This window comes from Bos mutus, chromosome 6, assembly GCF_027580195.1.
Source record: "Bos mutus isolate GX-2022 chromosome 6, NWIPB_WYAK_1.1, whole genome shotgun sequence".
In the NCBI taxonomy this organism is placed as follows: domain Eukaryota; kingdom Metazoa; phylum Chordata; class Mammalia; order Artiodactyla; family Bovidae; genus Bos; species Bos mutus.
In genome coordinates, this window is record NC_091622.1 from 79,753,298 (window position 1) to 80,041,655 (window position 288,358).

Sequence of the window (288,358 nt, forward strand, 5' to 3'; positions counted from 1 at the left end):
CTAATAACATAGATCATAGATATGTAACATAACTTTTTGCTCATGAAGTGAGAAGCCAAAGTGAAACTGCACAGTTGATATCAATGTAGAAAGTCATCAAATGCACTGTTGTGCCTATTGCTGATGCTTATGAATTACATAGTTTGGGGGATTTTCCAAATGAAAATTTTGTGGGTATTGATAGCTTTCACCTCTTGAATCCTAAATACAATTACATGTTTTTGTTTTTTCATGATCATTAAGTAGTGATATAAGATTGTTTTAAAGTCTACAATGATTATGTTTTATTTTCTTTTACTCATATACCCTATAATTAATTTCAGGACAATTTGGACCAGTTTACTAGTTTATAACTTCCAAATTATTATCCATATTTCTTTAATCTCATTGTCTGCTGATGAATGGGGCTCTGCTCCCTCCCTGTTAGTTGTTTGTCCTGAGACAGCCCAGTTCTGGGGTCTACAGGCTCTATGGTAGGGCTTCTGCAGATCTCCAAGAAGAGGACTTATGCCAACACGTGCCTCCCAGGACTACTACTGCCAGTGCCCCTGTCCCCATGTCAGGCCACTGATGACCCATGTCTCCACAGGAGACCCTCAAACACTCACAGGCAGGTTTGGCTCAGTCTATCACAAGAATAGATTTGAAAGTTTTTCTTCTTTCTCCATGCTCTTCTTGTGGTCCTACTGCTTGATGCTGTGCTTCTCTCTGGGGAGAGGTTTTGGGCTGGCTGATTCACTCTTTTAAACATTCTGTGGTCAGAATCATGGTTCTTTCCTGGGGCTCCTGCCTGTCCTGGCACCAGCCAAAGGACAGGGAAGCCTGACATGCTACAGTTCATGGCATCGCAAAGAGTCAGACACGATTTAGTGACTTAACAACAACAATCTTTATTTCGGCTCTACTAATAACTGACAGTGTAATTGTGGACGGGTTATCTATCCTATATAGCTGAGATTCTCAATGACAGTACTATTGCCATTTTCAACCAAGCAATACTTTATTGTTCATATTGAGGGCTGTTGGAGGAGATGTATTGTGTGTATTGAAGGATGCTTAGCAGCACTTCACGCTTCTATTCTTTTGTTTCCAGTAGTAACCTCCCAGTCATAACAATCAAAAATACCTAAATATCATAAAATATTTTCTGGGGGACAAAAGCACCACGTTCATAAGCCACTGATATAGACCCTCTTAAAATCCAGTGTCTTCAGCAACACTATGAATATTTGAAGCTTTTTAAATGAAAATATGTAGTTCCTGATTGTCAGTAAATGTTAGCTATTCTCATTGTTTTGATTTTGTTACATGTTAAAACATAGACGTGTTTTTCTTTTTGAAATATGTGTCTATAAATTATAGAGATATGTTTCACAAAGGAATATTTTATTATCTATAAATTATACTTATATGTTTCCTGTGCCTGCTAGAAAAATAAGTTATGAATAAAGTTGTGACTATATTACATTTTTATGGGAAATGAAAGAATAAGAAGACATGTCTTACTCAAGTGGGTAGGTACAACTCTGTGCTTTTGAGAAGACAGAGATGGCAAAGCCCCAAGAGGAAGCAATAATTATTCTTATGAAATCTGAAAACCCTGAATATTACTATTAAACAAGGAGATGCTAATTGGGTGAATGGAAATAAGTAGTAAATGTAGATGTGCACTGAATAGATAATTTCGGAAGTAAGAATATAGATGTTGGAGCTGGAAAAGTTTTGCCAAGTAGAGAGAGGTTGCTATATTTCTTTTTAATATAAGCAGTATTGCACATCATTTTTGTTTTTGTATCCTAGCTAGACTGCATGTCAGTACGACCTACCATCAAAAAATTGGAACCTCAAACTGAGATAAAAGAAACCAGGTTTTAATCTATTCTCATTTATTACTGAAAGGGATAACTATATGTAATATGGCTGGGAAATGAGCCCAGCGTCTTCATTATTTTGGGCTACTATAACAGCATACCATAGACTGAGTGCCTTAGGGGGAGAAATATTTCTCATAGTTCTAAAGACTGGGATCAGGGCACCACTGTGATTGAATTCTGATGCAAATATTGAAAGGGATCAGGATGTCAAATAAACAACTAGAAAAATGTCTGCAAAGCTACATATGATAGTGTTTATTAATCTTGCATATTTTGAATTAAAAAAAAAAACAAGAATAAATCACAGCAATTGTACACTTAGTCTACATTATTAGAAGTCACGCTTACTTTACTTTTTGGGAGGTTAGTGGTAACTATGATAGCAGAATGGGTTGCAGGGAGGGGGGCCTCAGGGATGCTGGAACATTCTGTTTCTGGAATAATCTGAAAACAGATTAAATAGTACTAGATTCTTCTAAATGTACTCCTATATCATCTCTTTTACCCATAACAATTTTCTAGATAAGATATAGAATATCATATTTCTAAAAGTATATCTAAAAGCATATTTCTAAAAGATTGCATTGTAATGCTTGTTACCCTGCATGTATATATTTTTCCTTAGTTAGAATTAAAATATGTATTCTATACTGTCCTCTTTAAAATTATCTTGATGCAATTTCAAATGTGCCAACTCATTTTCTTATATTCTCTGACAGAATTGAATATTCTAAAATAATACATCAAAGTAACATTAGATCCAGACTGGCCTAAGAGTCATGCATGTCCTCTCAATATCTCTCCAAACCCAGAACAGTTTATTTACTCAGTATGTTCTAACTATAGTGGGTGATTTGTTGATCCTCAAACACATCAAGGTTTTCCTGTATCAGTGCCTTATATAAATCAGTTTTATTCACCTAAGACATTCTTCCAGCAATACTTCACCTGGTTAAAATACTCTATAAGTGACAGCTGAAAGGTCACCCAATTAGAGAGGAAATTCACGGTCTCACCATATGTCTCATCCTGCCCTCATATTAGTCTTCACTCTATCATAGCATATAATTCGGAGAAGGCAATGGCACCCCACTCCAGTACTCTTGCCTGGAAAATCCCATGGACAGAGGAGCCTGGTGGGCTGCAGTCCATGGGGTGGCTAAGAGTCGGACACGACTGAGCGACTTCACTTTCACTTTTCATTTTCATGCATTGGAGAAGGAAATGGCAACCCACTCCAGTGTTCTTGCCTGGAGAATCCCAGGGACGGGGGCGCCTGGTGGGCTGCCGTCTATGGGGTCGCACAGAGTCGGACACGACTGAAGCAACTTAGCAGCAGCAGCAGCAGCATATAATTCATTTCTTTATAACATGATCACAGTCTAAATTTACTTTGCTACTGATTTGATTATTATGTTCTCATTTTCTCTCTTAAATGAAGTTCCAAGAAAGCAGAAACCCTGTTTATTTTATTCAGGAGGGCTCAGAACTATTTTCTCAAAAACCAAATACCAATAATTATTTTAACAAATTACTTGAAATTATGTTGTACAAAAACTAAAAACCAGTAATATAAATCAAAGATGTTATATAATTTTAGAAGCAATAATAATTGAAAATTACTTGAGTCTGACCATTCTTTATAAGGGAAAGGATATTATAGGTTGCTTACTTCAAACATCTCATTCTATAAAAAGAAACCACCTATCTAAACAGGTTAAAAAACTTAGCCAATGTCTAGTAGTTTGCAATAATAATTCATAAGTTACTTACTCTTTTTCTATAAATTTATTTTTAATGTAACAGTACTTGGATTAAAAAATACTTATCAGTATTATATATCCTATTGCATTTTTTTATTGAATTAACCAAGAGATGATTAGGTAAAATATAACAATTCCATCTACTTAGAAATCCTGCCAGGGAGTATGAGAGAGCTTTTGGAAAATAAATCATTTGGTGAATGTATAGCAAGTAGAAAAATGAATTGTAAGTAAGAATTCATTATAGAAATAACATTGATTTCCAGGTTAGTAGAATGACAGGATATACAGAAAATTATGCTTTGTGATTGTTGTGAACATATCTTATATTCAATGTAAAAAGTAAAATTTTTAGGTAACAGTCAGTTCTCAGTCAAATAATATGAAAACATTACTTCTATATTGTCAAGAAAACTTTTTATGCTTATACATCCATTTTTAAAAATATGTCTGAGTATATTTTTCTTACATATTTTTAACACTTTTATCAAGCTACAGTTAAAAACCAAAATCCCATTTTAGCAAGGAACTTCTGCCTCCAAAAATGATTTTGTACATTTCCATGATCAAACCTGAAGGAAAGTTAATTATAGGTTTCAGTATGCACCTGGGTGAATATTAACTTTTAAACAGCCTTTAAATAAATGGTTTTTAATTATCATCATTATGCAAAAGCTGAATAAATGCCTTTAATTGTACTTATAAAGTAACATTTGCTATAATCACCTCTAATATCCAGGAGCAACTACAATGTTTTTTTTTATTTTTTTTATTAAAATAAAAATAGAAGTAATCCTCATTATTGACTTTCAGGTGATTTTATTTTATGAGCACAAATATTATAATTAAAATACATCAACTGCTAAAATTTAACATGTATTGATAGTTACTCAAAATTGAACTTAAAGTTTCCAGAAAATAAGTTTAATTACTGGAAAATTAAAAGTCAGTATGCATAATATTCAACTATAATGTTGAATTTTGTGATTTGATTACCCTTCAATATTAAGCATGATATTTTTTTGAAAAGTAGAATTGAGAATGCACATTTGAAAAGTAAGACTATATTTCATCTATTTAAAAATATTTTATGCTACCATTTTGTATTATATCTTTTAAGAAATGATATTGCTAAAAATTACTGTCTCTGTGTATGAGTTAGAGAATAATGTTTCCACAATATTTTGCTAAAAGACAAAATGTGCTAAGGGTCTATTTTTATTTAAACTTAGAAATTCTAAAAATATGCAAACAAATTAAAAATACCTTTAAAGTAGCAACTTGAGGTAGAAATGATGAAAGGGTGGTCAAAAGAGGCCAAATGTCATGATAATATGAGGTGGTGTAGCAGCTGATTCAACTTTAGTTCTTTGCATTTCTTTTGATTTCTCTCCCTCTTCAGCTACTTTTTATAAGAAATGTGTAAAAGATGAAGATGTGGTATTTTAAAACAACTTTCAATTTTTTACTTTTGTGTTGAAAAAGTATTATTCCAGACAATTATTTAAAAATTAGCTATCAATGACTAAATTTAACTGTGATGCTTCTTTTTAATATTGTTTGTAATTACAAATCTAGTATCTGTCAGAAAATTCTAACTTTAATTAATTAAATATTGAATACCTATATCATAAAACTTCAGTGAAAGATTATTAGCTAGCATTCTAATACTTCAAATAAAAGACAGAAACTATAGCTTGCAGGCATTCTAATTGTTACATAAAATGATTTGGAGATAGAGGCTAATATTTGTGAATTGTGATTCTGCTTACTGCTGTTTAAAATTATTTCCAGCATTTGCTTGGAATGGGGCCTTAATTAGTAAAGACATAGTAATTACTACTTTGACTTTTTTCGCATTCCTTTTTTTTTTTTTTAATTTTTTTACATTTAAGCCATGATACGTGGCATGCGGTATCTTGATTTCCTGACCAGGAATCAAATCCATACACCCTGAGGTGGAATTGTGGATTCTTAGCTTACTGGACTGCCAGAGAAATCTCTAGTAAATTCTACTTTAAGAGAGGCAGGTTTATTTGAAAAACTCACTCCCCCGTGGGTCCAGTCTACTTTGGGTTGTTTTATCCTCCTGAAAACCCTTAAATTGATTCACATAGATTTGTGTTAATAGAAGAGAGTTACTAAACACCAAGTAAATTAGTGGATAACTCCAATCTATGAAAATATTATTGGACATTAATCATTAGTTCATAGATCCATCTCAGAAGACAGACTCATGGTATATTTGTATACATCAAACAGTAATGGTATATTTTTAGTTTTTAAACTTTTTTATTTTATTATTAATGGCATGTTCCACAAAAATGATAGAAATGGAGAGCAAATGCATTCTAATGTAAAATAATGGAGAAATGGCCTGAGAGAAAACTGCTCATGTGAACCAGGACATTTAATACAACCACAGTAGATAATTTTTAACAGGAATATACAGTGGCCATTCCTATGTATCCATTTAGATCAAGAAATAAAAGAACCAAAATTGTCTTCACCAGTCCAGTTCAGTTGGTCAGTCATGTCTGAGTATTTGCAACTCCATGGACTTCTGCACACCAGGCTTCCCTGTCCATCACCAACTCCTGGAGCTTACTCAAACTCATGTCCATTGAGTTGGTAATGCCATCCAACCATCTCATCCTCTGTTGTCCCTTTTTCCTCCTGCCTTCAATCTTTCCCAGCATCAAGGTCTTTTCAAATGAGTCAGTTCTTCCTATCAGGTGGCCCAAGTATTGGAGTTGTCTTCATATATGTTTTCAATTAAATTATTTCTACTAACAACATACTTTATCCTCATGAGTTATAGCGGGGCTTCCCTGGTGGCTCAGATGGTAAAGAATCTGCCTGCAATGCAGGATACATGAGTTAGATACCAGGGTCTTGAAGATCACTTGGAGAAGGGAATAGCTACCTGCTCCAGCATACTTGCCAGAGACATCCCATTGACAGAGGAGCCTGGCGAGTTACAGTCTGTGGATCACAGAGTCAAGAAGATTTAGTGATTAGCAATTACAGCAACAGCAAACATAGTCCAATACTTCATAGGGCTCATTTCCCCAAGCACTGAATGAATAAGGGAATATACATACTTTGTAGTTTGCATAACCTCATTGTGAATTGATTTCTTGGGCAATAGGACAAGAAATATTGCCATGGGGAAATCCAAGTGGAAACCTCTGAAACAGCACTCATTCTTTTGTAAATATAAACAAGCTGCATCCCAGTGAATGACTCAGTTCAGTTCAGTCACTGGGTTTCCTCCAACTCTGTGACCCATGGACTGCAGCACACCAGGCTTCCCTGTCCTTCACTATCTCTCAGAATTTTCTCAAACTCATGTTCACCGAGTCAATGATGCCATCGAACCAGCTCATCCTCTGTCCTCCCCTTTTCCTCCTGCCTTCCATCTTTCCCAGCATCATGGTCATTTCCAATGCATCAGCTCCTCACATCAGGTGGCCAAAGTATTAGAGCTTCAGCTTCAGCCTCAGTCCATCCAATGAATATTCAGAACTGATTTCTTTAGGATGGACTGGTTGGATCTCCTTGCAATCCAAGGGACTCTCAAGAGTCTTCTCCAACACTACACTTCAAAAGCACTGATTCTTTGGTGCTCAACCTTCTTTTTGGTCCAACTTTCATAACCATACATGACTACTGGAAAAACCATAACTCTAACTAGATGGACCTTTGTTGGCAAAGTAATGTCTCTGCTTTTTAATATGCTATTTAGGTCACTCATAGCGTTTCTTCCCAGGAGCAAACATTTTTTTAATTTCATGGCTGCAGTCACCATCTTCAGTGATTTTGGAGCCCCCCAAAATAAAGTCTGTCACTGTTTCCATTGTTTCCCCATCTATCTGCCGTGAAATCATGGGACCCAATGCCATGACCTTCGTTTTGTGAATGTTTTGTTTTATGCCAGCTTTTTCACTATGCTCTTTCACGCTCATCAAGAGGCTCTTTAGTTTCTCTTCACTTTCTGCCATAACTATGGTATTATCTGCATATCTGAGGTTATTTATATTTCTTCCAGCAATCTTGATTCCAGCTTGTCCTTCATCCTGCCTAGCATTTCCCATGCTGTACTCAGCCTATAAGTTAAATAAGGTGACAATATACAGCCTTAATGTACTCGTACTTCTTTCCCAATTTGAAACCATTTCATTGTTGCAAGTCTGGTTCTAATAGTTGCTACTTGACCTGCATGCAGGTTTCTCAGGTGGTCTAGTATTCCTATTTCTTTAAGACTTTTCCACAGTGTTGTGATCCACACAGTCAAAGGCTTTAGTGTAGTAAATGAAGCAGAAGTAGAAATTTTTCTTTCTGGAATTCTCTTGCTTTTTCTATGATCCAATGGATATTGGCAATTTGATGTCTGGTTCCTCTGCCTTTTCTAAATGAGTGATTAGTGCTACACCTAAAGAGTCAGACTGGACTAAGTGACTAACACTGTCCTGTTAAGTGGCCATATTGGAACTCTGTTTCCTAGGTGATATGGCTGATGATAGCATCTAAATTGTTCCTTTCTCAAACCACACAACTTATTTTTGACTAATCCCATATTCTTTGATGCTGACATTATGTGTTCAGTTCAGTTCAATCACTCAGTTGTGTCTGACTTTTTGCGACCCCATGAACCACAGCACACCAGGCCCCCATGTCCATCATCAACTCCCGGAGTTTACCCAAACTCATGTCCATTGAGTCGGTGATGCCATCCAACCATCTCATCCTCTGTCATCCCCTTCTCCTCCTGCCCTCAATCTTTCCCAGCATTAGCGTCTTTTCAAATGAGTCAACTCTTCACATCAAGTGGCCAAAGTATTGGAGTTTCAGTTTCAACATCAGTCCTTCCAATGAACACCCAGGACTCATCTCCTTTAGGATGGACTGGTATGACTTCCTTGCAGTGCAAGGGACTCTCAAGAGTCTTCTCCAACATACATACATACTTTATTTAAAGTAGAGATGAGGCCTATTTGTCTTTCTCTGTTTAAAGCATAGAATTTTTCACTTGCTAATATCTTCATAATCTTTACATTGACATAAAAATCACAATTATTGAAAATATACACACAAGAATTTTAGAATTTGAGAATGTAGTTGCATTTATAAGATTAAAGTAGTCACACATTTGGAAATACAGCAGCATATCTGAAGTAGAATATTACTGCAAATAATTGTGATTTCATGCTGTTTTGCTGAATGAATATTAGTGAATTAAAGTATGCTGTTATATTCTTTTGTGATATTTTAATAAGGTGCACTTGGGAGTGGTAAAGCTTTTGAATAGAGCATTTTGTTATGTCTTGAATAGTTGGTCACATATCTTAATAAGAAACACCTACAAAATGCATTTAGACCTACCTTTACCAAGGATATTTTGTCAAATATCTAAATATCTAAGAGGTTTAATAATAATATTTTGATATATGTATGTCTACCAATCCATCTATTTAGATACATTTATATCCAATAACTGGTAAGACTCTAGAAAAGACCCAATTTAAATATGAATAAAAATTTCCTTTAAACTTTTAACTAATATATATTTAATTTTATAACATAATTCATCTCTTTGTCAAAGTATATTTGCATGTTTACATGCACAATCTTAATACACTGGATTTGAGAAGACATAGAAATTTTAAAATGTGGAAATAAAGGAAAATATATTTCCACTCTTAATCTCAACATTCTAATGCACAATTTCCTCATCATCACATATTGTCCATTTGAAATATATCTATTTCTATATTCACATATAAATATGATATATATGTAAATATAAACATAAATATATTTCAGTATAGTATATTCAAATGTTTAATGAGTAATGTCTAGAAAATATTTTGAATGTTGTATTTCCAAAATGATATACAATGTATATTATGAATAACCAAGATGCATGGCAAATTATAAATATTTAACTTTTAATATAGGTAAAATTGAACTACTGACATAATAGTTTCAAGACATCTGAAATTTCTCAATGACATATTGAACAAAAAGAAAAAAACACTCTCAAAATAATATGTAAAATTCAAGTGTTTGAAATATTGCAATATTCACTTTATAGAATTCAAATATTTTAAATTGTCTTAAGCCAATAGTATTATAAAAGATTTAATGAAGTAAGAACATCTCATTCAAGTATCAGTCCCTTGCAAACGTACTGGATGCTATTTTCAATTAGCGATATCTATAATTTCAATTTTTCATTTGCTTCAAGTTTATTTCTCTAAATTCAGCTAAATTTTGCTCTTATATATTTTTACTCAAGCCAAAATACTATTGTTTGTGAATTTATGGAACAGAATAGACAATTATCCTTGGTCAAATTTCATTTATTGAGTTATTATACTGCTTTTCTGTAAATGAGATAAGATCACTTATTTTTCTTACAGTATGAATGGAATCATTGCTGATTTCCTATGCATATAAGAATTGAATTTCTTCAGATAAATCTTATGTTTCTTTTTTGCCCACAGAGACATCTGGATACTCATCAGAAGTGTAAAAATCCCAACTAGAAGAAAAAAATAAATAATTATTGTTTCTTTTTAATTTTTATTATGGACATAACAAGTTATGTTTGAAAAAATAGCTCTTAAAATATTTCCCAAGTGTCATATAGTTCTCTATCAATTTTCCTTATTTATATTGCCTAGCATCATATACATCCTATCAATATTGACTGGTTGAATAAACATAAAAATATAGAAATTGAAATAATTCTACATTTTTTACACCCCACTGCCACATAATACTTACAAAGAAGAAATTCTTAAAATCCCTCTGAATTTTTCAATAATAGTTTTTCATATGTATATACATGGCAAAACTAATACAATATTGTAAAGTTAAATTAAATAAAATTTTAAAAAAAGAAAAAAAATAAAACACTTCTTCTACACACATATATACATATAAGACAAATCACATAAATTCTAATCTACATTTTTGTACAGTGGAACAAGAATGAATGAAATGGAAATAATATATATCCCTTCTAATAAAATGAGTTTATTACAATTTAACTTCTTTGTGTGTTACAATGACCAGCATTCAAGATGACACATTCATGCCCCTAGCCTTCCCTTCTCAGATGGATGTGAACACTTGAAGACACAGTATGTACAAGTCTGTGTGCATACATGAGAGAGTTTAAAGTGAAGTGTGTTATTACCACTTCTTTTTAACAAAAACTTGTTGCTTAATAAAAATATTTGGACTACATTTTCTAGTTTGGATTAACCACATTTTGGCCTCCCTGGTGGCTCAGTCAGTAAAGAATCTGCCTACAATGTGGGAGACCTGGGTTTGATCCCTGGGTTAAGATGATCCCTTGGAGGAGGAAATGACAACCCACTCCAGTATTCTTGCCTTGAGAATCCCATAGACGGAGGAGCCTGGCGGGCTACAGTCCATAGGGTTGCAAAAGAGTCACACACACTGAGCGACTAAGCACAAGCACGCAACCACAATTATACAGATATGCATAGTAAACAATGTTTCAATATAATTTTATACTGATAAAAAATCCAAAATAAAAATAAAGGCAAAAAAATCCCATTGCAAACATGCCTAATTTCAGTACTATAGCAATTTGTTCTCAAAAACCACTTCTCCTAAAGGTGTATCTACTTCAATCATTAGTAAACCTAGGTCTTACCTGGCAATGTTTGAGTCATGATTGTGAAACTAATCCATGATCCAATCTGTTAGATTAAAACATAAATTGACAAATATTGATAGTCAATCTAGAAATTTGTTCACTTGTGAACAATTAAATAGGCATTGATTAGGTATTTTAAAAGCTTAAAACAGCGGAAAATTTTAAGTAGAAATATATTTTCCAAAGTTATAATTTCATTGTTAAATATGATAGTGATTAAAAAACTCATAAAACAGTATCATTTTCCTAGTAAAATGAAAGACATTATTCCAATTTTTTTTATACAATCCAGAGGCTTCTCAAGACATTTAACATGCTGTTTATAAAATTTTCTTTAAATATAGATAGATATATGCACAAATACTATTTATTCTGCAGGAAAAATTGTGAGTGAAATATTCTAATTTCCTATGCCTGTAACTTCAATTGAAATCTGTATTATAATCTATATTTCTGTCTATGTCTGTATTTACATACTAAACATACGTACATATCATGCATAATCTATAATACATGTAAGTACATAAACATATGTATTTAGTATATTATCAAATAAAGTTCAGTTATACACATGCATATATAACATACCTCATAGGTGTAGTTAGGACATGAAACCAGGAAAAACATCCATGTAAAGGGGTTATAATTTGGACTTGGAAAACAGGCATTATTTCCTTTTAAAAAGTAGAGTACAATATCAATGATGTTTCATATTTCAAATACAATCGCTTATTTATTATACAGTTCTAAATTCCCTACAACAACTATATATCATATGAAATCTCATCATATATTTGTAGAAACCTGTTTTACAAATTATTCAAAGGAGACCCAGTTTCAAATGTCATAAAATTTTGACTCAAAAAAATCCTTATAATTTTCTGACCATGTCTACAGCTATGTTGCAGTAAAATTACAGGATGCACCACAATAATCAATTCCTTAAATTTAAAAATTAAACAATATAAAAACATTATTTTTCTTTATCATAATAGTTCAGCAGTATTGCCTACTGAGATTTACATTATATTTTAATACCGCTAATGTGTTTTAACAATTGCTTGCCTCTTCTTATTTTCCTTCAGTGTCAAAGAATATATTTTTGGTTGAGATTATTAAATACCTCAAAACTCTCTTTCTGTTAAATTAGTAATGATCCAGAGGGAATTTCATAAGTATGTCATTTATATCAGAGAAATATGAAAATCTCTCATAAGAGGATTACAGTGTATATCAGAAGAGTTAATATTCAGAAAGTGAAAGTGAAGTCGCTCAGTCGTGTCTGACTCTTTGCGACCCCATGGACAGTAGCCTGCAACAGGCTCCTCCGTCCATGGGATTTTCTAGGCAAGAGTACTGGAGTGGGTTGCCATTTCCTTCTCCAGGGAATCTTCCTGACCCAGGGATCAAACCCAGGACTCTTGCATTGTAGACAGACACTCTGAGCCACCAAGGAAGTCTCATATTCAGAAGTACCACACAAATTATTTCTGCTCAGTAATCAGGATTGTTATTTACAACTCTCATTATACTTAGCATATTGTCCTTTATTTCAGTTACTTTTTGCCTTTCAAATTTTTCAAGAAATATTTTGTATAATAAATTCATAGTAATATCGAGTTGAACTTTGAGCTGTGACATTTGTAAAAGTAAATGTGAATTATAAAATTACTGTGTATTCATAGCAAGACTTAATTAGATAACAGATCAACTAATCTCTTTTATTTAAATGCTAAAGTCTTAATAAAATGATAATATGCTGCTTTCAAAACTGTAAGGATTGTTGAACTATCAAAGTGAAAATTAGGCAATGTGCAAATTTCATGCACTGCTTATTTCAAGATAAGGATAAATATATATGCCATTTAGTAGAACAGATTCTCTTGGTAACATTTATGTAAACACCTTTGTGTAACATTCATATATTTATCAAAAGAAAGATGATTGAGGAACCTATCCATGTTAACTGACTTTCAGAGGCAGAATGTGAACACAAGGTAATTTGGGTTAAAGCCAGTCTATGTCTGTTCAATTCCTGGAGGTAGTGGAATGATCAGGGTCCACAAATACACATTTCTTCCAGATATGGTTTGTAGATTAGATAACCAATGTGTCTTATGACACAGAAAAATATATGTATATAGATATTTTGTTCAGTGTGTTGTTTGCTATTAATTGTAATAATATGTAAGTTTAGATATTAGTACCATCCTAAAGATCAGTCCCAGGTGTTCATTGGAGGGCCTGATGTTGAAGCTGAAACTCCAATATTTTGGTCACCTGATGTGAAGAACTGACTCATTTGAAAAGACCCTGATTCTGGGAAAGATTGAGGGCAGGAGGAGAAGGGGACAACAGAGGATGAGATGGTTGGATGGCATCACCGACACAATGGACATGGGTTTGGGTGGACTCCAGGAGTTGGCGATGGACAGGGAGGCCTGGCGTGCTGTAGGTTCATGGGGTTGCAAAGAGTCAGACACAACTGAGCGACTGAACTGAACTGAACTGAATCTAATACTTACATTCCTATGAAATGTATCTCAGTGTATAGTTTCTATTTATAACTAATCTTTTATTATATTAAAAGTCTGAAGATTGTGTTACATTACAATGGTGCAGCTACCCAGATTCTTCCCCACGTATAAAGGGTTTATTCCACAGCTTCTGGATTTACTGTTGGCCGAAAGCCCTTAACTTTCAGCATCCTCTGTGAAGATAACCTGGATGAAGGGAGCAAACTCATGCAAGGTCACACTCACTTTTTGGTTTACCCTTATCCATTATTGGATCAATGTGGCAAATTGATTATTTAATTCAGAACAACACTGATTGTTCAGCCCAGCTTTAGAAGGCCCCTAGGTTCATCTGATACTCTCAATGAAACTGTCTTACTCTCAATTTCATACCCAGACATGATTTCTTTCTTTTCATCTATCAAATCACCCTAACACAACTCCTGAATGCAAATCTCTGTTTCAGTGTCTGTATCACAGAAAACTGAACCTACAGTATTTGCCACAAGGAATGGCACCCAAAGCAGATACTGGAATGGCATTTAAGAGTTGAATGACCTCCTGACCAGCCTGTGCTGTGTGCCCCATTGTTGATGGCAGGGGCCAAACAAAGAACTGCTGTTACAAGGTAGCCTTGCAAACATAAAACCTTTTATCCTGGTCTACTGGTATTTTATGCTGTTGAAAAGGATTGCTTTATTTGGTCCAATAGAATTTACTGGTGATGCTATCAATGTTCTTGGTAAAGATAGCTAAAACTGAAATGGTTAATTAGCACTTAAAAGCCAACTGTGAAAACTGGCAGGCCCCCTTGGTAGTAAATTGGATTGGCCAAAAAGTTCATTTAGATTTTCTATAAGATGTTATGGAAAACCAAAATTAACTTTTTGGCCAACCCAATATGAAGCAGCTCTAATCTGCAATGAGAGAAAAGAAGAGTAAGCGAAGACCAGCCCTGGGACTTACTTGCAAGAGTAATCAAGCACCAAAGAACACACAACTCTAATCCAAACCAGGTCTGTTAAGCTAAGTCATCATTCATAGAATACTAGGCAGTACGGATTTTTATGAACTGCTTGAGCTTGTAGAAGTAGGCTGCTCTTCCCTGTTCAAAATTAGCGCACTCCCTTAGGGGAGCTAGTGATGCAATCTATAATGCATCTGACTACAAATCAGAAAAATTAACACAGTTCCTTCCTTAAAATTAATACAGAGGCTACTAAATTGCAATAAAATCCCTATCTTCCTCAACCCTCTCTTAACCTGTATGCTATAGTGTGACAGTACTAAATAACGTACCAGAGGTTATTGTGACCAAATAAGAGGAAGAAAAAGGTTATTCCCCAAGAGTGCTACAGAACCCAGCCAGTGTGAACTAGCACATTATAGGAGAATTTAGCTGTAATTGGATTCTGTTGATGCTGGATAACAGAGAAAGTGAAGTCGCTCAGTCTTGTCCAACTCTTTGAGACCCCATGGACTGTAGCCTGCCAGACTCCTCTGTCCATGGGGTTTTCCAAGCAGGAATACTGGAGTGGATTGCCATTTCCTTCTCCAGGAGATCTTCCTGACCTAAGATGGAACCTTGGTCTCCCGCATTGTAGGAGGCAAGATATAAAAGTGGATAAGGGGTTTCTGTTATTGGAACACTCTTATGGGATACAGGCATTCAGTTCAGTCGCTCAGTTATGTCTGACTCTTTGCGACCCCATGGACTGCAGCACGCTTGACTTCCCTGTCCATCACCAACTCCTGGAGCCTACTCAAACTCATGTCCATTGAGTTGGTGATGCCATGCAACCATCTCATCCTCTGTTGTCCCCTTCTCCTCCCACAATCAATCTTTCCCAACATCAGGGTCTTTTCAAATGAGTCAGTTATTCACATCCGGTGGCCAAAGCATTGGAGTTTCAGCTTCCATGTCAGTCCTTCCAATGAATATTCAGGATTGATTTCTTTTAGGATGGACTGGTTGGATCTCCTTCGTGTCCAAGGCACTCTCAAGAGTCTTCTCCAACACCACAGTTAAAAAGCATCTATTCTTCAGTGCTCATTTTTCTTTATAGTCCAACTCTCACATCCATACATGACTACTGGAAAAAACATAGCTTTGACTAGACAAACCTTTGTTGGCAAAGTAATGTCTCTGCTTTTTAATATGCTATCTAATTGGTCATAGCTTTTCTTCCAAGGATCTAATGTTCTGCTAAGCTAGTACAAACACATTAACATACACCTGAAGCATGAACAAAGCAACAGTCCTCAGTAAATGAGGGGAAAAAAGTGTTGTGATTTCACTGGCAAACAGAAAAAACGTGTTGCATTGCTTAGAAAAGTGAAAGTCCTTGGGTGGATAGTCTAAATAAGGCCAAAAGGGAAGTTCCATTTCCATGGGAGGGAAAAAAATGTTCCCCATTTTTCGTATTCCCATAGTATTCCCCATGTTTCATTGGAAAACCTAGAGGACACACCATTTTCCAAAGCTATAAGAAAGGTGTTAGTGCAAGGGCATCACCATTACTAAGATCAAGGTTGGCTTTCTGACATCCCAGACTGAATTTAAGTGATGTCATCTTAGAATGGGATGACTTGTAGTAATTGGGATTAAAAGATTCTTCCCCATCTCCCAAATCGAATCCATTTCTATTTGTGGCACTTCTTATAAGCCAAAATGAATGGGAAGTTCAGAAGTTACTTGATCCACAGAAAGCAAGGCTGGTTATAAGAACACAGTGTTCTGAAAGGTTAGAATTGATGGATACCACAAAATGAATGTCTTAATTTAGACAAAATAAATTGAGGTGAATAATCCAGAGACATGAGGAAGTTAGTTCAATACAAAGTTCCCTATTTCTTTCCCAGGTTTTAGACTGAAAGGAGTTGCAAGACACTAAACTCATTGATGAAATAACAGTCTGGGACCTCAAGGAGAAAGACTGCAACATGGAAACAACTGTAGATATATAAGCATTCTCATAATCATTCATTAAAATAACTTCACTAAATGATATACTGGCATCTGTTCATGGAACTGTGTACTAGTGAGAATAGACTATCCTACATTTTAAAGACTGCTACAAGCTCAACATTCAGAAAACTAAGATCATGGCATTCAGTCCTGTCACTTCATGGCAAATAGATGGGAAAACAGTGGAATCAGTGGCTGACTTTATTTTTCTGGGCTCCAAAATCATTGCAGATGGTGATTGTAGCCATGAAATTAAAAGACACTTACTCCTTGGAAGGAAAGTTATGACCAACCTAGATAGCATATTAAAAAGCAGAGACATTACTTTATAAACAAAGGTCTGTCTAGTCAAGGCTGTGCTTTTTCCAGTGGTCATGTATGGATGTGAGAGTTGGACTGTGAAGAAAGCTGAGTGCCAAAGAATTGATGCTTTTGAACTGTGGTGTTGGAGAAGACTCTTGAGAATCCCTTGGACTGAAAGAAGACCCAACTAGTCCATACTAAAGGAGATGAGCCCTGGGTGTTATTGGAAGGACTGATGTTGAAGCTGAAACTCCAGTACTTTGCCCACCAGATGCGAAGAGCTGACTCATTTGGAAAGACCCTGATATTGGGTAAGATTGAGGGCAGGAGGAGAAGGGGATGAGAGGATGAGATGGTTGGATGGCATCATCGACTCAAGGGACATGAGTTTGGGTAAACTCCAGGAGTTGGTGATAGACAGGGAGGCCTGAAGTGCTGTGGTTCACAAGGTTGCAAAGAATCGAACATGACTGAGTGGCTGAACTGACAACCTGATGGCTCAATGGTTATATAATCTTCCTGCCATTGTAGGGGATATGGGTTTCATCTCTGGGTTGGAAAGATCCTCTAGAGAAGGAAATGGTAACCACTCCAGTATTTTTCCCTGGGGAATCCCATAGTCAGAGGGGTCTGGTGGGCTACAGTACATAGATTGCAAAGAATCAGACATGACTTAGTGACTAAACAGCAACAATAATCATAGTCTACTTCATAGGGCTCATTTCTCAGGCAGTGAATGAATAATTGGAATATATATAGTTTGTAGTTTGTATATCCACATTGTGCATTGATTTCTTGAGCTTTAGGGCAAGAGCTATGTCCATGGGGAAAACCAAGTGGACGTGTCTGCAATTGTACTCATTCTTTGGTAAATATAAACAATCTGCTTCCCAATGGGTGATTAGTGCTACACTGAAGATCCAAAGTCTGCTTGGATTGTATTATTCATTATATCATCATTTAAGTCACTTTGCAAGCTCTGCAGAAGCCAGATATATTTTGGAGGGTGACAGTGGAGTCCTGCAGACTTATATTATCCAACATTGCAATTGATGCACGCATGTTCAGTAGCTAAGTCATATTACTGCCAGGTTTTTTCTTGTTTTTGTTTTTGTTTTTTTTTTTTCCCTTGGTTCTTGTGTCCTTGTAGCAAAGAATTAGACTGACAGACTAGTTACAACTCAAGCAGGCAGGATTTATTAAGCAGGCAGTATTCACTGGAGGTTCTTGCCTCATCATAGCAAAGAATTGTAAGGCACACTAGTTAGAGCTCAAACAGGCAATATTTGTTAAGAAGGAGGCATGCTGTACAATCTCAAGACAGGAGAGTGGACCAACTCCTGGAGGAGTGTTCTCGACTCCTTTTGGCTTCCCTTTTTATACTTTTTGTCTCTTCCACTTGGTGGTTCCTAGGGCTTGACTGGCTATTCCCCAAGCAAATTAGGGCTTTTACTGGTAACCAGTCAGGGAAGGGAAGGTAAATAGAGTGTTCAAGGCCAACCCGGGAAAGAAGCCTGTTTGGGTGTGTTTTCAGGCCTGAGGTTCTCACTGTGGCTGTGGTTTTTCTTGGGCTTTTTCTCTTTCTTTCTTTGTCCATTTCATTTTTTTTTTTAATTTCTTTGTTACCTTCAAGGGCTTTTTAAACTGCTGCTTATTCTGAGTGCCATTTTGAACTCTTTTTTTCTACTCTAACTACCTAATACTACTAAGGTAGATTATTAACCCAGCCTTGGGTCTATGGATATAGACTGAATTTTTAAAAAATGTGTTTTTCCATCTCTATAACAAAGGGAGGTCAGAATAGTTTACTTTCCTTTAAAATGAGCAATAGCACAGAATTTCAGTTTTTGTTGTTGTTTTTTCTAGAATTATTACTCCCACCCTTTACCATAAAACAGTCCAAGAAGGCTCAGGCTGGGCATCTCATTGAAAATCACTGTATCAATAACATTATGCTATTCATACTGAATGAGTAAGTGGCTAGTATGTTGATGGCCTTTTTAAGACATTTGTGGTCCACAGAAAACATGGGGGTTGCTAATAAACACTACAAAGATTTAGGGACCAAATGATTGTGGGGCATCCTCTCCAAAACAGAGAAAATATAGTGCAGCGTGTACCTCCTATCATTAAGAAGGAAGCAAATTGTCTTACAGGGCTTTTCCAGTTTGGCAGGTAGCATGCATATTACACACCAAGGAAATCTTTGAACTGTATACCATGGAGCACAAAAGCTATGAAAATTTAGTAGGGTTCAAGGTAGAAAATTGCAGCTGTTTCAAGTTTTATTGTAAGCACTCCTGCCCTTGGACTTATAATCAGATAGATTCTACATATTAAACTTATCAGTGATGGAAAAAGTTAAGGTGTGGAACTTATGTATAACCTGCTGGTATATAATGATGTAAAAAGATGATATTTTGCCTCTAGCATTTGGACATCTCATGATATTCCCTCAACCCAAGAACAAGGGCCATACCCATGTCCTGATAAGATCCCTTCAGGTGAGTGTCCACATCATGCTATATATAATCCTTGAAATGTTAATTGTGCCAGTTGATGGTGGAAGGAATCTAGAAGTCTGTGAAGAAGAAAACTGGTGCAAATCAGTTGTTAGACGAAGGCCATGTGCAGCAGTGAAGGCTGTGTAATTTCCCACTAATGTCTCTCTTTTAAATTTCTACTGGTAGCAGAAAGCTTTTGAGTAGTATACCCTCTGAAAGGATGGCCTTGACAAAAGAAAGCTGCCTTATCCAAGATAATTTCCTCATTCTCAGGGAGCCCCAAATCCAATCTAAATCTTTTCTAGTCATTCCAGCTTAGGCTAATTCAGAATGATTGCCCTAGTTTCAGATAACCCAACAAAAATGGCTGAGACCATCCTCGAGATAGCTTCAGAGCTCAGTTTCCTACTTGGCCTAAATTTGTCTCTCTCTCTCTCTCTCTTTTTTTTTTTTTTTCCAGTACTTTGTAATAAGATTTTAAAGGCTTGTTCTATATGAAATTGTTATTTCCTGGGGAACACATTTTGTAGATCTTGCTTAAACAGTCAGTAAGAGATAGTCCCCATCCATTATTCATGCCTACAGCATATCTAAGATATAGAGATATTAGTATAACTTCCAATGAATGCATAAGTAGGGTAATAAAATCTGGAAGCAACAGAGACTCAATTAGACCTGACACAGGAACTGAGAGTTGGATAAAAATTTTATGTAAGGAAAAATAATGCAGTGTGTGTGTGTGTAGATGTCTGTATTTTATGATCAGAAGAGATTTTACTCTCAGAAGAGGTCTGAGACTTGATATTATTGGAACACTAAATATAGAGAAAGGACATGCAATGACTTGAAAGTAATGAGTCCAGAGGTTCTCATCTTAGAAGACACTGCTTCCAAGAAAGGAGATAATGCTTGAAGGCTTAGAGGGGAAAGAAAGAAGGATACATTTCCAGGAATTAAGAAATTTAGAAAACAAAAGAGTATATGGAGAATCAAAAGACATAATGAAACATTTCATGTCCTCCAGAGCACACTTTATCCTTTAGAGACTTCACTTCATCACCACATCTGTGAAAACATTTGTTATTTCTGTTCAAGGACAATCCATACCCTTACAATGAACAGAATTTGATCAATATTCACATAAAGCTTTTATTTGAATAAAATGTAAAGCAAGAATTTTCCCCAAGTGATAAAATGAATCCTCTCCAAAACAAAAGAGAAAAATTTTAACATACAGAAGCATTTGCAGATAACAGAGAATGTAGCTGTGAGGAAATCCCAGAACTCAAAAAAGATATGTATATAACAGGAAGGAAAAAGAGTTGATTGTTTTCAAGAATTAAATTGTAGAAAAAGAAAAAAAAAGTAATATGAGTGGAACATATTTCAGTTTGCATAAGGGTGGAATGATCAATAGAATAGTGGATATTTAGTAGATGAACAAAAACAGTAAAAACAACAAAAAAAGAATGAACAAAAAGCTAAATATTGAAAGTGATAGAAATATAAAATAGAAGCAGATGTAACATGTTCACCCCACCATCTTCTCACCATCCACAATGTAACAAATCAAATTTAAACTATAATGCAAGAATAATAATACAAGAAAACTTTCTAGAACTTAAACAAGACATGAGTCAACCAACTAAAAGACTACATCATGTCTCTGGGAAAACTGGGCTTCCTGGTGGCTCAGATGGTGCTGAATCTGCCTGCAATATGAGAGAAACAGGTTTTATCCCTGGGATGGGAAGATTCCTTTGGAGAAAGAAATAAATGGCTACCTCCTCCACTATTCTTTCCTGGAGAATTCCATGGACAAAGGAACCTGGTGGGCTACACTCCATGGGATCATACAGAGTCAGACATGATCTGGAATTATCAGCTCTAAGATACATCCTACGAAATTCAGTACAAAATTAATATACTTTAGTAATAATGAAAAGTGTTCTGAGTCTCAAGGCAAAAGACCAAGCCAATTAACCAAGAAGAGATTGCATTGGCTTCTGACTTGGCAAGAGCAACATACAAAGCAAATTAAAGAGTGGAGTAAAGAAACACACACACAAGTCTTCCTTACATGAACTTTTTCAGAGTTTGAGAATATGATGATTTAAAATTTTCAAATAATGACAGCATATTCCAGGTGAAGAATCTTGAGCAAGTCACCTTGTTAGAGCCTCAGAGTAAAGAATAAACTTTTTGATGGTCATAGGCTTGTTAATGTTGATATTTTTTATAAAATTGCATTGTGATCTGCTTCTATGCTTAAAAAAAAAATCAGACCATCAAAAGTTTTTCATCTGGACTTCACATACGTCAAAAGAAAAACCAGTAGATCTATGTATTTGGGTCAAATGAAAATAGTATTTAACCTCTTTGTTAAATGTAGGCTTTACTTCAGTACAAATGCAGACAACAAACCATAATAGTATTTGCATTATTATGTTAAATTTTTTTCTGCAAGAGAAAGTACAGATAGTTTCAAGTCATATTCAGTTGTTTTATATATCCAAATGTATAATTTGCTGTCATAAACTCAATCAAAAAGTTAGTTATTAAAATATGTGAATATTATAATAAAACAGTTATGTTATTATATATAGCTTTTTATATGTTCATAGATAGTCTAATATAAATTTTCTTTGTAATTTTATGAATTACATGAAAAAATATTCTGGAACATATTTCATATATCTACTTCTCCAGCCTGCTAGAAACTTTCAAGAAAATGTTATGAATTTCAGGTCAATGTTAAAACAAACTTGAAGACACAAACACACTTGCAAATATAATGAAAACATGAAACCCAATTTTGTTCATCACTGCTATTTGAAATTACAATTAAATTATGTACAATGTAAAATAAGTCATTGTGCTATAATTGAGCCTGAATGAGAGTATTGATTTACCAAAAATACCTTTAAATTATATAGACACTCTGTGTGTTCAATCACTCAGTCATGTCCAACTGTTTATGACCCCCATGGACTGTAGCCCACCTGGTTTCTCTGTCCATGGAACTTTCTAGGCACTGTAAATATTTTCAAATCTTTTAGCAAAATACTAAATTCAGTGTTCTCTCAGGTATTGCTATTCGACTGCCACTAAATTTGTCAAAGAAGATTCACTTTTATTAAAAAAGCTTATGAATTTTTTTTCAATCATGTTGGATTGTAACAGTTATTGTGCAAACCAGATTAAGATTGAAAGTTAAGCTAAGAAATTTGGATAATCATCAATGGATTTCACACTTCTTTACATCTTAATCATGTTTTTTTTAAATATGCTTAAAGAAAGTATGTGTGTGTATGTGTGTGTGTGCATGTGTACACGTACACTTCATTTTAGAGAAACCATAATTAGGAACTATAATTTAGTTCAAATATTTTGAAAAATTAGACATAATAAAACAAGAATTGGGAGCACAAACCTTAAATGTTTCCAACCATTGTTTTAAAAAATAATAATTAGCATAATTCACTTTGGAGAAGATTTAAAAAGTGACTAACCTGTGTGACTGGGATGAGACAACACTACATTGATGAAATGATTTCCAGCTTCACAAATCTGCAAAACATTTCAACATTTTGGTGTCATATACTTGGGTCTCTTTTAAAAATATATTTTTAAATATTCAAATATCCATTTAATATATTCTAAAGACCCAAAAGTATACTATAAGTGTAAGAAGAAGAGATATTGTATTATAACAGTGAAAGAAGCTGTTGTAGACATATATAGAATCAAAAGAATGAGTCACATTGAGGTAGAGATTTTGAAGATATCCTCAACCCCATTAGATAGCTATGTTCAGATTGCCTTGTTAATCAGGTCCTGTTGATTATCTGTTCTTTATTTGATACAATGGGCATATTTTTACAGCACTAATAGACAGGTCTTATCACTGAAGATAGATTTGGCATAGGTTTATGTATTCCAAGTTTACTAACACAGTAGCAACCCTTCCACTTCAAGGATAGTAGTATGGTTCCCAGCTGGTCTCAGCTCAGTTTAGAAAACCTAGTATAAGCAATACTTCCCCACACAGGCACTTGTTGTCTGTCTGTCACCTGATCCTTTAGTCATGTACACTTCACTAGTTGTTCCTGTTTAGCCCGCTACAGTGGAAACAGTGACAAGAGCATGGTGATTGCAGCCATGAATTAAAAGACGTTTACTCCTTGGAAGGAAAGATATGACCAACCTAGATAGCATATTCAAAAGCAAAGATATTATTTTGCCAACAAAGGTCCGTCTAGTCAAGGCTATGGTTTTTTCAGTGGTCATGTTTGCATGTGAGAGTTGGACTGTAAAGAAAGCTGAGCGCCAAAGAATTGTTGCTTTTGAACTGTGGTGTTGAAGAAGAGTCTTGAGAGTCCCTTGGACTGCAAAGAGATCCAACCAGTCCATCCTAAAGGATATCGGTCCTGGGTATTCATTGGAAAAACTGATGCTAAAGCTGAAATTCCAGTACTTTGGCCACCTCGTGCAAAGAGTTGACTCATTGGAAAAGGCCCTGATGCTGGGAGGGATTGGGGGCAGGAGGAGAAGGGGACGGCAGAGGATGAGATGGCTGGATGGCATCACTGACTCGATGGACATGAGTTTGAGTGAACTCTGGGAGTTGGTGATGGACAGGGAGGCCTGGCATGCTGCGATTCATGGGGTCGCAAAGAGTCAGACATGACTGAGCGACTGAACTGAACTGAACTGATGACCTGCTAAGAAGTTTAACTGTTAATATCTCCTGGGTTAAAGATGTTTGAATTTGCAACATGTATCCTCTGAAGATAATCCCTTTGTCTGTCATATACATTTGACATAATTTATGCAAAGTATGTAGTCAAGATATAAGTATTATGTTATTTATAGTAGGTTATGTTATCCAAAATTTTTGTTGTTTAGAGTATCCAACTTTTCATATTACTGTACCCCATAAATTGCACACTCTTTTAACTCAGTGGCTTTAATGCTAAAATCTTTTGCAATATATCTGATATTTTTTTCTTTTCAACAATTTCTGAATGCATTTCTTCACATATACTAATAGTCATATAGATTTTATTTTCTGGGTGACTTTAACATAACTGGCATATAATTCTACTCTGTAAATTTTAGGAAAGAAATAAATTGAAAGTGAAAACAAGACTCCATTTATCGTCACCTAGAACTTTGTACAAAAAGTCATTTGGAATAATCATCTTCAATAGATTAATTCTCATAGAAGAATAATATTAGCAAATATATCAAATGTATTAAAATATTTGAAGAGTTAGAATATCATGATTGTTAGCAATCATATTTGTGCATAAAATAATTATAGAAAAGACTTCTAGTTTTTTATTTTACCACTAGAAAGACAAAGCTAAAAATTGAATTTTCAGATTATTATTTTATATTTGAAATGATTTACACATTAATGTGATTAAGCTTGTAGGCTTTATGCTAGATGGACCTGTGTTTGAAACCTGAGTCCTTTGTTTTTCATTGTTAGAGATTAAATGATTTAGATTTATTCTACATTGATTGCACTTCTCTAAGTTTCTGGGTCACATAGTTTCAGCATTACGAAACATGTAATTAACAAATTTAATGTTATATTTGTCTAAGTTTTAGGTAGACTACTACTAGAGCAGCCTTGTAGCACAAGGCCATAACTTGTATTTGTGTATCTTTAATCCACCACCACCATGATCACCCCCAAATATATAATATACTAACATAAGAAATATGAGAGAAGAGAATTTTAAAACTGGTAAATACACTGATTTTTTTATTTTGCTATCTACTAATGAAATATTTTTCTATATATATATATTGTATGGGAAAAATCAACTCTATATGCTTAAAGATGCTTACTTTACCATTAATTTAGCAACTCTATTGGAATTTAAAGAACAGTTGTAATATTCGTAGTTTTTACCTTAAACACTGGTTTTCAAAGTCTAGGCAATGAATCACTCCAATACATACAGGTATCAATGCTAATAGATTGAAATAAAAGTATTTGATTTAATTTCTTCTTGGGTCAGTGATAAGATTAGGAAATTCAGTAAGTGCTATAAAACTCAGTATATAGTTTTATCACTGATTAAAATTTCAGGGCACATTAACTTTGAAACATTGGAATATTTCTCAGCATGATTCACATATTTCTCCTGAGTTGATTCTTCCCTAAATTAAATATCTTCATTTGGCGTATTATATGTTAACACAACAATTTCATAAATATTAGAGCTTGTGGGAGTTGCTAATAGTAGATTTTATTTAACACTCCTTAAATTGCAAATTATTGTTGATAATAAAATATGTGAATACTATCTACTTTGAGCCATTTATGGTTCCTAAGTAGCACATATTATGAAGGAAGTTGTAGACAATAATAAATAGTAAGGAAAAACTGATCAAATATATTTACATAAGTTATACCCAAATATTATATACAAAAGAAGCATGATTTTCTTCACTAGAGTAATATAAAAAACAAATATGAAAATATTTGTTGGGTTGCTCATATACAAATTGATAGTTTGCAACAATTTTACTTTTTTTTCAAAAAGTTTAATATAACTAAAAATAAGTTTATATATTTTAAACAACTTACAGAAAGAGAGATAAGCAACTCACAGATATTACCAGAATTACTGTAGTTGTGAAGAGCAAGCTGGCCTAGATTTTAAAATTGTACAACAGTCTGAATATACTTAATACTACTGAATGGTACTCTAAAAATAGTTAAGATAGTAAATCTTAAGCAATTGTTTTTACCACAATTAAAAGAAGACACTAGATAGAGTGTTCTAAGTGAGAAAGAACATTAGAATGATAAATAATAAAAATTCAAAGAATTATATCTGAATGCTTATGGGTGGCTTAAATTTAAAAATATTCACGTGTGCTTTATTTTATATAAATTTATTGACTACTTGTTGCTCACACTAGCATTCATTTAAAAAATAGCATGGTGTTGAATGATTTAATAGTTCACTCTCTTCTTCAGAATTATCATTAGGTGGATAAATATTAAATATGAAATTTCAAGCTAATAGAATAGAAAAAACCTATTTTTACATAGAAAAATCATCTTTAAAAAATGTTTTCATTCAAAACATTTTTAATGGAAACATTTTTACTTTCTTCAGCACCCTTTGTACTCTCAGTTCACTGAGATTTCCATTTTATTTTTAATCAGCACAATTAAACATTTAACAATGTACAGTATGGGGAATGTTAAATTTTAATAAAACACGAAGAACCTTGGTTAATATATTAGAAGTGACATATTATGCATTATATTGTACTCCATAGAGTTTTCTGAAAATGCAGGCATGTGTGTGCATGGTTAGTCTTGACTGTACTGTAGCCCACAAGGCTCCTCTGTCCATGGTATTTTCCAGGCAAAAATACTGGAGTGGGTTGCTTTTCTCTACTCCAGGGGATATTCCTAATGACCCAGGGGTGATGGAAGTTACATCAGCTGTCTTGACAGAAGGATTGTTTACCACTGAGTCACCTGGGAAGCCCAAACAGGACTATCCAAATTAAATCCCATTGTTTCCAGGCTGAAAGATGTGATTGATTCAGAATATACAACATTTCATCCTTAAGATTCTTATTGTTTACTACTAGGTGAAGTATCCCCTTGACTTTATCTGAAGTTTCACTCTCTGTGGTTTCAGTTACCCACAGTCAACTGTGGTCCAAAAGTATTAAAAAGAAAATTCCAAAATTTAAAAATTCATAGATTTGATGTTGTCGACCATTCTGAGTAGCATGATGAAATCTCAGGTCATTCTACTCTGTTTGGACATTCTCTTAGTGTGCTTAATTTATAAATTAAATTTTGCCATAGGTATGTTGAGAAAAAATACATGGTATGTATAGGGTTCTATATCATGATATGTGATGTTCTATATCATCTATATCTCTGATATATGAGATCTTAGACATTCAACGAGGGCCTTGGAATGTGTAACCTATAGATAAGTGGAGACGACTATATTGTTCCTCAGCATGTTGACATTGTGGCAAATATGCCAGTGGTCAATGAGCAAAAGGGTCGAGGGAGATCAACGTTCTGGGATATATAGTTTATATATTATTCTCCTAACAAGCTTCATCATGTTAAGCATTCTCAGCTTTAAATAGTGAAAGTGACGTATCCACAGGAAAAAAAAAGAAAACCCCATAATACAGAATTTATTGCCATCAGCTAGTCAGGCTGTCACATTGTGAAAGTAAAATCCTTTTAGTTTCCACAGTAAAAACAAGCAGTCTTTATTTTATGACTGCATAATATTTTTATAGGATAAATATAATCTATCTTATTTCTGCATTCATGTTATCCCTACAGTTTTATATGTATTATTAATTATTGGCAACTCTAATATCTTATAACTATCAAGCAATTTGATAGTCATTTTACTAATTGATTTGAAACACAGAATTGGCTAAAATGTTTCTATCACTTATAAGCTTGAGCTTCAGATGTTTTTATTTTGTCTATTTATAATGATGATAATAAAATAATTATAATTTTGCTATGTTTATTTTTCCTTAACATATATTTCAAGAATAAAGAAAATTCAGGATAAGTAAATAATTAGAAAAAGTTTCACCTACAAAATATATCAATGCTTCTGATCTTGGGAATTTAGTTTCCTATTTTTTTTTCCTTTTTGAAGTGTTCATTTCTACTTTAAGGGATAAGACATATCACATACATTGTAAAACTGATGACAATATAAGCTAATATTATACTGTTTCAGCAATCATGAAGTCTTTTAACTTATGATAATTTATATTACTGTGATCATAAAATTATAGAACTTTATTCTAATTACTAATCTCTACTCGTTTATTATGAAACTGACTTATATATTAGTCCATTCATAAAACAGGATAATATGCATATATTTCAGAAGAAATGTATTTGATATATTAATAATTAAAATATTTATATATATATAGTTGAAAATTATGAATGCCAACCTATAATGTTTTCATTGAGTTAATTTTTTAAAGCAATGTAAAATACACAGCAAAGTTGAGGAGAAGTTACAGAGATTTCTCATACATCCCCTCCCCCTGTATATGCATAATCTCCTTCTTTAGCAACACCTCCCAGCAGAGTGGTACATATGTTGTATTTGATGAACCTGCATTGATACATCATTATTACCCAGTGTGCACAGTTTACATTACAGTTTGCTTGGTGTTGTACATTCTGTGGATTTGGACAAATGTATGACATCTATGATTCTCATAACATATAAAGTATTGTCACTTTACTCTGTACTTTATCCCTCTTGTTCATCTCTCTCTCTCCCACTCCTGGAAACCACTGACATTTTTTTTAAACTATTACTACAGTTTTGCCTATTCCAGAATGTCATAGAGTTAGAATTACATGATATATATGAGCTTTTCAGATTGGTTTAAATACACCTTTAAGATTTAAATATACCATTAAGTTTTTCATGGATTGATAGCTCATTTCCTTTTAACATTGAATGCTATTTCATTGTCTGGATGTACCACAGTTTATTTATCCATTCACCTATTGAAGGCTAACCATTACTGCTTCCAAAATTTGTGAGCTGTCAATAAATCTGCTTTAAACAGCCCAGTGCAAGGTTTGCATAGAGATATGTTTTCAACTCCTCTGGAGAATACTAAGAAGCATGATTTCTGGATCACATGGTAAAAATAAATTTAGTTTTGTAAGAAATACCAGTCATTTTTAAATGGCTTTACTGTCCTCATCAGCAGAAATGATAGTTCCTGTTGTTCCACATCCTCTCCAGCATTTGATATAATTAATGTTCTGCTGCTGCTGCTGAGTCACTTCAGTCGTGTCCGACTCTGTGCGACCCCATAGAAGGCAGCCCACTAGGCTTCCCCATCCCTGGGATTCTCTGGGCAAGAACAATGGAGTGGGTTGCCATTTCCTTCTCCAATGCATGAAAATGAAAAGTGAAAGTGAAGTCGCCCAGTCGTGTCCGACCTCAGCGACCCCATGGACTGCAGCCTTCCAGGCTCCTCTGTCCATAGGATTATCCAGGCAAGAGTACTGGAATGGGGTGCCATTGCCTTCTCCAATTAATGTTCTGGATTCAGGCTATTCTAATAGGAATATTAGGACCTCCCTGGTGACTTAGACGGTAAAGCGTCTGTCTACAATGTGGGGAACCCGGGTTGGATCCCTGGGTTGGGAAGATCCCCTGAAGAAGGAAATGGCAATCCACTCCAGTACTATTGCCTGGAAAATCCCATGGACAAAGGAGCCTGGTAGGCTACAGTCTGTGGCGTTGCAAAGAGTCAGACACAACTGAAGGACTTCACTTCATTTCAATAGGAATATTATGATATCTTATTTTTTTAATTTGCATTTCCTTGATGAAAATGATGTGGAGCATCTTTTCATATGCTTATTTGTCATTGCTATGTCTTCTTAAATGAAGTGTTGATTAAAGTCTTGGTCCATTTTTCACTCAAGTCGTTTTGTCTTTTGTTAAGTTTTAAGAGGATTTAAAAAAAAATACTTTGGATAACCACCTTTCATCAGATGTGCCTTTGCAAATCTTTTTTCTAGTCTATGCTTGCTATCTTATTCTCTTGATATTGTCTTTGCCAATCAGTTTTATATTTTAATAAATTAGTTTATCAGTTATTTTTTTCATGGACTGTGTTTTGTTTAGTGTTTCATTGTCAAGTCTGTGATCCATTTTGAGTCAATTTTGTGATAAGTGTAAGTTCCAGGTCTAGATTTTTTGTTTTTTTTTACCATGTGTATATCTAGTCATTTCAGCACCACTTATGACTATCCTGGCTCCATTGTATTGTTTTGGCTGTAACAAATATACTTTACTTCTGAAAATGAAAAACTAAAGGGTTTTAAATAAAATATAAAACATCATACTTATATTATTGTATGATAAAATGATACATTTGCTAGTTATTTTATTAATTTTTCCATGAATCTAGTATTTTATTCTATAAAAATGCCTATGACAGATGATATTTTAAGTCAGTAAATTGTAACTCAAAGTCTGATTTTGGAATTGATTTAATGTTTAAAAATAGGATATCTTTATTTCTCTGACACATCTCATTACCACAATTTTGGGGATATCTCCATTTTTTAATCCATAGAGCTTTTATGAAATACTGTATAACATAATAGTATTACATATACAATAAGAATATAGTGTAAGAATAGCACAATAAAGTAAAATTTTAAAATGAATAATAAATGCTGGAGAGGGTGTTACACTGCTGGTGGGAATGCAAACTAGTACAGCCACTATGGAGAACATAGTAAAAACTGGAAATAGAACTGCCTTATGATCCAGCAACCCCATGGGGGAAACCAGAAGGGAAAGAGACACGTGTACCCCCAATGTTTTCGCAGCACTGTTTATAATAGCCAAGACATGGAAGCAACCTAGATGTCCATCAGCAGATGAATGGATAAGAAAGCTGTGGTACATATACACAATGGAGTATTTCAGCCATTAAAAAGAATACTTTTGAATCAGTTCTAATGAGGTGGATGAAACTGGAGCCTATTATACAGATAGTAGGAAAAACATAAATACAGTATTCTAACGCATATATATGGAATTTAGAAAGATGGTAACAATAACCCGATTATGCGAGACAAAGAGACACTGATGTATAGAACAGTCTTATGGACTCTGTTGGGAAGATTTGGGAGAATGGCAATGAAACATGTAAAATATCATGTAGGAAACGAGTTGCCAGTCCAGGTTCGATGCATGATGCTGGATGCTTGGGGCTGGTGCACTGGGACGGCCCAGAGGATGGTATGGGGAGGGAGGAGGGAGGAGGGTTCGGGATGGGGAACACATGTTACCTGTGGCGGATTCATTTTGATATTTGGCAAAACTAATACAATTTGTAAAGTTTAAAAATAAAATAAAATTGGAAGATTTAAAAAAAAAAAAAAAAAAAAAAATGAATATATTTTACACATAGTAACTATAAGTTCATTATTGTCAAAAAACTAGTGATGATTATTTTGAGGACTTTTTTTACATTAGCTTTGATATTATATATTAATATATGTATATAATTTATAATTATATATTTTTATAGTTATATTTCAAATGACAATTTTATGGTTATAGTAACAGCTGATTTTAATTTAAATCATTATTTTGCTTCTGTATAAGTCAGTTTTAGGTGAAAAAATAAGGATAATTATAATAAACTATGATAAAACAGCAAAATATAATATCTGTATTAATTTATATAATCAACTTCTTAAACTAGTTTTTTTAAAGCAAGTTATTTAGGAAACAGCAAGTTCAGCCTGATTTAGGTACAAAACTTGATTCCTTTTTATGTTATTGTTTATATCAGATATATCAGGGACTTTGAGAAGAAACTAAAATGATAAGAAAACATAGTCATAGATTTTAAATCTCCAATAAAGAGTAAATGTAAATTTTTTTATTGATGTCTCCGAATAGTTGGAAAAGTATCAGAAAAAAATCATCATGTCCAAGTCTGAGCAAAGTGATGAACATATTTAAGTTCGGTACATTCTTTTTCCTCTCACATTTATCTTATCCACGAATACTAAATACAAGCACTTTCCTAGCCTTTCTGTGGTTTCCACAGCAGGGTCCTGATCTCCCCCACCTTTATTGAAACCTATCATATATCATTCCCAGAATCTTCCCCCCTAATCAGAAATTACTGTTATATACACAATGCTTTTTTTTTCAGCTTGATGTTATAAGAACAGCTATAACTTCTTGATAAGAGCCCAATTTATTGCTTTTCCAAGAGTATTTGCATTCTAATAATGAGAAAAACAAAGTTCAACCTAAATGAGTGAATAACTAATGGTGACAATGAAGACACAGAAGTAAAACCAGGGAGAAAAATTATTTCCATTACTCAAATATGAATTTTTCTCAAATTTTAGTTTTCAAATTTAAATTTTATTTATTAATTTATTTAATAATTTTATTCAAAATTATTTTTTCAAAATTTAATGTTTACTCAAAATGTAAATTTCACCACTTAAAATGTAAATAATAGGCTATATGAACTATCAAGTTCGATACTTGGGTCAGGAAGATCCTCTGGAGGAGGAGGGCATGGAACTACACTCCAGTCTTCTCGGCTGGAAAATCGCATGGACAGAGGAGCCTATTGGACAGTAGTCCATAGGATCACAAATTGTTGAACACAACTGAAGTGACTTAGCACACATGCATATGAATCATAGGCTGTTATGCTCTTAATGATATAGTGCGTGTGTCCTCAGACACTCAGTCATGTCCAACTCTGATATGGTAGGAACCTTCAGTTTTAGGTGATTATATACAAACTTAATAAACACATTAGTTGTTATATTCTGTTTTAGAATCAGTTTCCTAAAATTTATATCTTACTATCCTATTTTATTTGTAAAAGTTAAATGTATCTTACCTACATTAAGAAGTACTAGGACTAGTGAACCTTTTATTTCGTTTTTTGCTGTTGTTTTGTTTTTTGTACTTTGCCACTATAATTTATTACAAGATATTGACTATTGTATATTATAGCTTGGCTTCCCTGGTGGCTCAGATGATAAAGTGTCTACCTGCAATGTGGGAGACCCAGGTCTGATCCCTGGGTTGGGAAGATCCCCTGGAGAAGGAAATGGTAACCCACTCCAATACTCTTGTTTGGAAAATCCATGGATGGAAGAGCCTGGTAGGCTATAGTTCATGGGTCACAAAAAGTCGGACACAACTGAACAACATCACTTCACTTATTGACTATTGTCCCTGTGCTATACAGTAGGCCCATGTAGTTCATACACAATTGCTTGCATCTGCAATCCCAAACTCCTAATTTATGTCTTCCCCAACATCACTCTCCCCTTTTGTAACCATAAGTTTGTTTTCTATGCTTGTGAGTCTGTTTCTGCTTTTTATTATATTTTATATTCAACATATATGACATAATACAATATTTGTCTTTCTCTAACCTACTCCACTCAGTGTGATAATCTCTATGTCCATCCATGTTGCTGCACATGGCATTGTTTAATTCTTTCTTATGACAGAATAGTATCCCATAAATATATATTTGTATATACTATATGTTCTTTATTCATTCATCTGTCAATAGACACTTAGATTGCTTCATGTCTTAGCTATTGTAAATAGTGCTAGTATGAATATTGGGATGCACGTATCTTTTTGAATTAGAGTTTTCTCCAGATGTATCCCCAGGCATGCAATTGTTGAAACAAATGATAACTCTAGATTCAGTTCTTTAGGGAAACCTCCATACTGTTTTCCATAGTGGCTGCACCAATTTACATTCCCACTAGCAGTGTCGGATGGTTCCTTTTTCTATTGAGGAATATTTTAAACAAGTTTCATACTAGGTGCTAAAAAGACAGTGGCACAACCTGCCCCTCTCACAGCCAGCATGGTACTGTATATTCTTAACTAAATTATCAATTCTATGTATATACACATACACACATACATATATATATATGTGTGTGTGTGTGTGTGTGTGTGTGTGTATTCATAGATCAATTCAGTCACTCAGTCGTGTCTGACTCTTTTCGACCCCATGGACTGCAGCATGCTAGCTTTCTGGTCCATCACCAACTCCTGGAGCTTATTCATACTCATGTCCATCGAGTTGGTGTACACACATACAGAGGTTCATAAGAGAGCTTTTTACAAAGGTAAATGTTCAAATTGTGCCTGTATGAAATGGTGGGGTATAAGTTGTTCAGTACAAACTTCACAAAGGATCTTGTCATATATGTGAATCATGTGAGTTTATCAGTGTATTAGGGACAGGAACAGAATGAGTTAATCTATCATGGGCAAGAATGAGGGAAAACATGAATGAAGAATAAAAACATGGAATTACTATATGACATGCAGAACTAAATATGTTCCTAATACAGTAATTAATGCACTTCAGAAATTATGAAGAATCCTTTGTAATCAGATTTATGCATATCAGATTCAGGTAATGCATATGTGAAGTTAAATAGAATGATCTAAAGACCTGGACTGAGGATAATTAGTAAAAAGACCTGTTTCATTCACAAAAATAGATTTTATTTTCATTCTGAATTACTTAACAATTAAGCCAAAGTATTTTGATTGATCATCAGGTAGACCTATAAAACTTTTTGCGCTTAGCAGTTTGTAAGTTGGTAACTGTGAATACAACAGGAAGAATTACTGAGTTTAATTTTTTCCAAAATTTTATTGTATTTCAAATAATTCTAATCATCCTTTAAGATGAGTAGAACATTTGGAATAAAAGATTTAGAAACTAATGACTTGATTATGGGAAGCTATTTATTTCATTTAATACCATTATGTATATGTATAAAAATAAATCATATTTTCTATATGACAAATTCTCAAATGTGTCTATTTGAATTCATAATAATGCCATGATTAGAGCATGAATAGCAAATAATATAAATAATACATACCAAAAAATTGATAGCAGATATTGCGACTTGCCTATATCCAAATGCTAGAAAACAGAAAAAGATAAACAACATTCATTTTTTGGATTTACATACTGTAGACATAATTCAGGCAAGGTTTATTGGCTATCACTACCCTCTAAATTGAAAGCACTGTGTGATATGTAATTGAGCTTTTGGAATGATACTTTTGCAATCTGCAGAGATGGTAATATTCTTGCTTTCTACATACACTTTTCTGCTAGTGACCTAATGATATTTAGAATATAAATGTAGTCTATTCATAATTTTTATTATTAAACATTTTAAAAGCAGGTTTGATCTATCCTGTTTATCACTAATTTTTAATGAATTAATTCAGTTTTATTTTTGGCTGCATTGAGTCCTCTTTCCTGTACACAGGCTTCTCTCTAGCTGTGGTGTGGGGGCTTCTTGTGGTGGCTTCTCTTGTTGCAGAGCACAGGCTCTAGGCACAGTGGTCTCAGCAGTAGTGGCTTCAGGGCTCTAGAGCACAGGATCAGTCATTGTGATGCACAGGTTTTGTTGCTTTGCACCATGTGGGATCTTCTCAGACCAGAGATCGACCAGTGTCCCCTGCATTGCAAGATGGATTCTTAACCACTAGACCCCTTGGAAGCCACGTTTTTGTCAGTGTAAGTTTGTCAGTGTAAAAGCACATTAGTATGACCTAGTGTGTAAATGAAATCAATATCTCTTTTTAATGTTCAACAGTAAGAAAAATGCTAATAATCATAATTTTTCATGTCAATGTATGGCAAAAACCACTACAATATTATAAAGTAATTAGCCTCCAATTAAAATAAATTAAATTTAAAAAATAATACTTTTTATTTTTGCATTGATGTTTTGCAACATATAGTATTTTAAGAGTTTTGAATATTTTCAACATGAAAACAAATACATGGAGCAAGTGCTATTTTTCTCATCATTTGGTAAAATATATATACATATATATATTCTTTACATAATTTGTCAAATCTTGAAGAGTAATGGACAAAATGGAATTTGAAGCAGAGTTCTAAATTCACCTTGTTTATAGTAGAGAAGTTTGAATATAGAAAATAATGAAAATGAAGTTTTCTAATAAGCTCATTATCTATATTAATAGTTGCATTTCTTCTAGTTTTATTTATTGGGCTGGCCAAAAAAAATCCATTCATGTTTTCCTGTAACATCTTATGGAAAAATTGGAAACTACTTTTTAGGCAACCCAATAAATTGTGTTTATTTTTGTAAACACATCTACAAATTACACATTAGTGTAATTACTCATTTTGAATCCTGGATTTTTTAACATAAGAATATATTTAAAGTATTTTCGGATATTATAAACATTCATTGTCAAAGGTATGATAGAAATTGCATCATATTGTATAATATAGTTCATAAAATTTAATGTGAATATTATATATTTATTAATGTAATTATATTAAATATATTCTAAATATTACATAGGAGGATCTATGCAATATTTAATTTAAGAGCTAAAAGGAGGGATTTGTTGTAATCAGGAAGATCAGGGAGGACTTTGAATACATAACTGAACTTTTATCTAAAAAGTGAATAGATGTTAACACATGGAAGAGAGGGGTTCAGAACCATCATGCATCAAGACTGTGAAGATATGCTTTGTTTTTATTGTTTTGTTTTGTTTTCATTTTTAGTGAGAATAAATAATGACATGATAAAAAGGTATTGGACCAAAGAGTGTAATTTTAAAGTATTTTATATTTATTTCTCCAAATAAGTTGTAGATAAGATAATTTGAAACAAGCTTTCTAGAAAAAACATTAGATACCATTAAAATTGTCTATAATGTTTTTATAATTTGTATAATATTTCACATATAGATCGACAAAATGTAGGTCATTTTTTCTTTAGTGCTTTTGAGACTAAACATTTTTATATATTAAGCTTCCTGTACATATGCATTCTGGTTAGTAGTTAATAGAATGTTCTTGCCACTGGGCAGTTCAATTATGATAATATATTTTTCTTATTTATTTCAAGTATTGTTCAAGGATGTAAAATGATCTTCCTAATGGTATATGTGTTGGAAATACATACCAACAGATTGCTTTTCATTTGTTAATGTGTGTAAATGTGTAGATGCTATTTATTTTATGCAGTCAAATCTATTGATAATAAGGCTATAAAAATGTGGAACTATTTGTATAGAGAATGCAGAAAGAAGTGAAAAAAATAATTGATACAATGGACAAGGAACAATTATTTAAATTATAAAAACATAAAAATAACAGAAACTTTTAATAATCATGTATGTAGTAAATAAAAAAATATCCTGAATTAAACACTTGAGTATGTATTGAGTTGGTCAAAAAGTTCCTTCACATTTTTAAGTTAAAAATAAAAGACACGTTTTTCATTTTCACCAAGAACTTTATTGAACATTGAATTCACCATTTTGTTTCACTACCTTCTGCTATTTTTCAAGAAACTTCATAATCCCATCTTCTCAAACCTTTTTGTTTTCTTGAGCAAAGAACTATCACAGGTGCCTTTTACAGCCTTACAGGGAATAGAATTTTTTCCCTTAAGAGAATTCTGTAAAGATCAAAATAAATGGACACCCAGAGTTGCAACGTCTGGTGAATACTGCAGATGTAAAGTTTTAACAGTTTTCGCCTAGTCATCAAAGAAACACACAGTCTTATGTTATTCTGATGGAAAATTACACAGTTTCTACTGACTAATTCCAGACACTTTTCGTCAAGTGCTGCTTTCAATTGGTCTAATTGGGAGGAATACTTTTTAGAATTAATCATTTGATTTTTCAGAAGGAGTTCATAATAGAACATTTCAATCCCACCATATACACGGCATCACATCCTTTGGATGAAGACTGATCTTCGGTGTGGTTGGTGGTGGTTCCTTTCACTTGCCACATAGTCACTTCTGTACTACTTGATTGCAGAGTATCCAGATTTCATTGCTTGTCACAATTTGTTTTAAAAAATGGAATGTTTCTCTATATGTTTAAATAAAGAATCACATGTGGAAATGTAGTCAAGAGATTTTTTTCCCCTTAACTTATATAGAATACAAACACCAAAACGATTAACATTAACCAAGTTGGTGCAAATGATTTTCAGCACTTTATTTGAATAAATTGAATGTATCAGCTATCTCCCATTGATTTTTTCAGTTAGTGTCTCAATTTGATGACTACCAACTGCAACTGGTCTACCCAACCATGGTGCATCGTCCAGTAAGAAATCTTCAGTACAAAACTTTGCAAACCACCTTTGACACATTTGATCAGTCACAGTACCTTCTATATACATGGTGTAAATCAATTTTTGTGTTTCAGTTATATTTTTACCTTTCTTGAAATGATAACACAAAAGGTGCCAAAAATTTTGCATTTTATGTTCCATCTTCAATATTAAAAGGCTACATAAAAATTCACCAATTTCTATACGTAATTTTTTTAAAAAACTGCACACTGTAATGACAGCTGTCATAATAAAATCTAACAGAATTGTTTTGAATGAAGTTAAAGACAATTAAGCAGACTACAGATATCTTATGGGAAAAAATAAATGAACTTTTTGGCCAGTCTAATGTCAAAAGATGGAGAAGGCAATGGCACCCCACTCCAGTACTCTTGCCTGGAAAATCCATGGACAGAGGAGCCTGGTAGGCTGCAGTCCATGGGGTCACTAAAAGTTGGACACGACTGAATGACTTCACTTTCACTTTTCTCTTTCATGCATTGGAGAAGGAAATGGCAACCCACTCCAGTGTTCTTGCCTGGAGAATCCCAGGGACAGGGAAGCCTGGTGGGCTGCCGTCTATGGGGTCGCACAGAGTTGGACAGAGTCGGACATGATTGAAGCGACTCTTTGCGACCCCATAGATGGCAGCCCACCAGGCTCCCCCATCCCTGGGATTCTCCAGGCAAGAACACTGGAGTGGGTTGCCATTTCCTTCTCCAATAGCATAGCATAGCAATGTCAAAAGAACATATATAAAGTGAAAGCACAGAAAAATATGATGAAAAAATTAGACACACATAAAAATACAATCATTGTTTCTTTCATTTTTATAATTGTGAGGTTGAATGAAAGATTACATTATATTGTATGCATTCAGGTGTTAAAGAAAATTTACAATGGAAATAATACAAAAATTGGCTCAAATCTTCTGCAACTCTTAAGTATCTGAACTTAATAGAGCATGCAGTTTGATTACAGTTTTTTAATCTAAAATAACTTTTAACTTGTTTAATTAGTATGCTTGTTTATTTTCATTAAATATGATTATTTAATAAGATTCTAAATACTTGGCTGAAAAAGTTTTTATATGTATCTTTACTCTTTTTGTCATAGTCTTTTCTATAATGTTAGTATTTTTGCTTTTAGATTCAATGCTGATTTAGGAATGGATTTTTAAGTATCTAGTTTTAAAATTATTGTTTAAAAAGTTTTTGTGTTTGTCTATGTTTTCAGATTTAGTTCATCTCATTCAAAGATAATGTAGTTTGTACTACCTTTTTTTTGTTTTCAGATTCCACATATAAGCCCATTTACAAAGCAGATATAGAGTCACAGAGTAGTAAACATAATTATGGTTACAAAAGGGCAAAGTGGGAGACGGACAAATTGGGAAACTGATATTAATATATACACAACTCAGCTGATAAAGAATCTTCCTGCGGTACAGAGAACATCAATTTAATTCCTGGGTCAGGAAGATCCGCTGTAGAAAGGATAGGCTATCCACTCCAATATTCTTGGGCTTCCCTGGTGGTTTAGATAGTAAAGAATCCACCTTCAGTGCGGAAGACCTGGATTTGACCCATAGGTTAGGAAGATCTGGAGAAGGGAACGGCTACTCACTCCAGAACCTTGCCTGGAGAATCCCATGGAGAGGAGCCTGGCAGGCTACAGTCCATGGGGTCCCTAGGAGTGACTTTCACTTCATTTCATATATAAAATAGGGGCTTCCCTAGTGGCTCAAGAGTAAAGAATCTGCCTGCAATGAAGGAAACCCAGGTTTGATCCCTGGGTTTGGGAAGATACCCTGGAGGAGGGCATGGCAACCCTCTCTAGTATTCTTGCCTGGAGAGTTCCACGGATAGAGGATCCTGGAGCACCACAATCCATAGGGTCACACAGAGCCTAACACAACTGAAGCGACTGAGCAACAGCAGCATATATAAAAGAGATAATAAGAACCTCCTGTATAGCACAGGAAATTCTATTCAATATACTGTAATGACATTTATAAGAATAGAATCTGAAAAGGAGTGGATATATGTATAACTGATTCGATTTGCTTTGTAGCAGAAACTAACACAATGTTGCAAATCACTATACTCCAATAAATAATAAATTAAAAAAAAAAAAAAAAAGATAGTGTAGAGTAGTCCTACTTTGGAGAAACAGCATTGAATTTTCCCTGTGGCTCAGTTGGAAGAGAATCTGTCTGCAATGCAGGAGACTTGGATTAGATCCCTGGGTTGGGAAGATCCCCTGGAGAAGGAGAAGGCTAACCACTCCAATAATCTGGCCTGGAAAATTCCATTGACTGTATAGTTCATGGGATTGCAAAGAGTCAGATAGGACTGAACAACTTTTCCACTAATTTCACTGTCAATATAAAATCAAAAAGTTTAACCTTAAGTTCTAAGTAAGCATTATAAAAGGGAAATAATCCATTGTGTATATGTACCACAGCTTTCTTATCCACTCATCTGCTGATGGATTCATGTTGATGTATGGCAAAACCAATACAATATTGTAAAGTAATTAACCTCCAATTAAAATAAATTTAAAAAAAAGGGAAAGAATCACTCTTTAAAAATCATTGGCTGAGATAATGAATGCAGGGTAGATCTTTTTGTAGATTAAAGCAGAAAAGTGAAATTCTGAGGAAAAAATTAAATGTAACAAATGTCATAATCATTTGACAAAGTTAGATCTGCTGGATCCCATTATTAGGCTTCCACTCCACTAAGTCACTTCAGTCGTGTCTGACTCTGTGTGACCCCATAGACGGCAGTCCACCAGGCTTCCCTGTCCCTGGGATTCTCCAGGCAAGAACACTGGAGTGAGTTGCCATTTCCTTCTCCAATGCATCAAAGTGAAAAGTGAAAGTGAAGTCGCTCAGTCGTGTCCAACTCATAGCGACCCCATGGACCACAGCCTACCAGGCTCCTCCGTCCATGGGATTTTCCAGGCAGGAGTACTGGAGTGGGGTGCCATTTCCTTCTCCGTTTTAGGCTTCAATATGGGCTAATTATCTTAGGCCCACACCAATATTGTTACAGACTTAGTGGTGCCCCCTAATAGTTAGATGTTGAAGCCATAAATTTCAATATAATGGTATTTAGAGATTCCCTGATATTTCAGTTGGTAAAGAATCCTCCTGCAATGCAGGAGACCCCAGTTCAATTGCTGTGTGAGGAGATCTGCTGGCGAAGGGATAGGCTACCCATTCCAGTATTCTTGGGCTACCCTTGTGACTCAGCTGGTAAAGAATCCGCCTGCAATGCGGGAGACCTGAGTTTGATCCCTGATTTGGAAGATCCCCTGGAGAAGGGAAAGGCTACCCACTCCAGTATTCTGGCCTGGAGAATTCCATGGACATGAGCTAATTATTGTAGGGATCCCACTATTGCTATAGGTTTAGTGGTGTCCCCTCATAGTTAGAGGTTGAAACCATAAGTTTTAATAAAATTGTATTTAGAGATGGAACTTTGGGGAATTAAGTTTAGATGAGATCATGAGAATAGGGCCCTTGTGATGGGACTAGTATCTTTGAGAAATGCCAGAAAGCTTGCTTTTGCTCTTCACCATGTGAGCAGTCAGTGATAAGGGAGGCATCAACAAGTCAGAAAGAGAGTCCCCACTACAGAACCCCACCTGCCAACACCTTGATCTTGGACTTTCCAGGCTGAATATTTGTGAGAAATAATCCCTCTGGATTAAGCCAATCGGTGGTATTCTGTTAGAGCTATCAGTGCACACTAAGAAGTGATCAATTTAAAAAATTTAAGCTTTTTCTCAGTTCAGTTCAGACGCTCAGTCATGTCTGACACTGACTTCATGGAATGTAGCACCCCAGGCTTTCCTGTCCATCATCAACTCCCAGTGCTTGCTCAAACTCATGTCCATCTAGTCAGTGATGCCATCCTACCATCTCATCCTCTGTCATCCCCTTCTCCTTCTATCAATCTTTCCCAGCATCAGGGTCTTTTCCAATGAGTCAGCTCTTCATATCAGGTGGCCAAAGGATTGGAGTTTCAGCTTCAGCATCAGTCCTTCCAAAGAATATTCAGGACTGATTTCCTTTAAGATGGACTGGTTGGATCTCATTGCAGTCTAAGAACCTCTCAAGAGTCTTCACCAACACCAGTTCTAAAGCATCAATTCTTCAGCTTTCTTTACAGTCCAACCCTCACATCCATACATGACTACTGGAAAAAACATATCTTTGACTAGACAGATCTTGTTGGCAAAGTAATGTCTCCACTTTTTAGTATGTTGTTTAAGTTCCTCATAGCTTTTCTTCCAAGGTGCAAGCGTTCTTTAATATCATGGCTGTAACCACCATCTGCAGTGATTTTGGAACCCAAGAAAATAAAATCTGTCACTGTTTCCATTCTTTTCCCATCTGTTTGTCATGAATGATGTGACCAGATGCAATGATCTTAGTTGTTTGAATGTTGAGTTTTATACCCGCTATTTAACTTTCCTCTTTCACTTTTATAAAGAGATCTTTAGTTCTTCTTCACTCTCTTCCATAAGGTGGTGTCCTCTCCATATCTGAGGTTACTGATATTTCAAATCCTGACAATCTTGATGTGAGTTTGTTCTTCAGCCAGCCTGGCATTTCTCTTGATGTACTCTATAAGTTAAATAAGCAGGGTGACAATATACAGCTTTGACATATTCTTTTCCCAATTTGGAACCATTCCATTGTTCCATGTCCAGTTCTAACTGTTGCTTCTTGACCTGCGTACAGATTTCTCAAGAAGCAGGTCAGGTTGTCTGGTATTCCCATCTCTTTAAGAATTTTCCACAGTTCGCTGTGATCCACACAGTCAAATGCTTTAGCATAGTCAATAAAGCAGAAGTATATGTTTTTCTGGAACTCTCTTTCTTTTTCTATGATCCAATGGATGTTGACAATTTGATCTCTGGTTCCTTTGCATTTTCTAGATACAGCTTGAACATCTGGAAGTTCTCAGTTCATGTACTGTTGAAGTCTGGCTTGGAAAAAAATTAGTATTACTTTGCTAGCATGTGAATGAGTGCAATTGTAAGGTAGTTTGAACATTCTTTGACATTGCCTTTCTTTGGAATTAGAATGAAAACTGACTTTCCCAGTCCTGTGGTCATGGCTGAGTTTTCTAAATTTGCTGGCATATTAAGTGTACCACTTTCACAGCATCATCTTATAGGATTTGAAATAGTTCAGCTGGAATTGCATCACTTCCACTAGCTTTATTCGTAGTGATTTTACTAAGGCCCACTTGACTTCAGACTCCATGATGTCTGGCTCTAGGTTCATGATCATACCATCGTGGTTGTCAGGGTCATAAAGATATATTTTGTATAATTCTTCTGTGTATTCTTGCCACCTTTACTTGATATCTTCTGCTTCTCTTAGGCCCATACCATTTCTGTCCTTTACTGAGCCCATCTTTGCATGAAATGTTCCTTTGGTATCTCTAGTTTTCTTGAAGAGATCTCTAGTCTTTCCCATTCTGTTTTTTTTTTTTTTTTTTTCTCTATTTGTTTGCATTTATCACTGAGAAAGGCTTTCTTATCTCTCCTTACTATTCTTTGGAACTCTGCATTCAAATGGGTGTATCTTTCCTTTTCTCCTTTGCCTTTCACTTCTTTTCTTTTCTCAGCTATTTGTAAGGCCTCCTCAAACAACCATTTTGCATTTCTTTTTCTTGGGGATGGTCTTGATCCCTTCCTCCTATACAATGTCATGAACCTCTGTCCATAGCTCTTCAGGCACTCTGTATATCAGATCTAATCCCTTGAATCTTTTTCTCACTTCCACTGTATTATCATAAGGGATTTGATTTAGGTCATACCTGAATAGTCTAGTGGTTTTCCCACTTTCTTCAATTTAAGTCTGAATTTGGCAATAAGGATTTCATGATCTGAGCCACAGTCAGTTCCCTTGTCTTCTTTTTGCTGTCTGTATAGAGCCTCTCCATTTTTGGCTGCAAAGAATATAATGAGTCTAACTTCATTATTGACCATCTGGTGATGTCCATGTGTAGAATCATCTCTTGCTGTTGGAAAAGGGTGTTTGCTATGAACAGTACGTTCTGTTGGCAAAACTATTAGCCTTGGCCCTGCCAAACTTGCCTGTTACTTCAGGTATCTCTTGACTTCCTGCTTTTGCGTTCCAGTCCCCTGTGATGAAAGGGACATCTTTTTTTTGGTGTTCATTCTAGAAAGTCTCATTGGTCCTCATAGAACTGTTTAACTTCAGCTTTTTCAGCATTAGTGGTTGAGGTGTAGACTTGGATTACTGGGATTTTGAATGGTTTGCCTTGAAATTGAACAGAGATCATTCTGTCATTTTTTGAGATTATACCCAAGTACTGGATTTAGGACTCTTTTGTTGACTATAAGGGCTACTCCATTTCTTCTAAGGGATTCTTGCCCACAGTAGTAAATAGAATCGTCACCTGAGTTAAATTCACCCATTCTAGTCCATTTTAGTTCACTGATTCCTAAGATGTGGATGTTCACTCTTGCTATCTCCTGTTTGACCACTTCCAATTTGCCTTGATTCATGGACCTAACATTCCAGGTTCCTATGCAATATTGATCTTTACAGCATCAGACTTTACTTTCATCATCAGTCACCTCAATAACTGGGTGTTGTGTTCACTTTGGCTCTGTCTCATCAATGTTTTTTGAGTTATTTCTCCACTCTTCTCTAGTAGCATATTGGGCACCTACCAACATGGCGAGTTCATCTTTCAGTGTCATATATTTTTGCTTTAAGCTTCTCCTACTTAGATCAAAATTTAAGATCAAGTTGATGTGATTTTTTTTCCCAGAAAATGTCTATCCAGAATATATTGATTTGGCCTACTAAGGGCTGACTAGCCTTTTGCTCAGATTACTACTTTCTGTGCCAAAGTGCCGATTCTGTTCCAGTTATTTGCTGGTTGTGAGTGAACTGAATAAGGGATGTGTAGTACCAACCACTGTCAGATGTTACTGACCATGATGTGCATCTGTTAGTTATAGAGTGATATGTAGACTGAGAGCTAGCTGCAAAGGTTGTACTTTGTGTCACTGCAATTCACATGTGTGGTAACTGAAACCTGAAGTGTGGATTTAGGGGCTGGTATTATTTAACTGAACTATAAGAACTGAAATGCATGCATATCAGAGCCATGCAAAGCCTGCGGTGCCTATACATGATATTCACTCTCCACTTGGCATAGTTATTGTAATGCTCCATATATCTCCACAGAACTGGAATCCTACTTACATCATATTTATTGTAAAGTCTTAAGCATTGTAAAATTAAGCTTTTAGCATCTTAGTTTCCTAATATATAATGGGGATTATTAACAGTTACATAATGATATTTTTTCTCATTTAAATTATTTTGTACTTTTAAATTGGAGGATAGTTTACAATGTTATGTTGGTTTATGCCATACATCAATGTGAATCAGCCATAATTTTTATATATATATATATATATATATATATATATACACACACACATATATACTCCTTTTCCTCTTGATTCTACATAACCCTCAAATGTTGTTTCTAATTCCAAAACAAATACCGATTTTACAGTTCTTGCCAAATAATACATTTTCCATAAGTATTTTGCACATATTAAGCACTGCTGCTGCTGCAGCTAAGTCGCTTCAGTTGTGTCTGACTCTGTGCGACCACTGAGACAGCAGCCCACCAGGCTCCCCCGTCCCTGGGATTCTCCAGGCAAGAATACTGGAGTGGGTTGCCATTTCCTTCTTCGATGCATGAAAGTGAAAAGTGAAAGTGAAGTCGCTCAGTCGTCTCCGATTCTGAGCGACCCCATAGACCGCAGCCTAACTGCAGCCTACCAGGCTCCTCCGTCCATGGGATTTTCCAGGCAAGAATACTGGAATGGGGTGCCATTGCCTTCTCCAAATATTAAGCACAGTTAACCTCTATTATTTTGCATCATATATATGAATGCAGCAATTTTCAGAGGCTCCTTTTCTTAAATAACATGAATCAAAAATATCTTTATTTTTTTTCTGTTCATGTTCTAAAGTTGGAAAGTACATTTTCAGATAAAATATTTTAAAATATAAGAGTTTTGTGAGATCAAGATCAGGGAATTTTTTTCCTTTCATATTCATAGTTCATTGGTTAGTATTTTGTTGTTCAGTCTCTCAGTCATATCCAGTTTTTTGTGACCCCATGGGCTGCAGCCCACCAGGCCTCCCTGTCCTTCACCATCTCCTGGAGCCTGCTCAAACTCATGTCCATTCAGTCAGAGATGCCATCCAACAATCTCATCCTCTGTCATCCCCTTTCTGCCTTCAATCTTTCCCAGCATCAGGATCTTTTCTGATGAGTCAGCTCTTTGCATCAAGTGGTCAAAGTGTTGGAGCTTCAGCTTCATTATTAGTCCTTCCAATGAATATTCAGGGTTGTTTTCCTCTAGGATTGACTAGTTTGATCTCCTTGCTGTTCAAGGGACTCTCAAGAGTCTTCTTCAACACCACAGTTCAAAAGCATCAATTTTTCAGCACTCAGCCTTCTTTATGGTATGACTCTCACATCCACACATGACTACTGGGAAAACCATAGCCTTGACTAGATGGACCTTTGTTGCCAAAATAATATCTCTGCTTTTTAAATGCTCTGGGTTTCTCATAGGTTTTCTTCCAAGGAGCAAGAGTCTTTTAATTTCATGGCTGCAGTTACCAATGACAGTGATTTTGGAACCCAAGAAAATAAAGTCTGTCACTGTTTTCATTGTTTCCCCAAGTATTTGCCTTAAAGAAATGGGACCGGGTACCATGATCTTAGTTTTTTGAATGTTGAGTTTTATGCCAGCTTTTTCACTTTCCTCTTTCACTTTTATGAAGAGGCTTTTCACTTCTTTTTTGCCATGAGGATGGTGTCATCTGCATATCTGAGGTTATTGATATTTTAAATCCTGGCAATCTTGATTCCAGTTTGTGCTTCATCCAGCCTGGCATTTTGCATGATGTACACTGCATGGAAGTTAAATAAGCAGGGTGAAAATATACAGCCTTGACATACTCCTTTCTCAATTTTGAACCAGTCAAATGTTACATGTCCAGCTCTAATGGTTGCTTCTTGACCTGCGTACAGAATTCTCAGGAGGCAGATGAGTTGGTCTGGTATTCCCATCTCTTTACAGAGAGTTAAAATTCTGAACACTGAAATCATTTGCTCTGATGGCTGAAGTAGATTTGCTGAATTTTGACAAAAACTCTGAATAATGTAATTCTCTGTGTCACTACTTCAAGTAAGGATATTAATTTAACATCTTTAAGGTTATCTTGTTTTATAAAATCTAAAATAAAGCTTGAATACATAATTTTATTCATTTATTTTCAAACTTAAAAGGTAGAAATTGACCACAAAAAACTCTCAATTAAGTGTGAAACATCACATATAATACTATGTGTATTATAATACATAATATATAATACTATGTGTCTTATAATACATAATATATAATACTATGTGTCTTATAATACATAAATAATATATAATACAAAGGCTCTGCTATGAGTGCCTTTTGGACTGCAGGAAAAGATGAGGAAAGGTCCACTGAAGATTTAAAAAATGGAATTCTTTGATCAGGACATGTATGTCTTTCCCAAGAATAGGAAATAAGGATTCAGGTTTTGTTACAGTGTGCATTGCACTAAATTGATTCATCTGCATCAAGGGATAAACATTTAATAAAGTTATAGGAAGCAATATGTCACAAGGGGAAAAAAAGCCTTATTTTTCTTTTTGAATTATATTTTTTAAAAATAACAATTATTTATTTAAAAACTCCTGAGAGTTTATTGTACATAATTATGTGATTATGTGGAATTTTTTTCATCTTTACCTTTTCATTTTACTGTCATTTTTGAGATTTATAATCAAGTTATATTTTTGCTACAGTTTCTATGGATAGAAAATAAATCAAAATATGTCAGTCAAATTTGATATTCTAATCCTACGTAAAAATTTAATGGAGTATGTGTGAAAGCAATTTAAAATTGATATATTTTCATTATTTTCTTATTCCTTTATGTGTGCCATGTCATGCATCATTTCTATGTACTTTAGAACAGAGTTTTGATGTTGGCAATTTAGCATGGTGATAGTTAAGAAGAAATTCTACATACATGGTGGTGTATACCGTGGATGATTAATGTAGTAGGCAATCCAAGAAGTGAATCCCCAATAAAAGGCACAACTCTACAAATAAAACAAAATAAAAGTTAAGGAATATATATACACATAACATAATTTGAATCCACCCCAAACATTAGTATTCCACATCACAGTATTTTGGTATAAAAAGGTTATAAATTTTCTAAGCCTGATAACTGGAATGCTTCTTCATCCAGTCAGGTAGCTAACATCTTAAAAACACCTATCTGATATCACTAAGAAAATGCATTTCTTTGCTCAACCCTTGTTAATAGAAATGAGTATTTAGGATATAGAGAAATGTAAAAATGTATTTTAGGAAGATTTTTCAAGAGTAGCTTTTGTCTGTCAGAAGGGAAGTAATAAAAATAATAAATATCTATTAGATAAGATTTACCAATAGTCATATCCCCAAAGTAAATGAATAATAGCATGAGTTACCTAATGTTTCTTAATTGATTATGAAGAGAAATGGACTAGTTTGGGTTTACTAGGTTATGATGCTGATCTAATACTAATGTGATGAATGTTAATACCTTCTTTCAAAAGAGAAGCTAGTCTAAATGATTTTTTGAGGTTTCTAAGAGTTCAAGAGTTTATTGCTTCATTTTAATGACAAAAATAGAACAGCTTCCTCTCCAAAAATTTTAGAAAGTAAATATTTGCTAAAACCCAGGAAGTTCTTAAAGATATAATTCATTTTGAAACCAAATTTTAAATAGGAAAATAAAATAAATTTAAATTGGAAAATTGAGTTATACCATATTGCCTAATGTACATTTCCATCTCAATATTCCGCAATGTTTTCTGTTTTCTTGATAATCATTTGATTGTTAATAGCATTTATATTCATCATTTTGGGGGACAGCAAAGATCCTGTCATTACACTGACAACAACCACAAATAGAGGATATAGCATCATCATTTTAGTCATACAAATTTATATTTATTAGAGGGCTTATGTTTCAGATTCTTCCTCTTCAAGTGGTACTTAGTCTGAATTCAGTGCTAAGTACTTTCAAAATTAAAGGTGCCTAAAAGTACCTTGTAACATAAGGTCATGGCAAATATTTTATGTAATATTATTTGTTGGGGTCAGCTCTGATGAACCAGATCACTCACAAAATTACATTTCAGCAGTTTAAGATATCCTGATACACCTGAACAGAAAAATCTAAGCTTGAGAGAAATAAGCATGATTAAATGATGATGCAGATGATCCTATACATAAAATTTATCAAAAACAATTAAAATTATAAAACATATCAGTGCCCACCTTTAGCAAATTTTTCAAAGATGTATGTCCTGAAGAAACCTTGTGAACAAATAAGGTTTCCAAAAGGTATCGGATATAGTGTATACAATGACAGAAGCAGGCCAAGCTAGAAGGAAATAAAACACAAACCCATTAAATTCCCTTCGAAAAATTTGGATCACCTTATGGATAAGATATTTTCATTTTTTTTTAGTTTGCTATTACTTTCCTTTCTATTTTTGAAGATAAATCTTTTAAAGTTAATTTTATTATAGTTAATTTACAATGCTGTTAGTTTCTGCCTTTCAACAAAGTGAATCAGTTACACATATCCACTATTTTTAAAATTATATTCCATATAGATTATTACAGAATATTGAGTATAGAGTTCCCTGTGCTATATAGTAGGTTTTTATTCATTATCTGTGCTATATTTAGTAGTGTACATCAATCCCAGTGTCCCAGTTCATCTTTTCCCCATCTTTCCCTTTTGGTAACTATAAGCTTGTCTTCTACATCTATGAGTTTATTTTTGTTTAGTAAATAGCTTCATCTATATTTATATAGTGTAACTTTCTCTTTATCAAGAAAATACTGGTTTTAATAACTAAAACACAAATGTTAGTTTTCATATTTTTATTTTATTTATTCTAGAAAATTTTTAAATTTAATATTAAAAGTACTGTTACAACAGTTTCTTTAAATTTACTTCTGATGACGCTCAAGATATTTTATAATACCAGTCATAAACAGTATGTTCACATCTTTCTGAGGAATATATATGTATATGTATGTGTGTGTATATATATATATATAAAGTACTTATAAATGTGATCATATGAAAATGGCTTAAATTTGAAGCAGAAAATTTACAACCTACTTAGAATGCATTTGACATGTTATAATATTCAAAATAGCTTTTCATTGCCTGGTTGTCCTTTAACAATTACCACAGATTGAAAAAGTTTGAATTTCACTTCCTATGGATTCAATGCAGCTTTTTTTTTCCAGTTTGTTTTCTTGCCTAACATATTGCAATATTTTGTGTCTCTTTATGTCATTTGTTTTTGTTGCTTTTCTAACCCATCACCTCTTCTTGTCATTTGTATAATTAATATATAAAAAGTGAGTGTCAAATACAGTTTATAGATGTATATTTCCTTGTTTATACTTAAAATATATTTCCATTAAAATACACACCTATTTTATTATGAATAAACATGTAAAATTTCAACAACTATGATTGCTATTCAAGAAAATCAATATTTATCAAAGATCATATATTAAACCAATAAATGTTAAGCACAAAAATCAGCATTTCATCTACAACATGTAAAATCAAACACTGAATCTACACTGTATGTTTATAAAACCACAATGAATTGATGATTTCAGGTACTAATGAGTAACTTTGGGAAAAACAGATAAACAAAAAGCAACATACCTAAATCATTAGTTAATATATCACTGTTCATTAATTCATAAAAATAAAACTGCACCTGTTATGAGAGAGATGTTCTACATGGTGTATAGATCTATGAACAATAGGCAAATTCTGAAAGAAGTGAGAGAGTACTGTGTATGTATTTGGGGGCAAAGCTTTCTAGACAGTAACAGAAACAAAAGCAAAAGTTCTGATGTAGGAAGTTGTCTGTGGGTTCAAGGGACTGACAAAATCAGTATCTCTCATAACTAGCTGGTTCAGATGTAGAAGTATTTGCATAAACACCTGAGAAATAGAATTTTACATCTTGTAAGAAAGCAGAAAAATTGTCTTTTGCCCAACAATGAAGCAGAGCACTGAATGAGAAATTTCAGTTTAAGCTATGATTAAGTTAGTCCACTTATTTAATTTTTATTATACCATTAGGGCATAGAGATTAGCATAGCAGATAGCAATGGCTTAATAGTTGGATTTACACCACTTTGTACATTATTGATAACTCACCAAGTATGATTTCATTTCAAAATATTTAATTATGTTTGAAAAAGTGAAAGTCACTCAGCCCTGTCCAATTCATTTGAGACCCCATGGACTATACAGTCCATGGAATTCTCCAGGCCAGAATACTGGAGTGGGTAGCCATTCTCTTCTCCAGGGGATCTTCACAACCCAGGAATCGAACCCAGGACTCCTGCATTGTAGGTGGATTCTTTACCAGCTGAGCCACCAGGGAAGCCCTAATTATAGTTGACTTTAATTCAAACATAAAATCTTTCTCTTTCCAGTGCTAAACTAATAGAACATTGATAAGTAGGTTTGGATCCATTTCTTTTTTCCAGTTGTAATATTTGAAGATTTCTTATGTTTTATCAACTAAGTTTCAAGATATGAGGACTGTTAAAAAGAAACTTTATAAAGTTTTAAGGCAGTCATTGTATCAGGTTTTTTTGTCAGTGTAAGAGATTTTGCTAACAATGGATACTGAATTGCAGAAGGCACAGTGTAAGAATTCCAGGAATTGATGGAAGTTCAGTAAAAGCAACAAATAGAAGGTTTTAGAGCATATTTAAGTGGAGTATGAGATATGAGGGATGATCTGAATGTGGGGAGTTCATAAGGTCAGAGACCTAAACAAGGACAAAGTATCCAAATTTCAAAAGCTGTTTTGTTGTTTTTTGTTTGTTTGTTTTGTGTTTGTATTTAAGGCAGATATTCAAACTGTGGATACTGAGCACAGGAAAGTTTTCTCTGGCTACTTTTTCATCCCTGATGTTGCAGTTAAAGCCTTAAGGAGATGCACATACGGCAAATTTACATCTAGATCACTGGATCCCTCTGCTGGGAGGGACCATGGCAGTTTTGAGTATGTGTCTGCTCTCTAAAATACTATTGACTGAATAAAGAACATTTGCATTACATCAAGCCATGGGCCACCATTTCACTACTTGAGGAGCATAGAGATCATGCTGGAGATCTGTCCTTAGTCCTAGTATGTAGAGTTTTGTAAGAGATTCAAAGAATTTGGGGGCAGTTGAGTCACAAAAGAAGTGAAACCTAGCAGAAAAATGCTCTGGAATATGAGTCAAAGTTACTTAGAAGAAGTAACTTTGGATTATATGTCAGGTGGATATGGGGTTTGAAATTTCATCTTTTTAACTTTGAGAAATGACATAATCTGTCCTGAAACTGAATTGTCTTAGAGATCTTGGGATTATTTTATAGACCTCTACTAGACACTTAACTTTCAAAAATAGTTTGTGTGTATCTACTCTGAATGATTTCATGTAAATTTAACATATTTGTGCTTTAGAAAGAATGTGGCACCCATGCATTTATCACTGAGATGTTATAAAACATGCCATGTTTGTGTTTAAGAATAGCAACCAACTATCAGTCAATTCCTTTGACAATGTTGCTGGGTAAAAAAAGAAAAAGGTCCTCCCTCCATGCTGTGATATATATCTGGTACACATTATTATTATATGTCTAATCTGAAAAATGAGGGCAATTACATTCTCCAATAAACTCTCCACCCCAGACTCTTTCTAAATGATTTGGGAATTCTCTTCACTTAAGAAAAAGAAAGACTGACTTTCATGTTACCAAAGGACCTGAACAACTTGTCCTATACTAGCCTGACCATGATCCCTGAGATCCAACCTTCTCTTGCCTCCTGTGCACATGCTCCATACGCTTTCTCTCTGCTCCTACAAAGCATCAAACTTCTATGTACCACAGATAATTTCCATATTAATATTTCTCAGATTTACTAGTTTGGCAATCTCACATACTTTCATAAAACATAGAAAATATTTAAACATAACTTTCTTTAAAAAGCCCATCTCAGAACACACATCCAGTTCAGGTTCCTTTCTTTTCATACTCTAAAAAGCCCAATGTAAAATAAATTTGTATGTAATTGTTTCATGCCTCTATTCATTCAAAACATTACTATTGAGTGTTTTTTAAAAATCATGTAATGTATTATTAACATAAAAGATTGAACATCAAAAGACACTCATTATATAACTTAAATTCATAGAGTGAAAAACACAAATGACTATGTAAATATATAATTTTAAAGTAATAAAATGTATAAAGGGAAATATTTTAGTAGCATATTTCTCATGGAAGGAATAGAAATGCTAACACTGATAAGAAATATTGAGCTTTATGTGAAGTTTGAATAAGAGATAAGAAAGTGAAAGGCCATGAAGAAAGGTTGGAGGAAGAGGGATGGCGTGTGTAGATACCCTTGTGAGAAAGGGCATGGCAGATATCAGAACAAGAAGGGTGGGCATTGTGGCTGTAGTACAGAAGTAAGAGTGAATGAAAGATTAGTTTCATATGGGACATCCAGGAGTCATGTTATTCTCTATCATATAGCATCCCTATGATCTGAATTTTGCTTCTTAATTCACTTAGGGTTTAGGCATTTGCTCAGATTTCTTTTCCAAAAAAATAAATTGGTAACTCTACATATCAAAGTAGCATCTTGAATGATTATTCTCTTTTTTTTTAATTTGATATTTGATCTAGGGGACAGAGGTAAAGAATCCACCTGCAATGAGAGACCTGGGTTTGATCCCTGGGTTGGGAAGATCCCCTGGAGAAGGGAAAGGCTACCCACTCCACTACTCTGGAAAAGTCATAGAAAATTCCATGGACTATTAAAGAGTAGGACATGACTGAGCAACTTTCACTTTCACAGAGAAAGAGGTTATTTCCATAGTATGTAATGAATCATATATTCATATTTGATAAGTGTCCTTGGTCTTTTTTTGTGTTTTATATCAGAGTTAAATTTGATTTTGGCCTTTAATTTACTAAATGTAAATTTTAAAATCTTTTTTTTCTTCCAGTTTATTAGTTGTTATTATTGATTATCTATGAAATTTTGCCCATATTTTTAGTATTTATATTCTGAGCCCTATATATGACCTCTAAACTTTGTAATATTAAGCATTTCATTTGCTTGTTGATTGTGATCATAACTAACAGAACTTACCTCCACTCTAAGGTGGAGGTATATACTCTATTATGTACTCTTAATATACTCTATTAAGTATATTAAGATACTTAATATACTTAAAAGTATATTAAGATACTTATTAAGTATATTAAGTAATAGGTACTTGTTTATAAACTTACAAAAATGTATTTTGCTAAAAGTGAATCCATGTTCATTGAGTTTACAATATTTTTAACATAATATCTGTGTATTAGTTTGTCTACTTCTTAATCTATATGCACCATGTGTATGTATTACTTACTGTACCACTGGGTGACATAATCTTCTAGAGCTCTCTTTCATGTTATATATATACGGGATCCTCAAATAAAAGAGGAGATATATTAGCAGAGGTCCTGTGTATTCAGCCAAAAATACCTGAAAAAAGAAAGTGATTTAGTTTAAACAGTACATTTTATAGCTTCCCTGGTGGCTCAGACAGTAAAGAATCTGCCTGCAATGCAGGAGACCTGGGTTCAATCTCTGGGTCTGGATGATCCCCTGGAGAGGAGAATGGCAATCCACTCTAGTATTTTTGCCTGGAAAATCCCATGGACAGAGGAGCCTAGTGGATGACAGAATACCTGGGGTCTCAAAGCATCGGACATGACTGAGCTGAGCAACTAACACAGAACCATGATAAACATGTCCCCAGACTTACCCTGCTATACAAGCTGGTGAAATGGATAGGTGAGCATCTGTTCTCTGAAAACAACTAGACCAAGTGCTGTCACAAATAACAGGAAATCTTCCTTAGAAAAATTAGCCAAGAGTTAAGGTAAAGGACAATTATAAATAGTAAAATAAAAATATTAGACATAAATATAATGATGTCTTCATAAATAGCACACAAAGATTTTTATTTAATCATATGATTTTTATTTATCATTAAATAATTTCATTTAATCAAATACATAAGTGCATTTCTCATGTCTTTCCAGCCTCGTACTAAATGAATTTTCTATGTTAAACATCCCTGTCACTAAATGGAATGGGAAATCGCTTTTTGCTGCCATGTCATCTAGAATTCAATCAATTTGAAAGTGAAAGTGTTAGTCACTCAGTTCTGTCTGACTTTTTGAGACTCCATGGACTGTAGCCCACCAGGATCCTCTTTCCATGGAATTCTCCAGGCTAGAATACTGGAGTGGGTTGCCATTCTTTTCTCCAGGAGATCATCCTGACCCAGGGATTGAACCCAGGTCTCCCACGTAGCAGGCAGATTCTTTGCCATTTGAACCACCAAGAAAAATCAATTTGACCCTTGTTCAAACTGAAATAATATACTTCTCTCTCCTGGAAATTTCAGATTTTTACTGAGTCTGAGTGAGTAGTTTTGGAGGATTGCTTTCTGAAATCTGGAGCTTCTTTTGGAACTTGCCACAAGTATGGCAACCATGTATGTGGAGAGAGATATCCAATCTATAGAGAGACAATCATAAGATTTGGAAAGATAATTGGAAATGAGACCACATGATTTCAAAAAGATTAATTGTCTGATTTTCTGATAGCTTTCTGAAACTGGTGAGTGTCCATTATTTGATTTTGTCTTGATGCTAAAACCAGGTTAAAGTCACATTCTGAAATTTTCAGTCAGAAAAGGGAAAATAATTTCCCTACGAGTTTTCAAAGAGAAAAGCAGAGGAGAGAAAGAATACAAATATGACAATGACAAATTCAACTGCCACTTCTATTTTGCTTTGTCTTTGCCAATTTTCATCATTTCTAAGGAAGGAAACTTGAAGCTGTACATATTTTGCTCAAATATGCAAGTGCGCACATTGATTTTCAGTGGAAACAGCTTCAGACTTTATTTTTGGGCTCCAAAATCACTGCAGATGGTGACTGCAGCCATGAAATTAAAAGACGCTTACTCCTTGGAAGAAAAGTTGTGACCAACCGAGATAGCATATTGAAAAGCAGAGACATTATTTTGCCAACAAAGGTCCGTCTAGTCAAGGCTATGGTTTTTCCAGTGGTCATGTATGGATGTGAAATTTGGACTGTGAAGAAAGCTGAGCACCGAAGAATTGATGCTTTTGAACTGTGGTGTTGGAGAAGACTCTTGAGAGTCCCTTGGACTGCAAGGAGATCCAACCAGTCCATTCTTTTTTTTTTTTTTCAAAGTTTATAAGTATTTTATGTTCTGTTTTGTTTTTCATGTAGATATCTTATATTGATGAAATTATTGTAGTCTAATCTTCATTTTTCATTTTAAGTCTTATACTCATTTTTTTAACACAGAGAAATCTGCTTCTCTCTAATTATTCCTTAAAATTAAATACAGGTTACTTTGGAATTTAAGTACACAAGTACAGAGCATTCTTTACTTTTATTAATTTTCCTTTTTTTAATTTTAGAGCTGAACGACAAAGGAATGTAGCATTATATAATGCTGAAGAGCTAAGTAAAACTTTCCAACATTATAAAGAAAAAGTGGCTGAAAAACTGGAAAAGGTAAGAGGCAATTGTGCAAGTTCAGTGTTTTGTATTGTCCATATTCTGAAAATAAAGACAGACATAGAATATCTTTATAGTTAAAGCAAGGAGTAATTTTTATGATCTCACTCATAATAATTGAAATAAAGAATGTATAATGATTAGTTAATACCTGTGATGGATTCATTTTGATATTTGGCAAAACTAATACAATTATGTAAAGTTTAAAAATAAAATTAAATTAAAAAAAAGAAAGTTAATGCTCATTATAAGACTGTAAATATTATATTAACCAACCAGTCCATTCTGAAGGAGATCAGCCCTGGGATTTCTTTGGAAGGAATGATGCTAAAGCTGAAACTCCAGTACTTTGGCCACCTCATGGGAAGTTTTGACTCATTGGAAAAGACTCTGATGCTGCGAGGGATTGGGGGCAGGAGGAGAAGGGGACGGCAGAGGATGAGATGGCTGGATGGCATCACTGACTCGATGGACATGAGTCTCAGTGAACTCCGGGAGTTGGTGATAGACAGGGAGGCCTGGCGTGCTGCAATTCACGTGGTCTCAAAGAGTCGGACACAACTGAGTGACTGAACTGAACTGATGCTTTTATCTCTTTTGACAATTTTGTGGAGCTACATGATTACAATATATGGTATATAGGCACATACATATAATCACATGTATATACATAAACATGTATAAATGTCTATTTATATATGTAACTGTCTGTTTATACATTTTTAAACAATATTTATTATCTCACAAGGTAAGAAATATTTTTATATGAGGATAAGAACAATGCAATAAGTTTATAAATTTATAAATCCAAAAATTCAGTACTAAAGCAACCTTTTAATGTATTAATTTATGGCATAAAACATTCCTGATTATTCATATATAAATAAAAATATCTTCTGAATGTCTGATAATAGAATCTAGTTAATACTCTAGACTAATTAGGATAATGATTGTTTTAAAATATTTATTTCAATGTCTCTGACCTAGTCAAATCAATTTTGAGCAAATTCTATAGTAAGATGTCAGAAATGAAAAACATTGTAAACAATAGTTAACATGACCAAATATCACTATTTATTAAGTTGATAAACATATTGTCATAAATAGGAAGTTTTTTTTTGGATCAGAGGAAATTAAACTACAATCTTATCTCCATCATCTCCTAAAAACTTTGGAGATCCTGCTATCTTACAGTAATATGTTCTAGGAGACCCAATATTTTATCACAAATATTGTTCATTCTGAAACACTGGGATTAAAAGAATGCCAAAATATAAAGCATATATTCTGATTTAAAAGCCCTGGAGGGTAATAAAAAAAATAACTTTTGGACAATGAATCTTTCAAGAAAAATGTATATTTGGGTGAAAATAGAAAGGATGTTTGATTAAACTTAGAAAGTAATCAGAAAATAGATTTATAATTTAAAAAAGCAGGATATATAAATGTTAATAAAACGGATTTCTGAAACAGAAATTGCTTTTCTTCTACTAAAAAAGAATAAAAACAAAAGTAAAGATGAAATAAATATACAAAGGAAATATATACTTATAGGTATACAGCCTATGCAGATGAATTTACAATAATTAGAAACTCCACCTTAATCCAAAATTTACTGGCGATTTTATTTTCAAAATAAGCAAGTACAACTTTCTTTTTTTTTTAACTTTGAAGATACATACTACTTCTAAGTTCAATATATTTTTAATATCAAATTATTTTCATACTTCCCCTTTATAGAAAGTTCTCTGCTTTAAACTGTGTTGCTTTTAATGTAAAATTCACTATTTTTACTAGACAAGCTATGAAACTGGAATTTTTTAAAACTTCTCTAGAATATTCAACTTGTTGTATTTCTAAATTGAAAAGGAGTACAATAAACAGTTTTAGAAAATATAAATTCTATTCAACTTCAGTTGTTGTAAATTGATTAAAACCCTTGGGCTAAGATTTCATTTAATGCATTCATCCTTCCTTTAAAAAAATATTTTTTTAGTCCTATTATTATTAGGGTGGTTTTGGCTTGTTCTCTAAAATAGCAATTGACCATTAAAAGGAACATGAATTGCTTGTGTCACAGTTGTTGAAAATTGCTTAGTTGCTAGGTCACGACTCTTTTGAGACCCCATAGACTGTAACCTACCAGACTCCTCTGTCCATAGAATTTTACAGGCAGAAACACTGGAGAGCACTGCCATTTCCTACTCAAGGGGTTCTTCCCAATCAAAGGACTGAACCTATGTCTCCTTCATTGGCAGGAGGATTCTTTACCACTGAGCCACTAGAGAAGCCCTGCGGCAAAAAATAGTGTCAACAGTAATTTTCTAAAGATAAGAGAGCTACTAAAATTATGAGAAAATTTCCCAATGGTAATATTGCTTTGTACTCCATGAGTACTATTGAAGCTAATGTGATACTAGAAGGTTTATTTTTTTTCCAAGAAAAATTAACTGTTATATGAATAACATACAATGGATAATTCTATGCTCATGTTATGCAAACAAACCTTCATAATGAGATCACCAAGAAAAAATAATCAAAATATTTTTCAAGCTCCAAAGAGTTACTGAGTCTTTGAAGAATTAGAAGATCAAAATGTTATATAAGATTCTCCTGAGTAGTAATTAACCTGGGGAATGAAATTTGGTAAGTGCCTGATGTAAAGACCAATCTTTTGAGGGTGCTTAAGACTGGAAGCATCAAAATTGCTGCTTGTTGTCTTTCAAAGACTAAGGTGGCTATAAACACCCCAGAATTTGAGTTGGAAGTAGAACAGTTAAAACTTAGGAGTGAGGATGAAACAACAGATTTGTCTTCATAGGTACTTCATATGTACATATGAAACTCAGCCTGAAGTCATTTCAATCATGGATTGGAATGAGATGACCTGTACTCAATAGTGCCATTAGTCCATCTGCAGAATGATAAATTATATTTGAAAGGTAAAATGACCAAAGGCTTCTCCAAGTAATCTTTACATTTATTAATATAATTTTTCTGCAATGTCAGAAATATGCAGTTATACAAGGAGTGAAGATATCATGACCATAACCAAAAGCAGCAGCAGGCATTGAAAATGGTTGAACTAAAGGTTCACATAACAGAATTATCAAGCACATACTTTTAGAAAACAATCTTTTAATGTTCAAAGAAAAAAAAACTTGAAATTTTAGTGATATTTGAAAACTTTGGTTTTTTTTAATTTAATTTTATTTAACTTTACAATATTGTATTGGTTTTGCCATATATCAAAATGAGTCTGCCACAGGTATACATGTGTTCCCCATCCTGAACCCTCCTCCCTCCCGATACCATCCCTCTGGGTCGTCCCAGTGCACCAGCCCCAAGCATCCAGTATCATGTATCGAACCTGGACTGGTGACTAGTTTCATATATGATATACATATGAAAATTTTGGAAAGGAAAATATGAAAATGTAATATGAATCCCAAAAGGAGAATACAAAGAGAATAATGGAGAATCAAAAGATGAAGAGATTATGCAATTTTGTCAAATTAGATATAACTATCAAGCCAGGAACACAGATAACACAATAAACCCAAAGCAGGATAAATAAAACCACAATCATAACTATGTGCACCATAATCAAATAAAATAAAAATTCTGAATAAACCATGGAAAAACTTTAAGGAGTACAGTAGACTTTTCAACAGAAATAATGGGAGTCGGAAATCAAACTAATAGTGTTTTTAAATAAAGACAGAAATAGCTGCCAATGTGTATTTTTTTCTGAAAAAATATTCTCCAAGAATATAAAATAAATGAATACATTTTAAGATGAACAATAATTGGGAGAACTCATCAAAGACAGAAGGATAATACAACATGGACAGAAGAGCCTGGCGGGCTACAGTCCATAGGATTGGACACAATTGAGTGACTACGCACAGCATGTACAGAAATATTAATGAAGATAAAAATGATGAAAACGGAATGTGATCTTTAGTTAATAGGATTTGTCTGATGGGAATTATTTTATTATAATTATATTAATTTATAACATTATCCTAAGTCTTCCAATTTATCCTAAGTTCCACCAGACAAGAATTTTCTCAACATTCTGCAGCAAACTCTTGCCTCTTGAAAAATATTATTAAGTTACTAATTTTGACCTTGCTAAATTAAAGAGATTGTTTCTCACAAAAAAGAAAACATAATAATGCTTTTATTATAGGAGTGAATTTTAATATTTTATAAATGTGTAAGAATGTTAATTGTGGTAAAATATTGCTTTAATTGTGCAATTTAGTTGATATAAAGTGGGTGTGATTGCAATGTAATGTGTATATTTTTAGCATTTAATAGGACTGACTCATTTGGAGCAAAAAAGTGTGAACCATAGGGTTGATTTAAAAATATCCAGCCTATTTTCATAGTTCTCTTTGTCACCTAAATGACTTTCCTCTCAGATAAGCTATAATTTTCTAGCACAATTGTCACAGAATTCTTCCTTAGCTTTTTTTCTCAGTATTTATCGCAATGATGCAGCTGAAATTTATTATGTATCACAGTTATTGCCACTCACTCCAACACAGTTTCTGTAGATAGAATTCCTTTTTCATCATAAATGTGGACAAAGATTCTTTGAATATTTTAACCTTTAAAGATCAAAATCTGCTTGTCTAACATTTCTTCTAGCAAGGGTCTGTAGATATTACTTCTAAACTCTAAATACTTTGTTACAATATGCATGCATTAGTAGCTTTTTGGTAAACAGTATGATATACTCCACAAAGATTCAGAATACTCTAAACTTCAGTTCAGTTCAGTTCAGTTGTTCAGTCATGTGTGACTGTTTGTGACCCCATGGACTGCAGCATGCCAGGCTTCTCTGTCCATCACCAACATCAAGGTGGTGATGCCATCAACCATCTCATCCTCTGTTGTCCCCTTCTCCTCATGCCCTCAATCTTTTCCAACATCAGGGTCTTTTCCAATGAGTCATTTATTCACATCAGGTGGCCAAATAACTCTAAACTTAGTTTTATTTATTTTTTAATGCAACAAATTAACACTCAAAGGCTCAATAAATCTTGGAAACTAGAGCAACCATTTAGCCAAGCACACTAAATGTAATTATCTAAATTCAAGAAGATAATACAGGAAAAATTGGTGGAAAATTAAAGCGTGTGACATTTTGATCAATGAATGTAAACTTGAATTTCTCATTATGAGACTTAAATAACAATGTATAAATTATCCTGTGTCTTTAATAATTTTAAAAATTGATTGTTTAACTATACAGGGAAAACTCAAAACACTAAGCTGGCAAAAGAAAGCCAGTTTGAATAGAAAATATTAAAAGTAATCACATCACAAATATGAAATCGAATGTAACCAGAAAAAATATTAAACGTCTGAATAATATAAAGAAAATAGATTAAATTTAACTCAAAAATGAATGATTGCACTAATTTTTGTACATCAGTGTCAAAGTTACTCATCAGATTAACTCCTTCACTTCCTGTCACTAAATACCACATCAGTTCAGTTCAGTTCAGTCGCTCAGTCATGTCCAACTCTTTGTGACCCCATGAATCACAGCACGCCAGGCCTCCCTGTCCATCACCAACTCCTGGAGTTCACCCAGACTCATGTCCATCGAGTCAGTGATGCCATCTAGCCATCTCATCCTCTGTCGTCCCCTTCTCCTGCCCCCAATCCCTCCCAGCATCAGAGTCTTTTCCAAATACCACATAGCTTCTTGCTACTGAAGATATCCCATCTATCTATTCATTACTCATGAATCCTTCAGTACTTGTGAAGTAGTATCAAGTGTTTTCTGTTTCTTCTCCTGTTTTTTAATATGGTCTTCATTCTTCTAATGCTATTGGATTCAGTTGCCACCACTTTAAAATTACCTCCTTCAAGAAAGTTGAAAGAACACCCCAACCCCTACAACTCAAATAAGTCTTATTTCTTCACTCTCAGATTTTAAAATGTCCTCTCAACTGTCTTGGGACATTTTTTATTGAATATTCTATCTCCCTTCTTTCCAATGACAAATGTGTCTTCATCATACTGAGGCTCCTAGAAGGAAAAGATGAAGAAATACCAAGTAACTGACAAGACACAGGGAAAATAGAGATAAGGCCATCAGTCATGAGATAGATTTGAATTTACAAAGTAATTATTTCTTCTTTCAACCATTTTCCCCCCATTTCTCCAGTTCTTGAATGGAAATTTGGCCACTGATCATAGTAAGAATGGAGAATTTAAAATACTTTTAATGCAATATTTTGTTTCACTATGAATTTATTTGATAGAAGATATCCTCTCTCAACAAATCATTCACATCAAAATGTGGGACATCTATATTGCATTTCAAATTGATACTTACTGTAGTCCAACTGACTTGTTGACCTAGGTCTGTAAAATAGAGTGTGACAATAGACGAAGCTGCAACACTTTGAATGGTTAAGTTGTCCTTCAGAAAGGGCCCACCTTAAACAATAAGGAAATAATATTTTAATACAATGTTGAGGCAAACAAATGATAAAAATTTTTAATGTGAAACCAGTGAAAGCTAAGGATAAATTTCATATAGAAATTGCAATTTATAGTAAATCTTTAAAGTAAGACAACATATGAATAAACCAATTTTAGAAAATATATCTGGCAAATTTTCAAATACACAGTGGTTTTCTAATGCCATTTAAACAAACTACAGATTACCACTAGCTACTAATGTGTTCTGAGAAAAATGTAATTTTAGATAATATCATAATCAAATACGATAAAGTATATTTTGAAGTATAATTTTGTGTGTCAGTAGACATACATATAAACTGTTCTATAATTGATTTTAATGTAGATGAATTAGATGGAGTAGAATTTTATTTTTTTTACAGGTTTCTTTATTTTTTTCCTGTTTATTTATTTATTTATTTTTTAACTTTACAATATTGTATTGGTTTTGCCATATATCAAAACGAATCCACCACAGGTATACATGTGTTCCCAATCCTGAACCCTCCTTCCTCCTCCGTCCTCGTACCATCCCTCTGGGTCGTCCCAGTGCACTAGCCCCAAGCATCCAGTATCGAGCATCGAACCTGGACTGGTGACTCATTTCATATATGATATTATACATGTTTCAATGCCATTCTCCCAAATCATCCCACCCTCTCCCTCCCCCACAGAGTCCAAAAGACTGTTCTATACATCAGTGTCTCTTTTGCTGTCTCGCATACAGGGTAATTGTTACCATCTTTCTAAATTACATATATATGCGTTAGGATACTGTATTGGTGTTTTTCTTTCTGGTTAACTACACTCTGTATAATATGCTCCAGTTTCACCCACCTCATTAAAACTGATTCACATGTATTCTTTTTAATGGCTGAGTAATACTCCATTGTGTATATGTACCACTGCTTTCTTATCCATTCATCTGCTGATGGACATCTAGGTTGCTTCCATGTCCTGGCTATAATAAACAATGCTGTGATGAACATTGGGGTACACGTGTATCTTTCAATTCTGGTTTCCTCAGTGTGTATGCCCAGCAGTGGGATTTCTGGGTCATAAGGAAGTTCTATTTCCAGTTTTTTAAGGAATCTCCACACTGTTCTCCATGGTGGCTGTACTAGTTTTCATTCCCACCAACACTGTAAGAGGGTTCCCTTTTCTCCAAACCCTCTCCAGCATTTATTGCTTGTAGACTTTTCGATCACAGCCATTCTGACTGGCGTGAAATGGTACCTCATAGTGGTTTTGATTTGCATTTCTCTGATAATGAGTGATGTTGAGCATCTTTTCATGTCTTTGTTAGCCATCTGTATGTCTTCTTTGGATAATTGTCTATTTAGTTCTTTGGCCCATTTTTTGATTGGGTCATTTATTTTTCTGGAATCGAGCTATAGCAGTTGCTTGTATATTTTTGAGATTGGTTGTTTGTCTGTTGCTTCATTTGCTATTATTTTCTCCCATTCTGAAGGCTGTCTTTTCATCTTGCTTATAGTTTCCTTTGTTGTGCAAAGGAAGTGTTAAGTTTAATTAGGTCCCATTTGTTTATTTTTGCTTTTATTTCCAATATTCTGGGAGGTGGGTCATAGAGGATCCTCCTGTGATGTATGTTGGAGAGTGTTTTGCCTATGTTCTCCTCTAGGAGTTTTATAGTTTCTGGTCTTATGTTTAGATCTTTAATCCATTTTGAGTTTATTTTTGTGTATGGTGTTAGAAAGTGATCTAGTTTCATTCTTTTACAAGTGGTTGACCAGTTATCCCAGCACCACTTGTTAAAAAGATTGTCTGTAATCCATTGTATATTCTTGCCTCCTTTGTCAAAGATAAGGTGTCCATATGTGCGTGGATTTATCTCTGAGATTTCTATTTTGTTCCATTGATCTATATTTCTGTCTTTGTGCCAGTACCATACTGTCTTGATGACTGTGGCTTTGTAGTAGAGCCTGAAGTCAGGCAGGTTGATTCCTCCAGTTCCATTCTTCTTTCTCAAGATAGCTTTGCCTATTCGAGGTTTTTTGAATTTCCATACAAATTGTGAAATTATTTGTTCTAGCTCTGTGAAGAATACTGTTGGTAGCTTGATAGGGATTGCATTGAATCTATAAATTGCTTTGGGTAGTATACTCATTTTCACAATATTGATTCTTCCAATCCATGAACATGGCATATTTTTCCATCTATTAGTGTCTTCTTTGATTTCTTTCACCAGTGTTTTATAGTTTTCTATATATAGGTCTTTAGTTTCTTTAGGTAGATATGTCCCTAAGTATTTTATTATTTTCATTGCAATGGTGAATGGAGTTTTTTCCTTCATTTCTCTTTCTATTTTCTCATTATTAGTGTATAGGAATGCAAGGGATTTCTGTGTGTTGATTTTATATCCTGAAACTTTACTATATTTATTGATTAGTTCTAGTAATTTTCTGGTGGAGTCTTTAGGGTTTTCTATGTAGAGGATCATATCATCTGCAAACAGTGAGAGTTTTACTTCTTCTTTTCCAATTTGGATTCCTTTTATTTCTTTTTTCTGCTCTGATTGCTGTGGCCAAAACTTCCAAAACTATGTTGAATAGTAATGGGGAAAGTGGGCACCCTTGTCTTGTTCCTGACTTTAGAGGAAATGCTTTCAATTTTTCACCATTGAGGATAATGTTTGCTGGGGGTTTGTCATATATAGCTTTTATTATGTTGAGGTATGTTCCTTCTGTTCCTGCTTTCTGGAGAGTTTTTATCATAAATGGATGTTGAAATTTGTCAAAGGCTTTCTCTGCATCTATTGCGATAATCATATGGTTTTTATTTTTCAATTTGTTAATGTGGTGTATTACATTGATTGATTTGCGGATATTGAAGAATCCTTGCATCCCTGGGATAAAGCCCACTTGGTCATGGTGTATGATCTTTTTAATGTGTTGTTGGATTCTGATTGCTAGAATTTTGTTAAGAATTTTTGCATCTATGTTCATCAGTGATATTGGCCTGTAGTTTTCTTTTTTTGTGGCATCTTTGTCAAGTTTTGGTATTAGGGTGATTGTGGCCTCATAGAATGAGTTTGGAAGTATACCTTCGTCTGCAATTTTCTGGAAAAGTTTGAGTAGGATAGGTGTTAGCTCTTCTCTAAATTTTTGGTAGAATTCAGCTGTGAGGCCGTCTGGACCTGGGCTTTTGTTTGTTGGAAGATTTCTGATTACAGTTTCAATTTTCGTGCTTGTGATGGGTCTATTAAGATTTTCTATTTCTTCCTGGTCGAGTTTTGGAAAGTTGTACTTTTCTAAGAATTTGTCCATTTCTTCCACATTGTCCATTTTATTGGCATATAATTACTGATAGTAGTCTCTAATGGTAGAAAGTGAAGAGGAACTAAAAAGCCTCTTGATGAAAGTGAAAGTGGAGAGTGAAAAAGTTGGCTTAAAGCTCAACATTCAGAAAACGAAGATCATGGCATCCCGTCCCATCACCTCGTGGGAAATAGATGGGGAAACAGTAGAAACAGTGTCAGATTTTATTTTTCTGGGCTCCAAAATCACTACAGATGGTGACTGCAGCCATGAAATTAAAAGACGTTTACTCCTTAGAAGGAAAGTTATGACCAACCTAGATAGCATATTCAAAAGCAGAGACATTATTTTGCCAACCAAGGTTCATCTAGTCAAGGTTACGGTTTTTCCTGTGGTCATGTATGGATGTGAGAGTTGGACTGTGAAGAAGGCTGAGCGCCAAAGAATTGATGCTTTTGAACTGTGGTGTTGGAGAAGACTCTTGAGAGTCCCTTGGACTGCAAGGAGATCCAACCAGTCCATTCTGACGGAGATCAGCCCTGGGATTTCTTCGGAAGGAATGATGCTAAAGCTGAAACTCCAGTACTTTGGCCACCTCATGCGAAGAGTTGACTCATTGGAAAAGACTCTGATGCTGGGAGGGATTGGGGCAGGAGGAGAAAGGGACGACAGAGGATGAGATGGCTGGATGGCATCACTGAATCTATGGACGTGAGTCTGAGTGAACTCCGGGAGTTGGTGATGGAGAGGGAGGCCTGGCATGCTGCGATTCATGGGGTCGCAAGGAGTCGGACATGACTGAGCGACTGATCTGATCTGATCTGATGATCCTTTGTATTTCTGTGTTGTCTGTTGTGATCTCTCCATTTTCATTTCTAATTTTATTGATTTGATTTTTCTCCCTTTGTTTCTTGATGAGTCTGGATAATGGTTTGTCAATTTTATTTATCTTTTCAAAGAACCAGCTTTTGGATTTGTCGATTTTTGCCATGGTCTCTTTTGTTTCTTTTGCATTTATTTCTGCCCTAATTTTTAAGATTTCTTTCCTTCTACTAACCCTGGGGTTCTTAATTTCTTACTTTTCTAGTTGCTTTAGGTGTAGAGTTAGGTTATTTTTTTTGACTTTTTTCTTGTTTCTTGAGGTATGCCTGTATTGCTATGAATTTTCCCCTTAGGACTGCTTTTACAGTGTCCCACAGGTTTTGGATTGTTGTGTTTTCATTTTCATTCATTTCTATGCAAATTTTGATTTCTTTTTTGATTTCTTTGTGATTTGTTGGTTATTCAGCAGCATGTTGTTCAGCCTCCATATGTTGGAATTTTTAACAGTATTTCTCCTGTAATTGAGATTTAATCTTACTGCATTGTGTTCAGAAAAGATGCCTGAAATTATTTCAATTTTTTGAATTTACCAAGGCTAGACTTGTGGCCCATGATGTGATCTATCCTGGAGAAGGTGTGCACTTGACAAAAGGGTGAAATTCATTGTTTTGGGATGAAATGACCTATAGATATTAATTAGGTCTAACTGGTCTATTGTATCATTTAAAGTTTGTGTTTCCTTGTTAATTTTCTGTTTAGTTGATCTGTCCATAGATGTGAGTGGGGTATTAAAGTCTCCCACTATTATTGTGTTATTGTTAATTTCCCCTTTCATACTTGTTAGCATTTGTCTTACATATTGCAGTGCTCCTATATTGGTTGCATATATATTTATAATTGTTATATCTTCTTCTTGGATTGATCCTTTGATCATTATGTAGTGACCATCTTTGTCTCTTTTCACAGCCTTTGTTTTAAAGTCTATTTTATCTGATATGAGTATTGCTACTCCTGCTTTCTTTTGGTCTCTATTTGCATGGAAAGACTTTTTCCAGCCCTTCACTTTCAGTCTGTATGTGTCCCCTGTTTTGAGGTGGGTCTCTTATAGACAACATATGTAGGGGTCTTGTTTTTGTATCCATTCAGCCAGTCTTTGTCTTTTGGTTGGGGCATTCAACCCATTTGCGTTTAAGGTAATTATTGATAAATATGATCCCATTGCCATTTACTCTATTGTTTTGGCTTAGAATTTATACACCCTTTTTGTGTTTCCTGTCCAGAGAAGATCCTTTAGCATTTGTTGGAGAGCTGGTTTGGTGGTGCTGAATTCTCTCAGCTTTTGCTTGTCTGTAAAGCTTTCGATTTCTCCTTCGTATTTGAATGAGATCTTTGCTGGGTACAATAATCTGGGCTGTAGGTTATTTTCTTTCATCACTTTAAGTATGTCTTGCCATTCCCTCCTGGCTTGAAGAGTTTCTTTTGAAAGATCAGCTGTTATCCTTATGGGAATTCCCTTGTGTGTTATTTGTTGTTTTTCCCTTGCTGCTTTTAATATTTGTTCTTTGTGTTTGATCTTTGTGAATTTGATTAATATGTGTCTTGGGGTGTTTCGCCTTGGGTTTATCCTGTTTGGGACTCTCTGGATTTCTTCGACTTGAGTGATTATTTCCTTCCCCATTTTAAGGAAGTTTTCAACTATTATCTCCTCAAGTATTTTCTCATGGTCTGTCTTTTTGTCTTCTTCTTCTGGGACTCCTATGATTTGAATGTTTTAGCATTTAATATTGTCCTGGAGGTCTCTGAGATTGTCCTCATTTCTTTTAACTCGTTTTTCTTTTTTCCTCTCTGATTCATTTATTTCTACCATTGTCTTCTAATTCACTAATCCTATTTTCTGCCTCTGTTATTCTACTATTTGTTGCCTCCAGAGTGTTTTTGATCTCATTTATTGCATTATTCATTATATATTGACTCTTTTTAATTTCTTCTAGGTCCTTGTTAAACCTTTCTTGCAACTTCTTAATCCTTGTCTCCAGGCTATTTATCTGTGATTCCATTTTGATTTCAAGATTTTGGATCAATTTCACTATCATTATTCGGAATTCTTTATCAGGTAGATTCCCTATCTCTTCCTCTTTTTTTTGGTTTGGTGGGCATTTATCCTGTTCCTTTACTGGCTGGGTATTCCTCTGTCTCTTCATCTTGTTTAAATTGCTGAGTTTGGGGTGTCCTTTCTGTATTCTGGCAGTTTGTGGAGTTCTCTTTATTGTGGCATTTCCTCTCTGTGTGTGGGTTTGTACAGGTGGCTTGTCAAGGTTTCTTGTTTAGGGAAGCTTGTGTTCGTGTTCTGGTGGGTGGAGCTGGATTTCTTCTCTTTGGAGTGCAATGAAGTGTCCAGTGATGAGTTATAAGGTGTCTATGGTTTTGTAGTAACTTTGGGCAGCCTGTGTATTGGAGCTCAGGGCTGTGTTCCTGTGTTGCTGGAGAATTTGCTTGGTATGTCTTGCCCTGGAACTTGTTGGCCCTTGTGTGGTGCTTGGTTTCAGTGTAGGTATGGAGGCGTTTGATGAGCTCCTGTAAGTTAATGTTCCTTGGAGTCATGAGTTCCCTGGAGTCAGGGTTTGGACTTAAGCCTCCTGCTTCCAGTTATCAGTCTTATTTTTACAGTAGTCTCTAAACTTCTTCTTATATACAGCATCATCAATAAAACATCTAGGTTAAAGATGAAAAGTTTCTCCACCGTGAGGGTCACCCAGAGAGGTTCACAGTGTTACATGGAGAAAAGAAGAGGGAGGAGGGAGTTAGAGGTGACCCGAATGAGATGAGGTGGAATCAGTAGAGGAGAGAGCGGGCTAGCCAGTAATCACTTCCTTATGTGCAGTCCACAAGTGGACCGCTCAGAGATGTTCACGGAGTTATACAGAGAAGAGAAGAGGAAGGAAGGAGACAGAGGTGGCCAGGAGGATAAAAGGGGGGAATGAAAAGGAGAGAGACAGATCCAGCCAGTAATCAGTTCCCTAAGTGTTCTCCACCGTCTGGAACACACAGAAATTCACAGAGTTGGGTAGACTAGAGAGGGGTTAGGGAGGAGACACAAGCGACCTGGTGGAGAAAAAGGAGAGTCCAAAGGGGGAGAGAGCAGTCAAGCCAGTAATTTTTCTCCCTAGTGAAAAATGGGTACTGAAGATTGGGTTCTTAAAGGTACAAAATTGGTAACAAATACCTAAAAGCAAAAATTAAAAATCTAGAGTAGAATTTGGAATTTCAAAAATACAATGTTAAAGACAGGAAGAAGGAAAAGAATGAGAGAAAAAGAAAAGGAAAAAAAAAAAGTCACAAAAATTATAAAGAAAATATGGGTACAAAATTGATAACAAATACCAAAAAGCAAAAGTTAAAAATCTAGAGTAGAGTTTGGAATTTGAAAAATACAATGTTAAAGAAAAGAAGAAGAAAAAGAAAGAGAAAAAACAAACAAACAAAAACAAACAAAAATTATAAAGAAAATATAGGTACAAAATTGACAACAAATATCAAAAAGCAAAAGTTAAAAATCTAGAGTAGAGTTTGGAATTTGAAAAATACAATGTTAAAGAAAAGAAGAAGAGAAAGAAAGAAAAAAAAAAAGTCCCCAAAATTATTTTTAAAAAAATAGGTACAAAATTGATAACAAATACCAAAAAGCTATGGTAACCCACTCCAGTATTCTTGCCTGGAGAATCCCAGGGATGGGGAGCCTGGTGGGCTGCCGTCTATGGGGTTGTTCAGAGTCAGACACAACTGAAGCGACTTAGCAGCAGCAGCAACCAAAAAGCTAAAATTAAAAATCTAGAGTAGAGTTTGGAATTTCAAAAATATGATGTTAAAGAAAAGAAGAAAAAAAAAAAAAGAGAGAGAAAAAGAAAAAAAAAAACAAGGTTACAAAAATTATAAAGAATATATATATGAAGTTTGCTTTAAAAAAAATAGGGTTTTTTTTTTTTGCAAAGTAATAGTAGGTTATAAAATTCAAAATTAAAGGAGTAATAGAGGACTTAAATTTTTTTAAAAAATTAAAAAAGAAAGAAAGAAAGAAAGAATGATCATAAAAATAGTAAAAATATATCTAGGATTTTCTCTGGTGTTGTGGTATTGTGGGGCAGTTCATTTTCGGCTAGTTCCTTGATCCGGCCTATATTTCTCAAAATCTATAGGCCCCTTCCTATGTGGTTTGTACTAATGACAGGGTTTTAATCTATTGCCTGTCGCTTCCAAGGCGGTTCCATCTGTTATAGCTTCTTCTGTTTGCTGGTCTCTTCAGTGTCTGATTTCCGCCCTGATACAAAGGGGGCGGTGGTGGACACTTTTTTTTTTCTTTTAGTCTCACTTGTTCAGTCACGCTTTGGGGAGGGAGGGACGCTGCAAACAAATAACACTGGCGTGTGCTTGCAGTACCTCAGCCACACTGGGCCTAATCCCCTCTCACGGCGCAGGTAGCCTCCCTGCCCACACTGCTCAGGCTCTAGATTGCTCTGCTGGGAACCATCTGAGGCCAGCCCTGGGCTGCTTGCACCTCCCAGGTCTAAGCTGCTCAGGTTCAGGCACTCGGGTAGTCCTCAGAGGCGCAGACTTGGTTGGGCCTGCGTTTTGTGCCCTTCCCAGGTCCAAGCAGCTCAGGTGATGAGGTGTTTGGTGAGTGTGGTTGCTGCGACTTATCGCCTCCCCGTGGCTCGGTTTTCTGGGTGTACAACTGGTGCACCTTCTCAGGCGGATGTTGACCGTCCAGAACCCCAAGAAGTCTTAGTTAGCAAAGAAGCCTGCTTACGGTTTTGTAGATAATGTCTCTGGGCTGCGATTGCCCCCTTCTGGCTCTTGCTGCCTGTCACTGGAGGGGGATGGTCTGCAGCCAGCTATCTCTGTTCAGTCCTTTGTTCTGTGCACGGGCCTGGCAGTGTCTTAGGTTAGGGCTGGCTTTTCATGTGGTAGTTATCCCACAGTCTGGTTTGGTAACCCAAATTAGTTTGCTCAGGTAGCGCTCAGGGCATTCAGGCCAGATCCTCACTCTAAGCGATGCATCCCGTGCCTCCCTGCCCAGCCCCTGCTTGCTAGTGGCAGGTGCCAGTGTCTGCACTGCTTCTCTGCTGGGGGAGTTAATGTTGGGCTCATAATCTATGGGTTTTAATTGTTTATTTATTTTTCCTCCCTGTTATGTTGCCCTCTGTGCTTCCAAGGCTCGGCACAGACTCGGCTGTGAGAGTGTTTCCTGATGTTTGGAAACTTCTCTTATTTTAAGACTCCCTTCCTGGGATGGAGCTCCGTCCCTCCCTCTTTTGTCTCTTTTTTTGTCCTTTATATTTTTTCCTACCTCCTTTCGAAGACAATGGGTTGCTTTTCTGGGTGCCTGATGTCCTCTGCCGGAATTCAGAAGTTGTTTTGTGGAATTTACTTGGCGTTTAAATGTTTTTTTGATGAATTTGTGGGGGAGAAAGTGGTCTCCCCGTCCTATTCCTCTGCCATCTTAGCTCCTCCCCTCTAGAATTTTAAAAGTCATCGTAAAGCACCTGGGGATGGGCTTGATTCAGCTTTCAAAAAGATCATTGTGATTGTTGTATGGTAACTGGGAAGAAAAGGAAGCTAGATTATTTAGAAGAAAGTAAGAATTCACCAACCACGGTATGAGGTTTATTTGGACTAAGACGGCAGTGGTAGAGAGGTTAAAAATTCATCAACCCCAAAAAGTTTGATCTTAGAGCAAGTTTAACCTGTGAGATTCAGGTTGAGGTAAATTTTTGTCCTGAGCACTTAACTGCATTGTAATATCATTAACTGACAAAGAGTAGAGTGAGGAAAGACCAGATTTGCACTGGGATGACCCAGGGGGGTAGTACAGGGAGGGAGGTGGGAGGGGGGTTCAGGATGAGGAACATGTGTACACCCATGGCAGATTCATGTTGATGTATGGCAAAACCAATACAATATTATAAAGTAAATAAATATATATATACACATAAACAGCAAAGTATACAAAAAAAAAAGAAAATTTCAATTAGGGTGCATTTAATGTGAGATATCTATTAGGTCTTCAACTGGGAGCTGTCAAGTAGGCAGTTGGGTGGCTGTGTCTGAAGATATTTTCAAAGTCATTGACAGTTAAAGCCATGGGGCATGGTGAGATTATTTATGCATGCAGTTTGAAATGAAGGAATACAAACTGAGACTGAGTTTCCTAGCACTCCAGGCTTTTGAATTCAGAAGACAAACACACAGCAAAGATTATTTAAAACTTTCTCATGAAATAGGAAGAAACAGAAGTGATGATGGAAAGTTTGTGAAAGAAATGTTCTGCTCTTAAAAATGAACACTAGATAAGTTTGCCATTGTGTACTGAAAGATATGTACAAAGGTGTCTTTTTTAGTATTGTTTGTAGTAGCAAAACATAAAAATCTTAAGTATACATAAACAAGATGTGGATAAATATAATCTGTTTTATTCAAACAAAAGTATATTATACAGAAAGATAAATGAGTAGATTAGAACTGTGTATACCAGCATAGATGCATCTCACAAGTACAATACTATTAATGTTATTGTTTTTATTTGTATTATGCTGCTAAGTCGCTTCAGTCGTGTCCGACTCTGTGTGACCCCATAGATGGCAGCCCACAAGGCTCCCCCGTCCCTGGGATTCTCCAGGCAAGAACACTGGAGTGGGTTGCCATTTCCTTCTCCAATGCATGAAAGTGAAAAGTGAAAGTGAAGTCACTCAGTCACGTCCGACTCTTTGCGACCCCATGGACTGCAGCCTATCAGGCTCCTCCATCCATGGGACTTCCCAGGCAAGAGTCCTGGAGTGGGGTGCCATTGTCTTCTCCTATTTGTATTATACTTTATGCTAAACTATTTATGAATTATATTAACTCTACTTATGTACAAATTTCCTTTCATTCTTTATTATTGAAAGAAAGTAAGATATTAAATTTTGACCATATTTTGATTTTTTAAATATAATATTTAGACTTATAATTATGCTTACAGGTATTTTTTATAAGATAAAAATAGGCAATTGTTATATATTAATTTTGATAAATCCAACATGAATATAGTAAGCTATGATTTTCTTGCCTAGTTTATGATATATGGCTTCAAAAGAGGTCATCTTGGTGGGCCAGAGTTAATAACAAATCTGAATGGAGTCAGAAATAGGGATACCAAGATTTAATACACTGGGAAGAGTCACTATACTATTGTTGGTTTAAAAATGAAGAGGGCTACCTGGCAAATAATTAAAGTGACCTCTAGGAACTGATAGCCATCCAGGAAATAGGGATCTCTCTCATAAAAGCTAAAAAGTGAATTCTGCCAACAAGACTGAAGGTGGAAGTAGATTTCCTCAGAAGTCTAGATGAGAATTCAATGTAGCTGATACCTTATTCTAAACTTGGATACTCTGAGTAGAGAATCCAGCCAAATTATATCTTTGAGCTCATAAATAATTGCTGTTTTAAGCTGCTAAGTTTGTGGTAATTTGTTGCACATTGATATAACATGGTTCAAGGTTTGTTATCCAGCTGATCAGAATGTCATTGTGACAGTCACTCTAACAACAAGAAATATTGATAAGGACTGCTGAAAACTTCTTTCCAACGTGCACCTATCGACATCATAGTTTCCCACTGTTCTATCCCCTTGCTGACATCAAAGAACAGAATATTGGCATTTTGTTTTTAAAATATGGAAAATCAATATAGTATTTGGGTGAAAAAATGTGAGAGAATCCAGATATATCATTAATCATATCACTCTTAGATACAGTAATCAGGAACTCCTTTCCTTGGCATTCTATATCTATGTCCTTTTCCAATGGGAGAGGAATATGTGGGACCAAGAGGATGCACCTAATGGAGCCCATGACATTTATACCATAAGTTGGCCTCTTAAGGCCCCTACATTTTCTGCCTAAATTTGCTCAAGTTATATATCTTTTGGGGACATTTTTGCCCAAGAATGGGCCAAACACTGAGGTGCATACTTGTAACCCTAGGAGATTGTATAAAGGGTATGTGAATGGTTGGAATCGGGGATGGGAAGAGAAGGACCAATTCAATATGTACTTAAACCTTCTACTGAACAAATCTAATGTTTCTAAGAATTAGAAATTGGACCCCATACTTCCAGGACATTATAAATTATATTAATCACAGTAATGAGAGAACACATTTAGGTTACCAGTTTGTATGACAGATTTATTGCAACAATGGCTGCAATTATTCACCATTACCATGTCAGCATCACTCACAATATGACTTTTAGTCCCTTCTATTAAGAGTTGGTGTTGGTTTTCCCAACCTTGAATATAAGGTAGCCTAGTATCTTGCTCTGACAAATAGAATGTGGGACAAGGAATCATAAACCAGTTCTAAGCCTGGGCTTCATGAATTCTTGAATGCTTGTGCTCATTTATTTGCACTCCTGATTCCACCAAGGCCAGAACTTTCTGATGAAGCATGAGGCCATATAGAGCAGAGAGGAGTGGCTACAGCCCTGAACATTCTGGCCAGTCCAGCAATCCACCAGCTCACCTTAGCTGTTTGAATGAAACTAGCCAAGCAAGGCCAACCCCAGCCCAGCTAAGCAGAAATCCCAAGCCAAAAAAATGTTGGCTATATTTTCCCATAAAAATAAATTGCTTGTTCTTTTATTTGTGTTTTAGCAGTTTTTTGTGTATAGAAAATGTAAAAGACTCTAAAATAACATGATATAATTATTCATAGTGCACTAATTCTGGCAAAGATACTCTGGCAGCAAATATGTAATATTCATGCCTTGCTTTGTTTTGGTGTTGTCTTTTTCCTTAATATTAATAGTTACAACTATGTTTAATGAGGTGTTAACCATGCACAAATCATTATAGTACTTTATAAACATAATCTTACTTACACACTAGCCACCACCTACAAAAATCACACATACACACACACACAAACCATAAGTTAGATTCTTTATTAGCTCACTTTACAAAAGAAGATTCTGAATATAAGTAAGTAGAAAGATAGGTTTTAAATTGTTTTATTCCAAATAGCCTTTGTGCCATATCCTGCTTATATCACTAAATTCATAGATTCCTTTTTTCAAATAGTTCATCACATTCTTATAAAAATAAATAAATAAAGGTAGTCCTTGATGGGGCTGTTTATAAAACACTCCAAAAAAAAAAAAAAAAAAAGAACACTTGGAGGGTTATGCTTTATTCCCATCACACACTGGTACATCCAACCAGGTATATGAGTGAAGGGAAATAAAATGTCACATTCACCAGAAAGGTTGAAGTAACAGAAATTCCCCAGCCCCTTATAAAATCCCTCAAATTGAAATTACATCTGACACTGATGCTTGTATTCTCAGTTTTTTTTTTAATTCATATAATAATCAAGTTCAGAAAACAATACCATTATTTCATTTTATATTATTTCAGCAACCATGTGTTAAAAGGCCCCATAGAAGCAAAAAGAAACAAGATAATGATTCTTCTCTTGAAAACTCTAACTGGATGAGAATTTGCCTTGAACACTTGAATTTCAAAAAATGTGAAACCTCAAGAAATGGTGATTTATAAAAATATTCTGGATTCCCATGTTTTCAACATAGACATCTCAGAAAAAGGTGGAATATTTAAGATAGCAATGAAAACAACAAAACATCTTAGAGAAATCATTTGTACTTAAGTGAATATGATATCTAAGAAATGATAGCCTGAATATTAGCAAAGTACCAGAAAAATACAAGGCAGGTCAGGATTGTGTAGAAAAATTTAAAGATTGAAATTTCTTAAAAGATATCTCTGTAGATTTATTATGAACCTGAACTGAATATTCCTCAGAAATTTCCAATCTACTCAGAGCTTTAACAAGTTCAAATGTAAGGTCAAGTGATGTGATTCAATACCAATGATTCTTAGCAAGACTAACTTTTGTGTATTTTTAGAATAAAATTTTTAAATTTTATGACCAGAAAATAAGGTTTGAAATTTTGAAACACTTGAGGCTTATTAATGGAAACAATACAACTCCCTATAATTCATTAATTCTGTTTCTCCTTATCTCTCTTATTCTGCTTTTTAACAGGAATAAAGGGAAAGAGAACTGAGCCGTATCCCTGAGACTATATTAGGAGGCAGTAGACTGAGGGGATATAGCAATAAAAGCTTTTGAGACAGATGTTAGTTCAGATCCTGCCTTCAATACACAATGACAGTGAATGTATGAAATTTATTTCTGTGAGACTAAAATTCCTCTACCATAAACGTGAAACACTAGCTTTTGAGGAGGCTCAAATAAAACAATATATTTTCAGTATTTATTATAATACCTGTCATTTGGTAATCGATAAATAAATATTGCCTATTGATGACAGAAAAAGGATTCTAAATTAAATAAATAGATGAGTGAAATTATTTCTTACCACGTTCTAGCTGCAGGCCTACTCGAGAAGGATACCACTGTGGACCTATTCAATGAAAAATGACATTTAATTGTAAGCACAGGTGTAAACATATTTTAAAAGCAATATTTTCCATTAGAAGATAGATTAGATCTCAGAAGGTGATTAAAAATGATTATCCAGTATTAGAAATGGAGACAGTAGTTTTCCTTTACAGGATAAGCACTATGGATAATTCTGGAAGAAAGCATGATGGGCGGGTGCTTTAGGGATGGTGATTTTCTGCTTTTGGTCTAGGAACTTGTTACACAGATGAATTCAATTTGTGGACATGTAATAAAATAAGTGACCTATGTATAGTGGTGATTTAGTTGCTAAGTTGTGTCCAATTTTTGTGATCCCATGGACTGTAGCCTGCCAGGCTCCTCTGTCCATGGAGTTTCCCAGGCAAGCATACTGGAGTGGGTTTCCATATCCCTATCCATGGTATCTTCCTGACCCAGGAAGTGAACTCAGGTCTCCTGCATTGCAGGTAGATTCTTTACTGACTGAACTATAAGGGAAGTTGACCCATGTATAGCTTGTGCAATTTGAAAATTATTCTTAAAAAAAAAAAAAAGTCTTAGATAACTTCATTTAAAACTGGAGAACTGTGACCTCATTCAAAATTTATTTAAAATTAACATGTGGAACTGAGTTATTTTCTCTATCAGGAATAAGCCACTCTATCAGAATAGTATGTACTATTGACTTTTAGTATTATGAGCAAATTAATTATAGCAGAAATATAACTTTACTGTCTTCTACATATAATACTATTAGTAATAAGTAGAATACTAAAATTTCTGTATGATTAGAAAAATCAAAATACCTTTATTATATGCTAAAACTGAAACTTTAGAAAATGAAGATCATGGCATCCGGTCCCATCACTTCATGGGAAATAAATGGGGAAACAGTGGAAACAGTGTCAGACTTTATTTTTTGGGGCTCCAAAATCACTGCAGATGGTGACTGCAGCCATGAAATTAAAAGACGCTTACTCCTTGGAAGGAAAGTTATGACCAACCTAGATAGCATATTCAAAAGCAGAGACATTACTTTGCCAACAAAGGTCCATCTAGTCAAGGCTATGGTTTTTCCAGTGGTGATATACGGATGTGAGAGTTGGACTGTGAAGAAGGCTGAGTGCCGAAGAATTGATGCTTTTGAACTGTGGTGTTGGAGAAGACTCTTGAGAGTCCCTTGGACTGCAAGGAGATCCAACCAGGCCATTCTGAAGGAGATCAGCCCTGGGATTTCTTTGGAAGGAATGATGCTAAAGCTGAAACTCCAGTACTTTGGCCACCTCATGTGAAGAGTTGACTCATTGGAAAAGACTCTGATGCTGGGAGGGATTGGGGGCAGGAGGAGAAGGGGATGACAGAGGATGAGATGGCTGGATGGCATCACTGACTTGATGGACATGAGTCTGAGTGAACTCCGGGAGTTGGTGATGGACAGGGAGGCCTGGCGTGCTGCCATTCATGGGGTCGCAGAGTCGGACACGACTGAGAGACTGAACTGAACTAAACTGAACTGAAAGCTGAAACTCCAGTACTTTGGCCACCTCATGCAAAGAGTTGACTCATTGGAAAAGACTCTGATGCTGGGAAGGATTGGGGGCAGGAGGACAAGGGGATGACAGAGGATGAGATGGCTGGATGGCATCACTGACTTGATGGACATGAGTCTGAGTGAACTCCTGGAGTTGGTGATGGACAGGGAGGTCTGTGGCATGCTGCGATTCATGGGGTCACAAAGAGTCAGACACGACTGAGAGACTGAACTGAACTGAACACACATCCATAATAAAAAAGTTGATTCACAATTATCAGAATATTTTTATTTTCTCTTAAAATGAATTCTTTATTATTACTTTAAAGGCTGTATTGAAAATTTAAGTTTTAACTTTGAGGTACAATTTTAAGCAAATTCAATTCATATATAATAATTTAAGAGTACTGACAAAAGAATATTACACAATTGCTATTTCTTTTTCAAAACATTACTTTCTAAATTGTCAGTAAGAGTAATGATAATGTAATACAACTGAATTGCAGTCAATTCTATCTAAATTTACTGCAAAAATTCCTACAACTTACACATGCAAGTTCTCATGAATAAATAACTCATAAGTTAAAACTTATAATCAATAGTTAAACTTTATTAAGATTATGTCTAAACAAAATTTAATAATAGTGTGGCAAATGAGGAATACACAAACATTTAACTCTGACATTTGATTTTTTTAATTGTATTTACTTCTAATTGTTTTATTTATATAGCCATTTGTTGTTCTGAAATGCATGCTAAAATTGTTTGTTGAAAAGAATTTTTAAATAGCTATACTTATTAATCATACTGAAAATATGCTGCCAAAGAAGTATGATGGAAACAAATGCAAAGAGATATCTACAGTTTAAAATGAGTTTGCAATTATGGATATAGAAGAAAATATAAAACTTATGAAAATCCATTTATATTTGACAAATAATCATTGACCACCTCTGATTATACATGTTGTCAAGTTCAGTCCATTTTAGTAATATTGGTGTAAGACATTATTTTCAATAGCACTTTATGAGGTTTTTGGGCTTCTTTGGTGGCTCAAATGGTAAAGAATCTGCCTGCAATGCAGGAGACCCAGGTTTGATCCATGGGTTGGGAAGATCCCTTGGAGAAGGAAATGGCTACCCAATATAATATTCTTGCCTGGAAAATTCAAAGCATAGAGGAGCCTGGCAGGCTACAGTCCATGGGGTTGCAAAGAGTCAGACATGACTGGCTGAATTTCACTTCACTTTTTTCACATTTATAGCATCTTTTTAATAGTGGGAAATATCAGTGCAAAATTAATTCAATCATTCTAGGCAAAGAGATCTATCTGTGACCTAGATGAGTCAATTCTGGCTGTATCCACAATGATCAATCAGATAGTTTAGAAGCTGTTAATGCCTTCAAGGAAAACTACTTCCTTTCAATCCTCTCAATAAGAATAAACTATAAGTCTGAGTTCAGTTCAGTTGCTCAGTTGTGTCCGACTCTGACCCCATGAACCACAGCATGCCAGGCCTCCCTGTCCATCACCAACTCCTGGAGTCCACCCAATCCCATGTCCATCGAGTCGATGATGTCATCCAACCATCTCATCCTCTGTCACCCCCTTCTCCTCCTGCCCTCAATCTTTCCCAGCATCAGAGTCTTTTCAAATGAGTCAGCTCTTCACAGAAAAATAAAGTCAGCCATTGTTTCCACTGTTTCTCCGTCTATTTGCCTTGAAGTGATGGGACCGGATGACATAATCTTAGTTTTCTGAATGTTAAGCTTTAAGCTATAACTATAAATCTACTTATGAAATAAACATGGCATTTAAAGGTTGTAATCTTTGAACACTGTGTCCCAGAGAAAGAGAGTTACTAACTGCTATGTAAACCTTTAGATTAGTTTCAATTCTGTTTTCAAAGAGCAAAACATACATTTTCTGATATTCTCTATGCTTGTTGAGCTGAGACGGAATAGGCTGGAAAAACATCAGGAAAAATAGTTTGTAAAGGATAAGGATATACATTGCATAATGAATTTTAGCATGTGTGAATAGTCCTGAAAATTATAATACTGAGTACATTGAACTCTGACGGCTGGCTCACAGCCGAATTATGGCTATGTAGTAGCTCTAATGCATCTACTAGTATCTTAAATTATTTAAGATGTTGAACTCGACTAGTATAATACCTATTATATTCTACCATGATTTAGAGTTCTATCCTTGATGATTGGAAGACTTCATAAACTATGCAATAACATCCCAAATAAGTAGGGTCTGCATACAATTCAAATATATTTATTTTACTAAAATAGGTTTTTCTGAATTGCTGGTTGTGACCATAATATGTTTAAAGATAGAATTAGTGTTATTATCAGCACTATATAAAGGGGTAGAATAGAGTAGAATAAAGTAGAAATGGATTGTCATGGCACTGGATGCAATATATTAGGATAAATTCTAGATGGACAAGTTCAGTATTGTTTCTTCAATGTTTTGTTTCAATAGCTTAAATTGTATAGATATATTTTTGTTTTTAGCTTAAATTGTATAGATACATTTTTGTTTTTATTTGACTACTGTACATTCTTTATTATGAATCATAGTCAAAAAAGTTGGCGACTAAAATGACAACTATGTGTGTGTGTGTATATATATGTATATGTATATATATATATATATATATATATACATATATATATATACTGCATTTTATTGCAAAATAAATAATTTTTTTTCTAAAGCTCTCTATTATAGAGGTTTTGCACAAAAATTAACATTAATGGTTGAATTAAATCCTATAATATAAAACAGATTTAAAAGGTTTGAGTGTTTTTTTCCTTCAAGAAGATTTGTTCTTAAATTTTGAAAGATTAAGGAACAGGGTAATGATATAAATTATATCGGATTTCAGCCATCTAAAATATTCAACAAGTTTTACAAAGGAGATGAGAGTCTTGAAGACGAGCACAGTGGCCAGCCATTGGAAGTTGACAATGACCATTTGAGAGCAATCAACAAAGCTGATCCTTTTACAACTACATGATAAGTTGCCTAAGAGCTCAATGTCAACCACTCTACAGTCGTTCAGCATTTGAACAGGTGAAACAGCCCGATAAGTGGGTTCCTTGTGAGCTGACTGAAAATCAAAGCAATCATCATTTTGAAGTGTCATCTTCTCTTACTCTAAGCAACAACAGTGAAAAATTTCTTGATTGGTTTGTGACATGCAACAAAAAGTGGATATGACAATTGGCAATGAACAGCTCACTGGTTAGACCAGGAAGAAGCTCCAAAATACTTCCAAAGCCAAACTTGCACCCAAAAAATAAAAGATCATAATCACTCTTTGGTGGTCTGCTGCTGGTCTGATCCACTACAGCTTTCTGAATCTTGGCAAAACCATTATATCTGAGAAGTAGGCTCAGCAAATCGATGAGATGCACAGAAAACTGCAATTCATGCAGCCAGCACTGGTCAACAGAAAGACCCCAATTCTTCCCCATTACAATGCCCAACCTCAGGTCACAAAACCAATGCTTCAAAAGTTGAACAAATTGGGCTACAGAGTTTTGCCTCATCTGCCAAATTCACCTGACCTCTCACCAACCACTTCTTCAAGTATCTCGACAATTTTTTGCAGAGAAAATATTTCCGCCACCAGCAGGAGGCAGAAAATGCTTCCCAAGAGTTCACTGAACCCTAAAGCATGGATTTTTATGCTACAGGAATAAATAAACTTATTTCTGTTGGCAAAAATGTGTTGATTTTAATGGTTCCTATTAATACTTTGATTAATATAGGTGTGTTTGAGCCTAGTTATAATGATTTAAAATTCGCAGTCCAAAACCACAGTTACATTCACATCAATCTAATATGATTAGAATTCTTCTAGAATGTTTATCAGCAGTATAAATTTTAACTTAAATACTTAAATCCATGTCTCCAGATATTCAATTTTAGAAATAAAAGTCAGCAATAGAATTTTTTTTTTAAATAATGAAAGTCAGAAATCTTTATTGAGTCACTGATGGCATGTGTTCTGTATTTGTGTTTATGAGAATCAGGAAGTGTTAGGCACTCAGTCATGTCCAACTTTTTGCAATCCCAGGGACTGAAAACTTAGTGTCAGTTAGTATTAATAGTTAGATCGTACAGACTAAAGCTTACATAGGTTAAATTATTTAATACACTATAATTTATAAGGTATTAAAATTATTTTTCATCTATCTTAATTACAGATGGAATTGAATACTAACTGAAACCTATATTCATAGTAATACTGAAAGAGGAAAAATTTAGGAGAAAAAATACTGAAGGAATTTTCAAAAATAATAGTATCCTTCATGACCTAAAACATATCACGTCTCATACTTAAGACTTGGTAAACCTACCACCTAACCTCTACCCTTTTTATTTGATCACTAATCCTGCTAGGAAGAAGAGGGCTTCCCAGGTGACACTAGTGGTAAAGATTCTGCCTGCCAATGCAAGAGATGCAAGAGACATGAGTTTGATCTCTGGGTCAGGAAGATCTCCAGGAATGGGGAATGGCAACCTGCTTCAATATTCTAGCCTGGAAAATTCCATGAAAAAAGGAGCTTGGCAGGCTACTGATCATGGAACTGCAAAGAGTTAGACATAATTTAATGACTGAGCACACACATTAGGAGGCATAAATTTCGAGAACAGTTAAGGATTAATTAAAGAAACCACTTCGTTAATGTGGTGGAATATTCCTGGTGGACCATGCAGAACATTTGGGGAAAGAAAACAGTGATCAATTTTTGTTGTCTACATCTTGGGTGCTTTGTGACTGCTGTGATGAGATAGGATGAAGAGTAGAAAGAAATAGAATTCTGTTCTTAAAAGTATGCTATGCAGGGCTGGCATCAGTGACATTAATAACCTCAGATATGCATATGACACCACCCTTACGTCAGAAAGCAAAGAGGAACTAAAGAGCTTCTTGATGAAGATGAAAGAGGAGAGTGAAAAAGCTGGCTTAAAAACTCAAAATTCAAAAAACGAAGATGCCAGTCCAGGTTCAATGCACGATACTGGATGCTTGGGGCTAGTGCACTGGGACGACCCAGAGGGATGGTATGGGGAGGGAGGAGGGAGGAGGGTTCAGGATGGGGAACACATGTATACCTGTGATGGATTCATTTTGATATTTGGCAAAACTAATACAATTATGTAAAGTTTAAAAATAAAATAAAATTAAAAAAAAAAAAAACGAAGATCATGGCAAGTGGTCTCATCACTTCATGGCAAATAGATGGGAAACAATGGCAACTATGACAGACGTTATTTTCTTGGGCTCCAAAATCACTGCAGATGGTGACTGCAGCCATGAAATTAAAAGATGCTTGCTCCTTGGAAGAAAAGCTATGACCAACCTAGACAGCATACTAAAAAGCAGAAACATTACTTTGCCAACAGAGGTCCATCTAGTCAAGGCTATATAAATGTGCTGATATTATAAATGTTCATTTTTTCAAATAAAATAATTATATATATAAAACAATATAGATTCATTTTAAAGTTAAAAAAAAAAAATGGATTAAAATAGTTACATCAATGTATGAATAACATAACCTTAATACAAAAGAAACATTTATGTTTCAGAATTTTATTTGTAATGATAAAGTCTGGCAAAGTGTGAATATGTACTAAGTTATTATATTGCAAAATCTTTTAATTATATTCCTTGTGTGAAAATTAATAAAGGAAGGATATCACCAATAGTTGATTAAGATGTTTGAGATTTTGATGATAAATTGTTGAGCATAGAATACTATATTTCACATTCAATGGACTTTTTTCTTACCACAGAAAATGAAATTAGTAAAACAAATGCTGAAATAAACATAATTAGAAGGCCATTAAGATCCTATAGGAAAGAAACATTAAAAAAAATCTTTAACTCATGAAACAAACTTGATTTAATCTAAAATGACTTCCTGAAATGAACTAAAATAACTGCAATTGTAATTGAAAAACAATTGTCAATCCAATAGTTATTAGGTGCATTTCAAATGACATCCCATTTCAGGATAATCTTATAAGGCAAGCAAATAAAATGAGTGTATTGTGAAATAAATTAAAGAAACTACAAGCACAAAGTAAAATAAAGAACTTAATTTTCCAAAAAAGAGATGGTAGTAGTCTGCTATGCTTAAATTCTATGAAACCATATCTGAGCTTTGAAAATATATTTACATGCAACACTTTGATGAAAACAGGCAAGAGGCAGTTCATAGAAAACATCAAGCATGGTGACTGTTCTTGAAATGTTGTTTTTCATGTGATGATTCTGAAACATTGTATACATTTTATCTAAAGAAAAAGATTTAGAGGAAAATGAAAATAATTTTTAAATCCTGAAAAATTATTAAATAGAACACAAAGTATTAAAAACACCATTAGGGTTATTTGGAAGAAGGAATATTTGTACAAGGTCAAATTTCTTTGAAAGTAGTTTAACCACTGTTTTACTCTCATGCATGGGTGAGTGCTCAATCATGTCTGACTCTTTACAACCCCATGGACTATAGCCTGTCAGACTCCTCTATACCTGTGGCGGATTCATGTTGATGTACGGCAAAACCAATACAATATTGTAAAGTAATTAACCTCCAATTAAAATAAATTTATATTAAAAAGTAAAGAATACTAGACAAATTTCCATTTCCTTCTCCAGGGGATCTTCCCCACTCATGGATGGAACCCATGTCTCTTCATCTCCTGCATTGGTAGGCAGGTTCTTTACCACTGAACCACCCAGGATGCCCTGGTTTCCTCTCACAGGCTAAGCTAAGCTAAGCCACTTCAGTCGTGTCCGACTCTGTGCGACCCCATAGATGGCAGCCCACCAGGCTCCCCTGTCCCTGGGATTCTCCAGGCAAGAATATTGGAGTGGGTTGCCATTTCCTTCTCCAGTGCATGAAATTGAAAAGCGAAAGTGAAGTCATTCAGTCATAGACATGTGTTAATGTGAATGTTTAGAAGATAATGTAGCATAAATAGCTGTATTTTGTGAGAAGGCAGACTGAAAAACTTTTAACCAACATATCACTTCTCAAAAAAATATTAATTCAGTTCAGTTCAGTTCAGTCGCTCAGTTGTGTCCGACTTTTTGCCACCCCATGAATTATTATTAAAAAATGAATACCTGAAACTTTGCATTAGCTTTTGTCAATTATCCTAATAGTATATATTTTTAATCCTTGGTAAAGGTAAATTAAGAAAAATGATTGGGATAATAAGCATAAACTGCTACACATAGCAAGCATAATACTTATGCATAATAAACTGATAAATAATTTTTCATCATAGCAATATAATAAATAATTTTTCAATACTTTTACTTTATTCATGCTATACTGTAAATGTCTTTGAAATATATCTTCTATTAATCATATGTGTGTCCATAAAGTTCTTACAGGCTGTTGCATAACATCTTACTGGAAACTTTTTGGCCAACCCAATATATGAACAATAAAAAAAGTAAGGACAAGTATGATTAAATTATAGGTCTAAATTTAATCAATTTAGTGATTTACTTTGATTTGATGTAATGGCTAATCTTGTCTAGCACCTAAGGATCTCAATTCTCAATTTACTAACTTTCTAATGTACCTTTTTTTTTCTGAGTGTTTTCAGTCAGTAAATATCATGATAAAGAGGAGGAGTAAAATAAAAACAGTAAGTGCAGGAAAAGGAAAATGAATATATGTAGCCACTCTTATTCTTCAATTCCCTGATTGTTTTAAGTTTTACCTGGGAGTTTTATTTTATTTATTTATTATTTATTAACATATAGTTGATGAACAATATAATATATGTTAAATATATACAATATAGTTATTCACAGTTTAAGGGTTGAGCTCCATTCTTAGTTATTATAAAATATTGGCTATATTCCCTATGTTTCAGAGTATATCCTTGTAGTTTATTTTATATATAATAGTTTGTACCTCTTAATCCCCTATCTTTATGTTGCCCCTCTCCCTTTCTGTCTCCTGCTTGGTAACCACTGGTTTGTTCTCCATATTTATGAGTCTGCTTTGCTGTTGTTGTTATATTCACTAGTTTGTTATGTTTTTTTAGATCCACATATAAGTAATATCATAGAGCATTTTTCTTTCTGGCTTATTACACTTCTCGTAATAACCTCCAAGTGCATCCATGTTGCTACATGTGACAAAATTTCATTCTTTCTTATGCCTGTTTCCATTTTATATCTCTATATCACATCTTTATCCATTTATTTGTTGGTAGATATTTATGTTGCTTGCATATCTTGGCTATTGAAGTAAATGTAGCTTTGTAGAAATTATATTACTTCTATAAAAATAACAAATTAAAATAGGTAAGAAAGCTGATGAACTCTATTCATAATTAGTTTGTGACTCTTTATAGTCAATGATTGTATTTGTTTGGAAATTACATTTCCATTATCATGATTCACTGTATTAACATTGATAATAACTAAAGCCTCCAAGGTATGTTTATGATATAAATAGTCAATAATATGCTCAATCATCAGTGCTTTTTTAAAAATAAACATTGGAAATGTAGCATACAATGTAATAAATTATCAAAGCCCAAGATTAATTTTAAAGAGCATTAGATGTATAAAGTGTCTCATTAACTTTATCACCTAAATTTATTCAAAAACGAGTAAAGATGTAAAATAAAAAATCAAAAACATGAGAAAATGTTGATGGTACTATAAACATTGTTTCATTTGATAAAGTACCAAATAAAATGTATAGAAATGAAACAATTTTATGGCAATAAAAATGTAATGGAATGATGGTATAGCCAGTTAGACTAAGCAGAAGAATTTGTCAATTAGAGAATGAACCAGAATAAATTTCTCAGAAAGTAGAAAATTAAAAGGAATAAGAGAATATAAAAAGCAAATCACGTGTGCATGCTAATTCGCTTGAGTCATGTCTGACTCTTTACAACCCTATGAACTGTAGCCCATCAGTCTCCTCTGTCCATGGGATTCTCCAAGCAAGAATACTGGAGTGGGTTTCCATCCTCTCCTCCAGAGGATCTTCCCAACCCAAAGATCTCTTATGTCTTATCTCTTAGGTCTCCTGCATTGGAAGGCAGGTTCTTTACCACTAGAGCCACCTGGGAAGCCCAAAAAAAAAAAAAAAAAAAAGAAAGAATGAAAGAAAATTGAATGATATTCTATGTATTAGGTATCCTTAAGCATAAACAAAGAATTCCATCAACTGTAATGGTAAACTGCATGTTCTACCCAAAACTTCCTTCTGAGGACAACTAGGAAAATATAACAAAATATTTTATCAAAATCTCCATAGAGTTAGTAACAAAGTGTAGTATTAGAAAGCTAATATTTGGGAGGAAGGGAACCCCAGAAAGCCGAGCCCAGAAACTGAAGCCACATTCCCCTAGAGACATCTGCTTGTATTGGAAGAGACAGTTGAGCAAGACTTTCCATAGACCCACAAGCCTGAGCAAACAAAAAAAAACAGACTTTATTTCCAGTTAAGAAGGAGAATCCTTAGTAAAAGCCAAAAATTTCACTGGTATCACAAAATAAAGAAGTCAAAAAGAGACCAGTTCTCAGAAGGAATGAAGCTGAATTTTGTATCATCTTACCACTTGTTTGGATTCAAGTGATCTGTAATTTCTAAATTCCAGCCCTAAAGATTGAGGAAGCAAAATAATTCTTCTCTAGAAAGATACAACTTTATCCAGAGTCTTTAATTACCTCTACATTGTTTGATATTGTTAGATATCACCAAGGGCAATTAGACAGATAGCAGGGTTCTAAATGATGGAAATAAGAGATTTTGTCCAAATAGCTTCTGAATGAAGTGTTTTTAAAGAAAATGTAAAGCAATCACATTATTATTTAGATTGATCTTATACTCGAGATCCTTTTTTTGTCTGTTAATAGATGAACATCCAAAGGATCAACTTTGGGAAAAATAAATTGATTCCAGAATTGAAATGAGATAAGCTGAACAATACTAAATAAAAAAACTGAGACAAAGTAGGTGTCTTATAAAAAATAGCATTATATATATATAATATGAATATATAAAATAATTATAAATAATTTATATTTATATACAAAAACAAAATACTGAACAGCAAAAGTATGTCAAGTGGAAAGTATTCTTTGAATTAAAACATCCTGGATTTTGATAAAAGATTTCTTAAAATTTTAATAGTATTATTAGTAAAGTTTTATACGTCTGCAAAGCCAAACTTTTTCTTGATAGAAGCCACCTATTTTCCTTGTTCTGGCATCCAAAGATGTACACAACTTTCTGCTTTCCTGTCTTATAAAAGCCCTGTTCTAATGGGAACTTCTCGTGTTTATAAAGCAAAATTAAGGGATGGAAATATCAACCAGGCCATGGAAAGCTATATAGGAAATGTGGTTGTATCACAGAATGTCCTGTGCACATTGAATTATCACTTTAGTTACACTGTTTTAGTAGTACCATTGTGTTCTTTCCAAACAGTAGAAGACTAAAAACCTGAACAGAAGGGCATGCACATGAGTTCTGTTGCTTTTTTGATTAGAAATAAACACCAAGTATCATTAAAAAAAAAAAAAAAAACTTTCTTGATGTACTGAAATACTTTCTGGTGATTTAATATTGTAATCAGTTATTTGTGAGAAAAGATTCCTTCATTACAGTAATTCACTCAAACTAAATGAACCATTTTATTTCCTGTATACCATTTTTTTGCAGTCTTATAAATGCCACCTACATATTAAGTGATAAAGCTTAAATGAAATCAAGAAAAGCAGTAAAAATATGTGTGATAGTGTTTATGTATCTGAAAAATAAGAGAACTATTTCCTATCTCATACTCTATAACAACAACAAGAAGTTCTAACACTCAAATCAGCATCAACCAATGTGTATAATTTTGCTGACCTTGAAAAGATGAGACATCTGCTAAGGAGTTTACTATTACAGAGCTTTCAAATAAGAAAGACAAAGTGCTATAATGGAGTATAATCAGCAACCACAAAGCAAATCCTCTGTAGGAAAACAGACGTGATTCTAAAAATATTTAAAAGCTGTGTAAACAAGTATTCAGAATTAAAGAATAAAGAATATGAAAAACAAGAGGAATAAAGTAACAAGCCAATTTCACAGTAAAATATAAAACACAAGGCAAGAAAATATGGGACAGGAAGAAGCACACACAGAGAATAACTGAACTATTTATTTGTCTTCCCTTTTTTAATCTTATAACCAGCTTGTTCACCTAATCACCTACCATATTTCTAAGGAACCACTAGGGTTGGTCATTATGCCTACATTTCCATTTACCTTAGATTACTATTTAACTGTTCAGGAGTCTCAGAGCATCCATCATCACAGGAATACTTTTCTCAATTTGGCTTTGTACAACCACTACTCAGACTTTACTATCTAGCTTCTCCGTCTACTCCAGTGTACTTTAGAGCATTTATTGTTTGTCATTAGCAACAATTTTAAATCAACAACTTCATGCAAAAAACCCTTAGTATTCTTACTTTATTATAAATAAAACTTTTCTGCATATTCTTCAACTGGTGTGTGTTCTTTATGCCAAACTCACCCAATCATGAACCTAAAAGTGTATTAGGAATTATTCTTGCTGTCACACCCAAAACCTGTATTTTCCATTCTCCTCAGGTAATGCTCATCACCAGACTTTACTACATAGTATTATTTTGTTATTGTTTTTGCCATCTGTGATGGACTGGGATTTCCATCTAAGTCACTAAAGACTTAACTCAGAGTATCCTCTCCACCACTACTCATTTACCATTGTGTGTGATAGTCACTCAATCATGTCTGACTCTTTGCAACCCCATGGACTGTACTCTGCCAGACTCTTCTGTCCATGGAATTCTCCAGGCAAGAATACTGGAGTGTGTTGCCATTGGCTTCTCCAATTTACCATTATAAGTAATTTCAGTATCACTTAAATTCCTTCCTTGGTCTATTTGTCTAAACGTTCTCTGCCTACTGTCTCACTCTTATCCAGAGTCTCATGCTTACCAAAAAATATTTCACTTCCAAATATATTTCAAATATTCTACTTTCTAATCATCACAACCATTCCTTCCTATTTAATTCAGTCAGTATTTCTACTTCAGATAATTTTTGATTCTCCAAGGATTTCCCAGCAATCATCTTATTATTTTGACTCTGGTAAGTTTTTTATTTCTCCCACTATAACTGTAATCATACCTAATCAATGATCTTAACTACTTTGTCTAATTTTCTTGGTTTCACTACTTGGAAAAATGCTGAGCCTTACTATATTCAACTATTTCATACTCTGTGTCTGAATCTGAGTCTTTGAATGGTTTTCCCGTGATGCTGTCACTTCCCTGGTTTCCGTGATGCCATCAGATTTAGCAGAACCCAGTGCTACTTTCAGTTACTTTCTCTAATTACCTGTTTTTTATCTTTCTACCTGAAATTATATTATGTACATATTAAGATGCTTAGTATGCATTTCTCCTTACTGTTATGATATATTATGAGAACTAGTAGCTGTAACTACATCTATTACTACTATACTACAGTCCATGGTGGGGTTGCAAAGAGTTGAACATGGCTGAGCAACTAAGCACAGCACAACTCATTAGAAGACTGCCTGGCACAGAGGAATGTGTGATTTTATAAGATTTCAATAAACATATAGCCTCTTATTGAAAAAGAATCGGCAGAAGGTATGAAAGTGCCATTATTTTAATAAAATGCAATATTAGTTGTCCATGAACAGTATGAAAAAGCAAAATGATAGGATACTGAAGGAGAAGCTCCTCAGGTCAGTAGGTGCCCAATATGCTACTGGAGATCAGTGGAGAAATAACTCCAGAAAGAATGAAGGGATGGAGCCAAAGCAAAAACAATACCCAGCTGTGGATGTGACTGGTGATAGAAGCAAGGTTCAATGATGTAAAGAGCAATATTTCATAGGAACCTGGAATGTCAGGTCCATGAATCAAGGCAAACTGGAAGTGGTCAAACAGGAGATGGCAAGAGTGAATGTCGACATTCTAGGAATCAGCGAACTGCAATGGACTGGAATGGGTGATTTTAACTCAGATGACCATTATATCTACTACTGCGGGCAGGAATCCCTCAGAAGAAATGGAGTAGCCATCATGGTCAACAAAAGAGTCCGAAATGCAACCTTGGATGCAATCTCAAAAATGACAAAATGATCTCTGTTCGTTTCCAAGGCAAACCATTCAATATCACAATAATCCAAGTCTATGCCTCAACCAGTAATGCTGAAGAAGCTGAAGCTGAACGGTTTTATGAAGACCTACAAGACCTTTTAGAACTAACACCCAAAAAGATGTCCTTTTCATTAGAGGGGACTGGAATGCAAAAGTAGGAAGTCAAGAAACACCTGGAGTAACAGGCAAATTTGGCCGTGGAATATGGAATGAAGCAGGACAAAAACTAATAGAATTTTGCCAAGAAAATGCACTGGTCATAACAAACACCCTCTTCCAACAACACAAGAGAAGACTCTATATGTGGATATCACCAGATGGTCAACACCGAAATCAGACTGATTATATTGTTTGGAGCCAAAAATAGAGAAGCTCTATACAGTCAGCAAAAAGAAGATCAGGGGCTGACTGCGGCTCAGACCATGAACTCCTTATTGCCAAATTCAGACTTAAATTGAAGAAAGTAGGGGAAACCAATAGACCATTCAGGTATGACATAAATCAAATACCTTATGATTATACAGTGGAAGTGAAAAATAGATTTAAGGGCCTAGATCTGATAGAGTGTCTGATGAACTATGGAATGAGGTTCATGACATTGTACAGGAGACAGGGATCAAGACCATTCCCATGGAAAAGAAATGCAAAAAAGCAAAATGGCTGTCTGGGGAGGCCTTACAAATAGCTGTGAAAAGAAGAGAAGTGAAAAGCAAAGGAGAAAAGGAAAGATATAAACATCTGAATGCAGAGTTCCAAAGAATAGCAAGAAGAGATAAGAAAACCCTCTTCAGCGAACAATGCAAAGAAATAGAGGAAAACAATAGAATGGGAAAGACTAGAGATCTCTCCAAGAAAATCAGAGATACCAAAGGAACATTTCATGCAAAGATGGGCTCGATAAAGGACAGAAATGGTATGGACCTAACAGAAGCAGAAGATATTAAAAAGAGATGGCAAGAATACACAGAAGAACTGTACAAAAAGGATCTTCACAACACAGATAATCACGATGGTGTGATCACTCAACTAGAGCCAGACAGCCGGGAATGTGAAGTCAAGTGGGCCTTAGAAAGCATCACTAGGAACAAAGCTAATGCAGGTGATAAAATTCCAGTTGAGCTATTCCAAATCCTGAAAGATGATGCTCTGAAAGTGCTGCACTCAATATGCCAGCAAATTTGGAAAACTCAACAGTGGCCACAGAACTGGAAAATGTCAGTTTTCATTCTAATCCCAAAGAAAGGTAATGCCAAAGAATGCTCAAACTACCGCACAATTGCACTTATCTCACACGCTAGTAAAGTAATGCTCAAAATTCTCCAAGCCATGCTTCAGCAATATGTGAACTGTGAACTTCCAGATGTTCAAGATGGTTTTAGAAAAGGCAGAGGAACCAGAGATCAAATGGCCAACATCCACTGGATCATCAAAAAAGCAAGAGAGTTCCAGAAAAACATCTATTTCAGATTTATTGACTATGCCAAAGCCTTTGACTGTGTGGATTACAATAACCTGTGGAAAATTCTGAAGGAGATGGAAATACCAGACTACCTGACCTATCTATTGAGAAATTTGTATGCAGGTCAGGAAGCAACAGTTAGAACTGGACATGGAACAACAGACTGGTTCCAAATAGGAAAAGGAGTCCGTCAAGGCTGTATATTGTCACCCCGCTTATTTAACATATGCAGAGTACATCATGAGAAACGCTGGACTGGAAGAAACACAAGCTGGAATCAAGATTGCCGGGAGAAATATCAATAACCTCAGATATGCAGATGACACCACCCTTATGGCAGAAAGTGAAGAGGAACTCAAAAGCCTCTTGATGAAAGTGAAAGTGGAGGGTGAAAAATTTCGTTTAAAGCTCAACATTCAGAAAATGAAGATCATGGCATCTCGTCCCATCACTTCATGTGAAATAGATGGGGAACCAGTGGAAACTGTCAGACTTTATTTTTTGGGGCTCCAAAATCACTGCAAATGGTGACTGAAGCCATGAAATGGAAGATGCTTACTCCTTGGAAGGAAATTTATGACCAACCTAGATAGCATATTCAAAAGCAGAGACATTACTTTGCTAACAAAGGTTCATCTAGTCAAGGCTATGTTTTTTCAAATGGTCATGTATGGATGTGAGAGTTGGACTGTGAAGATGGCCAAGCGTCGAAGAATTGATGCTTTTGAACTGTGGTGTTGGAGAAGACTCTTGAGAGTCCATTGGACTGCAAGGAGATCCAACCAGTCCATTCTGAAGGAGATGAGCCCTGGGATTTCTTTGGAAGGAATGATGCTAAAGCTGAAACTCCAGTACTTTGGCCACCTCATGTGAAGAGTTGACTCATTGGAAAAGACTCTGATGCTGGGAGGGACTGGGGGCAAGAGGAGAAGGGAACGACAGAGGATGACATGGCTGGATGGCATCACTGACTCGATGGACATGAGTCTGAGTGAACTCCAGGAGTTGGTGATGGACATGGAGACCTGGCGTGCTGCAATTCATGAGGTCGCAAAGAGTCGGACATGACTGAGTGACTGATCTGATCTGGTCTGATCTGGTGGTAAATTATTTCCCCTACAGTGAGTCAGTGTCTTGTAACTATTTAATTTTAGAGGCTGTGAACTTTGACTAGATTTAAATCCTGAGACTATCTACTAGTTGTCTTTTTTATCTTGAGCAAGTTACCTTTCTGAATCCTATTTTTCTCTTATGTTAAGCAAAAGTTTTTTAAAAAAGAACAATTAATAAAGTTATCTCTTAGGGATATTTTTATATTTAAATGAAATAGTACATTCCAATTACCAAAAACTCTGAAGAACTAATTAAAAGATGTGATATATGTGAGAAAAATTTGTGACTGATGAAATTAACAAAGATAAGGGGGAATAGACCATAAACATTTCAAAGGCAGAGCACATGGGCAAATTGAGCCAAGTAAGTAATAAATACTATAATATAGTGTCTATTATGTGAAGAAGATCACATCTTCACATGGCCATGCCATGTACTTTGCCATCAGTTACTGTTCCTCAGTAATTCAAAGTAATAATTCTTATACAAGTGTATATGAAAAATTGTAAACTTAATATTATGCTAATATAATTCTATTTATCAATCACATATGAATGTATCAGAGTTATAGAAATAGAGTGAATAAACAGAATATGAATAATCTCATAGTCAAAAAAGCTGCTGTTCAATAGGGAAAAAAAACAAAGAAAACATTCCTCACTTAACACCTCAAATGATATTTTTATATATATATATATATATATATTTTTTTTTTTTTTTGCCACCACTGAGATAAACACACATGCACATGGAGTATGAGGACATTATGAGAAACTTCTAAACCATAAAGAGCTTGATGTTGATATTGGAGGTAGTAAGGTAGTAAGGACAATATACTAGAGTGAGTCAATATGTGAGAAAATGTATCCAACTGGAAGTTATTGCAGGTATATTTCTAGATTACGAAGACTTAAACTGTAGTGATGAAAATTAGCTATTTTCAGATTTCAAAGATATTAGTGGTAGAGAATGGGTAAATTTTTAGTAGTAGTCATTTATTAACAGGCAGAGATCCCTTTCAGTAATTTGCATTACAATCTCTGAATACAACCTAAGAATTTTAATAAATATACTTGTAACAATAATATGGCTGTATATAAATATACCCATACAACCACACTTATACACAAACACAAATAGTTACTCTTATAATTGCTAGCAGTGATTTCTAAATTGAGATATTCTTGATAAAAGAATAAAAAGGAAGCACTTGAAGATAAAGGGAAAATGAGATTAAAGGGATAAAACTTCTGAAGATATGGAGAGAGGATTACATAATGAAGCTAAAAATTCAATTTGGATCAAGTCAAAAGAAAACAGGTTAGATAAAGTATAAAACAAAATCTTAAGTTAGATGATAAATGACAAAGACAGATGGTGTTCTACAGATTATATATCTCTGTGAGTTCCAGAAACTGGGAATCCTGAGGCAAGAAAGAGAGATGTTTAGAATAGTGGATGGTCAAGAGATTGCTCAAGTCATATTGGCATAGGGAATTAAGATATTCTGTTGTTCAGAACATGTAGATATAACTAATTGTAATGTGTTAATCATAACATATTTGCATTATATATCCAGGGCATCCCAGGTGGAGCAATGGTAAGAAACCACCTGCCAATGCAGGAGACACAAGAGACAAGGGTTCTATCCCTGAGTTGGGAAGATCCCCTGGAGTAAGAAATGCCATGATCTTAATTTTCTGTATGTTGAGCTTTAAGCCAACGTTTTCACTCTCCTCTTTCACTTTTATCAAGAGGCTCTTTAGTTCTTCTTCACTTTCTGCCATAAGAGTGGTATCATCTGCATATCTGAGGTTATTGATACTAGAACTGAAGAAAAATAAATACTATGTGGCATAAAATTATAAATGATGCATTAAAGTGAAGGTGTTAGTCCTTCAGTCATGTCAGACTCTTTTTCTATCCCACAGATTATAGCCTACCAGCGTCCTCTCTCCATGGAATTCCCCAGGCAAGAATAATGAAGTGAAGCAACCGAAAAACAACTAATCTCAAAAATATACAAGCAACTCCTACAGCTCAACTCCAGAAAAATAAATGACCCAATCAAAAAATGGGCCAAAGATCTAAATAGACATTTCTCCAAAGAAGACATACAGATGGCTAACAAACACATGAAAAGATGCTCAACATCACTCATTATCAGAGAAATGCAAATCAAAACCACTATGAGGTACCATTTCACACCAGTCAGAATGGCTGCAATCCAAAAGTCTACAAATAATAAATGATGGAGAGGGTGTGGAGAAAAGGGAACCCTCTTACACTGCTGGTGGGAATGCAAACTAGTACAGCCACTATGGAGAACAGTGTGGAGATTCCTTAAAAAACTGGAAATAGAACTGCCTTATGATCCAGCAATCCCACTGCTGAGCATACACACTGAGGAAACCAGAAGGGAAAGAGACACGTGTACCCCAATGTTCATTGCAGCACTGTTTATAATAGCCAGGACATGGAAGCAACCTAGATGTCCATCAGCAGATGAATGGATAAGAAAGCTGTGGTACATATACACAATGGAGTATTACTCAGCCATTAAAAAGAATACATTTGAATCAGTTCTAATGAGGTGGATGAAACTGGATCCTATTATACAGAGTGAAGTAAGCCAGAAGGAAAAACACCAATACAGTATACTAACGCATATATATGGAATTTAGAAAGATGGTAACGATAACCCTGTATACGAGACAGCAAAAGAGACAATGACGTATAGAACAGTCTTATGGACTCTGTGGGAGAGGGAGAGGGTGGGAAGATTTGGGAGAATGGCATTGAAACATGTAAAATATCATGTATGAAACGAGATGCCAATCCAGGTTCAATGCACGATACTGGATGCTTGGGGCTGGTGCACTGGGACGACCCAGAGGGATGGTATGGGGAGGGAGGAGGGAGGAGGGTTCAGGATGGGGAACACATGTATACCTGTGGCGGATTCATTTTGATATTTGGCAAAACTAATACAATTATGTAAAGTTTAAAAATAAAATAAAATTAATTTAAAAAAAAAAAAAAAAAGAATAATGAAGTGGGTAGCCATTCCCTTCTCCAGGGAGTTTTCCTAACCCAGGGAGTGAACAGAGGCATCTCACATTGCAGGCAGATTCTTTACCATCTGACCCACTAGGCAAGTTCTTATAGCACCCTAAATGAAGAAGAGATATTTAGAAAAGTCTATTTAAATTTTAAATTAAAATTAAATAGAATTCATGAAACTTCATTCTCTTTTCCTGAAATCACTTTTTTTTCTTTTTTAAGTCATCAAGGATGCAGCTAACTGATGGGTCTCTTGTTATTTTCAGCTTAGAGGAGCATATATAATCCAGAATCTCCTTGTCCAGTGGTACACTCGTTAGAATTTCTTCAAAGACCAGAACATCAAAATTGATAAGTTTTATTAACTTATATCAATCTTTAAATCTACATGTAATAGGAAAAAATTGATGAATTTTCTGTCCATTTGTAAAAGGGCCCTATAGTACCTTCAGTTCAGTTCAGTCGCTCAGCCATGTCCGACTCTTTGCAACTCCATGAATTTCAGCACGCCAGGCCTCCCCATCCATCACCAACTCCTGGAATTCACTCAAACTAACATCTATCCAGTTGGTGATGCCATCCAGCCATCCCATCCTCTGCCGTCCCCTTCTCCTCCTGCCCCCAATCCCTCCCAGCATCAGAGTCTTTTCCAATGAGTCAACTCTTCGCATGAGGTGGCCAAAGTACCGGAGTTTCAGCTTTAGCATCATTCCTTCCAAAGAACAACCAGGACTAATTTCCTTTAGAATGGACTGGTTGGATCTCCTTGCAGTCCAAGGGACTCTCAGGAGTCTTCTCCAACACCACAGTTTAAAAGCATCAATTCTTTGGTGCTCAGCTTTCTTCACAGTCCAACTCTCACATCCATACATGACTACTGGAAAAACCATAGCCTTGACTAGACGGACCTTTGTTGACAAAGTAATGTCTCTGCTTTTTAATATACTATACAGGTTGGTCATAACTTTCCTTCCAAGGAGTAAGCATCTTTTAATTTCATGGCTGCAATCACCATCTGCAGTGATTTTGGAGCCCCTCAAAATAAAGTCTGACATTGTTTCCACTGTTTCCCCATCTATTTGCCATGAAGTTAATGGAGCAGATGCCATGATCTTAGTTTTTTGAATGTTGAGCTTTAAACCAACTTTTCCACTCTCCTCTTTCTTAGTGATTAAATTTCTAGAAGGGCATAGCCTCTTAATCCATAGCTTTCACAAAATGTAACTTTGAATGTTATCAAAGAATAAACAACTGCCAAATTACTCCACTTCTCCATCTAAGTTATTGACAAGGTTCATAATTCCTTTTGCTGGAGGAAACTATTAGAGACAGAATATTAGCTGCTTCTTGATTTAGCAGTAGATCACTTTTGTAAGAAAAGCATTCTTCCACTTCTGTCTTTCGTGGCATTTATCATTTTTCTAGCTTCTTTTTTTTTTTTTAAGAGATCAGGGAATTCTACAGCCTTGTCAGGGAGGCTCCTTTCAAATTGCCTAGAGAATACTCATTATTCTATCCTATAAATCCTTCTACTGTGTTGTCTTTATTTGAGTTCCTCTCTTTGAACCTGTCAAAGTTTTGCATTGTTTTTATCTCCCTGGCCTTATGGCAAAGATGTATATGCATTTCAAGTGTCACAATAAATTATTTATTCCTTTATGTGGCTGAAATTACAGCTGGACTGATAAATCCACTGTTCCTTCTTTTGCTTTTTTCTTAGGGCTCTGTTTGGGAGCTGCAGAGATAATGATCCAGTAGATTACAAACATCATTGAAACTTCTTATGATTTTGTCAAGTAATAGATAACATGCAAGTGAAAGTGAAGTCTCAGTCATTTCTGACTCTTTGCAACCTCATGGACTGTAGCCTACCAGACTCCTCCATCTATGGGATTTTCCAGGCAAGAGTACTGGAATGGGTTGCCATTTCCTTCTCCAGGGGATCTCCCATCCCAGGGATCGAACCTGGGTTTCCCACATTGCAGGCAGATGCTTTATCTTCTAAGCCACAAAGGAAGTCATACAAGTCATGGGCAAAAATGATTTTGCTTTTGTTTTCAGAAACTAATTCTATGACAGAGAGCCAGTGCACAAATTACACTTCAGTTATTTGTCATTCATTTTTTTTAACCTTAGTTTATATACTACTAACTCTTGTTAGTCACACAATAGAAAATGTCATTAGCAGTTTCAAGCCATATTTCATTCTTTCATTTTATTCATATGTATGATTGTTTTTAATTTAGTTATTTGTTTTATGGTGACATATGGCATTAGACAGAGATTTCAGTTATTGGAACCAATTGAGAACTAGGCTTAGAACGATATCACTATGAATTATTACATAATTTCTAAATTAACTTTCTAGTTAGCTCCCTACTTTCCAATGGGGAGTAACAATAACTTTTACCATGGAAAATAAATTGGTGTTATTTTGATTTCTACCTGAAGAAATTAAAAAAAAAATAACTCAGTAAAACAAATATAGTGGAGATTAGTGGAGTACAAGGTATAGAGTCATATTATATAGATCCCCTAAGTAAATTATGTAGTTTGAATTTCAGCTCAGCCATTTATTAGCTCTGTGACCTCGTTCAAGTTATCTAATCTTCTTTAAATGTCATTCACTGTAAAATGAAAATTTTAATACTACTAGATGACCATAGAGTTTTATTTTTTTTTAATTTGCTATATGGAAATATCTTGAGATTCATGACAAAAAGTGAGTGTTTGACAAATTCGACTATATTTGTTTTATGTTGATTTTATAAATGTTAATGCAAGTTAGCTAGAGCTTAACACAGAGATATTATAAGGCACGGTATTTCATAGTAAGTGCTCAACTTTGATGCTAGCTGTAATTTTTAAAACCACAGGAAAGTTGTCACAAGGAAAAAGCTTTCCCTTCATTTTTCTTCGTGATTTCCTCCAATTTTTTTAAACACAAATTTTTTTTAATGAATTTTGACAAATATACTGCTAGTCCATATAAACTCTATAAGGAGGAAAATTCCATAGAATTGCTATTCTAATTTCATGGTGGTATTATTTCTGATGGTTTTCTTTAATTTTTATGTATTTAAGTTCTCCACCCAGTTGCAACAGATGTGTGGTACAGTCTCCTCACCACACATACACCAACAAGCAAATCTCAGGACACTATAGTGGCATCTTACACTTTGAATCAATTCTGACACTATGTACCTGGAGAGAGCATCGGGTTTCACAGGTTAAATGTTATTGCAAACCTGCCCTTCTCCCTCACCCCCTGCCATCTTCTCTTGCCAGTTTCAGGTCTAAGTTCTCACCTGCACTTCTAACCAATTGACCTCAGAGATCCCCATGAACCCTTCCTTGGGTTCAATTAATTTGCTAGTGCAACTAACATAACTCAAAGAAACATTGTACTTAACTACATGTTTCTTTAAAGAAAAAAAAATACCTTTTATTGGAGTATATTCAATTAAAAATGTGATCGTTTCAGGTGGACTGCAAAGGAATTCAGTCATACATATGCAAGTATCCATAACAGGTTTCCTAAAAAGGAATATAACTCAGGAATAGCTAGATGGATGAGATACGAAAGACAAGGTGCAGGGAATAGTCACAGAGCTTTCAGGCCCCTCTCCAAATCTACACCAGCCTCTCTGAACCCCCTCCATTGGGATTTTTATGAAAGCTTCATTACATGGGCATGATTGAATAAATCACAGGTGATTGGAAATTGTTTCAATTTTCAGCCCCTCTGAGAGTTCCAACCCTCTAATTACAGCTTGACAATCAGCACTGATCTTTCAGCTAGGTCTAGAATTCACCGCATTAACAAGAAAAAAAAAAAAACAAACAAACAAAACCTTTATGCTGTTATCACTTTAAAAATTTCAAGGGTTTTAGAAGCTCTTTGCAAGAAAAAGTGGACAAATAAAATACATATATATTTTATTATAAATCACAGTATAGCATCATCCTAATATATTTTGAAGAATTTAAAAGGAAGCATGACCTAGAAACTAAAAAACATGTATTGCTTAAAAATGTCTAAATAAAAAAGTAATAAAATTTTTGTTTCAATAAGGATCCAGAGTATTTATGGTGAATTATCTAGAAACAATTCATCAAGTGTTTGGTATGTATGCTTACCTCAGTCAGACTCTTACATAGTTAATTTGCCAATTATGTATGTGTCAATATAGACTTCGAAAATAAGGCTTTTGATATAACTTTGAAGATACATAGTAAGTGTTATATGATCTGTTACTTAAAAAAAGATTGAATTTCATTTAATATTCTTGAAATACTCATTGGAATTTATATGCCATCCAACTTTAAAGATAGTTTTAACTATAATGATGGTAGAGTGTGGTGTATAGAGACATGAGGGTGAAAATCACTGATGTTCTCCAAGAGAGACTTCAAGATACAAGCAAAAACAATGATTACAAATGTTAATGAATAAATAGAGAATATGCAGCAAAGGGTCTTTTATCATTTTTCATACATTAAAGAAGAAGAAGTGAAATAGGCAAAAGTATATATTTGTGTGCACATGCATATATATAATTTATAGTTTTATATGTATCTTTTCTTCAGGAAAGCCATTGGTCTTTCTCCTTAGTCTTGCTGCTGCTGCTGCTAAGTCACTTCAGTCATGTCTGACCCCATAGATGGCAGCCCACCAGGCTCCCCTGTCCCTGGGATTCTCCAGGCAAGAACACTGGAGTGAGTTGCCATTGCCTTCTCCAATGCATGAAAGTGAAAAGTGAAAGTGAAGTTGCTCAATCGTGTCTGACTCAGTGACCCCATGGACTGCAGCCTACCAGGCTTCTCCACCCATGGGATTTTCCAGGCAAGAGTACTGGAGTGGGTTGCCATTGCCTTCTCCCTCCTTAGTCTTAACAGCTAATATTATAATTGTAGTTTTCTTCCCTCTCATCTTTTCATCAGTCTGATTGTTCATTACAGTGTCATCAGGGTGATCTAAAAGGTGACTTATACCAAAGTAGAATTGAAAAACATGAACCTTATAAAGGCATGATAGTCATTTTATAGAATGAGAAAAATCACAGTAAAGTAAGTTCCAAAATAGAACTAAGAAAAATATTATACTGACACAAGTCAGAGAGATAGGAGGAAGACAAAAATTCAAGATCAATTTCTAGTAGTCATGTATGGATGGGAGAGTTGTACTATATTGAAAGTTGGGTGCTGAAGAATTGAAGCTTTTGAACTGTGGTGTTGGAAAAGACTCTTGAGAGTCTCTTGAACATCAAGGAGATCCAACCAGTCCATCCTAAAGGAAATCAGTCCTGAATATTCATTGGAAGGACTGATGCTGAAGCTGAAACTCCAATACTTTGGCCACCTGTTGAGAAGAACTGACTCAATGGAAAATACCCTGATGCTGGGAAAGAATGAAGCAGGAGGAGAAGGGGACAACAGAGGATAAGATGGTAAGTAATCTCAGGGAGTTGGTGATGGACAGGGATGCCGGGAGCAAGAGTTCCGCCCATGGCAAAGGTCATGAGGAAGGAGGCTCGGCATATGCAAAGGCGGGATCGAGCTTCAGGAGTCCCCCTGGAAATTCTCAAGCATCTACCCCCAAAACCAGAGTCTGCCTACTTTCTGCTTTGTGCTCTCACCTACACCTCTGACTTTACAGGGGGCTGTACCCCACTACCTCTCTCTGAAAAAAAGAGTTAACTTACAGCTCCAGTTAATAAAGTTCCTGGGTGTGATAGTGTTTCAACCTACAAACTCCTTTGGAAGTCCTCTAGCCTGCCTGAATAGGTTTTTCCGGCCACATGTGATTGCACAGAGCCTCCCAACTGTGAGAGGCATGAGATGTTCTAAACTGTCTAAACACAGATTCCTTTGAGCAGTTAAAAGATTGATTAGAAATTGTATTGGTGAAGGGTTTTTCATTTTTGGGCCAATGTTTGCTGCTAAGTCTCCATATCCCTTACCTGCTGTGTCCCTGGCAGTGTATTGATTAATATGATTGGTGTAAGTAGTAGCTTTAATGTTTGTAACCTTGGACCCTTGAGTTAATTCTTTTTCTCGTTATAGCCCACCACACCTTTGCCCTATAGGAATGCAACTTTAATGCTTTTGGAGGGTGGCGTTTGACTAATCAACTTTGGAGAAAAATAAGTTTTCTGAACAAAGGGTCTTAAAATGTTAACAGGCCTCTGGGCCAGAAGATGATGCAAATCACCTAAACTTTTGCATATGGTAAGTTTGCAGGAAGAAAGCCTGGCTTACTGCATGACTCTACCCCTTCCCCCATTATCCTCTATGCATAACTTAAGGTATAAAAACTACTTTGGAAAATAAAGTGCGGGCCTTGTTCACCGAAACTTGGTCTCCCCATGTCGTTCTTTCTCTCACCTTCTGGCTGAATTATTCAGCCTCTTTTCTCCACTGAATTTCCTCACTGAGCTATCCTTATTTAACCATTCTTTATATCCTTAATTAATGTTTAATTAAGCAATTGTTTCCTGATTGCTGATGCCGTCTCCCCTTCAAATTCCCTGGATCCACCAGGGCTGGACCCACCAGGGCTGGACCCACCAGGGCTGGACCCCAGCACAGGGAAGCCTGGCATGCTGCACTCCATGGGGTCGCAAAGAGTCGGACAAGAATGAGCAACTGAACTGAACTGAAGAGAACAAATGATAGAGATAAAAGACATACAAGGGGAAATTTTCCTCTCAGGAAATCTAGTCTTCTGATAAGAGTTATATATAATTTTCTTTACAAAACTAACACATTCCTATTATAACTCCAAGGCCTAGAAATAAACAGCATTTGAAGTATCTTAATAAAAAATCACTTGGTGTCAAACACATAAGAAGTGACTGTAAAAAATTTATAGTTCTAACACTTTAGTTATAAAACAATTACATATATAAAATATATAACTACACATGTAATATATATTTTTATTGTTTAAATAATTTATGAATTTAAATAAATGTTGATTTAACAAATTTTAAAATATGTTAAAAGATGAAATATTAAGGTGATTAACAGATCACTCTTTTTATAATTATGTATACAGTCACTTCGTAAGTCAAGTTGGCCTTAGAAAGAATCACTACAAACAAAGCTAGTGGAGGTGATGGAATTCCAGCTGAGCTACTTCAAATCCTAAAAAATGATGCTGTGTAAGTGCTGCACTCAATATGCCAGCAGATTTGGAAAACTCAGCAGTAGCCACAGGACTGGAAAAGGTCAGTTTTCATTCCAATCCCAAAGAAAGGCAATGCCAAAGAATCTTCAAACTACTGCACAACTGCACTCATCTCACATGCTAGCAAAGTAATGCTCAAATTTCTCCAAGCGAGGTTTCAACACTGTGTGAACAAAGAAAGTCCAGATGTTCAAGCTGAATTAAGAAAATGCAGAAGAACCAGAGATCAAATTGCCAACATCTGCTGGATCATTGAAAAAGCAAGAGTGTTCCAGAAAAATATCTACTTCTGCTTCATTGACTATGCTAAAGCCGTTGACTGTGAGGATCATAACAAACTGGAAAATTCTTCAAGAGATGGGAATACCAGACCACCTTACCTTCCTCCTGAGAAACCTGTTTGCAGATGGAGAAGCAACAGTTAAAACTGGACATATAACAATGGACTGGTTCCAAATTCGGAAAAGAGCATGTCAAGGATGTATGTTTTCACCCTGCTACTTTAACTTATAAGCAGAGTACATCATGTGAAATGCCAAACTAGATGAAGCACAAGTTAAAGTCAAGATTGTGGGGAGAAATACCAATAACCTTAAATAGGCAGATAACACCATCCCTATGGCAGAAAGAAAAGAGGAATCAAAGAGCCTTTTGATGAAAGTGAAAGAGGAGAGAAAAACCTGGCTTAAAACTCAGCATTCAAACAACAAAGATCATGGCATCCAGTCCCATCACTTCACGGCAAATAGATGGGGAAATAATGGAAACCATGACAGACTGTTTTCTTGGGCTCCAAATCACTGAAGATGGTGACGTCAGCCATGAAACTAAAAGACACTTGCTCCTTGGAAGAAAAGCTATGACCAATCCAGACAGCATATTAAAAGGCAGAGATATTGCTTAGCCAACAAAGGTATGTATAGTCAAAGCTATAGTCTCTCCAGTAGTCATGTATGGATGTGAGATTTGGACCATAAAGAAAGCTGAGCTCCAAAGAATTGATGATTTTGAATTGTGGTGTTGGAGAAGACTCTTGAGAGTCCCTTGGACTGCAAGGAGATCCAACCAGTCCATCCTAAAGGAGATCAATCCTGGGTGTTCATTGGAAGAACTGATGCTAAAACTGAATCTCCAATACTTTGGCCACCTGATGAGAGGAACTGAATCATTAGGAAAGACCCTAATGCTGGGAAAGTTTGAAGGTAGGAGGAGAAAGGAATGACAGAGGATGAGATGGTTGGATGGCATCACCAACTCAATGGACATTAGTTTGTGCAAGCTGTGGGAGTTGGTGATGGACAGCAAAACATGGTGTGCTGCAGTCCATGGGGTCACAAAGAGTCAGACATGACTGAGCAACTGAACTGAACTGAATACAGTCATATATTGTTGGATTTAGCAATATTTTTTAGTGAATAAAGCATAATTTAATTGACGTCTAGATATTTCTCTGTCACGTAATATGGAAAAAATGGTTTTGTGTTTCTGTACTTTTTAAAATCTGAAGACCAATACTTTTTTGAAATATATTCTAATAAATGCAATATTTTATGGATATTCTCTTTAAGTGATGGATATACTTTTAAAGGAAAGGTAATTTTGAAAAAGTAGAAAAATTTACAATTTACTTAAAGCTGTTAAAGTTTAGAACTGTTCTTTGAAAAGTGATTAAAATAATAGTTGTCAAGAAATCCCTAAGTGTATATGTCTTACTACCTTTAATATAGGTATTAAAACTAATCATATTGCCATATTTTCAATTGTCCAGTCATAAAACTGGATATTTCTAGGAGTTTTCACAAGCTACTACACTTCACTTTCCTAATTACTAGAAAGAAGTTCTAGACAATGTAAATGTAGTGTGTGCTCAGTCGCTCAACTGTGTCCAACTCTTTGCCATCCCATGGGTTGTAGCCCTCCAGGCTCCTCTGTCCAAAGGATTATCCTGGCAAGAATAGTAAAGTAGGTTGCAATTTCCTCCTTCAGGGAATCTTTCCAAGCATAAATTAAACCTACATATCCTGAATCTCCTGCATTGGCAGGCAGCTTCTTTACCAGTGAGCCACCTGGGAAGACAACATAAATGTAGTCATGGTTTAGTCGCTAAACCATGTCAAACTTTTTGCAGCCTCATGGACTATGGCCCACTAGGTTCCTCTGCCATTGGATTTTCCAGGCAAAAGTACTGGATTGAGTTGCAATTTCCTTTTCCACAGGATCTTCCCCACCCAGGGATTGAAATAGGGTCTCCTGAATTGCATATAGAATCTTTACCAACTGAGTCATAAAAGAAGCCCATACATAAATGTAGAACTGGATCTAAAATTTTGTTGACATATAATTATGTCCATATGTAGATACAGACTAACATAAAAATAGTCACAATAACACACATCAAGGTGACTGCACATTCTTTCTAAATATACATTAGTTTATGATTAATTTCCTTGTTTTCAGACAATAATACAAATAATAAATTTATACTGTCATTATTAAATGAAATAATTTTGTCATATCTTTCTACTCGACAGTAAGAAAGCGTTTCTGAAATGTGTTCACACTTATTCAGTTCAGTTCAGTTCAGTCGCTCATCCGTGCCCGACTCTTTGCGACCCCATGAATCACAGCACACCAGGCCTCCCAGTCCATCACCAACTGCTGGAGTTCACTCAAACTCCGTCCATCGAGTCAATGATGCCATCCAGCCATCTCATCCTCTGTCATCCCCTTCTCCTCCTGCCGCCAGTCCCTCCCAGCTTCAGAGTCTTTTCCAATGAGTCAACTCTTTGCATGAGGTGGCCAAAGTACTGGAGTTTCAGCTTTAGCATCATTCCTTCCAAAGAAATCCCAGGGCTCATCTCCTTCAGAATGGACTGGTTGGATCTCCTTGCAGTCCAAGGGACTCTCAAGAGTTTTCTCCAACACCATAGTTCAAAAGCATCAATTCTTCGGCGCTCAGCCTTATTCACAGTCCAACTCTCACAGCCATACATGACCACAGGGAAAACCATAGCTTTCACTAGACGAACTTTTGTTGGCAAAGTAATGTCTCTGCTTTTGAATACGCTGTCTAGATTGGTCATAACTTTCCTTTCAAGGAGTAAGTGTCTTTTAATTTCATGGCTGCAGTCACCATCTGCAATGATTTTGGAGCCAAAAAAAATAAAGTCTGACAATGTTTCCACTGTTTCCCCATCTATTTCCCATGAAGTGATGGGACCAAATGCCATGATCTTTGTTTTCTGAATGTTGAGCTTTAAGCCAACTTTTTCACTCTCCACTTTCAATTTCATCAAGAGGCTTTTTAGTTCCTCTTCACTTTCTGCCATAAGGGTGGTGTCATCTGTATATCTGAGGTTATTGATATTTCTCCCCACAATCTTGATTCCAGCTTGTGTTTCTTCCAGTCCAGTGTTTCTCATGATGTACTCTGCATATAAGTTAAATAAGCAGGGTGACAATATACAGCCTTGATGTCCTCCTTTTCCTATTTGGAACCAGTCTGTTGTTCCATGTCCAGTTCTAACTTATTCCATGTCCAGTTCACACTTATTACTGTAATCTAAACTTTTTGAAACCACTTTACTAGATAGAATTACTAAGTCTTTCCAAGGATGGCAATTCAATTGCTAGCTTAACAAAACAACTGCATTTAGAATCTAAATAAACTGAAGATACTCATGGAAATAACCAGGGCAACATCTTTCACTTACACAATGTAGATATAAATTTGGAGTTTCAATAATTTAGAAAAATATTGGCATAAATATACAGAGAATTTTTAATTACCAACCTAAAAGATTTAATCCATTATAGATCTCTGCACTTCTCTTGCTTTATTCTTTTTCTCTCCACTATATAATTCATTTCTGTTTCATGTTAACATATCTAAATCTGACTTGTCTTCATGGTAAAATATCAGAACTCACCTTCCTCTAGAATTTTAAACTGACTAAACCTATTTTCCCCTTCATGGATCACAGCCTTGTTATGGTGAAGTGGCTTGTGTTACTCTGAAGCTATGAAACATGCAAAGTAGGGCCACCAAGATGGAGGGGTCAAAGTGGAGAGTTCTGACAAAACGTGGTTCACTGGAGGAGGGATGGCAAACCACTCCAGGATTCTTGCCATGAGAACCCCATAAAGATTAGCGGAAGGCAAAAAGATATGAAACCAGAAGATGAGTCCACCAGGTCAGAATGTTTCCAGTATGCTACTGGGGAAGAGCAGAGGGTAATTACTAATAGTTCCAGAAAGAATGAAGAGGCTAGGCCAAAGCAAAAGTGATACTCAGTTGTGGATGTGCCTGGTGGTTAAAGTAAAGTTCATGCTGTAAATAATAATATTGCATAGGAATCTAGAATGTTAGGTCCATGAAACAAGGTAAATTTGGATGTGATCAAACAGGAGATGGCAAGAGTGAACATCGGCATCTTAGAAATCAGTGAACTAAAACACTTGTCCGAACTAAAATGGACAAGAATAGGAGAATCTAATTCAGATGACCATTATATCTACTACTGTGGGCAAGAATCCCTTAGAAGAAATGGAGTAATCCTCACAGTCAATAAAAGAGTCCAGAATGCAGTAGTTGTGTACAATCTCAAAAACAAAAAAATGATCTCTATTTGTTTTTAAGACAAACTATTCAACATCACAGTAATCCAAGTCTATGCCCCAACCACTGATGCTGAAGAAGCTTAAGTTGATTAGTTCCATGAAGATCTACAAAACCTCCTAGACTAACATAAAAAAAAAAAAAAAAGTCCTTTTCATCATTAGATAGATCAGTCGCTCAGTTGTGTCCAACGCTTTGCGACCCCATGAATCGCAGCACGCCAGGCCTCCCTGTCGATCACCAACTCCCAGAGTTCACTCAGACTCACATCCATCGAGTCAGTGATGCCAACCAGCCATCTCATCCTCTGTCGTCCCCTTCTCCTCTTGCCCCCAATCCCTCCCAGCATGAGTCTTTTCCAATGAGTCAAATCTTCGCATGAGGTGGCCAAAGTACTGGAGTTTCAGCTTTAGCATAATTCCTTCCAAAGAAATCCCAGAGCTGATCTCCTTCAAAATGGACTGGTTGGATCTCCTTGCAGTCCAAGGGACTCTCAAGAGTCTTCTCCAACACCACAGTTCAAAAGCATCAATTGTTTGGTGCTCAGCCTTCTTCACAGTCCAACTCTCACATCCATACATGACCACTGGAAAAACCATAGCCTTGACTAGATGGACCTTTGTTGGAAAAGTAATGTCTCTGCTTTTGAATATGCTGTCTAGGTTGGTCATAACTTTCTTTCCAAGGAGTAAGCGTCTTTTAATTTCATGGCTGCAGTCACCATCTGTAGTGATTTTGGAGCCCAGAAAAATAAAATCTGACACTGTTTCCACTGTTTCCCCATCTATTTCCCATGAAGTGATGATTGGAATACAAATGTAGGAAGTCAAGAAATTTCTAGAGTAATGGGCAGGTTTGGCCATGGAGTACAAAAAGAAACAGGGCAAAGGCTTAAGAGTTTTATCAAGAGAACACACTGGTCATACAAAGCACCCTTTTCTAACAACAGAGTAGACATCTCTACACATGGACATTACCAGATAGTCAATACCAAAATCAGATTGTTTATATTCTTTGCAGCTGAAGATGAAGATGTTCTATACAGTGAGCAAAAACAAGACCTGGGGCTGACTGTGGCTCAGATCATGAGCTTCTTATTGCAACATTCAGTCTTAAATTGAAAAAAAGTAGGGAAAACTACTAAGCCATTCAGGTATGACTTAAATCAAGTTTCTTATTTTTATATAGTGAAGGTGACAAATAGATCCAAGAGATTATATATGATAGACAGAATGCCCGAAGAACTATGGATGGATATCCATTACACTGTACACAAGGCTGAAGCCAAAATCATCCCAAGGAAAAATAAATGCAAGAAGTCAAAGTGGTTATCTGAGGAAATTTTATAAAAAGCTAAGGAAATAAAAGCAAGGGAGAAAGTGAAATATATACACAACTGAATGCCGAGTTCCAGAGACAAGCAAGGAGAGGTAAGAAGACCTTCTTGAATGAGCAGTGCAAGGAAGTTAAGGAAAATGATAGAATGGGAAAGACTGGAGGTCTTTTAAGTAAAATTGTAGATACCCAGTGAACACTGCGTGCAGGAATGGGCATGATAAAGACAGAAACAGTAAGGAACTAGCATAAGCAAAAGAGATTAAGAAGAGATGGCAAGAATACACAGAAGTACTATACAAAAAAGCTCTTGATCTGGATAACCATGATGGTGTGGTCACCCACCTAGAGCCAGACATTCTGTAATGTGAAGAACTAAAGATTCTCTTGATGAAAATGAAAGAGGAGAGTGAAAATGTTGGCTTAAAACTCAACATTCGGAAAACTAAAATCATGGCTCTGGTCCCATCACTTCATGGCAAAAAGAAGGGGAAACAGTGGAAACAGTGACAGACTTTTTTGAGGGGCTCAAAAATCACTGCAGATGGTGACTTCAGCCATGAAATTAAAAGACACTTACTCCTTGGAAGGAAAATTATGACCAACCTAGCTATGGTAACTCACTCCAGTACTCTTGCCTGGAAAATCCCATGGGTGGAGGAGCCTGGTAGGCTGCAGTCCATGGGGTCATGAAGAGTCAGACACGACTGAGCGACTTCACTTTCACTTTTCACTTTCATGCATTGGAGAAGGAAATGGCAACCCACTCCAGTGTTCTTGCCTAGAGAATCCCAGGGATGGGGGAGCCTGGTGGGCTGCCATCTATGGGGTCGCACAGAGTCAGACACGACTGGAGCAACTTAGCAGCAGCAGCAGCAGCAGCAGACAGCATGTTAAAAAGCAGAGACATTGCTTTGCCAACAAAGGTCCATCTAGTCAAAGCTATGGTTTTTCCAGTAGTCATGTGTGCACGTGAGAGTTGGACTATAAAGAAAACTAATACAATTATGTAAAGTTTAAAAATAAAATAAAATTAAAAAAAAATAAAGAAAGCTGAGCACAGAAGAATTGATGCTTTTGAACTGTGGTGTTGGAGAAGACTCTTGAGAGACCCTTGGACTGCAAGGAGATCAAACCAGTCCATACTAAAGGAGATCAGTCCTGGATATTCGCTGGAAGGACTTATGCTGAAGCTAAAACTCTAATATTTGGCCACGTTATGAGAAGAACCAACTCATTTGAAAAGACCCTGATGCTGGGAAAGATTGAAGGAAGGAGGAGAAGGGGACAACACCGGATGAGTATGATGGCAATCACTGACTCAATGGACATGAGTTTGAGTAAACTCCGGGAGTTGTTGATGGACAGGGAGGCCTGGGGTGCTGTAATTCATGGGATTGCAAAGAGTTGGACATGACTGAGTGACCGAAATGAACTGAACTGAATTGATTACATAAAAATCCAGTTTTGGTGATGGAATTCCATCTGAGCTATTTAAAATACTAAAAGAAGTTCTTATTAAAGTGTTGAACTCAATATGTAAGCAAATTTAGAAAACTCAGCAATGGCCACGGGACTGTAAAATGTCAGTTTTCATTCCAATCCCAAAGAAGCGTAGTGTCAAAGAATGTTCAACCTACAGTACAGTTGTGTTTATTTCACATGCTACTGAGGTTATGCTCACGTGAGGTTTCAACAGTACGTGAACAGAGAGCTTCCAGATGTATAATCCAGATTTAGAAAAAACAGAGGAACCTGAGATCAAATTGCCAACATTTGTTGGATCATAGAGAAATTTTGTAATGATTCCAGTAAAATACCTACTTCTTCTTCACTGACTACACTAAAGCCTTTTACTATGTGGATAACAACAAACTGTGGAAAGTTCTTAAAGAGATGGGAATACCAGACCACTTTACTTGTTTTCTGAGAAACCTGTATGTTTGTCAAGAAACAACAGTTAAAACTGAACATGGAATAAAGGAGTTCCAAACTGGGAAAGGAGTATGTCAAGGTGACAAGTATACTGTCACCCTGTTTGTTTAACTTAAATGCAGAGTACACCATGCAAATGCCAGGGTGGATGAATCACAAGCTGGAATCAAGATTGCTAGGAGAAATATCAACAAGATATATAATATATATAGTATATATAATATATGTTATAGTATATATATTTATATAAATTAAAATATAATGTATTGTAATATAATATGATATATGGTATATTTATTTATTTATTATATATAGAATTTTTGAGGATAGTGAGAAATTTTCTGTTTTCATTTATTCATTATGCCTATCATGTCATATACACAAAAATATTCAGCAAATATTCTGCATCTTTCCTGAAAGAAAATAATGAAATAATTTTCCTAGTTTACTCAAGTATTTTTTAAAAAACTAATAAATTAAATTATGAGCTTTAAGTATTTTCTGAAAAGAAACATTGTTCAAGTAAATCTAGAAGTATTGAAAATGCTCCTTTGCAAAATCTATAGAATGTGCAACACCGAAAATGAATTCTAATGTAACTATGCACTTAGGACAATAATGATGTGTCATTGTAGGTTCTGGGAGTATAACAAATATACTCTTCTGAATATTATGGTGGAGAATGCTGCCCATGGTTTTCTGTGTTTGCCCAGCACAAATAATCCACTTGCAATGCATGAGATGAGGGTTTGATCGCTGAGTCAGGATGATCCCCTGGAGGAGGAATGGCAACCCACTCCAGTATTCTTGCCAGGGAAAATCCCATGGAGAGAGGAGCCCATGGGACCCCAAAAAGTCAGACATGAAACTGGGACTGAGCATGCATGTTGTCCATGTGTGGGGCAGGGGTATATTGGAACTCTGTGTATTTTCTGAACAATCTATCATGAATTTAAAAATGCCCTAAAAATGAAGTTTATTAAAAATTGTTAACTGGTAATTATAGGCATCATCACTATGTTAATAACTATAGGTAAACTAGTCAAAAGTTGTAAAAATAAAAATTAAACAAATTTCATATATATATATTTCCCTATAAATAATAATAGGATATCTATTAATGAGGAAAATCTAGCCATTAGTAAAATTAAATAACAATTTAAATGCAATTTTTAAGTATTCCTATGTGATAGATATTTAATCAGTATAAATACATGAAATAAAAAACATGCTCTATATTTGCTTAAATATAAGGAAATACCTTATATTTATTAATGACTTTCACATATAGGATGTTTCCTGTTAACAATAACCCGGTGTACGAGACAGCAAAAGAGACACTGATGTATACAACAGTCTTATGGACTCTGTGGGAGAGGGAGAGGGTGGGAAGATTTGGGAGAATGGCATTGAAACATGTAAAATATCATGTAAGAAACGAGTTGCCAGTCCAGGTTCGATACACGATACTGGATGCTTGGGGCTAGTGCACTGGGATGACCCAGAGGGATGGTATGGGGAGGGAGGAGGGAGGAGGGTTCAGGATGGGGAACACATGTATACCTGTGGCGGATTCATTTTGATATTTGGCAAAACTAATACAATTATGTAAAGTTTAAAAATAAAATAAAATTTAAAAAAAAGAAATAGAATGAAAAAGTTCAAATAAAACTTTGAGTTTTGAAGATTAGAGTGTGAGTTAAAGAGGTAGATATGAAAATGTTCACGATGAAGGGGCATTTATCATAGTATTATTTCTGAGTTCCATGTAAAAATATGATTTCCACATACTCTTTCCATCATAACATTGAACTTATTCTTATAGGTAAATCCGAACCAATTTGAGAAAAAGACTGTAATATAAATTCAAAATTGTATATAAACTTACATGCTTTGTGAAATTTCTGCTTAACATCATGAATGGTAGATTTTTGTGTCACCTGAAAAATGGAGAGAATGAGTAACAAAAAGTATTAATTTGTTTGCTTCATATTCATTTAATAAGAAAACATTTGTTTAATAGGTTTAAAATATAAAATAAGTACAAAATGTCTAGCTTTTTTGTTTAGCTCTCTAGTCACTACCTCTCTGATAATTTTGAAACATTGCCTCTTTAAGGCTTTTGCCAGAGTTTTGTATTTATATATAACAGCAATAATGTAATGATGAGGTCATCCAAATTCTTATTTCAAGATTTATTTTTATTGATTTTCTCTGCCTGTGATATTCAGTTTCTGATTTCCAAATTGGTGGGACTATCAATTCAAAGTATGAATGATAAAATAAATAAAAATAAATAAAATAAAAATAATAAAAATAAAAATAAATAAATAAATAAATAAAATAAAAATAAAAAAATAAATAAAGTAAAAGAGTTATCAGAAGGATCCAGGGATATAAAATTTATTTACACAAACAAAAGAGGGAAATATTTACTTCAGAATATCATGTAAAGAAACAAAATATTCTAAGTTTCATAGTTATGTTTTTAAAATCTTCACCCAAGGTGCCATAGGACCATCAAAAATCTGTTAGATATTTTTTTTTATTATTCTTTAAGTATATTATTATTATTTGGTCCTAAAAGACTCTGATGCTGGAAGGGATTCGGGACAGGAGGAGAAGGGGACCACAGAGGATGAGACGGCTGGATGGCATCACTGACTCGATGGATGTGAGTCTGAGTGAACTCCGGGTGTTGGTGATGGACAGGGTGGCCTGGTGTGCTGCGATTCATCGGGTCGCAAAGAGTCGGGCACGACTGAGCGACTGAACTGAACTGAACTGAATCTACAGAAATTAAATCTTTCCAATGTTAGAAAAGGGCTTCCAGATATCAGAGTGATAAAGAATCCACCTGCCATTGTGGGAGATGCAAGAGACACAGGCTCTATTCCTGGATCAGGAAGAACCTTTGGAGTAGAAAATGGCAACAACAACAGAAAAGGAGAAAAGTATGGCAGAGGATGAGATAATTAGTTAGCATTACCAGCTCAATGGACTAGAACTTTAGCAAACTCAGATAGTGAAGGACAGGGAAGTCTGGTGTGCTGCAGTCAGAAAGAGTTGGACATGACCTAGCAATTAAATAATAACTACAAAAATGTTAGAAAAGAGAATAAGGGAAAATGTTTCTTCATCTAAATAGGAAAATTCATTAGGATAAGAGTTTTATCAAAACACCCCAAACCATTAAAGTACTTTCTGACTTTCTGATTCAGTCCCTAGCCAGCTTACAAACTGAAATTCCCCTCTGCTTCTGATTTCTCATTGGCTTATGAAAAATCCAACAATCCTTCAAGGACTATGTCAAAGACATTTTCATATTCATGCAAGTCAAATGTATTTCCTTTCTCTAAACAAATATAGAATATTGTGTGCATGGTTTATTTTAGTTTTTGCTACATTAAAATCTTCTTATGGCTATTTTGGGAAGATAAAATGAAAAAAAAATGTGTCCAAAGGGATGGTACATAATAATATTCTAGGCAGTTTTTATTGAAATTATCATATTTAATATTGTATTATAAATCAAAAGCATACCAAAGAGTACATTTCTTTTACTATATTCCATTCCCTCCTTAACCAAGTGTGACAAACCATTCAGAATTATTTCTTATTTCTTCTATGTTTATATTTTACTAAACCAGAAAGTTTCAAGCACTGAAGAATGATATTTTTTTCCATTTGTGTTATGCTTTAAATTACAAAAGAAACCTAAATGATTCTGTTAGTGTGAATTTTAAGTTCTTCATATCATTGACTTTTCTAAAAGTTGGAAATATTTGAAAAATTTAGAGAGCATAATACATATTTTTATGCCTAAACGTATCATGTTTTAATTTTGATTATTAAACTTTGATATTTGAATTATATTTTTAAAGGTGATGGTTTGTTTTAGTAATATTCACTCCAGTAGTTCATTGTTATTTAATAACCGTAAATAACATTAAATAACAAAGCACCATTATATGTTGTGGCCTCTGACAAAGACACCTAAGATCCACGTACTATTCTCTAGAGTAAAAATATCTGTTCATCAGTCTTTTTCAAGAGCCATATATTTAAAAATATAATATAATATAGTAATAATTTTCATGATTAATTCCTCAGTTAGGGTTCACTGTCTGCTCAGCTTCCACTATTTGGGGGCACATAATCTTGACTGTGTGGATCCCAAAAAACTGTGGAAAATTCTGAAAGAGATGGGAATAACAGACCACTTGCCTCCTGAGAAATTTGTATGCAGGTCAAAAAGCAACAGTTAGAACTGGACATGGAACAACAGACTGGTTCCAAATAGGAAAAGGAGTACGTCAAGGCTGTATATTGTCACCCTTCTTATTTAACTTATATGCAGAGTGCATCATGAGAAATACTGGACTGGATGAACCACAAGCTGGAATCAAGTTTGCCAGGAGAAATATCAATAACCCCAGATTTGCAGATGACACCAAATTTATGGTAGAAAATGAAAAAACAAAAAAAAAAACACCACTAAAGAGCCTCTTGATGAAAGTGAAAGAGGAAACTGAAAAAGCTTGCTTAAAACTCAACATTCAGAATTTTAAGATCATAGCATCCAGTCCCATCACTTCATGGCAAATAGATGGGGAAACAATGGAAACAGTGACAGACTTTATTTTGGGGGGGCTCCAAAATCACTACAGATGGTGACTGCAGCTATATAATTAAAAGACGTTTACTCCTTGGAAGAAAAGTTGTGAGCAAACTAGACAGCATAGTAAAAAGCAGAGACATTACTTTGCCAACAAAGGTCTGTCTAGTCAGGGCTATGGTTTTTCCAATAGTCATTGTGTGTATGTGAGAGTTAGATTATAAAGAAAGCTGAGCACCGAAGAATTTGGTGCTTTTGAAGTGTGGTGTTGGAGAAGACTATTGAGAGTCCCTTGGACTGTAAGGAGGTCCAACCAGTTCATCCTAAAGGAAATCAGTCCTGAATATTCATTGGAATGACTAATACTGAAGCTGAAACTCCAATATTTTGGCCACCTGATGTGAAGAACTGACTCATTTGAAAAGACCCTGATTCTGGGAAAGATTGAAGACAGGACAAGAAGGGGATGAGAGAGGATGAGATCTTTGGATGGCATCACTGACTCAATGGACATGAGTTTAAATAAATTCCAAGAGTTGGTGATGAACAGAGAAGCATGGTGCATTGCAGTCCATGTTGTCGCAAAGAGTCGGATATGAGTCAACTCCTGAAATGAACTGAACTGAATCTTGTGTATACATGCCAGTGGTTCTAACAGTCTATGAAATCCTTGAAAACAATTATCTGGTGTATCGTAGTTTGTGTTTCAACGTGTAGCATACCATATAGCATATAGTACAGTGTTAGGTCACTTTTGTTGAAGTGAAAAATAAAGATATGAGCAGAAATTTGCATGAAAACAGAAGCCCCATGATTTGATATGAAAAATCTTTCACAAGATTACTATGGAAAAGCTGTATGCTTTGTTTTTCAAACCAGCATACAGTAAATAACAATCTTCTAACTTGGCATATACACATTTCCTTCCCTGAATTTATAGACTTCCAAGACTAAAATTATGTTACCCTGAAAAAAACCTACTTGTGGAAACTGGGTTATTATTACAAGCTTTTCACAAAGTTTTAAATTTAATATTTTTATTGTTACATTTAAATTTCACTTGTTAAAAAACAAAAGCTGCTGACTTTGAATAAATCTTTGAGAATTGCCCTTTTCTAGAACAATTTTAGTCAAATACAGCAGAAAAATATATGATTAACCATGAAATGATTCAGACAGTAAGTGTTGCTCAATTAGCCACAAGCTTGTGCTTGGTCAACTCTTTCAGTACTTTAGTTGTACTCAGCACAAAAAGAGGAAAATATGACCATTAATAGAGCATATAAGACTTTATGATTACTAAATAAATGTCTCTGTAGATTTATTAAGAAATTTTTTCATAATAATTTCTACTTTTAGCCAGTTTAAACAACAGGGACCAGCTAGCTATCTTTGCAATAATTCATTCGTTTTTGTAAATCACAATTAATTGTGCTGTTGGGAGAAAAAGTATTCTGTCATCTGAAATTTTAAAATTCTCTTCATTAATCTTTCTTTATAATCAGAGTGACTTAGTCTTAAAATGTTAAGTACACAAGGTAATTGATGTTAATTAGTTGAACCAAAAATTTATTCCTAAATTTCAACTAATCATAGTTGAGTTTTGCATCATCATTACTGTTTTCAACATTTAAGTTGATGGACTTAGAAAAATATTTTCATGTTAAAGTGCAATTTAGGGTTTGCTTGAATTTCCCCCTTGTGAAGATACTGCAGTATTTCACAAAATAATTTTTTTTCACTATTACTACTTTTTGAACTTCGAAAGTGGCAATTCTTTTACTGTCTGAGCCACCAGGAAAGCTCTTTATATAATATAGTGGGTTATTTTAAGAAAAGCTTTGCACTGTCAAAAAAAAAAGTATGTATACATACATGTATTTCAGATTTTATTATCATAGCAAATGGTTCTTTATATGTTACAATAACACATTTTGTCAATTATTTTTTAAAATATAAAAATAAGCATTCATACATAAATTCTTTAAAATATGCACGATGCTGGATGCTTGGGGCTGGTGCACTGGGACAACCCAGAGGGATGGTATGGGGAGGGAGGAGGGAGAAGGGTTCAGGATGGGGAACACATGTATACTAATTAAATAAAAATAAAAATAAATTAAAAAAAAAGAGAAAAAAAAAAAAAAAAAAAAATTTTCACCATGGAAATTTTCAAAAATATATCCTTCTGAATAATTTTCTTTTAAATAAATATTTAGCTCCAAATGAATTATGTGTAAATATACATTTTACCTAGAATTGTAGCCTAAATATTATTTATTTTCTCATTACATATATATGTACATATCATATAAGTATTGTAAATATAAGAGTAGAAAGAAAAGTATGGTTGAAAATATGACTCTGAGTATCTGATTTTATTCTATATAACTATTATATGATTATAACATTGCAGACATAAATACAGTGTCAATAACCACTCTAAAACTAACATTTAATTTTTGCAATCCTTCAATAAAATTAAATATCCTTTAGTGACTAGAATATTCATTTACAGTGTCTATTATCAAGCCATTTAATTTCTATTTAATGTGAAAATAATAGTCTTTATACATCACGTACTGAACAAGCGGCTATTTCTATACCTTTTCTGCCTTATAGCTTGATATTCTAACATGTTGAAAATATGAAACAAAATGTAAAATTGCAACTAGAGTTTGATGCCCAACTCAGCAGTGGCAACAGGACTGGAAAAGGTCAGTGTTCATTCCAATCCCAAAGAAAGGCAATCCCAAAAAATGCTAAAACTACCACACAATTGCACTCATCTCATACTCTGGTAAAGCAATGCTCAAAATTCTACAAGCCAGGCTTCAGCAATATGTGAAACATGAACTTCCAGATGTTCAAGCTGGTTTTAGAAAAGGCAGAGGAACCAGAGATCAAAATGCCAACATATGCTGGATCATGGAAAAAGCAAGAGAGTTTCAGAAAAAACACCAATTTCTGCTTTATTGACTATGCCAAAGCCTTTGACTGTGTGGATCACAATCAACTGTGGAATATTCTGAAAGAGATGGGAATACCAGACCACCTGACCTTCGTCTTGAGAAATTTGTATGCAGGTCAGGAAGCAACAGTTAGAACTGGACATGGAAAAACAGACTGGTTTCAAATAGGAAAAGGAGTATGACAAGGCTGTATATTGTCACTCTGCTTATTTAATGTATTGCAGAGTACATCATGAGAAATGCTGGGCTGGAAGAAACACAAGCTGGAATCAAGATTGCTGGGAGAAATATCAGTAACCTCAAATATACAGATGACACCACCCTTATGGCAGAAAGTGAAGAGGAACTAAAAAGCCTCTTGATGAAAGTGAAAGAGGAGAGTGAAAAAGTTGGCTTAAAGCTCAACATTCAGAAAACTAAGATCATGGAACCTGGTCCCATCACTTCATGGCAAATAGATGGGGAAACAGTGGAAATAGTGGCTGACTTTTTTTTTTTTTTTTCCTGTGCTCCAAAATCACTGCAGGTGCTGATTGCAGCCATGAAATTAAAAGACACTTACTTCTTGGAAGGAAAGTTATGACCAACCTAGATAGCATATTAAAAAGCAGAGTCATTATTTTGCCAACAAAGGTCCATCTAGTCAAGGCTATGGTTTTTCCAGTGGTCATGTATGGATGTGAGAGTTGGACTATAAAGGAAGCTGAGTGCAGAAGAATTGATGCTTTTGACATGTGGTGTTGGAGAAGACTCTTGAGAGTCCCTTGGACTGAAAGGAGATCCAACCAGTCCATCCTAAAGGAGATCGGTCCTGGGTGTACATTGGAAGGACTGATGTTGAAGCTGAAACTCTAATATTTTGGCCACCTGATGCGAAGACTCATTTGAAAGACCCTGATGCTGGCAAAGATTGAGTGCAGGAGAAGAAGGAGAAGACAGTGAATGAGATGGTTGGATGGCATCATTGATTCGATGGGCATGGGTTTGGGTGGACTCCAGGAGTTGGTGATGGACAGGGAGGCCTGGCATGCTGTGTTTCATTGGGTTGCAAAGAGTTGGACACAACTGAGTGACTGAACTGAACTGAACTGAAATTACAAAATAAATAAAGAAAGAAAAAGAAGTGTTTGCTTTTATTAAACTAGAAAATAATGTGTTGGATTTTAAGACTACACTGTTTTCCATGGTGAATAAACTTTCTGGAATATTTTTTAGAATATATGTTTTATTACCTAAATGAGAATATTTTAGCACTAAAGGAGACCATAAAGACCAAAGAATTATAAGTATATTTGTGAAATTAATGTTTATGATTATTTCTTTGATGATGTTGATTATGCTTTCTTACGAGTTTGTGAAGTCAAAATAATCCTTGCACTCAGGGAAGTTTGCACTTAACACTGTATTACTGAAATAAGGAAGCCCAAATTATGTTTAAATGAATTGGTTTCTCCATACATATTGGAGGACTCTTTCAAATAAAATAGTATCACCTATGAGAAAAATAAGTAATCATTTTAAAAATCTATTATAAAAGCTAGTGATCAAGTGACAATTATATTCCCTTCCAAATAATCAACACGTATCATTAATGAAAGTTAACTATATGAAGAAAACATTTAGCAAATGATTGATATTATTTACTTATTGATTACTCAGCCTCATAATTATAGGGAATAAACTATATATGTGTGTGTGTGTGTGTGCATTATCCAAATTAATTTATATTTATTTCTTTGACAAAGATGATTTTTCCATAAATAAAAAAATTATACATCAATACGCAGAAGAATTGATGCTTTTGAACTGTGGTATTGGAGAAGACTCTTGAGAGTCCCTTGGGCTACAAGGATGTCCAAACAGTCCATCCTGAGGGAGATCAGTCCTGGGTATTCATTGGAAGGACTGATGTTGATGCTGAAACTCCAGTACTTTGACCCCCTGATGCAAAAAGGTGACTCATTTGAAAACACCCTGATGCTGGGAGGGATTGGGGGCAGGAAGAGAAGGGGATGACAGAGGATGAAATGGCTGGATGGCATCACCGACTTGATGGACATGAGTTTGGGTAAACTCCGGGAGTTGATGATGGACAGGAAGGCCTGGCATGCTGTGGTTCATGGGGTCGCCAAGAGTCGGACAGAACCGAGCAACTGAAATGAACTGAACTGAACTACAGTTCATCAAAATGTAAATTCACATAAAACTAAAGGGGAAATAAAATGTCCATATGATGTATTTTAAATCTATTTTTAGTTTTCTTTATTACTATCTGAAATGTTTTATGGCCAAATTTAAGTGATATAATTGCCTAATAATTATCAGAAAAAAATTATTGGAAAAAGTAAGGATTTATGTGCTTAGTCACTCAGTCTTGTCTGACTCTTTGTGACCCCATGAACTGTAGCCTGCCCAGCTCCTCTGTCCATGAGGATTCTCCAGGGAAGAATATTGAAGTTGGTTGCCATGCCCTCTTCCATGGGATCTTCCGAACCCAGGGATCGAACCCAGGTATTCCACATTGCAGGCAGATTCTTCACCTTCTGAGCCACCAGGGAAGGACAAGGATTTATAATCTTTTGAAAAAATTTTGATTAAAATATAGTTGGTTATCAGTTGTTGATTTGCAGTAACAATGACAAAGACATTTACCAAAGTTGCTTAGCCTTTAGTTATAAAAGGAAAAGATGATGTTTATGAATACTTCAATAAGTATTGCCATGAAATGTATGTTGAATAAAGGCCTAAATATAGGGGAAATACCAATGGAAGTGATAAGTAATAATGAGTTCAGCATTAGAAGTATCCATCAATCTGCATTGTTTATATGTATCAGTTCAGTTCAGTCGCTCAGTCGTGTCAGACTCTCTGCGACCCCATGAATCTCAGCACACCAGGCCTCCCTGTCCATCACCAATACCCGGAGTTTACCCAAACTCATGTCAATCGAGTCAGTGATGCCATTCAGCCATCTCATCTGCTGTCATCCCCTTCTCTTCCTGTCCCCAATCCCTCCCAGCATCAGGGTCTTTTCCAATGAGTCAACTCTTTGCATGAGGTGGACAAACTATTGGAGTTTCAGCTTCAACATCAGTCCTTCCAATGAACACCCAGGACTGGTCTCCTTTAGGATGGACTGGTTGGATCTCCTTGTAGTCCAAGGGACTCACAAGAGTCTTCTCCAACACCACAGTTCAAAAGTATCAGTTCTTCGACACTCAGCTTTCTTCACAGTCCAACTCTCACATCCATACATGACCACTGGAGAAACCATAGCCTTAACTAGACAGGTCTTTGTTGGCAAAGTAATGTCTCTGCTTTTTACTATACTATCTAGGTTGGTCATAACTTTCCTTCCAAGGAGTAAACATCTTTTAATTTCGTGGCTGCAATCACCATCTGCAGTGATTTTCGAGCCCCAAAATACAAAGTCAGCCACTGTTTCCCCTGTTTCCCCATCTATTTCCCATGAAGTGATGGGACCAGATGCCAAGATCTTCATTTTCTGAATGTTGAGCTTTAAGCCTACTTTTTCACTCTCCTCTTTCACTTTCAACCAAAGCCTCTTTAGTTCTTCTTCACTTTCTGCCATAAGGGTGGTGTCATCTGTATATTTGAGGTTATTGATATTTCTCCTGGCAATCTTAATTCCAGCTTGTGCTTCTTCCAGGCCAGCATTTCTCATGATGTACTCTGCATATAAGTTAAATAAGCAGGGTGACAATATATGCTATTTATTGATAATAAAAGTACACATTATTCTCTACTATTGTGCTGTGATAAAAACAGTCACAATATTTTGCAAGTCCTCCCATCAAGAAGTAGAATTATTACCCTCAATGTTAAATTTAAGCTAGTCTTGCTATTTGCTTTAACCAAAAGCATTTTTTGAAAGTGAGACTGTAAGTCGTGAAGCTAAGATTCAAGAGGCCGTGTATTTTCCATTCTTTCTGTTAATACCCTGATCAGCACCTTGTAACAGGGCCTAAGTTAACTTCCCCAGTGATGACAGACACATGGCCCTGTTGCACCTTTTCCTAGAGCTCACTCTCAGATCAGTCACCGAGCTACTTGGCAGTGAGCTGCAAGTCTTTGCCAGCCCAGCAGACATCATCAGAACAGCTGAACAGCTGTATGCTAAACTCCCAAACAGAATAATAAAATAAATAAATGGCTTTTGCGTAGATAAGTTTTAGAGTATTTGCTTTCAAATGTTAAAGAGCTATTAAAAACATTAATCATGAAAGGAGGACAAGGAAAAGAAATACATAGCTCAATTATTTCATTGTATAGGTTACAGACATTCAGAAGAGTGATGTTTACTTTTTATAAGTTTATATCAGGTTTGTAAATCCACTGAGATATTAACTCTGTTGTATAGTGTTTTTTTTTTTTTTTTGCTTTTTCTCTACTGATGATGTTAGAGACATGTAGATTAATTTTTAAAAATACACTCAGCTGTCAAATTCTATATACAAAAATATAAGTAATATGGTACCACTGTGAAATATGCTATGTGTTTGTTTTTATAAAAAATCTGAAAATATTCTTGACTCACATAACTATTTGACCTCAATATTTAAGATACTTAGTATTTGCTTTTGAAAGCTGCACAAGACAATAAAACTGAATTTTGGCAAAAGCTAAAGCAACACAATACCAAAAGCAATAACAAAAACAAAACCAAAAATGTATAGTGTATAATGTCTTGAAATGTGAGATTTATTCCCTTGAGTTTCAAGGAAATCCCCATTTTAAGATTAATAGTATTTCTTGGAAAATGAATCGTTACGGGTAACCTCATTTCTGAAAACATAGGAGTTCATCTACCTCTTTAAGCGTCAAATATGTAAATCTATTCAATTTGAATACTTTTATTCCTAAAATATTTTATATTTATTGCCATTTCAAGAAAATAATAATTTAAATGATTTTGGGAACTGAAAATCTTTGGCAAATTAGTTATGTTTAGCAAATATTGTATTCTTCATTTCCACTTCTTTAGAAAATGATGTTTGTTGTGTTGGACTTGGCTCTTTGACTTGCTTTGGACAATGGACTGTGGAAGAACTGGACAGTGTCAATTTCAAACATTAGAAATCACCCCATCTATGTCACTTGTATAGCAATTAAAACTAAGACACCCCCTCTCTGTTCACTCTACTTGGAAATAATGTTAACAAGAGTTATTTCATCAACCTGGTTTTGTGGAATGGAGAGCTCAGAGCACAGTCATAGCTCATCCACATTGGCATGCCATGAGTGAGAATGAAATCTTTGTTTCTGTCCATCATTGGTTATTTGGAGTCATTGGTTAGTCTGGACTGAAAATTGCTCTATATACATTCAAAAAGTGGTGAGACTGTCTTTTAGATAACTAGATTAAACATATTGGTGTGGAAGGACTTCATGTCTTACAACCTTGATAGATAGATAGATGTTTCCAAAACATCAACGATCACTTCACATTTTGAAGTGATTCTCATAAATGTCTTAATGACTACACAAGATTTATACTACATTTTTTAAAATATAAAGAATGTGAAATGAATTTCAAGCAAAAATAATTAGGGAGGAAACTTATCTTTAGAAAGTTCATATTTGTAATTAATTGTTTGACATCAAACCACAGAGATAGGTGGTAAAATTTTTTTCTGCATCATTGGCTCACTATAAATGCTACTATAGAGTGCGGGCCACTGAAAGTAATCGCATTACTTTTCAAATTTCACTACGTGTATTGCATGTTCACAGACCAATTTATCTTCAACAATTAAACAAATTCATAGATTATTTCATCTTAGAACAATGAAGAATTTATTATTTAATGTGCCTGAAAATCTGAAAAATGTTTGATGATTAAAGAATCATGAAGCTTCAACACCTTCATTACATCACATTATATTACATCCTGAGTAAAGATAAGACATGCTTTTATCTAGAAAGCTGGTCTAATGCATTCTCATGGCTCTAGTGCCATGTAATTTCATAATCCTCAGATGTATATCTCTGGTACTATCTTGGTTCATAGCTGCAAACTTACATATACAACTGAATATTTAACACATTTACATGGATGTCTGACAGTGATCATAACTTTAAATATACAGTACTGAATGCTATGTGGATTAAGCCAAACATTATTTCTACTCTAATGACACCAATATTCAAATGGTTTTTCAAACCAAAATCTTTTTATAAACCATGACTTTTCAACTTCATTATCTGAAAAATCACAGAGTACTATTGGTCCAACTGATTCTATTGATTGTTTAGAACCATCCCCTTCTGCTATTACAGTTATTCTCATCTACTATAAATATATTAGGTACTCATTAAACATTCACTGAAGAAATTAATGTCCCATGGATAGATTGAATATCAGTCAATTTATTGAATTATATGTATAATAAAATATACTTAAATTTTTATACAGTTTTATGCATGTGTTTATTAAGATTTTATTTAAAATTTTTGGGTTTATTGACATATAATTGGCAAGTTAAATAATAAGATATTTAAAATGTATAACATGATTTGATATACATATATGTTATTAAAAGATTTCACCCATGAATTAACTAACACATCCATTATCTTATATATTTACTGTTTTGTTTTTTTTGGGTGAGAACATTTAAATTCTACTGTCAGCAAATTTCAATTATACCATACAGAAATATCAGCTATATTTGTTATGCTATACAATAGATCCTCTGGCCTTATTCCACTTATAGGTGAAAGTTCATACTCTGTTAACAATCTCTATTTCTCCCAACTCCCAACCACCAGCAATCACTTTTCTATTCTCTTTTTCTGAGTTTAAATTAAATTTATTTGTTTAACATATAAGTGATACTATGCAATATTTACCTTTCCTGTCTGACTTATCTCACTTAGCATTATGATCTTTAGTTTCACCCATGTTGTTACAAATGACACAATGTCCTTCTTTTTAAAGGCTGAGTAATATTTCATTTAATATATATGTAATGCAGATATCTTACAGGTTGTCTTATCATTTTCTGATGGTTTCCTTTACTATGCAGCAAGCTTTAGTTTAATGTAGTCCTGTCTTACTGCAGTCTTACTGTTTTAAATAGAAGAGGAAACATTACACATTTGTTGTTCAGTCACTAAGTTGTGTCACACCCTTTGCAACCCCATGAACTGCAACACACCAGGTACCCCTGTACTTCACAATCTCCTGGAGTTTTGCTAAGATTCATATCCATTAAGTTGCTGATGCTGCTGACCCCCTTCTCCTTTTGCCTTCTGTCTTTCCCAGTGTCAGAGTATTTTTCAGTGAGCCAGCTCTTTGCATCAGGTGCCCAAAGTATTGGAGTTTCATCTTCACCATCAGTCCTGCCACTGAATATTTAGGGTTGATTTTTTTTAGGATTGACCGGTTTGATCTCCTTGCGGTCCAAGGGTCTTTCAAGAATCTTCTCGAGCACCAAAATTCAAAAGCATTAATTCTTCAGCACTCAGCCTTCTTTCTAATCCAACTTTCAAATCTGTACATGACTACTAAAAATTATAGTTTTGATTATATCTTTCTTCACAGTCCAACTCTGACATCCATACATGACCACAGGAAAAACCATAGCCTTGACTAGATGGACCTTTGTTGGCAAAGTAAGGTCTCTGCTTTTCAATATGCTATCTAGGTTGGTCATAACTTTTCTTCCAAGGAGTAAGCATCTTTTAATTTCATGGCTGCAGTCACCATCTGCAGTGATTTTGGAACCCAAAAGAATAAAGTCTGTCACTGTTTCCACTGTTTTCCCATCTATTTCCCACGAAGTGATAGGACCGGATGCCATGATCTTCGTTTTCTGAATGTTGAGCTTTAAGCCAACTTTTTCACTCTCCACTTTCACTTTCATCAAGAGGCTTTTTAGTTCCTCTTCACTTTCTGCCATAAGGGTGGTGTCATCTGCATATCTGAGGTTATTGATGTTTCTCCCAGCAATCTTGATTCCAGCTTGTGCTTCTTCCAGCTCAGCATTTCTCATGATGTACTCTTCATATAAGTTAAATAAGCAGGGTGACAATATAGAGCCTTGAAGTACTCCTTTTCCTATTTGGAACCAGTCTGTTGTTCCATGTCCAGTTCTAACTGTTGCTTCCTGACCTGCATATAGGTTTACATATTAGGTTGGTGCAAAAATAATTGCAGTTTTGCATTGTTGAACTTTGCCAATTGACTTTGGAATGCATTCTTAAATAAATGTGGTTATGTTATACATAATTTTAATGTTCATTTCTAGCTTTATGTTTATTTTTGCTATTGACTTATTGCTTGCTGTTTATTTTACATTTATTTAGGCTATGGAAATACTGTTAGACAAAAAACAAATTCTAGTGATTTTTTAATTCGAGTTCAGAATTGGTCATAATGCAGCAGAGACAACTCACTATATCAACAATGCATTTGTCTCAGGAACTGCTAACAAACGTACAGTGCAGTGGTGGTTCAAGAAGTTTTGCAAAGGAGAGGAGAGCCTTGAGGAAGAGGAGTATAGTGGCAGAATACCATAAGTTGATAACAACTAATTGAAATCAATCATAGAAACTGATCCTCTTAGCAACTACACAAGAGGTTGCTGAAGAACTCAGCGTCAAATATTTGATGGTCATTCGGCATTTCAAGCAAACTGGAAAGGTGGAAAAAACTATAGGTGGGTGCCTCATGAGCTAACAGAAAAAAAAAAATCGTCATTTTGAAGATTCATCTTCTCTTATTCTATGCAACAATAATGAAACATTTCTCTACCAGATTGTGACTTTCCATGAAAAGTGGATTTTATATGACAACTAGTGAAAACTAGTTCAGTCACTGGACCAAAAAGAAGCTCCAAAGCACTTCCCAAAGCCAAACTTGCACCAAAAAATGTCATGGTCACTGGTGGTCTGCTGGTTTGATCCACTATATCTTTCTGAATCCCGGTGAAACCATTATATCTGAGAAGATACACAATAAATCATTGAGATACACCAAAAACTGCAATGCCACATCAGTCAAAAGAAAGGGCCCACTTCTTCTCCATGACAACACCCAACCACACATCACACAACCAGAGCTTCAAAAGTTGAAAAAATAAGGCTAAAAAGTTTTGTCTCATCCACCATATTCACCTGGCCCTTGCCAAACACTACCACTTCTTCAAGTATCTTGAAACTTTTTGCAGAGAAAATGCTTCCACAACCAGCAGGAGGCAGAAAATGCTTTCCAAGAGTTTGTCAAATCCTAAGGCATGGATTTTTATGCTACAGGAATAAACAAGCTTATGTCTTATTAGCAAAAATGTGTTGATTGTACTGATTCCTGTTTTGATTAATAAAGCCTGAAAAGTGTGCATGTTTTAAACTCTTAAGTAGGTAGAGAATTTATCTTTGCTTTCCTTCCTGAAAACTCCAGAGTTGTCTTTAAAACAGTGTGCCTTCAGTGAAAGCCTGAAAGGTCAATAATGTAAGGCATTTTAGAGGAGAGAATTTCTACTTTAGTAGACTGCCCTTAACTGTTACAGCTAGGCCCAGAATGATCCTTCAGTGTGCTGGAACTGTTAATAAATGGAAGAGACCTCTGAAGCTGCTTTCAATACAAGAAAAAGAAAAATCATCCTTTGAGCCCAACACCTTGTTCTTCCCTCTCCTTTTTTGTTCAGTTGTCAAGTTGTGCCCAACTCTTTGTGACCCCATGGACTGCAACATGTCAGGCTTCCCTGTTTTACACTAACTCCTGGAGTTTGCTCAAATTCATATTCATTGACTCAGTGATGATATCTAATCATCTCATTTTCTGTCATCCTCTTCTGCTTATGCCTTCAATTTTTCCCATCATCAGGGTCTTTCAGCTTACATTTTATTGTATTGGACTATTTACATGTTAATATTCATTACAATGTGGTGAACATCTGAAAAGGAGGAACCATTTTCTGTGGTTTGGTTTGGTGCTTGTTCCTGATGCCTACTACAAGGCCTATCAACAGGAAGATAGGTATTCTTCAGTATTTATGAAGAAAAACAAATAGGGAAAAAGGAAAGCAGGAGAAAAGTGGAAGGCAGGAAATGTTCTTGAATTATACCTCTGAGAGATAGTCTTGTCACTGGAGAAGGGAAAGGCAAACCACTTCTGTATTCTTGCCTTGAGAACCCCAAGAAAAGTATGAAAAGGCCAAAATATAGGACACTGAAAGGTGAATTCCACAGGTTGGTAGGTGCCCAATATGCTACCAGAGATCGGGGGGAAATAACTCCAGAAAGAATGAAGAAACAGAGCCAAAGGAAAAACAACACCCAGTTGTGGGTGTGACTGGTGATGGAAGTAAAGACCAATGCTGTGAAGAGAAATATTGCATAGGAACTTGGAAAGTTAGGTCCATAAATCAAGGCAAATTGAAAGTGGTCAAACAGGATATGGTAAGAGTGAACATCGATATTTAGGAATCAGAGAACTAAAATGGACTGGAATGGGAGAACTTAACTCAGATGACCATTATATCTACTACCATGGGGCAAGATTCCCTTTGAAGAAATGGCATGGCCATCATAGTCAACAAAAGAGTCCAAAATGCAGCACTTAGATCCAATCTCAAAAATGAAAGAATGATCTCTGTTCATTTCCAAGGCAGACCATTCAATATCAGAGTAATTCAAGTCTATGCCCCAAACAGTAATGTTAAAGAAGCGGAAATTGAATGGTTTTATGAAAACCCACAAGACCTTCTAGAACTAACACACAAAAAAGATGTCCTTTTCATTTTAGGGCACTGGAATGCAAAGGTAGGAAGTCCAGAAACACCTGGAGTAATGGACAAATATGGCCAAGCAGTATAGAATGAAGCAGGACAAAGACTAGCAGAAATTTGACATGAGAATTCACTAGTTATAGCAAATACCCTCTTACAACAAAACAAGAGAAGACTCTACCCAGAGACATCATCAGATGGTCAATACTGAAATCAGATTGATTATATTCTTTTCAGCCAAAGATGGAGAAGCTCTATACAGTCAGCAAAAACAAGACCAGAAGCTGACTGTGGCTCAGATCATGAACTCCTTATTGCCAAATTCAGGCTTAAATTGAAGAAAGTAGAAAAAACCACTAGACCATTCAGGTATGACCTAAATCAAATTCCTTATGTTTATATAGTGGAAATGAGAAATAGATTTAAGGGACTAGATCTGATAGAGTGCCTGATGAACTATGGACAGAGGTTTGTGACATTATATAGAAAGCAGGGATCAAGATCACCCCCAGGAAAAAAGAAATGCAAAAATGAAAAAATGGTTGTCAGAGGAGGCCTTACAAATAGCTAAGAAAAAAAGAGAAGTGAAAGGCAAAGGAGAAAAGGAAAGATATACCCATTTGAATGCAGAGTTCCAAAGAATAGCAAGGAAAGATAAGAAAGCCTTCCTCAGTGATCAGTGCAAAGAATTAGAGGGAAGCAATAGAATGGGAAAGACTAGAGATCTCTTCAAGAAAATTAGAGATGCCAAGGAAAAATTTCATGCAAAGATGGGCACAATAAAGGACAGAAATTGTATGGACCTAACAGAAGCAGAAGATATTAAGAGGTGGCAAGAATACAGAGAAGACCTACACAAAAGAGATCCTCATTACCCAGATAATCACAATGAAGAAGAAGTGAAGTAGCTCAGTCATGTCCAACTCTTTGCGACCCCATGGACTGTAGCTTACAAGGCTTCTCTGTGCATGGAATTTTCCAAGCAAGAGTACTGGAGTGGGTTGCTATTTCCTTCTCCAGGAGATCTTCCTGACCCAGGGATTGAACCCAGGTCTCCAGCATTGCAGGCAGATGCTTTACCATCTGAGCCACCAGGGAAGCCCAAGATAGTGTGACCACTAACCTAGAGCCAGGCATCCTGGAATGTGAAGTCAAGTGAGCCTTAGGAAACATCACTAAGAACAAAGCTAGTGGAGGTAATGGAATTCCGGATGAACGATTTCAAATCCTAAAACATGATGCTGTAAAAGTGCTTTACTCAATATGCCAGCAAATTTGAAGGAAAAAAAAAAAAAAACAGTGGCCACAGGACTGGAAGTAGTCAGTTTTCATTCCAATCCCAAAGAAAGGCAGTGACAAAGAATGCTCAGACTACTGCACAATTGCACTCATCTCACAGGCTAGTAAAGTAATACACAAAATTCTCCAAGCCAAGCTTCAATAGTATGTGAACCGTGAACTTCCAAATGTTCAAGCTGCATTTAGAAAAGGCAGAGGAACCAGAGATCAATTTGCCAACATCCATTGAATCACCGAAAAAGCAAGAGTATTCCATAAAACATCTACTTCTGCATCATTCACTAAGTCAAAGCCATTGACTCTGTGTATCACAACAAACTGTGGTAAATTCTGAAAGAGATGGGAATACCAGATCACCTGACCTGCATCCTGAATAATCTGTATGCAGGACAAGAAGCAATAGTTAGAACTGGACATGGAACAATAGACTGGTTCCAAATCGGGAAAGGAATATGTCAAAGCTGTATATTGTCACCCGGCTTGTTTAACTTATGTGCAGAGTACATCATGAGAAATGCTGGACTGGTTGAAACACAAGCTTGAATCAAGATTTCCAGGAGACATATCAATAACCTCAATGGACACAAGTTTGAATAACCTCCAGGAGTTGGTGATGGACAGGGAGGGCTGATGTGTTGCAGTCCATGGTGTCACAAAAACTGGACATGACTGAGTGACGGAACTGAAGATATCTTTGTAGGTATCTGAATAGTAGTCAACCGAAACATTTTAAAGGTAGTATCATCTTCAAATAATGATCACCTCCAAACTTTTGAGCTCTTTTCATGTAGCCATTCAAATAGCAGCATTTTTATACAAGAAAGAAAGATACAATATGCTGTACTGTGCTTAGCTCAGTCACTTCAGTCCTGTCTGATTCTTTGTGATCTGATAGACTGTAGTCTGTCAGGCTCCACTGTCCATGTGATTCTTCAGGCAAGAATACTGGAGTGGATTGCCAGGCCCTTCTCCAGATGATCTTCCCAGCTCAGGGACTGAACCTGAGTCTCTTGTGTCTTCTGCATTGCAGACAGATTCTTTACTCACTGAGCTATCTGGGAAGATGCATTGTAAATATACATAAATATAAATCACATGTTTATGTATAATTTAGGACTATGTGGAGCTTAGAATCTGCCACTATACAAATTTTAGCAAAAATATAAATTCCATCTCTCCTTTTACTTACAGTGCAAACTGAAGACCCCCAGGAAGTACAAACATGCACCAAAAACTTGTATCAGAAAGATAATACAAATCTTAATATAATATAAAAATCAGTTTTCACTTCCTACAATATTGTCCCTTCAGTCTTCTCTACCTTAAGCCTTTCAGTTCAGTTCAGTCACTCAGTCATGTCTTTGTGACCCCTGGACTGCAGCACACTAGGTTTCCTTGTCCATCACCAACTCCCAGAGTATGCTCAAACTCATGTCCATCAAAACAGTGATGCCATGCAAACATCTTATCCTGGGTCATCCCCTTCTCCTCCTGCCTTCAATTTTTCCCAGCATCAGGTTTTTCAAATGAGTCAGTTCTTCATGTCAGGTGGCCAAAGTATTTGAGTTTCAGCTTCAGCATCAGTCCTTCCAATGAACATTCAGGACTGATTTCCTTTAGGGTTAACTGGTTTGATTTCATTGCAATCCAAGGGACTCTCAAGGGTCTTCTCTGACACCACAGTTCAAAAGCATCAATTCTTTGGTGATCAGCTTTCTTATAGTCCAACTTTCACATCCATACATGACTACTGGAAAAACCATAGCCTTGACTAGATGGACCTTTTTCGACAAAGTAATGTCTCTGCTTTTTAATCTGCTGTCTAGTTTGGTCATAACATTTCTTCCAAGGAACAAGTGTCTATTAATTTCATGGCTCCAGTCACCATCTGCAGTGATTATGGAGATCCCAAAAATAAAATCTTTCACTGTTTCCAATGTTTCCCTATCTATTTGCCACAAAGTGATGGGACCGGATGCCATGATCTTCTTTTTTTGAATGTTGAGTTTTAAGTCATCTTTTTCATTCTCCTCTTTAACCTTCATCAAGAAGCTCTTTACTTCTTCACTTTCCACCATCAGGGTGGTGTCATCTGGGTATCTGAGGTTATTGATATTTCTCCCACAATCTTGATTCTAGCTTGTGCTTCATCCAACCTGGCATTTCTCATGATGTACTCTGCATATAAGTTAAACAAGCAGGATGGCAATATACAGCATCGACGTACTCCTTTCCCAATGTGGAACCAGTCTGTTCCATGCCTGGTTTTAAATGTTCCTTCTTGACCTACATACAGATTTTTCAGGAGGCAGGTAAGATGGTCTGGTATTCCCATCTCTTGAAGAATTTTCCACAGTTTCTCACGATCCACAGAGTCAAAGGCTTTGGAGTAATCAATAAAGCAGAAGTAGATGTTTTTCTGGTATTCTCTTGATTTTTTTGAGGATTCAACGGATGTTGGAAGGGTGATCTCTGGTTCTTCTGCCTTTTCTAAATGCAGCTTGAAAATCTGGAATTTCATGATTCACGTACTGTTGAAGCCTTTAGCCTTAATTACCTTAAGCCTTTAGATAATTTAAAATACATTGTAAAAATAGAATGCTCCCACAGAGTATACTGTATTGGTGTTTTTCTTTCTGGCTTACTTCCAAGTCACCAGTTCAGGTTCGATGCACGATACTGGATGCTTGGGGCTGGTGCACTGGGACGACCCAGAGGGATAGTATGGGGAGGGAGGAGGGAGGAGGGAGGAGGGTTCAGGATCGGGAACACGTGTATACCTGTGGTGGATTCATGTTGATATTTGGCAAAACCAATACAATATTGTAAAGTTAAAAAATAAAATAAATTTAAAAATAAATAAGTAAAAATAGAATGCTCATTTATTAATGTTTCCTTAAATTATCGTTCATTTTTAAAATATTTTTGGTATAATGGATAGTTACAGGAAAGAAAGTTGTCACTAGATAACTTTGAGCACTGAGGTCAGTAAAAGGAACAATTAAATCTGTTATATTTAAGTAACATTAAGATCACAGCAACAAGTCAGTTAATGATTTTGACAGTTACTTTTCAAGCTACTACAAGTATAATAAAATGTTAATCTGAACAAGGTACATACTTAGAATTCAATTTCCTTTAATTTCTTTGAAAAAAAAATAAAAGCCTAAAAAATCACATAAAAATATTTCACAGAAATACATTTTGTAAACACAGGCTTTATCTATTTTGTTTGAACTGTTAGAATATGAAAGAACCAAAAATTGCTTCACTGTGAACTTTCTGATAATTACTACAGCATGCACATTTTCAGATTTTGTTGACTTTAGCTAAGTCACTCCATCATTTTGTTGCCTGGTCTTGTGTATTGTTTGACAAAGCAGACTGCAGTAACCTTAAACTTACCCATCAGCCATTTGGATGCCCTCAGTAACAACCCTCAAAGTCACAAGTTTTAAGTTTCTGATGTGACTTCCCTACAGCTCCTCTGATCACAGTCTCACCTACCTGCTAAGCCCTCCTCCTATGTGCTCCTTAGATAAGTTCCCCACAGGTTTTTCCAAAGCCCCACTATTTTGGTTTGAATGGACCGATCTGGCTTTAGTGTAGAAACCCCAAATTACTCCATTCATGGACCATAATGAAGGCATGTGCCCATGTCCTGTCTCTCTTTCATTGTACTCTGCAGTGTAGTCCCTTGAGGCCTGCTGGATCCTTCTTCAAGGGGCTGTGAATACTAAACTCTATTTCAGTTTCCCTCCTGGTCTGTTGAAACTTAACTTACCATCTGGCACCATGTGCTCCACATAACTAGTGTTAATTTGACAAATTAATAACATATTTACATCTAGAGAGATTGCCTTGATTCATTACAAATCCAAATAATAGAATCCCAGTGAAACAGCATTAAACTGAAATAAAATGGTAATAATATATTCCTTTCACTTGTAATATCACATTCTACTCTATTGAAACTGGATGCATATTTTTGTTTAACCTGTGTGGGCTGTACTACATTTGATAGAAACCACTGTATGTTCACTGAAAAATTATTATATTTTGTTATATGAATGGTATTCAGTAAAGATTAAATTAGAAATTATATGTGTGTGTGTGTATATATATATATATATATTGCTTAAAGGTTCAAGTGTAACCTAAAGATGGGCCCAATGATTTATATTTATTTGAACTGTTTTATACTTATACCTCAAACTTGGGGAATACACATACATACATACTTTTCTTTCAATATAAACCTGTTGTTAAGCCTTCCTTTATTTTATGGGTTTTAGTATATTTAACTGATTTGAGAATTCTCATAGTACTAAATTTGTAAATTTCTAAATTTTTTTAGCTGTGTCCTATTTTATTCAAGGCACTGAGCCATAGCCATTTCCTTCGGGAAATTCCTCATGGAAGGTGATATATGTTCAGGTGCCTCCAATCAGATAACTTGTATCAGTTAAGTATAAGGGAAAAGAAACAAGGCCATTGCCCAATGTCACAAACCAGTTACATGTGAGAGGTGGCTGAGTATCCTCAAAGCCTAAGCAGATCCCCTGATGTCAATTTATCTCCCATGTTTGTCCTTAACAGGTTGAGAAAATATTTACTCCTCAGTTTTACTGCACTCTCTGTTTTCAGTCTTTCTACTTTTCAGTCTATCTTTCACAAGGTTGCCGGATTTAATTTTCCAGTTGGCAGATCTGAAAACATTATCCCTCTGGTTTGAAAGAGAATAAGAAGTCCAGATGCCTTGCAAGGCATGTAGGCCTCCACCCATACCATCAGTCCCACCCACACCATCTGCTCTGCTGCTGCTGCTAAGTCGCTTCAGTCGTGTCCAACTCTGTGTGATCCCACAGACGGCAGCCCACCAGGTTCTACCATCCCTGGGATTCTCCAGGCAAGAACACTGGAGTGGGTTGCCATTTCCTTCTCCAACACGTGAAAGTGAAAAGTGAAAGTGAAGTCACTCAGTCATGCCTGACTCTTCGTGACCCCATGGACTGCAGCCCACCAGGCTCCTCCGTCCATAGGATTTTCCAGGCAAGAGTACTGGAGTAGGGTGCCATTGTCTTCTCTGACACCATCTACTGTTTGTTTTCTCAATTCACTCCTTTTTGCAGCATCACACCATGAACTTAATTATATAGGGCCAGAAATCTTGCTTATTACTTTGCTGTCTATTTGCCTTTCTAATGCTAAGTATTCTTCTGAGAGGATGTTCTTTCTACCCTACATATGTGAATGTATTATACTATACCTATTTAAAAAAAATATTTTTGAGTCCCTCCTTCCAATGAATTCAGTTTTCTTATCCTCCTCCTTCCAATGAATTCAGTTTTCTTATCCTCACCCACTAAACATCCCTCTGATGAGAAGTATTCTTTTCTCAGCTTTCTTAGTATAATTTGGGCTAAACTCTCCTATGCTTTTAGTCATATTATAATTTGTTTTAAAATGTCTAGTCTCTCTCATTCTTATCAGAATAAAGAAATGTGTCTAATTTTCAACCCCATGTAACTAACCTAAAATACAGTAGCCACTCATAAAGTAACTTTGTCTAATTTAAATAACAAAGTAGCCATAACCCTCTCACCTCTACACATCTTACTAAAATATAGTCACCATTTCACAGCTATGTTCTGTAAAGAAAATGTTGTATGTCTATTAAACATATGATTCCAACTATTAAGTTTCTTCATTCAGTCTTGAATTAATAGGAAATAGGTTCTGTTTTGGGAGAAGGCAATGGCACCCCACTCTAGTACTCTTGCCTGGAAATCCCCATGGATGGAGGAGCCTGGTGGGCTGGCAGTCCATAGGGTCGCTAAGAGTCTGACACGACTGAGCGACTTTACATTTACTTTTCACTTTCATGCACTGGGGAAGGAAATGGCAACCCACTCCAGTGTTCTTGCCTGGAGAATCCCAGGGACGGGGGAGCCTGGTGGGCTGCTGTCTATGGGGTCGCACAGAGTCGGACATGACTGAAGCTACTTAGCAGCAGCAGCAGCAGGTTCTGTTTTAATTGCACAATATAATTCTCCAAATTTTCTTCCTTAAATGGTTAACATTTCATTTTTCATCTGATCTTTAAATTTCCAAGAGAAATGCAATTCATTTACTTGTATTTGTCTAAAATTTTGTCATTTTAGCCATAAGTTTTGTTCTATACTTACAGCACAAACCTTTGAGAGTTATTATTTTACTTTGCCTTTTAAGAAACTGTGATCTTTGGAAAGAAATCCAGGAAGAACCTAAATATGGCATGTTCTTATTTTGCATCCAAGATACATATATTGTAAAATAGCATTTAGGTGATTTGATCTGCTTGAATGATGGCAGTGTTGAAATGGTCACTTTCATGTCATCTTGTTTAGTGCTTCTCAAACTATGTGGGATAAAGTATCACTTCTGAAAAATTTCTACTTTGCTGTAGACTAATTCATTTGTAAAATAAAATGAAACTAAGTTGCTATAAAATTAAATACTGATATACCAGATACAATCGTCATTTCAAGAAGATTATGTGATTGAGCAAGCACAAAATCAATTTTTCAAATTGTTAAGATAGGTACAAATGCTCAGTCCCAACTACTAGCCTATATAACGTACATAATGGAGATTTCAACTAATTATTACTGGGACAAAGAACACATCTGCTTATAGGATATAATACTGGCACATGAAATGGTTGTTGTCTCAGTTGGACCATGAAGAATGAATGTGAATTAGACATAAGATTGTGACAGTACACTTCAGGAACATGAATCAAATTTGATCAAAAGTGAAACAATGCAAATTACAAGGCTCTTTTGGGATAGCTGAGTAGTATAGAATATTGAAACATGGAGTAATAAAGAAAAGGTAGAAGATAATTCCAAGTATGTGAATTGAAATAAATAAGAGTATAAAGTTGAATAATAGAGTTAGGACAAGTACATTTTTCAAGAGCCTCTCCCCCCGTCCCCAACCTACAAAGGAAGGGCCTTTCAGGAAACTCAAATTTTTATTCTGCATTTCTTGGCAGTCCCATTCCAGACTAGATTCCCCCCAAGTTATTGTATCTAAAGTGGTCTCATTAAATTCAGCAATTAATACTGCAACCTTTAATATATGGGACACTCACAGCATTCCTCTGTTTTACTTAGCTGCATTTGACTCTACTGATCTCTAATCAATTTTTTTCTCAAATCAATTTTTTTCTTAGTCTTCTGTTATATAACATTTGACATATTTCTTCTAATACTCTGGAGCCTTCTCTTCATTTATATCTTTATTTAAAATCTTCTTCATCTCTTTATTTAAAATCTTTACATTTTGGAATTTCTTAGTTTTCTACAGTTGATTCATTTCCCTTCCAATCAATCACATTGTTCTTTCTTAATTTTATCTTCTCTACTCAAAAGGCCTCAAAGACTACCTATATGATTCTAATCCTCAAGTTAATATATTTCACCTGGACCACTGTCCTGAGTTCTACATCTTCAAACGCAACTGCTTACTGGTTATCTCCCAAAGATCTCCAATTTAAAATGTACAAACTTTTAATATCATGTAGGAAACGAGTTGCCAGTCCAGGTTCCATGCACGATGCTGGATGCTTGGGGCTGGTGCACTGGGACGGCCCAGAGGGATGGTATGGGGAGGGAGGAGGGAGGAGGGTTCGGGACGGGGAACACATGTATACCTGTGGCGGATTCATTTTGATATTTGGCAAAACTAATACAATTATGTAAAGTTTAAAAATAAAATAAAATTAGAAAAAAAAAAGAAAATGTACAAACTTGAGTGTTTGCTTCCTCCCTTACTCTCAACTAGTCTGAAAAATAATAAGAAAGCAAACTAATAGCAAACATAAAAATCCACAACAAACATTTGATCAGTTCAGTCACTCAGTTGTGTTCTATACTTTGTGACCCCATGGACTGCAGCCCACCAGGCTTCCCTGTCCATCACCAACTCCCAGAGCATGCTCAAACTCATGTCCATCCAGTCAGTGATGCAATCCAATCATCTCATCCTCTGTCATCCTCTTCTCCTCCTGCCTTCAGTCTTTCCAAACATCAGGGTCTTTTCCAATGAATCAGTTATTCACATTAGGTAGCCAAAGTATTGGAGCTTCAGCTGATGAGTCATTATAATGCAAACTGAAGACCCCCAGGAAGTACAAACTGATGAGTCCTTCCAGTGAAAACCCAGGAATGATTTCCATTAGATTTGACTGGTGGGACTTTCAAGAGTCTTCTCCAACACCACAGTTCAAAAGCATCAGTTCTTCAGTGTCCAGCTTTTTTATAGTCCAACTCTCACATCCATACATGATTACTGGAAAAATTTTAACTTGGACTAGATGGACCTTTGTAGGCAAAGTAATGTCTCTGTTTTTTAATATGCTGTGTAGGTTCATCAGAGCTTTTCTTCCAAGGAGCAAGTGTCTTTTATTTTTTTTTCTTTTATAAGATAATGTTTATTAACTTCATAACGTTGGTGTGAAAAAAGTGTTTTTGATAAAATTATTAGTCATAATGTAAATATTAATCTGTTACACTTGGGGCAAGTGTCTTTTAATTTCACAGCTGCAGTCACCATCTGCAGTGATTTTGGAGTCCAAGAAAATAAAATCTGTCACTGTGTCAATTATTTCCCATCTATTTGCCATGAATGATGGGACTTGATGCCATGATCTTTGTTTTTTTGAAAGTTGAGTTTTAAGCCAGCTTTTTCACTCTCCCCTTTCACTTCATCAAAAGACTCTTTAGTTTCTCTTAGATTTCTGCCATAAGGGGGGTGTCATCTGAATATCTGAGCTTATTGATATTTCTCTCCCACAATCTGTGTTCCAGCTGTGCTTCATCCAGTCCACCATTTCTCATGAAGTACTCTTCATATAAGTTAAATAAACAGGGTAACAATATACATTCTTGATATACTCCTTTCCCTATTTGGAACCAGTCTGTAGTTCCATGTCCAATTCTAACTGTTGCTTCTTGACCTGCATAGAGATTTTTCAGTAGGCAGGTAAAGTGGTCTGGTATTCCCATCTCTTGAAGAATTTTAAACAGTTTATTGTGATGTACACAGTCATAGGCTTTGGTATCATCAGTAAAGCAGAAGTAGATGTTTTTCTGGGGAGGAGGCACTGGCTACCCACTCCAGTACTCTTGCCTGGAAACTCCCATGGATGGAGAAGCCTGATGGGCTTGCAGTCCATGGGGTCGCTAAGAGTCAGACACGACTGAGCAACTTCACTTTCACTTTTCACTTTCATGCATTGGAGAAGGATGGCAACCCACTCCAGTGTTCTTGCCTGGAGAATCCCAGGGACGGGGGAGCCTGGTGGGCTGCCATCTATGGGGTTGCACAGAGTCGGACACGACTGACGTGACTTTGCAGCAGATGTTTTTCTGGAACTTTCTTGCTTTTTCAATGATTCTAGCAGATGTTGGCAATTTGAGCTCTGGTTCCTCTGCTTGTTGTAAATCTAGCTTGAACATCTGCAAGTTCTTTGTTCAAGTACTGTTGAAGCCTGGCTTGGAGAGTTTTGAGCATTACTTTGCTAGTGTGTGAGATGAGTGCTTTTGTGAGGTTGTTTGAATATTCTTTGGCATTGCCCTTCGTTGGGATTGGAATAAAAACTGACCTTTTCCAGTCCTGTGGCCACTGCTGCATTTTCCAAATTTGCTGGCATATTGAGTGCAGCAGTTTCACAGCATCATCTTTTAGCATTTGAAATAGCTCAACTGGAATTCCATCACCTCCAGTTGCATTCTTCCTAGTGATGTTTCCTAATGCCCACGTGACTTCGCGTTCAAGAATGTCTGGCTCTACGTGAGTGATCACACTATTGTGATTATCTGGGTCATGACAATCTTTTTTGTATACTTCTTCTATGTATCCTTGCCACCCCTTCTTAATATCTTCTGCATCTGCTAGATCCATACAGTTTCTGTCCTTTACTGTGCCCATCTTTGCATGAAATATTCCCTTGGTATCTGTAATTTTCTTGAAGAGATTTCTAGTCTTTCCCATTCTATTGTTTCCCTCTATTTCTTTGCACTGATTACTGAGGAAGGCTTTCTTATCTCTCCTTGCTATTCTCTGGAACTCTGCATTCAAATGGGTATATATTTCCTTTTCTCCTTGCCTTTAACATCTCTTCTTTTCTCAGCTATTTCCAAGGCCTCCTCAGACAACTACTTTGCCTTTTTGCATTTCTTTTTCTTGGGGATGGTCTTGATCACTGCCTCCTCTACAATGTCATGGACCTCCATCCATAGTTCTTCCAGCACTCCATCAGAGCTAAACCCTTGAATCTATTTGTTTCTTCCACTGTATTATCATAAGGGATTTTCATCTTCAGGATCTTCAGTTGCTCAAACATCATTTTAGCATCATATCTACACCCTTCCTGTCCCTCATTCTTGACAACCAAACAACATGTACTATTGTTTCTACCTCCTAAGTGTCTATCTTATCCTCCTACTTCTCTTCATCTTATTCACTATCTGGGCCACACATAAACACCATTTCTCCAGGAAGACTTTTCCTGTGCAACAGACCAAGTAATCTTCCTATGTTTACCACCCCAAATTACCTTGTTTTCCCTCTCACATTGTATATATTTTTGCATGTAAAATTACTTTTACAGTGTTCATCTTCCATAGGAGAGAATTAAATCAATGAAATTAGGAATTGTATCTGTTTGTGTTAATGCATTATCTCGAAAAGGTAATAGAACAGTGGACAATATATCAATAAAATATCTTTTAAATCAATAGATACTTGATTGTGATACTATAAAATGTCAAAATACAGAGTAAGAGAATGACTGAATCAGGTAAATTTCAACCATTTTATTTCTAGAGGCATCCTCTAAAACCTAATCATCTATGTTTATTTTCTAAATGGAGTATCATGACCTCATGTATTAGGATATAAAAATGACATCTTAGCCTTACTGTAAACAGTGATAAAAATGGAAAATTGAAATGTGTAGACATAAATTAGTTAAATATTTACAACAGTGTATATTAGTTTTGTAAATGTCATTCATTAATAGTTTTCTAGAATACATTATTTTTTTTTCTCTACTATTAAAGTGACAGGAATTGCTTGTACATCTATTGGCATCTCCATGGTATAACATAGTATAAGTAAGTATGCATATTATTTGGAATATGCAGGTGGGATACAGACTTCTAGGAATTGATTCTGCATAGATGGGACCCTGTGACTATGCTTTCTAATTCTAATGCTTCCTAATCAGTCGTGTCCGACTCTTTGCAGTCCCATGGACTATACAGTCCATGGAATTCTCCAGGCCAGAATACTGGAGTGGGTAGCCTTTTCCTTTCCCAGGGGATCTTCCCAACCCCGGGATCGAACCCAGGTCTCCCACATTGTAGGTGAATTTCTTATCAGCTGAGCCACAATGGAAGCCCAAGAATACTGGAGTGGGTAGCCTATCCCTTCTCCAGCAAATCTTACTGACCCAGGAATCCAACTGGGGTCTCCTGCATTGCAGGCAGAGTCTTTACCAACTGAGCTATCAGGGAAGCCCTTACTAATCATTTCAGAAAGGAATAATAATAACTATCATTGAAATGCCTAAATTTTTACAGTCATAATAAAAAATTATCAGTTTAAATATTTTTCCATTTCAGTGGAATAACATTTTAAAATGTATCACCACTATCTAAAATAATGTTCATTTGCATACAAATAACCGTGTGACAAACATGGTACAATATTTTTCATAGAAGTATAAAATCCACAGATACTCCTGGAAGATAGATGTTTACCTTACTTTGGTTTGATATTTATCCTACTTGGAAAACCAAGAATCAGAATAGTTAAGCAATATGTTAAGGTGATAAGACAATGATTTGCAAAGCTCAAATGCAGATACAAACATAACTGACTTCAGGGCATAAATCATTGCACTAAATTATCTCTTCAATAACATTATATATTTGGACTACATGTCATGAACAAACATACAAAATAGGTATACCTTTTCTGAGAGAAATATAAGACAGGGCAGAAAATATTAAACAATGATTATTTTGAAATGCATGCTGCATTATGGAATTCTCAATCATATATAAAAGAAGAGTGGGCACTGGGGATCTCGTGGGTTCATACAAAATGATTATACTAATTACCTTTTCTGGAAGGAACCATTCGTTTCAATTTCTTAATCTTAAAAAATAAGAACTTTTAAAGCACATTTTATCTCTATTATTAGAGGAAAATTTAAATGTTTTTAATTTCTAGGTTTGAATACTAATATTATTTTATGTGTGTGTGTGTGTATATATATATATATATATATATATATATCTTTACTGCCTGAGCCACCAGGGAAGTCCATAAATATATTTTAATATGCTTAAGAGTCTTTCTTTATGTTAAGTGGAAAGGCAAGTAGACATCCTTGTAAAATAGGACCAATGGCCTGAAACACATTTTACTGGAAGTCAGATGCCTCAATCATGAAATTGAATAGAAAATGAGGATTTTGGCTAGTAAAGGTCAATAATTTTCCACATAATAGTGTATGGTAGTTAAGAACAAGCCACAGAATGTATATTGGCCAGATTCAAAGTTTGGTTCTAAAACACACTAAATTCTTCTTTTCAACTCCCTGTGCCAATTTTTCTTCTTCTATACAGGGGAAGAAGATTAATAATATCTAGATACTTTTCTAGAAAAAGATAATAAGGGACATATATATTGGACTATATCCAAGGAAAAAGAGAAAAAAAAAAGCAGGCCAAATTTATATTAAAATATGGTGTATTTTAGTTCAAAAGTCATAAACTTTCAATTATATGATGCCACATCATAAGAAATAGAATGGAGGGGATAAAGTGGAGAGGAGAAAAAAGAGAACAGGGATGTGAAGAAGAGACTGAAAAAATAGAGGAGAAAAGAGGAATAGAAAACAAGAGAAGGAGAAAGAAGAGTTGGAATGGAAGAACAGGAAGATATTTGTATTTGCATATGCATGAAATTCTGAAAACTGCCATTAGACCATTTTAAGACAAGTGTCATTCTCATTTTACAGATTAGAAAATTAAGGCACACATATGCTAAATTACATGTCCAAGATAAAATATTTAAAGTGGCAAGGTCAGACATTAAGAATTCTCAAATTTTCTAACTTAAGTATTAGTATTTTCTAGGTTTGAATACTAGGTTTGAATACTAACTAATGTTATTTTATGTATATATGTGTGTGTGTGTGTGTGTATATATATATATATATATATATATATATATATATATATATATCTTTACTGCCTGAGCCACCAGGAAGCCCATAAATATGGGCTTCAATTTTTTGTGAAATCTTACTAGCCTATTATTTTCTCCACAGTTTTCTAGTGAACACTGGTATTTTTGCCTTTAAAAGAATTGGAGAATTACTGAGGATTCTATTCATAAGAAGTCTTTAAAAAGTTTTTGACAATTTTTTCATAGAGTATACAAAATAAAAGATAGAGGTCTCTTGAGGTCAAGTTCCTTGGAGAAAAGATTAAAGAAAAAAGAATGTGATGATATTGGAAATGTTAACTAGCTTAGCTTTTTAGAGTTCTTTCCATGCTCTTGAATCATTCACTTGTCACCAGATAAGCTTCTGACATTTTAAAAAATAGAAGTGAGATGGAAATAGTTAGCAACTAGAAATTACTCATTGTTAATTTTAAAAAATGTACTTTTCATATGTATTTTTAATGTTCCAAAAATACTTAAAATGATATTTAACAATATTTTTTAAATCTTCTCACTTTTATCAGTCTTCATTGTCATACTTGGCTTCCTAAGTGGTGCTAGTGGTAAACAGCCTGCCTCCCAGTGAAGGAGATATAAAAGACACATGTTCAATCCTTGGGTCGGAAAGATGCCCTGGAGGAGGGCATAGCAACCCACTCCAGTATTCTCGAAAATCCCTTGGATAAAGGAGTCTGTAGGGCTACAGTCCACAGGGTCACAAAGAGTTGGACACAATTGAAGTGACTTATTGTGTGTGTGCGCGCATGTGCGCGCACACACACACACACACACACACACACACACACGCAAATAGTCATACTGGGCTTTTCCGGTGGCTCAGTGGTAAAGAATCCGCCTGCCAGTTCAGAAAACCCAGGTTCGATCCCTGAGTCAGGAAGATACCCTGGAGAAGAAAGTGCCAACCCAATCCAGTATTTTCATCTGGAAAATCATGGACAGAGGAGCCTGATGGGCTATAGCACATGGGGTTGCATGTGCTATAAAAAAAAAAAAAAAAGAGTCGGATAGGACTTAGCCACTAAAGAACAAGAAGATACTCATATTATCTGCAGTTTAATTATTCATGGGAAATAACTATACCAATTAAATATTCCCATACACATTGCCTTTTTATGAAAGGCTTATTAGCTTCTGTAATAAGAACATGACTATTTGTTAGTAAATTATACACAATACAAAGTTAAATTCTATATATCTTTTTGGGAGCAAGCCAAGAGTAATTTGGGCATTCAATGAAATGATTTAATTAAATGTTTTTCTATAAATATATTTACATTTATTTGATTTGTAGTTAGATTTAAGTAAGTGTTATTCACTCAGTCGTGCCCAACTCTTTACAACCCCATGAACTGCAGCTCACCAGGCTCCTCTGTCCATGAGATTTTCCAGGCAAGGATACTGGAGTGGGTTGCCATTTCCTTCTCCAGGGGATCTTCCCAACCCAGGGATAGAATCCAGGTCTCCTGCATTGCAGGCAGATTCTTTACCAACTGAGCTAAAAGAGAAGCCCAAATTAGATTTAGAAAATAGTAAAAAAAAGCAGTATTTTTAAATATCATACTCCTCCATCCCAAAACTACCACTGCTAAACATGAGTGCATTATCAAATCCACATATCTCTTGAACAGGCATTGAGTTATTCAATAAATAATTGAATAAAGTGCTTTCTTTGGACCAAGCACTGTTTTAAGTGTTAGAGACACAGGAGTGAAGGAAAAAAAAAAAAAAACAAATCCTTGACTTTGTGAAGCTAGCATAATAGGGTTAAGCCTAATAATAAACAAAATGAAAAAAGGAAAATAAACAATATGTTAGATAGTAATAGGTTTTAGTAAAGAAGTAGAACAGGGAAGGGTAATGAAGAACAATGGCAGACTTTGCAGTTTTAAGTAGGTAGTCAGGAAAGGCCCCAAGGAAAAAGTGACAGGAAGTAAAGACCCAAAGGAACACACTGACTAGTTATGAGTGGGGAATGGTGTTCTCTGACATGATTTAACAGTCTAGTTTTGGTTGCTATGTAGAGTATATATTGAATGTGCTAAGGACAGAGCAGAGGAAAGATTTAGCAGTGCTGGTGGGAGAGGCGGTGAAAATTTGTCAGTCTGGATATATTTGAAAGTATCATGAAGAGGATGGATTGTATGTGGGCTGTGAGATGAAGAGACCAGTCATGATGCCTCCAAGTGTTTGGCTTGACCTATTTGAAGTGTGTAGTTGCTACTTGTTGATTTAGAAAACTCTGTGGAAAAATTTTCAGGGAAGACCAAATGCTCAGTTTTAGATACTTCAGTTTGAGATGCCTAGTAAAGATCCAAATAGCTGTATAGAGAGACAGATGAATAAATAGCTACATAGATACATACATACATATATACATACATAGGAAGATAGACACAAAGATAATTGGATTTGCATTTCAGGGGAAAAGATAAGCTATGATTACATGTTTATGAGTCATCAATAGACAGATGATATTTAAAGCTATAGCACTCCATAGGTAAATGATTAAACATGGAGAAAAGTCCTGATGACTGAGTTGGTGACAGTCCACATCTAATAAGTCAGTTAATAAAGAAGCAGCAAGAGAAAAGGAAGAAGTCAGCAACATTGTTTTTTTTTAAAATGCATGTGTGTTTTCCTGGAACTCAAGTATCAAACATATTTTATGGAGGATGATGTACTTAACAGTGGCAAACGGTATCCATATACTGAGTAAGTGAAGCATGAGAATTGACCTTTGGATTTAGTGAGGTATTTATCACTGCCTCACTGGCAAACCTCAGCAAGTTCATGTTCTGAGAAGTGATGGAGGCAAATGCCTGAACGCAGTGGGTTTAAAATAGAATGAAAGAGGAAAATGTGGACAGACATCATGACCACGATAAAAGTAATGAGAAAAATGAGATAGAAACTTGAGAGGATAATAGAAGGATTTGTTTCCTGGGGTGTTTGTGTTTGTGTGTATGAATAAAAGAATGTGATTCAATATGTTTTCTTTAATCCAAAGAATTCCTTTAATATTTTTGTCTTATGAATATCTTGAGCAAAAATTTTTTGCCCATTCCTCAGTTAAAGTTGTATTGGCTAGATGCAACAAAATTTCTACTAGAGTTCAGCACATATTACTAAATACATACATCCTATGCATATTTGAAAATTCATATATAACATATTATAACAAATCTTCTCAATAGGTAACTTTCAAGTGTTTCATCACTTATTTTTTCTTGGATTTGTAGGCATATTAAGTTTCTCCCTCCAAATGATTATTAAGCTAAAAAAAATTTCTTTTCCCTATTATGTTCAAGACACTATGCTAAATGTGTTACATATCTTATTCTTACTCTTCACCATAGGCTTATAAAATAGATTTCATTAACCTATGTTCAAAATAAGAGTCCTGGTGATAAGCACTTCAATGGTTTTCCTGAGTGTTTGATAGATATGACTGATGTAGTAGGTATTTGGTCCCAGTATACTTGTTCCAAAATATATGACCTTTAACTTTTACTACTTTATAACTTTTATTACACTTACTGAAAGACAGAGACCAAATTTAAGTAACACGGTTTTCATATACTAGGTAGAGCCAAGTATAATGACAGGCAATTAACATGACCTACTATTAATATAGCTGTTAATTTGTTCAAGAAAAAACTGTGTGAGACAACAAACACTATTTTTTCATGTTTACAATCATAAAGCAAAGCAGCAAACTAATCCAGATTTTTTTCTTTTATATGTCTTGCCATCATTATGAGACAATTTACCAAATTGCAAAACTAGTACAAGACAAAACGAAGCCCATTGTTCTGACAAGTCAATGATTTGGATGCAGCAAGTTACACATCAGATGGTGTTGATTGTGCAGTAAAGGCCGTGAGGAATCCCAAATTAATCCTGTAGCTAGCCTAATGAATTTCCCTAAAGATTTGCCATTGGAGATGCAATTACTGGGTCTCTTAGAGTTCAGATGTGAGATTCTGAAAACAAATCTTTATCTGAAAAGAATATTGGTTTTCTGTATGCTTAAATTTTGTGCAGTTTAATTAATACCTAAAAATGCAAGCCCTGTGTCTTAAAAATCTCAATAATAGGAAATTTAAATGTAGTAGGGAAATAATTAGGAGCTCAACATTTTCTCATTTAAAATGAATTTCATGTCAAAGTTTAGACACATATCAGAAAAGACACAATAACATCTCATTTTAGAATCATGTTCTTTGGAAATCGTTGGCCAATATAATATCTATTCCATTTATTGTTTTATTCTACCTTAATTTTATTATATTTTCCTTGTAAGTTTTCAATTTTCAGTAGTGAGAACCTACAAACATCAACAACTTCTAGATAGTAGTTTTACCTTTAAAATTTATCCTACTACAGTATAATATAAAAAAATCACACATTTTACCGAAATACTTAAATTGTAACATGCCTGAAGTTTGTAAGTTAAAAATATATTATACATAATGCATATTTATAATTTATACATGACTCTAGTGGTACTATAGAGAAATAATATGATTCAGAGTTCTGAAGTAAAGGTTTTCAATTTCATACATTCCACATATGACCTGCATGAACTTGTAAAAGTTCTCTCTTTCATTTCCACCTGTAAATAAAAGTATTTTCCAACTAATGGACTGGTCACAATGTTTAATTACTATAAGAAGGTATATATCATATTCTTGGCAGTTAAAAACAAGTAAATAGTTTCTTCTCTTTTCCTCTTATCTAGAAACATAGCTAGAGCATAGATAAATGGAATCAGTGATTGAATTTTCATTTTAGAAAAATAGCAAAATACTTATTCAACATGTCTTTAGAGCAAAATAAATAAATGTTTTATTAAAATGTCAGTCTTTCCCATAATAAACTGAAGTACTCATGTTTTTTATCAAACTTTAGAAAAACTAAAAATGATTGGAAGATTGCACATACACATCTATCTACAACGCACATATATATTTGTGTATTATTTTTCTAACCTGGTAAGTATATATCTTATCTTTCCTTAGTGAAACATCAGTGATATGAGTGTAGATGAATGATATATTAAGCAAGACATTCTTCTTAGGAACTCAGACTCTGTAGTTTTAAACAGTAATTTAAGTTCCTAAACACTGTAACACTGTAGACAATTAAATCAATTCTAAACAATTTTCAAATGGCTAGATTTTATCCCATATGTTACATATTATTTTAATAAATTTAGTGCCTTTTGCCTGCTGTTTTCTAAAAGCACTATTAAAACTATGGACATTTGAATATGCAAGGAAGTGCTTGAAGAGAAAACCCTAGGCAAATGTCATGTAGGCTGAGAAGGTGAGCACTGAAATTTCACCTCCTGACAATGGCCCCAATATTAGGAAGAAAATCGGAACCTAATAATTATTAGCTACCCTTTAAATTGAATATGAAAGATGCATTGGGTATCTTTTATAGAAACAAAGTATGCAAAACATACTTTAAAGTACATGCTAAAGTATCCACCCTACACATCATAAAATTGGTATGAAAACCCAAAAATATATTTTGGTATAGTCTTTTTCAGCATCAATCAGCTGATCAATAATCTTTGAGGCAGAAAAGAGAAATTCAAATAAATAAATAAAACTCACCTTGTCCACAATACATATCTGCTTTTTGGTTTGAGCATCAAGTATTTCAATCTCAAAGTGAGTAGTTTTTGAATGTTTAACTGCTGACGTTGATTTTAGAGGGCCTGCTGAGAGTATAAATTGCGACAAAAAATGAAAATTTTTCATGTCATCCTTCAGTATGGACCGTGTAGCTCCTCGAGAAATCAACTCTCTCCTGCGTTCTGAAGCAAGAGACTTGTGCCTTTTGAACATTCTGCAAACTACCAGGAGAAGCTGCCTTGTCAACAGGAGACACATGCAAGTGTGCTCCCTTTGAACAACTTAAATACTGCTGGTGAAACCTGGAAAGGTCAAGTGGCATGCCATTCCAAGAGTTCAGTTTTATTTAGCAGCCTTGAAAACAATGACTGATCTCTTTCTATATATAACACACTATTGTGAATTGCTGCAGTGTAGATTACTAGCGTTCAAATTATTTCTTGCTTTTTCCTTTTATCTCAGGTTCTTAATATGGCCAGTAGTATTGAAATTCCAAAGCAAGAAAGAAATAGACAAGATTTTTTATTATCTCTGGATTCTGGATGCACTAATCTTCAAATACATGTATTATTCTTGCATTTATATGTAGATGTACTAAAAATTATCATACTGCTATCTTATATCTTATACTGCTGTTAGTAATGTACTAATACTTAGTACATTATTACATAAACACATTTTTTGGCAAATAATTCCTAGAATAAAGATTTGTGCCATATTTTGAATACTCACATATACATCTGATAGAAAATGGATAAATTCTTTTTTTTTTGGATAAATTCTTCATTACATGTGGAGAACAGAAAAACAACAAGTCATCTGTGCGATTGGGATATATAGAGAGGAACTTTATAATTTAAGAAAAAGGAAGAAAACCTTATTTTAACACTTTTACAGACATTATATCATAGGGAAATCATTAAATGTATATGCAAAATCAGTACTAAACATCACAAGTATCATAAAACTAGGTTATGGCAAATTCAAATAAGCTCAGAATGAACAATGAAAAGTAAAAAACAACCTAGAAAGAGGGGTTTGTAAAAAACTCCAAGTACTCTGAGACCTGTAAAGCGGGTGAAGGAATAACAAAAATCCAAATTATAGTGTTACTGATTCAAAGGAATTTTACAAAATGTTACAGGAAAATATTCTAGGATATTATTTTCAATTAAAACATGAAAAAGAAAATAGTTACAATAGTAGGGGGGAAATCTATATATCTATATTAGGGAACTAATCTTTAATTTTGTAAATAAAATAATGCAATTAAAACATTTTGGCCTATGCATTGTGTGCCAGAGATTCATATACACATTGTTCAGTAATCGTTTTTCATACTCTAGACCACAATTCCACTCAATATTTATTATTAAACACTAGAAGTCAGGGATTTTGTCCATGTATGTTTGCGCGCACACACACACACACATACACACACACACATTGTCAGTTTTATCACCGTAGTTGTTCAGCACTTTAAACTTGGGATTATCCTTAACATTTCCCTTTCTCCCACATCTCAGATCTAATCCATCAAAAATCCAGAACACAATAGTGTAAAGTAATTAACCTCCAATTAAAATAAATAAATTTATATTTTAAAAAATCATAAAAAAAATCATCCAGAACAGTCTTACCACCATCCCACAGCTAATTTCAGAGTATCATTTCACCTGTACTGCTTTTCCAAATTGGTCTCCCTGCATGAACACTGGTCAGTCTATAGTCTTTAATGCAGCTGCTGAAATGATCGGTCTTTATATTAAAACAAGCAATGTGATTAACTTCTCAACACACTCCTTGAGGATTCATATTTTATTCATATATAATTAAAAAGCCAAAGTTTTCTGAAGAGGTCTACAATACTCTCCGTCATCAGCATTTTGTCATATCTCTGATGCCTTTCCCTAAGCTACCCACAGTGCTCAGAGGAGTGTCTAGCACACAGTAGGGCCCCATACACATGTATTGAAAAATCAACTAATAAATAATTGATCAATAAGTGTATATTGAAGGTGTAGTCAGAAGGATGTAAATTAATTACATGGTGAGGTGAACTATTAGTGCATTATACAAAAGTAATATAACTCTGCAACCTATATAATATAATCTTCAGAGATAGCTTCTATTAAAAACAAAAAAAAGGAATAGTCAAAGGACACAGGTGCCAAACTGAAAGAGCTCCCATTGCCAACACTGAAATAATTCAAAAACATAAATACTGATGATAATATATTCTGACTCAAAGAACTTTGTAAATATCTATGAGTCCATACTGCTATAAGTAAGTGACGGAATAAGTGATAAATAAATAAACGAGGACAAGAGATGAAATTTTCCTACATAAGAATTCCAAATTGTATATGCAGCTAATCTCCGCATGAGTGTAAGTCTCACTTAAGTAACACAAAAAATGGAAGCGAAAATAGAAGCTTTACAGTGAGTAAAGAAACTGGCAGGGAGACATATTTTAACCTGGAGATCAAGTCTAATATCACCATGAAGAGTCATGTTGATATTACATACTGACAGATATCATGAGATGAGGGCACATCAGCTCTGTGGTATTCTTCCCAAAGTTCATTACATAAGTCTAACCCTGAGAAAACAGCAAACAAACACAAATTGAGGGACATTCTACAAAAATACCTAATAGTCTCAAACCGTTAAAAATATGAAAAACAAGGAAACAATTGAGATAAAGTTATAGATCAAGAGATACTATATAAAGACACAAATAGAAAATGTAATGTAGTATATTGATTGTTTTTTAAGAGAAAATAAATGAGACTAGAATCTGAAATTTAACTAATTGTGTAGTACCAATATCAATATCTGAGTTTTGGTAAATATTATGAAAGATGTTGAAATTAGGGGAACTAGGTAAAAAAATACACACAAAACAATTATTCTCAATGTTTTCCTGAAGTTATTCTCAAATAAAAAGTATCAACTAAAACATACCCACACATGCAAAAAAAAAAAAAAGTTGAAGAAAGAAAAAATGGGTGTAAATGGCATTATTTATAAGGGAGTAAATTGCAGGGTTTTGTCTATGTGAGTCACCTATATTAAAAGTTTTCAAAGAAAAAAAAATCATTTCGTATATTAGGCTATTATTTCATTAGTATTTTGAAGTAGCTTTAAAAATAAAATATTTTCTATTTGCTAAGGTTTTTTTTTAAATTATTGCTAAATAGATCATAATGAAATTAACATTAATTACTACTGGTTTAATACTAGACCTGGGATACCACTTTAAAATAGATAATAGTTTGAAAATCTTTTTAGTGGAAAACTATTATAAAATGATGCATGTAAAACAGAAATCTTTATTCCAGTTGAACATACTTATAGTAAAAAGTGAAGGGAGGCCTTATTGTATCATTGTTCTTTACCCTCATATTTTTCATTTCTTTTTGACAGAAGGCATATCATTTAAATTTATTTTCCATTTGAAGTGCTACTTCTTAAGAGATCACTTTAAATAATAAATAGAGCTATTTTATAGAGCAGTTTTATTTCATACAAAATTGAGTAAACAATTCCATTCCCTCCTTATATACTATATACCTTATTATTAATATCTTGAATTAGTGTGAAATTCTGTTACAATTAATGAACCAATATTGATAAATATTTATGAATTAAAGACAATATTTTATTTTAGGAATTAGACTTTGTGTTTTATAGTTCTGTGAGTTTTGACAAACAAATAAATTCATGAGTCCACCATAATAACATCATACAAAATACTTTCACTGACCTGAGAATGTCCTATGCTTTACATATCCATTCCACTCTTTACTCCTCCTAAATTCCTGGCAACCACTAATCTGTTTTACTGTCTTCACAGTTTTATCTTTTCCAGAATATCATTAGTTAAAATCATACAGTATATAGTTTTTCCGGACAGACTTTTTTTAATTAACAATACACATTTAAAACTAGAGCTTTTTAAAAAATGATTGAATAATACCTCATTATATCTTGTACCGTAGTTTACTTATTCATTAATCTATTGAAGGACATCTTTGTTGTTACTTTGAACATTTGTATTTTAGGTTTATGTGTGAGTATCCTTTTTTTTATTTATTTTAATTGGAGGTTAATTACTTTACAATATTGTATTGGTTTTGCCATACATCAACATGAATCCGCCACGGGTATACATGTGTTCCCCATCCTGAACCCCCCTCCCACCTCCCTTCCCGTACCATTCCTCTGGAGTATAATTTTAAATTTCTTTCAGTAAAGAACTAAGAGTGTGATTGCTTAATTGAATAGTAGGTCTTTGTTTGGCTTTGTAATAGTCAGACTGCCTTTCAAAGTGTACCACTTTGCATTCCCACCAGCAATGAATGAAAGTTCCGGTTGCTCTGCATCCTCCACAGGTTTGGTGTTATAACTGTTCTGGAATTTGGCCATCCTAATAAGTGTGATGTAGTATCTCATGTTTAAATGTGCAATTCTCTAATGACAAATGACGTAGAGTATCTTTTCCTATGCTTATTTTCCATCTGTACATCTCTGCTGAAGTACCTGCCCAGATCTCTTGTCCATTTTGTAATTGCTTTCTTATTCCCTACTGTAGAGTTTAGAGAGTTCCTTTTATATCTTGGAGATAAGTCCTTTATCATATATGTGTTTTCCAAATACTTTCTTACTGTTTGGTTTGTCTTCTAATTCTCTAAAGAGTATTTTTTGTAAAGCAAAAGTTTTAAAATTTAATGAATTCCAATTTATCTTTTCATCATTCATGGATTGTGCTTTTCTGATGTTATTTTCTATAAATTGTATAATTTTGTATATTACATGTATGTCCATGATCCATTTTGAGTTAATTTATGTGAAAGGTGTAAGGTCTATAAATAAATGTTCTTTTTGCATGTGGGTATCTAGCTGCTTCGGTACCATTTGATAGAAAGACTATCCTTTCTCCAATGGCCTGTCTATACTTGCTTGATTATATTTATGTGGATCTATTTCTAGACTATCTGTTCTGTTCCATTAATCTGTCTATTCTTTTTGCCAAAACCACATTGTTCTTCTTATAGTAACTTCATAATAAGACTTGATGTCTGGTAATCTCAGCCATCTAACTTTGTTTTTCTTTTTCAGTATTGCAAGGGATATTCTGAATCTTCTGTCTCTTATTCAGGTTTTATGATAGATACTCCATGTATTGGAGCTTCCATGGTGGCTCAATGGTAAATAATCCACTTGACAATGCCAGGAGCTGCAGGAGATACGGATTCAATTCCTGGGTCGGGAAGAACCTTTGAGGAGAAAATGGCAGCCCACTCCAGTATTCTTGCCTGGAGAATCCCATGGACAGAGGAGCCCGGCAGGCTACAATCCACAGGGTCGGAAAAAGTAAACACGACTGAGTGACTGAGCACACAAGCATGCACTCCATGTGTTTCCACAATTGCATTGTGGATTTAATAAATCATAGTGGAAAATCCCATGGACGGAGGGGCCTGGTGGGCTGCAGTCCATGGGATCACTAAGAGTCGGACACGACTGAGCGACTTCACTTTCATGCATTGGAGAAGGAAATGGCAACCCACTCCAGCATTCTTGCCTGGAGAATCCCAGGGACAGGGGAGCCTGGTGGGCTGCCGTCTATAGGGTAGCACAGAGTCGGACACGACTGAAGCGACTTAGCAGCAGCAGCAGCAGTGGATTTTCTAAATTTTAATATCTGCATGTTAACAATGAATATTCTCATAAGATTATAATATTAGGAATTTCCAGAATTGATGCACTTTTACTCTAAATCAAAGGCAAAAATACAAGAAGAAAGGACATTATTCCCATCATAGGAAAAATTGTTCTTGGCTATTTTTTTGGAGAATAGTTTATTTGACTGTATGTATTTTTCGCTGATACTTTATTAAGTATGGAAATTGTAATCATACATACATGTACAACTTGCCTGATGGCTCAGACAGTAAAGCGTCTGCCTACAATGCGGGAGGCCTGGGTTCAATCCCTGGGTTGGGAAGATCCCTTGGAGAAGGAAATGGCAACCCACTCCAGTACCCCTGCCTGGAAAATCCATGGACAGAGGAGCCTGGTTGGCTACAGTCCATGGGGTCGCAAAGAATCGGACACGACTGAGCGACTTCACTTTCACTTTTTTTCACTTTCATACATGTTTGTGACATTTAGCCACCCGATCATAAAATTCAAGAGGCAAAGATTAGATCTAATTTTGTCCATCACTCTACCTTCAAGGCATAGTATAATTACTGGCATGTAATAAGTATTCAACACTGTTTGTTGAATGAATAAATCATCATGTGAATATTGTTTCTCTTTAATTTGAGATTCTAATCAATGATATCACAATAAGATAGTCACCTTTTTTTTCCCCCAGTGTAATCATTTTATTAACAAACAGAAACTATGGATTCAGACAAGAGTACAAATTACAATATTTTTCCCATGGGTTAAATTGTTACATTTTTATAATAAAAATAAAGAGTCTTCATAGTTAACTTATCAAAACATAAAGTGTGCCTATTGAGTTTTGATTTGGGCAAAGCAAATACAAGAAAGTAAAGTTGTGCCTGTGAAAGTTTTGTCCTAGAAATAGACTTACACAAGTATAGTGGAAAGGACTTCATGATAAGAACTATGGTTTTAATCTGTACTAAATGTCACCTGAGTAAATGCTTGAAGACACTAAACCCAGAGTTAAGTGGGTCAAAGAGAAATAAATAAGAAGACAAAGACAAACCCACATGTCTTGGATATTTTTGGTCAATGTTCATGAGAAAATCTTGTATATTAGGTGCAAAGAATTAGAGTTTAGGAAGTTAAGATGGAAGCAGAATATTAAGCATTAAGGCATGCTATTATTGTACCTAGGAACATATATAAGCAAGTAATATGTGTCTAGAAAATAACACTTTTTTAGTGCAAATAGTATTGATTCAAGAAGTTCCTTGTTAAATAGTCATGTAATATCAAGCTTTCCATTATCTGTCCCATTTTGAAATCATTATGGATTTCACAAGACTTATGAAATACAAGACACTATATATAAATTAAATAGAGAAGTTTCTGAAAAATCTGGAGGACATTCAATAGACACATACAACATATTTTCTCAGTGTTGGTCTCCAAAATTAGATTTATGCCTCCCAAAAATTAGATCTTTAATTTTTGTTACCCCATCACCCTAATTAAACATTCAGATTATTCCTCTTCTCTACTCTTCTAAATCTAGATGATTACAATCATTGGAAAATGAAATTTACTTATCATTACTACACTGATGGCTGTATAAATTTCTAACCTAGTGCTATTGGCTCCCTAAAATATTCAAAAGTATATTTATTATCCTTTTCCCCTATAAAGTTTATATAGTCTTATTTTTCTCCACTTTTCTCAATTTTAGTGATACCAATAAACTATGAAGTGGGCTCTGAGTCAGCAGGCTAAAGGCAGATAGAAAAATCTTAGCAATACGAAAATAAATTGTTTTCTGAGTCTCCAGAGAATATGAGTTTTCCCAAGAGAATGTTTTATATTTGTTACACAAGCTTCTTAAAGTGATGAAACTAAGTGGTTAAAACCACTTATGTTAACATTTGAACTAATACATAATAATTGAAAAATCACATATATTTATTATTTATTTGGGTTACATGAAATAAATTACTTGTAATAGAGAAAAGGATTAAAGGGAGGAAATGTGTTCTTACCATGGCAAAGTTTGTTTTACATTTTTGACAAATTAGGATAGTTGGTAAATTAGAAATAATGATGAATAAATAAATCTGTTCAGATTATAGATAAGTAATAGTTGTTCTATTACAAAATACTATAGCTGAAATGTAGGGGAAAGAACTCTGGAGTTAAGTTCAGAAATGCAGACTTGGTCTACTCTGACAGCGTGTGCTGTATGATACTGGATAAACTGAGAAACCTCTCTTACTACTAGTTGTATCATTCATGAACACTTTCTTAGCGTGATATCTAATGGTCCTTCTAACTGTGATATCTAGGTAATATTTAAATTTTTTCCTATTTAAAGCCAATCATAATAAAAAAAGTAGAAATAAGACCTATATAGTTGCTCTTCCCTCACAAAGTTACTGTACCATGATAGTAATGTTAGTAAAAATGAACTGTATAATTCAATACATTAATAAATTAAACTGGAGTGGGAGTCTCTGTACTGTATTTCACTGACTATGGTGAAATTAAATGGTTTCCTGAAAACAAATCAATTGGACTGAGATATGACCATTTTTTTTTTTTAATTGAGGAAAACACTCTCATCTTGTGTGTACAAGGTTCAAGTGACTTGTAAAATTAAAATATCCACAGGAAAAGAAAAGTAAAAAGGGGGTGACAGACATTAATTTATATTCAGTTTTGAGCAGACTATATATTTCTATTTATCTTGTCTTTTTTGAATTTTGAGTTGAATATTTACCAAGATGTTTTCTTTTTTTTTTAATTAATTGTTTTATTGGTTTTTAAATCAAGATGTTTTCTTTGAACCATTTATAGAAATTACAAAGTCCTCACAAACCATTCAATCCAGTATTTAACTCAGCTCTATATGCTTCATTTTTTCTTGATTGCACACTGTGTTTTCATTAGAGCAGTTGGCTATGCCCTCTTCTGTGTTCTCTGATTCCACCCTGGAGAGTTTCCAGACATTCAGGCCTGCCCTTGCTAAAGCTGGCCACATAATTGCAGTTGTCCTCTGATGTATTCTGGCAAGTGCTGTCCTTTATTTTGGGAGCTCAGGCCATGACTGTTTCTCCTCTTTCAGGGATTTCTTGTCATAAATAGAATGGACTATAGAGTTCCTCTCTCAACTTTGAAAGAAAAACTTGAAAAAGAAAAATCTGAATATTTTGGGATCTATATATTTAGCAACAAACTCATACACTTTCTTGGCAGTTTTATCTTTGCTTTGGTAAACTGTGAGGAAATCATAGTCAAACAAAAAATAAAAGTTTCATTTGAGAAATGAGAACTTAGTGTGTTCATTTTTTATTATGTACAGCTTCATTTTTTCATTGGGCTTGGGAAATTGAGGCCAGTACATTTTTTGTTTCATAGATTTTCCAAAAAACCTTAAAAACATCAGAGAGATAAGAGTAAGACAGTACCAACAGGATGAGGATATTAACTCTTCATCCTCATAATTTAAAAATTAATAATATTGCTATTATTTAGGTTTCTCCTGCACATTTCAAATAATTTAAGTAATATGAACTGAGATGGTTGAGGTACATTTTCATCTGGATAGAAAGATGTTGACTAGCACTATTTGAAATATCATCTTGTTTTAGGATTATCTGGAGTTGTAATGTTTTCATTTTTGAACATTTTATGCCACAAGGTTTGCATAATTTAATCTACTTAGAAAACAGCAGAAGTTATATCTTTAGTGAAATAATTGGTATTTACAGAGTAATAGTCAGTGATTATGTGAGGCTTATCATGATTCATGCAATGTACTCAGTGTTTATCCACATAACTGTATAAGATAGGGTTTTGTTATTTGGATTTTTATTTTATTTTATTTTTAAAATTTATTTATTTTAATTAGAGGCTAATTACTTTACAATATTGTATTGGTTTTGCCATACATCAACATGAATCCGTCACGTGTATATGTGTTCCCAATCCTGAACACCCCTACCACCTCCCTCCCCATACTATCCCTCTAGGTCATCCCAGTGCACCAGCCCCAAGCATCCTGTATCCTGCTTCAAACCTGGACTGGCAATTCGTTTCTTATATGATATTATACATATTTCAATGCCATTCTCCCAAATCATCTCCCCCCATCTCCCACAGAGTCCAAAACACTGTTCTATACATCTGTGTCTCTTTTGCTGTCTCGCATACAGGGTTAAGATAGTTTTTATTACAGATGCAGAAACTGAGGCACAGAGAGTTTAAGTAACTTCACCAAGTGATAAAGTAAAAAAGTGGCATAACTAATCACAAATCGCTATAAGTTCTTAATAACTTTCCAGCATCACCTTTTATGGCTGCATATACACACATCCAGAACTAAATGCATACATAAGGATCTATTATTTATTGTCACAGAATTAAAATCATACAACACCTATATATGTATACAGTATCAAAGTATAATTGTGCTTTGCAATTGTGGATTGCAAAATAATAGCTGCTTATTTTTCAATGGCAAACACACAATATCTTCTGTGTGTGAGTATATTTGTGCTTGCAAATGAGCATGCATGAATGTGTGTGTGTGTGAGAGAGAGAAAGAGAGAGAGATGACACAGCAATTGGTGATGCTCTTTGGGGAACTTGTCCTTAATCAAATAACAGACATACTTGTCCTTCTACAAATGCATGTGCTTATGCTTTTCTGACTCTCATTCACTCTAACTTTTCCCTGTGAATCAATTTTCCTGCCATTTCTACATCCTAAACATTCTGGAAGTACTTGTGCCATAGTGATACCCAGAGTTGCACAATTTTCGTAAGGACTGAAATAAGACATCACAGAATCCTTCTGTTTACTCTGCAAGGACATTAAAGTGCACCATACTCAAAGTCATATTATTTGTCTTTTGATGTGGTATATTATGCAGTTTGGGGTGAGTTTTCCCAATGGCTCAATGGTAAAGAATTTTCTGTAGTGCAGGAGACACAGGAGATGGGGGTTTGAACCTTGGGTAAGGAAAATCCTCTGGAGGAGCGCATGCAACGCACTCCCTGAAAAATTCTTGCCTGAAAAATTCCACGGACAGAGTAGCGTTGTGGGCTACAGTCCAAAGGATCACAGCTTGTACATGACTGAGTGACTGAATACAGCATAGCATTATGCAGTTTTTCTAAAGGAATTACACTTTCTTTAAATATCAGTATTTATCTTAAATAATCTGTTTTTATTTTTTTTATTATTTTTTTAAAATTTATTTATTTATTATTATTTTTTTTTTTACTTTACAATTTTGTATTGGTTTTGCCATACATCAACATGGATCTGCCACGGGTGTACATGTGTTCCCCATCCTGAACTCCCCTCCCACCTCCCTCCCCATCCCTCCTACCATCCCTCTGGGTCATCCCAGCACACCAGCCCCAAAGTTTCCTGTATCCTGCATCAAACCTGGACTGGCGATTCGTTTCTTATATGATATTATACATGTTTTAATGCCATTCTCCCAAATCATCCCCACCCCTCCCTCTCCCACAGAGTCCAAAAGACTGTTCTATACATCTGTGTCTCTTTTGCTGTCTCGCATACAGGGTTGTCATTACCATCTTTCTAAATTCCATATATATGTGTTAGTATACTGTATTGGTGTTTTTCTTTCTGGCTTACTTCACTCTGTATAATAGGCTCCAGTTTCATGCACCTCATTAGAACTGATTCAAATGTATTCTTTTTAATGGCTGAGTAATACTCCATTGTGTATATGTACCACTGCTTTCTTATCCATTCATCTGCTGATGGACATCTAGGTTGCTTCCATGTCCTGGCTATAATAAACAGTGCTGCGATGAACATTGTGGTACACATGTCTCTTTCAATTCTGGTTTCCTCGGTGTGTATGCCCAGCAGTGGGATTGCTGGGTCATATGGCAGTTCTATTTCCAGTTTTTTAAGGAATCTCCACACTGTTCTCCATAGTGGCTGTACTAGTTTGTATTCCCACCAGCAGTGTAAGAGGGTTCCCTTTTCTCCACACCCTCTCCAGCATTTATTGCTTGTAGACTTTTGGATCTTTTTTTAAAAGAATATACCACAATACTTAGTGTAGTATGACAGGTGGTGAATAAAATTTAATGAGTGAACAAATAAATGTCAATATAAAAATTATGCTTGACAGTATAAAACAATAGGTAAAATATACACTTTTATATTAATAAGTAGAGTTAATATTAGTATTTGGTTAGATTGTATGTGGGGCCAGAATATTTCTTTGATTATATTAGTAAAGAAGATCTAGTCAAGTTTAGTCATACTCAAACTCTGAAGTGTCTGCCTCCTGGTAGAATGTACTGACCACAGATTAACTAAGAAATATCAGATATTAGAAAGATATAAAATTCAGGAATTTTTTTGTATCTCGTCTCTTGTCTATGCAATCACACAAATAGTGAAGAATGGTAATTCTTTAGAGTAATATCAACTAATAAGGAATAAAAAAATCACAAAAACTATTTTACTATCATATTAAAAAAATATTTTCTGGTAAGAAAATTCAATGGACAATAAAACAGGATACTTACATAGTTTTGACTTATCTACCAAATAATCACAAACCAAAGAAGGAAAGCGGTAATGTTTCCAACAATATATGATAAACTGGTGTCTTGTATCTCCTAATATGATACACGTAGAGGGCTGTCTTAATTCTACAATATTCCTTCCAAAAATAAAATTTCACTTTAATCATAAAGAAATATCAAATAAAAATAGACAAGACATGTGAACTAACTTTCTCAAAATTACATTATAAAATAATGATTCAGTAACCATTCCAGATGAAGAAAGACTAAAGAAACCTGAACAATAATTAATATTTACTTCTCGATTGGATGCAGGATAAGGTAGAAATGTGTATAATGCTATAAAAGATAGATCTGAGATAACAGAAGACACATTGAACTGTATATTAAATAATATCTTTGTAAAAATAATGTTTTAAGTTGGATAATTTTTAGCACAGTTATATAAGAGACTATGTATGATAGCACTCTTATGACTATCACAGTGAAGAAATTGAAGAGGAATTAAAGAGTCTCTTGATGAGTGTGAAAGAGGAGAGTGAAAAAGCTGACTTGAAATTTAACATTCAAAAAACAGAGATCGCTTGTAGACTTTTGGATCGCAGCCATTATGACTGGTGTGAAATGGTACCTTATTGTGGTTTTGATTTGCATTTCTCTGAAAATGAGTGATGTTGAGCATCTTTTCATGTGTTTGTTAGCCATCTGTATGTCTTCTTTGGAGAAATGTCTATTTAGTTCTTTGGCTCATTTTTTGATTGGGTCATTTATTTTTCTGGAGTTGAGCTGTAGGAGTTGCTTGTATATTTTTGAGATTAGTTGTTTGTCAGCTGCTTCATTTGCTATTATTTTCTCCCATTCTGAAGGCTGCCTTTTCACCTTGCATACACACTGAGGAAACCAGAAGGGAAAGAGACACATGTACCCCAATGTTCATCACAGTACTGTTTATAACAGCCAGGACATGGAAGCAACCTAGATGTCCATCAGCAGATGAATGGATAAGAAAGCTGTGGTACATATACACAATGGAGTATTACTCAGCCATTAAAAAGAATACATTTGAATCAGTTCTAATGAGGTGGATGAAACTGGAGCCTATTATACAGAGTGAAGTAAGCCAGAAAGAAAAACACCAATACAGTATACTAACGCATATATATGGAATTTAGAAAGATGGTAACAATAACCCAGTGTACGAGACAGCAAAAGAGACACAGATGTATAGAACAGTCTTATGGCCTCTGTTGCAGAGGGAGAGGGTGGGATGATTTGGGAGAATGGCATTGAAACATGTATAATATCATGTATGAAACGAGTTGCCAGTCCAGGTTTGATGCACTATACTGGATGCTTGGGGCTAGTGCACTGGGATAACCCAGAGGGATGGTATGGGGAGGGAGGAGGGAGGAGGGTTCAGGATGGGGAACACATGTATACCTGTGGTGGATTCATTTTGATATTTGGCAAAACTAATACAATTTGTAAAGTTTAAAAATAAAATAAATTTTTTTTAAAAAGCAAAAAAAAAAATAAATAAAGGGCAATGCATGCAACATTAATGCAGAAATTAAAAAAATACTTGAAAAAAAAAAAGGAAGGAGCAAAATATATATATATATATAATTATGACTGATTCATGTTGTTGTACATCAGAAACCAACACAACATTGTAAAGCAATTTTCCATCAATTAAAAAACAAATTAATTAAAAAAAAAAAACAAAGATCATGGCATCTGATCCCATCACATTATGGCAAATAAAAGGAGAAAAAGTAGAGCCACTAACAGATTTTATTTTCTTGGTCTCCAAAATCACTGTGGACGGTGACTGCAACCGTGAAATTAAAAGGCACTTGCTCCTTGAAAGGAAAGCAGTGACAAGCCTAGACAGCATATTGAAAAGCAGAGACATTACTTTACCAACAAAGGTCCATGTAGTCAAAACTATGTTTGTTTGTTTTTTTCGGTAGTCATGTATGGGTATGAGACTTGGGCCATAAAGAAGGCCAAGTGCTGAAGAACTGATGTTTTGAACTGTGGTGCTGGAGAAATCTCTTGAGAATCCCTCTGCCAGGACATCCAACCAGTCAATCCTTAAGGAAATCAACCCTGAATATTCATCAGAAGGACTAATGTTAAAGTTGAAGCTCCAGAACCTTGGCCACCTAATATGAAGAGCTGACTCTTTGGAAAAGACCCTGATGCTAAGAAAGATCAAATGCAAAAGAAGGGAGTGGCAGAGGATGAGATAGTTAGATAGCAACACCAACTCAATGGATGTGGATATACACAAACTCCAGGAGGTAGTGGAGGACAGCTGAGCCTCCTGTGCTTCAGTGGATGAGGTCATAAAGAGTAGGACTAAGCAACTAAGCATGGCACAGCACAGCAACCTTGTATAACTACTTAAAATTAAGAAGTATTTTTGTTATAAGTGAAAAGTCCCAAACTATATGACTTAAGAGAGATGAAATTTAAAGATATAAAGATACAAACTTTCAATTTATCATATACTTCTCATTTACAATGAGATTAAATGGAAAAAAGTAGTTAAAATCAAGAATTTTCTTCCAGGTATCCATGACATCTTGAAACTTTCAATCTCCTAGTAAGTGTTTTAGTAGCTTTGTTTTCTGGCTTGTCTTCAGAGTAATGAGTTTTTGTTATGACATTATATAATTTATATTTTAGTGCATTGTACATATAGAAGGCACTGAAAAAATTATAGAAATGAATAATTACTATAAAATGTACATTATACCAATAACTTAAAATAGGAAAAAATGATATTTGCCATAGAATAGTCATTGACTTTCTCTTAATTTTAGAATTATTTATCTTGACTTTTCTTTGTCTGTAAATATTAATAAATATGAAGGATAATTTTAAACACACCCTAAACTTTGGTTCTAAATATCATATAGGTCATCTGCTAAGGCATGAATATTAATGTGCTTATTATTTAACTCCTAATTGATATAATACAATTTAAAATCTTACAATACACAAATATGTTTCTGTTAATATTATTTTAAATCTATTCAAGTTAATACAACAAAGTATTATATTTATTAACTTATTAATAAGTCATTATTATGCCTGTTAATATTAAAAGCAGTTAAACTAGATAAGATACCAAAAATTAAAACTTTTGAGGCTTAAATACTTATGTAAAGATAATATATATATATATATTTGCAAAGGTGAATATATATATATAACTATATATGTATTTGATATATATGAATACATATTCATATATATCAAACTATGGATAAAATTGATTTCTTAATAATATAAGTTAGAAAATTATTATGTGTGATGAAATCATAATTCTTCACCACTGTGCACTGAAGAATTGATGCCTTTGTGTTTTTTTTTTTTTTGAATTTTTTTTTTTTTTTGAATTGATGCCTTTGAACTGTGGTGCTGGAGAAGACTCTTGAGAGTTCTTTGAATAGCAAGGAGATCAAACCATTCAGTACTAAAGGAAATCAACCCTGAATAGTCATTGGAAGGAGTGATGCTGAAGCTGAACTCCAATATGTTGGCCACCTGATGCGAAGATCTGACCCATTGGAAAAGACTCTGATGTTAGGAAAGATGGAAGGCAAAAGGAGTAGAAGTCACAGAGGATGAGATGTTTGGATGGCATCACCAACTCAATAAACATGAGTTTCAGCAAACTTCAGGAGATGTAAAGGACAGGGAAGCCTGGTGTACTGCAGTCCATGGGGTAGCAAAGAGTCAGATGCAACTTAGTGACTCAACAACAACAACATAAAATCATTCCTCTTCTGTCCAATATGTACAGAGAGAGACTTCGTTTGGAAAAGATAATCCATACACTCTGCTATTCACTCTCTACACTTCTATATTTAATCATCTGAGTGTCTGGAACCTTCTGTTTTTTCTTAACACTTTTACCCCACACTGCCCTCTCTCAGCTATTGAATTTTCCTCAAATGCCAATAAGAAAATATAACCAGTGGTAAGAGAAGTTCCACATCTGTTAATAAACCTGCTTCTCTGTCCATACATTCATACTTCTCTGCACTCATAGTGCAAGACCGACCTCCCACTGAAGGACAGAGCCTCCAAATGTACACTAATTCCCGTTTCATTTTTCTGGTCAACAATACTGTTCCACCACTTACTTCTTTGTTTTCTGTATTATCATTTTAAATTCTTCTTACATTATCATTAATATTAGCTTAAAATTCCATGAACAAAGGAGCCTGGTGGGCTACAGTCCATGAGGTTGCAAAGAGTCGGACGTGACTAAGAAACCGAGTGCACACATACACACACAGACACATAAATGTTCTGATATCACTTACATTGAAAAATAATCTCTCTTTACCCCATGTCTTATTCCATCTAGCTATCCCTTATTGGTATCAGTTCAGTTCAATTCAGTTCAGTCACTCAGTCCTCTCCTACTCTTTGCGACCCCGTGAACCTCAGCACACCAGGCCTCCCTATCCATCACCAACTCCTGGGTCCACCCAAACCCATGTCCATTGAGTCAGTGATGCCATTCAACAATCCCATCCTCTGTCACCCCCCTTCTCCTCCTGCCCTCAATCTTTCCCAGCATCAGGGTCTTTTAAAATGAGTCAGCTTTCACATCAGGTGGCCAAAGTATTGGAGTTTCAGCTTCCACATCAGTCCTTCCAATGAACACCCAAGACTGATCTCCTTTAGGATGGACTGGTTGGATCTCCTTGCAGTCCAAGGGACTCTCAAGAGTCTTCTCCAACACCACCGTTCAAAAGCATCAATTCTTCTGCACTCAGCTTTCTTTATAGTCCAACTCTCACATCCATACATGACCACTGGAAAAACCATAGCCTTGACTAGACAGACCTTTGTTGGCAAAGTAATGTCTCTGCTTTTTAATATGCTGTCTAGGTTGGTCATAACTTTCCTTCCAAGGAGCAAGCATCTTATTTGTATGTTCCTTTCTATATAGAAACTCTAACTAATTTTATCTGAAATCCTTGCCCTGTCTTCCCTCGTCTCCTTACAAATCAAATTTTCAGTTCTCATTCTTCAGTTTTCAAACCAATCTGCAGGGTTTAACTGAGTAAATCACAATCTCTATAGCATTTTAAACTTTTGGCCTCTGAGAGTTCATCTCTTCTTGTTCTCTTTTATCACTTTGCATTGTCTCCCAAGGATTTTTTCTAGGATTCTTTTGAATCCCTAGATGCTGCCTCTTTTCCCTTGTATTAGTTAAAAAACTTGCTTTCACCACATAAAATCACTCTCTAAATAACATGATCCTGTCTTGTGGCTTTTCTTTTAATCATCAAATATTTAGCACCTGTTCTGTACCAGGCAATAAGATGAATGGCAATGTTGCCTCAAAAACTTTTTGGATTTTTCTGAGTATTTATTTGAACTGACCTCTTTATGTAGAGGGCAGGGGAAAACCTAAGAAAAAGATAGACCACTGCAGATTGGCAGGGGGCAATTTTATAAGGCAAGAGAATTTACTCACAAGTTTTGTCTTGAGTGGCCACAAGACAAATAGATTTCCTCATCTGCTTACCAGAACCATAAATGTTTATTTAAAGGGTTTAACTATGTTCACATACCATTCCAGATAGCTTCTTCACTACATTTCTATTTCAATGTTGCAAGCTTAGAGTAGCTTTTGGGAGCAGGGAAGGCAAGGTGAAAGCATGTTCCAAGGACTGGGAGAGGATGGGGAGCCTCCAGTTGCCCAGGTCCAGCTCAGGTCAACTGCTGATCACATATTTTTGATGGCCTCCTCCAACAGGTAGAGAAATATGAATGAACAAAATGAACATGTAGCCTGCCTCCTGGTGTGCACATTCTATTGGGTAGAGAGACCTGTAATATATAGCAAGTTATATAGTGTAGTGCATGCTAAATCACTTCATTCATGTCCGACTCTTTTTGTGACTCTATGGACTGTAGCCTCCACCCATGGGATTTTCCTGGCAAGAATCCTGGAGTGGGTTGCCTCACCCTCCTCCAGGGGATCTTCCTGGATCAAACCCGCATCTCTTACATCTCCTGCATTGGTAGGCAGTTTCTTTACCACTAGTGCAAGGTGGGAAGCCCATATAGTTAGTAGAAAGCAGTACATATTATGGAGAAAAATAAATCAGTTCTAAGAGGAATTTTGTAATTTAAAATAAAGATGACATGGAAGATCCTGAAGTGTGGGTGTTATTTGAGCAAAGGCCTGAAGAAAGTGGAATAGTGAGCAACAAATTCAGGAATTCTTATATTTTAAATGCAGCCTGTGCATGGGGAAAATATCTCAATTTACAGCTACAGCTCTTCACTATACACAAACAGCACATTCCTATACCCGATTACCTACTTATATCCCATGTGGATAAATAGCCTAAGAGACATCTCATGTATGCCATATTGAAAACAGAAAAATGTTCAAAATCCTGCTTTTCTCTGACAAACATTTTCATTTACATTTCAGTAAATGACATTTCTAGTTTTTCCAGGCAACATGCATGTATCAACATTTTTTCACAACCCAGAGCCAGTCCAACAGCAAATACTGTTGATTCCATTGTTTAAAAGCATCTGGAGTCCAATCATTTTTATAACAGACAATGTTGTGAAGACATCATATCTCCCAAGACATCATCATCTCTCATTTTGAATAGCTTCCAAACTGCTATTTCTTGTTCTAATATTTCTCAAAAGCCAGTCCCTGCGGAAACCAAATCTGTCTTATCATCTCCCTAAAAAGTAAATGCAAAAATAATAACATACACTGCAGAGTCTTGTATTGCTAGAGCCCCAATTCCATTTCTTTCCCCACTGTTCTCTTTGCTCATTCCGCTCCATCACCCTGATTCAGCTGTTTCTAGAAAACATCAAACATTTCTCCCCTCAGGTTTGCATCTTGTCTTCACTCTTCTTGGAATCCAATTACTCAGATGTTTGTAAGAGTACTTAAAAATTGTTCCAGGCTTCTGCTTAAATATCATCATTTTAAAGAGGACATTCCTAATCACTCTGTCTCTATTAGCCAAAAGTCTGTGTCCTTATCCTCCATTATTTCTTCTGAGCACATATTATTATTTGACACATTAAAAATGCATTTTAAAATTCTCCTCCCAGTTCCACTAGAATATAAGCTCCACAGAGTAGGATATAGTCTGTTTTGTTTACCATTGTATCTCCAATGACAAGAATAATTATCAGCCATATAAGTATGAGAAAAATATTTATTAAATATAATTGAATAAGTTAAACATGAAACAAAGCAGATAGTTTAAATAGGCTGAAGATCAGTGTAGCTTAAAATATTAAGATTTAGTAGTTTTCTAGCTCTCAAAGCCAAAATGGACAAGAGACACAATAATGTGTGAGTATGTAAATATATTTCTGTTTACCTCTACATTAAGAAAAAAATTTATACTAGAAGCTCTTCTCAAAAGAGTTTCTAGGCTTTTTTGTTTGTTTGTTTCTTTAGGTAGGTTACATTATTCAGGAGAATAGTATAAAATAAATAATATTTCTTGGATGCAAATCTAAATTGGTATCTTAAATTTTCCATAAAAGTGAGAAAAAGAATAGCTATAGACCATCCCATTTTTGAGAACAAACATGAACACTGATGAGCTAATATGCTCACCAACAGTTTAAATTTTTTACAAATGCTTATATGACACAGTACTTTAGAAAAGCCTTTTAGTAATCATGAGACTGCTCTTTCCACTGTTATGTATTAATATATTTTATTTACTGTACTAACTCACAGCCTCTCATTTGTCCCCATTCCACATCATAATTATATATAGTACATGTGTATGTGCTCAGTCTCTCTGTCGTGTCTGACTCTTTGCAACCCATTGGATTGTAGCCCGCCAGGCTCCTCTGTCCATGCGGTTTTCCAGAGATAATGGAATGAGTTTCAATTTTCTATTCCAGGGGATCTTCCTAACCCAGGGATCAAACTTGCAGCTCCTGCATCTCCTGCACTGAAGGTGGATTCTTTACCACTGAGCCATCAGGAAAGCCCATTCTATATACAGTACTTTTTTCAAATTTCCATATATTCATTTTTCTCATAAAAATCAACTTCTGTCATTTAGTATTTCATATTCTCTACATTGATGTTTACTGGATTGGCAAAGCTAAAATGATTTATTAATCCAATTACTTTGATAAATAATAATATTTAGTAGAATATTGACATGAACATTTAGAATCAATAGAAAATGGAAAATAAATACATTACTGGATGTAGTAAGCAGTAAATGGGGGCATGAAACATTTTGCTTGGTATTAAAAAAAAAAGGCTGCTTATTTTTGCAGAGTATCAGTACATTTTTAGGATAAAAACTAATATGTACTGATGGCTGCTTCAGTAGGTTCACAGATTCAGATCTGGGGTTTTCTCTTAAAAGTTGCTTTCGCCCTATATAATTGGCTCCAGTTTCATCCACCTCATTAGAACTGATTCAAATGTATTCTTTTTAATGGCTGAATAATACTCCATTGTGTATATGTACCACAGCTTTCTTATCCATCCATCCCAGAAAGAAAAACACCAATACAGTATCAGATCAGATCAGTCACTCAGTCATGTCCGACTCTTTGCGACACTATGAATCGCAGCCTGCCAGGCCTCCCTGTCCATCACCAACACCTGGAGTTCACTGAGACTCACGTCCATCGAGTCAGTAATGCCATCCAGCCATCTCATCCTCTGTCATCCCCTTCTCCTCCTGCCCCCAGTCCCTCCCAGCATCAGAGTCTTTTCCAATGAGTCAACTCTTCACATGAGGTGGCCAAAGTACTGGAGTTTCAGCTTCAGCATGATTCCTTCCAAAGAACACCCAGAGCTGATCTCCTTCAGAATGGACTGGTTGGATCTCCTTGCAGTCCAAGGGACTCTCAAGAGTCTTTTCCAACACCACAGTTCAAAAGCATCAATTCTTTGGCACTCAGCCTTCTTCACAGTCCAACTCTCACATCCATACATGACCACAGGATAAACCATAGCCTTGACTAGACGAACCTTTGTTGGCAAAGTAATGTCTCTGCTTTTGAACATGCTATCTAGGTTGGTCATAACTTTCCTTCCAAGGAGTAAGCGTCTTTTAATTTCATGGCTGCAGTCACCATCTGTAGTGATTTTGGAGCCCAGAAAAATAAAGTCTGACACTGTTTCCACTGTTTCCCTATCTATTTCCCATGAAGTGGTGGGACCGGATGCCAAGATCTTTGTTTTCTGAATGTTGAGCTTTAAGCCAACTTTTTCACTCTCCACTTTCACTTTCATCAAGAGGCTTTTGAGTTCCTCTTCACTTTCTGCCATAAGGGTGGTGTCATCTGCATATCTGAGGTTATTGTTTTTCTCCCGGCAATCTTGATTCCAGTTTGTGTTTCTTCCAGTCCAGCGTTTCTTATGATGTACTCTGCATATAAGTTAAATAAACAGGGTGACAATATACAGCCTTGACAAACTCCTTTTCCTATTTGGAACCAGAGATACCAAAGGAACATTTCATGCAAAGATGAGCTCGATAAAGGACAGAAATGGTATGGACCTAACAGAAGCAGAAGATATTAAGAAGAGATGGCAAAAATACACAGAAGAACTGTACAAAAAAGATCTTCATGACCCAGATAACCACAATGGTGTGGTCACTGACCTAGAGCCAGACATCCTGGAATGTGAAGTCAAGTGGGCCTTAGAAAGCATCACTATGAACAAAGCTAGTGGAGGTGATGGAATTCCAGTTGAGCTATTCCAAATCCTGAAAGATGATGCTGTGAAAGTGCTGCACTCAATATGCCAGCAAATCTGGAAAACTCAGCAGTGGCCACAGGACTGGAAAAGGTCAGTTTTCATTCCAATCCCAAATAAAAGCAATGCCAAAGAATGCTCAAACTACCGCACAATTGCACTCATCTCACACGCTAGTAAAGTAATGCTCAAAATTCTCCAAACCAGGCTTCAGCAATATGTGAACCGTGAACTTCCTGATGTTCAAGCTGGTTTTAGAAAAGGCAGAGGAACCAGAGATCAAATTGCCAACATCCGCTGGATCATATAAAAAGCAAGAGAGTTCCAGAAAAACTTCTATTTCTGCTTTATTGACTATGCCAAAGCCTTTGACTGTGTGGATCACAATAAACTGTGGAAAATTCTGAAAGAGATGGGAATACCAGACCACCTGATCTGCCTCTTGAGAAATTTGTATGCAGGTCAGGAAGCAACAGTTAGAACTGGACATGGAACAACAGACTGGTTCCAAATAGGAAAAGGCCTTCGTCAAGGCTGTATATTGTCATCCAATACAGTATACTAATGCATATATATATGGAATTTAGAAAGATGGTAAAGATAATCCTTATGTGAGACAGCAAAAGAGACACAGATGTATAGAACAGTCTTTTGGACTCTGTCGGCGGTGGGGGGGGAGATGATTTGGGAGAATGGCATTGAAACATGTATGATATCATATAAGGAATGAATCATCAGTCCAGGTTCAATGCAGGATACAGGAAGCTTGGGGCTGGTGCACTGGGATGACACAGAGGGATGGTATGGGGAGCGAGGTGGGAGGGATGTTCAGGATTGGGAACACATGTACACCTATGGTGGATTCATGTTGACGTACAGCAAAATCAATACAATATTGTAAAGTAAAAAAAATAAATTAATTAATTAAAAAAAGTTTCTTTCCCTTATGGCTTTATGGTCTGTACTAGTATGACATTACATAAATTGTTAGTTTTACAACAGTAAAACAACATATTTATCACATACACACACATGCTTCTTGGACTCACATATTCATTCTAGACTACTTTTCAACTTTAGAGACAGTCCAGCTAATTTTTAAGGTATGCTTTTTAGACTACTAGAGAAGTTAATATCCACTTATATTGTGTGTTATAAATTTGTAAATTCCATGTTTGAAATGTTTTCAAGAAAGATACTTCAAAATCATAGGATTTTACTCTTTCAGTTCCAATTTAATAAGAAAAAACTAAGGTCATTTTAAAATATAGTTTAATTATAATATTTGATTGCATATTCATTTCAGTTAATACATATTTTTGAAAAACAGAAATACAATGTTTTTTGGTTTTCTAATAGTTTCATTCTTTTTTAATTTAAATTTATTTATTTTAATTAGGAGCTAATTATTTTACAATATTCTTTCATTGAACATGTTAATGCCAATATGAAACAAATAAACTGATATTTTTAATAAGTTCTCTGGCCTTATCATTAGTCATAATCTTCAACTGTCTGTGGCAGATCATGTTGGATGTTGAAAACTCCATTGTGTGGAATAACTGTTTGCATATTGAGTTATTTTCATTGTATCATCTTAAGTTTAGCAAATGACTAAGTCCTATGCTATGAGATAATGTTTGCTTTTATTATAGAAGGACAGAGAATAAGTTCTTGGTTCAAAATTACATTAATACAATTTCAATATGTACTTCCAAAAAGCATGCAGGTTGATTTTGAAAAACAAGGACCAAATACATCGCCACATTTTTTGTATTGTGGTATCATACACTGTTAACTAGCAATCTATCTATCCATACATATACACAGTACACACACACACACTACAAACACACACATACATGTTCACATCCTATTGTTTAGTTTCTTTAGAGAAAACCTGACTAATAATATACTACATAATAGGCAAATTCTGAATCATATTTTGATTTCAACTTACATTCTCCCTCTGACCTAGTCTGCTCCAACTGGACACCTGAATCAAGCACAACTGATTTTCTAATTTTCCCTTATCTTATGCTTCTTTTTCTCACAATATCTCCAACTTGCTAAACATGCTTTATGAGCCTTCCAGTAGTTGGAGTAGTGGCCAGGCCAGGTCTGGTTGACCATTACTGTCATGATCTATCACATGAATGAAGGATAATTGGATAATTTTACCATATAAAAGTAATTATAAAAGCCATGGTGTTAACCTTAAATTGCATCAATGAGATTTTTTTTAAAAAAAGCTCTATATGCAAAATTTGTTGTGGGAAATAATTATTTTGCTTAAATCAAGACTTAAGATAATACAACATAAGAATGGTAGCAAAGTGAAGCAAAATCTCCCTTTCTTTCTCAGCTATTACCAAGAAAGTAATTATTTGTATAATCGATTACAAATTTAGAGGGGGAAAAAGTCTATCTTCTTCAGCAAAAAATCTCATGCTCAATCTAAATTCCATGCAGAGGAGTCTAAAAAACAGTCTATTATTGGTCATGAGAACCAAGTAAACCATATTACATTTTTACTCTACTCTCTTAGTTGTCTTTCTCCAAATTTTTCATCATTCCAGACTCCAAAATTTCTTCCATATGCAGGTTATCAATATATGGACAAGCTATCATTTATTAGTAAAACTAGAAGCAATCAAAAGAGATATTTCACATATTCTTCTAATCATAAATAAATTTTGTTTCCATGTAAATTGCTTCAGCTACTGTTAAGATGGTTAAACTCTTATACTGCTTTCTAAGGCCAACTTCCTTTTATACTAGAGCTCATCTCTTGTTGCATAACAAAGACACTGCTCCAGGTAGTATATCCTTTCTCATCTATCATTTTGTTTCTCTACTGTATTATTCTGATAGAGCAAACAGATGCTATGGATATAATACCAAAACATTCAAAACATTCATATTTAACATCTCATATTTATATATATATATATATATATATATATAAAATCTTTTCTTGACCTTACATTCCCCTTCCAGCTTCCCTTGTGGCTCAGCTGATAGAGAATTCACCTGCAATGCGGGAGACCTGGGTTCAATCCCTGGGTTGGGAAGATCTCCTGGAGAAGGGAAAGGCTACCCACTCCAGTATTCTGGCCTAGAGAATTCTGTGGACTTTATGGCTCATGGGGATCAAAGAGTTGGACACGACTGAGTGACTTTCACTTTCACTTTACATTGCTCTTCATTGACTATTTCATTTTTCCCTCACTCTTGAAACCAAACTCCTAAATAAACTTGTCTTACTCACTGAATCCATTTCTTTACCTCCAACTGCTTCCTAAATTCACTCTAATGAGACTTTCATGCCTACCAGTTCAAAGAAATGTTTTGTCAGGGTCACAAATGGAGCTTCTTTGACTTCTTTCTTTTTTCATTTACCCCACAACCAAATCATGCTAATAGCCAGTAAGTTGTTGTTGTTGTTGTTTTAAATTCACAGACACACACATACACAATCAAAGCATGCCCCTGCACTCTAGTACAGTCTAATCTGTATCAGTTTCCATACAGCAACCAGGGGTTTTTAAAAATTATTTTAACAAAATGAAATCATACCAATAGTCTTCTTAAAGCATTGCAGTGGCTTACCATCTTATTCAAAGTGTAAGTCAAAGTTTTTCTAATGATCTACAAAGCTATTTGTAATCTTCTCCCCACCACATATCAGATCAGATCAGATCAGATCAGTCACTCAGTCGTGTCCGACTCTTTGTGACCCCATGAATCGCAGCACTCCAGGCCTCCCTGTCCATATGGCTCTCTAATTTCATTTTCAATCTTTATCCTGTAGTTTATTATCTTCCAGTACTATTTACTCCCTTTATGGGCACCAAACACACCAAGGATATTCTTATTCAAAGTCCTTGTCACATGCTCTTTCCTCCTCCTGAAATCCACCCTGTGCCTCCATGTGGGAGATGCTCACTCTGGTACTCCTTTCTTTTATCTGCTCTAATGTGACTTTGTCATAGAGTCTCTGTCTCATCACCCTGTGTGAAACAGTCAGCTTTAGCCAAGATGTCTGTCTCTGTTACCAGGTATCATATAACTATCCAGCACACATGATATATGTGTTTATTTTTTATCCCACCTGAATGTGAGACTCAGGATGGTAAGAACTTTGTCTGTTTTGTGCAATGACACAATACCTGCACCAGGAATATTATCTGACACTCAGTAGATATTCAACAAATATTGCCAAAATAATGAACAGTGATAGCTTAACGATGTATAGTGTTGGATTCTTGATCTCCAAAGAAGATTTAGCTTCAGGACCAGGGACTAGGCTTAATCACTCAAGAGCTCTTCCTCCTTATGAATTCCAGACCCTGCTCTCCTCCTTGGGGACCCCCAAACCTTTTTTTCCTTCTTGGGGACCCTGAACTTCTTAGTAACCTGCCTAGGAATTGACTCTCTCATTCCCCCTTTTCTTGTTGGAGAATTATGCTGCCAAGGGAAAGGCGTGTCTTTTTCATTCCATAACTACTTCCTGCTGTTGAGGAGCATCATCCCTAAATTGTCGAGGCAACATATTCTCCTAAACCTCATATTGAGGGTCTCTGATCCAGGAGCCCCAAGTAATATTTGGAGCAGGCTGTGGCACTCATACAAGCCTGGGCAACCATTTGTAACTTAAAAGTTTTCAGATAGTTAGAAACAAATCCAGTTACAGTAAAGCTAGTCAGAGAATCAACTTGTAGCATAACATCTGTAATTCCCAGAAAGGGAACAAATATTACAGCCAGATAATCATACCAGTGAAATACATACCTTGCCCAATGAGTCTTAATTTGTGGCAGATTAGCAGTCTTCTCTGGAAGCTCTGAAAATATGAAACCATGAGTAAAATTTAGACCTAGAGTGTATCTCCCTATCTAGCCAGTGGTAAGCCATGCCCATAAAAGAGCCACATATCCAGTAGATACCATTTGGAGCAAACCAGTGTGACTGAGGGATCCAGTAGCAATTAGTAACAATCAGGCAAAAGGAGAACCTGAACTTCTTATGTGTAGCAAAACAGTCCTTAAACCAAGTTAAAACATAATAAAAATTAAAAGTTTATTATTTATTTAAACTATATATAAACTATATTTAACTATATAAACTATATTTAACTATTATTTCCATAGTTAAATCAGTCCATCTTAGGATTTTTAGAAGTCATCAGATCAAGAAGAAGTGTCACATGATTGTCATTGGTGAAGATATTCACAGAGTTGAAGAAAATCCTTTCCTTGAAGCAGAGGAACCCAACCTGCAAAGCATTTCACTGATGAGGAGGTCAAAAAGCTGAATCATATAGTTAATTCTAAGGCTTCAGGATCTATGACAATATCTGTGCACAAAGACAGTCTGCCATAGAGACAGGCCTTTCTTCTTAGGGGCAGTTTGAGCCCGCATTAAAGATATGGGTACAACTTTAAACCAACTGCCTTGTGTTTTCTGAGTTAACTTATGCAGATTCCTCTTAATAATCTCATTAAGCTTTTCAACTTTTTCTGAAGATTGGTGTCTCCAGGAACAGTGTAAGTGATATTCAATTCCTAGAGATTTTGACGTCACTTGGGTTACAGTAACTTCAAAGGCAGAGCCATTGTTGCTCTGGAGGATCTGTGCAGCACAAACCTGGGAATAATTTCATGGATTAAAATTTTTATAACTTCCTTAGCCTGTTCGCTATGGCAGGGAAAGGCCGTAATCCATCCAGTAAAAGTGTCTACCCAGAACTGTAAGCAAGAAAATCCATTTGTTTTTGGCAAATGAGTAAAAGGAGCCATAGCCTCATTTATTATTCATAAATCTTGAACTAGTCTCCATTTATCATTTGACTTTTTCTACACCAAAATAGGAATGTTGCATGGACTGTTGCTGCTCCTGCTGCTGCTGCTGCTAAATCGCTTCAGTCATGTCCGACTCTGTGTGACCCCAGAGACGGCAGCCCACCAGGCTCCACCATCCCTGGGATTCTCCAGGCAAGAACACTGGAGTGGGTTGCCATTTCCTTCTCCAATGTATGAATGTGAAAAGTGAAAGTGAAGTCGCTCAGTTGTGTCTGAAACTCAGCGACCCCATGGACTGCAGCCTACCAGGCTCCTGCATGGACTGTTATGGGGAATTAATAGCCCTTGTTCCTTTAAATTTTCAATGATGGGTCATAACTCCTCAACCCCAGGCTTTAGTGAGTACTGCTTTTGATGTGGAAACAGGTGAGGGTCTTTGAGATTGATAATGACAGAAACAGCATATTGTGCTTGACACAGTTTTTCCATCAGCCCACTCTAGGATTCGCATTTTGTTCAACTAAAAAGAGTGAGTTTCACATTTATGAAAACAGAGTCCTGGGCCTTGTTCAGTATATCCCTCCCCAGAAGGGGTGAGGGAGATTCCAGCACAAATAGAAACTCACTAGAAAACCAGCACAGAGTCCCAGTTGTGGCTTGAAGGATGACTGAAATAATAGCATTTGGTTCATCCAGTCAGCCCCATTATAGTAGTGGGTCAGGAAGAAAGCAGACCAGGGGCTTCAGTGAGCACAGAGAAAGTTGCTCCAGGATCCAAAAGAAAATTGACTGATTGGCCCCCACAATTATTAATACCCGGGCTTCCTCAGGTGTTATTAGAATGGGGGCTTATGTGGGGATCCCCTGGCACCTTCAGTCCTGATTGCCTTGAGAGTCCAACCTCTGGGGCCTGTGCATCAGAGGGCAATCTCTTCTCCAATGTGGTCCTTGCAGACCTGACATGGAGCCAGGGACAGCTTACATGCCTGAGGGCAATCCCACTTGAGATGCCCCTCCTTTCCATAGTAGTAACAAGTCCATCACTTTTCACCTGGGTCTCTCTGAGCATCTTTCCTCAGGCTGCTTCACAGCAGGTCTAACAGCCATTGTTGGGGCTTCAGTCTTCTTTCCCTGGTCTTTTTTTGCCTCATTTTCCTCCATATATATATATATATATATATATATATATATATATATATATATATATATATATATATATTTTTTTTTAACCATAATATGCCATCTGAGCCAGCTGTAACAGTTTTTCTAAAGACTGATTTGGTCCAAATGCCTGTTTTCCTAACTTATGGTGGATACCTGGAGCTGACTAAGTGAGAAATCTATCTTTTAAAATCATTCCTCTCTCTGCACTTTCAGAATCAGCATCAGTAAACTTTCAGAGAGCCTCCCATGGTCTATCTAGGAATTCCCGTGGAGTTTTCTTCTCTCACTGTTCTGTCAGCTAGCTTAGCATAAAGTCTTAGCACATGCTCACTTGAGTTCTACGAGAATACATCCAGCAAAGTGGCTCTGTTATGGGAAGCATTTGGCTCCCAGTAGGAAGGAGGGCTATTTTGTGTTACCTCTTTCCCTTGTCTCACGTTCAAGCCATTCATCTCCAAAAGTAGTAGCTTCCACAGAAACTCAAGCTCTCAAGTCAAGAATCAGCGTCTGTCTCAAGACATGTATTATATCTCTCCAAGCAAGGTCATAAAGTAAAATTAGTCCCTTAAAGGCTTCTATGTACTTTTTGGATCCTAAAAATAGTCTCGACCACAATTGGGACTGCTTGAATTTCTACCTGGAATGAGCCAACTCCTCCTAGAAGGATACCCTAATTCTAAGCCTGTTCAGTTGGGAGCCCCAGATACAGGGGCACAGTAAGAGGACAGAAGGAAGCTGAAAGTTTCACACCCAAATCTGTACCCTTAGGACATAAATCTGGCATGTCTCACAGAGAGATAAAGAGCAACACACATATCATTTCTATCCATTTCCATTGTTTTCTACAGAACTGGTTTCAGCTGTAAAACAGCAATAATTGAGACTTTTCAACCAGCCAGTGTTCCCCATCTTCCAAATGATACTATGGTCATTCAGTATCACAGAAGATCAGGCATGCCTTTTTTTTTTTTTCAAATTCTGGGTATCAAACTAGTCCCAACTTTTTAAAAAAATACATTTTAAAAGAGTGATTCCAGAACTGTCAACTCCCATCTGTAAGAGAAAAGAAAGCAGCATCCATGGCTGTGGCTTCTTTCCTCTAGAGGTGTCCCTCCCTGCTCTAGATGAGGGTGTAGATAGACTCTCTACCAAAGTTTTCCTTCCCTGGTCAGACTTTGTTTGTCCCTTACCAACGCAGGTACCTTCCTCATCCCTCCCACGGTCCTACCATGAAAGTGGGGTGGAGAGGCACCAAGAGTAGTTTTCCAAGCTAGTACTACAAGGGGAAGCATCTGTCTTCTGTGTGCCCATTCACATTCCTGAGTACAGTCCTGACTGCCATAGAAGCAATGAATCATTGCCATGTGAACAAGCCACTTGAGAGCTTTATCCTGTCTGCTAAGAGCTGGTACTGCCAAAGGAAGAAGCCCACTGTATTCCCAAACTGGGATTCCTGACCTGTGTTCTCAGAAACCTCATGCTCACTAACAATGTTTCCATCCATACAGTTTGGAAGCACAGCTATAAAAAAGTGCCTCATATAGTGAGGCACAAGGACTCACTAGTTCCACTTAGTTCTTAAATTCACTCCTAGCAAATCTGGGTTCCCATGACTACCAAGCTTGGGGTCTAAGTAAAAGTACATGTTAATGGCATGAATCACAAGACCATTGAAAGTCTATGATCTGATAGATTAGATTAGTAGTTCTAATTTCCCACGCAATTCTGAAATAGTCAAGGAGATTAGGAAAACTGACCAAAAAAGGAAAGTTCAGCCCACACATTTCACTCATTTCTGGTCTCTACCCTCTCAGGGACCTTGGGTGTCTCTTGGCATTGGCATGTCGGTACAACACCCCAACAAGACTCCCCTTTTGGGAGCTGCCTTCAGTCATTATGAGGCACCGTGAAACCACAGAGCAGGGCTCATCACTTGCTGCATGCAGGCTGTCATTCATTCACACAAGCGCACTGACAAGTTAGTAAAACAGAAAACGTGTATACTGAGAAAGCAGAGAGGCTAGAGCTCTGAGTGTTCTTACCTTGTCCTGAAGATCCTGGACAAACCCTCAAGATAATAGCTTACAATGAACAGTGTCGATTTCTTGATCTTTGAAGAAGATTTAGCTTCAGGATCAGAAATCAGGCTTAATCACTCAAGAGCTTTTGTGTAGCAGAGTTTTATTAAACTAAGAAAACGGACAGAGAAAGCTTCTGCTATAGACATCAGAAGGGGGACAGAGAGTGCCCCCCTCGCTAGTGTTAGCAAGGGAATTATATGCTTTTTTAAATTGGTTATTACAATTAATCAAAAGAATGTCTCAACATTGTAAAATTTTTTACAGACCCAATCCCACAATATATATTTTAAGATAACAGGATTAGTCAGAAGGTTTTCAAGAAGGAAAAATTGTCCTCAAGAAATATATATATAATCCTTAGTACAGAGTTTAAACTGAGTTGTTTGCTGTGTAATCACCAGTTCTGGGCTTGAAGAAAAAACGTTTTGTGTGACTAAGACTAAGGAATGTAGAGAAAAAAGAAGTTTGTCCTTTCCTCCTTGAGAATTCCAGACCCCTATCTCCTCTTCAAGAGCCCAGACCCCTCTCTCCTCCTCTCAGGCCTCTTATCAACCTGCCTGGAAATTGACTCTCCCAGATAGATGGATGTATGGGCAAATTAGCCAGGTTGTGGTATCAGAAATTAGAACCATTATGCTCTTCCATAGACCAAACTTCAAGGAGTAACTAAAGCATCTAGAAAAATATGTGCATTTGAATCAAAGGACATTATCCCAATTACAGGATAACGTTCAAGGATAAAGCAAAATTTCAAATAAAAGTTGGTTTATTATGAGTTTATGCAGACAGCGTCTCACAGGCTTACTAGTGCTGGGCCAGGGGGAATATAGTTTTAAGTTTAAAGGCACCTGGCACAGGTGGCCGGAGAAGGCAATGGCAAACCACTCCAGTACACTTGCCTGGAAAAATCCCATGGATGGAGGAGCCTGGTGGGCTGCAGTCCATGGGGTCGTGAAGAGTCGGACACAACTGAGCAATTTCACTTTCATTTTTCACTTTCATGCATTGGAGAAGGAAATGGCAACCCACTCCAGTGTTCTTGCCTGGAGAATCCCAGGTTCGAGGAGCCTGGAGTGCTGCCGTCTATGGGGTCGCACAGAGTCGGACACGATTGAAGTGACTTAGCAGCAGCAGCAGCACAGGTGGCGCTAGTAGTAAAGAATCTACCTGCGGTCGCAGGAGACACAAGAGACATGGGTTCAATCCTTGTTTTGGAAGATTCCCTGGAGTAGAAAATGGCAACCCACTCCAGTTTTTTTGCCTGGAAAATTCCCTGGGCAGAGAAGCCTGGCAGGCTACAGTCCATGGAGTCGCAGAGTTTGGACATGACTGAATGATTCAGTACACACACGGAAATAGCAAAGAAAGTTAGTGGGACTGAAGTGGACAGAAAGGTGCTCCTTTATAAATTAGCAGAATGCCAATGAGATTTTCATGTATAGATGATGAAGGTGAAGGAGTGGAGTACATGAGGTAATGGATTTCTCAGAGAATCTCCCCAGGTGTTCATGGTACTAAGTATTGCAGGGACACTTTTTCTTCCAGCTTTGGCACAATTAAACAATTTTTCCAAGATACAGCATGAAATGCATGATGACTGACTACATTATTGTCTCTTACTGTTAATTTTCTGAACTCTTCGGAGTATAGAGGGCTGGTTTGTGGGGATGTGTCTAACTGGCTTAATGGAAGCCTCAAAAATGTGTTTATAGACATAGTATTAATAGATTTTATAAATTATAATGATTATAATTTTATAAATTATAAAATTTATAAATTATATAGAATTATAATACATTTAATATTACTACATTTTATCTCATGATGACTAATATTTATCTACTATCTGCTCAACTTGCATTTTGATAGAGTTAGCTTAAGTTAAAAATATCACCTTCCATATTGTGCAGTGATTTGTTATTTTCCTGTTGGTCCCCTTTCTAAATCCAGTGATTTTTTTAAATGTATCTGTATATTGTTGTTTGTTGTTGCTTAGTCACTAAGTCATGTCCAACTCTGTATCCCATCAGACTCCACTGTTCAGGGATTTCCCAGATAAGAATACTGAAATGGGTTGCCATTTCCCTTTCTACAGTATCTACCTGACCCGATGATCAAACCCATGTCTCCTTCATTGGCAGATGGATTCTTTACCACTGAGCCACCAGGGAGGCTTATATATGTATCAGTTCAGTTCAGTCTCTCAGTTGTGTCTGACTCTTTGTGACCACATGGACTGCAGTACACCTGACTTCCCTGTCTATCACCAACTCCCGGAACTTACTCAAACTCATGTCCATTGAATCGGTGATGCCATCCAACCATCTCATCCTCTGTTGTCTCCTTCTCCTGCCTTCAATCATTCCCATAATCAGGGTCTTTTCAAATGAGTCAGTTCTTCTCATCAGGTGGCCAAAGTATTGGAGTTTCAGTTTCAGTCTTTCCAATGAATATTCAGGACTGATTTCCTTTAGGATGGACTGGTTGGATCTTCTTGCTGTCCAAGGGATTCTCAAGAGTCTTCACCAATACCACAAGATATGTATACATGTCCTTTAATTATTTTGATAGAGTATTGAAATTATACAATCAAGCATAGAATCTTCCACAGATTTGAATGGGAGACATTTGATCAGTCCATCCCAAAGATTAAGGGAAAAAAAAAAAAATTCAGGAGTTTAGAAGACAATCAACCATACAAACATTATATTTTCCCACAAAAAATAGCTAGGTAGGTTTTTTAGCTAAGCTATTTTACATAGGCACATGAAATTGATTGAATAGGAAAATTAATTTCACCAGATAGTTTTCAATATGATTAAATATATGGATATGGCTCCTTCTCCTTTATTAATAGTGTTTTTTCAATGATACTGAAAACAAGGGAGTTATAAACATATCACAGCATCCTAGGCATTCTTTAGGGATAGCAAGTATGTCATCTTGAAAGCTAAACAAGAATTTATATAGAGTAGTTTGATTTCATAACAGCAGAGACAAATGGAACAATTTAATGAATGAAGTCTGTCTAAATAAATGAGCTTCTTAATCCTCAAATCTACACAAAAGTTCCAACCCATATCAGACACAAATTAAAATTGTGTATAGAGGGCAGGAAAGCTTATGATTCATTCCATTTTCATTGATTAATGGATTTCTCATTTTTGCCAGGAGATAGCTTCAAAATTGCAATCTATGTGAGTAATTAATTGGAGAGTCTTGTTATTTTTCTATCTAACAGGAATGAGCAAGTGACACCTAAAGTTTAGGTAGGATAAATAGGCTTCTTTTTATCATCTTGGTAACATTTTCCCACTATTTTCTTTTCAATCAACATGTAAATGAAAGTGCTAGTGCTACAGAACAGATATTATAACAGAAAATATATTTAGCACATATCTGGTGTGCATTAGAAACATCATAATTTTTATAACAGAGAAAAATAGAAGCAATATCATATATTTCCTATTTTATCATAGAAATCTAAAAGCAGATCAATGAAAGTAAGTTATACTCATTTATAAATATTATAATACAGAAATAGTCTATCATTTAATAGAATTATATAGAGCTTTTTAATCTAAAATATTTTTTGAGAAATTTATTGAAGTGTTGATAGAAAATTGCTCTTATAATATACAATCAGTATTTGCTGGCTTAATTTATACAGGACACTTTATAAAAATACTTGTTGAGGAGATGCTATAGAAAATCAACAAATCAACTAATACTTAATCATTTCTTATATTAAATCTTTTTCCATAATAAAATCCATCTGTAAGTATTTATACAGACACACACACATATATATCTCACACATGGGCAAGTGTATTTTCTCATAAACACTTTTGTCAGTTTCTCATTTTTTTTGTTGTTCAGTCACTAAGTCATATCTGACTCGTTGAGACCCCACAGACTGCGACCTAATTTCTCATATTAAATACGTACAGAAGACATAACATTGTGTTGTAGGTCAACTATACTTAAATTACAAGCACACAAACTCATGGGAAAAGAGGTAGGATTTATGGTTATCAGAAGGGTGGGGGTAGGGGAAGGAATATTGGATCAAAGTGGCCAAAAGGTCAAACTTCCAATTATAAGACAAACAAGCACTAGAGATGTAATTTGCATGATAAATATAATTACTGCTTCATGTTATATACAAAGAAAGAGTAAATCTTGAGTTTTCATTACAAGGAAAACTATTTTTTTTTCTTTCATTTTGTCTATATATGAAATGATGGCTGTTCACTAAACTTATTGTGGTAATCATTTCATGATGTGTGTAAATCAAATCACTGACTGTACACCTTAAACTTATATAGGATCGATTATATCTCAATAAAACTGGAAGAAAAATTATATACTACTACAGATTTATAGTTAGTGTGTATGTTCCTTGTTATAATTACCAGTATTCTAGGGTTACTTGGCTAGAAAATCATTTGTCAAGATTAAGGTGAATCATTAAATGGAAACTTTAAAAATATTATCTTTTGGAAATATTGACAATAAATATATGTTTATAATAAATTATTTCTATTAGTAAAATGTATCCAACAGAGAAAGCCAGAATCAATGATGCTTGATGTTCTTGAGAATGAATGAAACCTACTTTTTTTATTTTTAATACTTTCCAGGTTTTGCTGGATCCGCACATGTATGCACTGATATGTGTAGAAACTGGAAAGCAATTTTTGGCCATATTGAAAGGACTGATGCTGAAGCTCCAGTACTTTGGCCACCTGATGTGAAGAGCTGACTCATTTGAAAAGACCCTGATATTGGGAAAGATTGAAAGTGGGAGGAGAAAGGGATGACAGAGGATGACATGGTTGGATGGCATCACCAACTCAATGGACATGAGTATGGGTAAACTCCAAGAGTTGGTGATGGACAGGGAGACCTGATGTGCTGCAGTCCATGCGGTCGCAAAGAGTCAGACATGACTGAGCAACTGAACTGAACTGAACTGAACTGAGGTGCCAAGGGATGAATATTTATTATAATACAACTGACTCATGAGAACTTTTAGCCAAAATATTAAAACAAATTGTGGCTATAAATATAGTAGTGGACATTCTGAGATTAGAAATCTAGGTTAAAAATTGGAACAATGGGCCTCTGGTTTTATTTTACTCCTGATCCACATTAGCAAATAACAGACTCTAAATAAGTGTGCTTCAAAAGTGAATGGATAAGGTTTTTAGATTTATTTTCTCATATATTAATGTAAAATAAAATTCCAAAGTCATTTTATACCTGATATTTTTTTCCTGTTAATAGTTGTGGGAACTAATAAATATGCATAAGATACATTTCTAAATGTTAAAAAATATATTTTAATCAAAAGCATTTCTATTACTTGTCAAAGAAAACTCAAGTTAACATGTTCAACTTGATATGTGCAGCAGATTTACCATAAAGATTGTATTGTATTACAGGTGGGCTCTATATATAATTATAAAAAGAAATAAGAAAATTTTTGTCATTTACTGGAGAGTCACAGAGGCAATATTATGACTGTCGATAGGTGCTCTGGAATGAATATTCTCAGACACAAACATAACAGAAAAGAGGTCTACGTAGTACTTGCCTATAAAGCTTTCTGAGATTTCTCATTTAGACAAGCAAAGAAGAGGAAACATTCAAAAATAGAAAGAACTGAAGTTACGGGAACTAAACAAAATCTTGGACTGGCCTTTAAGCTGTGTAAGTCTTAATTCTATTTTTTCACCTTTTGATTTGGTAATTTTGTTTGATTTTTTTTGTGCTTGATTTGTATCTAGTAGGTTTAATACAGTATAGAATAATGAACATTATGGCTAGCAGGCAATATGAGAAGTAGGATGTGTGGCAGCACAATTCACTGTGGTGATAAAATAAAAATAATAACTGAGATAAGGCTCCAACGTAAAATGAAAATAATTTGAGCATATGGGGCATGAGGTAAAAGACAAGCGGAAACCAAGCAGGATTCCAGGATCATATAAAGAAGGCCAGGTTCAGGGTAAGGCTCTATTATCAAGATAAAGTAAAACATAAATCAGATAAGACAAGCATCAGTATTTTGTCAAAAATAAATGCAAAATGAAGAGCAGGAAGGAAAATTTCCAGAGCAGACAAAACCATTCAGTCCATATTAGAAAAACTAAGTTTGGCTTATTTCATAAACATTAATTGAAACTTGGGTTTCAGTTATCTCTGAAAATAATAAAGTTAAACTTTTCTTTCAAATTAGCACAAGGTAACCATGTTTAACCAATCCCTCAGGAGTAGGAAAACTTTTATGCTACAGCCCATCATTGGAAAGAATAAACAGCCTCTGCATTTTCACTGTCCTGTAACAACATGCCTCTGAGCCTCATCCTACTATTGACTTGAGAACTCCTCAAAATGCTCATACATGCATAATAAACTCCTGTTGAATACTATTTTATTGATTTGGTAGCTTTAACTTTGCTATTTATGGAGTTTCAACAGCATGGACTGGGACTAGAAGAGCAGGCTTCAGGCCTATCACTGTCCTGTGGCCACCACAGCACTCTGAATGCCAGATCTGCTACAGAGAGGCCAATGCCATGTGAAAACTAAACTCACATAACAAAACCAGAAAGAAAGAGTCCCCAAACACTCCTTGTCTGATTAGAGTTGTTTAATGAACTTGGAATATTTGAACTGAGTAGACATTTTCCTGTTTTCCATAAATCAAACATATTCCACAAGTGCTGTGCTAAGTCTCACAGTCGTGTCTGACTCTTTGAGAGGCTATGGACTGTAGTCCATCAAGCTCCTATGTCCATGGGATTGTCCAGGCATGAATACTGGAGTGGATTACTATGCCCTCCTCTAGGGGATCTTCCTGACCTAGGAATTCAAACTGCATCTCAATGCATCTCCTGCATTAGCAGGTAAGCTCTTTACCACTAGGACCATCTGAGAAGCCCATAATCCACAAGACACATAGTTTATTCACTTTATAGTAGATCAGCATCCAGAGGCCTGAGCTTGTCTCTCTAGAATCTGTTTTTATTATTATTTTTTTTAATTTATTTTTTAACTTTACAATATTGTATTGGTTTTGCCATATATCAACATGAATCCACCACAGGTATACACGTGTTCCCCATCCTGAACCCTCCTCCCTCCTCCTTCCCAATACCTATTACAGTTTGGAGTTTAGTTGATTTTTCTATCTTCAGTCTTTTAGAAATAGCTTGAAGTAATTTTTGGCACAATTTTTCAAATTTGTCATTAAAAATAAGTGGATCAACACTATCTGAATCAGGAACAAAATCACCAATGTCAATATGAGTACAAGTCTTGTGAAAACCTATTGTAAATGGGTAATTTTCCATCTAAATAAGAAAAATATTTTAGAGTTTCTCTCAGTTGCCATACAATTGAACATTATTTATGTCTTATTTTATCCTACCTGTTTTAAAACTTATAGGAACCTAATGGGAAATGTCTCAAGAGTCATACTTTACATAACTTAGTAAGGAAATTTAAACTTGCTTTCATGGGGACCATATCACTTTTTTATCTTCATTGCCAACTGACAATGGAGAGGAGTGATTGCATTCTTGCAGTAATTTCTGTGTGATAGCACTGTGAGAACACTGACCCTAAGAGACAAAAGTAATGACAGAGAGTTGCCGTAGGGTGTTTAAAGAGAACTGGACAAGACCAATATGTAAGCAGACACTGCCAAAAGGAAGCCCTTGGCACTCACTATGCAAGGATAGTAGCATGTCTGTCAGTGCTCCTCAATTCTGGGAGTCGAAATATGAAAATTTCTAATTAGACATTAGATCAGTTTCATTCAGTTGTAGGGTGACAACAGCAACCTCTAAATCTCATCTGGAAAATAACACAAAAAAACTTGGTGACATTTATTTATTTCCTTTGTTGAAAAAACTTGTTAGGATGGCAACGTACATACATTGCATACCTTCTCCTTTCTCCTATGAAATGTTTGCAGAGAAAATAATAAAAAGATACTTTAAAATACTATAATTAAAAATCAAGTATAGAATTGAGGAGATTGTGCCTTCTTGAAATACAATGAGAAAACAAATATGAAATGTATTTTAATGTCTACTTTATATTCTTAAAAAGATTCAAAAACTATAAGCAAAAATAATCCTCAAGTGCTTGTGTATCCATGCACACGCACACACACACACACACACACACACATACATACACACATGCAAACACACATATCCAGATTCTATTCATAACAGTGAAGATAGTATAAATATATAATAAATATGAAAATAGTGTCTAGAAGATAAAAGATAGGATCAAAATTTCAAAACATTCTGAAACTTAAGAGAAAAACTAAATAACTAATTTCAATTTACCTAAAGTGCTTCTTTTGTGAGACACACCATTATTCTATATATTGCTAATATCATAGAACCCAAACCTAGTAAAACCGCAATATTAATTTAAAATGTGTCCCTATATCAAAATGCTATATACTAAAATATCTTAGAATCAGTTAAACACAGTAAATGAGGATATATACCAGTTTATAGAATGGAGTGGCATCATTGAAATTATATCAACTACTCTCACACTTTATATATATATATGAATGTATTTATTGACATGTGAGTCAAATGAAACCTCCAGGTATTTTTTGACCTTAGAGAAATTCTTCTGAAAGAGCAAATCATATAATAAAAATAAAATTAGTTCTTATACATAACAGCAATTAAAGCAGGTCTTTCCTCTACATGTTAAAATACATATAAAAGATACTAGGATTGTAAGAGGACACTATTACAATAAGATTAGTCAATAGAAGTTAAAATAAAATGAAATAAAAACTACTGGGAGAAAAAAAATAGATACACAAGAAACATACCAGTAACCTACAGGATGAAGATTAGTCATTTTAAAAAATATGTCAAAAAGGACTTCACCCAGAATTTTAAAGATATAATGGACAGTGTAGGATTTTGGAATCAAATCTACTCCTTGGAATACTCGAGTTTGGTTTCCAATATTATCTATAGTAACAAACATTTTTTTTTTAATCCTGTATTTCATTACTCATAAAGTAAGGATATTATGAAATAATCTGTACTTATCTTCACATTTCCCTTTATACTTTCTTCCATATTATTAATAGTACTTTCCAAACTCTTTCTTGCATGACTTCCTCTGTGGTGAGTGTAGGGCCAGATTAAGTCCCTGGGTCGGGAAGATGCCCTTCCCAGAGAGAAGGAAAGAGAAGGAAGGCTACGCATTCCAGTATTCTTGCCTGGAGAATCCCTTGAACAGAGGAGCCTGGCAGGCTATAGTCCTTGGGGTCATAAAGAGCTGGACATGATTGAGCAACTAAACACGCATACACATGGTGAGCTTATGTCACCTATGCATGAAGATTGAAGCATTGTTATTTGACAAGGCAGAATATCTGAATTCAGGATATATTTGATGATGCCAATTCACAATAGTATTCTTTTTTTAACTTAACAGCTGTCAGAAATTTCCTAAGACTGTAAGAATGCTAGTTCAGAATCAATAAAGAAATCTTGTTCAATGAATACATTTAATGGGACAAGAAAAGAAAAAAAAAATACTTTGTTTTAAATTACAGCCAATAAACACTGTCTGTGTTAGTATACCGGAGAAGGCAATGACACCCTACTCCAGTACTCTTGCCTGGAAAATCCCATGGATGGAGGAGGCTGGTGGGCTGCAGTCCATGGGGTCGCAAAGAGTTGGACACGACTGAGGGACTTCATTTTCACTTTTCACTGTCCTGCACTGGAGAAGGAAATGGTAACCCGCTCCAGTGTTCTTGCCTGGAGAATCCCAGGGACGGGGGAGCCTGGTGGGCTGCTGTCAATGGGGTCGTACAGAGTTGGACACAACTGAAGTGACTTAGCAGCAGCAGCAGTGTTAGTATATAACTACACCGCTACTGCTAAGTCGCTTCAGTCGTGTTCGACTCTGTACCTATAGACGGCAGCCCACCAGGCTCCCCCGTCCCTGGGATTCTCCAGGCAAGAACACTGGAGCGGGTTGCCATTTCCTTCTCCAGTGCAGGAAAGTGAAAGTGAAGTCGCTCAGTCGTGTCCGACTCTTAGCGACTCCATGGACTGCAGCCTACCAGGCTCCTCCGTCCATGGGATTTCCCAGGCAAGAGTACTGGAGTGGGTTGCCATTGCCTTCTCCCTACAGCTATACTACCTTAGATAATTTGCATGCCTAAAAACCTTTTCTAAAATGACTGGCAAAAATCCTTAAGTGGCCTAAAAGACCCTCATCTATTCCTTGCTTTCTCAATAGCTTGATCATGTGTTGTATTGACCTTGATATCCACGTGCCAGCCATGCTTGTCTTCTTTCCTTTTTTAAAAAAATGCCATCTTCAAAATGTGGCTTCAGAAGTCTCTCTGGTGGCCATGTATGGCTCTTGACACCCTTAGATGTGTGATCATATATGATGACTCCATTTCAGCAGTTTATTTTAGAATACTCAGCAAAAAGGACTTGTCCACACATTATTTTTCTCTTTTATAGACTTTCATGCTACTCTAGACATATTCTTTAATACATGCCTTTAATTGTCCAATTAATTGGCAAGTAAGTATCTCTCAATTAAATATTGTAGCATGTATTTTCAAATTTTCTTTTATTCAGCTAAACCTAGAGACAGATTTAAAGTATAAAAATCCAATAGTATGTCTTTTAGCTATAAGAGATTTGGAATCATATTAAATCTATATACCCCAATGTTCATCGCAGCACTGTTTACAATAGCTAGGACATGGAAGCAATCTAGATATCCATTGGCAGATGAATGGATAATAAAGCTGTGGTATATATATATATATATATATATATACACACACACACACAATGGATTATTACTCAGCAATTAAAAAGAGCACATTTGAATCAGTACTAATGAGGTGGATGAAGCTGGAGCCTATTATACACAGTGAAGTAAGTCAGAAAACAAAAAAACACCAATAGAGTCTATTAATGCATATATATGGAATTTAGAAAGATGATAATGACAACCCTATATGTGAGAAAAAAAGAGAGGCACAGATACAAAGAACAGACTTTTGGCCTCTGTGGGAGAAACCAAGGGTGGTATGATTTGAGAGAATAGCATTGAAACATGTATATTACCATATGTGAAATAAATCACCAGTCCAAGTTTGATGCATTAAACAGGGCACTCAAAGCCGGTGCACTGGGACAACCCAGAGGAATGGGATGGGAAGGGAGGTGGGAGGGAGGTTTGGGATGGGGCACACATGTACAGCCGTGGCTGATTCTTGTCAATGTATGGCAAAAACCATCACAATATTGTAAAGTAGTTACCCTCTAATTAAAATAAATTGATTAATTTTAAAAAGTGTATATAAGGTCATATTTCTCCTACAAGTATATCCTAAATACAACTATTAAATCATATTTACTTAAACAACAAAGGTTTTATAGTTTGCATTGCATCAGACAATGCAAAAATAAATATTTAAAATATAGCACATCCTTGTATGTTTCTATTCATTATATAGCTGTATATATCCCTTAAAGTAGCATAAAATAAACTTAGTAACAATATAAGAGAACTTTTATATATGAATAATTTCAGTGCTCTTAAAACATTCTATCAATTATGTTTACCTTTATTATTTTGGGGTGATATAAATAAAGCAAGTACATTTCAGAACTGCTTAATAACATATAACACTTCCAGGGAACTTGACTACTTGCTGCATAAAATCAAAGAGAGAAAGAAATATTTTGAACTAGATAGATACTAATGAATGTATATTATAACCTATAAATTTAAAATTGTAATCTATGATAATTTATCCAAATTTTAAGTATTTTTTTCACATTTCTAGCATGTTTTTTAGAAAGAAAATGATCAAGGAAGAAAAGTATTTGTAGGAATTCAAACCTTCATCTAGTTAACTTGATATCAGGAGGAAGTTATTTTTTTTCAGATACCAATAGGGCAAATGGCACAAACACAGACACATATAATTCTTCTGGGGTGATGATCAACCTAATGCATCCTAGCAAAGTAATTGACACTTCGTTCCACTTACTTGCTATTTACAGAGAATGAGATTATGGTTTTAGTAAAATTAAAAAAAAAAAACACACTATATGGGTTTATTTTCAATTATGCATACGTTCAATTTTCAATTGTGCATACTCAGAAGATTTGTAGTGAAACTTAAAACCTTCCTGAATTGATTTTGATATAAAAAAGTATAGTCAGTTTAAATTGTGGCTGTTAATAAATGATCACCCAGATGACATTTGTTATTTCAGAGGAAGAAAATGCCTCTAGAAGAATGGAGATGTGTCTATACCATAAAGAATTAGTAAGGCGGGGGGGAACAGCAAGGAATACAGTCAAAATTAGTGTCCTTCAGGAAAGAAGTATTAGTATCAGGCTATGGCAAAACTGGGAAAGCATAAAAGAAACTCAACATGTCTCTCAAAGGACATTAAAAGAAGAGATGAAAGTAATGGATGTTACAGCTGTCCGGGTGTTACTTAAAACAATCATGAGATAGTCACAAATCATTTCAGTCAGCTCAGTTCAGTCACTCAGTTGTGTCTGATTCTTTGTGACCCCATGGACTGTAGTACCCCAGGAGTCCCTGTCCATCACCAACTCCCAGAGCTTACTCAAACTCATGTCCGTTGAGTCAGTGATGCTATCCAACCATCTCATCCTCTGTAGTCCCCTTCTCCCCCAACCTTCAATCATTCCCGGCGTCAGGGTCTTTTCAAATGAGTCAGTTCTTCGGATCAGGTGGCCAAAGTATTGGAGTTTCAGCTTCAACATCAGTCCTTCCAATGAACATTCAGGACTGTTTTCCTCTAGGATGGACTTGTTGGATCTCCTTGCTGTCCAAGGGACTCTTAAGAGGCTTCTCCAACCCCACAGTTCAAAAGCATCAGTTCTTCAGTGCTCAGCATTTTTTATAGTCCAAATCTTACATCCATACATGACTACTGGAAAAACAAAAGCTTTGACTAGATGGACCTTTATGGCAAAGTAATGTCTCTGCTTTTTAATATGCTGTCTAGGTTGATCATAACTTTTCTTCCAAGGAGTAAGTGTCTTTTAATTTCATGGCTGCAGTCACCATCTGCAGTGATTTTGGAGCCCCCCAAAATAAAATCATCCACTGTTTCCCATGTTTCCCCATCTATTTGACAAGAAGTGATGGGACAAGATGCCATGATCTCAGTTTTCTGAATGTTGAGATTTAAGCCAACTTTTTCACTCTCTTCTTTCAATTTCATCAAGAGGCTCTTTAGTTCTTCTTTGCTTGCTGCCATAACTGTGGTGTCATCTGCATATCTGAGATGACTGATATTTCTCCCGGCAATCTTGATTCCCGCTTGTGCTTCATCCAGTCCAGCATTTCTCATGATGTACTCTGCATATAAGTTAAATAAGCAGGATGACAATGTACAGCCTCGCCGTACTCCTTTCTCGATTTGGAAGCAGTCTGCTGTTATGTGTCCAGATCAGTTAGACTTTGTTATTTAATAATTGGAAAATATTTAAGAACAGACTTAAAAATGTCTAATGGAATGGAGCCACCAAATCCAATATTTCTTATTCATTTAAATTATCTATTTATATTATCCATTCTGGGATCATATACAACTTAACAAAAATTAATTTGCCCATGGTTTACTTTATATTTTTCAACCATTTGATATTTATTTTTAATTTATAATGTATTGCTTTCCATATAACAGCTTTAACATCATCAACAAAACCACATCTTTTGACATTTTTAAGATATTTAAAAATTCCTGCTTTGATTGAACTATTATATTTAACATTATACCTGTTTATTTAACTTATATGCAGAGTACATCATGAGAAACGCTGGGCTGGAAGAAACACAAGCTGGAATCAAGATTGCCAAGAGAAATATCAATAACCTCAGATATGCAGATGACACCACCCTTATGGCAGAAAGTGAAGAGGAACTCAAAAGCCTCTTGATGAAAGTGAAAGTGGAGAGTGAAAAAGTTGGCTTAAAGCCCAACATTCAGAAAACGAAGGTCATGGCATCCGGTCCCACCACTTCATGGGAAATAGATGGAGAAACAGTGGAAACAGTGTCAGACTTTATTTTTCTGGGCTCCAAAATCACTACAGATGGTGACTGCAGCCATGAAATTAAAAGACACTTACTCCTTGGAAGGAAAGTTATGACCAACCTAGATAGCATATTCAAAAGCAGAGACATTACTTTGCCAACAAAGGTTCATCTAGTCAAGGCTATGACTTTTCCAGTGGTCATGAATGGATGTGAGAGTTGGACTGTGAAGAAGGCTGAGTGCCAAAGAATTGATGCTTTTGAACTGTGGTGTTGGAGAAGACTCTTGAGAGTCCCTTGGACTGCAAGGAGATCCAACCAGTCCATTCTGAAGGAGATCAGCCCTGGGATTTCTTTGGAAGGAATGATGCTAAAGCTGAAACTCCAGTACTTTGGCCACCTCAGGCGAAGAGTTGACTCATTGGAAAAGACTCTGATGCTGGGAGGGATTGGGGGCTGGAGGAGAAGGGGACAACAGAGGATGAGATGGCTGGATGGCATCACTGACTCAATGGGCTTGAGTCTTGGTGAACTCCAGGAGTTGGTGATGGACAAGGAGGCCTGGTGTGCTGTGATTCATGGGGTCGCAAAGAGTCGGACATGACTGAGCCACTGATCTGATCTGATCTGATCTGATAAAGTTATTATAAAGGTTATTATAAACATTTTGGAAATAAGAGAAGAAAAGTGTTTATGTTGACAATTTTATTAAATTTTTATATTTAAAAAGATAATAAATGATGATTATTGTATACAGGTCATCAATAAGGTAATTACTTAGCTAGGTTCATGTTAGTCTTCTATTTTTTTCCTTAAAGTATTCCTATAAAATAAATGGACAAATGTCTATCAACCATGAATGAGAAAAGTATGATACCCAGATTTTCTAAATTCATATTGCCTTTGTACAATGCCAGTTAGAAGAAAATGTTGCCATTTATTCTTTCTCTGATAAGTATTAAGAACATATACTAAATATGTGTTATCTTTAAAATGTTAATATATGCCTTACCCAGTCACTCCTAATTAATCCCCTACACCACTAAGTTATGATATATGACTATTGGAATTTTATAGGGCAATTAAAAACATTCAGTTCAGTTCAGTTCAGTCGCTCAGTCATGTCCGACTCTTTGCGACCCCATGAATCGCAGCACACCAGGCCTCCTTGTCCATCACCAACTCCCGGAGTTCACCAAGACTCACGCCCATTGAGTCAGTGATGCCATCCAGCCATCTCATCCTCTGTCGTCTCCTTCTCCTCCTGCCCCCAATCCCTCCCAGCATCAGAGTCTTTTCCAATGAGTCAACTCTTCGCATGAGGTGGCCAAAGTACTGGAGTTTCAGCTTTAGCATCATTCCTTCCAAAGAAATCCCAGGGCTGATCTCCTTCAGAATGGACTGGTTGGATCTCCTTGCAGTCCAAGGGACTCTCAAGAGTCTTCTCCAACACCACAGTTCAAAAGCATCAATTCTTTGGCTCTCAGCCTTCTTCACAGTCCAACTTTGACATCCATACATGACCACAGGAAAAACCATAGTCTTGACTAGACAGAGCTTTGTTGGCAAAGTAATGTCTCTGCTTTTGAATATGCTATCTAGGTTGGTCATAACTTTCCTTCCAAGGAGTAAGTGTCTTTTAATTTCATGGCTGCAGTCACCATCTGCAGTGATTTTGGAGCCCAAAAAAATAAAGTCTGACACTGTTTCCACTTAGGTAATAGGAAAAGCAATACTTATAAATGTAACATCTTTATTACTTAAGGTAACACTACTTGATGTAAACATCTCAGAATAATACCTAAGTAGAAGAAAAATTACATCTTTGTAACTCATTGGAAAAGACCCTAATGCTGTGAGGGATTGGGAGCAGGAGGAGAAGACAATGACAGAGAATGAAATGGCTGGATGGCATCACCGACTCTATGGATATGAGTTTGAGTAAACTCTGGGAGTTGGTGATGGACAGGGAGGCCTGGCATGCTGTGGTTCATGGGGTCGCAAATAGTCAGAAATGACTGAGCAACTGAACTGAACTGAATGGAATAAAGTCTCCATGTTGACTATCCTGATTTATACAGATTAATTGCAAATAAATGTGAGCTAGAAGTCCTTAGTTAAAAATTAAAAAAAGAAAATGCATGGATTAGTAAGCCAAATGAGTAAGAGTTAACAGAAGTATTAGCAAAGATGAGAAATAGGTAACAGAAAATGTAGCTATTTAGTTACGATATATTCAAATACCACAATTAACACTTAAATCAAGTTGAAAAGAGATAAATATAAAAATAAAAGTTGATCTTAAAATATGAGCAATGAAACAAGAAACCTTAAAAATCAACAGGTTACTTTACAAAGAACAAAGTAGAATTCCTAGGCAGTATAACTATATATTTCACAATTAGTAATTTGATCCATGTCTAAAACAGAGTAAACAGCTTAGATATAACAGAACTGAGAACTAAAGTATATATTTAAATCGAGAAATAATCTCAAGAAATATAAAGTATAGCAGAGAAATAAGATAAATAAATATAAGTAAATTTTGAGGGAAAAAAAATCACCTGAAAAATTGTTTGAAAATGTCTGATAAAACAATATGGAAAGGGAATACTAAGAACTTTTTAAAAATGTGAAACTATGTTAACATGAAAAATGTCATAATGAAAAACACTAAATAAAAATGGGTACCTAGATAATATGAAGGACTATCTAGATGGTGCTAGTGTAAAGAATCCACTGGCCACACAGGAGATGCAAGAGATTTTGGTTCAATCCCTGGGTAGGAGAGATCCCCTGGAGATGGAAATGGCAAACAACTCCAATATTCTTGCCTGGAAAATCCCAAGGACAGAGGAGCCTGGCTGGCTACAGTCTACGGAGTTGCAGAGTCAAGTGCAACAGGGCACACACATGCACACACACAAAACACTCACTCACTCACAAATAATGTGAAATGTTTAATGTGAAAACATTGTTTCCTTTTTCAACAATTCAAAGTTCAGTTCAATTCAGTTGCTCAGTCGTGTCCGACTCTTTGTGACCCCATGAATCACAGCACGCCAGGCCTCCCTGTCCATCACCAACAGCCGGAATTCACTCAGATTCATGTCCATCAAGTCGGTGATGCCATCCAACCATCTCATCCAATGTCGTCCCCTTCTCCTCCAGCCCCCAATCCCTCCCAGCATCAGGGTCTTTTCCAATGAGTCAACACTTCGAGTGAGGTGGCCAACGTATTGGAGTTTCAGCTTCAGCATCAGTCCTTCCAAAGAACACCCAGGACTGATCTCATTTAGGATGGACTGGTTGGATCTCCTTGTAGTCCAAGGGACTCTCAAGAGTCTTCTCCAACACCACAGTTCAAAACCATCAATTCTTCGTCACTCAGCTTTCTTCACAGTCCAACTCTTACATCCATACATGACTACTAGAAAAACCATAGCCTTGAATAGACGGACCTTTGTTCACAAAGTAATATCTCTGCTTTTCAATATGCTATTTAGTTCAGTTCAGTTCAGTCACTCAGTCATGTCCTACTCTTTGGGATCCCATGAATCGCAGCACGCCAGGCCTGCCTGTCCATCACCAACTCCCAGAGTTCACTCAGATTTACGTTGTTCCTAACTTTCCTTTCAAGGAGTAAGCTCTTTTAATTTCATGGCTGCAGTCACCATCTGCAGTGATTTTGGAGCCCAAAAATATAAAGTCTGACACTGTTTCCATTGTTTCCCCATCTATTTGCCATGAAGTGATGGGACCAGATGCCATGATCTTCGTCTTCTGAATGTTGAGCTTTAAGCCAACTTTTCACTCTCTGCTTTCACTTATATCAAGAGGCTTTTTAGTTCTTCTTCACTTTCTGCTTTAAGGGTGGTGTCATCTGCATATCTGAGGTTATTGATATTTCTCTTGGCAATCTTGATTCCAGCTTGTGCTTCTTTCAGCCCAGCTTTTCTCATGATGTACTCTGCATATAAGTTAAATAAGCACAGTGACAATATACAGCCTTGACATACACCTTTTCCTATTTAGAACCAGTCTGTTGTTCCATGTCTAGTTCTAACTGTTGCTTCCTGACCTGCATATAGGTTTCTCAAGAGGCAGGTCAGGTGGTCTGCTATTCCCATCTCTTTCAGAATTTTCCACAGTTTGTGGTGATCCACACAGTCAAAGGCTTTGGCATAGTCAATAAAGCAGAAATAGATGTTTTTCTAGAACTCTCTTGCTTTTTCGATGATCCAACAGATATTGGCAATTTGATCTCTGGTTCCTCTGCATTTTCTAAAACCAGCTTGAACATCTGGAAGTTCGTGGTTCACGTATTGCTGAAGTCTGGCTTGGAGAATTTTGAGCATTTCTTTACTAGCGTGTGAGATGAGTGCAATTGTGCGGTAGTTTAAGCATTCTTTGGCATAGCCTCTCTTTGTGATTGGAATGAAACCTGACCTTTTCCAGTCCTGTGGCCACTGCTGAATTTTCCAAAGTGACTAGTAGTGATAAGAATAATCTTTATCAGTTGTATATAAATATCACAATCCCTCTTCCACTCCCACACTCTACTTACCACATTTTCCAATCCTGTATTATATACTAATCATGTTCATAGAAATGTCATTGATTTTAGGGAAAAATTCTATTTGGTGACAATAAAGTTTTATATAATCCCCTTTCTTAGAAAGTTTAACATAGTAAGAATCTCCAGTGAGATGACTAGTACTTTTTGCCTTTTCCTACTATTCATGGGCTTCTTGTGGCTAGAATGCTGGTGTGGTTTGCCATTCCCTTCTCCAGTAGACTGCATTTTGTCAGAACTCCTCACTATGACCGATCCATCTTGGCTGGCCCTACATGGCATGGCTCATAGAGTCATTGAGTTACACAGGTCCCTTCATCACGACAAGGTTGTGATCCATGAAGAGGCGTGGATGATTATTGTTGTACTTTATAAAATATTATTAAATTAATGTACTTTAATCTGTTTGTATATTTTCAGTATAATTAGATGAATCCTCTTAACATTATTATAGAGAGTATAGTTTTCACTCAAAACTACAAATACGATTTTCTAAATACTGGCTGTTTATTCAAAAAGAATCCCATGTAATTAGAGTTATGATTCACATTAAATGCAATAAAAACTTGAAAATAAGTTTCATACTTTAATTGAAAAAGAGAAAACCAGATGGCATATACTTATAATTTTGAAGGAAAAATACATAAATTTCACACTAATTCTGTATCACATTATTTAAAAAATTAAACATTTACCAGTAATTTTAAAATAAAAATTTTAGAGTTTCTGTATTTAAATCAGTCATGCTGCTGCTGCTGCTGCTGCTAAGTCGCTTCAGTCATGTCTGACTCTGTGCGACCCCATAGACGGTGGCCCACCAGGCTCCCCCATCCCTGGGATTCTTCAGGCAGGAACACTGGAGTGGGTTGCCATTTCCTTCTCCAGTGCATGAAAGTGAAAAATGAAAGTGAAGTCGCTCAGTCGTGTCCAACTCTTAGCGACCCCATGGACTGCAGCCTACCAGGCTCCTCCATCCATGGGATTTTCCAGGCAAGAGTACTGGAGTGGGGTGCCATTGCCTTCTCCTAAATCAGCCATGCCACAGTTTAAAAAATGTTATTAGTATGTCTCTTGGCAGATTATAAGAGAAAAGGATTTGAATTATAAATAGGTACTTATTTCTTTGATGACACATTCGAAAGTGTGGTTGAGAAATCTGGATAGTTAAGGACTTGTAGAAAATGATTAATATTTATTAAGGGATCATTATATGTCATGCATCATTCAAAGCATAGATGTTCTTTATGTACTGCTACCTTAATCATAACCATACAACTTCCTTGTGAGAAACTTGATACTTTGAAATGGATGAACACAAAATTAGTGAATAACAATCTCTTTTAAATTTCAAAATCCAAATTCTTTGTATAATATATCAGTTCAGTTTAGTCGCTCAGTCATGTACGACTCTTTGCGACCCCATGAATTGCAGCATGCCAGGCCTCCCTGTCCATCACCAACTCCCAGAGTTCACTCAGACTTATGTCCATTGAGTCGGTGATGCCATCCAGCCATCTCATCCTCTATCCTCCCCTTCTCCTCTTGCCCCCAATCCTTCCCGGTATAATGTATCCTGTATCCTAAAATTATCAAATTTATTAACACTTGCTCTTTGTCACCACATAACTTTATGGAAAGAACTATATTGCAATATAGGAGCTGCTTTAAAGAGAAATTCATCAGCAAACTTAGAGAGAAAGTATATAATTTCCTACATAATAAATTAAAAATAAAAGCTTACCAACTTATGAAAATAAATTGCAGTACATATTTATGTTTATGTTCTCCAATTTTTTTTTTAAATTTTAGCAAGATTGGCATCTCTAAAATACCCAGATATACCAGGTTTGGTACTGATACATGTAATTTAACAATAGGAAACATGTTCCTTCCAGGGGAAAACTTTTTATTTTACTCTCCTCTATAAGACCCGGCTGTAGAATGATAATATTAAAGGACACAACATGGAGTTTAACACATCAAGCTTTAATTTGGTAATAGAGAATTTGCAGCAGCACATGCTATAAAACTTCTCCTTAATAGTCAATAAAACCGACAAGAGTCATTGCTTACTACCTGATAGCTAGTCAGTTTTCAAATTATAAAATTCATTTGTCACACTCCACTTAGCATATCTATAACTTTCCAAAAAGAAATTCCATCTTCAAGCAGTTATTTTAATGAGTGAAGGATTAAGTGCTAAAATAAATGGTGATATAAAGGAAATGTGAAAGGGAATTACATCCTGTATCTTAAGACAAAAATGGGGATCACCTGGAGGTTCATATCTGTTTTCTCAAAGATTTTATTTAGGAAGACATGAAACCATAAGAAAATAAATATCACTGCACTATATTCAAGTATGGTTTCAAATGCATCTGTGAATAATATATTGGTAGTGATAGTATTTATTATAAGGAATCCCAAGCAGCATAGGTGATTGTTACTATCCACTGAAGCAAGTCTACATCTGTATGGAAATGTAACTCTTGCTGTTACATGTATCAATACAGTAAAACAAATCTACCAGAACTCTTGTCACATTAAATCCTACTTTTTTCTTTGTATGCAATAGTATTTAAATAAATGCTTTAATTTATTAAAACATGTATAAATTTAGTAATTTATTAAAACACTTAATATACATTTGAGATTATATAAATTTTCCCAGAACAATTTTGTCACTCACTGTGTTGCAGGAAGGGGAAAACCTTCCAGGGCCTGAGAGTGGGTTTTTTTCTAACACTTGGACATGAATTGTCCAAGGAGACACACGTGGCTGAGAAAACAAGAGATTTTAATGGGAAGATCCACCTGGAGAGCAGTAGGGTAAGGGAATCCAGGAGAACTGCTCTGCCAATGTGGCTCACAATCTTGGGTTTTATGGTGATGGGATTAGTTTCCTGGTTGTCTCTGACCAGTCATTCTGACTCAGAGTCCCTCCTAGTGGTACATCCACTGCTTAGCCAAGATGGTTGCCAACGAGAGGGATTCTGGGAGGTGGTCGGATACATGGTGCCTCCTTTTGACCTTTCCTGAACTCTTCTGAGGGTGGTGGCTTATTAGTTCTGTGTTCCTTACCAGGACCTCCCAGGATCTCGTGTTATAAAACAACCCATGCAAATAATTACTATGGTGTTTGGTCAGGGTGGGTGGTTTCAGTTAGTGTGCCTTTCCTAACAACTGGCCCTAGACTGGGATAGTAATAAATTACAGTTTAGAGCAGAACTAAGTTGAAAAAAAGAAAGAAACTGTTACATATTAATAATACACTTTGTTCTAAGTGTCAGGAGAAAATTTTCTGAGTTGCTCTACCATGACAAAGTTGTCATGGAATGATGAAAATAACATGAAAGGGAACAATTTGATGCTATAGTGCACATTAGCAGTATGTTACAAATTCTTACCATTTTTAGCCTGTGAAAATTGCCTCAAACTGAAGATGGGCAGATTAGTTATACCAATTGCTTCTCTGTGGTACTGAAAACTAAGTAGGCTCCTCTCATTGCATATTAAAAAAAAAAAAAAGTGTGTACTTTTTGTCAAAATATTCTGTTTCCCATAATCACACTCCTTCCCTGTATCTCTTGTGAAATGAAATGTTTCTGTTTTATGGTCTACCAGTAAACAAGCCGTTTCCAAATGCAAATTTCTGATCCCAGGTGAAACAAATCCAGATATTTGGAAGCCATCAGCTACTACCTTCCCTTAAGATTGGGGCTTCCCAGGTGGCACTAATGGTAAAGAACCTACCTACCAATGCATGATACTTAAGAGACTTAGGTTCAATCCCTGGGTCAGGAAGATCCCCTGGAGAAGGAAATGGCAACCCACTCCAGTATTCTTGCCTAGAAAATCCCATGGGCATAGGAACCTGGCTGGCTATAGTCCATAGGGTCACAAAGAGATACGAGGACATGACTGAAGTAAATTAGCACAGCGGAGCACAAACTCTGAGGAGCTGGGGTGATGTGAGAGGCGGCCATCTGACACATTTTCCATGTATTACATCTCTTATGGTAAACAAGGAATTAGTATATGAACTAACTGGACTTCTCTGTTGAACTATTGGGCTTCTCTGGTGGCTCATATAGTAAAGAATCCACCTGCACTGTGGGAGTCTTGGGTTCGATCCCTGAGTTGAGAAGATCCCCTGGAGGAGGGCAAGGTCACCCACTCCAGGATTCTTGCCTAGAGAATCCCTATGGACAGATGAGCCTGGAGGGCTACAGTCCATGGTGTCGCAAAGAGTCAGACATGACTGAGAGACTAACCAGAGAGAGTATGCGAACTGTAAAGGAAGCAAGATTGGCTCCAGATAACTAGATGCATATCAAAGAAATTATCTCAGCAAGCCCTGACACTTGCATCTTCCCATATATAGAATATAGCTAAATCTCTTCACGTGAGAGATTCAGTTTTATTTTAATTAACAGCAATCTTTTAATATTCAGATTACTTGCCCCTTGCTTCAAAGTTGAATATAACCTGTCTCCTCCCCTGCCTCCTTGTAGTCAGCTCTCTCGGGGTCACCTGAGATATGGTCTCCTGGGCTTGAGTACTAACATTCCAAACAAATAAAAACTAACTCTTAACTTTTAGGTATGGCATATTTTTTTTAGTTGAGACACTTTTTATTTGAAAATTTATGTGTCAAAACTATTACTCGTGTTCATATTCTTGCCATCAAACTTCAGTATGCACTGATGGCTTTGTGATTAGAGTTCCTCTATGTATTAGGACTTCAGAGGCTGTTGAGCTGGACTTCTACAATATCTGAAAAGCCTTTGAGAAGATAAAGTTCTTTAACTCACAGATAATCATCTAAGGACAAGAGTTTGTTAACAAAAGCATGGTTAGTATGTGTGTTTTTTGAGAACTTTGATCTTTATTCATCACAGAAATCTTATCTCTGTTACTATATCCTAGCAAGGGAAGGAAGACAGCTGAAATAATGAATGAATGTGACTGAAAAGAAAATTCTTTTTTTTTTTTTTCTTGTAAAGGATGAATGACATAGCAAGTTGTCTGAGGACCAGGGAAATAGGTAGAATGTGAACTTGACCATATGGAAAGAAAACTGGACCTGGGTCTGCCCTTAGATACCAAAGAGAGACACTGGGAATAGGTACTGTGTTGTATATTTACATTGATGAACTCAATCTTAACTTTTCTTGTGATTTTATAGCACAATTACATTGCTAGTCTCATTATTTTAATACAAATTTTGAAGACAGGAAAAGAAAATGTTCTTCTCACAGAAATTAACACTATCACAACCAAACAGGAACATTTTCTTCCCACATTTTCTAATTATCATTTAAAATCTGAAATTTTCAAAAATAACTAAAAGCTAAATGATTCTTTTCAATTCTTGAAACTTGTTTCTGTAATTATTTTCTTCTCTTTGCCAACAAATTCCATCCAGTCAAAGCTATGATTTTTCCAATAGTTATGTATGGATGTGACAGTTGGACTATAAAGAAAGTTAAGCACCAAAGAAATGATGCTTTTGAATTGTGCTGTTAGAGAAAACTCTTGAGAGTCCCTTGGACTGCAAGGAAATCAAGCCAGTCCATCCTAAAGAAAATCAGTCCTGAATAGTCATTGGAGGGACTGAGGCTGAAGCTGAAACTCCAATATTTTGGCCACCTGATGTTAATAACTGACTCATTTGAAAAGACCCTGATGCTGGGAAAGACTGAAGGTGGGAAGAGAATGGGATGACAGAGGATGAGATTGTTGGATGGGATCACTGACTGGATGGACATGAACTTGAGCATGCTCTGGGAGTTGGTGATGGACAGGGAAGCCTGGCGTGCTGCAGTCCATGGCTGCATGGGGTTGCAGAGTTGGACATGACTGAGTGACTGAACTGAACTGACCTGAAAGGTTCCCTGCTAGGTTGATGGGTTTTCAAATCCACACATGCAGCTCCACCTGATTATAATCCACATTCTTAATATGAGTAAAAAAGAAATATCTTATTTCCCACATATATCTTTGGCAACAGCTTAAATTTTCTGTAAACTTAATATTTAATAAATAAATAAAGATAAAACTTTAATCAGTCATTTTGTGAATAACTGTACCTTTTGGCCAATTTATCCCATATATGTTTCTTTAAAGCTATGTCACTTGTACTTTGGCTTAGTTCACTCATTATATGTTCAAAGCTCTCAATGAAGGAAATGTACCTATAATTCAATAACTTTAAAGACCTCTATAATCAAGAAAATATGATTGTAGAGCTTATCATCACATAGCCCAAAAGCAAATTGCACGTTTAATATTAAAATTGAATTATTAACTAAGTGTATCAGGAATAGACTTGGAATAAAGGTAAGCTAAAGGGAAACATTTTCATGCAACTTTACATGCAACATCTGACTTATAATAACTTTTACCATTCATTCATATGTTAAGTTGTAATACAGTGTCAAGTAATATATTCTAAAATATTTAATTCAAGTGAAATTATTTCAAATAATTTAATCTGAAATTATTCACAAATAATAAACGTGTTATCACTAAATATTTAAAGTTAATAAACACTCTTGGGGCTTACATTAAGAACCAGTTTATCAGAGTTCAATTGGAGAAGCTAAATCACTTGATGATATTTATATTAATAGATATAACATGGAATTTGTCACAGGAGGTGCCCTTACACAATTGTAGGAGCCATTCAGACATTCCCTGTAAGATTGCTGTGCTCATGTCTGATGCTGGAGCCTAGAGTTGCAGGACTGGTAGTGACAGTTTGTATAATAATAATGGAGAACAAAGACAAGGAGGACCCCATGAGAATGGACTGAAGCCCATGTCAGATTTGCTGTTTCTGGTGTTGATGGTATAAGTATCTTGCAGGAGAAGCTTCTACCATTTCCTTGGGAACTAAATGCCTGACCCAGAAGATGAAAATCTTAGGACTATTCAGGGGACAGGGAAGAATTTTAGTCCTGGGTCTGTAGCATTATGCTAGGAAGATGAGCCATCAGTTAAGTGACAGCATGTATGAACTACACATACCTGTTCCTTCATTTCAGCCCTCCTAACTTGCACAAGAACCTCTAATGTGGCCAATCTAAAAAGAAATCATTCAGAGAGTGGGAAGCTGGGAAATGTAGATTTGCATAGCCAATCTGACACATTAAAAAGCTACCAGAGCCAAGAAAATCTCTGATTCTACTTTTAGGTCCTGAATTTCAATCCCCAAATCATCTCTTTTATTAGTGTCAATCAATTTCTATTTTGATTCCAGTGACAAATGTATGCATTAACACATAGGCAGTTACTTCAAGGTGGTATGTAAAGATGATCATTTTCTTAAACTCTGAAATTATCAAATAGAACTTCTCTAATACTTATTAGATAAAGATTACTTATACAATATTTAGATAAGCATAATAAGAGAGCTAATCACAGTTTTCACTGATTAGAGGGAGAGGGAAAGAAAACAATTTTCTTTCTTGTTCAAAGAACAAAATTTAAATAAAAAATAATCTGAGGTGCCTGTCCACCGTCTTTACTGGGGGCATGAAGCAATCCACAAGTTGAAGGCATGGTGTGGCTGAATTAGTTAACCAGCAGAAGGGAAGCTGGAAGAGACGCCCATCCCCAACTACACTACACTGGTGGAGTCTCCTGCTGAGCACCTGGGAAGCCCAGCAAAGGAAGAGAGCGTCAGATTTGATGTTGGACAGACCCAAGTTCAAATCCTTTCTCCTGCATTTGGCTACTGCTGCACGGTGATCTCTTCCAAGTCTTTGTCCAGATAGAAGAGACAGGCTCCAGCTGACTGAGAGCCTCTTCCCAGGTCCTGCCCTGGACCCAGAAATCAAGCCCTGAGCCTTTGGAGTGGAAACACTGACTTCAAGACCCTAGACTACCAGAGAACTAACCCTGCCGCTGCTGTTGCTATGTTACTTCAGTCGTGTCCAACTCTGTGCAACCCCACAGAGGGCAGCCCAGCAGGCTCCACCGTCCCTGGGATTCTCCAGGCAAGAACACTGGAGTGGGTTGCCATTTCCTTCTCCAGTTCATGAGATTGAAAAGTGAAAGTGAAGTCATTCAGTTGCATCTGACTCTTAGCGACCCCATGGACTGCAGCCTACCAGGCTCCTCTGTCCATGGGATTTTCCAGGCAAGAGTACTGGAGTGGGTTGCCATTGCCTTCTCCAGAACTAACCCTTCTGCTAAGTCACTTCAGTCATGTCCAACTCTATGTGACCCCATGGACGGCAGCCCACCAGGCCTTAGAGAGTACCAAATAGTGAGAACTCACAAAAAAGAAACCACTTGAATACAAGACACAGCATCACCCAACCACCAGTAGCAACCTGTCCAGACACCTCATCTAAAAAACAAGCAAAACAAAAATACAAACACAATCATCAGCAGACAATATTATCATGTCCTTCAGCCTTGCCTACCAGAGGAAAAACAAACAAACAAACAAACAAAAAATTCATCACAAATCTCACCCTATACCAAGCTTACACAAACCACTGGGCCAAACTTAAGAGGGCAAAAACCAAAAGAAAGAATTCAACCTTGAAGACTGGGAAAAGGAGACCTCAAACACAATAAGTTTAAAAAAAAATATGTATACCTGTGGTGGATTCATTTCAATATTTGGCAAAACCAATACAATATTGTAAAGTTTAAAAATAAAATAAAATTTTAAAAAAATGAAAAAAAAAAAAGGCAGGGAAATACTTCACAAATGAGCAACAAACTAGAAACACAAAAGTCCAAGTAAATGAAGAAGAAATAGGCAAACTGCATGAAAAAATAATTCAGAATAAAAATTATCAAAAACCTTGAAAACAAAATGGAGAAAATGCAAGAATCAATTAACAAAGACCCAGAAGAATTAAAGAATAAACATACAGAGACAGATAACACAATTACTGAAATTAAAAATACTCTAGAAGGAATCAATAGCAGAATATCTGAAGCAGAAGAATGAATCAGTGAGCTGGAAGATAAAATGGTGGAAATAAATTCTTAAGAGGAGAATAAAGTAAAAAAGAATGAAAAGAACTGAACTTCTCTCAGAGAACTCTGGGACAAAATCAAACACACCAACATTCGAATTATAGGGGTCCCAGAAGAAGAGAAAAAGAAAGGGTTTGAGAATATTTCTGAAGAAATTATAGTTGAAAATTTCCCCAACATGGAAAAGGAAAGAGTCAATCAAGTCCAAGAGGCATGAAGAGTCCTATACAGGATAAACCCAAGGAGAAACATGCCAAGACACACGCTAATCAAACTAACAAAGACAAAACACAAAGAAAGAATATTAAAAGCAGCAAGGGAAAAGCAACAAGTAATATACAAGGGAAATCCCATATGTTTAACAGCTGATATTTCAGCAGAAACTCTGTAGGCCAGAAGGGAATGGCAGGATATATGTAAATTACTGAAAGGGAAAAACCTACAACCAAGATGATGGTACCTAGCAAGGATCTCATTTAAAATTTAAGGATAACTCAAAAGATTTTTAAACAAGCAAAAGTTAAGAGAATTCAGTACCACCAAATCAGCTTTACAACAAATATTAATGGGACTTATATAGTCAAGAAATACAAGAGAAGAAAAAAAGATCTACAAAATCAACCCCAATTAAGAAAATGGTGATAAGAATATATATAATATATATATATATATATATATATATATATATAATTACTTTAAATGGAAATGGATTCCATACTCCAACCAAAAGACATAGACTGGCTGCATGGATACAAGACCCATATATATATGCTGTCTACAAGAAACACACTTCAAACTAAAGACACATATAGACTGAGAGTGAGAAGATGGAAAAATATATTCCATGCAAATGGGGAACAAAAGAAAGCTGGAGTAGCAATTGTCATATCAGACAAAATAGACTTTAAAATAAAGAAGATTGCAAGAGATAAGGAGGACACTACATAATGATTAATGGATCAATCCAAGAGGAAGACATAACAATTATAAATATCTATGCACCCAACTTCAAAGCACCTCGATACATAAGACAAACACTAGCACACATAAAAAGAGAAATTGACAGGAACACCATAATAGTAGGAGACTTTAACACCCCACTCACATCATGGACAGATCAAGAAAACAGAAAATTAATAAGGAAACACAAGTCTTAAATGATACATTAGATGAGCTGAATCTCATTGATATCTTCAGGACATTCCAAATGCAGACGAATACACCTTCTCAGGTGCACATGGAACATTCTCCAGGATAGACCACATCTTGGGTCACAAATCAAACTTCAGTAAATTTAAGAAAACTGAAATCATATCAAGCATCTTCTCCGATCACAACACTATGGGACTAGATATAAATTACAAGAAAAAAAAAACAACTATAAGAACACATGGAGATGAAAAAACACATATCTAAATAACAAACAGGATATGGAGGAAATCAATAAGGAAATAAAAAACTTTCTAGAAACAAATAACAATAAAAACATGACAACTTAAAACCTATAGGATGCAGCAAAAGCAATTCTAAGAGGGAAGTTTATAGCAATACAATCCTACCTCAGAAACAAGAAAACATTGACTAGACAACCTAAATTTACACCCAAAACAACTGGAAAAAGAAGAACAACAACAACAAAAACAAACAAAAACAAAATTAGTAGAAGGAAAGAAATTATGAATATCTGAGCAGAAATAAATGAAAAAGAGATGAAAGAAACAATAGTAAAGATTAATAAAACTAAAAGCTTATTCTTTGAGAAGATAAACAAAATTGATGAACCTTTAGCAAGACTGATCAAGAAAAAAAAGAGAGAAGAATCAAATAAAAAAAACTAGAAATGAAAAAGGAGAGGTTAAAACAGACAATGCAGAAATACAAAGGATTATAACAGACTACTCTGAACAACTATATGGCAATAAAGTAGATAACCTGGAAGAAATGGACAGATTCTTAGAACAGTTCAATCTTCCAAAACTGAACCATGAAGAAATAGAAATGATGAAAAACCCAATTACTAGCACTGAAATTGAAGCTGTGATCAAAAATTTCCCCAAAAGCAAAAGCCCAGGACCAAATGGCCTCACAGGAGAATTCTATCAAACATTTAGAGAAGAGCTAATGCCTATCCTTCTAAAGTGCTTTCAAAACATGTGGATGAAAGAACACTTCCAAACCCTTTCTATGAGGCCACCATCACTCTGATACCAAAACCAGACAAAGGCAACACAAAAAATAAAGCTGCAGGCCAATATCACTGATAAACATAGTTGAAAATTTTCTCAACAAAATTTTAGCAATCAGAATTCAGTAACACATCAAAAAGCTTATACACCATGATCAAGTTAAGTTTATTCCAGGGATGCAATGATTCTTCAATATATGTAAATCAAACAATGAAATACACCATATTAACAAATTGAAAGATAAAACCATATGATCATCTCAATAAATGCATAAAAAGTCTTTGACAAAATTCAGCACCCATTTATGATTAAAACCCTTCAAAAAGTGGGCGTAGAAGGAGGCTACCTCAACATAGTAAACGCCATATATGATAAGCCTACAGCAAACATTATTCTCAATGGTGAAAAATTGAAAGCACTCCCACTAAGAACAGGAACAAGACAAGGGTGTCCACTTTCACCACTATTATTCAACATAGTTCTGGAAGTCCTAGCTACAGCAATCAGAAAAGAAAAAGAAAATAAAAGGAGTCCAGACTGGAAAGGAAGAAGTAAAGCTCTCACCATTTGCAGATGACATGATACTATACATGGACTGTAGCCTGCAATGCTCCGCCATCCATGGGATTATCCAGGCAAGAGTACTGGAGTGGGTTGCCATTTCCTTCTCCAGAGGATCTTCCCAACCCAGGGATCGAACCTGGGTCTCCCGCATTGTAGGCAGATGCTTTACCATCTGAGTCACCAGGGAAGTCCATTACTGTACACAGAAAACCCTAAATATAGTATCAGAAAATTACTAGAGCTAATCAAAGAATTTAGCAAAGTTGCAGGATAAAAAATCAATACATAGAAATCACTTGTGTTTCTATATATTAACAATGAAAAATAAGAAAGAAAAATAAAAGAATACCATTCACCATTTCAACAAAAAGAATTAAATATCTTAGAACAAACTTACCTACAGAGACAAAAGTACTCTACACAGAAAATTATAAGACACTGATGAAATAAATCAAAGATGACATAAACAGATGGAGAGATATTCCATGTTCCTGGGTAGGAAGAATCAACATTGTGAAAATGACTATACTACCAAAAGAAATCTACAGATTCAATGAGATCCCTATTAAATTACTAAAGACATTTTTCACAGAACTAGAACATGAAATTCCACAATTCTTATGGAAACTTAAAAGACCCCGAATAGCCAAAGCAGTCTTGAGAAAGAAGAATGGAGCTGGAGGAATCAACCTTCCTGACTTTAGGTTATACTAAAAAGCTACAGTCATAAAGACAGTATGGTATTGGGACAAAAACAGAAATATAGAACAATGGAACAAGATAGAAAGCCTAGAAATAAACCCATGAATCTACGGGTACCTTATTTTTGAAAAAGGTGGCAAGAATATACAATGGGGCAAAGACAGCCTCCCCAATAAATGGTGCTGGGAAAACTGGACAGCTACGACATGTAAAAGGATGAAATTAGAACACTTCCTAACACTATATACAAAGATAAACTCAAAATGGATTAAAGACCTAAATGTACGACCAGAAACTATAAAACTCTTAGAGGAAAACATAGAATACTCAATGACATAAATCAAAGCAAAACCCTCTATGACCCACCTCCTAGAGTAATGGGAATAAAAACACAAGTGGGATCTGATTAAACTTAAAAGTTTTCCACAGCAAAGGAAACTGTAAGCAAGGTGAAAAGACAGACCTCAGAATGGGAGAAAATAATAGCAAATGAAACACTGACAAAGGATTAATTTCCAATATATACAAGAAGCTCATACAACTCAATACCAGAAAAACAGACAACCAAATCAAAAAGTGGGGAAAAGACCTAAACATACATTTCCCCAAAGACATACAGATGTCTAACAAACACATGAAGAGAAGCTCAACATCGCTTATTATCAGAGAAGTGCAAATCAAAACTAGAAAGAGGTATCACCACACACCAGTCAGAATGGCCACCATAAAAAAGTCTACAAGCAATAAATTCTGGAGAGGGTGTGGAGAAAAGGGAACAGTCTTGAACTGTTGGTGGGAATGTAAATTGATATAGCCACTATGGAAGACAGTATGGAGATTCCTTAAAGAACTAGGAATAAAAGCACCATATGACCCAGCAATCTGACTCCTAGGCATATACCCTGAGGAAACCAAAACTGAAAAAGACACATGTATCCAATTGTTCACTGCAACACTATTTACAATTGCTAGAGCATGGAAGCAACCTAGATGTCTGTCAACAGACGAATCGATAAAGAAGTAGTAGTACATATACACAATGGAACATTACTCAGTCACAGAAAGAACACATTTGAGTCAGTTCTAATGAGGTGGATGAACCTAGAACTTATTATACAGAGTGAAGTAAGTCAGAAAGAGAAAGATAAATATTGTATTCTAATGCATATATATATGGAATCTAGAAAAATGGTACTGAAAAACTTATTTATAGGGCAGCAATGGAGAAACAGACGTAGAGAACAGATTTATGGACATGGGGAGAGGGGAGGAGTGGGTAAGATGTATGGAAAAGGTAACATGGAAACTTACATTAGCATTTGTAAAATAGATAGCCAATGGGAATTTGCTGTATGGCTCAGGAAACACAAACCGGGACTCTGTATCAACCTAGAGGGGTAGGATGGGGAGGGAGATGGGTGGGAGGTTCAGAAGGGAGGGGATATATATATATACCTATGGCTGATTCATGTTGATCTTTGACAGAAAACAACAAAAGTCTGTAAACCAATTATCCTTCAATTAAAAAATAAATAAAAATAATCCGAGAAGCTAAGCATAATGTATCAGAAACTTTATTGTATATATCTTAAACAATCTGTAAAATAAATTCTAAAAATGTGCTATTTCTTAAATTTATAATTTTCTCTGAGCCATACAAATCATAGTTTTTCAGCTATTTTTTTTTTCACAAAATAGAACATAATGTATTATATAAAAATTTTCTTTTTCAGATAATAAAAATATCAGTGATTACTCAGTTTAAAAGTGAAAGGGGTGCATCTCCTTTGTAGAAGGAATATCTGTTATTGAGTACTTCCTCTGTGTAAAAAATTTGATACACATCTTAGAAAGTTGCCAATGGAATACAAGCCTATAGTGCCCTACTTTTGTGTCTCTACATCATTTACAAAATTCTATCCAGGTTGATGTTTATAAATTCTCTATACTTATAGAAAATGTTTGATTTTAAAAGAAAACTATATTGTAATTATTTTCTTAAACAACCTGATAAGAATGATAATTAAACATGAATATTGAAGATACCAATAGCTCTAATTACTGTGTGTATAAAACTAAGATTAAATAACATCTGATCTGCAAAGTTAACCAGCCCCCATTTCCCTAAGAATTCTTCAATACCTAACTGGGAATGTTTGAAGAGTGTCTAATATCTTAACTAACTTGGCTTCTGGGTAATTGCTGGCCTCAATTGCTTCTATTTTTTACATTTCACCTCTTGCTGGCCTCTGCTATCTCAGGATTTCCTGTCAACACTCACCCTCAAGTTACTGCTCTGATTGCTGGCTCCATCAAGTGAAAGTCCTCTGCTGACCTCAACTAGAGATGAACTCAAACTGTTACTTCTAATCTTCTGAAAACTAAGAGATAGGCAATGTCATAATCAGTTACAAGAGTCTCATAAAATTTTCATGCAACTTATGAATTTATATAGTTATATAGCAAATACTTGTAACATAGATTTTTTTAACATATATTATTGTTATTTAAAGGAAAAGAAGTAAGGAATCAATCATATTCAAAATTCCATAATTTCAATTTAATTATTCTACCTAGCAGAAATTTACACATGAAATTTATAGTTGTATATTCATCAGATTTGAAATCTGATCCAATTTTATTAATTATATTTCAATGAAATTGCTTTTATATTTCAGTGAAATTACTTAAAAAGCTATGCATTCTAACTGAATATGCATTTCTCATAGAGGCCCAATTAAAATAGAGCCACTTATATGAATATTGATTATACACAAGATTAATTTGTTATTGTTTTTATAGTAAATATATTTATAAATACTATGAATTTGTGACACTATTTTTTATTGACATATGTATTCTCTGAAATAAAAACAAGTCCCTGATTCATAAAACTGGGTAAATTAGATACTAATTCAGCTGAGCAATAATGAGCAATAATCATGATAATGATATAATAATTATTATTTGTATGGTAAATTCAGTATGCTAGGAACTGTTCTAATCAAAAGGGGGCTCAAACTATAGTTTATAAAATGTAAAATGAATGGACATGCAGTAAGAGGGGATAGTGAAAGTGAAAGTGAAGTCACTCAGTCCTGTCCGACTCTTTGCAACCCCAAGGACTGTAGCCTACCAGGCTCCTCCGTCCATGGGATTCTCCAGGCAAAAATACTGGAGTGGGTTGCTATTTCCTTTTCCAGGGGATCTTCCCCACCCAGGGATTGAACCCAAGTCTCCCACATTGCGGGCAGACGCTTTAACCTCTGAGCCCTAATAGGACACAGTATATAACCAAGTTGGGCTGTGTTTATTAAGGGAGTCTTCAGTTGAAAGTAGCCTTCTATTTTTTCTGTTTCTTCTTTTATCCATCAACTCCTGTTTCTTTAAAAATCAAGCTATAGAAAGCACAGTTACCTACTTTATGGAATGATTTTTCTCCCCACGGCAGCAATAATTCAATTTTTACTGTTTGTCCTCCTCTGTGCCCTGGGACAATGACTCTCCAGGACTGCATTCTTCTTTGCCAGCTGGCATCTGTTTGGACTTTGCAATGGAATATAATGATATTAATAGAAGACTGGAGGGGAGAATGGGGAGGTTGCTTCCCTGATTAGGGGCACATTTTCTGGCCTTGGAGATTTCCTTCTGGACTGCAGCTTCTGGGCTCTGGGAATACTTATTCTTCCCATTGCCCCCGGATGTCTAAGGGTGATAACAGTGTTCCACAATAGCCTTTCTCTGAATGTTTAGTATCCTGTCATTTCTTACCTTAATTCAGAGTACATCAGCATTAGCACTATTAGCCTTTTATGCCAGATGGATAATTTTTATGTGGGGCTGTTCTACGCATTCTAAGATGTATACCACATGCTTGACCTTTTGCTAGATGTCAGTAGCACCCCATACCCCATCATGACAGCCAAAAATGTATTTTGTCATTGACAAATGTCCTCTGGGAGCTAAAATCACATACCACATCAAAGGATTCTTCTGTTGAACTTTTTTTTAAAGTCGTGAATTGGATTCTGGTTTCTACTGTGAGGCTAACCAATGCACCATAGGACTCTACTCCACATTTCATACTCTTGAATAATTCTCACTCCTTTTAAAACTTATCCATTATTGTTTTCCCCGTAACTTCATTTTACCATTCTCTTGTCTTGAAAACTGTTTAGAGGTTGTACTTATTTTCATCTTTTGATTTTCCCATTGTTTAAAATATTGTTATTTAAATAGAAATGATGACAAAGAAATAACTATTCTTGGTTTTCTGTTTATTATCAATGATTTTTATTTCCCATTATTTATGATTTTCACTAAGTGAATATTTAATTTGGTGAACATCTCATTCAGTTGGATTTTAAGGCTTTCTGATAGCAAATGTAATCTGGTTAACTATATTGAATGCAATAAGAATGTGAGATCTGAAAGTGGTGTATTTTTAATTTTAAATATTGTAAAAAAATTGTATCTTTTGGCATCTAGTGTCTTTGTTTTTCTAGCCCGAGCCACCATAGTGATTTTTCTTATGAATCTCTCCCAAGGAATAATATAAAAATCTTCAGAAAGCATAGTGAACATGTAACATACAACTCTATTACCATCTTACAATTGCAGACAACCTGTTTTACAATTTATCTATGTTTGAACATAAAAAACAGACTAAACTTCTTTAAGAAAACAACAGGGATTATATAAAGAGCAGACTAAAATTCTTTTAGAAAAAAATATGGATTATAATCAAATCTGTTCCTATCCAGGAAATTAAAAGAACATTGACTCAAGATTTCTCAGGCAAATAAAGTTCATTTTGATAGTAAATGTAAATTCTGTTATTTTTGGCTTTTGAGTTGGTGGTGTATGTCGCTATTATTTTTAGAAATAGATTTGTTATGTATAAAGTTGTTTTAACTTAAATGAAGTTTAAAAAGTAGTTTTCTTCAAGTTGATCACACCAGTTTGAGAGAACCAAAAAACCATAGACATATAGCAGAGAAGTAAATACCTGTAATATTTGTTTTGCAACCTCGTGCACTGTAGTTTACCAGGCTCCTCTATTTATGGGATTCCCAGGCAAGGAATGGAATGCCTTTTCCTTCCCAATGCAGGTATCAAACCCACATCTCCTGCATTGGCAGTGAGGTTCTTTACCACTGAGACAACAGGGAAGCCCAACACATATCTCCTGCTATATTATTCCAATATAAAATGATATTACACTAAAAGGTAATAATCTAAATTTTATTTGTTGGTGCTGTGATTAGTTGCTCAGTTGTGTCTGACTATTTGTGACCCCATAAACTATAGCCTACCAAGTTCTTCTGTCCATGAGGATTCTTCAGGAAAGAATAGTAGAGTGGGTTGCCATGCTCTCCTCCAGGAGATTTTTGCAATCCAGGACTTGAACCCAGGTCTTCCATATTGCAGGCAGATTCTTTACCAGTTTGAGCTACCAGAGAAGCCCGAATTGTATCTGTTAACATAGAGTTATTTGTTGAGTGTAATGTATGCAGCATTTTAAGTTCAAAGAATGGAAGGGGAAAAAAAACCTGTATTAGTCTAATTTGTTGTTGTTCAGTCACTTAGTCATGACCAACACTTTACCACCCTATGGACTGTCACACAGCAGGCTTCCTTTCCTTAACCATCTGGAGTTTGCCCAAACTCATGGAAATTAAGTCGGTGATGCCACCCAACCATCTCCCCCTCTGTTAAACTGCTTCTCCTCCTGCCTTCAATCTTTCCCAATATCAGGGTCTTTTCCAATAAAGTGGCCAAAATATTGGAGTTTCTACTTCAACGTTTGTACTTCCCATGAATATTAAGGGTTGACTTCCTTTAGGATTGACTGGCTTGATCTCTGTGCAGCACAAGGGATTCCAAGAGTCTTCTCCAACATCACAGTTCAGAAGATCAGTTATTCAGTGCTCAGCCTTCTTTGTGGCCCAACTCTCACATCCATACACGACTACTGGAAAAACCATAGCTTTGACTATATAAACCTTGGTCAGAAAAGTAATGTCTCTGCTTTTTAATACACCGTATAGGTTTCCCATAGCTTTTCTTCCAAGAAGCACAGTCTTTTAATTTCATAGCTGCAATCACTGTCCACAGTGACATTGGAGCCCAAGAAAATGAAATCTGTCATTCTTACCATTGTTTCCCCATCTGTTCTCCATGAAGTGACAGGACTAGATGCCCTGATCTTCATTTTTTGAATGTTTTGTTTTGTTTTTTGAATTAATTTATGATCAATCCTGGGTGTTCATTGGAAGGACTGATGTTGAAGCTGAAACACCAATACTTTGGCCACCTGATGTGAAGAGCCGACTCACTGGAAAAGACCCTCATGTCTGGGAAAGATTGAGGGCAGGAGGATAAGAGAAAGACAGAGGGATAGATGGTTGGATGGAATCACAGACTCAATGCACATGGGTTTGGGTGGACTCCGGGGGTTGGTGATGGACAGGGAGGCCTGGCGTGCTGTGGTTCATGGGGTCACAAAAGAGTCGGACACAACTGATTGACTGAACTGAACTGAACTGAAGGATAATTGCTTTACAGACTTTTGTTGTTTTCTGCCAAACGTCAACATGAATCAGCCATAGGTATACATATATCCCCTCCCTTCTGAACCTCCAACCCGTCTCCCTCCCCATCCTACCCCTCTAGGTTGATACAGAGTCCCGGTTTGTGTTTCCTGGCCATACAACAAAATCCCATTGGCTATCTATTTTACAAATGCTAATGTAAAATGTTACCCTTTCCATACATCTCACCCACTCCTCCCCTCTCCCCATGTCCATAAGTCTATTCTCCATGTCTGTTTCTCCATTGCTGCCCTATAAATAAGTTTCTCAGTACCATTTTTCTAGATTCCATATATATATGCATTAGAATACAATATTTATCTTTCTCTTTCTGACTTACTTCACTCTGTATAATAAGTTCTAGGTTCATCCACCTCATTAGAACTGACTCAAATGTGTTCTTTCTGTGACTGAGTAATGTTCCTTTGTGTATATGTACTACTACTTCTTTATCCATTCGTCTGTTGATGGACATCTAGGTTGCTTCCAAGCTCTAGCAATTGTAAATAGTTTTGCAGTGAACAATTGGATACATGTGTCTTTTTCAATTTTGGTTTCCTCAGGGTATATGCCTAGGAGTCAGATTGCTGGGTCATATGGTGCTTTTATTCCTAGTTCTTTAAGGAATCTCCATACTGTCTTCCATAGTGGCTATATCAACTTACATTCCCACCAACAGTGCAAGAGTGTTCCCTTTTCCTCACACCTTCTCCAGTATTTATTGTTTGTAGACGTTTTTATGGTGGCCATTCTTACTGGTGTGTGGTGATACCTCTTTCTAGTTTTGATTTGCACTTCTCTAATAATAAGCGATGTTGAGCATCTCTTTATGTGTTTGTTAGCCATATGTATGTCTTTGGGGAAATGTTTGTTTAGGTCTTTTCCCCATTTTTTGATTTGGTTGTCTGTTTTTTCTGGTATTGAGTTGTATGAGCTTCTTGTATATATTGGAAATTAATCCTTTGTCAGTGTTTCATTTGCTATTATTTCTGCCATTCTGAGGATTGTCTTTTCACATTGCTTACAGTTTCCTTTGCTGTGGAAAACTTTTAAGTTTTATCAGGTCCCCACTTGTGTTTTTATTCCCATTACTCTAGGAGATGGGTCATAGAGGGTTTTGCTTTGATTTATGTCATTGAGTATTCTGCCTATGTTTTCCTCTAAGAGTTTTACAGTTTCTGGTCGTACATTTAGGTCTTTAATCCATTTTGAGCTTATCTTTGTGTATGGTGTTAGGAAGTGTTCTAATTTCATTCTGGCTGTGATACTCCTCTTTAATTTTGTGTGTCAGGCACTTAAAGGGCCACCGTGTGTGGGGTCCTACTCTGTAGTTCAGTGCATCACGCGTTTAATGGGACGGCCTCTATATTGTTCAGCTACCCATGCTGGTGTTTGGGGAGAAAGAGGCTATGGTGATTGCTCCACACACTGTGCGTGGCTCAGCAGTATTGCCTTTCTTCCACGGCTGCCTGGCTTTCCTCCACAGGCATTTCCCACCACAATCTCCTCCTTTACATCCCCTTGATCCATATCTCCACCATCAACAGCAGCCTTTGTCCTGGGATTGCTCCACAATCCCTAAACTCCAGTTTCCAACCACTATACCTTCTAGGGGATCTGCATCCCTTTCCAGGGTATGGAAGGCTGCAGCAATGACTGTCTCATTCTCATTCTATTTAGGCTGCCACAGATCAGCCACAGATCAATCACAGATCACATTTCACTTTCAGCCTTAAATGTTTCTCCTCTGACTCAGACAATTGCCCTGATGTAGGGGTCAGACTCCTACTCCAGTTCCCCAACCTGCAGATGGCAGGTCTAGTGCTACTAACAGTCATGTTTTTCTCCCTAGTTCCTTCATCCTACTGAGTTTTCCATGGGTCCATATATTCTTTTCTGCTGGTCAGGTATTCCTGTCTGCTCTCAGCTGGTGTTCTGCATGCACTTCTGTGTCTGAAGGTGTATTCCTGATGTACCCTTAGAAAAAAATGTACTCCACGTCCATCTACTCCTCCACCATGTTGTTCTCTTGAATGCTGAATTTCAAGCCAGCTTTTTCATGTTCCTCTTTCACCTTCATCAAGAGGCTCTTTAGTTTCTCTCCACTTTCTGCCATAACAGTGGTGTCATCTGCATATCCTAGGTTATTGATATTTCTCCTGGCAATCTTCCAGCTTGTGCCTCATCCAGCCCTGCATTTTGTGTGATGTACTCTGCATATAAGTTAAATAAACAGGGTGACAATATAAAGCCCTGATGTACTCCTTTCCCAATTTTAAACCCCTGCATTTTTCCATGTCTGGTTCTAACTGTTGCTTCTTCACCTGTGTACAGGTTTCTCAGGAGTCAGGTTATTTGGTATTCCCATCTATTGGATAATTTTCCACAGTTTGCTGTGATCCAAATAGTCAAAGGCTTTTGCATAGTCAGTGAAGCAGATGTTTTCTGGAATTCACTTGCCCCTTCAATTATCCAGTGGATGTTGGCATTTTGATCTCTGATTCCTTTGCCTTTTCTAAATCCAGCTAATGCTTCTGAAAGTTCTCAGTTCATGTACACTTGAAACCTAGCTTGGAGAATTTAGTACATTATTTTACTAATGTGTGAAGTGAAGTGAAGTCTCTCAATTGTGTCCAACTCTTTGCAAAATCCCATGGATGATAGCCTACCAGGTTCTTCAGCCCGTGAGATTTTCCAGGCAAGAATACTGGAGTGGGTTGCTATTTCCTTCTCCAGGAGATCTTCCAACCCAGGGATTGAACCCAGGTCTCCCACATTGTAGGCAGATGCTTTACTGTCTGAGCCACCAGGGCAGTTGATGTGTGAAATGAGTGCAATTGTGCAGTAGTTTGAACATTCTTTTTTCATTTCCCTTCTTTGGGATGAAAATAAAACCAACCTTTTCTAGTCCTGTGGCCCTCACTCACCTCCAGTAATCATAGTTCTTCCCTATGCCCACTCAGCCCTGGGATAGTTTGGATTTTGCTATTACTAATTGTTGATTACCTCACAACCCCTTGCTTATTTTGCCAGTAAAGTCTTCCAAATTTACTGGCATAGTGAGTGCAGCACTTTAACAGCATCATATTTTAGGATTTGAAATAGTTCAGCTGAACTAGTTTTGTAACTACCATGTATTGGTAATTAGTCTAATTACCACATATGAAAGTGCTTGCAGTATTACCATAAAAAGTCAACAAATGTTCACACACATAAAAAAATGATATGTTATTCCGCTGAGTCACAAAGAAAACTGAATTCACTTCAAATAATTCAAACTAAAGGATTCTAAGACAAGGCTCCTTGCACAGGCAAAGAAATAAGCAAGGGGTTGTGAGGTAATCAAAAATTAGAAATATATTGTAAAGTAAAAAAAGAAAAAATCTCAAAAAAAAAAAGAAAAACAATTAGAAATAGAAAAATCAAAACTATCCCAAGGCTGAGTGGACATAAGGAAGAACTATGATTACTGGAGGTGAGTGAGGGCCAGCACTTTGGAAAAAGAGCTGTAGTCTAGGTTGCTGCTGCTGCTGCTAAGTCACTTCAGTTGTGTCCAACTCTGTACGACCCCATAGATGACAGCCCAGCAGGCTTCCCTGACCCTGAGATTCTCCAGGCATGAACGCTGGAGTGGGTTGCCATTTTCTTCTCCAATGCATGAAAGTGAAAAGTGAAAGTGAAGTCACTCAGTCGTGTCCGACTCTAGTGACCCCATGGACTGCAGCCCACAAGGCTCCTCTGTCCATGGGATTTTCCAGGCAAAAGTACTGGAGTGGGGTGCCATTGCCTTCTCCGAGTCTAGGTGGGAAGCAGCAAATGCTTGAGATGTAGTGCAGAAATAGGAAAGGAGCAAAATGAACAAACAAAAATCCATTTACAAGCAAAGAAAAAAAAAAATTAAACTCTCTCTTCTCTGTAACTCCCATAACCTGAAGGTACATCCCACTTCCTCAACCTCCAGGAAGCCAACTGGTAAGGAGATTCTTGTCATGTTCTTCTTGGGATGCAGCTTTTTAGTTGCAGAGTAAGGTGAAGAATGTCAGGGGATGGGAGTATGAGGCAAATGGAAAATAACCAGTAGAGTACCCTTGCTGATTTATAATGCATCTATAAATTTATCCCCCAAATTTTGCATTTTTATTTAGTCATTTTGATGGTAATTGAGAAGGACAGTAGTAACAAACAAATACCTTAAATAAGTTTGTAGAATGAGATGAACTTTCTGCTTTACCAACACACACACACTTTAGTCATTAAAAAAAAAAATGCCCTTATTTATAATTTCTTAATGGCACCCCACTCCAGTACTCTTGCATGGAAAATCCTATGGACGGAGGAGCCTGGTAGGCTGCAGTCCATGAGGTCACTAAGAGTCGGACACGACTGAGCGACTTCACTTTCACTTTTCACTTTCATGCATTGGAGAAGGAAATGGCAACCCACTCCAGTGTTCTTGCCTGGAGAATCCCAGGGATGGGGGAGCCTGGTGGGCTGCCGTCTCTGGGTCGCACAGAGTTGGACACGACTGAAGCAACTTAGCAGCAGCAGCAGCAGCAAACCTAAGTTGAATGGAAGACTTATCAGTGTATTTTACCTTTGTCTCTTTCATTGGAAAGAGCTAGCACTGCTATCTAGTAATGGATTATCATGGTTTTTGTATGTTATGAACTCCATTGTTTTAAGCATAAAGAATTAGTATTAATGAGGTTTGTATTTCACTTTCTCTCCTTTTTTGGGCTTCCCAGTGGTGCTAGTGTAAAGAATCGCCTGCCAATGCAGAATATGCACATGATGTGGGTTTGATCCCTGGATTGGAAAGATCCACTGGAGTAGGAAATGGCACCCCACTCCAGTATATTTGTCTAGAAAATTCCATGAGCAGAGGAGCCTGAATGACTGAAGTCCATGGGGCCATAAATAGTCAGACATGACTGAGCAACTGAGCACACACACATCCCCTTCTTTAAAAAAAAAAAAAAAAAGTAGGTAATATGTATGAAGAGCTTACTATGAGCCACATATCATATAAAACTTTTCATTATGTACTTTAATCATATAAATTATATTTTTGGTTTTCTCTTATCCACATTTTATTGAAGAGGAAACTTAGGCTAACAAACTTGCCAAGGGCTTATTATAATCAAGGGGCAAATCTATTTCTTGAACAAAATCAAACTAACACAAAAGGCCATTTTCTTAATAATTATACATTTTTCACTCTTACAGTATCCATATATGTAATTAGTATCCAGAGAGTTTTACTTAATTATCTAATCCTGTTAACAGGATTTATTAATTTAAATTTGTTTTATTAAGGCTGAAAATACTTATAGTCCCAGAGAAATAGCTGTGCATTCTATGAAAACTTTGTGGAATCTATTGTTTTCAGTTTTTTACTATAATTTGTAGCCAAATATAAAACATTTGGCTGACAACACACATAAAAATCATTCTTATAGATGCACATATCTTTCAAGAACCATTTAATTTCTGGAGACTGGATAGTAATGCTGTCCTAAGTCATATTCTTAGGGAAGCCAAGTGTGAGTAAGAGTCCAGCATTAAGATGTTTATTAGGAATAAACTGTTGCTATCAATATCAACAGAAAAAAGGAAAGGGAGCAAGGGAAGTTAGGGTAGCTCAATAGCCACAACCTACTAGTTAGAAACTCTGGAGTTGAAATGATCCATCTAAGGTGTCCGGTGCTGAGCAGGAATGAGGAACCCCTTAAAATACCCTTTTATGTCCCCCCATCAATCATTAGTCATCCCAGGAGGGGCATGAACATGAGCCAGGTACTCCACAGCAGATACCATCCTAAAAGTTCTGAAAGCATAAGGCTGTCAGAAGATGGCATTCTACAACCCAGGGAAATGTATTATTCCTTGAAGGGAAATCTGGGTTGTACCTCTCTATTTCCATCACAGATGTATTGCCCTACTGAGAAAAATTAACATTAGCAATAATAAAGAGGGCTTCTTTCTTCTTAAACTTGAGTATATTTTGTCCTAAAAGTACTAGATCATATGATGTGTCTACACATTTGTATGTGTCCATCACATCTATCTCCTTTCTAAAATTTACCTAATTCATTTTACATATCAGGTTTTGAATTCTTAAATTGCTCAAACATGCCGGTAACCAATAGCAAAGGTTCCTCTTTCAGCTTTCATTAACACCAACAACAATATAACTTTCAAATATTCTCAACCTTTTTCCAAATGCATGGTGGATTTGTTGTAAATTTGTGGTTTGCTGACAAATCTTTATTTATTAACTACTGCAGTAGAGAATGTAGCAGAAGGTTGTTCTGACTACTGGAGCCTGAAAATACCATGCACCAATGTTAAAACTATGTGGTTTCTCTGCAAAAAAAGCTTTCCCTTCCTCTCTCTAGCCAGCTAAAACAGAATATAATTAGAACAGAGAAAAATCTGAGGCTCAAACAAAAGCTATATTGTTTTGAAGTTTAAAGGTGAGTTTGTACAAATTTCAAAAACTAATTAAGCAGAACAGGTGATATTTAACTACTCTGAAACTTTGAAAAAGGAAAACTGATTTTTATCTCATTGGGTTAAATTACATTTTTATACTGAATGACATAAAGTGCTTCTGTTACTTGTCTTACAGACAAGGTAAATACACTAGCTGCTATTCATTCATGAAACCCTATCTTTCAAAATTTCACAGAATGTTATTCTAACATTTTATTATTGAACAAATATTTTGATAGGTGATGATATTCCAGAAGATAAACAGAAATATATACCCAACCAATTCCACTATGCAATGTAGACCTAGAAAATAAAGTGTAGAAGTAATGGAATGTATTCACAGGTTAATTCTATCTGTGTCTGATATAGATTAAGATCAATGGAGTCAATAAAGCTTAATTAAAACTTTGACCATTTAATATTTTTGTCAGTCACAAAACTGAGGTTCTAGGAGTTCAGTACTCATTTCAATTCATTTCATCTCACCTCCCAAAAGTTATTAAAAGGCTAAAGATAAAAACACAGAAGCCCCATAGAAACATTAAACCATCCGAAACCTTAAGAAAAAATTCCTACGAAAATGGGGCAGAGTAACATAAAAGTATAAAAAAAGTCTTATTCTCTGAACTATAATTCCCTCCAATAGAAAAATACCATTTTAATGGATTGTTTCATTTTGCATTTTGGGTTTGGAACATAAATAATGTGATAAAATGCTTCGAAGGAGGCAGGAGTTCAGAGAGACAGCTAAAAGTTAATCTTGAAAAGTAATTTTTATCCCCACAATTTTAGACTGTTATTGTGCTGGTGGGAAATATGAGCTAAAACAGAATGGAATTGGAGGGAGGGGGGGTAGAGGGGATTTGTAGAACCTCTGTGAATAAGATCTGGAGGAGAAATGGAGCACATCGAGAATTAATAACTGAAAAAAATTGCTGTCTTATTGGAAAATTTATTATTGTTCTAATTTTCTACTGTACTTCACTCCTCAAGGAGTTAAGACTTTGCCTCTTAAAATGAGTGAAATTCAAATACTCAATATGCCCTGAAAGTTAATAAACGATTTTACTCCAACCATCTTTCTGATCTCATTTCTTACCTTTCTCCATAATAGTTTATTCTGTTCTAGCCACACTATAGCCATTGCAATTTTCTAAATATTCGAAGTAAATACACAACTCAAGCCCATCGTGGCATCTTATCCTCTGTCTCAGATATCTACAAGGCTTACTGGTCACTACCTTCAGTTAACTATTCAAATAACTGGGTGGACTTCCTTGACAGTTATTTATTAAATTTCACCACCCCTTGTGACATTTGTCATTTATTTTATTTTTTCAGAACTATTATCACTTGTGATATAATATTGATTGATTTTATTGTCATTGTCCATCATCATTCATTAAGATATTTTATTCATCTTACCATCTAGCCTATTCTGTTAATTCTTGTATCCTAACATATGAAGGAGATTTAATAAATATTTAGTCAATGAATGAGTTAATGAATGTATTTCCTTATCTCCCTACAGAGCTTTTAGTAAAAAAAATTAACTTTATTTTTTGTTATAAAATTAGATATCCCTTGGGAGACAGAGGACTTCCCTGGGGGCTCAGTGGTGAAGCATCCACCTGCATTGCAGGAGCCACAGGAAACATGGATTCAACCCCTGGGTTGGGAAGATCCCCTGAAGAAGGGCATGACAACCCACTTCAGTATTCTTGCCTGGAGAATCCCCATAGACAGAAGAACCTAGTGGGCTACAATCCTTTGGGTTGCAAAGAGTCAGACACAACTGAAGCAACTCAACATGCACACATGGGAGATACAATTAAGTATTAGTAGAACCCCAAGATAAATGCAGGATGGCATTAGCTCATAGCTGCTTCCATGTTAATCAGTAGTCAGTTACTCCGAGAGAGCAGAAAAGCATCTTAAAGTATGATTTATACCCTCACGCTAATAATGTACAGAAAAAAAGAAATTGAGGAATTTCATATACTCATTACATACTAAAATGATAGCTATATACTATAAAGTAATTTGGGTAAGTGCTGTACCTTAGAAATTAAATAATATGCTTCAGATAATATGGCTTTATGTAGATTTAATAGAAAGATAGAAAATAACAGAACCAGATGTCCTGATATAGGAAAACAGTTCACCAAAGGTATTCTTATTCCTTGGTGAAATTTATCAGAAATTGAAAAACAAATGATTTAAGAATGAAAATACTAGAAAATATGGAATTTCCTCTACGTATATTCAAAGAGCAATTATATCCCAGCCAGGTCTAAAAATATCTACAGATTAACCAAGACAAATATTTAATTCCAGGCTGCCTTTGCTACTTTTCTCTAAGGCTATTAAAAAGTTTTATTTTTTATTTTTCTAGAATATCAATAACAAATGTAGTCAATATTCTCCCAATTGTAAAAGGGTAAATGTACTGCTAGAAATACAAAAAACTTTTGGGAATTAGATTTCTCCTTCAGGCCACTGATGTGTCATTCAGTGAGAACAACTAAAAACAGAAGAGACACTTTGTTCCAGGGCACACCACTAAATCATTGGTACCATATATCAAACAAAGTGAAAAAAGCACCTAATTGTCTAGAACCATTAGGTTTTAACTGGTAATGTATTTTAGAGCAAATCTTAGAACGGGCTTTAATTTACCTGTGAATCTGGAGTCTAAAACAAGCAGATTTTTGACATGTGAATTCCTCTGTTTACTATTCTTTCCACATAGACTATATCAGGGTTTATCACACAGCTAGTGCTTCAAGAAACATGTGGCATAACTGAGAGAGTGAACAAAGTCTATGCATAATTTTATGAGTGTGTTGCCTGGGAAAGAAATATACTTTAACTCATGTTCTAGATTGACAAGACATTGGAAAGTTGAGACTGACAATGCCATGACTTTTTAGATACAGCAACAAAGAAACAATCTATGAAAAAAAATGATAATCTGGACTTCAATAAACTGAAAAACTTCTGCTTTGAGAAAAAAATTTTATCAAGAGAATGAGAAGAAAAGCCAAAGACTGGGAGAAAATACTAAGCACACAAAAAGATGATCCACGTCGTTTGTCATCAAGGAAATGCAAATTACAACAATGAGATACAGCTAAATGGCCCAAATCTAGATCACTAGCAATATTAAATGCTGGCCAGGATATAGAGAAAAAGGAACTCATTTATTACTGATGGAAATGCAATATTATATAATGCCATAGCTTGGCAGTTTCTTACAAAACTAACCATATATTAATATAGGGTTCAACCATCACACTGCTTGATATTTACCACAAGCATTGAAAAATTATGTCCACATAAAACTATGCATATGGATATTTATAGCAGTTTTATTCATAATTGCCAAAACTTGGAAGCAACAAAGTTCTTCAGCACGTGAATGGATAAATAAACTGTGATACATCCAGACAATAAAATATCATTCAGCACTGAAAAGACATGAGCTATCAAGCTATGGAAAGATACAGAGGAATCTTAAAAACATATTATTAAGTGAAAGAAGCCAATCTGAAAAGGCTACATACTGTATGATTCCAACAATATGACATACTAGAAAAGGCAAAAACTATGGAGATAATAAAAAGATTAGTATTTGGTGAATAGGGGTTAGAAATGAGTAGGCAGAGAAGAGATGACTTTTAGCACAATGAAAATACTTTGTATATTCTAATGGTAGATGTGTCATTATATATTTCTTAAGCCTATAGAATATATAGCACAAGTGAACTCTTATGTACACTATGGACTTTGGATTATAATGCATCAATGTAGATTCATCCTTGGTAAAAATTTACCATTCTGGTGACTAATGTGAATTATGGGGGAGACCATGCGTGTGTCGGGACAGGCAGTTTGTGATAAATATCTGTACCTCCCTCGCAATTTTGTAGTCAACATAAAACTTCTGAAAAATAGTCATTAAAGGAATAAAAGAAAATAATAACTAAAATAAAATAAAAACACTGAGACCATTTTATACATGTGAAAGGCTAAACTAAAGCAGGCCTGAACATCCTGAATAAATTTCTTGAATTAAATAAATAAAGATATCTGACCTGGTATTTCAAGTGCTGCTGCTGCTAAGTCACTTCAGTCGTGTCGGACTCTGTGTGATCCCATAGACGGCAGCCCACCAGGCTCTGCTGTCCCTGGGATTCTTTAGGCAAGAACACTGGGGTGGGTTGCCATTTCCTTCTCCAATGCAGGAAAGTGAAAAGTGAAAGTGAAGTCGCTCAGTCATGTCTGATTCTTCGCGACCCCATGGACTGTAGCCTACCAAGCTCCCCTGTCCATGGGATTTTCCAGGCAAGAATACTGGAGTGGGATGCCATTGCCTTCTCCGGATATTTCAGGTGAGATTTCTCTAATATGCTTACAGCAAAACCTAATTAAGAGCTGCTGCTGCTGCTGCTAAGTCACTTCAGTCGTGTCCGACTCTGTGCGACCCCACTGACAGCAGCCCACTAGGCTCCCCTGACTCTGGGATTCTCCAGGCAAGAACACTGGAGTGGGTTGCCATTTCCTTCTCCAGTGCATGAAAATGAAAAGTGAAAGTGAAGACGCTCAGTCGTGTCCGACTCTTCGCGACCCCATGGACTGCAGCCCACCAGGCTCCTCCATCCATGGGATTTTCCAGGCAAGAGTACTGGAGTGGGGTGCCATTGCCTTCTCCACTAATTAAGAGCAGTGGCTATTAAATTTGAAGTTATCAAATTTCCACTATAATCACATAGTGGAAAAAATTTGAGGTCACAAAGAGGTGGTCTAAATCAGGAATATCTCTTAAAGTGTGACCCATAAATTACATGCATAATGTGTAATTAGGGAGACTTTTAAAAATGCTGACTGTTAAATCCAATTCTAATTCTAGTCTGTTATTAGGAGATTGTATTAACACACAATAGTCCAAATCATAGTTGCTTTAAAAAAGAAAGATTATTTACTCATCTAAAGTGATTAATATAGTCATCATTTGAGGGGATTCCTCTGTCCCAGTTTATTGTGAGGGAAGAACAAATAACTTTCAGTTAAATGCTTCATCCCTGAGTGCCACAGTTGTCATGTCTGATCGGTTAGAAACAGTCACATAACTTTAAGGGGGTAAAAAGTAAAAGTTTCCTGTCTCTGGAATAGACAAAAGAGAAACATTGGTGAAACCTCACCTACAGAATCCAAATTTCTGGATAAGGGGACCAAAGTTCTTTAAATTTTGTTAACAAGTTCCATAAGAACAAGGAAATTTGATAGCCTCTGATCTGAATCCATTTCTACTGGAAAGAAAGAAATCTGACTTGAATTGGATCCTTTTTCTCATATAATTCAAGGATTTAATTCTAAATATTCAGTTATGTTTCAGTTTGTCACCTAATTCTAATGGTCTCCTAACTTTCAACGTAATTATCAATATAGAAGTTAAAATATACCCTTTTCCTAGTTCATAACATCAGCATATAAAAGCAGAAAGACAGCATTCATTCAGTTTTCATTCTGCTGATGATCTGTCTAAAAAAGTTTTAGAAAGAACTGGAGGCAGATAAAACACATTTCTATTTATGAAGTTCCTGAAAAAGTAAGTTATCTCCCACGTATCAGGCAGATTCTTTACCATATGAGCCACTACAGAAGCCCAAGTTATTTACACGGCATAATATCTGTGGCATGGTTATCTTAGCTACCCCAGTAAGCTGAGGATTTCATTCTCCCATTTTGGGGACTTTGCATTTATTTTTTTTTAATTTAAATTTATTTTAATTGGATGCTAATTACTTTACAATATTGTATTGGTTTTGCCATACATCAACATGAATCGACCACAGGTATACACATGTCCCCCATCTTGAACCCCCCTCCCATCTCCCTCCCAGTATCATCCCTCTGGGTCATCAAGGGCACAAGTCCCAAGCATCCTGTACCCTGCATCGAACCTGTACCCTGCATCGAACCTGGACTGGTGATTAGTTTCTTATATGATACTATACATGTTTCAATACCATTCTCCCAAATCACCCCACCCTCTCCCTCTCCCACAGAGTCCAAAAGACTGTTCTATACATCTGTGTCTCTTTTGCTGTCTCACATACAGGGTTATCATTACCATCTTCCTAAATTCCATATATATGTATTAGTATACTGTATTGGTGTTTTTCTTTCTGGCTTACTTCACTCTGTATAATAGGCTCCAGTTTCATCCACCTCATTAGAACTGATTCAAATGTATTCTTTTTAATGACTGAGTAATACTCCATTGGAATCAAGATTGCCGGGAGAAATATCAATCACCTCAGATATGCAGATGACACCACCCTTATTGGCAGAAAGTGAAGAGGAACTAAAAAGCCTCTTGATGAAGGTGAAAGAGTAGAGTGAAAAAGTTGGCTTAAAACTCAACATTCAGAAAACGAAGATCATGGCATCTGGTCCCATCACTTCATGGAAAATAGATGGGGAAACAGTGGAAACAGTGTCAGACTTTATTTTGGGGGGCTCAGAAATCACTGCAGATGATGACTGCAGCCATGAAATTAAAAGACGCTTACTCCTTGGAAGGAAAGTTATGACTAACCTAGATAGCATATTGAAAAGCAGAGACATTACTTTGCCAACAAAGGTCCATCTAGTTAAGGCTATGGTTTTTCCATTGGTCATGTATGGATGTGAGAGTTGGACTGTGAAGAAGGCTGAGTGCCGAAGAATTGATGCTTTTGAACTGTGGTGTTGGAGAAGACTCTTGAGAGTCCCTTGGACTGCAAGGAGATCCAACCAGTCCATCCTGAAGGAGATCAGCCCTGGTATTTCTTTGGAAGGAATGATGCTAAAGCTGAAACTCCAGTACTTTGGCCACCTCATGCAAAGAGTTGACTCATTGGAAAAGACTGTAATGCTGGGAGGGATTGGGGGCAGGAGGAGAAGGGGACAACAGAGGATGAGATGGCTGGATGGCATCACTGACTCGATGGATGTGAGTCTGGGTGAACTCTGGGAGCTGGTGATGGACAGGGAGGCCTGGCGTGCTGCGATTCATGGGGTCGCAGAGAGTCAGACACAACTGAGCAACTGAACTAAACTGAACTGAATACTCCATTCTGTATGTACCACAGCTTTCTTATCCATTCATCTGCCGATGGACATCTAGGTTGCTTCCATGTCCTGGCTATTATAAACAGTGCTACAATGAACATTTGGGTACATGTATCTCTTTCAATTCTGGTTTCCTTGGTGTGTATGCCCAGCAGTGGGATTGCTGGGTAATAAGGTAGTTCTTTTTCAAGTTTTTTAAGGAATCTCCACACTGTTCTCCATAGTGGCTGTACTAGTTTGCATTCCCACCAACAGTGTAAGAGGGTTCCCTTTTCTCCACACCTTCTCCAGCATTTATTTATTGCTTGTAGACTTTTGGATCGCAGCCATTCTGACTGGCATGAAATGGTACCTCATTTTGGTTTTGATTTGAAAAATAGAAAGCCCAGAGATAAATCCACCCACCTATGGACACCTTAACAAGTGGTGCTCAGAAAACTGGTCAACCACTTGTAAAAGAATGAAACTAGGACACTTTGTAACACCATACACAAAAATAAACTCAAAATGGATTAAAGATCTAAACATAAGACCAGAAACTATAAAACTCCTAGAGGAGAACATAGGCAAAACACTCTCTGACATAAATCACAGCAGGATCCTCTATGATCTACCTCCTAGAATATTGGAAATAAAAGCAAAAATAAACAAATGAGACCCAATTAAATGTTTCTGCACAAAAAAGGAAATTATAAGCAAGGTGAAAAGACAGCCTTCAGAATGGGAGAAAATAATAGCAAATGAAGCAACTGACAGACAACTAATCTCAAAAATATACAAGCAACTCCTGCAGCTCAATTCCAGAAAAATAAATGACCCAATCAAAAAAATGGGCCAAAGAACTAAATAGACATTTCTCCAAAGAAGACATACAGATGGCTAACAAACACATGAAAGATGCTCAACATCACTCATTATCAGAGAAATGCATTTATTTTTAGAGTTGCCTCAGAAGTTGAAATTAATAAGAAAATCAAATGTTGTGCTTATTTTGCATATCTCTTAGACCTGATTACTAAACCTAAATAGATCATCCCAAATAATTTAGGCTAAATAAGAAATGGGATCCTTTGATAGTTTAGTGTGATCTGTAAGATCACGTAATGAATCTGCTAATAAATATGCAAAGAAAACTGCTAAAAGTGTCTAATGACTATTAAAATGAGCCTTATATAAATCTGCCATTAGCAAAGATGAATAAGAGAAGAACAAAATACCTTGTGAAACAGCTTTATGTGAACCACCAGAGGGGATTACAAAATTTTATGACTTGAGGTATTTCTCTCACTGAAGTGAAGAGCACATCATACTGATTTTTTGATTGAGCCATTTGACAGGCTAGATGGCAGGTCACAGCTGAAAAGACACCTGGTGTCAGGCATTACCCATCACTCATATGACAAAAAGTGTTGGGAGCTTAACTTTGCAATGCTCAAACACATGCTGATCAGGTTCTGTACCTAACATTGTATCAGAAAATAGAACAGAGTGTCTTCATGGACTGAAATTGAGTATGTCCACATTTTGGGTAAGGCTGACACAATCAAGTTTCCCTCGATGACTTGACTAATGCTGACAATCAACTGAATAATTCAGATTTTATTTAATATGAATGAGGAGAGAATATCGAGGTATTCAATTTAATTGATTTAATTAGCATGATGATTGTCAATTTTCCACCTCAGATTATTACTTTATGTGGATAATTATAGTTCAGTGAACATTAATTTCTGAATCATGAAGATAAAAACACATACATTAAAAGAGAGATATATTGGCATGTAATTTTTTTTTTTTACTAAAACTGGCAATCATCTTTATCCTTTAAATTTTTGCTTGAGAGTTCTAGCACATTATATTCATTGATTAATTTTAATTAGTTATTTTTGTTTTTTTCAAACATAGGTCAGAATATAGAGAAATTTTACATAGAAAAATATTTTAAGGGCTGTTTGATACTTTTACCTGGATTAGAAAAAAGCCATAGTATATAAAAAAGAAACAGATATATTTATAAAGCATATTTAGAACAATAAACATGGTTTATTATCAAGTTATTTTCCTTTTTAGGTTATCCCTTTTATAGCTTTCAAGAATTAACAAAGGAAGAAACAATGGATTTTTTAGTCACTTGAGTGTTCAAATGAATAGACATTTAAGCAAGCTGTCATATATTTTCAAAATCTAGCAAAAATAAAATCTATCTCATGAAAGATATGAAGATATAATTTTAATCACATATGGGAAAAACTAATTTATAACACTTTGGTAAAGAATAAGATATTCATTTTCAGCTGAAGTTTATTCATATTTAATCAATATTTAATGAAACTGTCTTACATTAATTTTATACCTTATTCATCATGTAGGAGCAATTGCAATCAATATATGTATATATATATCTTACTTAATATGTAAGTTGTTTGTAAGTATGAAGAGAGTACCTACTCACATGTATTAATTATATGATTAATTAAAATATATATACATTATAGAGAAATTAATGTTGTAATTAGTAAGAACATGATAACATCAATTTCCAGTTCCTAGCAATTGCCAGTGTAAATTAAAAACATGGTATTAATATTTGGTTTATAGTTAACTTTGGGAGTCTATTAAGCAATCAAATCTAAACTATGAATCTGGAATAACTTGAAATAGCATTGGAAATTATCTTGTTGTAAAAGTTTATTTCTTCTTTTCCTACAGTCTCAAGGTTTGCATTAGCTTGTCTCATTTTCATGTGCATGAAGACAGGTCCCCTCTGATGACAGTGCCAGAAAACTAGTTTTGGGGTATGTAAATGAAATGTTAAAGGTAGTTTGGGCTGACATGTGCATGGCTCTCATTAATGACATTTTAGCTAATTTTAGGGTTTACATTTCCTCTAGGCAAGTTGTGCGGTAGTTTGAGCATTCTTTGGCATTGCCTTTCTTTGGGATTGGAATGAAAACTGACCTTTTCCAGTCCTGTGGCCACTGCTGAGTTTTCCAAATTTGCTGGCATATTGAGTGCAGCACCTTCACAGCATCATCTTTCAGGATTTGAAATAGCTCAACTGAAATTCCATCACCTCCACTTCCTTTGTTCTTAGTGATGCTTTCTAAGGCCCACTTGACTTCACATTCCAGGATGTCTGGCTCTAGGTGAGTGATCACAACATCGTGATTATCTTGGTCGTGAAGATTTTTTGGACAGTTCTTCTGTGTATTCTTGCCACCTCTTCTTGATATCTTCTGCTTGTTAGGTACATACCATTTCTGTCCTTTATTGAGCCCATCTTTGCATGAAATGTTCCCTTGGTATCTCTAATTTTCTTGAAGAGATCTCTAGTCTTTCCCATTCTGTTGTTTTCCTCTATTTCTTTGCATTCATCGCTGAGGAAGGCTTTCTTATCTCTTCTTGCTATTCTTTGGAACTCTGCATTCAGATGTTTATATCTTTCCTGTTCTCCTTTTTCCGTCTAGTCAAGGCTATGTTTTTTCCAGTGGTCATGTATGGATGTGAGAGTTGGACTGTGAAAAAGGCTGTGCACCGAAGAATGGATGCTTTTCAACTGTGGTGTTGGAGAAGACTTTTAAGAGTCCCTTGGACTGCAAGGAGATCCAACCAGTCCATTCTGAAGGAGATCAGCCCTGGGATTTCTTTGGAAGGAATGATGCTGAAGCTGAAACTCCAGTACTTTGGCCACCTCATGTGAAAAGTTGACTCATTTAAAAAGACTCTGATGCTGGGAGGGATTGAGGGCAGGAGGAGAAGGGGACAACAGAGGATGAGATGGCTGGATGGCATCACTGACTCGATGGATGTGAGTCTGAGTGAACTCTGGGAAGTGGTGATGGACAGGGAGGCCTGGCGTGCTGTGAGTATGGGGTCACAAAGAGTCAGACACGACTGAGCAACTGAAGTGAACTGAACTGAGGCAAGTTGTACATGGGAAAGGAGATTTGGAAATTCTCAGAGACACCTTTCTATCTCATTCAATTTCACTCCTGCTGCTACGTGAAACTTTATTATTATTCCTATTATTAACTTTCTAATAACTTAAAAGGTCTTTATGCACATCAAAAATGAGCATAGTATTAAAGTAATAAGTGACCAGACAACCAAGCGTATTTATCTTAAATACTACCAACTGTTTAAACTGCTGTTCCTCTTTGTAGTTGTTGATGTTTTTGTTGTTGCTACTGAATTCATAAATTCTTGTTTTACTTCTGTCACCCTCAAAGTGCATGAGTAAAGTCTCAAATTGATAACACCTTGAAAATTAAAGGAGAAATAATTAAAGTTTTAATTTTTTTTAAATTGAAAAATGTTTAAATGTAAAGAACAGTTGCAAGCCTAGAACAAATAACTACTGATACTCTTTACTGAGTTTCACCTATTCTAATATTTGCTGCATGTGAGTTATTCTATCTTTCCAATTCTGTCTCTCAAATATGTGTACATGCATATATACAGATGAGGAGGACATGACAACCCACTCCTATATTCTTGCCTGGAGAATCCCACGGAGAGAGGAACCTGGCAGGCTATAGTCCATGGGGTCACAAAGAGTCTAAGAAGACTAAGTGACTGAACATACAGACATATATACATATATACACATAGATACATATATATACCAGTCAGTCAGTTCAGTTGCACAGTAGTGTGCAACTTTTTGTGACCCCATGGATTGCAGCATACCAGGCCTCCCTGTCCATCACCAACTTATGAGGTTTACCCAAAGTCATGTCCACTGAGTCGGTGATGCCATCCAACTATCTCATCCTCTATCATCCCCTTCTCCCACCTTCAATCTTTCCCAACATCAGGGTCTTTTCAAATGAGTCAGTTCTTCGCATCAGGTGGACAAAGTATTGGAGTTTCATCTTCAGAATCAGTCCTTCCAATGAATATTCAGGACTGATTTCCTTTCAGATGGACTGGTTTGATCACGTTGCAGTCCAAGGGACTCTCAAGAGTCTTCTTCAACACCAAAGGTCAAAAGCATCAATTCTTTGACACTTAGTTTTCTTTACTTCCCTGGTGGCTCAGACGGTAAAGCGTCTGCCTACAATGCGGGAGAGCCAGGTTCAATCCCTGGGTCGGGAAGATCGCCTGGAGAAGGCAGTGGCAACCCACTCCAGTATTCTTGCCTGGAAAATCCTATGGACGGAGGAGCCTGGTAGGCTGCAGTCCATGGGGTCGCTAAGAGTTGGACACGACTGAGCAACTTCACTTTCACTTTCTTTTTCTTTACAGTCCAACTCTCACATCCATCCATGACTACTAGAAACACCAAAGCTTTGACTATACAGACCTTTATTGGCAAAGCAATTTCTTTGCTTATTAATATGCTGTCTAGGTTGGTCATAACTTTTATTCGAAGGAGAAAGTGTCTTCTAATTTCATGGCTGCAGTCATCATCTGCAGTGATTTTGGAACCCCCCAAAATATAAAGTCTGTCACTGTTTCCACTGTTTCTCCATCTATTTGCCATGAAGTGATGGGACCAGATGCTGTGATCTTTGTTTTCTGAATGTTGAGATTTAGGCCAACTTTTTCACTCTTCTCTTTCACTTTCATCAAGAGGCTCTTTAGTTCTTCTTCACTTTCTGCCATAAGGGAGGTGTCATCTGCATATCTGAGGTTATTGATATTTCTCCCAGAAATCTTGATTCCAGCTTGCGCTTCCTCCATCCCAGCATTTCTCATGATGTACTCTGCATATAAGGTAAATAAGCAGCATGACAATTTACAACCTTGACGTACTCCTTTCCCGATTTGGAACCAGTGTGTTGTTCCACGACCAGTTCTAACTGTTGCTTCCTGACCTGCACACAGATTTCTCAAGACGCAGGTCAGGTGGTCTGGTACTCCCATCTCCTCCAGAATTTTCCACAGTTTATTGTGATCCACACAGTCAAAGGCTTTGGAGCAGTAAATAAACAGAATAGATGTTTTTTCTGAAACTCTCTTGCTTTTTTGATGATCCAGCAGATGTTGGCAAATTGATCTCTGGTTCATCTGCCTTTTCTAAATTCAACTTGAACATCTGGAAGTTCACGGTGTATATTTTACCATTTTTAGAACCACTTGAGAATAACTTGCAACAGTTGATAACTTTCTCCTAAATACCTCAGTGCATATTTGAGAAAAAAATGTATATAATTATGATAAAGCCATAAAAATCACAAAATTTGATAGGGAGACCGTATTATGGTCCAAAATATAAATTTACTGAAATTTTGTCAATTTCACCCAAAATTTTTCTCTCAGAATGTTTCTCATCCAATATCATACACTGAATTTATCAGTTTTTCCTTTATCACCTTTAATTTTATTTGATCTATCAGTTATGTTTTTCAAAACTTGGATATTTTTAAGGCTATACACTTTTTTTTTTTTTTTTTTGCATTTCTTTTTCTTGGGGATGGTCTTGATCCCTGTCTCCTGCACAGTGTCATGGACCTCCATCCATAGTTCATAAGGCATTCTGTCTATCAGATCTAGTCCCTTAAATCTATTTCACTTTCACTGTATAATCATAAGGGACTTAATTTAGGTCATATCTGAATATCTAGCGGTTTTCTCTACTTTCTTCAATTTAGGTCTGCATTTGGCAATAAGGAGTTCATGATCTGAGTCACAATCAGCTCCTGATCTTGTTTTTGCTGACTGTAGAGAACTTCTCCATCTTTGGCTGCAAAAAATAAAATTAATCTGATTTTGGTGTTGGATGCCATGGTTGGATGGCATGACCGACTCAATGGACATGAGTTTGAGTAAACTCCGGGAGTTGGTGATGAACAGGGAGGCCTGGCATGCTGCAGTCCACGGCATCGCAAAGAGTTGGACATGACTGAACCACTGAACTGAACTGAACTAGAGCATCATTTATTGTATAATGTTATACAGTTTGGGTGTGTCTGTTGGTTTCTTATCATTGCATTCAGGATATTCATTTTGGACCATAATGCTAAAGAAGAGCCCTTCTTTGGTGCAACATATCAAGAAGCATATGATATTTAAATCAGTGCTGTGTTCGTGATGTAACTTTTGGTCACTTGTTTAAATAGCATCCTCCAGATTTCTCTCTATATAGTAACTTATTAGTTGTGAAAGACCAAGTAATAGAAATGGAATGATAATTTGAGACAATATAAATACCCTGTAAACCACCAAAGTTTCATTCATTAGTTTTAACATCCATTATTCCATAATCCATTGTCACCATGATTGTCACAAAATGATAACTGTCATATTGCTGTTATTAGTTGATATTCTGCTGTAAGGGAAAAGTTCCTTCTCTCCAAATTTAAAAGTATTGTGCATCTTAGACTGTAAGAATCTTATTGGATTAAATCCATTCTCAAATTATCCCAGTTTAGTCAATGAAAGCTCATTCATCCTAGCTCCTATGAATTTTTTATTCATTTCCAACATTTTTTAAAATATTTCCTTATTTAATTTTTTCCACAAAAAAAGATACTCCAAGCTTATCTATAAACTTTTTCTTCCCTCACTCTGGAGTTATTAAGTTCTTTAAGACTCTGATCCTGTATATTTGTTGTTTAGTCATTAAATCATGCTGGGACAAGAATACTAGAATGGGTAGCCATTCCTTTCTCCAAGGGATCTTCCTGACTCAGGGATTGAAACTGCATGTCCTGCACTGGCAGGTGGATTATTTACCACGGAGCCACTAGAGAAGTTCTTTCTGTATATTGGAGAATGATATTTAGAAACTAATATTAGTTCACATAGTAGTCCAATTTAAAATCTATTTGAAGATCATCAAACTTTATACACTTGGAAAAATTTCCATAACATATAATTTCATATGTTTACCAATACAAAAATAAATAAATAAATAACTTAACCTTTAAAAGTATAAAACATACAATATCTATTTTTTTATGTCAAAAGACAAACCAGTCATTTTCTGAGCAGAGGGAGAATTAGCTAAAAATATGTGTAATATTATTAGAAAATTATAATTAATTTGCAAATGAATTAACTAGGAATTAAACAATAGAAGATGGATCTAATTTTCAGGTATACTTGTCACAAAGTTACCATTTAGAAATAATGATAAAAATATAAATTATTTATATAGGCTTTGTCAAATTCTCACCAAAAGAATTTCAGAAACTTCAGTCTCTGTCTAAAGGCTCTTCTTAGCAGTATCCCATTATATTCAAACTCAAGTTGACATTACCTAGTTGATTTGATAATATTTATTGCCTAAAATATCATATATAATTATTTGCATTTAAGGAAGAAACAGGAAAACAATTTTAAAGGTAGAAAGAGTACAATAAAAGAAAGGAAACAAAGAGAATGATAGAAATAAATTTAGTCCATATGTACTTATGTTAGGAAGATGTCCACCTTTCTTGAAGATATGCAAGAGTGAGCCCAATTTGGAGTAAACGCTTTAGTCACAAAGAGCTAACTGGTCTGATATGTAATCCTCAAGAAGAAAAACACTCTACAAAATAGCTATGAGATGTATAATTCTTGGTCAGGAGGAGAAGTTAGCCACAATGGAGAACAGAAAATATATGGTACCTACATCAGGTGTTTGATAATCAAATAAGGAATAAAAGGCATAATATTTGACATGACACTTAAATTTGTTTTTGGAGGATGACTCAAATTTTATATTCTTTCAAAAAGATGAGAAAGACAAAGGAATTTTACAGAAAAAAATGCACAAGGGCATGAAATCATAAGACAGATTTCAGAAGACTAAATATTTCACTGTGTCTGTGCACTCATCTCACATGCTAGTAACGTTATGTTCCAAATTCTCCAAGCCAGGCTTCAGCAATATGTGAACCGTGAACTTCCAGATGTTCAAGCTGGTTTTAGAAAAGGCAGAGGAACCAGAGATCATATTGCCAACATCCACTGGATCGTTGAAAAAGCAAGTGAGTTCCAGAAAAACATCTATTCTGCTTTATTGACTACCCAAAGTCTTTGACTGTGTACATCACAATAAACTGTGGAAAATTCTGAAAGAGATGGGAATACCAGACCACCTGACATGCCTCTTGAGAAAGCTGTATGCAGGTCAGCAAATAACAGTTAGAACTGGACATGGAAAAACAGACTGGTTTCAAATAGGAAAAGGAGTATGACAAGGCTGTATATTGTCACCCTGCTTATTTAACTTGTATGCAGAGTACATCATGAGAAACGCTGGGCTGGAAGAAGAACAATCTGGAGTCAAGATTGCCGGGAGAAATATCAGTAAACCTCAGATATGCAGATGACACCACCCTTATGGCAGAAAGTGAAGAAGAACTAAAGAGTCTCTTGATGAAAGTGAAAGAGGAGAGTGAAAAAGTTGGCCTAAATCTCAACATTCAGAAAACTAAGATCATGGCATCTGGTCCCATCACTTCATGGGAAATAGATAGGGAAACAGTGGAAACAGTGTCAGACTTTATTTTGGGGGGCTCCAAAATCACTGCAGATGGTGACTGCAACCATGAAATTATAAGATGCTTACTCCTTGGAAGGAAAGTTATGACCAACCTAGACAGCATGTTAAAAAGCAGAGACATTACTTTGCCAACAAAGGTCCATCTAGTCAAGGCTGTGGTATTTCCAGTAGTCATGTATGGATGTGAGAGTTGGACTATAAAGAAAGCTGAGTGCAAAAGAATTTATGCTTTTGAACTGTGGTTTTGGAGAAGACTCTTGAGAGTCTTTTGGACTGCAAGGAGATCCAACCAGTCCATCCTAAAGGAGATCAGTCCTGGGTGTTCACTGGAAGGACTGAAGCTGAAACTCCAATAACTTTGGCCACCTGATGCAAAGAGCTGACTCATTTGAAAAGACCTTGATGCTGTGAAACATTGAGAGTGGGAGGAAAGGGGGGCAATAGAGGATGAGATAGCTGGATGGCATCACCGACTCGATGGACATGAGTTTGGGTGAACTCCGGGAGTTGGTGATGGACAGGGAGGCCTGGAGTGCTTCAGTTTATGGGGTCACAAAGAGTTGGACAGGACTGAGTGACTGAACTGAACTGATACTTTTGGGTGATAGAATACACTGGAAATTCAAATTGAACTCAGATCTTACTCCAAGTCACTCATTCAACTGTTAACTTTTACTAGATCTTTGTTACTTAAAAAGCTCTCTATTCAATCCTATTTCCCTCTGTTTAAAAGGACTTTTCTAGTCTTGCAAAGTTTTAAACATAACTCTTTCTAACTAGCCAATGCATTCCTGAGCCTATCCATCTTTAGCAACATCTCATCAAAACAATCATTAGTAGCCAACATACACTACTTAAAGTTATATTTTCTAACTCTTCTCTTATAGCTGTCTATGTTACAAAGTGACAAAACCTTTGTTACAATTGTCATCCAGCAATTTTAGAGGCAGAAAACTATGCTTCCTCACCTGACAGCTCTAAGAGAAGAGTTAATAGAACATTTAAGTAGTGTGTGCTGGCTAATTGAATGCATATGGTCAAATAAAATTGGTAACTGGTAAATCTATGTGCCTATTCAAGTGAAAATTTTATAGTGTTTTATTTAATACCCTATTAAATTAATTAATAAAAGCTTTAAATTGTCTACTTTAAAGGTAAGCTAAATAATTTATATATTTTGAGAACATTCAAGCACTGGCAACAATCTTCTGGATTAAAATCTAAATTTCTACTCTAGCCAGTCTTTCTTTTGGTCTCTAATGGAGAACTATGATGTATGTCACTGACACTCTGAAACTTATCAGAGTAAAAAGGGCAAGACACCTTCCCTATCAAATTAATGGTGTGCATCACACTGACATTGAGACAAGGTGTCTCTCAACAGAATCCTTATGTTTTCGCTACTCACCCAGGAGTTGATTTAGCAGATAGGAACTTGTCACAGAGTGTTAGTAAAAGAGCAGGTACAAAAGAAACTCTAAAGAAAGGGAAGTACTCTTAGGTCAATGTGTTAGTGTTCCATAAAATTATTTATTTTTAATATTAAGTAGTTATTACATGTTTGAAAACAAATAGACAATTTCTAGGTTGGTAGGAAAGTAAAATGCATGAGTTTGGATTTATCTATGGAAAATATTTCTCTGATAAAGAAGGACAAAAATATTTTTAAATGATTTAATACAGCAAACAGAATTCTGATAAATCCCCCCATATCTTTAAATTGTATCAACTAATTATTTTTATTTGCTTTTGGCTCCTATCATAAAACATCCTAAATTATATTTATCTTTCAGACAAACATAAAATAAGGAATCTATAATGATGCATATTTTACTGTTTAAAAGCATAACTTTTTCCATTCTAATTCATTATAAAATTAATTTAATTTCTATAAAGTATAATTAGAAAATAACCATTAAAAATTATATTTCTCTGGCTCAAAATATTTACTTAAAAATACTTCATTTTAAGTCTTTATCAGTTCAGTTCAGTAGCTCAGTCATGTCCGACTCTTTGTGACCCCATGAATTGCAGCACGCCAGGCCTCCCTGTCCATCACCAACTCCCAGAGTTCACTCAAACTCAGGTCCATCGAGTCGGTGATGCCATCCAGCCATCTCATCCTCTGTCGTCTTCTTCTCCTCCTGCCCACAATCCCTCCCAGCATCAGAACCTTTTCAAATTAGTCAACTCTTCGCATGAGGTGGCCAAAGTACTGTTTCAGCTTTAGCATCATTCCTTCCCAAGAACACCCAGGACTGATCTTCTTTAGAATGGACTGGTTGGATCTCCTTGCAGTCCAAGAGACTCTCAAGAGTCTTATAAAACAATACAGTTCAAAACCATCAATTCTTCAGTGCTCAGCCTTCTTCACAGTCCAACTCTCACATTCATACATGACTACTGGAAAAACCATAGCCTTGACTAGACAGACCTTTTTTGGCAAAGTAATGTCTCCGTTTTTTAATATGCTGTCTAGGTTGGTCATAACTTTCCTTCCAAAGAGTAAGCGACTTTTAATTTCATGGCTGCAATCACCATCTGCAATGATTTTGGAGACCAAAAAAATAAAGTCTGACACTGTCTCCACTGTTTCCCCATCTATTTCCGATGAAGTGTTGTGACCAGATGCCATGAACTTAGTTTTCTGAATGTTGAGTTGTTGTTGTTGTTGTGGTTGTTGTTTAAGTTTTAACCCTTTACTTTTATTTGTTTGTATTTATTTATTTTTAATTTAATTTATTTTTTAGCTTTACAATATTGTATTGGTTTTGCCTTATATCAACATGCATCCGTCACAGATATACACATGTTCCCCATCCTGAACCCTCCTCCCTCCTCCCTCCCATTAAGTCAACTTTTTCACTCTCCTCTTTCACTTTCATCATCAAGAGGCTTTTTAGTTCCTCTTAACTTTCTGCTATAAGGGTGGTGTCATCTGCATATCTGAGGTTACTGATATTTCTCCCAATAATCTTGATTCCAGCTTGTGCTTCTTCCAGCCCAGAGTTTCTCATGATGTACTCTGCAGTTAAATAAGCAGGGTGATGATATACAGCCTTGACCTACTCCTTTTCCTATTTGGAACCAGTCTGTTGGTCCAGTTCTAACTGTTGCTTCCTGACCCGCATATAGGTTTCTCAAGAGGCTGGTCAGGTGGTCTGGTATTCCCATATCTTTCAAAATTTTCCACAGTTTATTGTGATCCACACAGTCAAAGGCTTTGGCATAGTCTATAAGCAGAAATAGATGTTTTTTTTTCTGGAACTCTCTTGCTTTTTCCATGATCCAGTGGATGTTGGCAATTTGATCTCTGGTTCCTCTGCCTTTTCTAAAACCAGCTTGAACATCTGAAAGTTCACAGTTCAAGTATTGCTAAAGCCTGGCTTAGAGAATTTTGAGCATTACTTTTCTAGCATGTGAGATGAGTGAAATTTTGTGGTAGTTTGAGCGTCTTTGGCATTGCTTTTATTTGGGATTGGAATGAAAACTGACCTTTTCCAGTCCTGTGGCCACTGCTGAGTTTTCCAAATTTGCTGGTGTATTGAGTGCAGCACTTTCACAGCATCATCTTTCAGGATTTGAAATAGCTCAACTGGAATTCCATCACCTCCACTAGCTTTGTTCGTAGTGATGCTTTCTAAGACCCACTTGACTTCACATTCCAGGATGTCTGGCTCTAGCTGAGTGATCACAACATCGTAATTATCTTGGTCGTGAAGATCTTTTTTGTACAGTTCTTCTGTGTATTCTTGCCACCTCTTCTTAATATCTTCTGCTTCTGTTAGGTCCATACCATTTCTGTCCTTTATCAAGCCCATCTTTGCATGAAATGTTCCCTTGGTATCTTTAATTTTCTTGAAGAGATCTCTAGTCTTTAGATCCCATTCTGTTGTTTTCCTCTATTTCTTTGTATTAATCTCTGAGGAAGACTTTCTTATCTCTTCTTGTTATTCTTTGGCACTCTGCATTCAGATGCTTATATCTTTCCTTTTCTCCTTCGCTTTTTGCTTCTTTTCTTTTCACAGCTATTTGTAAGGCCTCCCCAGACAGCCATTTTGCTTTTTGCATTTCTTTTCCATGGGGATGGTCTTGATCCCTGTCTCCTGTACAATGTCACAAACCTCATTCCATAGTTTATCAGGCACTCTATCTATCAGATCTAGGCCCTTAAATCTATTTCTCACTTCCACTGTATAATCATAAGGGATTTGATTTAGGTCATACCTGAATGGTCTAGTGGTTTTCCCCACTTTCTTCAATTTAAGTCTGAATTTGGCAATAAGGAGTTCATGATCTGAGCCACAGTCAGATATAGAGCTTCTCTATCTTTGGCTGCAAAGAATATAATCAATCTGATTTGGTGTTGACCATCTGGTGATGTCCATGTGTAGAGTCTTCTCTTGTGTTGTTGGAAGAGGGTGTTTGCTACGACCAGTGTGTTCTCTTGGCAAAACTCTGTTAGCCTTTGCCCTGCTTCATTCCATATTCCAAGGCCAAATTTGCCTGTTACCCCAGGTGTTTCTAGACTTCCTACTTTTGCATTCCAGTCCCCTATAATGAAAAGGACATCTTTTTTGGGGTGTTAGTTCTAAAAGGTCATGTAGGTCTTCATAGAACCATTCATCTTCAGCTTCTTCAGTGTTACTGGTTGGGGCATAGACTTGGATTACTGTGATATTGAATGGTTTGCCTTAGAAACGAACAGAGATCATTCTGTCGTTTTTGACATTGCATCCAAGTACTGCATTTCAAACTCTTTTGTTGACCATGATGACTACTCCATCTTCTAAAGGATTCCTGCCCTCAGTTGTAGATATAATGGTCATCTGAGTTAAATTCACCCAGTCCAATCCATTTTAGTTCGCTGATTCCTAGAATGTCGACGTTCACTCTTGCCATCTCCTGTTTGACCACTTCCAATTTGCCTTGATTCATGGACCTACCATTCCAGGTTCCTATGCAATATTGCTCTTTACAGCATCAGACCTTGCTTCTATCACCAGTCACATCCAGAACTGGGTATTGTTTTTGCTTTGACTCCATCCTTTCATTCTTTCTGGAGTTATTTCTCCACTGATCTCCTATAGCATATTGGGCACCTACCGACCTGGGGAGTTCCTCTTTCAGTATCCTATCATTTTGCCTTTTCATACTGTTCATGGGGTTCTCAAGGCAAGAATACTGAAGTAGTTTACCATTCCCTTCTCCAGTGGACCACATTCTGTCAGACCTCTCCACCATGACCCACTTGTCTTGGGTGGCCCCACATGTCATGGCTTAGTTTCATTGAGTTAGACAAGGCTGTGGTCCCTGTGACTAGTTTTCTGTGATTATGGTTTCAGTGTGTCTGCCTTATGATGCCTTCTAGCAACACCTACCATCTTACTTGTGTTTCTCTTACCTTGGACGTGGGGTCTCTCTTCACCGCTGCTCCAGCAAAGCGCAGCTGCTGCTCCTTACCTTGGACCAAGGGTATCTCCTTATCGCTGCCCCTCCTGACCTTGAACGTGGAGTAGCTCCTCTCGGCCCTCCTGCTCCTACTCAGCCACTGCTCCTTGGACGTGGGGTAGCTCCTCCTGGCTGCTGCCCCTTGCCTCGGGCAGGGGGTTGGGGGTAGCTCCTCCTGGCTGCCTTCCCTGACCTCACACGTTGGGTAGCTCCTCTCAGCCGCTGCCCCTAACCTTGGACATGGGGTAGCTCCTCTTGGCCATGCTTCTGCAAGGTCCGTCACAGCCTGAGAACTCTTGCCATGTGGTCTGTAGCAGCCAGAAATCCTGTCAACAACTTCCTAGAGAATTTTTCTTCTTAAAGACTGCAGTAAAGTTTAGCCCATTTTAATTTTATCATGAATATTAAGTTTAGTATTTTAAGTAATCTAATAGGAACTACACACACACACATATATATATAGTGATTTAATTTGATAATATTACTTGTAAAATACTCAAAAACATTTTATTATGTTAAATGTCTGCTTATATTATCAAATTACATTGAAACTGTGATTTCTATCCAATAATAAGATTTATAGTTTAATTTACTTATAGTCTTAATCCAAGCATTGATCTATTCCAACAAACAAACAAACACTTAATCCTCTGTTAAGGAAACACTATTGTATTTCCCACATCAAATTTTATAAACTGGATTATTTATATGCATAATTTAATTTTTTAATAGATTTCAACTGCAAATTTGCATTTTTCTGCAAAGGGCAAAAGAAATATTTTTTCCCACCAGATACCATAAACAGAAGTTTGTCAGAATGGAGATGATACACTTATCAGAATTCATAAGACAGTAATACTTTAAGCAAAAAATGAGATCCAAATAAGTGGATGCTTGGGGCTGGTGCATTGGGATGACCCAGAGGGATGGTATGGGGAGGGAGGAAGGAGGAGGGTTCAGGATGGGGAACACATGTATACCTGTGGCAGATTCATTTTGATATATGGCAAAACCAATACAATATTGTAAAGTTAAATAAAATTAAAAAAAAATAAAAGTTGAATAAAAAGGGCAAGAAAACGGAAGTTATTTTTACCATCTTTCTAAATACCATATATATGCCTTAGTATACTGTATTGGTGTTTTTCTTTCTGGCTTACTTCACTCTGTATAATAGGCTCCAGTTTCATCCATCTCATTTCATGTACATTGTTACACAAAATTTAATAAATACTATATTATTAAAGATTTGTGATAATATTTAAAAAAATAAGTATAAAGTTTAGTGTCTTTTAAGGAAAAAATGGAAGCTGAAAAATATGTTTAAGAAATTTCAATCCAGCACAAGTAACCTACCTTCCTGAATTGCAAACACTTTCTCAAATACGTTTAAGGGATACACCCAGGTTTTTAAATTTGTCATGAACATCATTTATAGTAGTCATACAAAGGATTGTACTTGCGGGAAAAAAAACTTTTGTTCTTATCTTTAAACATGGATTACACCATACCCCTTTTTATTCATGCTGCCCTAATTTTTGTTACCTTGTACCAAGACTCTAGGTGATTCTATATAGAGAATGACATTCTTGCTCTGTCATTTACCAATTGTGTGACCTTGAGTAATTTTTTAAAGTGTTTGTGCCTCCTACTTAATACTAAAATAGAAATTGTAACAGTGCCTAGCCATTGAGCTTTTCTGAATATTAAGTGAAAAAATATAAGTAGATGGTTTAGAATATTCCAGAACACAAAATAAGCATGCAACAAACACTGTTGCATGTTTTTAATAGCTTATTATGATTACAGAGAGAATTGCCTTAATAGTGAGATCTACATTTGCTCAGACACTATTGCTCTTTTATAAATCACAAAAATTGCCTTGCCTTAGAGAGTAAACAGTGCTTTGTAGGAGGATCTTTGGTAGAAGTAGAACTGGTTTTTTGTTTGTTTCTTTGTTTTTGACTGACCTAGAAAGTCAGTATGTCAAGAATGAGAAAACATTCATCTGGATCCAATAAACCTAGGAATACAAATGGGAGCTGCAGGCTTTAGGGTTGCCATAAAGTTAGTTAATTTACCAGATAAAAAAAGGAATAACGTAGAAACCTTGGAATCTAGTTAGCTCTGATAATAATTTTGTAAATGAAATGTTCGCATTTTTTTTCCTTTTAATCATTTGCTCACTATATAATTTTAGTAAAAATCTTAGGTTATTTTGTGTATTTGTTTAATTTTTGCTTTTATTTAAGTTATCAGATTGATTTAGTTACACTGAAAACAACAAAATGAACCTTATATCCTTTGTTTTTTTGTGTGTTTGTTTTATTTTTACTTAAAAATTAATACTATTAATACTATGTATAAATATATAACTAATGAGAACATACTGTATAGCACTAAGAACTCTACTTAAAGCACTGTGGAAATTTGAATGGGAAGGAAATCCAAAAATGAGGGGATAAATGTTTATGTATGGCTATCTCATTTTGATGTACAGTAGAAACTAACACAGCACTGTAAAGCAACTATACTCTATATTTTGATTTTAAAAATAAAAATATTACTTATAGTATTATTGATACATAACTGACATACTACAAAATTCATCCTTTTAAAGTAAAATTCAGTGGTTTTTAGTATATTTGCAAAGTTGTACAAACATCACTTCTATCTGATTTTAGAAGATTTTTATCACCTCAAATAAAGTTTCATACCCATTAGTAGTCACTGCCTACTCCCCCTTCCCTTTAACCCCTGGAAACCACTAAAACCCTGTATGGAACAACTGATTGTTCAGGATTGAGAAAGAAGTACGATAGGGCTGTTTGCTGTCACCCTGTTTGTTTAACCTATATGCTGAGTACATCATGAAAAACACTAGGCTGAATGAGTTACAAGCTTGAATCAAAATAGGTGGGAGAAACATCAGCAATGTCAGATATGTGGATGATATCATTCTAATGGCAGAAAGTGAAGAGAAAATCAAGTTCTTTTTTCTATTATTATCTTTTTTTTTTTTTTTTACTTTACAATATTGTATTGGTTTTGCCATACATCAATATGCATCCGCCATGGGTGTACATGTGTTCCCAATCCTAAAGCGCCCCGCCCCCTGCCCACACTCCTCCCTCCCTATACCATCCCTCTGGGTCGTCCCCTTGCACCAGCCCCAAGCTTCCTGTATCCTGTATCGAACCTGGACTGGCGATTCGTTTCTTATATGATATTATGCATGTTTTAATACCATTCTCCCAAATCATCCCCCCCTCCCTCTCCCACAGAGTCCAAAAGATTGTTCTATACATCTATGTCTCTTTTGCTGTCTCGCATACAGGGTTGTCATTACCATCTTTCTAAATTCCATATATATATGTGTTAGTATACTGTATTGGTGTTTTTCTTTCTGGCTTACTTCACTCTGTATAATAGGCTCCAGTTTCATCCACCTCATTAGAACTGATTCAAATGTATTCTTTTTAATGGCTGGGTAATACTCCACTGTGTATATGTACCACAGCTTTCTTATCCATTCATCTGCTGATGGACATCTAGGTTGCTTCCATGTCCTGGCTATTATAAACAGTGCTGCGATGAACATTGTGGTACACATGTCTCTTTCAATTCTGGTTTCCTTGGTGTGTATGCCCAGCAGTGGGATTGCTGGATCATAAGGCAGTTCTATTTCCAGTTTTTTAAGGAATCTCCACACTGTTCTCCATAGTGGCTGTACTAGTTTGCATTCCCACCAACAGAAGTTCTTGATAAGAGAGAAGGAGTAGAGTGAAAAAGCTGACTTAAAACTAAATATTAAAAAAGCTAAGATCATGACATTTGGCCCCATTACTTCATGGCAAATAGAAAGGGGAAAACATGGAAGCAGTGACAGATTTCTTCTTCTTGGGCTCTACAATTACTGCAGATGGTGACTGCAGCCATGAAATCAGAAGACTACTTCTTGGCAGGAAAGCTATGACAAATCTAGACAATGTGTTCAAAAGCAGAAACATCATTCTATGGACAAAAGTCCTTACAGTCAAGGCTATGGTCTTCCCAGTGGTCACATTCAGTTGGAAGAGCTGGACTGTAAAGAAGGCAGAGCACCAAAGAATTTATGCCTTAAAACTATGGTGTTGGAGAAGACTCCTGAGAGTCCTTTCAACAGCAAGGAGATCAAACCAGTCAGTCTTAAAAGAAATCAACCCTGAATACTCATTTGAAGGCTTGATGCTGAAGCTGAAGCTCCAGAATTTTGGTCACATGATGCAAACTGCCAATTTATTGGAAAAGTCCCTGATGCTGGGAAAGATTGAGGGCAGAAAAAAAAAAAAAAACAGGATATCAGAGGATACCAATGTAACAGGCATGAACTTAGGAAAATTCTAGGAGATGGTAGGGGACAGGGAGGCCTGGCATGCTGGGTGACTGAACAAAACAACAGCGTGGAAACACTGACATTGTGAGGAAAAAATGTTTTCCATTGTGACTACAGCATTTTACTTTGCCAATATCAATTTAGGAGTGTTCCAGTTTCTCAACATACTTGCCAACATTTGTTATTATATATCTTTCTGAGTATAGCCATCATAGTGTGCATGAAATGGTAACTCCATGTGGTTTTGATTTGCATTCTTGACTTCCCTGGTGGCTCAGACGGTAAAGCGTCTGCCTACAATGAGGGAGACCCGGGTTCAATCCCTGGGTTGGGAAGATCTCCTGGAGAAGGAAATGGGAACCTACTCCAGTATTCTTGCCTGGGAAATCCCATGGATGGAGAAGCCTAGTGGGCTACAGTCCATGGGGTCGCAAAGAGTCAAACACGGCTGAGTGACTTCACTTTAACTTTCAATGAGCAATGACGTTAAATATATTTTCATGTGCTTATTGCTCATTTGTATATATTTTCAGACAGAATTTCTATTTTACCTACTTACTCATTTTTAAATTGAGTTATGTGTTTTCTCATTGTTGGTTGAAGTATCCTTTTCAATCACAATTTTAATTTGTGTTGGGAGGAGCAAGATGGGTAGTAACAGTAGATTAGAAATCATGTATAAGGAGAAAATAACTGTACATATTCTTTTTTTTTCCTGTTCTTTCCTTCAATCTTTTAATATTAGCTCATAGATGGGATGAGGACTACATATGTAGCCCTTTTTCTCACTTTTTATAAATTAATTTATTTATTTTAATTGGAGGCTAATTACTTTACAATATTGTAGTGGTTTTTGCCATACATTGACATGAATCAGCCATGGGTGTAACATGTGTTCCCCATCCTGAACCCCACTCTCACCTCTTTCCCCATGCCATCCTTCAGGGTCATCCCAGTGCACCATCCCTGAGCACCCTGTCTCATACACCAATGCTATTCTCTCAAATCATCCCACCCTTGCCTACTCCAAACAGAGTCCAACAGTCTGTTCTTTACATCTGTGTCTCTTTTGCTGTCTCGTATATAGGGTCATCGTTACAATCTTTCTAAATTCCATATACTGTATTGGTGTTTTTCTTTCTGACTTACTTCACTCTGAATAATAGGCTCTAGTTTCATCCACCTCATTAGCACTGGTTCAAATGCATTCTTCTTAATAGCTGAGTAATATTCCATTGTGTATATGAACCATAGCTTTCTTATCCATTCATCTGCTGATGGACATTTAGGTTGCTTCCATATCCTGACTATTGTAAATAGTGTTGCAATGAACACTGGGGTACACGTGTCTCTGCCCAGCAGTGGGACTGCTGGGTCATATGGCAGTTTTATTTCAAGTTTTTTAAGGAATCTCCACACTGTTCTCCATAGTGGTTGTACTAGTTTGCATTCCCACCAACAGTGTAAGAGGGTTTCCTTTTCTAAGCACCCTCTACAGAATTTATTGTTTGTGGACTTTTTGATAGCAGCCATTCTGACCGGCATGAGATGGTACCTCATTGTGGTTTGGATTTGCATTTCTCTGATAATGAGAGATGTTGAGCATCTTTTCATGTGTTTCTTAGCCATCTGTATGTCTTCTTTGGAGAAATGTCTATTTAGTTCTTTGACCCATTTTTTGATTGGGTCATTTATTTTTCTGAAATTGAGCTAAATGAGCTGCTTGTGTATTTTTTAGATTAATTCTTTGTCAGTTGCTTCATTTGCTATTAATGAAGTTAATGCTATTAATAAAGTTAGAAGACAAAAGTATTTACTTTTGCATAGACACAGATGTGTGAGATTATATATTAATAGTAGACAAAGAGAAAGATGCTGCCTTGAACTCTGGTGGTGATGTAACAGTGTGAACATATTTGGAAATTATTTTTGAAATAGCTAATGATCTTGCTAGCTGATGAGGGGTGACATGTGTGGATGAAGAAAATGGGAGAACTCTAGTTGATTCCAGGTTGTATGACTTGTAACTTTTATCTTTTTAAATAATATCTTATGTGTTTAACCTGAGTGAATGACTAGTAGTGTCATTTACTTCATTAAAGAAAAGAAGATAAATAATGTTGATAGTAAGGAAGGTTATTTTCTTCTCTGAAAAAAAATCTTCCAATCAAAATCCCAGTAGGAATCTCAAATAGAAGCCTACTGATATTTGGCCTCAGCAAAAATAATCTTGACTGAAATCTTCTTCCACATATTTTGAGTTTATAGTAATTTTTTGCATCCAGCTAACAACAGTCGCCAAAGAAAGTAAAGATGTTTTATATCAGAATATGTAATTCTCAGCTAGACCTGTGTAAACTTTTGTGTGTGTGCTCAGTCCTGTCTGACTCTTTGCAATCCCATGAACTTTTGCCCACCAGGCTCCTCTGTCCATGAAAAATTCCAGGCAGGAATACTGGAGTGGGTTGCCATTTCATCCTCCAGGGGATCTTCACAACTTGGGAATCGTACCTGTATCTCTTGTGTCTCCTCTATTGGCAGGTGGATTATTTAACACTGTGCCACCTGGGAAGCCTGTGTAAATGTTTACATAAATATTAATAATACTTGAGGAACGCAGAAGCTAGGTTGATATTCAAACTCTAGACCTGTATTTAATAGATGTAAAATCATCTTGGAGTGGGTTTTCTATCAAAAGTGCTAGTGGAGAGATAGTGTAGTGAAAGATTATGGGAAGGGATATATTGATTTCCTAACTTTTGATTTCTTCGGTAATGTTAAGTTCTTGTCTAAAATGCCCACTTGTGATATAAGCTGATATAACAAATACTAGCAACCAAGTTCAGATTTTCCCAGAGGTCGGAGAGTAGCACATGTCAAGAATAGCTATATTTACTTTATTTCATCTTTGCCCTTACTTGCTAGTAATTAGAAGAGAAAATTTTATCACATCAAAGTGTCAGGAATATTCAACAATGATTGCTGACATCACCAGAACAAGAGCTCTGGAACCTTGGTTACTTTATCATCACACCAGCCACTGAACTTTTTTCTTGGATACATTCCTGGTGACAAATGCTTAAAACATCATTTAAGTGACAGGAGGTGGATTAAGTAACATTTGTACTTAGAATCTGCCAAAGCAGCTGTAAACTGAAGTATGCATTTGCTGATGTGTAGAAAGCGTGCTCATTTCAAAAAGTATCCTTTTATTAAAATTAGCCTCCTCAGGAATGTTAAATCCTTTCCTGTCAAACCCTTGAGAAGTAGAATAAACCTGCATAGTCTGAAAGGGAGAAAGTTGATCAAACACAAGATTTATATCTAATCCTATAATAGCTGAACCATGAATAGACTATACAGTATTCAGAACAAAGGGGGAAAAAGTGTATGAAATCTTGTTCAAAGTATCTTATCATTTTTATCTAATCTTACCTTAGGCATGTGGATGGATTAATGAGTGCATTTACCTAAATTGTCAGTGTACAGTTTGCCTTCCTCAGATACTTTCATCCATTATGAATGCTATAGATAATCCAAGCCTTATTCGTGAGTTACTTAATTAACACTTAGTACATATCAGCCCATATGGTCAGATATAGATACTCAAGTATTAAAAAATATATACAGGAAAACACTTTTTTGTCTTAAATATCTTAATGTTCACTCTATTTCATGACCTGTTTCTCTGAGTCATAGTGTATTTTCCAGTGCTGTATTTTTTTATTGTAAGCCACAGAAGTCATAGATGGACTTTTGTTGGCAAAGTAATGCCTCTGCTTTTTAATACACTGTCTAGGTTTCTCATAGCTTTTCTTCCAGAGCAAACGTCTTTTAATATCACAGGTGTAATCACTGTCTTCATTGATATTGGAGCCCAAGAAAATTGAGTCAGTCACTGTTTCCATTGTGTCCCCATCTATTTGCCATGAAGTGATGGGACCAAATGCCATGATCTTAGATTTTTAAATGTTGAGTTTTAAGCCAACTTCTTCAGTCTCCACTTTACCTTTCATTAAGAGGCTCTTTAGTTCCTTTTCACTTTCTGCCATAAGGGTAATGTCATCTGCATACCTGAGGTGGAAACTGAGCTATTACAATCCTGCTATTTAACTATTAAAACTGAAGTAGTAGGGGATGGAAGATGGACAAATTGGGGGAAGGGACAAAAGACACAAACTTTCAGTTGTGAAATAAGCAAGTCAGAGAATGTAATGCATAGCATGGTGACTGCAGTTAATAATACTTTATAATATACTTGAAAGTTGCTAACAGAATAATATTTAAAAGCTCTCATGACTAGAAAAATAATTATGTAACTATGTATGATGATGGATGCTAACTGGACTTACTGTTATCATTTCATAATATATACAGAAATTGATCATTATATTGTACACTGAAATTAATATAATGTTACCTGTCAACTGTATCTCAAAAACTTTAAAAATCCAAACTGAAATGATTATTTTGAAAAGCTCCACTTAAAAACAATCATGAGTTAGGACTTTAATTTACTTCACATATTTGCAGGCCTTGACATATTGGGGGGCAAAATGAATGAAATACCAAGACTGGGTTTTGGGGGGCAGGTTCTTATGAATCATACCCCATCCTAGGAAAGAAGAAATGAAATCATGTGGGGACATATCAGCTCCTCTTTTACCAACACAATAAAAGAATGGGAGAAAAAGAGTTTCTCCAAAGAAGAGAAGCTAGATTTTACCATAACATGGGTTTTTACTGAAGGTGTTCTATTGTTACTGGAGCAAAGGTAGCTAGAAATTAGAGTAATAAATGCCCAGCACAAAAAAATGACTGACTGCAAACAATGAAAAAAATATACTGATGAACTCATAGAACTTGAACACACTTCAGTAATATATATTGGCTACCTTGAAAGATGGAAGAATGCATGGAAGGAAGAAAGGAAGGAAGCGTGGGGGGAAAATGGCATAAACTAGAGCTCTTTCTCATAAGTATTAGTCATTTATGTTATTAAATTATATATATTACCAATGTTTCATGTACTTCTTAAACTATAATACAATTTAATTTCCTTGGAAACAACTGCTTTTGTTGTGTTTGAGATACTTAAAGAAATTATGTGAAAGCCAAATTATTTTTTCATACCTACATTTAATTTGAAGTTCCTAAATCTGTTTGAATATACTAATTAATTACACTCTTCACGGCTTTTTTGGAAAGTGGAAGATAACTGTATTTCTCTTTTACAGATGAATGACTCAGAAGCAGAGAGCTTAAGTGACTTTGTAAGAAAGCATATAGTCATTCATGTGTGGAAGCCAGCTTGGCTGGTGAGGATGGACACTCGCCTGTTTCTTTAACCATCCAGCTAACCATCACTCCTTAAGTAGAAAAGCTAGTGATCCATGTCGTCTATTTCTTGCCATTTAATTACCTAGAATCAGATTGGCCTCCCAGACCAATTGCCTTCTGAATTTATTTTTAAAAATCCATATTTGAGATGGTTTACAAAAAAGTCTGGATCAACTATTAGAAACTTCTGTGTTGTATTTGAAGTAAATGTATGTCATTAAGAGAAATGAAGTTCAGGTAATAAATGAAAGAAAATCTACACCTAGAAAATGTCCTGAAATTGATTTCACCCATAAAGCAAAACCTGTTTATTAAAAAAAATAAAAAATCCTCTTTGGAAGGAAAAATATTAGGCGCATAGAAACTTCATTAAAGTTATTTATACAAAATTGAACTTTAAATGAACTCTCTATAAAAATACAGCTACAAGAGCAGACTTATAATCAGATCAACATTGAACAAGTGCAACAAATGTATGTGTCGATACAAATACAGCAGAGTTAGGACTGAGTTTCCAGCTCCACCTTGAAACTGTAGTATATGGTAGAATGACAGCTATAGGATTTGTAAACTCTAGAGAAAATAGTTACAGACAGCTGCATTTAATATATAAATAAGATTTTCAAAGGGTTGATTCTAGATTGATTCTTAACTCTAGAAAATTAAATGAATTATTTTTATTTAAAAGGAGAGAAAAGAAGTTCAGAGTACAGTCTATTATTATTTCCTATTTTCTGATCATTTCAACTATGATGTTATCAATAATGCATAAGATTTATGCTTATGAAAATGCCCATAAACACATGCTGGTTATAAATCCTAAATATGACTTTACAGTTTAGCATCCAACTGTATGTACAATAATATCAATTATGTATGAAAGCATTACTAGAGAATTAAACTATAATTTGATTTTGATTTAACATAAGCACTATATTTTGTTGTCAAGTTGTAAAAAGTATTGATTTTGTAATTAAAGCAGAAACACCTGTGTTCAAATTTATAACCTGCCAATTTCTAGCTATATCATCTTGAGCAAGTTATTGAACATCTCTGAGCCAAAGTTTTCTCATATTAAATGAAAAATGATATGTCATTGTTTTGAAAATTGAATAAGAAAATATACGTAAATATCTGCCATAATGCATTGACATATACTAAGCATTTATTGTTCCTAATTTAGTCATCAAAACTTTTAATTGGATTTGCTCATATCTAGAAAAAAATATATAGTACCACCTCAATAAATCTCCTAAAATATTGTGTAGTTACATACATAATCTGTTATAACATAGATGTTGAATAATATCCAATATCTGTTTTTATTAAACACATAAATTCATCAGCATCTTTTTTCATCTCAATCTCAAAGGAAGACAGAGCTCCAGAAGATACATTTTGTCACCAGAAGTTCTAGGATGGTTTTGCTTTGGCTGAGATTTCAATAGCGTTATTTTGAATTCTATAATAATCTCTCCCTGATGAAACTGCTTCCATTTAATGCTTTTCAATCTTTCTGTGCATCTTCTTATAATGAAATGGAGACACAAGTTTTAATCATGGTGAAGCTCATATTAACTAAAGATAGAGCTGATTGCAGACTGACTACATTAGTGAGATTATGGTGGGTTCCATCACAATAGAAATATCTCATCCAAAGGTTTCCTCAAAGAAACATCCTCTGATATTCTATTTCCATAGGAAAAAACATGTATACAATTCTAATATTTTGCCTGCCAGATGGCTGTACCATTTTTAATTATAGAATAATGGAAGAATTTGTCATAAAATGACATTGAATTTTGGAAATGTTTTTTCTGTATGTACTGAGAAGATCACAGGATTTTATCCTTTACTATTGATGTGATGTATCACAGTTATTAATTTGCTTATGTTGAACCATCTTTGCATCCCAGGGATAAATCTCACTGGATCATGGTGTATGATCCTTTTAATGTGTTGCTAAATTCAGTTTGATCGTATGTTGTTGAGAATCTTTGATATATATTCATAATAGATATTGACCTGTTGTTTTCTTTTCTTGTACTATCCTTCTCTGTCTTTGGTACCAGAGTGATGTTGGTTTGTAGAATGAATAACCACTAATATTTGGGGATGAGCCTTACTTTCAAGTTTTCCCTAAACAGAGGTAAAATTTCAGCAACATTCTGTAGGTCAGTGTCTGCCTTTTGTAGTCTCTTTACAACCTCCCTTTTCATCTTTTTACAGTAATGTAATTAGTCCATTTCTTGACTCTTACCTGATACTAAAGAAATCATTAACACGTATTATATAACAAAGTGTCTGTAACCAATCATATTGGGTTGGCTAAAAAGTTCATTTGAGTCTTTTTGTAACATCCAGAATGAACTTACTGGCCAAATAAATATTAGTATTTCAGGAATGTTTATATTTTACAGAATGCCTAGTGTGAGAAGGGAAATTGGTAAATATCTTATTTAATGACGTTAGAGAATTATAAAACTGAAGTTTTATGCCATAATGCATATTTATCTGTACAGATCCAATTTTCCTGTGTGTGGATGTTTTGGGATATATGGGAATTATATCCTTGAGATATTTCCAAATTAGTACAATTAGATAGGGCAATGTTTATAGTAAACTTTACAGACGTAAAGCATTTAATGTTTTTTCAAATATTTAAGTATTTAACATAATAAGACTCTAATTCTGCTCAAATTTTGTAATGAGAGAAGTCTGAAATAGAATTATTATGATTTTGTGTTATTTGCTGGAAACTAGTGGTGACATTTTATGTCCAATTAAATAGATGGAAAAACTTGTTAGATGCCATTCAATAATTGCTCTAAAGAATTGTACTATAAAATGATATCAAAGGTCAAAATCAGTCTGTGGTTAATATGTCCTTTTCATTAGGTGTGAAATAAGATAGATGAAATAACATTTGTTTTCAAAAAAACATCATTTAGGAAGAAAAATAATTAGTCATTAAATGACAAAAATATTTGTAAAGACCTTGAAAATAGTTTAAAATAATCTAAAGTGAAATTATAGTTTTCACACATACTTCAGTAGATGCCATTTTGAACAAAATTTTTACTTTATGGATGAAATTTTCCATTAGACCAATAATGTATACTGTTACTTAGACTAATTCATGCGTTACCATCTGCATATTCAAGAGCATTTTGCAGTTAGTTGTACTGGTATCTTTGTTTAGAAATAGAAAGGGTTTCTATAAACTCTATGAAATTTATCAAAATAGGATTAAATAATATCTCTATCTTTAATAAAATAAATATTAAAGGTAATGAATATTTTAAGTTATTCCTTCAACTAATAAAACAATATGAATGACAATAACTCATACAGCCATGAGAAGATGGCTTCAAAATAAGATTTAATATGTGAAACTTGGTATAACTAATACAATATTTAGAAAATATTTTCTTATACCTTAGGCATTTTTTATTAAAAGTTATGATTTTGTTTAGAAATATTAGATAAAGACTGGTATGAGATAACCATACTACACTGAAGAGATACTGAAACATATCAAATGTACATAGCAATCTTTTAAGAAGTAAAACAATAATAATTTTTGAGACAAGTAAAATATAGCATTACTTCATTAATTCATCATGTGTTTATTAAGCTATTACAGTTTGATATTACATCATCTAAAAGCAAGGTGATTAAAACAGATAAATGAAAACATGTATGGCTAAGATATGTTTGGTCATTTATTCACTCATTACAAAATGAGTTACCATTTCTATCAGATAATAATGTTCTAGGCCCCAGAGTATATAGACAAAGTTGTTTCAGAGAACTTATATTCTAGAGGCAAGGGTGAGGACAGCAAACATAATAAGTAAAATATAGTAATTGCCAATAATTTTCTCAATGATAAATAAATAGATAAAGGAAAATAAAAATTGTCAAAGGATAACTGAAGTAGCAAGGGAAAACCTTATTCAGAAGCAGACATATAATAAAGCCTGACAGTGAGCAAGCAAGTCACACAGTTAGAATCATAGTTTTCTAGAAATAAGAGGAAGAAAGTCCAAACATGCTGAGAAAAGGATACTGCCATGTGTTTGGAGGAGAACAAGAAGATCAGTGCAGCTTGTGCAGAATGAGCCAGGGAGTGTGTAATAGAAGATATCAAAGGTAAATGGGTAATCAAAATATGTACTGTTCTCTGCTTTGATCCCAAGTGAGATGCAAAGCTATTGGAGAGTTCAGAGCAAAGAAGAGATGTGATTTGACTGTCTATGTAACAAGATTAGTTAGACTTCTGCCTTTGGAATATATTGGAGGGAAGCATGGATGAAAACAGAGATCGTTAGTGGACCATTACAATAATGTAAGCTACAAAAAGTTGTGGCTTGGGTCAGCATAATAGCTGCTTAGGAAATGATACATGGTTGTATGTAGGATAAATTTTCAATGTAGAATTGCCAAGCTTCACTGATTATAAGGCATGAAATAATAAAGAGTGAAGGATGACTCTCAGATTTTGAACCAAAGAGCTAAAAAGTTAGAGTTGTCATAACTGAGATAAATATGATGTAGCAGGAGGCTGAGGGTTGAGGTTGGAGTGGGGAAAGAGATTCAGATTCAATTTTGGACAGGCTTATTTGAAGATATCATTTAAACATTCAAGATAGATGTTGAGGCAGTTTGAAATAACAATCGGTTGTTCAGGTAAGAGGTCTGGAGAGTTATACATTTTGGAATCACCATCATTTAGCTTATGTAAAGTCATGGAACTACATGAGATCATACAACAGACTATCAATTAAGTAAAAAAGATGTCTAATTACTAAACCTGTAGGATTCCAAGTCTATGGAGATAGACTTGCAAAGGAAACTCAAAAATAAGGGGCCAATGGGGTAGAAGGAAAGCAGGAGAGTGTGACCTGCTCTCTCTCTCTCTCTCTCTAAGATAAGAGACAGAAGGATGATAAATGCTTTCCAAAGTGAGAAGACTTAACCTTGATTGTTGTACTCAGCAAATGTATATTTTCAGGGGTTATAGAAAGCTACTTTGTAGATCAGTATGGACAAGAGCCTGACTGAAAATGTTCTCAGGGTTGGAGAAAGGAAAAAAAAAAAAAAGGAATTTAAAACAGTGACATCAACAAACACTTCAAAGAATCTTGTTCTAAGGTAAGAGTTTTTAACCTTTAAAAAGCAATGTATAGAAAAGTCTGATATCCCAATTTCAAAATGATGGTGGCTCTGAAAGATATTTTGTGATATTACAGTAGTAGTTCAGTTAGAGCTACTATTGTTTGAGGTGAATTATCAAGATACATACATAATAGAAGGTCATTGTGCTTCACTCACTTAATGATCAAGAATTATTTTGCTTTTTTATCCTTGAAGAGTGACCACCTGAATTCTGTCCACACTTCTTGCATGAATGCTGTATTGAGAATCCCTGCTATAAAGGGAAATTGAATGATATCTGAAAGATGAATGCTCCAAGCAGGATTTTTTTCTTTTTCCTCCTAAAGAGAATATTAGCAGCATAGGTGAGAAAGATCAAATTCAGAACAAAACTCTCTGATTTTGGAGAAGGTGGGAAGTATTGAAACTTCATCTCTCAGTAGAAAAGGGGTGTTGGAGTAGGACAGGCAAGGAGAGGAGTTGATTTCCTAGGGGATAAACAAAAACAACAGAAAAAATGGCTGAGAAAGTGGGCAAAGATGCAGGTCAGTGATAGCTTCTAGAAATTCTTTCCAATTTGGTTAATTTTCTCTGTGAAATAGGAAGCAAGACATATAGTGGGGAGAGGAGACAGAAAACAAGTTGTTAGAGATTCGAAGAGGGAGAATAATAAAAACTGTCCTAGAACAATGGTACAGTGCAAGGACCAAAGAGATATAGTGTGTCAGCTTTAATGAATTTAAGATGAGAAAAATCTTCAGGCTCCTGTTTTTCTTCAACTAATTCAGGATTCACAGAAGTCACTGTGGAGTAGTTGAAGAATTGGATTCAATCAGAATTGCCTATTTGCAAAAGAGTCGGACACGACTGAGCGACTGATCTGAACTGAACTGAACTGAACCATCATTCAGTAATTCATTCAAAAAATACTCATTAAAGATTATTGTATGCTGATAATTCTTCTAAACACTGCACATACCGATGTAAACAAGATCCTAAAGCTCCACTCTCGCAGGCCTTGTAAACTGTGGGTAAGAAAAATAATTAAGTAACAACTTAATTATAATAGTAAGTATGATAGTAAGAACACTGTGGCAAAATAACTCAATGCACTGTAAGAACATAGATCTCACCTACAGAGTAAGAATGGAAAGCTAACTGAGGAGTGACAGAAGACATCCCTGAGGAAATGACGATCCTTCTAAAACCAAAAGATTACTTTTGGTTTTAGACGTTTGGTAAATGACAGTGGGTCATTAAGCAGGTAGAGGAAAAGATACATTTTGCTTGTTTTAAATTTCCTTCTGGAAGTAACCACAGAAAATCCTTTAGCTAATTATAGTATTTTATTTTTATTTCAAAAATTTACATAGAAATATATCTTCCATTTAAAATGTATTTCCATGCAGGAACTCATATGTACAACCAACTTCTTGCATCTACTTTCCAGTTGTCTCTTTGGCTTCTTATATATTCACCCCCTTCCAAAATGAAACCACTTAGTTAGATTCTATAGAGAAGGCCATGGCACCCCACTCCAGTACTCTTGCCTGGGAAATCCCATGGGTGGAGAAGCCTGGTAGGCTGCAGTCCATGGGGTCACTGAGTCGGACACGACTGAGCGACTTCACTTTCATGCATTGGAGAAGGAAATGGCAACCCACTCCAGTATTCTTGCCTGGAGAATCCCAGGGACAGGGAAGCCTGGTGGGTTGCACAGAGTCGGATATGACTGAAGCAACTTAGCAGCAGCAGCAGCAGCAGCAGTTAGATCATGGGGATGAGCAGAACAAAGTTTCTGCTTATACGGGGTTTGTTATTGTTGCTCAGTGGCGAAGTTGTGTCTGACTCTCTGTGACCCCATGGATGTTTTTGTCCATGGGACTTCCTAGGCAAGAATACTGGAGCAGGTTGCCATTTCCTTCTCCAGGGCAACTTCCTGACTGAGGAAACAAACCAATGTCTCTTGCATTGCAGGCTTATTCTTTACCACTGAGCCACCTGGGAAGCTGAATTAAGAGGTACAAACTGTTAAATATAAAATAAGCTACAAAGATATGTGATATAAAACAGGAATATAAGCAATATTTTTAATAACTATAAATGGAATATATAACCTTGAAAAATTGTGAATCACTATGTTATACACCTGTTAATTATATCATAAAAATTTTATTAATTTTATTAGGGTATATTTACTTTACAATATTGTGTTAGTTTCTGCTGGATAGCAAAGTGAGTCAGTTGTACATATACATATAGCCACTCTTTCATATATTTTCTTCCCATTTAGGCTATTACAGAGCACAGAGTAGAGTTCCCTGTGCTATATAACATCAGTTATCTCCTTTATACATAGTGGTGTATAGATATGTCAGCTCCAGTCTTCCAACTCATCCCACCCTCCTCTTGCTCCTTGGTAACCATAAGCAAAATAAGTAAATAAACAAATGTAGAGAACAAGAAACAGGTCTCTCTGTTTCAGGCTGTATCCTGAGGATCTGGAACTCTGCTCAACATAGTGTTTTCAGTATCTATGGAATGGATAGATAAATGAATGAATAGATATCTTCAAACTAGAATTTTATGAGTATAGAATCAGCTCTTGGTAAAATTGCCATTTATTCCCTAGTTAGAATGAAGAATTTGTTTTGCAGAAGAAAAGTAGATTCCATTCAGAAGAATGAAGTAAAGACTACACTCAAGGTCTGCCAGAGTGTTTGTTCAGGCTATAGAGTAGCTGCTTCAGAGTGGTCTCTGAAGGAGTCTTTGGGCCTAGAAAAGAAAACATATTTGGCAAAACTAATACAATATTGTAAAGTTTAAAAATAAAATAAAATTTAAAAAAAAAAGAAAACAGCAGTCTCGAAGGCCCTTGCTGAATCATCTAACTTCAGAGAAAACAAAGCCGAACTTTAGGTTCCGCCATCGTGCTTCAGGCCGGTTGTATCTATCTGAGACTTATCAGCCCCTGTCCAGAAACCATCCACCCCCTACATCTGCCAGAGACTTATCACTCCCTGCCCAGATAAAAATGTCATCTCAACTAAAGAATACCCAAAACATTCCACTTGACTAACGTTTCTCTTATCACTTTCACAAACCTCCCTTTAAATATGAAGCCTCCCTGTTCCCTCTTGTGCTCAGCCTGGTCGTTAGGCCGACTGTCGCCCCTCCTTGCCTGAATAAAGGTAACCTACTTCCATTGAGGTCATCTCCCCTTCTTTTCTGCCTTGGCCCAAACTATACTTTACAGGCTCTCTGTTAGATGTAGAAGTCTCTGCGTTTATGAATAGGTGAGTTTCAGTGCCTACTGTGTGTTTACAGCATGTATACGACACGTTCTTCAAGTTTTATATATCCATTCATCCCTTGATGGCATTACTGAGGATCTATCAATAATAAAGAAGAATTTCACAGGATTAGGATCTTTAGTAATTTTCTCATATCATTCAGTTACTAATATCATCCTGTTTCCATGACTTACTTGATATTGATAAGGCTAATTTTTTTTAGTGGTTTTTCTCCTGGATTTCTTTTCTGCATACTTCTTTTTCTTCAAAATGATTCACCTATATTCTGACCACTAACATTCACACACCTGTATGTTTTTCTGGAACTCTAAGTCAAAATTTTGTGTTTTTTTTGCTGTTATTGCAGTTTCTGCGTTGTTATTGTCCTATAAGCAACTATCCCACTGTAGCTCTTTTCAGTGCTCTCCTTAATAAGAATTTGTATCTTCTGTATCTATATGCCTAGAGAGAAAAAGTAATATATCGGAGCTCAAGGTGAATTAGCAAGCTAGTGTCCTAGTCCATGTCATTCTGGCTTGTTAGGAGTGCTTTACAACTAATGCTCTTTAAGCTATTTAAAAACATCTAAGTCATTTGTAACAAATCCAAATCTTGCAACCACAGGGAAATTTGGACACCTCCAAAACCTCCAAGCCTAGAGAAATGAAATGCCTTTAAAATAATCCAATAAGAACATCAGTAAAATGATACAAAAACCAATGGATTACAAATAATTGACATCCAAAGGCAATAAAACATAGCATATAACTGCTACAGAGCATGTTACTAACCATTCTCACATTAACAAACAATATAATAAAGAAATTAAGATGTACTTGTCTACATATTCTGAGCTTTATAGCATTTCAGTCTGTATTGTAAAATATGAGTTTAGACTTTTGCATCATTGTATAAATATCTCTGTGGCAGAAATTCTAACCAAGCAGAAAATAAAAGAATAACATCAGAACAGAAATGTGTTACTAGGTAAGACTTATTTCTTTTGTCAGCGTAACACTTTAATAATTTATGCTTGAAACAAAAATTTAAGTTTTATCTGTAGCAATGATAGTTTTTTGTATTTAGAACAGAATCACTTGCTTGGAACACTGAATTCAGCTGAATAGGCTGAAAGCTGTGGTAGCTTCCCGAAGGGCATAACTTTGTCTCAGTAAGTTATTTATTCTCACACAAAAAGCAGATAAATGAGCTCATGAATGCTTCACCTTTCATCTAATATATACACACATATACAAATGTATATGAGTTTGTGTATATGTGGGAGCATGTAATACTGTTTCTTCTCAAATGGTCCTTTATTTTAAAAGTTAAAATTATAAACACAAAATGACAAAAACTTAGTAAATATATGTGGCCAAATAAATTAAAGGAAATTTCTCATTTCTGGGGAAAAAACGGATTCTTTTAAAAAACTGGAAGGATTAGAAAACAGGTAAAAACTAAAAAAGAAAGAAAAGAATAGTAATTTAGGAAAAGAGTGAAATTGATCAAGATAAAAATACAGGCAATAAGAAAAGGCATATATTGATCTTTTAAGTACTTTTAGTATTCTTAAAGAAAGGATCTTTTCTCTATAATGTTTTTGACCCTCTGGATATCCAGGTTTTTTTCACATCTATACCACTTGAAACAAATTACTTTAGAAGCAGGGGAAACCTAAGTGGAAAAATTATTCTCTAGGCCAAAATAGACAGGGGAACCTGGTGGGCTGCTGTCCATGGGGTCGCACAGAGTCGGATACGACTGAAGCGACAGCAGCAGCAGCAGCAGGCAAAAATAGGTGTACAGCCTATTCCACATTCTTGTCATATTGCCTTACTTTAATACTGCTCCCACCACGGTCTCTTCCATTTATCCTTTTTGAGTAGTATTCCCTTTTCAATAATAAAACAGACCTGAAGATTTTGCAGTATTTCTTAGAACACTGCAGACTTCTTTCAGCTACCTGTCATTCTCCTCTCTAACCGGGCAGAAAAACTGTCTTAGTGAAATGTCACTTGAGACATTTCAGTTATTTCACAAAACGAGAAAAGTAATTAAAGCCAAATGGTAAATAGAACCTTGAAGTTTCTAAGCCTTTGTGATCTGTCTCCACAGTTTCCAAGACTTTTATTTGAGAGACGCTTATAACCATTCTGAATTCTTTCAGATCAGTGACTGGCAGGGCAGCAACAGGAGGCAATCTAGAGTGGTTCTACTTAACCTTCTGTACTATGTTGATGACCATGAAAATGGAGAACACTCACTAGTTCTCTCACCTCATGGACTTTCATTGTTATAAAATTGATGATGCTTTTCAAGCCCAGTTTTATCAATGCAGAAAATAGGTAAATTTCTATACATTAACTGTTATAAAAGAAAAAAAAACTGAATGTTAGAATATGGTTTGGAGACACCACATTTGTAAATCAATTTGCAGTTTTCATTTTGAATACCTTTTATACTCCACTTCATGGTTTACTATTTATATGCAGAATACATGAGAAACGCTGGGCTGGAAGAAGCACAAGCTGGAATCAAGATTGCTGGGAGAAATATCAATAACCTCAGATAACCAGATGACACCACCCTTATGGCAGAAAGTGAAGAGGAACTAAAAAGCCTCTTTATGAAAGTGAAAGAAGATAGTGAAAAAGTCGGCTTAAATCTCAACATTCAGAAAACGAAGATCATGGCATCTGGTCCCATCACTTCATGGGAAACAGATGGAGAAACAGTGGAAACAGTGTCAGACTTTATTTTTGGGGGCACCAAAATCACTGCCGATGGTAAGTGCAGCCATTAAATTAAAAGATGCTTACTCCTTGGAAGAAAAGTTATGACCAACCTAGATAGTATATTGAAAAGCAGAGATAGTACTTTGCCAAAAAAGGTCCATCTAGTTAAAGCTATGGTTTTTCCTGTGGTCATGTATGGATGTGAGAGTTTGACTGTGAAGAAAGCTGAGCACCAAAGAATTGATGCTTTTGAACTGTGGTGTTGGAGAAGACTCTTGAGAGTCCCTTGGACTGCAAGGAGATCCAACCAGCCCATTCTAAAGGAGATCATTCCTGGGTGTTCATTGGAAGGACTGATGCTAAAGCTGAAACTCCAATAATTTGGCCACCTCATACGAAGAGCTGACTCATTGGAAAAGACCCTGATGCTGGGAGGGATTGGGGGCAGGAGGAGAAGGGGACGATAGAGGATGAGATGGCTGGATGGCATCACCGACTCCATGGACATGAATTTGGGTAAATTCCAGGAGTTGGTGATGGACACGGAGGCCTGGTGTGCTGTGATTCATGGGGTCACAAAGAGCTGGACACGACTGAGTGACTGAATTGAACTTATTTCCATTAAAAACCATACCTTTTATTATTATTATCAATAAATTAGGTATATTTCTATTGGAAAACACAGAAATAGATGTGAAAGTCATTTTGGTTTACTGCCAGTATTTTCAAGTTACTAGTGTAAGCCTGACACCCTGTGGACAAACAGCAACAAAGCAAAATAAAAGATTATTTATCCATACCAACAGTAGCTATACAATTATTTTTACAGATTCTCACCTGCCGTAATCTATGAGAAAATAATTCAGTTCAGTTCAGTTCAGTCGTTCAGTCGTGTCCGACTCTTTGCAACACCATGAATTGCAGCACACCAGGCCTCCTTGTCCATCACCAACTCCCAGAGTTCACTCAAACTCACATCCATCAAGTCAGTGATGCCACCCAGCCATCTCATCCTCTGTCATCCCCTTCTCCTCTTGCCCCCAATCCTTCCCATATCATCAGAGTCTTTTCCAATGAGTCAACTCTTTGCATGAGGTGGCCAAAGTCACTGTAAATGGTGATTGCAGCCATGAAATTAAAAGATGCTACTCCTTGGAAGGAAAGTTATGACCAACCTAGATGGCATACTCAAAAGCAGAGACATTACTTTGCCAATGAAGGTCCATCTAGTCAAGACTATGGTTTTTCCAGTAGTCATGTATGGATGTGAGAGTTGGACTATAAAGAAAGCTGAGCACTGAAGAATTGATGCTTTTGAACTGTGGTGTTGGAGAAGACTCTTGAGAGTCCCTTGGACTGCAAGGAGATCCAACCAGTCCATTCTAAAGGAGATCAGTCCTGGGTGTTCTTTGGAAGGAATGATGCTGAAGCTGAAACTCCAGAAAATAATTATAATAGTTAAAAATACCCTGATATATTATATAACATGTCTTCTTTGAGCTGTGTAGGTGTGTGTTTGTGTGCTGTTTTATAATCACTAGTGAGTGATAGTCACTCAGTCATGTCTGACTCTGCCACACCTGTACTGGGGCCTGCCAGGCTCCTCTGTCCATGGAATTCTCCAGGCAAGAATATTAGAGTGGGTTGGCATTTCCTTCTCCAGGGTATCTTCCTGACCCAGGGATCGAAACCATGCCCATTGCATTAGCAGTTAGATTGTTGTTTACCACTGATCCACCAGGGAAGTCCACATCATAAATAAAACAAGTGGGAATGTGAGAATTATGTTTATTCATTTAGACAAAGGGATTTGAATTAATTTGTCAGGTAATAAGAACTTGTCAAGAAATGAATAAGAAAATAATGTATTTACTTGTACTTGGCATTTTCAACCATTTTGAGGGAGTGATATAGTTTTAAGATCCTCAAAAACAATTAAATCCAGTGTATAGAGAAATATTAAAGAGAGCTCTCTCTTTATCTGAATCATTAAACTTTCTCGTCTGTCTCCTAAGACAATTTTACTAAGAAATAAAGTATCATTTTCAGAGTGTGAAAATAAGTAGTCAATTGTGATGCCAGCTCCTCAGGTGTAAGAAATGGTTTATTCATCCATATTCCCACTGCAAATTATTGGTACACATGTTAGTGTGTACATGGCTTGTGATCATTGCTCTAAGAGGTTTTTTAAAGTGTATTGTAAAATATCACAACATCTATATAGTTTATTCATATATAAATTCAATGAAGTCATCTATATTAGTACAATGTGTATAGAGGGTAGACAAAAGCTGTATATTTTCATTCCACAAATATAAGATTTGGGAAATTTGTCTGATTTGATTTCAATATCTCATCAATGTTTTATAATTATGATAGGTTGTAATGACAGGATCAGAGATGACAGTTCTTGAAGTATATGGTAAACCTTATAGGCCTTTGGAATTTATTTTGTTCAGAATGAGGATAAAAAACTGAAGAAGCTACATTCTAAGAAACTTTTAGGGTACGCTTCTTGGAAATTTCCATTAATTGGCATCAACAAATAACGGTGAATTTTTTTAAATTTAATTTAATTTTTTAACTTTACAACATTGTATTGGTTTTGCCATATATCAAATGAATCCACCACAGGCATACACGTATTCCCCATCCTGAACCCTCCTCCCTCCTCCCTCCCCATACCATCCCTCTGGGTCATCCCAGTGCACCAGCCCCAAGCATCCAGTATCATGCATAGAACCTGGACTGGTGACTCGTTTCATATATGATATTATACATGTTTCAACGCCATTCTCCAAAATCATCCCACCCTCTCCCTCTCCCACAGAGTCCAAAAGACTGTTCTATACATCAGTGTCTCTTTTGCTGTCTCGTATACAGGGTTATTGTTACCATTTTTCTAAATTCCATATATATGCATTAGTATACTGTATTGGTGTTTTTCTTTCTGGCTTACTTCTGTATAATAGGCTCCAGTTTCATCCACCTCATTAGAACTGATTCAAATGTATTCTTTTTAATGACTGAGTAATACTCCATTGTGTATATGTACCACAGCTTTCTTATCCATTCATCTGCTGATGGACATCTAGGTTGCTTCCATGTCCTGGCTATTATAAACAGTGCTGTGATGAACATTGGGGTACACATGTCTCTTTCAATTCTGGTTTCCTCAGTGTGTATGCCCAGCAGTGGAATTGCTGGATCATAAGGCACTTCTATGTCCACTTTTTTTAAGGAATCTCCAGACTGTTCTCCATAGTGGCTCTACTAGTTTGCATTCCCACCAACAGTGTAAGAGGGTTCCTTTTTCTCCACACCCTCTCCAGCATTTATTGCTTGTAGACTTTTGGATCGCAGACATTTTGACTGGCATGAAATGGTACCTCATAGTGGTTTTGACTTGCATTTCTCTGATAATGAGTGATGTTGAGCATCTTTTCATGTGTTTGTTAGCCATCTGTATGTCTTCTTTGGAGAAATATCTATTTAGATCTTTGGCCCATTTTTTGATTGGGTCATTTATTTTTCTGGAATTGAGCTGTAGCAGTTGCTTGTATATTTTTGAGATTAGTTGTTTGTCAGTTGCTTCATTTGCTATTATTTTCTCCCATTCTGAAGGCTTTTTCACCTTGCTTATAATTTCCTTTGTTGTGCAGAAACTTTAAGTTTAATTAGGTCCCATTTGTTTATTTTTGCTTTTATTTCCAATATTCTGGGAGGTGGGTCATAGAGGATCCTGCTGTGATGTATGTCGGAGAGTGTTTGGCGTATGTTCTCCTCTAGGAGTTTTATAGTTTCTGGTCTTACATTTAGATCTTTAATCCATTTTGAGTTTATTTTTGTGTATGGTGTTAGAAAGTGCTCTAGTTTCATTCTTTTACAAGTGGTTGACCAGTTTTCCCAGCACCACTTGTTAAAGAGATTGTTTTTTCTCCATTGTATATTCTTGCCTCCTTTGTCAAAGATAAAGTGTCCATATGTACCTGAACTTATCTCTGGGCTTTCTGTTTTGTTCCATTGATCTATATTTCTGTCTTTGTGCCAGTACCATACTGTATTGATGACTGTGGCTTTGTAGTAGAGCCTGAAGTCAGGCAGGTTGATTCCTCCAGTTCCATTCTTCTCAAGATAGCTTTGGCTATTTGAGGTTTTTTGCTATTCCATACATATTTTGAAATTATTTGTTCTAGCTCTGTGAAGAATACCATTGGTAGTTTGATAGGGATTGCATTGAATCTGTAAATTGCTTCGGGTAGTATACTCATTTTCACTATATTGATTCTTCCAATCCATGAACATGGTATATTTCTCCATCTATTAGTGTCCTCTTTGATTTCTTTCACCAGTGTTTTATAGTTTTCTATATATAGGTCTTTAGTTTCTTTAGGTAGATATATTCCTAAGTACTTTATTCTTTCCGTTGCAATGGTGAATGGAATTGTTTCTTTAATTTCTCTTTCTATTTTCTCATTATTAATGTATAGGAATGCAAGGGATTTCTGTGTGTTGATTTTATATCCTGCAACTTTACTATATTCATTGATTAGCTCTAGTAATTTTCTGATGGAGTCTTTAGGGTTTTCTATGTAGAGGATCATGTCATCTGCAAACAGTGAGAGTTTTATTTCTTCTTTTCCAATTTGATTCCTTTTATTTCTTTTTCTTCTCTGATTGCTTTGGCCAAAACTTCCAAAACTATGTTGAATAGTAATGGTGAAAGTGGGCACCCTTGTCTTGTTCCTGACTCTAGAGGAAATACTTTCAATTTTTCACCATTGAGGATAATGTTTGCTGGGGGTTTGTCATATATAGCTTTTATTATCTTGAGGTATGTTTCTTCTATTCCTGCTTTCTGGAGAGTTTTTATCATAAATGGATGTTGAATTTTGTCAAAGGCTTTCTCTGCATGTATTGAAATAATCATATGGTTTTTATTTTTCAATTTGTTAATGTGGTGTATTACATTGATTGATTTGTGGACATTGAAGAATCCTTGCATCCCTGGGATAAAGCCCACTTGGTCATGGTGTAAGATCTTTTTAATGTGTTGTTGGATTCTGATTGCTAGAATTTTGTTAAGGATTTTTGCATCTATATTCATCAGTGATATTGGCCTGTAGTTTTCTTTTTTTGTGGCATCTTTGTCAGGTTTTGATATTAGGGTGATGGTGACCTCATAGAATGAGTTTGGAAGTTTACCTTCCTCTGCAATTTTCTGGAAGATTTTGAGTAGGATAGGTGTTAGCTCTTCTCTAAATTTCTGGTAGAATTCAGCTGTGAAGCCGTCTGGACCTGGGCTTTTGTTTGCTGGAATAATGGTAAATTTTTGACTCTTCTACCTGTGGTGGATTCATGTTGATGTATGGCAAAACCAATACAATAGTGTAAAGTAATTAACTTCCAATTAAAATAAAAATTAAAAATAAATTTATATTAAAAATAAATAAAAAATAAAATAAAAAACATAGTTATTCTAATTAAGTGATAGATGAAATAAATGGATTGAATAGGTTGCTCTATCTCTGTGCTACCTACATACTCAATCTTCCTGAAATCCTAGCTTCATAGTACCATTCCCCATATTGGAAACTTCATTGATGGTGATTTAGTTGCTAAGTCATGTCCTACTCTTGTGACCCCATGGACTGTAGCCTGCTAGGCTCCTCTGTCCATGGGATTATTCAAGCAAGAACACTGGAGTAGGTTGCCATTTCGTTTGCTAGGGTTTCTTTCCCACTCAGGAATCTAACTTGGGTCTCCTGAATTGCAGGCAGATTCTTTACAGACTGAGCTACGAGGGAATGACCCTTGTTTTTCCATAGGATCAAGGCCAAAATCCTAGACAAATCAAGCTAGGTCTTTCATCAACTAACTTCTACTTAATTCCCCAACCTAGACACCTAGGTCCAATCCTACACATACTCCATTCAGCTCACAGAGAGCACTGTTCTTCAGTGAAACACCATTTTATCTCCTACATTGTTGTATTGCTCACTCTGCTTGACATTGTTCTCTCCTCTGTTGGAAAAAATCCAAAGTGTGTGTGGTAGAAAGTAAAGGGATAATTTTATCAACTCAAAAACAAAGTGGGTTCCAACCATGGTTCTTGGGTTTGCATGGCTTCAGTGCCATAATTCCACTGTATCTCAGTTTCCTCATAATGTTCAGGTTGTTGTTGTTCAGTCACTATGTCATATTCAACTCTTTTTGACACTATGAACTGTAGTCTTCCAGGTTCCTCTATCTGTGGGATTTCTCAGGCAAGAATACTGAAGTGGACTGCCATTTCCTCCTCCAGAGGATCTTCCCCACCCAGGGATAGAACCTGTGTCTCCTGCATTGACAGGCATATTTTTTACCACTGCACCACCAGGAAATCCCCTAATATTTATGTTGTTGAGCCAGAAATAGTATATGTATAGGGCCTGATGGCAGAAAGTGAAGAAGAACTAAAGACCCTCTTGATGAAAGTGAAAGAGGAAAGTGAAAATGTTGGCTTAAACCTCAACATTCAGAAAACTAAGATCCTGGCATCTGGTCCCCTCACTTCACAGCAAATAGATGGGGAAACAGTGGAAACAGTGTCAGACTATTTTGGGGGGCTCCAAAATCACTGCAGATGATGATTGCAGCCATGAAATTAAAAGATGCTTACTTCTTGGAAGGAAATTTATGACCAACCTAGACAGGATATTAAAAAGTAGAGACATTACTTTGTCAACAAAGATCCATCTAGTCAAGGCTAGATGGTTTTCCCAAAACTACTGATTTTTCCAGTAGTCATGTGTGGATGTGAGAGTTGGACTATAAAGAAAGCTGAGCACTGAAGAATTGATGCTTTTGAACTGTGGTGTTGGAGTAGACTCTTGAGAGTACCTTGGACTGCAAGGAGATCCAACCAGTCCATCCTGAAGGAGATCGGTCCTGGATGTTTATTGGAAGGACTGTTGTTGAAGCTGAAACTCCAATATTTTGACCACGTGATGCAAAGAGCTGACTCATTTGAAAAGACTCTGATGTTGGGAAAGATTGAAGGCAAGAGGAGAAGGGAACGACAGAGAATGAGATGGTTAGATGGCATCACCGACTCACTGGACATGAGTTTGGGTAAACTCTGGGAGTTGGTGATGGACAGGGAGGCCTGGCATGCTGTGGGTTCATGGGGTCGCAAAGAGTCGGACATGACTGAGTGACTGAACTGAACTGAACTGAGAGCCTGATAGGAAATAAATGCTCAATAAATATAAAATACTGTTTTCTCTTAAAAACCTAATTTTCAAAGTAAATTCCTCTGTAAAACATGCCTGCATTTGCCAGACATGTTAATAATCTGGCAATGCATCTGTTGTCACATTTGCCACACTATATCACTACCTGTGATTCTCAAATTTATTTCCAGTCTAGATCTGAGTTCTAGAATCTTATTTCCAACTACCTATTCAACATTTATTTGTTAACTCATAGATGTATCAAACCTAAATTTCCAAAACACAATTATTCATATTTTCCCTTCTAATTATACTTACCTCAAACTTTATCTAATAATTATGTTCATCATTCAATCTCTGGCTTAGGCTTCACAACCAGTCCATCATGAAATCCATTCTGTTTTATCATCTCTATCTCCAAGCTTATCTTCATAAGTTTATTCTGAGTCATCTTTAATTTGTTTTTTAATTGTTTAATTGGCATAAAATGGCTTTACAATTTTGTGTCTCTTTCTGCCATCCATACAGCAATGCAAACCAGTAACAATTACATATATAATCCCATCCATCTAGGTCATCACAGAGTGTCAGCACGGTATTATTCAGCAACTTTCCACCATATCATTATCTCTTGACCAAAATTCTGTACCAACCCCCTAACTCTTCCTTACCTACAAGTTTTCTACTTCTAGTCCAAACAACCCACTCATCCCACATCATATGCTAATTCATAAATGGTAAAGCTCACATCAATATTTGGCCATTCACTATAATATCATCCAAATTTATGAATCAAATAGGCAACGTCAATATGATCTATCTTGCTTCCGTTTCTGAACTTGTATCCTGCCAGAGTCTTTCTCATTTACTACAATCCAGCCCAAGCAGTCTTCTTAATGTCCTTTGGGTAGTGGCCAGTTCAGGTTGTTATAACAGAATACCATAGATCTGGTGGCTTATACAACAAGCATTTATTTCTCACTGTTCTGCTGGCTGGTAAATCCAAGATCAAGGTGTAGGTAGATTCTGTCTCTGGTGAGAGCTCACCTTTTGCTATGCCCTCATAAGGGAACTCTCTGGGATCTCTTCTATAAAAGCATTTGTCCTCTTCCTGAGGCATCTACCCTCATGACTTAGTCACCCCCTCAAAGACCTTATTTCCCAATATCATCATATGGGCAATCAGGATTTAACATATGAATTGAGGGAACACAATATTCATTCCATAGTGTTCTGTCAATCTCACTCCCAAGTTGCCCTTTGAATGTTATACCTTCTGACTGGAACATTTCCCCACAAATATTCACAAAAAATTCTCCTTTCTTCTCTGTTCAAATGGAAATGACAAATCATTGCCTATACATAAACTTATCAGGGCTTCCCCGATGGCTCAAGCAGTAAAGAATCAGTCTGCAATTCAGGAGACACAGGTTTAATTCCTGGGTCAGAAAGACCCACTGGAGAAGGAAATGGCAACCAACTCCAGTATTCTTGCCTGGAGACTCTCATGGACATAGGAATCTGGTGGTCAACACTCCATGGGGTCACAAAGAGTCAGACACTGAATGTACATGCACAATCTTATCAACAGCTGAATATGTTATATTTTTATTCAAACAAAAATATCTTTGTATCCCTATTCTTAAATTTATAAGCTCCTTCGGGGAATAGCCAGTTTCCCTGTTGGCTCAGATGGTAAAGAACCTGCCTGCCATTCAGGAGACATGGATTCAATCCCTGGGTCTGGAAGATCCCCTGGAGAAGGGAATGGCTATCCACTTCAATATTCTTGCCTGTAAAATTCCATGGACAGAGGAGCCTGGTAGGCTACAGTCCATGGGATCACAAAGAGTCAGACATGACTGAGAAGATAGTATTGACAGATAAATTCACTGCAAAATTCCCAGTGACTTGTACATATTAGTTGCTTAAAAAAGACTAGTTGTCCTCTTCTCTACAGCTTCACAGACACATTGTCTCCGTATGGTAAAATGTACTTAAAAACACATTTTGGGAGTATTAAAATTGGTAATGAAATCTTACAAAACATGAATTATAACAATAATACAAAGCATGTTACAAGTGGATTATAATCATAAAAGGACAAAAGGCTATATTTTGCCTCTCATAAAACTTAAAACAGGTAAAGCATAAAATCAGTCTACTTGAATTTTGAAACTTGTCGAATACACTCATGCTGCTCAGAGCTTCCAATTCTTAATGTTGAAAAACAAACACCCTCTTGTTTACACAGAGCAATTGTCTCAGACTATATTCACTAATTTCTTGTTGTTTCTGTTTTAAGTCAGACACCTTTCACTTTCCAGGTATAAGACTAGTATTACTTTTTATGTTTATGGCCCTATAAATTTCAGTCAGCTGTTTATTCATGTCTACTTTCTGCTTCCTGTCATTTAACTCCCCATTAAGAACTCTAGAGCATGTATTTGCCGGAATAGTTTTTCACATTCCAATGTACATTTAGTGTATTCGTTCTTCTGGAGGCTAAAGGTTCTCATCCTGATCCATGTTCGAGGACTCTTTGCATCAGCTCTTGGCATTTCAGGAATGGTATGAAAAACAACTGACTTGATGTTTTTGTTAATATTTCTCTAGTTTACTTAAGACCCCAAAAGGAATTGTAAAGCTAGAGTGGAAAAATAGCACATTATCCTATTAAGAACTTCAGTTCTGGCCTAAAACACTATGCAACTGAACTTGGATGTCAAGTGTTATTGATTACTACTTTTGGGTGAAAAAGTAGTACTTAACTTTCTAGGCCTTGGTTTCCTCATTAGCAAAATGTAAATACTACTGATCTGTACATTGATTTTATGATTGAAATAAAAATATTCCTCATTGTTGATTATATAACATAAACATTGTATCTTGACATTAGAGATTAAATGGGAAAGCATTAATATAAAAGGGCTTCCCTGGTGAATCAGTAGTAAAGAATCTGCCTGCAATGCAGGAGTTGCCAGTTCGACCCCTGGGTTGTAAGATTCCATCGAGAAGGGCATGGTGACCCACTCTGGTATTCCTGCCTGGAGAATCCCATGGACAGAGGAGCCTAGTGGGCCACAGTCCATAAGGTCACAAAGAGTCAGACATGACTGAAGTGACTGAGAACACAGATAAGTATAGTGTATAGTACAATGTCTGGAATATAGTGTATACACAACTAATGATTGATAGGGTTACTGGTTAAAATTAAGTTACTTCTTACTTTTTATATTAGAAAATATGGCAAAGTACATTTAAAAACTTTACCATTGAAGATTATTTCCATTATTTCACTTTAATATTACATAAAATAGTAAAATTTCAAACTTGTTAGCTGATTTCATGCATATTACTCTTAGCTCATGAGATAAGCAAGATACTTATTAATATGCTTATAAAATCAATGAAGAAATAAAGGAAGAAAGAAAGAAAGTTTAAAAAGCTTTCATACCTCATCAGTCAGTTCAGTCACTCAGTCGTGTCCGACTTTTTGGGACCCCATGAATCGCAGCATGCCAGGCCTCCCTGTCCATCACCAACTCCTGGAGTTCACTCAAACTCACGTCCATCGAGTCAGTGATGCCATCCAGTCATCTCATCCTCTGTTGTCCCCTTCTCCTCCTGCCCCCAATCCCTTCCAGCATCAGAATCTTTTCCAATAAGTCAACTCTTCACATGAAGTGGCCAAAATACTGGAGTTTCAGCTTTAGCATCATTCCTTCCAAAGAACACCCAGGGCTGATCTCCTTCAGAATGGACTTCATACAAACTGATATTTCAAGACTAGGACCCAAATAGTCTATATTATAATAGTCCAATTTATTAGGTTCTTACAGCATATTTTTATTTTTTAAATTTTAATTATCTTTTATTAAACTTTTTTACAAGAGAAGTATCCCATAAATGCTCCAATCAATACCCTCTTTGGATCTTTCAGTTTCATTTTTTCAGGTACCATCATTCAATGCAATCATGTGTTTGTGTGAACTTTTCAGTTTCTGAGGCATAGCAACCAGATAATTTTTCTTTTAGTTTTTCCATATAAACACTTGATTGTATTCAACAGGGCATTAGAATAGAAGCCTGAATCTTATTCAGTTACAATATTAGTCAAATCATCTTTTGTTGCATAATAGACATCTTACTCATGCTAATTTGTCAAATAAAAGAATGTATTGGATCACATGGATTAAAAATTCATATATGACTTGAGCCTAGAGCGTGAACTATGTCACCATAACAAATATCTCCTTCTCTCCACCTGGTCCCCTAGTGGGATAGCTTATTCTCAGGTTCCACAGTGAAGCAAGATAGCTAACCCATACTTTTTTCAATGTGTGACTTCTTTTTGATGGATGTTGTTTGTGTATATGCATCTTTGCAATCCCATAAGCTATAGCCCGCCAGGATCCTCTGTCCATGGAATTTTCCAGACAAGAATACAAAAGTGGGTTGCCATGCCTTTCTCCAGGGGATCTTACTGACCCAGGGGTCAAAGCTGAGTGTCTTGCATCTCATGCATCAGCAGGTGGGAACTTTAACAGCTGAGCCACCAGGGAAGCCCATACATTTATTAAACACCTACTATTTTAGGCACTGTTATATATAATTTTCATATGTTAACTCATTTATTCTCAGAAAACATAACTTACAAAGTGACTAAGTTTACTATCCCCATTTTATAAGTTGAGATTCTCTGAAGGCTAAGTAGTTTGCCAAAGATCATAGAGCCAATATGAAGAAAATATGGGATTTAAGCCAAATAGTCTAATTGTAGAATTCAAACTTTCAAGTATTTTGCTTTCTGTCTTATGATAAACCCATAGAAATTTTATTTCTCATGCCAGCATTATTCAAAAGTGAAAATTAAATAGTAGGACTAAAACCAAAACACTGAATCATTTGGCAGTCTATAATAAAAGCAAAGCAGTGATAGTTTAAGCTCTCCTAAATTGCATGTGCAATTCTGAGTTGATGTTTATGGCTCACATTTGAGTATTGCCAATTTAAAGAACTGTGGTAGGCTTAAATACAAGGCTATCTTTAAAAGTAGGTAGGCATTATCTGCATTTACACAGTGACAGTTACTAACTACTGTAGTCTTCAGTAGTTCAAATGCAACTCCAGGGTTATCTCATGATAACAAAACCAATAACTCACGTCCTCCTTCAGACAGTGGATTAGAAAACTAAGAATGAAGTGAGTACTCTGGAGGTGTCTTGCATATGTTGCTGTCTAGAGGAGAAGAGAGAAAGGTTGCTGTATGAACTATGGCCATTCTATAAATTCTATACCATCTCAAGTTTGAATTATGCATTTCACAAAAGTGTTCTCTGATTACAAACCTGACAAGAATGAAAACATGGTTTAATATGACAATCAGTGGTCCCAACATGTATTATCCATGAGTTCTGATAGGAAGCAGACAAAAAACAGCTACTAAACTGTATAAAATATGAATATAAATTATATAAATTTTAGTTAACTGCCTCATGTGTGGATTTACTTAAAGCTCATAATTACCTGGCGGCACAGTTGGTAAAGAATCTGCCTATAATGCAGGAAACTGGGTCAGAAGTTTCCCTGGAGAAGGAAATGGCAGCCCATTCCAGTATTCTTGCCTGGAGAATCCCATGGACAGAGGAGCCTGGTGGGCTACAGTCCATGGCATCGCACAGAGTAGGACATGACTGAGCAACTAACATTTTTTCACAGTTACCTTCTGCATTATTATTATCTATGTTTTCTGAAAGAGAAATTCTGAAAAATAATATAATTTAACAAGCATACAATAAAATTAAGTTTTAACAGCTTGTAAGTAACAAATAGAAGACAGAATCGGTCTCCCTGCTTGGAGGGCTGCATCCCTGTCATGGCCATGTTCTTGTCAAACCATGGCACCACTGATGTGTCCAAACAGACATCTGAAAGACAACCAGATGTGATTGCAATGAGACAGAATTTCAATGATGCACTGGCCTTGACAGTTTACATTTTACTTGAATACAAGTTCTGTAGAGTATGAAGTAATTGTTTTTAATTTTATTGTAGGCTATTGTGCATTCCTGAATGTTTAATGTGTTTTATGCTTAATGTTTAATGTGTGTGTTTTATGCTTTATGTTTAATGAGAACATCCTAATGGCAAAATACAAAACAATCGGAATTCCCAGGGTGACAAATTGGGAATAAATATTAGTTTCTATGGGAATATGTATATATATATATATAGGCTTGCCAGATGGTGCAGTAGTAAAGGATCCACCTGCCAATTCAGGAGACATGGGTTCAATTACTGGGTCAGGAAGATCCCCTAGAGTAGGAAATGGTAACCCACTCCCATTTTCTTGCCTGGAAAATTTTCCATGGGCAGGGGAGCCTGGTGGGCTACAGTCCATGGGGTCACAAAGAGTCAGACATGACTGAGTATGGATTCTCATATGCACATGTGTGTGTGTGTGTCTGTGCACGTGCACACACACACTCACACATACATACAATGGGGATATATAAACATGTTAGTTTCTATGGGAACATAAATATGGCATATAACAAACATGTAATTTAGATGACTGAAAGAGCAGAAAACAAAACTGTGTATATGTATTCTATTTTTAGCATTTCTCTTAGAAAAAAAAATCATACTTCAAAGCTATTTAAAAATACATTTTGAATTTTATTGTTTTCTGAATGCCTAATGGGCTTCCCTGGTAGCTCAGATGGTAAAGAATCTGGAGACCAGGGCTCTATCCATAGGTGGGGAAGATCCCCTGGAGAAGGGAATGGCAACCAGTACTCTTGCCAGGAGAATTCCATGGACAGAGGAGCCTTGTGGGATACAGTCCATGGGATCACAACGAGCTGGGCACAACTGAGTAACTAACACACAATTCCTTTTAGTGTAATCAGGAAATCCATGGTTCTATCCATATAATCTATAAGCATTCATTGGGTTTTTTGATGAGATATAGTCATAATCAGTAAAAGGAAAGGAAAGAATATATACCTTAAACAGATTAAGATCATGTATGTTGTAGTTAGTGCTTATCTGATTGAGGTGTGAGATACTGGTCGCATGGAGAAATGAAAAGATACTTCTGTCAAAGGGGATAAAGATTTTGGTCTTGATGCAGGAAAGTATTTATAGGAGTTCAAGTAAAGCATGATTTCTAATTGTTTAACACAAAAATTGCTACTAAAAAATACAAAGAAAGCCTTTAGGTATTGTTGTGCCTTCCAAAAATTGTACAGTATTATTGAAAAGAAAAATAAAAAGCTTTGTATGTTGACAAATAATTAAAATACAGTTTCTGAAACAAACAGGTTTTATGATATTAAGAAAACAATTCAAACTCCTTGAGCCTTAGAGTTTTCATCTATAAAATGAAGATGTCATTAGTTTCCACAGAAGGTTGTTATTCAGATTAAATAAAAGCTGAAATCATAAAATGTTATTAAAAAGTTCCTGTGCTGTACTAAATTGCTTAGGTTGTGTCCTACCCTTTGTGAGCCGATGTACCATAGCCCACTACCACAAAAAAAAAAAAAAAAAAAAGTTCCTCTGTCCACAGGATTCTCCAGGCAAGAATACTGAAGTGGATTATCATGCCCTTCTCCAGGGGATCTTACTGACCCAGGGATGGAATCTGCTTCTCTTACATTCCCTGCATTGGCAGACAAGTTCTTTACCACTAGCGCTACCAGGGAAGCCCTAAAAAGTGCCTACAAAAAAAAAAAAAAAATCAATGTATGTTTTGCTGCTTCATGTCCTAAGATCTTTCTAGATATAAAAAGGGTTGTGAAATGCTCTCAAGAAATTGATGAAACTTGACAGCATTCTTCATGGTTGAAGCTATATGAAATTTCTAACTGGACAAAATTAAATCAATTCCTGAGTTCCCTTTTTCTCTGAAGGGAGGATCACCACTTTCTCCCCTGGAAAGTGTATATAACATCTATAGCATTTCTGCTGGGATGTGAGATTTACAAATAGTTATATCTTACTTTAATAACATGCTTCACAGATGCATCTGAGCAACAATTACATTGCTATATACCAGATGAACAAGATAATTTCTAAAGATAATAATATAATAATTTCTAAAATAATAATAATGATAATAAAGCAACCTAACATATACCAGGATACTGAGTGCCTACTCTTTTCCTAGATCATCTCACTTAATTCTCAAACCAACCTTACAATGTTAGTATTGTTAAAGTATGATTTCAAAATGTTAAAAATATGACCCTTATACAAGTATAAATTTTATACACATAAAATATTTTAGTAAAGTCACTCATACTGAAATTAATAAAACTGGACATGGAACAACAGGCTGGTTCCAAATAGGAAAAAGAGTACATCAAGGCTGTATATTGTCACCCTGCTTATTTAACTTATATGCAGAGTACATCATGAGAAACGCTAGACTAGAAGAAGCACAAAATGGAATCAAGATGGCCAGGAGAAATATCAATAACCTCAGATACGCAGATGACACCACCCTTATGGCAAAAAGTGAAGAGGAACTAAAAAGCCTGTTGATGAAAGTGAAAGAGGAGAGTGAAAAGGTTGGCTTAAAGCTCAAAATTCAGAAAACTAAGATCATGGCATCTGGTCCCATCACTTCATGGGAAATAGATGAGGAAACAGTGGAAACAGTGTCAGACTTTATTTTTGGGGACTCCAAAATCACTGCAGACGGTGACTGCAGCCATGAAATTAAAAGACACTTACTCCTTGGAAGAAAAGTTATAACCAACCTAGATAGCATATTGAAAAGCAGATCTAATGAGGTGGATGAAACTGGAGCCTATTATACAGAATGAAGTAAGCCAGAAAGAAAAACACCACTACAGTATACTAACGCATATATATGGAATTTAGAAAGATGGTAACAATAACCCTGGATACGAGACAGCAAAAGAGATACTGATGTATAGAACAGTCTTTTGGACTCTGTGGGAGAGGGAGAGGGTGGGATGATTTGGGAGAATAGCATTGAAACATATATAATATCATATATGAAACGAGTCGCCAGTCCAGGTTCGATGCAGGATACTGGATACTTGGGGCTGGTGCTCTGGGACGACCCAGAGGGATGGTATGGGGAGGGAGGAGGGAGGAGGTTCAGGATGGGGAACACGTGTATACCTGTGGCACATTCATGTTGATATATGGCAAAACCAATACAATAATGTAAAGTTAAAAATAAAAAAAAATAAAAAAGCAGAGACATTACTTTGCCAACAAAGGTCTGTCTAGTCAAGGTTATGGTTTTTCCAGTGGTCATGTATGGATGTGAGAGTTGGACTGTGAAGAAAGCTGAGCACCAAAGAATTGATGCTTTTGAACTGTGGTGTTGGAGAAGACTCTTGAGAGTCCCTTGGACTGCAAGGAGATCCAACCAGTCCATACTGAAGGAGATTAGCCCTTGGATTTCTCTGGAGGGAATGATGCTAAAGCTGAAACTCCAGTACTTTGGCCACCTCATGTGAAGAGTTGACTCATTGGAAAAGACTCTGATGCTGGGAGGGACTGGGGGCAGGAGGAGAAGGGGATGACAGAGGATGAGATGGCTGGATGGCATCACTGACTCGATGGATGTGAGTCTGAGAGAACTCCGGGAGTTGGTGATGGACAGGGAGACCTGGCATGCTGCGATTCATGGGGTCGCAAAGAGTCAGACACGACTGAGTTACTGAACTGAACTGAAACCTGTTTCAAATGCATTTAAAGATCTAGGCATTTATAAACATTTTAATAAAATAATATTATAATGAGAGTCATAGGCTAGCTACAAAAGTGGTTAATGTGCTTAATACTCTACAAGATAATAAGCCATAAACTTTGAAGTTATATTTTCCACTGGACAGAAATAATTTACATCTCTACCAGCCCAAAGTCTAAAAATAACATGTAAGGTCACTAATTAAGAGACCTTTAATAAACAGTAAGCAGGGAATGAACAAAGTATGTTTTCTAAATAATTAGTACTCAAGTGGGCCTATGCTCCTGTATAACCACTCATCTTTTAGCTTTATTTCCAAGTTTTGATAATCTTTCTTAACAGTATTATATTCATGCCGTATTTCAAGTGGTTAAGCTGAATTCTAGATAGTTTAGGTCAATTGTTTAAGGTCTCATGCTTTATTAATATTAAAGTCAAGTTTAAAACTTAAGTTGTCTTGCTCCAAACCATAACTCTTTCCTACAACACTTATTTAATGTGTTAGATAGACTTAATTTCCCAGACATTTTATTCCCCTGTCCCTTACACACAACCTTTCCTCTCCCTTTGTGACTACTCTGTATTATACCATCAGAAGCAGCTAATTGAGAGACAGAAAGGTATTCTATTGTTTCCAAACTCTGCTCAGGAAGACATTATGGATACAAGTTTTTCCATAACTTATTTGGTGAAATACTTGGCCTAACATGAAAGCATCACTATGAACAAAACTAGTGGAGGTGATGGAATTCCAGTTGAGC

General features: G+C 35.7%; 1 protein-coding gene across 1 annotated transcript; it reads right to left on the minus strand.

Moving 5' to 3' along the window:
- Nucleotides 1-9,981: 9,981 nt before the first annotated feature.
- On the minus strand, nt 9,982-152,652 carry TECRL (trans-2,3-enoyl-CoA reductase like). Its single transcript, XM_070372954.1, has 12 exons — nt 152,386-152,652; nt 115,696-115,747; nt 78,268-78,312; nt 63,602-63,705; nt 55,043-55,158; nt 49,847-49,952; nt 48,543-48,615; nt 35,127-35,170; nt 23,137-23,194; nt 11,922-12,007; nt 11,331-11,376; nt 9,982-10,184 (listed from the first exon to the last, which is right to left on the minus strand). Exons 1-12 carry the CDS (start codon nt 152,617-152,619, stop codon nt 10,057-10,059), a joined length of 1,092 nt encoding a protein of 363 aa, XP_070229055.1. The 5' UTR covers nt 152,620-152,652; the 3' UTR covers nt 9,982-10,056.
- Between the last annotated feature and the right edge of the window lie 135,706 nt (nt 152,653-288,358).

Bases quoted from the DNA above. Each gene is read 5' to 3' on its own strand.
- TECRL (XM_070372954.1), bottom strand. From the start codon at position 152,619: ATGTTCAAAAGGCACAAGTCTCTTGCTTCAGAACGCAGGAGAGAGTTG. The intron at 48,616-49,846 runs GTGGGCACTGAT...TTTTATTTGTAG, and splicing joins CTTTGAAAAATTTGCTAAAG to AGTTGTGCCTTTTATTGGGG. The intron at 35,171-48,542 runs GTATGTAGAATT...TCTGTTTTCTAG, and splicing joins TCCACGGTATACACCACCAT to CATTTGGATATAGGCAAGTC.